At 43.0% G+C, this 243,793-nt stretch overlaps 1 protein-coding gene across 2 annotated transcripts; it reads right to left on the bottom strand.

Annotated features, from left to right (window-relative positions):
• Positions 1-289: 289 nt before the first annotated feature.
• On the bottom strand, positions 290-235,812 carry ttll11 (tubulin tyrosine ligase-like family, member 11). Of its 2 annotated transcripts, XM_078549956.1 has the most exons (10): positions 235,242-235,812; positions 226,691-226,790; positions 205,099-205,232; positions 156,249-156,824; positions 151,885-151,980; positions 120,502-120,620; positions 10,330-10,584; positions 8,066-8,172; positions 1,667-1,990; positions 290-1,349 (listed from the first exon to the last, which is right to left on the bottom strand). In XM_078549956.1, the coding sequence occupies exons 1-10, from the start codon at positions 235,638-235,640 to the stop codon at positions 1,174-1,176; spliced, it is 2,286 nt and encodes a 761-aa protein (XP_078406082.1). In that variant the 5' UTR covers positions 235,641-235,812; the 3' UTR covers positions 290-1,173. The 2 variants fall into 2 exon arrangements, with proteins under 2 accessions (XP_078406082.1, XP_078406083.1); XM_078549957.1 differs by lacking the exons at positions 290-1,349; positions 1,667-1,990 and adding an exon at positions 2,018-2,543.
• Positions 235,813-243,793: the final 7,981 nt, after the last annotated feature.

Here is a 243,793-nt window from a genome sequence, read left to right as displayed (position 1 = left end):
CACTAAAACTCGTTACCTCGTTAATATCACTTTGTCACTGGCTGAATTATTGAGCTTTATTTTCACTGCAAGTGAGTGAGGAACAGCATGCTCTCTGCCAGTTCTAAAGTTGGTTAGCGAGAGTTCTGCACTAGTACTGAAAAGAATACCAGATGGAGCTTTACATCCTTTGATATTGGTGTGATCTTTAATGAACAGATGGTCATCTCCTTTTACTGGTTAAAATTTGAGCTGTAGAGGCTGCTGGAGTTTGTTAGTAACTTAAATTCTAAACTTCTTAAGCAAAACCTTGCAACCAAATATTTTTATTGCAGAAACATGTACCCTTAACAGTGCAATACGCATTTTCCTGTTTTATATTGCATTACTGAATGCATTACTGAGTACAGCTGAATATCACACCACCACTGCACTATAACCATAGCAAAAAAGCAAAAATGTAGGTTAGAAATTACTGTTCCTAGTGGATGAAGGCTTAGCACATGTTTTACATTCCTCTGTGCACTATTTTGACAAAGCTGTTAATCCATTTAATAGTGGATGGACAAACGTTATAGAAATGCATTCAGCCTTTATCTACTATTATCACCAACAGTAATTTATAGCCCAATGAATGTTAATTCGCAAAGAACTGATATACACAAATGAGGAGCTCTCTTTGTGGCAGTGGTGATCCTGTGCTCTGTCAACAGAAGAAAGTGAACTTAAAAAATACAGAGCACCTGCCATGTGATCTCACTGGCAGATGATTCTGGAACATGAGAACAGCATGCCAATAATGATTACAAAGCAATCAGCAACTCGTGATAATAATAGAAAACATCCACTATAAAATTTGTTTAATAAAATGATATAAGTGATTTAGGGCCAGGAGGTGGATAGTGGATGGCTGTTTACATTAAATGCAAATTGTTTGGATTGTGGAGTTCCAAAGGGCCTGAACAATTCTTGTTTAAATTTTCCCTTAAATAAACCACATATTATTCCAAGTACAAAACACAGGTCTAATAGGTACGAAATTCAGGAAAATAGCTGTGCTTCAACACAATTGGTTCTCAAATATTTATCCATCACTAGCTATCCTGGTGGTGAAGAGCTAACTTCCCAATGAGTGTGCAGGAATGAGTCTTGGAGGTGTGTGGGGAGGGGGCTTGCCATTTGAGAGCTGGGCCGCTACATAAAGTACGACGTTACAGATGGATGTAAAATTTGTGTCAGCTTGACCCGTTGAGAACGCACATCATTTAAGCCAAGCGCAGGGCAGTTTTGGTGGTTGTTACGACAAAACCTGCAGCTCAGATTGTCCCATCCATTGGGACTGAAGGAAGCTGCTGGCGAGCAATCAGTTACTGTGGGCAAATGGAATAAATCATTATTAATGATTGCTGTGTTAATAATAATCATCTAGTGATGACCAAACAAAAATAACATTCACAACCAATTAAACCTGGGGCTGTGCTAAGAGGTTCTCTATTTTAACCATCAGCTGATTGAAGTTCACTGCTTAAACTCTTTCTTACTAATATTTATATCAGCATCAGTAAGGACAATAGTGAATTGGGCAGTTAAGACACATCAATAGTAATAATTCATAGGAGTTGCCTTAACAGGTTAAATAAAATGCTACAGTAAAGATAGTAACATTTACATAGCTATTAAGAAATACCTCTTGAACTCAATGAATTTACAAGCTGTTGATCCACTGATGTAGGTAATGATGATGCCGGCAATCTATTGGACGTGCTCATACGGTTTAATAAGTGCATGTGGTTGATAGTACCCGAGTGAGACCCTTCAGGCTGATACATAGCTAAGCTGGATTTTTGGTCTGCTGTTCCACGGCCATACAGAATGTGTTTCTCTTCCTGGGCTTCCAACTGGCTTTCACAAAAGTTGACCAGTGCCTCAACTTGTTCACGTAGAGGTGGGGACTTGTATCTCCTCTGTGCCAAGTGAAAGATGGCCTCCATAAATGCTTGAAAGCACATTCCTTGTAAAATACATCAGTATAAAATATTCCATTAGATATTCTATGTTACATTTTAATACACTACATACTTCAAAAAAATCTCTGAAATTACTGCATATGCAAAATGTAATCTAATGGAGCTTCAGTTATCTATATTCAAGTTCATGGAAATTGGAGTTTAGATTACATAAATCAAGTGGAATTGAGTTTTTTTTTTTACTGATTTTTTTAAACAAAGGTTTTGAGTTCTTGATCCAGCAGGATAAGTAGTAGTTATCTAGATGTTCAACACCTGGTGTAATTTACTATCTTTGCAGCTCAGAAATTAAACTTCTGGGTCTGGAAGGCCAGCAGGAGTTAGGTTTCTGGGCCTAGGAAACAAGCAAGAGTCAGGTTTGAGGGTCTGTGGAACCGGCAGGGGTCCAGGGTGTAGGTCTGGGAAACCTGCAGGAGGTGAAGTTGTGGGAATGGGAAACCAGCAGGAGTCAGGTTTCAGGGTCTGAGAAGTAATGAGGAGTTGATGTGCCGGCATTTTTCGCAATGTGATTTTCAAAATGGAAAACATGAATCTTACCTGCAATTGAAGGGAAATTTGATTAGTTATTAAAGAGAGACCAAAAAGCTTAAAATTCATTGCATTAGAAAAAGTGCAAGCAGATTTTTGATTATCCTTTTGAGGGTCCACTCCGTATGGTGGATGATTGAAAGCGCACTGTATTTGAAAGCAAATTAATGTAGAATAAGAAGAATGCAGCTTGCCCTGTACTCCTCATAAAATGAATTTGCTGTTGTGCTACCTGGAAATTCCCCGAATAGTGACAAAGCAATTCCTTGGAAGAAGCAATTGAAAATTCAGAGTGCCACACTGACTGTGGCAGTTTAAGAGAGGTATAGGCAGAGGTATAGACAATAGCAGTAACACATTTGGGTTTTCCTGTAATTGGCTGCAAAGTATTTTCTGATAAATCTGCAGCAATGATATTACAGATCACTGTTTGGAAAGCAAGTGCTCAGAAAAATGGTTAAACAAAAAATGTGAGGGGAAGATTTGCTCTGTTCATTTTGTGTAACAAAATGATAAGTGTACTCTTTACTACGATTTATGAATTTGCCATGCATAGCTTACAGAGAAAACTGTCCTCCATATTATGTTAAAGACAGTAACTATTCGTGGGTTCAGGAGAAGTCTACGGTGCCTCTTTTAAACAGTATAAAACAATATGACTTATTTCTTTGAAGTTCACTCTACTTAACATGAACTGAAACTACCTAGATTGCTGTGATCAGGTGATTTGCATTGGCTCGATATTCTCAAGTATAGGTTCACCCGCCCAGAATCAGGAATGGAAATTCAGCCTTTATTGCAGGCCTAAGAGCCTAGCTGTCTGAGGTGATGCTAGCAGTTTAATAATAATAATGGTATTTTATTCAAGAAACACGTTCTCAGCCTGAAGGCTGAATTGCAGTGTGACTTGTAGGGTCTTTCTTACTGGTCTCTGAAAGCAAGAGCAAAAAGGTTTCCAGCTCCCAGAATCCATTGGTGACCTGTTAAAGGAATGATACTGCTTCCCTTTTTAGACCTGCTGCCTACCCCCAAAAGATCCTCTGATTTGAGAAGGACCAGGTATAAGGCCTTTGCCTGGCTTCTTCTAGGAATCTCTGTGTGTGACACAAACACAAGAATTAGAAGTAAGCCCTTCGAGCCTGCTCCACCATTTGATAAGATCATGGCTGATCTGATTCTGGCTTCAACTCCACTTTGTCTGCCACCACCCCCCCCCACCCCAACCTCTCTTGTCAACCAAAAATCTATCTAAGTCAGCCTTAAATATATTCAATGACCCACCCTCCACTGCTCTCTGGGGAAGAGAATTCCACAGACTGATGATCCTCAAGAGAAAAAAGTTCCTGTCATCTCAGTCTTAAATGGGAGATCCCTAACGTTTAAATTGTGACCCCTAGTTCTAGACTCCCCCACAAGGGGAAACATCCTCTCAGCGTCCACCCTGTCAAGTTCACTCAGGATCTTACATGTTTCAATAAGATCACCTCATTCTTTTAAACTCCAATGGGTATAGGTCCAATGTGTCCAACCTTTCCTCATAAGATACTGCCTTCATCTCAGGAATCGGTTGAGCGGACCTTCTCTGAACTGCTTCTAATGCAGTTACATCCTTTTTAAGTAAGGAAACCAAAACTGTGCACAGCTACCATTTAACTAAGCCCTGTACAACTATAGCAACAGTTCCCTACTTTTATACTTGATTCCCTTTGCAATAAACACCAATATTCCATTTGCCTTCCGAATCACTTGCTGTACTTGCATACTAACTTTTTGTGATTCATGTACCAGGACACCCAGATCCCTCTGTACTGTAGTGTTCTGCAGTCTTTCTCCATTCAACTAATACACTATACTAATATACTAATATTATTATTACCAACATATACTAATATATAACATAGAAATGAGGTGCAAGGCCAGTTTAGGGCACTGCCACTTCCAGTGTGATTTCATCACTAAATACATCTTTCCCTCTCCTCCCTTTGTAGTATTGGAAAGGAATTGTTCCCTCCATGATATCCTGATCCACTCCTCAGTTACCCCCAAAACCCCTTCCCTTTCTAACAGCAAATTTCCATGCAAATGCAGGAGATGCAGCGCCTGCCTTTCTATCTCCTCCATTCTCACCGTCCAAGGCAGTGTACTTTTTCCAATTTAGAAAATTTAGAATTTACTGTATTCGCTGTCAAAGTGCGGTCTGCTCCACATCGGGGTGACCAAACACAGATTGGGTAATTGCTTTGCAGAACATCCTCGTTCAGTCTGCAAGTGTGACCCCATAGCTTCTAATTGCTTGTCATTTTAACTTTTCACCTTGCTCCCATTCGGGCCTCTCTATCTTCGGCCTCCTGCTCTGTTCCAAAGAAACTCAATGCTAGCCTGAGCAACAGCACCAAATATTTTGATTAAGGACTTAGTAGCCTTCTAGACTCAACACTGAGTTCAACAATTTCAGACTGTAACTTCTGTCCCCATTTTTTTCCCCTTTATCTTTGCTGGCTTTGGTTCATTTTTTTTTGCTTTTGGACAGCAGCTGTTCATCATTGTGCCATTCGCACTTCCTCTGTACACAGTTTTTGTTTCTTTACTTCTCCCGTTACCACTCCCTTTGGTTTCGCAGCACCAACACTTTTGTCGTTTAATGTCTCCTGCCTTCCACCCTATCAGACACCTTCCCATTTGTTCTTTTTCTCACTCTCATCCCTTCCACTTGCTTAAGATCTATTAGAATCTAACTTTATCAGAACACAGTTCTGATAAAGGGTCATTGATCTGAAATGTTAACTCCGTTTCTCTCCTCACAGATACTGCTTGACCTGCTGACTATTTCCAGCATTTTCTGTTTTTTATTTCAGTATTCTTCAGTAGGTTGCCCCACAAAGTCCTTATTTGAGTCCTCTGCAACAGAGCCCATGTATGACTTTGCCTTCTGATGAGTTGGCACCTGCAACTAGCCTTGTCTCCTGCCCTGCCTGCAGTGCACTTGTGTCTGGTGTCTCATTTTGTGCATATTTTGCTTCTAACCTAGCCTCTATGATATGCAGTGTCAATAGCTTGAGCTGGTGTCTGAGAGTGTAAAACCATATGGTGCTGTGTCTTCACCATCTGTCTGGCTAGGTTGCACCTCTTGGATATCTGAAAGGAAAAAAGCGCAAGGGTAAGGCTCGGGTGAGGGGAGTGGGTGAAAATAAGGGGTCCGTGCTTACACCATCTGCAGCTTTTGAATCGGAAGGAATGAAGGGAACTGGGAGGTGAGAGGGAGGATTATGCTTAAGGACACTGTCAACTTTGACAATTTCAGCACTGCTGCTGGCTATGGCCTCAGGAATGGCTGTTCCAACAATGGCCAGCATCATCCCCTTCATGAGGATTATGACATGTTGGCACACCTAGCCCTCTCCAGTTAGTTCCTGCTGCATCTTGTTGTGTGCCACCTTGTCCTGCAAGAGAGAAAGAAGTGTGTCAGTGAATGTGGTGCAATCTGTCTGGATAATGTGGCTGTCACGCTTGAACAACTGGCAGTGTTTTCAATCTGTGAGAGATCTGGCTGTGAAGCTTACAGCAGTGCTAAGTGTGAGAGGGTGAGATAAAGCATATGAATATTAGTTATGAATCCTGATGATAGATTATTTTTTAGATGCGTGATGGGGGATGTGATGCACTGAGCAGTGGCTGAGGTTTGTGGTGCAGTTGGCAGCATATGGTATTTGAAGATGCATTTGCTAACCATTCATAGGTCATTGAACATCTTGTCGCCCTACATTCATGTTCTCAAGCATTGACGTCCACAGCTATTTTCTCCTACTGCCTTTTGACCATGTGGCTAGAGGGCTTCATGCTCTCCTATGGATAAGATCACCAGTGCAGTGTCCAAAAACCTTGGAGCTCTTTCCCAAGTTGTGCCATTTCTCACTGTTTCCCAATACAGATTCACTTCCTGCATAATCCCTAAAACCTGCTTCAGTCACAATACACCTCCTCTTTACGAGAGCTAAAAGCATTGCCAGCTAGCTTTCAGCAGTGCTAGGAAGTTATGCTTTCGGGTTCACTGCTGCTGCTTGTAGCCAATGAATTTCATGATTAGCACTGGCTGCAAGCAGAAGTCATTATAATGAGCAGGCAGCACATTATTGAAATGCTGCCTGCATTTCAATCAACTGCCATGAGTTAATTGCACATTACGATTCCTGCACCCATTTTCAGGGTCAATTCAATTTAGCCCCTGACAGCCAAGACTACGTTTAAAAATTAAACACCCCCCTACCTATGCTCTCCAGGTAGATATTATCAGCACTCATTGTTTAAACTTAAATAGGTAGATGATTACAGTAGTTTGTGTGGGATTGAGTCAAATAAATTAGCATCGTACCAGGTTCATTTGTGCCAAAGCAAAACTGTCCTGTTTTGAAGCTCCTGTGAATTTCTCTCTGGTGATTTTCCAACCTCGGTTGACTAACAAGGGAGGCAACAAGTGGAGACAAGGCACTAGTTTCATAGGAGGAGATGTAAGTACTAGAAATGGAAGTCATCTAATGTCCATGTACCAAACTGCCCACTTTTCAGCAAAGCCATAGTAAGTGGTGAAACAGCAGATAAAAGACTGCAGCTGGCAGGTCACAAATTAACTCTTTTTTATTAATAATTCCTTTGTGTCCCAGACAGCATGGTCAAAATTTCCTGACAAAGTCCTACCTAAAAGGACTGAGCCGTCAAGTAGGTCTCAAAGAAAGAACTATTATTTATTTGCTTAAACTACACCATTGTTATCTTTAATTATGATGCCATGAAGTTTTGCTTCAACTCACCTTATGTTTCAGAACGCTTAAACAGTTTAAATGCTTTCGTTTCTACTAATCTGAAATATGTATTTGCTTTAACTGTAAACTGACATTGTGAACAGGGTAAAAAGAATCAAAGTATTTTAAAATGTACTTGCTCTTGCAGGGGAATGCATTTTCAAGAAACAAATTTAGATGAACTAAGATGGGAGAGGCTCTAATCTAATTAACATTCAAACAAGCTTTCAAAATGCCTGAAGGAAACTGTCAAAAATAAATGTGCTGTCAACAGAAGTCTTCAAACATCACAACTTTTTTGAATCTAGCAAAGATTAATCCTCTGCATGTTAATCTTTAATGAACTGTTTTATTTGAAGAGAAAACATATCTGACAACTTTAATTTTTCAGGTCTGCTTCTCTGACATTCGGACTTGACTTTTATAGAGTTCCAATCATTGATGAAAGATAAAGTGAACCTATGCATATATTTAATCTCTTAAGAATTCCTACTTGTACATCAGCAACATGTATTCTCTATAAATAGACAAAAGAATAAGAGGATTCAAATTCTGCTGCAAGATTTCTTGAGATTATTTTTTTTTACCAGGATTTCATCCTGTGGACAGACCTAAGTTTTGTCTCATAAAATCAGCTCCATATAAAACTACAGCGTCACATTAATTTATCAAAAATATGTAACAAATTAAATTAGTCAGGAATGGGAGAAAGAATGGCTGAAGAAGTTTATTTACCAGATTCCCCCCGGTCTCCACGAATGACATTCCATCTTCGTGCAATATCAATGTACAAAATATCAACGGATGCCATGGACAGGTTACTGTTGCTGAGTTTACAGGTCCTACAATATAAAACCAATAAGTTTTGGGAACATAATGGCTATAAATGTAGTATTCAACATATCATTAAGAAATATTTTTTAGATCGGTACTGCAAATTAAATAGCGTTTTTCTCCAGGCAATGAATACTGAACCTGAAACAATATTCACATCTTCATTGCTAAATGTATCAAATATATTCAGTGAATTAAATACACAAGTCACCACTGATTCTTGAAGGAGAGAGGTGGATATAGGGTCTTGTCCAATAGTGTAGATGGAAAAGAGCAGTCCACTATTAATTAGTGAAAAGATGAAATGTGGGGAACGTTTTCCAAAGCCATAAAACAGTGCTGTGTGCTAAACATAGTAAATTTAAACAATAGTCACTAATGCAAAATACATTTTGTTCAGATAAAGAAATTTTATATAATCCAAGTTCCTCTCCTCATGGACAACTCCTTAATAGAGAATTTTCAAACAAAGCATCAAAGGGGCATCCCTTAATTGTGTGATATACCGAAATGGATTAAATCAGCTTTTCTGTTCTGTTAACGCCCTATTGCAAGTGGTATGTACTAAAATATCCTATCGAGCCTCACACAAGAGCATAATCAGGCCAAAAATGCACTCTGTGGCAAAGGAGATAAAAGGTCAGAAGCAGGTTTGAAGGGGCATCTTCAAGGAAGGGAGAGAGGTTTAAAGAGGGAACGTCAGAGCTTAAGGCTTAGATGGCCAATGATCCTGTTACCAATGGTGGGGCAAAGGAAGTTGGGATGCACAAGAGACCAAAATTGGAGGAATGGACAGTTCCCAGCAGGTTATATGGCTGGGGGTGATTAAGACACAGGGAGGAGCAAGGCCAAAAAGAATCAAAAAGTAATAAATGCCTCAACTTATATTTAAAGAAAGATCTTCACCACCACAAACACTTACAGCAGTGCTGCCATTCACCTATTTTTATTCATTCTCACGGTGTGGGCACCACTGGCAAGGTCATAATTTATGTCCATCATGTGTTGTCTGAGAGTGGTTCAACACAACTGAATGGCTTGCTAGGTCACTTCAGAGTTGAGGTGTGTGTGGGACTGGAGACAAATTTAAGCCTGACCAAGTCAGGACAGTAGGTATCCTTCCCTAAAGAATATTTGCACACCAGTGGACTAATAAATGGGACAAAAAATGGAAACAAAAGATAGGACCAGAGAAAGTGTAAATGGCTATGGCAGAAACATTACCAGCACATGCTGTCTGAGAAAATGGGAGCAGTAGATATGATCTGAAGTTACTGAACTCAATGTTATGGCTGGAAGGTTGTAAAGTGCCTATTAGAAAGACAAGGTGCTGGTCCTTAAGCTTACACTGCCTGACTACTTGATTACAAACCATTAAGTCTCACTTCTTCCAGTTCTAAGTAGCATCAGCCTGAAATTTAATTCGACTTCTCTCTCCATAGATGTTACTTGATCCTGTTTCCTGCAATTTCTGGTCTTATTTTAGATTTCCAGCAGCCACAACATTTTGTTTCTATATAAATGCAAACTGTTGTTGCTGCAGAATTTTCCTTGAGCAATTGTTTTAATTAGTGTGAAATTAATGAGATAGAATGGGACCAAATTGGTCATTAAATATAATTAAGTTTCTGTAAAACAGGATTATTGGGTAAAAAGCATCCATTATGGACCTGGGAAACTAACAAATCATTCAAGTTCCTTTTGTGACACTGCCTACACTGGTGTGCCACCAATATGAAATTGTTTTTATTTTCATCAGAAGTGAAAGTGTAATCAGTGTGTTTTACGTTTAATCTATCCAAAAAATTATAATGAGTTTTTCTGTTTGGTTGTGATTTTATCATTAATTTTTGAATTTAACTTGACAGTAGTGCAGATGGCAAATTTGGATTATTGATCGAATGGATTGCTATGGATTTTTGGGATACTGACGTGCTATAAATCATATTTCACTTTCTTGCTGCTGCATTTTGTTGCATGGGAATTATATTTTTCCAGAGCATGTAAATAATTTTGCAGAAATGTTCATGCAATAGAAACGAATAGAAAATGGCTGTTAAATATTTAGCGAGCAAAAAAAAGTCCTCATTTTACATCTGGTAATCATAGACATCAGGAAAACAAAATTTGATGTTAAAGGCTGTAGTAGTAGTGAATTCACTGACCTGATAAAGGTCCGAAACCCTGTTGGACCAAGTTTCATAGTCCCTTTAATGCCCAGAAATCTGATAAACAGCAGTGCGATACGGTCCACAATAAGCAGGTAGCTGAACTGTCTAGAATACTTAGGAAAGACTTCCTTCAGGCAGAGGGGAGACCAGTTCTGCTCTTGGCTAGACGGCGTCTCGGTTGTGACTTGTGTTTCAGCTTCAATTACTTCCTCTTTGTCACTTTCTGCTGAACATTCAGTGGGGTATGATCTATATGTGGAAAGTATAATCAGACCACAGCTTTTATTGACTTCCTTTAGTACTGAGTTTCAACTTATCAATTCTAGTTTACAAGTTAAGCTTTGCATATTGCATCTTTTGATACAAAATGGGCCATTGATATGCAGATCAATCAGAGATAAAAATGATTTCTTATTGTGCAATGTGAAGTAATTACGACAACATTCAGTAACAAAGGCCCCAACATTGATAAGGGTGGGTTGGGTAGGAGAGGGGCAGAGTTTCAAATGGTTTCCCTACATGGCGTGGAGTTTTGACTATTTTTCATTTGCATGTCGATCTGATTGTCAGACCGAGCTTACAGTCAGGCAGGGAGCACCCTGAAATAGGTCTTGCAGCTGCTACAGGTAGGGTTGGGAGTTGGAGGTTCCAATATCCAACTGCAAGAAGGGATGGTTTTGATTCCTTACGCCAGGGTTTTTTGTATGTGCAGGTAGAGATCTTGGGGAGCCGGGGGAAGAGCTTTTGTTTCTACTCTACCACCAGCCATGCTGTAAAAGCACATACTCTCTTCCAAAAGCTGTCTTCCCCACCTATCACCTGCCAGGTTTCCTCAGGCCAGGGAAATTTGGATAGTCAGGATTTAACCTGTGATGCAGTTTAAATCAGAGGCTACCAGCCTTATTAAAATATTTACCAGTTTCTTTGTAGCAGGTTGGCCACTCATCCCCTGTCCTTCCTCTGTTAAACTCAGAACTGGGCAATTTGGGGCCAGGTTTGAGATTTTTTAAGTCTCACCCAACTTCAACACACCCCTTTTCGGAGGTTAAAATTCATCCCAAAATGAAGAAGCAGCAGAGATTCACAATCTAACAAAGAATCACTGGCAGTGTTGAGAACTTGGCTCCATTCAGTATTTCAGATGCAAGATGACTCAATTTAAAAATTAGTAAAGTAGGATTAAGAAGGGAAATCAGGCAGAAGGTCTATTCCTGTTATTGGGTATTTAATGTAAATGGATGATAAAATTGGACAAGCTCAATTACCATTATCTTATTTGTCTTTGAGCTGTGTCTAGGTAATCAAATATACCCAAAGGTGGTAACAGACAAACCCCCCATAGTCTTGTAGAATTGTCACCCAGGAACACCACAAAAGGGGAGAGAGATAATTAGATGTGTTTCTGGTAAGAAAATGGTTAATCAGATGGTTTTGAAGTTGGCTAAATGTTATATTGTTATTGATTTAATGTAGAAATGTTATCTATTAGGTCTGCCTGTTAGATGCAGAAACCACTGAACTGTTGAATTAATATTAACCTTAAAGCAATGGTCAGTTTAGACAATAAACCTAATTAAAAGACATTAATTAATTTAAAATATGATCTTCAGGAACAGGACATTGGTATGGAATGGTGTAACATAAAGTTGCGAAGCTTACAGGTCTAAGGAAAAAGAACTTGGTAAAACGTAAGTATTGCACAGACACAGAACAGGCAGAAGTTTCTTTATTGGGGAGCTCACGAAGCTCTACTTGAAGGTTACACCTGCCTGAAAAATAAACATAGATCTGAAAAATTAGGGAGCATAGCAAATTAGGGAGCATGGAATTAAGGCTGCAAGGAAGCGCCTATCAAATTAGTGTTGAATGATAACTACATAATGTAACTACAAAACATGCAAACTGTCATGTAGCAGGGTTGCAAAAAATGTATTAAAAATGGGTGTTGGAACAGGCATTTCAGAATTCAATTAAGGTCCAACAAATTATGTACACTGAGCTTGGGAGTGTAACATGATTTGAGTTTTCCAGGTAAAACTAGTTTTGTCAAAAGTGCTGCTGTTAAGTGTATGTTTAACATAATAATTATTATTGTTCGTAATTATTATTATTGCATGCTTAATAAATCTGTGATATATGAAATTTAATGCTGCTGTGGCCAGGTTGGGGAGGAGGGGGAAGGGCGTCCTCAGATTCCGCCTGGAACATTGGCTCCTCCTCTGCCTCTGGAAGGCTGCCATCAGGCAGCTGCTGTGCTCCTCGCAGCAATAGCAAGGATGGGGGGGGTGGTTTGCAGAATGACTGGAAAATTCCAGTTGGCCTCTGATCATTACCCTTAATTATCTTTTTAATTATTTTAACAAGTTACCTGCCACTTGTAGGCGGGTAGCCATTCCACCCCTATCCAGCCTCCAGGAAAATGAACTGGGGGTGGGATGGTGCTGGCAATCTGGCACGTCGGCCTGAAATTATGCACCTGTCCACCTCCGTTCCCAATATCAGGATGAAAATTCTGTTTATGGAGGATGTCCTAAACAACCAGAAAAGTTAGGAGTGGTGTATTCAGATGTGAGTGAATTTTTAATGGTCTGATAAATCATTATTACTATCAAGCAACTGGAAATTTATTTTTGCAATGTAGAGTCTCATTCCTTTGATTATTGTTGGTAATTTTTAAAAATTATATTTTAATTAATTTTTTTTAACTTTTCTATTTCTCTTCTATCTCTCACTTAAACCCATCTTTCTTTCCCTCTATTTTGCTTTCTGTACAAGATTTTACATTGAATTAAATATACTCAGTATATTTCCTGGTTTAGACTCGGCTGAATTTTCCCACAGGTGTTGGGAGTTTGATGTCAGGGCCATTTCTGGGTCCTGCATGTTTTAGTGGCACACCTACCAGCTTAATTTTAAGGGAGGTGGCCAATCCCCTGGGCAGAATTTTCCCCCCATTGGGGGGGAAGTTCTGGAGTGGGTGTGTGCAGGCATGCCTCCGATCGGCACCCCTGATTGGGGGCACGCCGCCATTTTACATGGGCAGGCCAATTAAGGCCCACCTAGTGTGATGTCCGCAAGGAAGCTGTGCAGGCAGGGGGCGATTCCCTAAGCCAAGAGTGCGCTCTTTCACACATGTGTGCGAAAGAGCGCACTCATCTCCCTGAGGCTGCCTCAGGGGGATCGGCTACAAATTTAAAAATGTTAAAAACAGAAAAATAAAATTTCCCTGACATGTCACCTCATGTAACACTGTCACATGAGTTGGGACATGTCCATCACTTTTAGTTAAAATTTTATTAACTTTTTAAAAACCTACGTGAAACCTCACCCCGCCCGTGGATGAGGTTTTATGCTTTCTCTGAAGCCTGCCAGGGATCCCGGCCTGCCCGCCAACCTTAAGGTGGGACGGGCAGGTCCTTTAAGTACTGAAATTAGTTTTTAAATGGCCTCAATAGGCCGTTGACAGGTCGGCGAGCGCACAGCTGATTCGGCTGTGACTCTACTGACCTGAAAATTGAAATAACGCGGGGTGACGTCAAGAATTCCGCCCGACATCATCCCGCGTCATTTTACGGGTTGGCGAGTGGGCCCCATCTCCTCCGCTCGTCGACCGGGAAATCCTGCCCCTTATCTTCAAAGCTGCTGCCCTAAGGCTGGGAAAATTCCAGCCTGCATGCTTCAGTAAAGATTCTTCAATCTAATTGGTTGAGATGTCACACTGTTGCTTGCCCTGCTCACAGAGGACCCAGAGCCCCTTTGGAGGGCACCGTGCTGAAATATATCTGTAATTGCCATAAGTTGCTGTGCAAAAGCCCACAAAAAAATCTGTGGGTAGCTATAAGCTTACTGAATGGCAAGCACCGTTCCTTCATTGGTGACTGCAAAATCTGGCTCATCATCAAAAACGTGTGATTACTCAAATTATAACACATTCCGAAGATATCCAAGACTTTTAATATATCACTCTTAGCACTGGATATTTTAAATCAAGTACAAAATAGTACGTTGAGTTAGTTTTGCAAATATCAATAAGTACAAATTCTCCCCTTTCTACCTTCACGCTACTGTTGCATCACACAGTCTTCTATAGTCAAAGTGATTTGTGCTCCATTATTGATACGGGTTTTAAAAAATACAAGATATATGCCCAGTAAAGCTCTTCCTTCAATATCTCTCCCCTTTTGTTTGTAGGGAAGTACTCGCTCTTTGCTCTCCTGCGTGCTTCCAACCTATAGCAATGTCAAGGCTGTAAACCTAACCTGTGGGAATGTGCATCCCACCACTTTGTAATAAAGCAGAGGGGCAGCAACTGCTCCAATAATAATGCAACTACTGATCCTTTCCCAATTTTAATTATTCCTGTTTCAGAAACAAAGTGATTCTTTTTATTTCTGACTGGCTTTCTACCTGCAAAGGGTGGCAAGAATGTAGAGAACACAAGAACCTATTTCTATCAGGGATTGATTTATGCATGAAAGCCAGTGGTAAGTCACCACATGGTCCATAAAGTGATATAAAATACTCACTGCATATTTGTAAACCATACCTGTAAAAGACTAGAATCCCAATATTGCTTAGTGGAATGCAGCGTGAAAGGCTTAATAATAGGATGCAGACATATTGGGGATGTAAATCACAAATTCTGCTTGTGTTTGAAAAGCTGTCTGGCATAACTAAGAAATCCCACTGCTATGTTGCTAGGCAACAACTATTACATTTGAAACCTGATTTTTACAATCAAAGAATATAAAAATGCCTTTATTTCTTCTTCCTATTTTCTTCTCTTGCCTTCCTCTGAAGGTGATGTATACTAGGGTACAAATTTATGATGGAAGGTGCCCTTTGTGTGAACCTGCAAAGTGAGCACTGGCAGGCTTATCAACTATAGATTGAGATATACATTTTTCACTTGACTTTTGTTCATTACACATCAGAAAAGACAAACCTATATGTATACTTCATGAAATATAAAATAATTATTTCTTCTGTGGTGCTTTTATCAGGATAGTTTACAATTAAATAAACCATAACAGTTAAAGACTTTGGGCGGAATCGTCCCAGATATGCAAAAAGTGCAGTAGCGGGCAGGAAAAAGGATGTTTTACCCACTGACCATAATGGCAGGTTTGCATGCCGAGTCGTCCCAATCCTGGCATGTCCCACCTCATTAATAATGCATTCCCGGGAAACATGCTGGATTGCTGGCCTTTGATTCACCCGGTCCTGCCATCACCTCAGACCTTCAGTAATCTGGGCGCCATATTTTAAGGACACCCCTGCACAGAGCTAACACTCTCTAAGGGATTGGAAGCTGCTGCAAAGTCATTGCTGCCAAAGGGATGAAACATGCTTCCCCCAAATTTAGCAACGCCTCCCTAAGGTGCCTACTGGACGCAGTGGGAGGCCCGCCGTGAAATCCTCTATCCCCGCTCTGGGCAAAGACCAGCAAGCAAGTGACAAATCCAGCATGGGAGGCAGAAGCAGCGATGGTCAGCGCCAACGCCCTGCAAAAGAGCACAACCACCCAGTGCCAACAGAGGATGAATGATCTCCTCCGTTCCGCCAGGGTTAATCACTCTTCTCATCCGTTTGAACGCACACACTTACAAACCCATCACACATCCACAGGGATCTCACTCACTGCCAGTTCAAGGAACACCACCATTCACACTCACACACACCTTCATCTGCCCTGCAGATTGTGTCCTCATCCCATCCATGGCACCACTCACCACGCACAAAAGCCAAGCATCCTTCTCACCTGACCTGGCAGGCGTCCTGCTTACACTCTTTCCAACTGTCTTCATGCAGGACAAGCTGGCACACAACAAAAGGGAGAAGTCGTAGACTGGTGGAGGAGTCCGAGTCAGATGACGAGGACATCAAAGTCCTCGCAGACTTTGAAAATAGAGTCATCTGGCTGGCTGGCGATGATCTGGACCATTCCTGTGCTGATGGTGAAGTTGGCGGTGCTCAGCCAAATGAGGATCCAGCAGTGCAACATCCATCAGACAAACATGCTGTGAATGAGTTCCCTTGTTCTGTCGTCCCTTGCCATGCATTAATTATCTCTCCTGGTTTTCGCAGGCATATCTGCAAAGCAGCCAAGGGGGTCCATGAGTCAGGTTCTTGACTCAAGCCCCAAAGACACCTTGGAAGAATAAAAACATAGAAAATAGGAGCAGGAGTAGGCCATTCAGCCCTTTGAGCCTGCTCCGCCATTCATTATGATCATGGCTGATCATCTAACTCAATTGCCTCCTCCCGCTTTCTCCCCATATCCTTTGATCCCTTTTGCCTCAAGAGCAATATCTAACTCCTTCTTGAAAACGTACAATGTTTTGGCCTCAACTACTTTCTGTGGTAGCTAATTCCACAGGCTCACCACTCTCTGGGTGAAGAAATTTCTCCTCACCTCAGTCCTAAATGGTCTACTCTGTACCCTCAGACTGTGACCCCTGGTTTTGGACTCCCCCACCATCGGGAACATACTTCCTGCATCTACCCTGTCTAGTCCTGTTAGAATTTTATAGGTTTCTATGAGATCCCCCCTCATTCTTCTGAACTCCAGCGAATATAATCCTAACTGACTCAATCTCTCCACATATGTCAGTTCCGCCATCCCAGGAATCAGTCTGGTAAACCTTCACTGCACTCCCTCTACAGCAAGAGTATCCTTCCTCAGATAAGGAGACCAAAACTGCACACAATATTCCAGGCGTGGTCTCACCAAGGCCCTGTATAATTGCAGCAAGGCATCCCTGCTCCTGTACTTGAATCCTCTCGCCATGAAGGCCAACATACCATTTGCTTTCTTTACTGCCTGCTGCACCTGCATGCTTACCTTTAGCGACTGGTGTACGAGGACACCCAGGTCTCGTTGTACATTCTCCTCTCTCAATTTATAGCCATTCAGATAATAATCTGCCTTCCTGTTTTTGCTACCAAAGTGGATAACCTCACATTTATCCACATTATACTGCATCTGCCATGCATTTGCCCACTCACTCAGCTTGTCGAAATCACCCTGAAGCATCTCTGCATCGTCCTCACAGCTCACCCTGCAACCCAGCTTTGTGTCATCTGCAAATTTGGAGATATTACATTAAGTTCCCTCATCTAAATCATTAATATATATTGTGAATCGCTGGGGTCCCAGCACCGATCCCTGCGGTGCCCCATTAGTTACTGCCTGCCATTCGGAAAAAGACCTGTTTATTCCTACTCTTTGTTTCCTGTCTGCCAACCAGTTTTCTATCCATCTCAATACACTACCCCCAATCCCAATGCGCTTTAGTTTTACACGCTAATCTCCTATGTGAGGCTTTGTCGAAAACCTTCTGAAAGTCCAAATAAACCATATCTACTGGCTCCCCCTCATCAACTCTACTAGTTACATCCTCGAAACATTCCAGTAGATTTGTCAAGCATGATTTCCCTTTTGTAAATCCATGCTGACTCTGTCCGATTCTGCCGCTGTTTTCCAAGTACTCAGCTATTAAATCTTTTAAAATGGACTCTAGAATTTTCCCCACTACTGACATCAGGTTGACTGGTCTATAATTCCCTGTTTTCTCTCTACCTCCCTTTTTAAATAGTGGGGTTACATTAGCTACCCTCCAATCTATAGGAACTGTTCCAGAGTCTATAGAATCTTGGAAGATGACCACCAATGCATCTACTATTTCTAGGGCCACTTCCTTAAGTACTCTGGGATGTAGATTATCAGGCCCTGGGGATTTATCGGCCTTCAATCCCATCAATTTCTCCAACACCATTTCCCTACTAATACTGATTTCTTTCAGTTCCTCCCTCTCACTAAACCCTGTGTTCCCCAACATTTTTGGTATGTTATTTGTGTCCTTCTTTGTGAAGACAGAACCAAGTACGTATTTAGTTGGTCAGCTATTTCTTTGTTCCCCATAATAAATTCCCCTGTTTCTGACTGTAAGGGACCTACATTTGCCTTCACCAATCTTTTTCTCTTCACATACCTATAGAAACCTTTATAGTCAGTTTTTATGTTCCCCGCAAGCTTACTCTCGTACTCTACTTTCCCCTTCTTAATCAATCCCTTGGTCCTCCTTTGCTGAATTCTAAAGTGCTCCCAATCCTCAGGTCTGTTGTGTTTTCTGGCCAATTTGTATGCCTCTTCCTTGGATCTAATACTATCTCTAATTTCCCTTGTAAGCCATGGTTTGGCCACCTTTCCCACTTTACTTTTGTGCCAGACAGGAATAAACAATTGTTGCAGTTTGCAGTTGCATGCGCTCTTTGAACGTTTGTCATTGCCTATCCACTGTCATCCCTTTAAGTAACGTTTCCCAATCCACCATAGCCAACTCGCACCTCATACCATCGTAGTTTCCTTTATTAAGATTCAGGACCCTAGTCTCAGAATCAACTACGTCACCCTCCATCTTGATGAAGAATTTTATCATATTATGGTCGCTCATCCCCAAGGGGCCTCGCACTAGACTGCCAATTATTCCTTTCTCATTACACAATACCCAGTCTAGGATGGCCTGTTCTCTAGTTGGTTCCTCAACATATTGGTCCAGAAAACCATCCAGTATACACTTCAGGAATTCCTCTTCTACAGTATTGTTACTAATTTGATTTGCCCAATCTATCTGCAGATTAAAGTCACCCATAATTACAGATGTTCCTTTATGCATGCGCCTCTAATTTCCTGTTTAATGCCATTCTCAACATCACGCTATAGTTTGGGGGTCTATATACAACCCCCACTAACATATTTTGCCCCTTAATGTTTCTCAGCTCTACCCATACAGATTCCACATAGTCGGAGCTAATGTCTTTCCTCACTATTGCGTTAATTTCCTCTTTAACCAGCAATGCAACTCCACCGCCTTTTCCTTTTTGCCTGTCCTTCCTAAATACTGAATACCCCTGGATCTTCAGTTCCCATCCCTGGTCACCCTGCAGCCATGTCTCCGTAATCCCGGCTATATCATACCTGTTTACATCTATTTGCATGGTTAATTCATCCACTTTATTGCGAATGCTCCTCGTTTTAAGGCACAAAGCCTTAAGGCTTGTCTTTTTAACATTACTTGTCCAGTTCCCACTATTTTTCACTGAGGCCCTGTTTGATTCTTGCCCTTGATTTCTCTGCCTATCACTTCTCTTATTCCCCTTTCTGTCTTTTGTTCTTATCCTTGATTCCCCCTACTCTGACTCCTTGCATAGGTTCCCAACCCCTTGCCATTTTAGTTTAAATCCTCCCCAACCACTCTAGCAAATATTCCCCCAGGACATCAGTCCCAGTCCTGCCCAGGTGTAACCCGTCCAGTTTGTACTGGTCCCACCTCCCCCAGAACTGGTCCCAGTGTCCCAGAAATCTGAAACCCTCCCCTTCACACCATCTCTTCAGTCACGTATTCATCCGATATGTCCTGCTATTTCTATTCTGACTAGCATGTGGCACTGGTAGTAATCCTGAGATCACTACCTTTGAGGTCCTACTTTTCAACTTACTTCCTAACTCCCTATATCCTGCTTTTAGGACCTCATCCCTTTTTTTACATATGTCGTTTGTACCAATGTGTACCACGACCACTGGCTGTTCACCCTCCCTCTTCAGAATGTCCTGCAGCCGCTCTGAGACATCCTTAACCCTAGCACCAGGGAGGCAACATACCATCCTGGAGTCTTGTTTGCGGCCACAGAAACACCTATCTATTCCTCTTACAATTGAATCCCCTATAACTATTGCATTCCCACACTTTTTACTCCTCCCCTGTGCAGCAGAGCCAACCGTGGTGCAACGAATCTGGCTGTTGCTGCTTTCCCCGAGAGGCCATTCCCCCCAACAGTATCCAAAGCGGTATATCTGTTTTGCAGGGGAATAACCACAGGAGATTCCTGCACTGCCTGCCTAGTCCTCTTGCTCTGCCTGATAGTCACCCGTTCCCTTCTTGCCTGTGGACTCTTAGCCTGCGGTGTGACCGCCTCTCTATACGTGCTATCCACGATACTCTCCGCCTCGCGGATACTCCACAGTGTCCCCAGCCGCCATTCCAGCTCTGAAAACCGGGCTTCCAGGAGCTGCAGCTGGAGACACTTCCCGCACACATGCTGGCCCCGGGCACTGGAAATGCACACATAGAGCAGGAGGAGCACACCAGGGCTTTGAGCTCTCCTACCATGACTTACCCCTTTAAATTAAATTAAACCTTTTGGAAGATACTTAATATCAAATAATATCAATTACTCCAGGGCCCTTCTTCCCTGCTCCTCGTTACAGAATATAGCCCTTACAAACGATGAACCACAAAATAAGACCTTAAAAACAATAAGTGATAAAAGTAGTAAATACTTACCCGACCGTACTCATGGTACTCAAAGGATCACCTCGTCCCCTCCTCACTGAACTCTCTGTTATCAAACTCCAACTTAAGCACTCTACTGCAGCCCAAAGCAGCACTCCAGTGCAGACAAATCTGATGGCACCCTCTTTGAAGACCCATCACAGCGCTCACCCATACCCTCTACCAGTGCAGAGACATACACCTCAAAGGGACCTAGTTCTAGAGTAACCTCAGGGTCACAATCTAGTGAGCATATTGCACTGATCCACAGCAGGCAGCGGCAGGGACTTCCCAAATTTCCCAGGAGAACTCCTGGAGGCCAAAAATCTGCTGAGTCCGAGTCAGGTGGACTTGGTCATACATCAGTTGCTGAAGCTGCAAAGGCAAGTTCAGTAACATCAGAAGGGATGTCCGCTGCACTCCTCAGATTGCAAAGCGTGATGGAGTCCATCCACCTTCAGTCTGAGGTGATAGCGCCAGCATGCCAAGGCACTGAGGTCAACACTGGTAAGATGGCAGCCACCATGGAGATCTTGGTCCAGGAAATCAGTCTGGCACTGCTGCGCGGGCTGAACTCCATCGCTGACGCCATACTTGACCTCCAACAGTGTCGACGTGAGCGGGTTGCAGGTCAGCTCAATCTCACCCAGCTTCCCCTTCTCCTCAAGGAGTCAGCCAGGGGCCCTCGTGCACCCATAGGGAGGAGGATCAGCAGGTGCACACCCTGGGGACATTCACCCAGGTGACTCTGGGAGCGTCCAGCCCATCCGAATCCCGTCTTCCTGTGACCCTTGCAGCTCCAGCTCCACAGGCTGAGCAGGGTGTCACTGCCACACAGCAGGACCCAGAAGCAGGCCGGGGCCCTCCGGAGGACGCCCGCCAAGGTCATCACCGACAAGACCTAGCAGTCAGCAGGTTGCCTCCACCTCCACTGCGGAAGTTGGAGGAGAACCAAGCTATAGAGGCAGGGTTAGGAAGGTTAAGAAGATGTAGCTCTTTTAAAGCCAACCTAATAAACTAAATCAACAAAATGAGGGATAAAGTAAACACAGCTCCTGAGTTAGGTTAGCTGTAAAACCAAAGACAAAGTTTAAAGGAAACTTACAAACATCAAATCAAAATGTGATTAAGAGGGTCGATAAAGCACCCCAGCCCCCCCAAGGTGCCCACCGGGCACGGAAGGCCTCGATGGTGCCGGCAGACACTGCGTGCTCCCTCTACAGAGACACCCGGCTGCGAACGTAGCCGCAGAAAAGGGACAAACAGTCGGGTGGGACAACACCCTCGATCGCCCGCTGCCTGGACCTGTTAATGGCTAACTTGGCCAAGCCCAGGAGCAGGTTCACGAGGAGGTCCTCCTCCTTCCCGGCCCCCCTCCGCACCGGGTGTCCGTAGATCAGGAGCGTGGGACTGAAGTGCAAACAAAACAGTAATAAAAGGTTTTTTAAATAACTGAAAAGGGAGTGCAGCCTATCACACCCTATATAAACATGGTCCACGGACTCCACAAGACCACAAAAAGGGCAGGTGTCCTGGGAGTCTGTGAACCTACACATTCTTCGGTTGTAGGGGACTGCTGCGTGCAACACCCTCCAACCTAGGTCCCCGACGGAAAGCGGGAGGACACCTCCGTAGAGGGCCTCCCAACGGGGACCTCCGCCGCCGGACAGCAACAAGGCACGCCAGGGCGTGTCCGGGCAGGGGCAAGGGCAAGAAAGTGAATGTGCAGCAGCAGCCTGTACAGGAAACTCCTCCGCGCCGTGCTAAAGGGCACAGAGGGCATTTCCCCGAGGCGGCTCATATTGCAGGGCACTGGGACCCGAGTTAAGAAGATGTAACTCTTTTGGAGTTAAACAATTAAACTAAATTAACAAAATAAGGGATAAAATAAACACAGCCCCTAAGTCAGGTCAGTTGTAAAACTAAGGACAAAGATTAAAGGAAACTTACAAACATTAAACCAAAATGTGATTAAGGGGGTCGATAAAACACCCCAGTCTCCGCGGTGCTCACCGAGCATGAAAGGCCTTGAGAGTGCCAGCAGATACCGCGTGCTCCCTCTCCAGGGACACCCGGCCGCGAATGTAGCTGCGGAAGAGGGACAAACAATCGGGTGGGACGACCCCCTCGATCGCCTGCTGTCTAGACCTGTTAATGGCCAATTTGGCCAGGCCCAGGAGCAGGTTCACGAGGAGGTCCTCCTCCTTCCCGGCCCCCCTCCGCACCGGGTGTCCGTAGATCAGGAGCGTGGGACTGAAGTGCAAACAAAACAGTAATAAAAGGTTTTTTAAATAACTGAAAAGGGAGTGCAGCCTATCACACCCTATATAAACATGGTCCACGGACTCCACAAGACCACAAAAAGGGCAGGTGTCATGGGAGTCTGTGAACCTACACATTCTTCGGTTGTAGGGGACTGCTGCGTGCAACACCCTCCAACCTAGGTCCCCGATGGAAAGCGGGAGGACACCTCCGTAGAGGGCCTCCCAACGGGGACCTCTGCCGCCGGACGGCAACATGGCACGCCAGGGCGTGTCCGGGCGGCGGGCGAGGGCGAGAAAATGAAAGGTGTGCAGCAGTAGTCAGTACAGAAAGCTCCTCCGCGCCGTGCCAAATGACACGGAGGGCATGTCCCCGAGGCGACTCATATTGCGGGGCACCGGCACCCAAGGGAGGGCTCGGGGGTTGGGGCCAATGTGGAATTCCGTCTGAACAGGGGAACATTCAGCCGGAAGACCACTGCGCACCTGGGCCACATCGAGACCTAAAATTACGTTGGGTCCGAGCACGACCATCCTTAGGTCTTGGATGGCATCGGCCGCAAGCCAGACACTCACAGACGCACGACGCGCCAACTCCTGCGGGAGCATCCAGCCCAGTCCTCCGCCACCTAGCACGTCCCTGATCCTGGTCACCCCGGCAGCCACAGCCCTCCTCTCCGCCAGCCATTGAAAAGGACGGAGGGGCGGATTCCTGAGCAGCAGCTCTCTGACGATAGCCGCTACTCCTGACGGGGGAGAGCTGCATCACGAGGCGACCACGTTACAGACTTTAATCAGGTCCTGGTAAAAGACGGGCAACGCCTGGAAGGAGCGACCGAGGCCCCTCTGCTCTATAAACAGGAGCTGCACGTCATAATTCAGGCCGTGCACCTGGCGGAAGAAATACGTCGCCAGGGCACGCCATCTTGGAGGGTGCTTGACGTAAAGGTATCGCTGCAGGGTCTGAAGGCATAAAGTTGCCACCTGTGTGCGAAGGCACACTAGCGCCTGACCACCCTCCCCAAGCGGGAGACCAGAACCTCAGCAGCGACCCAGTGCAATCTTTTGTCCCAGAAGAAGTCAACTAGCATTCTCTGAATTTTTGCGACAAAGTCCGGGGGAGGAGTCAAAGTGGCCAGCCGGTACCACAACATGGCGGCGATCAGCTGGTTTATAACCAGAACTCGACCCCGGTAAGACAGCACTCGGAGCAGTCCCGTCCAGCGCTGCAGGCGAGCGGTGACTTTCGTCTCCAGTTCCTGCCAATTTACCAGCCAGGATTCCTCAGCAGGGCAGAGATGGACCCCCAGGTAGAGGATGCTGGTCCTGCTCCAGGTGAAAGGCCTGAGCTCCTCGGGTAGGGGAACCATCTGCACGGACCGACCAGGAGTCCAGAACATTTATCCCAGTTGATCCTGGCAGAAGAAGCGGCAGAGTAGACCTCCTGGCACTCGCGCATCCTCTGCATGTCAGCCGGGTCGCTAAACATAAGGAGCACTTCATCATCGTAAGCCGAAAGGACCACCCCGATGCCCAGCTAAGAAGGTGTAACTCTTTTCGAGTCAAAACAATTAACTAAATTAACAATAACAAGGGATAAATCAAGCACAGCCCCTAATTCAGGTCAGCTGTAAAATCAAGGAAAAACTTTAAAGGAACCTTACAAACATCAAACTAAGATGTGATTAAAGGGGTCAACAAAACACCCCAGTCCCCGTGGTGCCCACCGGGCACGGAAGGCCTCGATGGTGCCGGCAGACACCGCGTGCTCCCTTTCCAGGGACATCCGGCTGCGAACGTAGCCGCGGAAGAGGGACAAACAATCGGGCGGGACTCCCCCGTCGATCGCCCGCTGCCTGGACCTGTTGATGGCCAACTTGGCCAGGCCCAGGAGCAGGTTCACGAGGAGGTCCTCCTCCTTCCCGACACCCTTCCGCACCGGGTGTCCGTAGATCAGGAGCGTGGGACTGAAGTGCAAACAAAATAGTAACAAAAGGTTTTTTAAATAACTAAAAAGGGAGTGCAGCCTACAACACCCTATGTAAACATGGTCCACGGACTCCACAAGACCACAAAAAAGGCAGGTGTCTTGGGAGTCCGTGAACCTACACATTTTACGATTGTATGGGACTGCTGCGTGCAACACCCTCCAACCCAGGTCCCCGATAGAAAGGGGGAGGACACCTCCGTAGAGGGCCTCCCATCGGGGGCCTCCGCCGCTGGACGGCAACAAGGCACGCCAGGGCGTGTCCGGGCGGCAGACCAGGGCGAGAAAATGGAAGGTGTGCAGCAGCAGTCCGTACAGAAAACTCCTCCGCGCCGTGCCAAATGGCACGGAGGGCATGTCCCCGAGGCGGCTCATATTATTGCGGGGCACCGCCACCCGAGGGAGGGTTCGGGGCTTGGGGCCAATGTGGAATTCCGTCCGAACAGGGGAACATTCAGCCGGAAGATCACCGCGCACCTGGGCCATCTCGAGACCTAAAATGGCATCGGGTCCGAGCACGACCGTCCTTAGGTCTTGGATGGCATCGGCTGTGACCTGGACACTCACTGACACGCGGCGCGCCAACTCCTGCGGGAGCATCCAGCCCAGTCCTCCGCCACCCAGCACGTCCCCGATCCTGGTCACCCCGGCAGCCACAGCCCTCCTCTCCGCCAGCCACTGAAAGGGACGGAGGGGCGGATTCCTGAGCATCGGCTCTCTGACGATAGCCGCTACTCCTGACGGGGGAGAGCTGCGTCGCGAGGCGACCACGTTCCAGACTTTGATCAGGTCCTGGTAAAAGACGGCCCACGCCTGGAAGGAGCCACCGAGGCCCCTCTGCTCTATAAACAGGAGCTGCACGTCATAATTCAGGCCGTGCACCTGGCGGAAGAAATACGTCGCCAGGGCACACCATCTCGGAGGAGGCTCGACATAAAGGTATCGCTGCAGGGTCTGAAGACGGAAAGTCGCCACCTGCGTGCGTAGGCACACTAGCGCCTGACCGCCCTCCCTAAGCGGGAGACTCAGAACCTCAGCAGCGACCCAGTGCAATCTTTTGTCCCAGAAGAAGTCGACTAACATTCTCTGGATTTTTACGACAAAGTCCGGGGGAGGGGTCAAAGTGACCAGCCGATACCACAACTTGGCGGCGATCAGCTGGTTTATGACGAGAACTCGACCCCGGTAAGACAGCACTCGGAGCAGTCCTGTCCAGCGCCGCAGGTGAGCGGTGACTTTCGTCTCCAGTTCCTGCCAGTTGGCCGGCCAGGATTCCTCGGCAGGGCAGAGATGGACCCCCAGGTAGAGGATGCTGGTCCTGCTCCAGGTGAAAGGCCTGAGCTCCTCGGGTAGGGGATCCGTCTGCCACGGGCCGACCAGGAGTCCAGAACATTTCTCCCAGTTGATCCTGGCAGAAGAAGCGGCAGAGTAGACCTCCTGGCACTCGCGCATCCTCTGCAGGACAGCCAGGTCGCTAAACATAAGGAGCACTTCATCGGCCGAAAGGACCACCCCGATGCCCGGCTAAGAAGGTGTAACTCTTTTGAGTCAAAACAATAAACTAAATGAGCAAAAAGAACAAGGGAGAAATCAAGCACAGCCCCTAAGTCAGGTCAGCTGTAAAATCAAGGAAAAACTTTAAAGGAACCTTACAAACATCAAACTAAGATGTGATTAAAGGGGTCAACAAAACACCCCAGACCCCGCGGTGCCCACCGAGCACGGAAGGCCTCGATGGTGCCGGCAGACACCGCGTGCTCCCTTTCCAGGGACATCCGGCCGCGCACGTAGCCGCGGAAGAGGGACAAACAATCAGGCGGGACTCCCCCGTCGATCGCCCGCTGCCTGGACCTGTTGATGGCCAACTTAGCCAGACCCAGGAGCAGGTTCACGAGGAGGTCCTCCTCCTTCCCGACCCCCTTCCGCACCGGGTGTCCGTAGATCAGGAGCGTGGGACTGAAGTGCAACCAAAACAGTAACAAAAGATTTTTTAAATAACTAAAAAGGGAGTGCAGCCTAAGACACCCTATATACACGTGGTCCACGGACTCCACAAGACCGCAAAAAGAGCAGGTGTCTTGGGAGTCCGTGAACCTACACATTTTACGATTATAGGGGACTGCTGCATGCAGCACCCTCCAACCCAGGTCCCCGATAGAAAGTGGGAGAACACCTCCGTAGAGGGCCTCCCATCGGGGGCCTCCGCCGCCGGATGGCAACAAGGCACGCCAGGGCGTGTCCGGGCGGCGGACCAGGGCGAGAAAATGGAAGGTGTGCAGCAGCAGTCCGTACAGAAAACCCCTCCGCACCGTGCCAAATGGCACGGAGGGCATGTCCCCGAGGCGGCTCATATTATTGCGGGGCACCGGCACCCGAGGGAGGATTCGGGGCTTGGGGCCAATGTGGAATTCCGTCCGAACAGGGGAACGTTCAGCCGGAAGATCACCGCGCACCTGGGCCACCTCCAGACCTAAAATGACTTCGGGTCCGAGCACGACCGTTTTTAGGTCTTGGATGGCATCGGCTGCGACCTGGACACTCACTGACGCGCGACGCGCCAACTCCTGCGGGAGCATCCAGCCCAGTCCTCCGCCACCCAGCACGTCCCCGACCCTGGTCACCCCGGCAGCCACAGTCCTCCTCTCCGCCAGCCACTGAAAGGGACGGAGGGGCGGATTCCTGAGCAGCGGCTCTCTGACGATAGCCGCTACTCCTGACGGGGGAGAGCTGCGTCGCGTGGCGACCACGTTCCAGACTTTGATCAGGTCCTGGTAAAAGACGGGCAACACCTGGAAGGAGCCACCGAGGCCCCTCTGATCTACAAACAGGAGCTGCACGTTATAATTCAGGCCGTGCACCTGGTGGAAGAAATACGTCGCCAGGGCACACCATCTCGGAGGAGGCTCGACGTAAAGGTATCGCTGCAGGGTCTGAAGACGAAAAGTCGCCACCTGCGTGCGTAGGCACACTAGCGCCTGACCGCCCTCCCTAAGCAGGAGACTCAGAACCTCAGCAGCGACCCAGTGCAATCTTTTGTCCCAGAAGAAGTCGACTAACATTCTCTGGAGTTTTACGACAAAGTCCGGGGGAGGGGTCAAAGTGACCAGCCGATACCACAACTTGGCGACGATCAGCTGGTTTATGACGAGAACTCGACCCCGGTAAGACAGCACTCGGAGCAGTCCTGTCCAGCGCCGCAGGCGAGCGGTGACTTTCGTCTCCAGTTCCTGCCAGTTGGCTGGCCAGGATTCCTCGGCAGGGCAGAGATGGACCCCCAGGTAGAGGATGCTGGTCCTGCTCCAGGTGAAAGGCCTGAGCTCCTCGGGTAGGGGATCCGTCTGCCACGGGCCGACCAGGAGTCCAGAACATTTCTCCCAGTTGATCCTGGCAGAAGAAGCGGCAGAGTAGACCTCCTGGCACTCGCGCATCCTCTGCAGGTCAGCCAGGTCGCTAAACATAAGGAGCACTTCATCGGCCGAAAGGACCACCCCGATGCCCGGCTAAGAAGGTGTAGTTGCACAGCCTCGACACGTGTGTTAATCATTCGTACTTAATGTTCACTATTGTAAATAAACTCCCAAGAATGTCTCCTTGCCTTGGGCTCCTTGTTATGATGAGTGTTTGTGTCACTCGGATGTGAAACCTTGTTTCCTGCACAAGATAAAGGCAGGTGTCCCAGTCCAGGGCCTCACCCCTGTGCAGACTCTCGTGATGGTCTGGCTTTGCACTCACTAGACACATTAGTGATGCCTGCACCTCGATGGTGCTTGTTATTGCTGCCAGAATGTCATGGGCAGGTATCACAGAGTTCTGTCATTCAATCTGTGTGCTCTCAGCACCTTTTGAGGTGGGGCTGGCCCCCCACCTCTTCAGCATCTGTGACCAGTGACACTGAGCTCCTGAAGGGGACAGGTGCTGAAGACTGACAAAGGATCAAGTGCATTTAAAGTTTCACGGCTGCATCTCCATGATATGACCCTGATCACAGCGTGCAAGCAAGCTGCCCTCAGCCAGACAGGAGTCAGACATTCACAGAGGCTATGTGAAGATCTATGGAGTGTCCTAAATGCATCTCGTCATCATCCTTCTGGAATCTAGCAACTATTAGGGTCTGCATGACATGAGCCTGAGCACTGTGGGTTTGTGACTACCATCAGCCACACAGTAGTCAAACATTCAGAGATGCAAAGTGAGGATGTGAGGACCGTCCCTCACTGCACTTCGTCATCAACCTCCATGAATTTTGCGGCTATGAGGTCCTCCCAAGTGCGCCTGCCTCGTTTGGCCAGTTGGATGGCCTCCTCACCATCATCCTCGTTTTTGAGGACCTCATCCCCTTCGACATCCTCCTCATTGGAGGATATGTGCAGCTCCTCCATCTCCTCTTCCACTAAGTCCTCCCCCCCCGTTGGAGCACCAGGTTGTGGACTGCTCTGCAAGCGACAATGAAGCGCGACACCCTCTGGGGACTGTATTGCAGTGCTCCACTGGGCCTGTCGAGGCACCCGGACCTCATTTTCAGAATGCATATTGTTTGCTCCAACAAAGTCCGGGCCACAGCATGAGCCTTGTTATACCATCGCTCTGCTGAAATCTGAAGCCGCCGCACGTTTGTCATCAGCTATATCCTCTGTGGGTAGCCTTTGTCCCCAAGGAGCCAATCCCGCATCCTCACCGAACCCTGGATGTCTGGGATCAGAGACCTGCCAAGAATGCAGGAGTCATGGACAGTCCCTGGGAATTGTGCAAAGAAGAGTATGATGTGTTTTTGGTGGTCGCACACCAGCTGAACATTCAGCAAGTAGAAGCCTTTGCAGTTGATGAAGTTGACTTCACGGAGATCTAAGCGCCATGTGAGTGCAATCGATGGCACCCTGCACCTGTGGAAAACCTGAGATCAGCGCAAATCCCAGCACTCTTACTTCTCTACTTTCCTAATTCCGGGTGAAATGCACAAAGTTCTGTGCCTTTGCAAAGGTGGCATCCCTAACCTCCTGGATACACTTGTGCGTGGAGGCTTGCGAGATCCCGCACAGGTCACCTGTAGAGCCCTAAAGGAGCCACTGATCTAAAAATTAAGCACCGCGGTTACGTTCACAGCCACTGGCAATGGATGCCCTCCATGTCACTCTGACGCTAAATCCTGCAGCAGGTGACATATGTGACCAAATAGTTCCATATAGGCGCAGTCTTCAGCGACACTGGTTCTCAGTCATCTGCAGGAATGGCAAGCGCCGTCTATAGATCCCGGGTCTAGCGAGGCACCTTCTGTGGATCTTCAGGTGCGTGTGCATCAAGCCCTACCATCCCTTCAGCTTGAGGGATGTGCCCCTCTCTATGCCGAGCCATGTAATCTATGAGGCACACTGCTAAATCACCAGGGTCCATGATCCTGATGTTGTCCTGCAGGATCAAAGAGAGACATTCATGGGTTAGCATGGGTGTACTAAGAACCTCTCTTAGTTAAGTATGAAGGCCCCTTCATGCATGCAGGAGAGTGCTGGCCACCGTTTGGATGGACAGTGTGTAGTGCGCTCATTGACAGTCTAAAACCCCACTCACCTCTGTCCCACTCCACTTGACTGATTAGTGGCAGCTTTGCCCATTGGGCTGCATGCTGTGGTCTCAGCTCAGGTGCAGGCATTCTCCTAACCCACACTGAAAGGCTGCACTGTTAGCTGGAACCATGATGGATACTGGTCCAAACCTTAATAAAGACATCGTAAGGGGCTGCGAGTGCCTCCACCAGTGACTGCACCATGGTCACCTTTCACAAGGGTTTGTACAGCTTGCCCAGTCGGCCAATTACTCTGCTGCCCCCAAAACACACATTAAGTTGCAGTCTGCGCCACAGGGGTGAAAGGTTCTGGAGCATTTGGTGGCACTTTCAAGCTTTTGCGTTGCTTGAGTGGGCAGAAAAGCTTCAGAGGTCTGACTCCAAGCATGTCAACGGAGCTGCAGCTGAACGGTCTCAGCTGCAGAAGAATGCTCACTTTTGACAAGCTTTTCCAAGTGTGACCAGTTCCCTCACTGCCCCATACACCCCCCACACCCCATCATGTGCTTGAGTATTTCCTTCAGTCTGTCAATGCTGCCTTGCCCCCACAACCCCAGCATGTGCTTGAGTATTTCCTTCAGACTGTGCTTCCTTGCCCCTCACCACACCCTCCAGCCTGACCCGCACAGGAGCCCTTGCCCCGACACAACACTGAAAGCTAGCTGAGAAAAAGTGACTCGCCTGTGCCCTCCGCGAACATGCAGCGCCTCTTCCTTGATTTCCTACGGGCGATGCTCTTGCAAGCTGCGCAAGGCTGTGTGCACTCACCTCCGAGTTCCCCTTGAAGTTCAGGTCACCAGGTGCATGCCTTTTAAAGGCAGTCGTGAAGTACGCCGTTCTGAAGTCACACTGACGTGGGTGGTAAATTTGATGTGGGGGAATGATTCCAGCGAGCAGGGCTTATAATTAGATGTAAATGTATTAAAATAACATTCACAACTTGCAGCGGCGGGAAATGCACCTGCCATTGACAGTTGGAGCAGATGATCGCAAACCGGTTTCACGACAGCGTCAAACTGATTTTTGGCCTTCTTGCCATATTGTCCCTCCCTGTCCACCATGATGCCCGATGCCAATGGGCCAGAAAATATGAAAATCAAATGGACTGTTTAATCAGTGATACAAACTAGCACAATATGCATCCAATCAACAAGGTCTACCAGAATATCTTTAAAATTAAGCCTTCCCAGTTTGACGTTTCTGGATCATGCTATTTACTATAGTGAAAGAAATCTCAAGGCAACTGTTGTTCGTTCAGGGAATTACTTCCTCCAAATAGTCCAAAACTTTAAGGGGCAGATGTTGTTACATTGCTGGAAAACATCCAATGTAAGATCTATACTCACTTTTCAGTGTTGTCCTCAAACAGTTTTCCATCATTGGTGTTTAAAGTAATAGCCCACTGTAGATTAAATATTCTAGATATTTGAAAAACTGCAGCCAGGCTGCAAAGAAAATTAAATTTAGGATTTTGGCCATGTAAGCATTTTATCTGAACTTTCAAATAAAGATTCTTTTGCTCCAGGGCATTTTGTTCCATTTGCATGATATTTTCCCCAAACAGCAAAACCAAACATATGATCAACAACTTTATGAGCTTTTGGCATTCAGATACCATTTGCATCAAAAAGACACAAGATCATTTAGTGTGTCCGAATCTATTTATGTGTCATCCAAAGGATACACGTCACTAATCTCAAGAATAGAACTCTATCTTTTCCACCAGCAAAAACCTATGGTGGTTCGCAAGATGTTCCCTGTAAAAAAAGCTGCTGTTATAATGTTAATGTTTTAATTTGGATTTCAGCAAATTAGTGACTATGAACCAGGACCCTGTGTTTACACTGTTGTATTTGGCTCCCTTATCCAAGAAATAGATTCATAAGCCACACAAATCTGAATCTAATCGTCTGCCATCTGGCCAAGGAAACCAGAGTAACATATGGGAACATGGAACAAGAGTAGAGGCCATTTAGGCCCTCAAACTTGTTCAGCCATTCAGTGAGTTCAAGGCGGAACTGTGACCTAACTACATACATCCACCTTTGCCCTTCATCCCTTAATAGCTTTGATAGATTTTTAATTAACCAATCTCATATTTAAAATTAACAATTGATCTAACATCAATTGCTATTTGCGGAAGAGAGCTCCAAACTTCTACCATCCTTTAAGTGTTTCTTAATTTCATTGCTTAAATGTCTTTTCCCTGTTGTCTGGTGCACTTACCTCTACCTTGCAGAGGCTAAGCGCCAACTCTCAGACATTTTTCCTACCTCCCCCAGACCATAATCCCACCACCAAGCCATTGTTTCCAGGACTGTCACTGACCTCATCTCTTCTGGAGATCTTCCCTCCACAGCCTCCAAACTCATAGTTCCCCAACCCTGCATTGTCCATTTCTACCTCCTTACCAAAATCTACAAACAGGACTATCTTGGTAGATCCATCATTTCAGCCTGTTCCTGGCCCATTGAACTTATTTCTTCCTATCTTAACTCTATTTTCTCTCCCCTATCCAGTCTCTTCCCACCTACGTTCCAAATTGTTGAAATGACGTAGGGTGTCAGAACAATTTCCAGTTTCCTGGCTGTTATGTATTGAACGTCTGATTTGGCTTGCTGTACTTTGCAAGCCAGTGCATTGTGAGATTGGAGAATCCATGTTTTTTGTCAGTTCTGTTACTGCAGTATAATAAACGAGAGCTGCACTGTTCAATCACCTCCATGCCTCGGGAGTACTGATTAGTCTTTAAAAAGTTATCAACTGTACCAATATTAAAACATAACAAGTTGGTGATGAGGACGACGGACCTTTGTGGTAAGGTCACTCGAAAAGTGAAACGGCTAGTAAAATGAAATTACTAGTTAAAAAAAGCACGCCTACTTTCCCGGAGCACTCCCAAAGTTCAGGCAAAGGGATCTGCAAGGCGAAGATAAAAAGACAAAAAGGGAAAAAAATCGCTGCTGTGCTTTTCTGACCAGGAAAGGAGTTTAGAAAAAAAGCTTACAGAAAAAAGTGAAGCAGCCATGTTTGCAGAAAAAAAGAGACCCACGATCGCAGGGTCCCAAGAAAGCACAGGAAAAATACAGTGACAGGGCTGCCGGCTGCAGACAGCCTCCAAAGTTCCAAATATACAGGACGTGCAGAATTCAAAAAGAAGACACAGAGAGAAGAACCTGTTGCAGTTTTAAAAAGTTTAAATTTTTTTTAAAGAAATGGTAGGTCCACGATTGCTGCAGAGCTTGCCAAAAACCCAAAAAGCGTGGGAAAAACCACAGAGACATAACGGCAGTTGCTGACAGCTTGAGTTTAAAAAAGTGGTTACTGTCTTAAAGTGGTAACAGCATTTAAAGTGGTAACCACAAAAAATTGGAAACGACAGTAAACAACAAGTAACTGACGAAGAAGAGAAAATAAAAAGGCAGAAAATGGCTACATTTACCTATGGGACATTTCGATGAGACTGTGGAACAGCGGAGCTCCTGCACTGAACGCTTTGAGTTTTTTGTCCTTGCAAATGGAATTGAAAATGATAGAAAGGTGGCAACTTTCTTAAGTGTGATGGGAGCTAAAACCTTTGGTTTACTAAGAAGCTTGGTGCAGCCTGACAAACCTGGCACAAAATTGTATGAGGACATTGTAAAAGTCCTAAGCCAATTGTCATAGCAGAAAAATTTAGGTGTCACGAAAGAAACTAAGCGGGGGAAACAATGCGCAGTATGTTGCAGTATTTAAAAAGCTCACTGAGCATTGTGAATTCAAGGAAGTACTAAATGATACCCTCTGTGACAGGTTGGTCTGTGGCCTTCGTACTGAAGCAATCCAGAAATGCCTCCTGACAGAGGCTAACCTCACTTGGCAGAAAGCCATAGAGATTGCCATCTCCATGGAGCTGGCTGCAAAAGAAGCACAGCAGCTGAATGCATCAACTTGAGTGCATAATGTGACAGCTGAGTGTGCACACAAAATAGCAAGCAGCCGAGAATGTTAACGTTGCGGAAAGCCTGGTCACCATCCGTTTGAATGTTGGTGCAGAGACCTTGAATGCCATCAGTGTGGCAAGAGGGGACACATTGAGCATGCCTGCAAAAACAAGAAAGTAGCAGAATCAGAAAGGCAAACCAGAGAAAAAGGAATCTGCCATCTGGCATAACAAGAAGAAAAATCTGCATGTCATACAGCAGGAATGGGTGGGCCAGAGTGACACCGAGCCCGAAGAAGGGCCCCTCCACATCTTCTGAGTGGAACGTGGTTCTCAGGGCTACTGGGTAACATCACTGCTGGAGAGCCAACCAATACGTATGGGACTGGATACAGGAGCAGCGATTTCTCTGGTCCCAGATGCTGTGTATAAGGAGAAGCTTAAACATCTTCCCTTGATGCCTGTAAAAATTGTTCTGAGAATATATATGGGGAATCTGTACCTACGATGGGCAGAACGTAAGTTAAAGTGGAACTAAATGGATAGACTGCTAAGCTACCACTGCTTGTGGTGAAAGGCAACTACCCAGCTTTAGTTGGACGGTCATGGCTTGAGAAGATCCGGTTAAACTAGGCAGAAGTACACAGCACTGCAAAATAAGAAACTGGTCTGACAGCTGTTATAAAAAAACATACTGTTGTTTTCAAAGGAGATTTGGGAAGCATGAAGGGAATCACTGTAAAATTGAATATCAAAGCCGACTCTCAACCAAAATTTCTGAAGGCTAGAACTGTGCCTTATGCCGTATGACCAAAAGTCAAAGCTGACTAGAGCATCTGGTAAGATAGGAGTCTTGGTACCTGTTTCCCATAGTGAATGGGCAACATCCATCATTCCAGTGCTCAACAAAGACAGCTCCATACGCATACCGACAGATTGCAAGGTTACTGTTATCCCCGTGTTGTATGCTGAACAATATCCACTTCCCCAATTTGAAGACCTTTTTGCTGGCCTAGTTTGTGGACAGAAATTCAAAAAACTAGATCTATTCCAGGCCTACTTACAAATGCATGTTGATGAGAAGTTACAAGAATATCTTACCATCACAACCCACAGGGGACTGCACCGATATTGCAGTTTGCCTTTTGGAATAACATCAGCCCCAGCCTTGTTTCAGAGGGTCATGGACCAGATCCTGAGTGGCTTGCCTGGAGTTCAATGCTATCTTGATGACATCTTGGTAATGGGCAGGACTGATGGGGGTCATCTCAAGAACTTGGATGCCGCCCTACAAAGGTTACAGGAGTATGGCTTATGGGTTCACAAAGACAAATATGAGTTTTTTCAGCCTTCTGTGGAATACTTAGGATACATCATTGATGCTGCTGGGCTTCACAAAGCACCCTCCAAGGTCAAGGCTATTGTGGATGCTCCAGCTTCTCAGAATACCAGACAGCTTCGCTCGTTCTTACAGCTGCTGAATTATTATGGGGGATTTAGTCCACAGCTGGCAACCCTGCTGAAACCCCTGCATGAGCTTCTGTGTCAGAACAAAGCCTGGAAATGGACAGAAGCCTGTGATGCTGCATTCATGAAGGCTAAAGCAACGCTGACAGATTCTGAGGTACTGATGCACTTTGATCCCTCCTTACCTCTACAACTTGCATGTGATGCATCACCTTATGGAGTTGTTTCACACATAGGTGTGGAGAGGCCCATAGCATTCGCTTCATGGACTTTAAGCAAAGCAGAGAGCCAATACACTCAAATTGAACGCGAAGCACTGGGAATCATTTTCGGAATCTGGAAATTTCACCAGTACCTGTTTGGATGGAAATTCACGCTGCTGATTGACCAACGACCACTCACCTCAATATTTGGTCCACAAACAGGCATCCTTTCTTTAGCTGTAAGTGGAATGCAGCATTCCAAATAGCCAGAAGATTCAATGATGTCCTCTACTACAGCTGAGAGTACATTGCAAAGGCTAAGAGAAACATTCAGTCATTATGGGTTACCAGAACAACTTGTGACCAACACTGGACCTCAGTTTGTCTCGAAGGCATTTGAGAATTGTTTGAGAAGTAACGGAATTCATCACATCACCTCAGCACCATACCACCCATCCACCAATAGATTAGCTGAGAGATTTGTTCAAACCATGAAACATGCTTTAAGTTAGGCACAAGGGCATTCCTCCATTCAAAAGCGTCTGGACACATTCCTGCTGACATACCAAAACATACCACATGCTGTGACTAAAGCATCTCCAACATTCCTACTAATGGGACGTCAACTGCGTACTTGCTTTGATCTGCTGAGACCAACAAAAACACGACAAGTTTGCAAGATCAACAGACGTCCAAGTGGAGAGAAGAGCACAAAGATCAAAGCCATGAATTTTCTGTTCTGGACAAGAAGTTCTAGCTCGTAATGATGCTAGCGGAGCCAAATGGGTTCCAGCTACAGTGATTGCTCAGACAGGAACTGTTTCGTACAGTCCAAACTGCGAATGATCTCACCTGGCTGAGACATGTTGACCAACTGTTGCGAGGTCAAGCACCATCTAAGGATACACCTGTTATGGAAGATGCCAGTCCTTAGTCTAGTTCGACTGAAGCTGAACTTGTCTCACCTTCACCTGCATTAGATACAACTTCAGATTCAGCTACAAATCTTAAATTACCATCAGTCTCTGGTGAACATTACCCTGTAAAAGCACCAAAAGTCCACAATAACCCACCTCAGGACAGAAGACCTTCTGAGCGTCTGAATTTATAAAGTCAGAGACTTGAGATGGGTTCAGCAGAAATAGAGGACAAGTTCTCCTCTAACTTGTCTCACAAGGGTGTGAGAACAATAGCATGGAGATGAAAGGGAAAAAAGTATATTAGAGTTACCTTGGGTAGCTGGGTCTTTTTTAGCTGTTGAGCTGGATAGATGTTGAGCTAGAGATGGTTGGAGATAGCTGGAGCTCTGGGCTGAGAGAGGATGCAGTTTGAATCACCTATCCAGTCAAGCCAGAAACATCTTGAGCTTCAGCAAGCAGTTTCATTCTGAAGTGGATTCCAGTGTAGAGTGGAAGAGGGTAAAGGTCATGTGGTACACCTTTATTGAAGCTACAGCAGTTTGCCTTGTGTAATATCACTGGATTTCTTTTATAGTTAACATTTATAACGGAATGTTGCCTGGAAGGTGTTTACTTGTGGGTTTGGCCAAATAGAAGGTTTTGGGGGAATGTTTTGTAAGACTAATCTTAATTATGTAACTGTAATCCTGTGCGCTAAAGTTTTCTTTTATTTTTGTTAATAAAACTTTTACTCTTGATTTTTAAAATCCCAAAAGTGTTACTAGACCTCTTAATGCTGAAATTGGTCCATCTTCTTCTCGTTATCAGAATACAAAAAAAAAGGTTGTGGTTTATAAGCCAAGTTTCCCTCTGTGATTTGGTTTGTGCAGCAATTAATGCCTGCTGTAGTCATAGCAAATTTGGGGGCTCTTTGCGGGATTATTAAAATTCCTTGATTAGGTTGGAGTTTATGAATCCAAGGGATACGAGTACGAGAAAAACACTGAACTCAGGAGTTTTGTGTTGAGGGCTTTTAAAGTGGTTAGACTGCAACACGGCTTTGTTAATTGCTACAACTTTTCTGGGAATTGAAAATGTATCTCTGGAGTATTTGAAATCCCTTGACTAAAACTCAGTTGAAAGAATTATCAGAGAAAATGCAGGTGGAGATAAAAGCAGAATTTCATCAGGCTGATATTGTTAAAGTGCTTACCCAGCATTTAAAGTTGGAGGAAGGGATACCTGAAACTAGTGTGTCACAGCTGATATAGTAAGACTTCAGTTGCAAATGAAACAGCTTGATACAGAAAGAGATAGAGGAAGGCAAAAGCTTGAATTGGAAGAAGGGGAAAAAGAAAGAGAAATGAAACAAGAAAAAAGAGAAAGGACAAAGAAAAGGATAGATTAAAAGAAATAGAAATAAAAAAGCTTCAATGGGAAAGAGGGGAGCAGGAAAAGGAAAATAAAAGATTATAAGAGATAGAAATGCGAAGGCCTGAACTTGATCTTCAGGGAGAGAAGTTAACAATTGGGGAAAGAGAGAGGGAAAGAGATGGGGAGCTTCAGATAGAGAAAGAAGCCTGGCAGTATGAATTGTCTAAAGGGAAACTTAGAATAAAGGAAGAAAGGAGAAATAGTGATTTTGTTGGTGATTTTGATTCCTTCGAGGAATTTGATTCAACTAAAAATCTACAGTTAGTGCCTAAATTTCCAGAGGACAGAGTTGAAAGATATTTTACCTCATTTGAAAAGATAGCTATGAAATTAAATTGGCCAAGATATGCTTGGATTATCATGTTACAAAGTGTTTCTTCAGGTATAGTAGTGAATGTGTATGCAAGCTTATCAGTGGAGTAGTCTGCAGATTATGGAACAGTAAAGAAGGCAACATTAACTGCTTATGAGCTTGTCCCTGAAACTTATCAGTTGAAGAAATTGACTTTAAGGGAAAGGCTTAACAAGACTTATGTAGAGTTTGTAAGAGAAAAAGAAATTATCTGAGATCAATGGTTCAGGGCATTAAAGTTAGATAAGACTTTGGAGAATGTCAGAGAGGTTATGAAAATGGAAGAATTTAGAAATATCATTCCAGTAGACACTAAGGCATATTTAGATGAGACAAAGCAAAAAGACCAGGGAAAATGCTGTTTTAGCCAATACCTATGATATTTCACACAAACACTTAAGTGTAGGAAAAGGGTCATATGGTACTCAGCAGAGAAGCTGGAGATTTTAAAAAACTGGTGATGGTAAGAATGTTAGTAATAAGGATCAAGCTGAAGGACGCCAATCTATTAAAGGTGGAAAGTGCTGAAGGAAGGGAACTGATATGTTACCATTGTAATAAGACTGGACACACAAGATCAAGTTGTTGAAGGTTAAATTGGAAACCAAATGCGGTAATTAGAACACAGAAAAGTTCTGGAAGTAAGAATGCTATGGGCTCCGAGATCCAGAGGCAAGAAAGCCCAATGCTTTTGTACAGGTGGAGCAGGAAGAATCAGTGGTAGCTAGAGAAGTAGGAATATGTCCACAATTTACACAAGGGAGTTCTGAAGGGAAGGTTGCAGAGATGTTTAAAGGTTTTATATGCGAAGTGAAAATATATCTATGTGTACAGGGAAGAGCAGGAAAGGATGTCAAAATTTTAAGGGATACTCGGGCTACCCAGTCCTTGATGTTATAGGATAGTGCTATCTGTTGTCCAGAAGGGTTATTGTAGGACAAGATATTAATTAAGGGAATCCATGGCTAAGTCGAACATATTTCATTGTGTAAGGTAAATTTAAAAAGTATTTGAAAACAGGAGAGGTGATTGTTGGGGTATTGGAGAAATTGCCCATTGTAGAGGTTCAATTTATTCTAAGGAATGATATGGCTGGATCACAGATATGGACAGACCCTAACTGGATTGTAACAATTTATTCAATCATAGGAAATGCCACACTTCTTCAGAGTGTTCAAAATTTCATATCTAACAGTTGTGAATTTGACAACAGTCCAATAGGAAGCAAGTAAATTACAGGAAGATTGCCAATATTAAATTACAAATCTAATTAAATGCAAAAATGTTTAGGATGTAGCAAATCTTGCTATTTGTGGTCTTGTCAAAAACTGGACATTTATTAAAAATGGTTTTTTATTAACACAACATATAAACTCCAGGTAGCTAATTGCATTTCCATTAATGATTATTTAGGATTATTCCGCTGCTTCTAAAGCTACCCTCCAGGCAAGATTTTATAGTATCATTGTCCGTTTACAGCATGGAATGATTCAATACTTCTGCATATCAGAATACCCTAGTATCTCATTTGTTTGATGTTCTTGTAGTTAAATGTTATATATTTTAAAAATTGTGAATGCCATCTTCACTTCTAATTTGCTGCTGCAGTAAATCTTTAATGCCAGAATATTTACTCTAAGGTACACGCTAAATAAAACCCTAAAGGTATGGAATAATACTGGATCATCTGCATAAATTCTGTTTTGATCGCTAATAAATAAATACTTTGGAACATCTGGCATTTTCCACAGACAATGAAATATGAATAAGCTGATAATTTCAATTTTTGCCATCCAAGATGGTGATAAAAGTGATCTAGTTCATTTTCTACCATTCTGACAGTTGGATGATACAACAATAAGATTGTTGGTGATTAAATTTAGCAACATATCAATTAGCCTACAGCTGACCCAGTCATCAGATGAAGAAAGCCCCAGTGGTTGTATGTTTCAGGAACCATAGGTGCAAAATTAACCATTATGCCCTTGTTCAAAAAAGGTTGTAAGGATAAGCCCACCAATTACAGACCAGTCAGTTTAACATTTGTGGTGGGGAAGCTTCTAGAAACAATTATTTGGTATAGCATTAATAATCACATGGAAAAATGTGGGTTGATTAGGAAGAGCCAGCATGGATTTCTTAAGGGAAAATTGTGTTTAACTAACTTGCTGGAGTTTTTTGAAGAGGTAACAGAGAGGGTTAATGTGGGTATTAGCAGTAGTTTAATACAATCCATTATGTAGTACAATATCACTACAATTATAAATAACTGGCCTAAATCATAATAGTGAAGGCAAGAAAACAGTCTCTCAGTTCCACGTCATTCTAATTATAGCGACAGTGAGATGATTGATTAAGGTAGTACTTTATATTACCTATGTAAATTTGTATGAACAACCAATTTACAAAGTGAATAGTGTTAATTAAGGTTTTTTTGTGAAACTTGAAACCTCAATCTCATTTAGTTGAAACGTTAAGCCAGAGAGCAAGAACTGGTGTTGCCTAATAAGAAAGTGCATCATTTGTTGTATTTAATCTCATGTAAAATTAACTGGAATGGCTTGATCCCTCAGTAGCCATACTGTGCAGTCCTCTGCCTTTTCCAGCTCAGTGGCTGAGAGCTGGGAAATTAAATGAGTTCACTGCTGCCACATAAGCTTTAATCCAGTTTAGATGAATGGGAGATTGTAGCTCTACTGTAATGAGTTTGGACAGTCTTAGTGCAGTTCCTTGCGGGCAAGGTCCAATAGCACAAAATTATCTCTATTATTAATACGTAGGAAGTATTAACAACAGGCTAATGCCATGGCAAAAAAAGGGAAAAAAATATTAGATGCATTTGTAAACTTGACACTGCATTCCTTTGGTCATATGTAATGTTTAGTTTTCCAGTTGTCTGGTTTGTCATTTACCTGACAATGTGGCTAGCTTATTATGAGATGATCCCAACAGGTAGAAACATCTTTAAGAATCATGCCCTGTGTTAAGTTAATAGCATTTCTTAAAGTAACTAATAGGATCAACAACCTACATTAGAAATTTTCTATGTGAATTTTCAGAAGGCTTTCAGTGGCCTGAATTTTGCTGCAACAAGTGCAGCTCAGTGCTCACTGTTATTGCAAGGTAAATCTGACAGCAATTTCTGACATCCACACATGCATTCTAGAGGTTACTGTCAGAAAACCCTGCTCCTCTAGGGGATGTGCTATTGCAATCCTTGCCAACAGACTTGGCATTGAAATCACTGAAATGGCATATACTTGAGGTACTTACTAATTCCACACTAAAAACAGCCGGAAATGTTAGGGTTAGTACATTCAAGAGAGAGCGAGTTTTTAAATAACAAATGATAATTATTAATGAAAAACCACTCTGGTCCTGAAAATTTTATTTTATAAGGGTGGAATCTCATTCCCTCAGAAGAAAATTAATGTTGTAGATTTTTAAAAAATCTTAGCTTTTCTCCTTTATCTCGTACCCTGAATTTAAGTTGTTGTTCTTGTTTGCCCTGCTCACAGATACTGCAAAGCCCATGTAGAGGGGGCCACACTGAATCACACTGTAGTAGAAATCTCTGCTGTCAAGCTCGCATAATGTCCTTGGGTAACTACAGTGAGGTGAACGGCAAAAGGCATTCCTTCACTGCTGAGAGTAAAGTTTGGGCTGCTAAAAGGTCTCACAGGAGATTAGTCAGCATATGTGTAATAGGAAATGCAACCATATGGGTTTTATAAATAAGAACATAAAGAAGTAAGAGTAGGAGGCAGGCTATTTGGCCCCTGGAGTCTGCTCTGCCCTTCAAAAAGATCATGGCTCGTTCTTGATCTCAACTCAATTTCCCGCACAATCTCCAGATCCCTTGATTCCACTAGAGTCCAAAATATTAATATCAGCCTTGAATTGCTCAGTGACTAATCATCCACAGCCCTCTAGGGTAGGGAAATTCAAAGGTTCAAAACTGAGTGAAGAAATTTCTCCTCACCTCAATCCCAAATGGCTGATCCCATCCATATCCTGAGACTATGCTCTAGATTCATTAGCCAAGGGAAACAGCCTCTCAGCACCTATCCTAGTGAGCCCTCTCAAAATCCTACATGTTTCACTTAGATCACTTCTTATTTTTCTAAATTCTAGAGAGTATATTTTCATATATATATCGTGGATGAGAAACTTTAGTTAAAAGGAAATACTAGGGATACTAAGATTATTTTCATTAACAGAGATTAAGGAGATTTAAAAGAAGCTTTAAAATATTATTTTCAGAATATTTTCATACAATCTTGAACAGAACTAACAGGTGCAAACTGTGAGAGTGATTTAGAGTTGCGTGTACCAACATTTCACAAGCAAGAATAAGTAGGTGCTAGGTGAAATAACAGATGGAAGAAAGGGATACAAGTAGGATGAGTCCATGTCCCCAAAACAGAATCTAAAAACTCAATTCTACCATCCTAATTTTCACAGATATTTCATATAAACATCATCTGAACAAGTGACCAACAGTTAATTTTGTCAAATCTCTCAGATTTATTGAAAGGATTGACCTTCATCTTCGACTGTAACAGTGAAGAACCCCTTATTGATGACATATTCCAAAATCCTGCAGATATCATTAATGGGAAAATCCATGAAAGGAGGGGGAAGTTGAAAGAAAGTGAAGATCCAGAGGAAGATCACCCTGTCATGAAGCTATTAATGTATATATTATCAGAAAATATTTTTCTTTTAAAATAAAGGTTTAGTCTGTGGCTGTGTCTTATTGGATTAAAGCCAGCTGGTCTGGGTGCTTTGATGTGTGTTAGTTTTAAGATGTAAGAGAGGTAGAGTGCATTTGCATTTTTTGAATAGAGCATTCAAGAAGTGGGGTGAAATTTGGCACCTAGCAAGCAGAGACCAAGCAATATGTTTATATTGCTAATAAAATTGGTATTATGAAAGGGGTTTTATTGTTAGAAGAGGTGGGTTCAAAGAGGCTGGTGATACAATGAGAATTTACATTCAATGAGCTGTGCTAGGTATAAATTCAGCAGTTTTTGTGTGTGTAGAGCAGAAGCAATGTAAGATCAAAGCAGCTATAAGCCTACACTGTCTCCACAGGAACCAAAGTGAAAAGAACCTCGTTTTGAGTTCATAAGGTGAAAATGCTTTGCCTGGTGTCTGGTTAAGTTTATGGGCAGGATCTTCTGGTCAGCGAGCGGGGGCGGGGCCCACTCGTCAACATGTAAAATGACGCGGGATGACGTCGGGTGGAACTTCTGACGTCACCCCGCGTCATTTCTATTTTCAGGTTGGCGGGGGTGCAGCAGAGTCAGCTGCATGCCCGCTGACCTGTCAACAGCCTATTGAGGCCATTGAAAAACTAATTAAGGTAACTAATGGACCTGCCTGTCCAACCTTAAGGTTGGCTGGCGGACAGGTCAGGAGCCCAGGCAGGCTTCGGAAAAAGCATGAAACCTCATCCATGGGCGGGATGAGGTTTCATGAGAGTATTTAAATTTTTATCAAATCTTTCAATAAAAGTTATGGACATGTCCCAACTCATGTGATTTTGGAATTGGTGAATCTTAAGGTTGCGAGTACGAGACGCACTTTGAATTCAGGAGTTGGTGAGGTATTTTAGAAGTGGTGAGACCACAAGATGGCTTTGGCAACTGCTAAGACTTGTCTGGGAGTAGAAGAGATAACTCTGATTGGGTTGGAAAAAATAACCAAAAGTAAGTTAACAGAGTTGGCAGATAAGTTAAAGTTGGGGTTATCTGAGGGGGCTAGGAAATCAGATATAATTAAAAGTATAGCACAGCATCTACAGTTGGAAGTGAAACCTGACACTTGTGAGCCACAGCTGGAAGTAGTGAGACTTCAGTTGCAAATGAAGATGTTCGAATTTGAACAAGCAAAGGAACTGAAAAAGCTTGGATTTGAAGCAAAGGAGAGGGAAATAGCTTTTAAAAGGGAATTAGAAATTGTGGAGACAGAGAAGGGGGAAAGAGAAAAAGAGAGAGAGACTGCAAATGTTGGCAGTTAAAAAAGAGATGCCAATAGGTGAGGAAGGATTTATCTCTAGAGTAGAATCCACGGGGATATGTTTAAATTTGTACAAGCTCTTCCAAAGTTTGAGGAAAAAGATATTGAAGCATTCTTTATTTCATTTGAGAAGCTAGCTAAACAGATGAAATGGCCACAGGAAAACTGGATGTTATTATTACAGTCTAAGTTGTTAGGTAGGGCGTATGAAGTATACGCTTCGCTATCAGAAGAAATGTCGGTATATTACGATGAAGTTAAAAAGGCTATTTTGAGTGCATATGAGTTGGTTCCTGAAGCATTCAGGCAGAAATTTAGGGATATGAGAAAACAGCCTGGGCAAACTTATATTGAGTTTGAAAGAGTAAAACAAAGTAATTTTGACCGGTGGACACAGGCGTTAAAAATAGAAACAACCTATGCAGCTCTTAGGGAAGTAATTCTTTTAGAAGAATTTAAAGATTCAATCCTGTCGGTAGTGAGAACTCATGTGGAGGAACAGAGAATTGATTCTGTAAGACAAGCAGCAGAGATAGCTGATGATTATGAGTTAGTTCATAGAGTTAAACCTTTTTCCGTCACCTTTCAAATTGGATAAGGATAAAAAGTGGGAGGGTGAAAGGAAGGCAGGTCGTCAGGGAAGAGGAGTAGCTGGAAGTTCCCAGGAAGTTTTTTCTCAGAATAAAAAGGAAGGTGCTGAAGGTAGAAGTGACATTCGAAAATTGAGGTGATTTCATTGTAATAAAGTGGGGCACACAAAGTCAGTGTGTTGGAGATTACAGGAAAAATCTGTTGGCAAGTTTGGGAGACAAAAAAGCTCTGGAAGCAAAAGTAATGTGGGTTCTGAGGTTCAGGCATGGCAGAAACCAGTGTTTAGTGTACAGGTGAAACAGGGAGAATCAGTGAAAGGTAAAGAAGTGGGAATGTGTTCACAGTTTACTCAAGAGACTTTTGAGGAGCAGGTTGCACAAATGTTTAAAGATTTTGTATGTGAAGGGTAGGTCTTTCCATGTGTACAGGGTGGAGTAGGTAAAGATGTTAAAATTTTAAGAGATACAGGGCTAGTTAATCCTTAATGTTGTGGGATAGTGATATTTGTTGTTCAAAGGGAGTATTGCAGGAGCAGGAAATAATAAGTGGGGTTCATGGAGATGCTAAATCTATTCCATCATGGAAGGCAGATTTAAAGAGCAAATGGAAAACTGGTGAAGTTATAGTTGGAGTGGTGGAAAAATTGCCCATTGCAGGAGTTCAATTTATTTTGGGTAATGATATATCTAGATTATAAATGTGGGTGATGGTAGTTAAGCAGCCTGTAGCAGTGTTTTCAACAGAGGTGTTACAGAGGAACATCCTGGATTGTTTCCTGATTGTGTTGTAACGAGATCAAATGTTCATCGGGAAGAACAAGATAAACAAGATAAGCAGGCAGTTCAAAGGCAAGAAGAGGGTGTTGAAATCCAATTAGCTGGCACTGTATTTGATAACATTGTTCAAGAGGAAGGAATACAGGACAATTCAGCTGAAATGTTTAACTCAGAGATTAGTGGTATTACAGAAAAATGATTTGCAATTAAAACAGTTATATCAGAAAGCTTATTCAGAAACAGAAGCAAAATGCATTCCAGTATGTTATTGCCTTCAGGGAGATATTTTAATGAGAAAATGGAGGTTGGATTACGTCTCAGCAAATAAAAGCAGAAGGGAGGTGCATCAGATTGTTATCCCATTAGGGTATAGAAATGAGATTCTGAGGATTGCTCATGAATTTCCAATGGAGGGACACTTAGGAATTGGGAAAACACAGGAAAAGATAGAGGGTTTTTTGATCAGGATTGCATAGGGATGTATTCAAATTCTGTAGCGCCTGCTATACATGTCAAATAACAGGAAAACCATAAGCAGTGATTAAGTCGGCAACTTTAATCCCAAAACCAGCATTTGAAGAACCTTTACCAGGCCATGATTGGCTCTGTAGGACCCCTTCCTAAGACTAAAAGTAGAAATCAGTACTTATTGACAATAATGGATGCATCTACTAGGTTTCCTGAAGAGACACCTTTAAGAAATATTACAAGTAAGAAGATTGTGGAGGAGTTAATTAAATTTTTTTTACAAGATATGGTTTACCTAAAGAAATACAATCAGATCGGGGTTCAAATTTCATGTCACAGCTGTTTAAGGAAGTAATGAACAGTTTGGGGATAAAACAGTTTAAGTCAACAGCTTATCATCGGAGTCACAAGGAGCTTTGGAAAGATGGCATCAAACTTTAAAAACTATGATAACAACGTACTGTCAGGATTATGCACAGGATTGGGTTGCAGGAATTCCATTTTTGTTATTTGCTATTAGAGATGCTCCTAATGCTTCGATTGGTTTTAGCCCTTTTGAACTAGTTTATGGTCATGAGGTAAGGGGACCACTGAAATTGTTTCATGAGAAATTGGTGGGTCAAAATTCAGAAATTACTCTCCTGGATTACGTATCAAATTTCAGGGAAAGATTGAACAGAGCATGTGAGTTGGCTAGGGAACATTTAAAGACATCACAGCAAGTGAATAAAGTGAAAGCAGATAAGAATGCTAAAATTGCAGTTTTGTTTCTGGAAAGAAAATACTAGTTTTGTTACCAGTACTAAGTGATGCATTAAATGCAAGATTTAGTGGGCCTTACAGGATTGAAAAGAAGTTGAGTGAAGTAAATTATTTAATAAATACTCCAGATAAAAGAAAGAAGCGGAGGGTGTGTCATGTAAATATGCTTACAAAGTACTTTGACAGGGAAGAGGAACAAAAAGAGGTATTAATGATGGTGGATGATGAGAAAGAGGTAGAAGTGCAGGACTCTGAAAATGATTTTCCTCTAATCAAATTGGATAATGAAGGGTGCTTGAAAATTTAAATGAAATATTGAGTTACCTTCCAAGCAAGTGTCAAAGTGATTTGGAAAAGCTATTGCAGTCACAAAACCCATTTGTGGAAATAAGTTGGGAAAGCCACATTAACAACTATTTACAATCTATATTAATGACTTGGATTCAGGGGCAGAAGGTACCATAGCTAAATTTGCAGATGACACCAAAATAGGTGGGAAAGTAAGTTGCAAGGAAGAAATAAGAAATTTACAAATGGATATGGACAGGTTAGGTGAATGGGCCAAAATTTGGCAGATGGAGTTTAACTTGGATGAGTGTGAGGTTATCCATTTTGGTCGGAAGAATAAAAAGGCGCCTTATTATTTAAATGGAGAGAAACCTCAGAATGCTTCAGTGCAGAGGGATCTGGGTGTCCTCGTGCATTAATCGCTGAAAGCTAGTATGCAGGTACAGCAGGTAATAAGGAAGGCAAATGGAATTTTGGCTTTTATTGCTAAAGGAATAGAGTATAAAAATAGGGAAATGTTGTTATAACTGTACAAAGCATTGGTGAGACCGCATCTGAAGTACTGTGCAGTTTTGGTCCCCTTACTTGAGTAAGGATGTAGTTGCATTGGAGGCGGTTCAGAGGAGGTTCACTAGATTGATTCCAGAGATGCGAGGTTTGTCTTATAAGGAGAGATTGAGCAGTTTAGGTATATACTCGCTAGAGTTTAGAAGGAGGAGAGGAGATCTAATTGAGGTAAAAAAGATGCTAAAGGGGATAGACAAAGTAGACGTGGAGCAGATGTTTCCTTTTCTGGGGCATTCTAGAATGAGAGGCCATAGTTTTAGGATAAGGGATGGTAGATTTAAATCAGAGATACGGAGGAATTACTTTTCTCAAAGGGTCGTGAATCTGTGGAATTCACTACCTCAAAGTGCAGTGGATGCCAGGACGCTGAATAAATTTAAGGAGGAGATAGACAGATTTTTAATTAGTAATGGGTTGAAAGGTTATGGGGAGAGGGCGGGAAATTGGAGTTGAGGCCAAAATGAGATCAGCCATGATTGTAATGAATGGCGGGGCAGGCTCAAGGTGCTGAATTGCCTACTCCTGCTCCTAGTTCTTATGTTCTTGTTCTTATTTAGCTTTATATGATGTATGTATAGAAATGTCATCTTCAATAAGGCAACATCCTTATAGATTAAATCCGGCAAAGTTATCACAAGTGCAAAAAGAAATTGATTTCATGCTTCAAAATTATATCATTGAGCCTAGTTACAGTAATTGGAGTTCGCCTATTGTAGTGGTACCGAACTGGATGGAACACAAAGATTGTGTGTGGACAATTGAAAGGTGAATGCGGTGACGAAAGCAGATTCATATCCCATACCATGGTTGGAAGATTGCATTGAGAAAGCGGGACAATCAAAATTTACCACAAAGATTGACTTGCTGAAAGGATATTGGCAGGACACTGTTGTCGGAGAAGGGAAGGAGACATCAGCTTTTGTAACGCCAAGTGGACTATATCAGTTTAAAGTCGTGCCATTTGGTATGAAGAATGCAACTGCGACATTTCAAAGACTGACAAGCAAAGTATTTGCTGGTCTACGCAATTGTGCTGTTTATATTGATGATCTAATCATTTTCAGTCAGACGTGGGAGGAGCATTTACAGCACCTGGAAGAACTATTTACTCAACTACAAGAAACTAATTTGGTGATGAACTTGGCTAAAAGTGAATTTGCAAAAGCGCAAGTTGCGTATCTAGGCCATACCATTGGACATGGTAAGGTGGCTCTGAGAGATGCAAAAGTCAAGGCTTTCATGGATTTCCCAGTGCCTACAACAAGAAGTTTTGAGATTTCCCATGAGTGGATTTTACTGGAAATTTGTACTAAATTTTAGCCAAGTGGTTGCTCCACTGACTGAGCTAATAAGAAAGAACAAGAAATTTCTTTCTGGGGTGTCAGAAGTCATTGGATAGTGTGAAAACTGTATTAACTACGACACCAGTTTTGGGGCGGCACCCAATTATGCCAAGCAATTTAAGTTGGCCGTTGACACAAGTGATAAAGGCATTGGGGCTCTAATGTCACAAGATGACACTGGAATTGAAAAACTGATGAGGTATTTTTCACGGAAGCTCAATGTACAACAGAGAAGATATTCAACAATCGAAAAAGGGACTTTGGTGTTAGCATTGCAGAATTTTGAAATTTATGTTGCAAACAATTCATCAGAAACAATTGTTTATATAGGCCATAATCCTTTGAAGTTTTTGGATAAATTTCGAGACAAAAGTGCAAGGCTTTTCAGGTGGAGTCTGTTATTACAACCATTTAATCTACAGATTATACATATTACTGGAAGTGAAAATCTATTTGCAGATGCGTTATCAAGAGTTTGAAGTTTAAATGAAAATGGGACTTTAAAAAAAAAATCCTGGACACTGAACTGATTTCTGTTGATACCAAGGACTTGTGTGTATATATATTGTTATGTTAATGCATGCATCTGGTAATGTAATAGTGTGATAAGTATAGGGGATAGTGTGAGATTGGCTATTAAAATGAAGCTGTCATTTAGAATTATGACAGTTAATTTTTTGAAAGGGAGGGGGATGTCATGAAGCTATTAATGTATATATTATTGGAAAATATTTTTCTTTTAAAATAAAGGTTTAGTCTGTGGGTGTGTCTTAATTGGATTAAAGCCAGCTAATCTGGTGCTTTGATGTGTGCTAGTTTTGAGATGTAAGAGAGGTAGAGTGCATTTGCATTTTTTGAATAGAGCATTCAAGAAGTAGGGTGAAATCTGGCACCTTACGAGCAGAGACCAAGCAATATGTTTACATAATAAAATTGGTACTATGAAAGGGGTTTTATTGTTAGAAGAGGTGGGTTCAAAGAGGCTGGTAATACAATGAGAATTTACATTCAATAAACTGTGCAGTTTTCATGTGTGCAGAGCAGAGGCAATGTAAGATCAAAGCAGCTATAAGCCTACACTGTCTCCACAGGAACCAAAGTGAAAAGAACCTTGTTTTGAAATTGTAAGGTGAAAATATTTTGCCTGGTGTCTGGTTAAGTCTATGGGTTGCTGTTGCCTTAATGGAGGTTAGTTTGGGAATTTGTTAAAAGTTATAATAGTAGTAATTTGTAGCATGTATATGTATTTAACTTGTGCAAATTAATAAAATGTTTCACTTAGTTTAAGATAAAACTTCTCGAGAACTGGTATTCTGATTCCAGAATTTAGAGTTGCATCTCAAACATACCACTTAAAAATACAGGTTATGACAGTTGTTTAAAGTTTCCCTCTGGGATTTTTAAATAACTCAGCTTTACCAAAAGGCTGTCTCATAACAGCCCACAGTGGAAGTTTGGTGCTGCCCTGAATCAATTAGCAATACTAAATTCTGTCAGGCATATTACCACTGCATTATCTAAATGTAGATCACTATTTCTCTTAACCAAGTGGTTCATGATTGCAAATTATCGAAGGTTTTGAGGCACACACAAACTTAGAATAAGGTATATGCATGGATAAAACTGTTGAAAATAACACTGTTTGCAATCAACACACTTGCATAACTTGTACAGCAAAAAATAAAGTAGATGCATACTTGCACCTTCAGGTTGCAAATCACAAGCTTAAATATTGTAATGCCAAGTGCAGTATGGTAGATGGCATAGTCTGAACTAATAAGTAGGTTAAACGCAACATCAATTTTAAGATTTCATATCCTGTAACAGGTTAGTCTAGCAGTAAATTTTCCACTTCCCTTTGCAATAAAGCCTTCCTCAACAGCAGGTACGCCAAAGGCAGATTGATGCAAGTCTAATGTTAACTGCATCATTATCATGAAATTAAAACTATTAAATCAAACTGCCAAACTATCAGACTTACTGTTATATTAACCTGTTAGATGGGAAACAGGTTGCCTTAAGACAATAATATCACGTCCATAAGACATTAAAGAGATCATAAACTGTTTAAATCAAACTTTACTTTCTGCTTACTTAAAAATGGACTTTGCTGGACCAAAACATGGCTGCTAAAGGTCATATGATTTGCAAGTTGGCTACAGTGCTGGAAACTTCCAACAATAATTACAGGACAAAGCTCAACCCTCATCCGTATGGAATCTCACACCTATCATTGTGTGGACCCAGTACAATCAATGGAACAAGGGAGCCGTAAACAGTTTGTCTCCCCAGCCGGGATTTACAACGAAGGCAGAGCTATCGAAACTCGTTATACCTGCGGAGGCACTAACAGCCACCATCTATCTCTGAACGTAAACAATGAATTTTGACCAGAGACATTAAAACTGATTGTTAACCCAAAACTGGCTCATCAATGTACAACACCACATGACCTAAGCTTCTTTGGCCTTTAAAACTTTACAATATTACATTCCTGGACTCCAAAGGCAGTTTGCTGTTAAACATCCAGCCTGTCAACACAAAAGCTGGACTCCAGGCTGGCAACAAAGTCTGCCTCAAGTCTAAAGCTCCTTAAAGCCTAGTTCTCTGGAAGATTCCTGCCATCGCCTGTAGAGTGGACCAACACTGTATATCACTGTATACCAACCTCATCTTGCTGTGTCATCACCAACTTTAAAGGAATTCTGCAACTCCTGCTTTCAGCTAGCTGCATCTGCCTGAACCTTAACTCCTATGTGAAGGAACCCTCACTGGACTCTGACATTCATGTGAATTACTATCCATATCTTTGGTTCTTTATTTGTTTAAGTTATTCCGAGTTGTAAAACTCTTTTCTGTTCTACTTCCTTGTGTGCGCATGTATGTAGCTGCGACGACCAACCCTGGGTTTGAATGAATGAATAAACAATCACCAGGATTTTCCCCTCGGCGATTTGGGGGTGGGGCCCGCTTGCCAAGGGGAAAATGACACAGGATGACATCGGGAGGAACCCCTGACGTCATCCCGTTCCATTTAAATCTTCAGGAAGGCGGGTGGACAGCGAAATCAGCTGTCCGCCTGCCAACCTGTCAATGGCCAAGTAAGGCCATTGACAGGCTAATTAACCTTGTTAAAGACCCTGCCCGTCCAAGCTTAAGGCTGGCGGGCAGGCCAGGAGCCCTGGCGGGATGAAGTTTCATGTCCGTTTTTTAAAAATTTAATAAACTTTATGTGTTTCTTATTAACATGCCCCATCTTGTGTGACATTGTCACATGAGGGGAACATGTTAATAATGTTAATATTTCTCTGTTTTTTGACTTTTCTTACCTGTCAGTGTACTCCCTGAGACAGCACTTTGCCTCAGGGAGCAGTGCGCTCTTTGACAGTTGGGGATTCCCTCCCCCCCCTACCGCACAGGAAGCGCATAGCGCTTCCTGACGGGCAGGCTGCTGGGCGGGCCTTAATTGGCCTGCCCACTCAAAATGGTGGCGGGCCCCGTTTGGCAGAATTTTGCCCTTGGTGGGCAAGCGGGCCCCACCGGCTCGGCAGTGGACAGGCAGCCGGCCCCCGCTGCCGAGCCGGTGGGGCCCGCTTGCCCACCAAGGGCAAAATTCTGCCCAATATTTTTGATTTAGAGATAAAGAGAGTTTGCTGTGAGTTACTTTAAAATTGACTTCACAAACAGTGGGTTTGGGGAAACACGCCACAGCTTATTTAAAAAATGAAAACAACTCGGCTCATGAGCAGACGACAAGAAAGATAAAGGAGTTCGGTTTGCCTCTCTCAGGTCTGTAACAATAACAATGAGTATAAAGAAATCAATAATGATGTTTTCAGCCCAATTTTTAGGTGACATATGAAAGATCAAATAAATTGTTGCAATTTATGACTGTTAGCCACACCAATTGTTTCACAATATTTTTCCTTGAAAATGATTATAATGATAAAATCATGAGGATGAACTTTATTACAGAAATCAATGAAGGTGTGGGGTGCTATCTCCCCTTACAAAAGGGCAAGGCTAGCTGTTGAGGATTCACAGTGTTGGGTATTTGGGAGTTCCTGGCTTTACAGGAACCTGAGGCATCATTGGTGGTGGTAAGCTTGGTCCCTTCAGGGTGCCATATTACAATAGAGGTCCCAGCTAGAAGTTCAGGGCAGGGATCTTTTCTTGACCCCTCAAAGATTTCAGGATTACACTTTCTAAAAAAAGAAAATTTTGTAAGCAGTCCCTTTGAAAAAGGGACGAGGGGCAACTTCATGATCTTTTGAGAAAAGGGACATGACTGCCTTCAAAAGCCTTGACTTGGAGTGGAATATGATGGGGGTGTAAGATGCCCATTGTCATGTAATAAAGAGATCTTCTCTGATGAACTTTGATGGGATCAGCAGCAGTGACTTTGGTAAAATGCAGCTTGCCACTTGTGCATCCTTACTTCTTGTGGATAATCAGCTCCAATATACATTTACAAACATTTAATTCTATATACCTGACAATCTGACAATGCAATTACCAAGAGGGTAGTTAAAGAAATAGACTAGAAAATTGGGGATACGTCAGATATAATCTTTCAAGGCTTATAGGATTAAGTAATAGTAAAAGATGATTGATAGAGTACAAATGTTATAGCTTTCTTCAGAAAAGTGGCAAGGCAAACCCAAGTAACTACAGGCCAGTGATTTAACAGCAGTCATAAGAAAATAGCTAGAATTAATAATCAGGGACAGAGTGAGTGAACGCTTGGAAAATAACAAGCTGATTAGAGAAAGTCAGCAATTTTTTGCAAGATGAGTGATGTCCAAATAACCTAATAAAAGTATTTGACAAATTCACTATGATGAAGGCATTTGATATGAGATTTCCAACTAAAGTTGAGATTTATAGATTAAGAAACATCCTTGTGGCATAGATAGGAAAATTACATGGGAGGAAGAAGCCAGAGAGTTGGGATAAAACAGACATTATTCAATTGGTGGGTAGATAGTGTCAAGTGATGTCCCTTTTCATTCAGTATATAAATTAAACAGAATGTGTGAATGTGCCGACCCTTATTCTGCTATTCACACATTCTGCTTTCTTACCTTTATGCCACTATTAGCACCTTCTTTAGTCCTTACCATTGCCATGAACACTCCCTTTGTCTTGCATCCATGACATCTTTGTCAATCTCTCCTTGGCCCCTACCTATCGCTGACCTTCTATCCAGCTTCACCTGCTCCTCCCCCTTAAACAGTATAAATTCCATCACATTTCTATTTCTCTTTAGCTCTGAAGAAATCATATGGACCTGAAACGTCAACTCTACTTCTCTCTCCACAGATGCTGTCAGACCTACTGAATTTTTCCAGCATTTTGTTTTTATTTCAGATTTCCAGCATCCACAGTGTTTTGCTTTCAGCCATGACATTTATGTGGCTGGTCTAGTTGAATTTCTGGTGAATAATGACCCCATCAAGACCTTGGTGCTGTCAATGCCATTAAATAACACTGGGAGGAGGTTAAGTTTTCCCTAATTGGAGGTGATCATTGCCTGGTGGATATTATCTAGATCTTGCTGTGTACTACTTTATTTTCTGAGGAAGTGCGAATGGAGCTGCACGTAAAGCAATCATCAGGAAATAGCCCGAATTCTGACCTTTTGATGGAGGGAGGATAATTGATGAAGCAGCTGAAGATAGTTGGGACTAGGATGCAGATCTGAGGAAATCCAGCTTTACGATGTCTTGGGGTTCAGAGATTGGCCTTTAATAACCACAACTATCTTCCTTTGCCTATCTTCACCTCCATAACATCGCCTGACTTCAACCTTCATCTCATGTGCTGCTGAATTTTTTTATGCCTATGTTGCCTTTAGATTTAACTATTCCAATGCACTTTTGGCTAGTCTCCCATCCTTCATAAACTTGAGGTCAACCAAAACTCTGCTACCCATCAGTCTTAAGTCGCACCAAGTGTTGTTCCCCTATCAGCCTTGTGTTCACTGATCTACATTGGCGCCCGGTCAAGCAGTGTCTTGATTTTAAAATTCTGATCCTTGTTTTCCAATTCCTTCATGGCCTCATCCCTCCCTTTTGTTGTAATCTCTTCCAGCACCAAAACCCTCTGAGAAATATGTGGTTCTCTAATTCTGGCATCTTGTGCATCCCAATTTTAATCGCTCCATCAATTGTGGTTATGTCATCAGTTGCCTGGGTCCTAAGCTCTGGTGTACTCTTCCCTACACCACTCCATCTCACTTTTCACCTTTAAGGCCTAACTTAAAACCTCTCTCTTTGACCAAGCTTTTGGTCATCTGACCTAACATCTCCTAATGCAGTTTGGTGTCATACTTTGTTTTATAATGCTCCTGTTATGCACCTTGGAACGCTTTACTACCTTAAAGGTACTATAAAAGTTGCAGTTTTGTTGTAGGTACAACCAATGTTTCCTCTAAAGCTTTTTCGTTATGCACGGCCTGTTCATGTGAATGTACGGTACATTTAATTTTTTTGCGCATACATGCAGCGTCATAAAGGAGACAACTAGTGAGCAGTTTGCGCAGTACCTTCCAAGGTTGCAGCGTGGTCACACATGCTGCTTACAGGGAACCTTTGGTTTGATTACAGTTGTTGGAGGGATTTCCTCCTATTTCCCACTGACCAGCTTTACAAGAATAATTAATGGTAGTACAATCTAAATGGGGCATACTGGGCATGATGGGGAAATGAGCAAAGAGGTTTAAGGATCCAAGTACATAAACAATTAAAAGCAAGTTTGCAGGATCAATAAGTGATCAAACCAAAAAGGCTAATGCAATGCTGGGTGGCTCCTTAGACACTGACCTGTTTGTTGGTTTTATGATTGCACCTGTATTTATTATTCCTTTTCGCAAGAACTTACTTGCAAATCTGTAATTGTTGATTGTCAATATCTGTTTTCTCCCTGCACTTCACGATTTATATCTGTCCTTACCACAGTATACATAATAACATAGCAATCTTGAAAACTTTTGTAAGTATAAATTTAAGAGTTGAAATAAACCATTGTTAGTTCTAAATCTTCTAATTTTGATCTGCTTTGACCTATAAGTTGCTGTTGACAAATGACATCAAAAACAAGATGTTTGCTCGTTAAGCAAGAATGTATGAATACTGAAGGTATATTAATAGATCCTATCTTTAGTAGTAAACGCAATATCTAAAAAGAATGCCACTATAGCTTAGCTTGTAAATGAAAGTTAGATTATAACTATAATATAGTTTTAAAGGTAAAATGTAATTTATATTAGAGTCAGATTGATAAGAAATGTTATATGTACAATTTGACACATGAATCATTTACCTAAACCATCCCCCAAGGTCGTGGCTTGAAATAAAGCATATTTCAATGTTCATAAATTAAATTTAGTAAAAATTATAATATTTTCAGAGTATACTTTTGCTACTTGTGCATTTCATTTATAACCTGTTTCATTTAACATTATTATAGCTTCTTCATCCTTTCAGGAACTGGAAACTAATTAGATTTCTATCTCTAGGAATAGTAAACAATTAATATATAATGACCATCAACAATCCAAAATGTATTAAACCAGATCACTGTTGCTATTCTGCCATTTGATAAAACTTATTTGAAGGAGGTTTGGCACAGAAATATGAACTAATTTTAAAATTGCATTTTAGTATTAATGAAGTAAGGTGAAAATTCAGTCTAATGCATTTTATCTTTTATACCTGGTGATTAAGTGAAGCTGTATTGAAAGGAAATGGATGCTTCTAATCCCCGTATAGACTAAACATTTGTTTCTGGATGTGCTCTCCAAAGCTTACATTATAGGACTGACATGCTAAAGCTGAGATACTGTTCCATTAGTAGTTGCTGAATTGCTACCACACTAGTATACCAAAGAAACAGAAGTTTTAGCTGCTAGAAGTCAACATCTTCCAATGACAATGATTATTTCAACCTCAGCCACCATTTCAAAAGGTAGCCAGCCATGGAGTCATTTATGGCACAGAATGAGGCCATTCACCCCATTGAGCCCATGCCAGCTCTCTGTAGAGCAAACCATCAGTCACATTCCCCTGCTCTATTCCCATATTTCTGCAAGTTAATTTTCTTCAAGTGCCCATCCAATTTCTTTTTTAAATTGTTGATCGTCTCTGCTTCCACCACTCTCTTGGGCAGCAAGTTCCAGGTCATTACCACTTGCCATGTAAAAAAAAGTTCTTCCTCACATCCCCCTGCACCTTCTGCCCAAGAACTTACATCTGAGTCCCCCCAGTCCTTGTACCGTTAGCTAAAGGGAACAGTTTTTCCTTGTCTACCTTATCCAAACCAGTCATAATGTTGCACACTTCTATCAAATCTCCCCTCAATCTCCTTTGTTCTAAGGAGAACTAACCCCAATTTCTCAAACCTAGGGTAGAACCTTCTGTTCTGGAGTCTAAGTTGGGTGGCGGGAGCAGAAAGGAGAGTGATTTACGCTCATGGCAGGGAAAGTTGGCCCCCTGTGATCTCACGCTTTTCAGTTTACTACATATGCATGCGCAAGGAGCATGGTGAATCTTGAAGCAGGGGTGGGCAGGAAGTCACCCTTACCTCATGGGGTCGAAGGTCCTGGCACAATATTTAAAAGGCACCCGGACAGCCACTCACTCACTGCAAGCCAGGAGCATCAGTCTGGCAGTTGTTCCAAAGAGGGAGCCCTACTGCAGAAACTAGAATGTCACAGAGCAGACAGTTTGTGGCCCCACGGTTCAGCAACACCTCTCTGCAGGTTCTCCTCCAGGCCATCGAGGAAAGTTGGGAGGTCCTATTTCTCAGAGGTGCCAGCAGCAGGCCCTCCTGTGTGACCAAGGTGGCATGGGCGGAGGTTAACGTTCATGGGGCCCACAAAAGAACCAGTTTGCAGTGCAGCAAAAGGATGAGCAATCTGCTGCGCTCTGCTTAGGTAAGTGGCACTGTCTATTCACTGCAAGTGACACTCATAGGGGCATCAGGCAGTGCCAAGTGTGCGAATGCAGAGGGATGTCAGACAGAAGTTTTGGTTGCAGGACTCAGCAGCAGATGGGACATGTGCATTGAATGTGTGGCAGCCACTTCATGCTGTCACTGTTCTATCAGTTGCAGGACATCATGCCTGTTAATCACTTACTGGGGAGGGATCAGGAGCCGACATAGGCATGCATACTCCTAAACTGTCCATGCACCCATTGGGATGACACTCAATTCTTCTATCTGTCTTCAGACAAAAACTAGTAGGGAGTGGGCCCAGACTGGCAGTGGACTGCTGGATATTCAATTCCTCACCACATTCAAGGAAGAGGCTGCACAACTAGCTGGGGAGGACTGGGGCTATGCCTGCACTGAAGACAAGATAGGATTCTCTTAGGAAGTGAGTGAAGATGCCCCCAGTCTGCAGTTGTCAGATGCACTGACAGGGTAAGACATTGTTTTAATGAGGAAGCCTGCTTAGGCATCCACTAAATCTTTCTCTTCTCCACTCCAGGTACCAGCCAGAAAAGAAAGGGGAGGAAAAGAAGGCAGTCCACTCACAGCTGCAGCTCCACCTCCACCACCATCTCTGAGGATGCCTCAGAGGGTGCACCGTCATGGCGTTCACCTATGCACTCCACAGCACAGATACATTCACCTTGGTGGGTGCACATTCTAGAGTAGACTCAGGCTCACAATCTAGTGAGCACATCACATACACAGGTCCACTGCTAATGGAGGAAGTGACAGCTGAGGTCTCTGAAACTCGGAGGACTGCTGGAGACCAGGCCCCTTCTGAACCCCATACAGATGACGAGCCTCTGGACTCGGCCATAAGAGACATGTTGGACATGCAGAGACGGGCAGGGGAACATCAGGCAGAGATGCCAGAGGCCATGTGCAGAGTGAACCTAAGGCTGGAAGAGTCCGTCTATGTTCTGTCTGCTGTCACGCCTCTGGCATGCGAATGCCTGACTGCCTCCATGCAAAGGGTGTTGGCTGCCTTAGATACCCAGATATTTTTTATTCATTCAAGGGATATGGGCTTCACTGACTAGGCAAGCATTTATTGTCCATCCCTAATTGCCCTCGAAGGTGGTGGTGAGCTGCCTTCTTGAACCGCTGCAGTCCCTGTGGTGTAGGTGCAAGCACAGTACTGTTAGGGAGGGAATTCCAGGATCTTGACCCAGTGACAGTGAAGGAACAGCGATATATTTCCACGTCAGGATGGTGAGTGGCTTGAAGGGGAACTTTCAGGTAGTGGCGTTCCCACTTATCTGCTGCCCTTGTCCTTCTAGACAGTAGTGGTCATTGTCAAGAAAATATAACAATCTTCAATAATATTATTGTGATTTATTGTAAAGATAGGTTAATAGTGGAGTTTAGATTAGTTTCTCTGGGCAGAATTTTCTGCCTGTCGGGTGGGCAGTGCGGGAGCGGGCATGGGCCCCATCGCCGCCCGCGATTGGGTCCGTGCCACCATTTTAAATGGGCGGGCCAATTAAGGCCCGCCCAGTGTGAACCGCAGCTCCTGAGGATAGCTGGAGTGGGTGGGCAGCGGTGGGACTGCTATGACCGCCGGGTCCAATGGCGACCCAACGACCTGTTTAAAAGTGTTCCTGCAGCCTTGCAAAAGCTGTCAAACATGGCCAGCAGAACGGCTCCCCAGAGCGCAGCTGGTGAGCAGACCAGGCAGGAGGATAGGGCAGGGGTGCACTGTGTCCCTTGTTTCTCAGACGATTGCCTTGCTGCCCTCCTCGAGGAGGTGGTAGCACGGCGGGAGGTCCTCATTCCCAGGGATGGGAGGAGGCCCCCCACATGACCAAACGTGCCTGGGAGGAGGCGGCGGAGATAGTGAGCTCCTGCGACGTGGTGCAATGCACCTGGATACAGTGCCGCAAGTGTTTCAACGACCTTTTGCACTCTGGAAGGGTGAGTACCATGTTGGCATTGGTCACTTAACCCAGCAGGTAGGTTTTCCACCCTGACCGCCTCCCACCCCCCCACCCCCAACTCTGAGTGCAGTTACTGCACTGAATCATTGACGGCGTGTGTCCTTCGCTGGGTGGGCCAGCAGATATTACCCATGCCAAGATCACGCTGAGAGGGTGGTGATGAGATGGGTTCTGCACCCGCAGCATGTGGTACAGTGATACCCACATTACTGTTTTGGGGGCAACCTGGAGGATCCACATATAGGCGCAGTGCTAGAACTGCAAAACATGTCAAAGTCAGGGTGCTGACATGCTGGGAGGGGAGCTTCCAGGAGGCGGGGGATCGATCCATCTGCTTCCCTTTGCGTTTCACGTGCTTGCTTTGGAAGGTTGGACCGTGTGGTGCCAAATGTGATGTAGGTTGCATTTGGCCAAGTTGGAGGGGGGTGGGGCGGGGGGGAACAGGCCTAGCATCTTTGTGTGGGTGTGAGGCAGCTGTGGGGTGAGGAGGCACTGGAGCCCTGCAATGTTCCACTCTGGTTGGGGTTGGTCAGCAGCGAAGAGATTCCAGGTACAAGTTGCACTAATCAATGCTCTTCTCTCCTTTTCAGGAGAAGAATGCTCATAATGCCGCCGAGCGGTTGAGGACTGGCGGAGGGCCAGCCCAGTTGGCCATCATTACCAGGTTCGAGCAGGATGCCCTTGATCTGGAGAGGCATCAGGTCCACCGGTGTCGGTGAGACTGGAGTGCCACGGGCAGGTATGTTAGCCCAGCACTGAGGTCACCATTAGTGTCCCAGCACCCATGGCACTGCTGAATGTTCAGTGATTGAAGTTTGCAACATGGCTTGACCATTGCTTATGGAAGGATGAGCGCATAATAATCCGGGGGGCAGGGATGCACATTGACATTGTCTCCATGTTAACTAATCATTATAACTAATAATTGTTCTTCCTTTCAGCATCAGTTGATCAAGGCCGGGGGGGGACGAGGCGCAGGGGCCCCCTCTCACACCTCAGGGCCCTGAAATCTCTAACCCACCAGTGTCACACCATCTCTGCCAGGAATGCACCAGTGCAGATACTAGCGCCTCGATGGGAATTAGATCATCGGCTAGTGTCCCAGGGCACAGTGATGAGGGCACTTCACAGTTGCTGGGGGAGTTGGCGGAGACAGAGTGTCCATGGCACCAGCAGTCAGAGGACTGCAGGGGACCAGGCACATGCTTCGTCGGTGACTGATGATGTGCATCTGGAGTCATCCATGAGGCAGCAAACGCTGGAAGTCCAGTAGGATGTGCGGGAGGATCCAGCAGAGATACATGAGACAGAAATACCTGGAAAAACTCAGCAGGTCTGGCAGCATCGGTGGAGAAGAGCACAGTTGACGTTTCGAGTCCTCATGACCCTTCACAGAACTGGTAATATACAGTAGTAATTTGTAGACCTGTGTGTGTGCTTGAAATCTTTTCTACTATAAATAAATATTTCATTTAGTTTTGGGAAAAAACCTTTAAGACTCAGTGGTCTTATTACTACTGAATTCAAGGCACACATCTTGAAATAATAACACAAATTGCAAAAGAGTTGTGGCAACTTTTTCAAGTTTCCCTGTGAGATTTGAGCAGCTCAGCATTTATCATCTGCTGTGCCATAACAGTTGTGGGTTTGGAAGGTGCTAAGGAGCCTTGGTGAGTTTCGGCAGTGCATCTTGTAGATGGTACACACTGCTGCCACTGTTTGTCGGTGGTGGAGGGAGTGAATGTTTGTGGATGGGGTGTCAATTAAGCAGGCAGCGTTATCATGGATAGTGTCAAGCTTCTTGAGTGTTGTTCAAGCTGCACTCATCCAGGCAAGTGTATTGTATTCCATCACACTCCTGACTTGTGCCTTGTAGATTATGAACAGGCGTTGGGGAGTCAAGGTGGTGAGTTAGCTGCTGCAGGATTCCTAGCCTCTGTCCTGCTCTTATAGCCACAGTATTTACATGGCTAGTCCAGATCAGTTTCTGGTAAATGGTAACCCCCAGGATGTTGATAGTGGGGGATTGAGTGATGGTAATGCCATTGAACATCAAGGGGCAGTGGTTATATTCTCTCTTGTTGGAAATGGTCATTGTTGGCACTTGTGTGGTGCAAATGTTATTTGCCACTTATCAACCTAAGCCTGGATATTGTCCAGGTCTTGCTGCATTTGGACATGGACTAGTTCAGTATCTCAGGAGTCGCGAATGGTGCTGAACATTGAGCATTTATCAACGAACATGCCCACTCTGACCTTATGATGGAGGGAAGGTCATTGATGAAGTAGCTGAAGATGGTTGGGCCTAGGACACTACCCTTAGGAGCTCCTGCAGTGATGTCCTGGAGCTGAGGTGACTGACCTCCAACAACCACAACCATCTTCCTTTGTGCTAGGTATGACTCGAAGCAGCGGAGAGTTTCCCCCCTCATTGACTTCAGTTTTGTTAGGGCTGCTTGATGCCACATTCTGTCAAATGTGGCCTTGATGTCAAGGGCAGTCACTCTCACTTCACTGCTGGAGTTCAACTCTTTTGACCATGTTTGAACCAAGGCTGTAATGAGGTCAGGAGCTGAGTGGCCCTGGCAGAACCCAAACTGAGCATCAATGAGCAGGTTATTGCTAAGCAAGTGCCGCTTGTTGATGGCCCCTCCCATCATTTGAGAGTAGACTGATGGGGCAGTAATTGGCCGGGTTGGATTTGTCCTGCTTTTTGTGCACAGGACATGCCTGGGCAATTTTTCACATTGCTGGTTAGATGCCAGTGTTGTAGCTGTACTGGAACAGCTTGGCTAGGGGCACGGCAAGTTCTGGAGCACAAGTCTTCAGTACTCTTCCTGGAATACCGTCAGGGCCCATAGCCTTTGCAGTATTCAGTGTCTTCAGCTGTTTCTTGATATTACATGGAGTGAATCGAATTGGCTGAAGACTGGCTTTTGTGATGTGGGGATCTCTGAAGGAGGCAGAGATGGATCATCCACTTGGTATTTCTGGCTGAAGATTGTAGCAAGTGCTTCAGCCTTATCTTTTGCACTGACATGCTGGGCTGCCGCAGCACTAAGGATGGAGATATTTGCGGAGCCTCCTCCTCCAGTGAGTTGTTTAATTGTTCACCGCCATTCACGACTGGATGTGGCAGCACTGCAGAGCTTTGATCTGATCCGTTGGTTGTGGAATTGTTAGCTGTCTATCACTTGCTGCTTAGGCTGTTTGGCATGCAAGTAGTCCAATGTTGTAGCTTCACCAGGTTGCCACCTCATTTTTAGGTATGCCTGGTGCTGCTCCTGGCATGCTCCCCTGCACTCTTCATTGATCCAGGGTTGATCCCCTGGGTTAGTGGTAATGGAGAGTGTGGGATATGCCAGGCCATGAGATTACAGATTGCGGTCGAGTACAATTCTGCTGCTGCTGATAGCCCACAGCACCTCGTAGTTGCCCAGTGTTGGGTTGCTAGATCTGTTCAAAATCTATCCCATTTAACACAGTGGTAGTGCCACACAACACAATGGAGGGTATCTTCAATGTGAAGATTTGTCTCCACAAGGACTGTGCAGTGGTTACTCCTACCGATACTGTCATGGAGAGATGCCTCTGTGGCAGGCAGATTGGTGAGCATGAGGTCAAGAATGTTTTTCTTTCTTGTTGGTTCCCTCACCACTTGCTGCAGACCCAGTCTAGGAGCTATGTCCTTTAGGATTTGACCGGCTCAGTCAGTAGTGGTGCTACTGAGCCAATCTTGCTGTTGGACATTGAAGTCCCCCACCCAAAGTACATTCTGCATCCTCTCCACCCTCAGTGCTTCCTTCAAGTGGTGTTGAATACAGGGGAGGACTGATTCATCAGCTGAGGTTTTGGGGAGGGTGGGGGGAGGGGGCGCAGTACGTGGTAATCGGCAAGAAGTTTCCTTGAATATGTTTGACCTGATGCCATGAGGCTTCATGGGGTCCAGAGTCTAGCAGGTCTAGTCTGCCAGATATGCTCTCAGACCTGCATTCTGTCACTCTATCCAAGGGTGCAGTGCAGCAGTGGCTAACCAAGAGGGGAACGAGGCACCTGGATCTTCTTCCAGGTACCCCATCTCCTCAAGGAATCAGGGAGGTGCCATCGTGCACCAACAGGAAGAATGAACACCAGCAAGGCACCCAGGGAGCTTCATCCCAGGCCACAAGGATGTCCTGCCACTCAACCGCCTCTCTGCCAGTGTGGCCCATTTGCCTCCAGCAGGTCAGGCCTAGGAGGGTGCACCTGCAGTAGACTCTCAGCAGGCCAGGGCCCTCTAGAGGATGCCCACCCAAGTGATCAGTCAACAGGGCATAGCAGTCAGCAGGCTTACTCCACCTTAGCTATGGTTGTCGGCGCTGCACCTAGGCGTGGTGGTAGAAAATGATGAAGTTTTGAACACATAGGTGGCACGGTATCCAAGCATTGTATAGACTTTTTCGCAATTCTAAATATATGTTCATTTGCACTGTTTGGAAGTGTCCTGACCATCATTTTGCTGTTAGTTGCTCAAATGATAGTAGGCATTTAAAGGCATGGAACTTGATCCCCCTTCATAGTCTGATGTTGTCCTCCTATAAAATCACTTCTCTCAGATTATCAACATTGTGATCACTGAATATTCCGAATGAGGATAATTAAGCACTAGCCGTCATTTGTGTGCGCGCCCTGGGCATACATCATGCAATCCCATTACTTGCAGCTCACCATGTTCTGAGCTCTGAGAATGCTGCATGCTCTGTGCAGACATCAAAGTCATTGCATCACCTGCTGCTGTTGTCCTGATGTGAGATGTGAGGTGGAATTAGACAGTCCTCTAGGGGAGTTAAACAGGCTCTGTGAGTGGCAAGAAACACTGTAGATGCAGGGTGAGGGTTAACAGAGTGAAGCTCTCCACTGTGGACTGAAGAATAGAAAACCAGAGGCTTCCCTAGATATTAGGAAAATGACAAGGTGTGCACATCCAATTATTTCTGGCTGTCCTTGTTCAAAAGTAATATTGAGCTAACGTGCAGGTGAAGGCTACAAGTAAGGAGGCAATGGGCAACTTGACCTTGAATGCAAGAGGGATTGAGTGTAGGATTAAAGAGGTGTGTGTGCAGTTGACTGCAGCCTTTGAGAGACCTCACATGGAGAATTGTTTGCCCTGCTTGTCTCCTTATCAAGGGTAGGAATAGATGTCGCATAAAGGGATTGTGACTAAAGTGCACTGGACTTCATTAAAGGGCTGGGGCATTATCCCATGTGGTGAGAGAGAGTAGAATGCGCCTGTGTGCTGAATCATGTGGAAGACTGAAAGGCTATATGAAGCATGAGGAACTCTTACAGGATCTGCAGAGTCCATGCAGTAAAGATGTTCACCTTGGCTGGGGTGTCCAGAATGATGAAACAGTTTCACAGCGATAGTAAGGCCATCCAAGGCTGAGATATGTGGCACCCTCTGCAATTGGAGGGTGGTGGGTGGGATGTAGTGATCCAACCACCCACCATAGCATACTGAGTGGACTCCAAAGTTACTTCAGGATCATATACATGTCAAGGGATATGGGGTTACTATGGGCGACTGGCAGTCAGGGAACAGTTACAAGGACTTCCCTGATCAAGGTGCATGGCAAAACAATCTTGAGGGGCCCAGTGGTCTACTCATGCTGTTCTTCCCTATGCACCCATGTTTCTGGTTCTGCTTGAAAGAGTTCTCTGCAAGGTATACTTCCCGTGGGGGATATGAGGGTGACATGAGTGCATATCTGCCAAGATAAAAAATCATGTTGCTTTCAATGTGTCATGCATATGGACTTTGTGAGGGCATGGGAAAAATTCCATTTCTACTTATAGGTGCCTGAGGTTGCGAGAGGACAGTGTGCTGTACAGGTTCTGATGCGCAAGGGATCTCTACATCAGCACAGTTTGGCACGTGCAAAAGATCACACCACCAGCAGGGCTGACATTAAGTAGTGCAATTTAATTCAGCTGTCATAAATCAAGGTACCCGAGAGTAATGCATGTTACAAATAAGGAGCCATGGCCTGCCAGCTAGCAGAGGATTGGAAACAAAATAGTAAAGGATAAGTATTGGCGGCTTACTCTGTCTGGAATCTGTTAGCTATTAGATTGACACGGGCCTGTCTGCCACATTGTACCTTTGCAATGGCCTCTGCATATGCCTCCATGACATCCTAGCTCTCGTCATCACCATTGCCTTCCCCATCCTCATCGTTGGAGGAGACATCTCGCTCCTCCATGTCTCCCTTTGCAAAGACACCCCCACTTTGTTGTGTGAGGTTGTGCAGGATGCAAGACACGACGATAATCCAGGACACATACTGTGGGGAATATAGGAATACTTGGCCTGAGTAGTCCAAAAATCTAAACCATGTCTTTATGAGGCCTATCGTCTGCTCAATGGTGGCACTTGTGGTGGCATGTGCAGCATTGTACTTCTGCTCAGCAGCACTCTGCGAATAGCCACCTGGCATCATCTGCCAGGTCTTCAGGGGGTATCCCTTGTCCGCAAGGAGCCAGCCCTGCAATTGCCGGGGTCCTTCAAACATGTGTGGTACCTGGGAGTGGTTTAGAATGTAGGCATCGTGAGTGCTCCCTGGAACTGTGCACAAACATGCTGGGTTTCTCTGGTGTAATCACATATCAGCTACACGTTCAATGACTGGAAACCTTTCCTGTTAATGAATGTGACTGGCTAATGCCAAGGAGTTCTCAATGCCACATGTATGCTGTCAATAGCTCCTTGCACTTGCAGGAAGCCTGCGATTACTGCAAAACCCAACGCTCTGGCTGTCTGGCTCTCAGCATCCAAGAGGAATTTGACAAATTGCTGTGCTCACCTGAAGAGGGCAGTAGTCATCTCCCAGACACACTTGTGCATTGCTGACTGGGAAATGCCACACAGGTCCCCAGTGGAGCCCAGGAAGGAGCCACTGGCGAAGAAGTTTAGCGCCGCAGTGACCTTTAATGTCACAGGCATGGGATTGCCTCCAAGTCTTCATGGAGCAGCTGGCACAGAAAGAAGGACAAAACCAACCCGTCCAATTACCACCCAACCAGTCCATTCTCGATCATCAGTAAAGTGATGGAAAGTGTCATCGACAGCACTATGAAGTGGCACTTACTCAGCAATAACCTGTTCACTGATGCTCAGTTTGGGTTCCACCAGGGCCACTCAGCTCCTGACCTCATTACAGCCTTTGTCCAAACACAGACAAAAGGGCTGAACTCGGAGGCGAGGTGAGAGTGACTGTTGTTATGACATAGCCAATGGTAAATACGGAGCTGTCAAATCCAAGGGAAACTTGAAAACAACTGTCAGAACTAATTTTCAATTTGTATGTTTCGAGATGGGGGCTTTGAATTCAGTAATAAGACCGCCGCATCTTGAGGTTTTTGTAAAATTAAATTAAACATTTATTAAGAAAGAATGTAAGCACATACGTATGTCTACAAATTACTGCTACAATAACTTTTAAATCCTCTAGTTAATCTGATTCCCAGTTACACTCTTGTTAAGGCAACAGTAAATCAAATAGATTTTAAAAGACCCAGGCAAAGTAAACGATACCCTGAACAGTTGAATTCAAAGTGAATTCTCTTAACTTCAGTCTCTGGAGGCAGCAATTTGGTACATACAAGCTGAAAGCGTTTCACACTTGTTGAATCGTAGACTGCCTACCCTTACACATAGCCTTCCCTCCTTTATACATGTTTCCCCCCTTGAATGCAAATACCCATTGTTTCACTGTCTTTGGACTTTACCTTCCTGATAATAAAAATCTCTCATAGCACTAAGTTTTACCAGTAATCTTTGTGAAAAATAAACACGCTTGTTTCTAAACTTCACCTGGCTAGGTGACACATTTCACCCCTCCTTTGAAAACAATCTAATCTGGTTCATTTAAAAGTGCAAATGCCCTTTTACACCTTACATTCTAAACTTTCCCTGTGTTTACATCAAAGTCTTCAGACCAGCTGCCTTTAATCAAACAGTCTCTCTCACACACACACACACACACACACACAACCATTTTACAATGAATTCCAATAATATTATGAGAATTATTATATCTTCCTGACACTGCCCTTGACAGCAAGGCAGTATTTAATTGAGCATGGAATCAAGGAGCTCAGCAAAACTGAAGTCAATGAGAATCAGGGGGAAAACCCTCCACTGTTTGGAGTCATACCTAGCACAAGGGAAAATTACTATGGTCGTTGAGGTCAATCACCTAAATTCCAGGACATCACTGCAGGAGTTCCTCAGGGTAGCGTCCTAGGTCCAACCATCTTCAACTTCTTCATCAATGACCTTCCCTCCATCATGTCAGGAATAGGGATGTTCGCTGATGATTGCACAATGTTCAACACCATTCGTGACTCCTCAGATAAAGCATTCAGTGCTCATATGCAACAAGACTTGGACAACATTCAGACTTGGGCTAAGTGGCAGAAAATATTGGGCTGAATTTTGATGTCGGTGAGCAGGGGGCGGGGCCCGCTCGCTGACGCACAAAATGACGTGGGTTGACATCGGGGGAAACCCCCGAAGTCATCCTGCCCCATTTAAATCTTCAGGAAGGCGGGGGCACAGTGAAATCAGCCTTAAGGTTGGTGGGCAGGCCAGGAGCCCCGGCGGGCTTCTGGAAAAACATGAAACATCATCCACCGGCGGGATGAGGTTTCATGTAGGGTTTAAAAAACTTTAATAAAGTTTTAGTGAAATTTATTAACATGTCCCATCTCGTGTGACATTATCACACGAGGGGAACATGTTAAGGATTTTTTTCATTTTTCTATTTTGAATCTTTGTATAACTTTCAGCAATCTCCCTGAGGCAGCACTTAGCCTCAGGGAGATGTGCGCTCTTTCGTGTGCATGCATGAAAGGGCGCACTCTCGCATCTATCCCCCATTCTGCCCATTCATGCCACACAAGTGGCCAGACGATGACCATCTCCAACAAGAGAAAATCTAACAATCTCCTTTTGACATTCAATGGCATTATCATTGCTGAATCCCCCACCATCAACATCTTGGGGGTTACCACTGACCAGAAACTGAACTGGACCAGCCATATAAATACTGTGGCTATAAGAGCGGGTCAGAGGCTAGGAATTCTGCAGCGAGTAACTCACCTCCTGACTCCCACAAGCTTGTCCACCATCCACAAGGCACAAGTGGTGGAATACTCTCTACTTGGCTGGAAGAGTGCAGCTCCAACAACACTAAAGAAGCTCGACATCACCCAAGATGAAGCAGTCCACTTCTCTGGCATAATATCCACCATCTTCAACATTCACTCCCTCTACCATCGATGCACAATGACAGCCATATACCATCTACAAGGTGCACTGCAGCAACTCATCAAGGCTCCTCCAACAGCACTTTCCAACCCCGCAACCTCTACCACCTTGACGGGCAAGGGCAGCAGATGCATGGGAACACCACCAGTTGCAGGTTCCCCTCCAAGCCACGTGCCATCCTGACTAGGAACTGTATCGTCATTCCTTCACTGTCACTGGAACTCCATTCCTAACAGCATTGTAGGTGTACCTACACCATATGGACTGCAGTGGTTCAAGAAGGTGGCTCACCAGCACCTTCTCAAGGGAAACCTGGACTGGGCAATAAATACTGGCCCAGCCAGCAATGCCCACATCCTGTGAAAGAATGAAAAAAAGTGATCAACCACAGTCTGTGACATCCTAAGACACCTCTAGCATTGCCTGTTCATCTGTAGGTAGCTGCACCGCCTGTGACAAACCCGAGTTCGGGCCAATACTCACCGTCGCACTGGCTTCTGGTCGCCAGCATCCTGACCTTCTTGAGGCTCCGCTGCCACTTGCTGCTCTGGCTGTTTCTGTACCTGGCCCTGGGCTAACCTGCGCTGGTTCTCATCATCTGGACTAGAGCCAGTAGAAAGGCAGGGTTGCCTGAAGCATGCATCATCTATGCCTGAGTGGATCTGTGAACAAATTGCAGTGATCTATCTAGTCAGCATATTCTTTGTAGATTCACCTCCACCTCTGAGCCTTTAAGCTCAGCCCTGCTATGCCCTATGCCTGGCATCTGTCTAAACATGGCCTCCAAAACCCACCCTCATGGTGAAGGACATCCTGGAGGACCACAGATGAATGTTCCTCCCACTTATACCTAAATGTGCATGGAAATATTGCGTATTGATCACGGTATTAAGAGCAATGTGTGAAAACCCTCCCTCAGACACGATTCAGCTTCCCTCCATTTCCCTCAAGACTCTATAAGGAGACCATTGCCTTAGCAGCATAGAAAGACTTAGCACATAAGCTTTTGTCAGCCATGACCATTTACCCGGGAGAATGGAGGTTTGGAATTGAGGCTGCACTGTTAACCAGCACCCGTGTCCTTTGGAGGTATCCAGTTCCCTCTCTCCCTCCCAGCCTTTGGCATCAACAGATGCCAATCCGCACACAATGTGTGGCAGCTCCAGGCCTTCTCAATGGAATGCGATTCATTAGTCATGGAGACATTCTAGTTTATTGGGTGTTGGAATCTCAAGAGGAGAACTCCTCTGTGCCTGGTTCTCCAAGGAGTGGACTAATAATCAATAGGGTGCCCCTTTACTCAGCCCAAAAAATGAAGCATTAACTTCTCCCACTTAAAGGCTCCCCCTATATCAAAAGCTTGAGAGGTGTTTGGAATTGCACAATAACCTTGGTGCGTGAGAGATTTTCCATCGCATCAAGCACCTTCTACCCTTCCCCTGTTACCCACCAAGTTACCCCCATCATCCTACACAATCCCCACCATGTCATTTCCCTCTCTCCTGTAACCCTTCAACCTCCTGCAGCTGCAATGGGCCCTATTGCTATCTATTTGGACATCCCTGCTCTCCCCCCCAAGCCCATAACCATCGACATGCCCATGCTACTCCTAAGACTGATCCCTCCAGTTCTTGAGGCCAGCTGTACCCTGACTTTCCACAAACCACCACCCACCCCTCCACCCCACCCCATGAGACCATCCACCACCTGCCCATGACCCTAGAACTTCCAGGCTACCTGATCCAATTGCCTCCTCCGACTGTCACTGAACCTTCTGCCTCCCAGGACCCTTATTTAAACCATTAGGATCAAACATCTGACATCACCGACCCAACCCTTTAGGTCCATATCCCTACAATGCTCACTGCCCAGTAAGTCCATCCACCACCTTACAACAGGACCAAGGCACATGTGATATGCTTTGCCTGCTAACGTGCCCCGGACAGTCTGGCTTCCTCCTCTGGACACCCTCGTACCCTTCCCCACTGACCCTGCCTCCCTTGTCTAGCCTCAGCTCCACCCTTTCCCGCTGATCCTGCCTCCCTTGACCAGCCTCCTTGCAGCTTTCACTACCAGCACCTGATCTCAATCAAGTGGCTGGCATTTACGAGCGGTCCCCAAGACTACAGAGCAGTGGCTACTCATTCCAAAGTCCAGGAACAGGGCTACCTCGCCAGGTGCATGTGACTTATAAGCAGTTGTGAAATTTCACACTCGTGGAGAACTTAATTTGGAGGGGGCACTTAATTCTGGCGAACTGCCCTTTTAATGAGTGTGCATGGCATACAAATGCATGCAAAAGGGCTTCCTGACACTGGTCATTGGGAAACTTGACCTGCCTTTAAAGTTCCAAGAACTTAATTGCAAAAGTTCATCCCACTGTGGGAAAACTGATTTTTTACCTCCCACTAAATTTAGTTCCCCTTCCTGCCAAGCTTCCCACTCCGGCCAGGCCTGACAGATTCTGCCCCAAATCTTGTAGCTAAAATCCCCCATCCCTCAAACTACTGTGGTAAATCTCCTCTGCACCCTCTCAAGGAGCCCCACATCTTCCCAGAACTGGATGCAGTAAAAACAAAAAATTCTGGAAAAACTCAGCAGGTCTAGCAGCATCTGTGGAGTTTTGCTGAGTTTTTCCAGCATTATCTGTTTTTACTTCAGATTTCCAGCATCCACAGTATTTTGCTTTTATCTTACTGTATGCAACATTCTAGTTGTGGCCTACCCAGAGGTTTATAAAGGTTCAGCATAATTTCCATGCTTTTGTACTCAATACCTCTACTTAGGAAGCCCAAAATCCCTTTTGGTTTGCTAACCATTCTCTGGATATGTTCTTTACCTTCAAAGGTCTACGCACATGCACTCTTTAGAACTGTGCCATGTATTGTCTCTCCCTATCCCTTCTGCCAAAATGCATCACCTCACACTCCTCTGTATTAATTTCCATCTGCCCCTTGTTTTCTAATTCTGCTAGCGTGTCTTTGTCCTGTAGCAGTCAATTTGTATCATCTTCACTGTTTGCCACTCCTCCACGTTTGGGATCACCAGCAAATTTTGAAATGTTATTCTGTATTCCAAAAAAGCAGTGGTCCTGGCACGGACGCTTGGGGAACACCACTGTCTACTATTCCCCAGTCTGAAAAATAGCTCCTTAAGCCGATTTTTAAATTCAAGCTGACTATTCAAAGAGCCTCAATGATGTGGTACTTTGTCAAATGTTCTTTTAAAATCTAGACAGACAACATCCATTGCATTGCCTTCATGTACTACTTCAAAAAATTCAACTAGATTAGTCAAGCACGGATTTTAAAAGGCAGATCAGCCTTTTAAAATCCGTGCTGGTTATCCTTTATTAACTCAAACCTCTCCAAGTGTTTGTTAATTACCTTTACTCCTACTTCATATACCATAATAATTTCTATGGGCACTGCATTATAAACAAAAAAAACTTCCAAAACGTTGAATGAATGATGGGTCACTGATTAAAATATTGATTAAGATTTTCCAACAAGTGTTGATATTTATAAAAAGTGATTTTAAAATGAATAACTGATACAGAATTATAACTGAAGCATTAACTTTTCACTTTCAGGTGCTACTTGCTGTGCATTTTTGTTTTTATTTTGAGAGAATACATAACCAGATAGTCTCTTGCCTTCAATGATCTTTGTAGTATTTGGCTCCAGAGCTAACATTTTGAATAATGGATGTTGTATAGGAAAGGTAGAATTCTACATTCAATTAAGGTGTTCTGGGCAGCATAAAGTACAACAGTACAATGAAGCAAGTTTTGGAATCAGAGTTTGTAATTTCTAAAAACTGTAATTTTTCAATTTGAATTCCTTTAAAGGTATTTTACTCACTTTATTTTGTTTATTCACTCAGTGCTTCTAACTTACAAGAGTCTGTAGACAACCCTACTTCTGACTCTTTTGCCAATCAATAGGAGAAACACAAAAGCAGCCCAGATCAAATCTCACTCCTACCTCTCCTTCCTGCCTAGGGGATGTACATGGCAGGCAGCATGGCTGTGGGTTAAACCAGAGTCTGCTCATTCTTTGCACTCAGACTTAGCTGTCCTCGGCCCAACCATCTTCAGCTGCTTCATCAATGACCTTCCTTCCATCATAAGGTAACAAGTGGGGATGTTCGCTGATGATTGCACAATGTTCAGCACCATTCGCAGTTGCTCACTGAAGCAGTCCATGTCCGAATGCATCAAGACCTGGACGATATCCAGGTTTGGGCTGACAATTGGCAAGTAACATTTTGCACCACACAAGTGCCAGGCAATGACCATCTTCAACAAGGGAGAACCCAACCATCATCCCTTGATGTTCAATGGCATTACCATCACTGAATTCCCCACTATCAACATCCTAAGGGTTACCATTGACCAAAAACTGAACTGGACTAGCCATACCAATAATGTGGCTACAAGAGCAGGTAAGGAGCTAGGAATCCTGTGACGTGTAACTCACCTCCTGACTCCCCAAAGCCTGTCCACCATCTACAAGGCACAAGTCAGGGGTGTGATGGAATACTCCCCACTTGCCTGGATGACTGCAGCTCCCACAACACTCAAGGAGCTTGACACTGTTAGGACAAAGCAGCCCGCTTGATTGGCACCCCATCCACAAACATTCACTCCCTCCACCACTGGCGCACAGTAGCAACAATGTGTACCATCCACAAGATGCCCTACAGGAATTTACCAAGGCTCCTTAGACAGCACCTTCCAAACCCACGACCACTACCATGTAGAAGGACAAGGGCAGCAGATAGATGGGAAGTTCCCCTCCAAGCCACTCACCATCCTTGGAAATATATCACCATTCCTTCACTGTCGCTGGGTCAAAATCCTGGAACTCCCTTCCTAACAGCACTGTGGGTGTACCTACACCACATGGACTGCAGCGGCTCAAGGAGGTACCTCAGCATCACCTTCTCCAGGGCAACTAGGGATGGACAATAAATGATGGCCCAGCCAGTGAAGCCCACATCCCGTGAATGAATAAAAACAGCTACATTTTGAGGGAAAAAGTGCAACAATAATTCACACCATTACATTTCAACAAGTAAGAAGGTGAGTACTTTAAAAACATCTGTATTGCTTACTGTTTCAAATGTACCATCTAGTGTTTCGCTAGTCCATACAGACTAGCAAATCTCAACATGCAATCCCTGGTCCATGCTTACTTAGCTGATCTCAGTCAAGGCAGCTGCGACAATTAGTCTCAGTGAGTTTGGGAACAAAATCTCACGGTGCTGCTGGTACCAATTAATCTCCAATCTCCTCTGCTAAGAAGTTACATGTGTATACATTAGATGAAGACAGGATTAGATTTTGTGATGAAGTCTGCTGACATTCATCAGCTAGGCTCATATACAGGAATTGGGAGAGATAATCCTTCAGTGCGATGCAAATTGCTGAACTCTACAATGGGTGGGTAATTCACGTTGCCAGGTTACCATGCAGGTGGTGAAGTTGAAAATGATCATTGTTATATGTAGAATAATCTAACCTAACTGAAAGGTTTAGCTTATGATAAAAAATTTGCCAGTGAAGCTTGATTCATTTGTAACTGTCAGCTGAATCCTGTGATTAGATTACTGCCTTAAATCTCATGAAAGTGTATGTGTATTCTTAATATAGTGCATTGACTCAGAATTCAATTTTGTGCATAAAATAGAGAAGCATCAGTTTTGACAGAATATTCTGAAAACAGTGACAGCTACTGTGGACATGCCATAAACTCTTTTACATTTCTTTTAAAAATGCACTTATTTGTTACTTGCATTGTAGTAACTGAATTAAAATAAATAATGAACTATGCAGACATTCTTTTTAACCCCACTATCAACCATTATGTAAAAACTCTTTTTACAGCTTAAATATTGGCAGTTGTGAATCTATTTTTAAACTTCACTGCTATTTGACTGATGGTTTAGGAATTGTCTTAATCTGCACATTTCACAAGCCTTTCTAGGTATTCACAGAATGTTGTCAAATGCAACATTTCATTCACATGCACACAATTAAACGTAGGCAACGCTCAAGACATTTTATTCAAACCTAAATATAGGTCTTTACCACTGATTGACATTCAATTGCTGTGGCATATTCTTATAGCAATTCAAGGCATAGTAAGGAAGATTTTACGGGTGAGAAAATGACCTTTACTTAAAAATCACTGCAATGGCAAACACTGAACAAATATATAGCACAGAAACAGGCCATTCAACCCAACCAGTCTATGTTGGGAATGATACCATTATGGCTATTTTACTGGATTAGTAATCCTGAGGCCTGGGTACACGTCAAGTCTAAGCATGGCAGCTGGAGAATTTAAATTCAGTTAATTAAATGCATCTGGAATTAAAAAAAGATATTATTAGTAGTAACGACAATTAAACTAGTGAAACCCATCTGGTTCACTGGTGTCCTTTTAGGGAAGAAAATCTGTTGCCCTTACCTGGTCTGGCCTATATGTGACTCCAGACCTTCCGCAATGTGGCTGATTCTTGCCAGTGATACCCACTTCGTATAAATGAATTAAAGAATGCAGCCATTTATGCTCCACTTGAGCATTTGCCCAGCGTTCCTCACGTAACTCTAACACCCTCTCCCTCATATGTTTAACTAGTTTCCCTTATACTATTCACCTCAACTACTCACTGGGGTAGTGAATTTCATATTCTCATCACTCTCTGGGTAAAGAGTTTTTTTTCCTGAATTTCCTATTTAATTTTTTGGTGACTATTTTATATTGATGGCCTGTAGTTTTGCACTTCCCCACCATTCGAAAAGCACACCTTCTGTTCATACTTTTCTGACAGATATAACTTTACAGTAGAAATCGTGCTTCTAAATCTTTTTCCACTCTCTCCAGTTCTTCTATAGCCTGTTGATAATGTGATGGCCAAAACTGTACACAATGCTCAATGTATCATCCAATCAAGGTTTGATACTAGTTAAGCATAATTTCTATTTTTAAAATTTTATCTTTCTAGATATAAGCCCTAGTGCTTTGCTCAATTTTGTTATGGACTTATTCACCTACATTACAACTTTCATCAACTTGTGTAATTGTACTCCCAGATCCCTTTGATACTCCACTCCATTTAGATCACTTTTCAAGCAAGTTGTGACCTCCTTATTTTTCTTACCAAAATGCAATACCTCATGCTTAGCTATGTTGAAATTTGTGCCCATTCTGCAAGCTTATTAATGTCTTCTTGTCATTTTTTGCCATTTTCCTCAGTATTAACTAGTCCTATCAACTTGGTGTCATCCAGAAATTGGGCTGGATTTTGCAGTCAGTGGCATAGCAATGGTCACCACTGACTTCAAAGAAAGCTGCCAACAAAGAACTAGTTATCGCTGAAGCGTGGAGCTCCCTTTTCCCAACAGCATTTAAAATCTGGTAGCAAGTCAAAGGGATCTCAAGGAAACCAGCAGGGTAAATAGCTGACCAAATTGAAGTATTCACAGAAATTTAGAATTACTGATTCTCCTTTACCTTTCATTTAAATTTTCAGATGGGTATGTCTCAAATATCTATTTCAATATCTGTAAAATTTAAGAATTAAAAGTGAAGGAATCCAGTAGTTTTTGCTTCCTGGTTTTCTATCTGTGAGAATACTTCAATGCAATTGGTTGCTTTCCCTGACTGATGACACCACAGTTGCTGGATGCCTGTCAGAAGAGATTAATGGTCAATGCTGACAGTTTTGCTGTCATCATTCCTGTAGAATCTGAATCATTATTTTCATACTATTGATGTTAAGTTGACTGGTCTATAGTTCCCTAGACAAGTTCTATCTCCCTCCATAAATATAGGCATATTGTCATTACCTATCTTCCAGAACACTGGCACAACATGCTTTTCTAACAAACCGTTGAATATGTGTAATGGTGCCTCTGCTATCTCTTCTTTAGATTCTTTTAAAATGTATGAATGTATTGTACAATATGTCCTAATGGTTTTGAAACCTCACATCTCTGATAATGCAACAGATTTAACTTATTCATAAGAAAGCACGGAGACCGCACAGCTTCTTTTCTAAGCCAGCGGCTGAAAGTTAGAATACTGTATTATGTATAATCAGGGTACTTTTGTGCATATGTGGGAGGAAAATGTCATTCTCTATACCGATAAATGATGTAGGCATATTTTAAAAATGTTATATTTATGTTATTAGGTGCACTTGCTATTTTTAAACACATAAGGACTGTCTCTCTGTTGAACAGACATGTAGGATCAGTAGTAAGATAACCGTACAGGCATGATTGAAGCTTTCCATAAATTTATTCCTTGGTTCTCCAGACAGTGCTCATCTCTCCCAGATATTGGGCAAAATACAGTATTCTGTATAATTCTCTACCCAACCACAGAAATATGTGTCCTAGTGAGTCAAACTATTTATCACTGAAAACCCACATACATGCAGTAATCAGCACATGATACCAGTTGAAAGATATAACACTTAATCAACTTTGTCAGATACATACACTATTCTGAAAACATAAGCCTCAAGAAATGGACAATATGTAATACATTGCTGGAAAATTTTGCGTATAGATTGAGATGAACATGCAATAACAATGGCATCAATCATCATTTGGAACACACCATGAATCTGAGCAGAATTGGCTGGCCTAATCTGAGGCAGAAAGGTGGGCTATTTGATCTTTCAGTCTTTCACAGCATTATTCTTACACTGTCTGTAACTATGAAACGTGCTCAGTAAATTTCATTTAGCAGCACAGTGAACTATATAATAAACAATCTACTTCACTGTTACCAATTTAATTTACCCTACTACATGGGCCAGATGCACAGCAGGATTTCCCACCGAACCACTGGGAGAGTTTAACTACAACTCATTACTTATGGTACAAATAGAGATGTCCTGATGGAAGAGCTCAAAAAGGAAAATAATCCCATTGTGATCCTGTAGCACATAATCTGGGTTACTTACATGATGACATAAGTCTGAGCATGTTACTGAGTGAGTAAATTACTGGTATATGGTAATTAGCCAGTAATGGTGAGGGAAATCAGCTGTTTGAGGCAATGAAGAGAGGCCGCAATCGGCATTGCTTTGGGGCTGGGTGCATGGGGGGTGCACGCCTGCTTCTCCTGGCCCACAAGCAGTGCAATAGAAAACGCTTACTTGCTGGATCCGAGTGCTTCCATCTCCACTTTGCTGCTTGCTTTTCAGAGCCCTACGAAACACAGCCAGCCAGTCGCATTTAAATTAGGCTGCATTTGGGAGCTTGATTTGAATATCATAATGAAGTATCCCACCTTGAGAGTGGGATACAGTCACACTATACAGCCCATCATAAAAATGGCAACAGGTGTGCACATGGCAGGTTGGTACCGTTTCACGGTTTGGGAATTTTACCCCTCTCACCCCCATCATAGCTGGTGGGGCTAATATCAACCCCTCATCTTCATTTCCTCTCAATGTGGCCTCCATTTGGGCTCTCATCTCCTAGAACAGGGCTTTGATCACTTTTCCCATTTTTAAAATATCTGCTCTCCTCCCCTGAAAATTATGAATTTTTTCAAAAAAGTGACTACAGAAGTGCTTGAAAAGATACTTGCTGGAATTTAGTTGGAGCATGTCAATTTCATTCAAGGTGACTAGTTTTTTCTTTGGTGTGTTGTAGCTCCAGCTGAGTTCCTGATTGTAGTAATTTTGTAGCTCTATTTTTATTTAGAAAGATTCACATTGGGGAAAGCACTGTTTATTTAAAAAAGTATGTTAATACTTGGAATATTATTTCTCCTTTCTTGTCAGCACTTCAAACAGTCTGTGGAGCAGCTCAGTTGTTGATTTGTCTCTTGTTGAAACTGGAACTTCAGCTTTGGTTTTGCCTGGCACTAATGGGTGCAACTCAAGCATTGCTGTGATCCGAATGGCCCATTACTGACATAGACTACATAAAGACAACAACCAGGCGGGGAAATTCTCAATGGTGCACACCTCAAATGAAATTTTTTAAATGATATGTTAATATGCAACAGCATAATGTAGAAAACACATGGGCCAGGATTTTTCCCTCGTCAGGTGGGTTCGGCGGGAATGGTCGGGAAGCCACCCGCAACTGGGACTGGATCGCGATTTCACACTGGCGGGCCAATTAAGCCAGCATGAAACACATGCTTCAGCACTCAGCACTGCTTGTGTGGTGGGGAGGAGGGCAAGAACTCAAGTTTGCACATGCACGTGGGCACAGAGCTGCCTCAGGGAGATGAGGAGTTTTGAAAAGTAAAAATAAAGATTTTTATAATGTTAAAAAATGTCCCCCTCATGTGACATGAGCAGGGACATGTTAGAAATTAGGATGAAATTAAAAATTTTTTTTTAAAATGATGGATTGAAATCTTATCCCGCCCGAAGTTGAGATTTCGCAAAAAATGCAGAGGCTGCTTGGTCTTTTCGCCTGCCTTCCAACCGTAAGGTTGAACGGGCAGTGAAAAATTTAATTCAATTATATTTTTAATGGCCTTAATAGGCCTGTTAATTGTTGGTGGGCGTGCTGCCAACTCCCGCGTGTGCCTGCCAACCGAAATATCACGCGAGTGCGCAATGACATCAGGACGCTCACCTGATGTCATCGTATGTCATTTTACGCTCCAGCGGGTCGGGTACGCGCCCGCATGGTAGTGAAAAATCCTGCCCATAATGCATACAATATCCATTAAATGGAGTTAGTGTGCTAACATTTTTTTTTACATCATAATATATATAAGAAATCTTTTGTTTGTACGAGTTAAAATAGGTATACATGCTGAGTAGCTGATGGCATATGGAGAATATATCACTTACCTTCAACAATCATAACTTATTAGACCTAATGTTAGTTGAAGTATTTTTCATATTTTGCAGCTGCCCAGCATGCACTCTCTCTACATCTTGACATATTGATATACGTTTGAAATGTTGCTAGGCAACACATCTTTAAAATTGTTCCGGAATGCACTTTGATACTTCACTGAATCCTGCACAGCAATGAACAATGAATTCTGCAGAAATCTGAGCAGGTTCATTACAGAGTATAGTGGGAGAAGAGATCGAGAGAAATTTGGTTATCTGGATTGCCAAATCTAAACTACTCGTCACAGAGCAGCAATTCTAATTAATTTAGTTTATTGATGAAATTAACACAGAATAGGAAACAAAGGAAAAGATTCAAGGAAAGATAACAAAACTGAGCTAGGAATTAAGAAATGAACAAAAAAGTGAAAGATAATTTTAAGACTTGGAATAATGGAATTTAGGAATATAATGCAGTTTTAGTTAATTTAATTTTGCAGTTAAATGCTTTTAACAATATTAATTAGGAACAAATAATTTTTCAATATCAAGTTACAGAAATATGGAAATAATTAGAAGCATTAAAAAAATGACCAGAATAAATTTGTCAGGCTCAGGTGGAGGTTTAAAAAATTTAATGAAATGTAGGGATATTGTGGGGAAAATCGGATAAGCTTTGCTTTTGGGTGGGGGATCAAGGTGGGTGATTACTCCTCACCTGGTGCCATTGAAGCAGCCAGCTTGAAAACTTCGTACTCTCTCATCTAAATTATTTCAACATACAGATTAGCACGGAGCGTGCTGCCGACTGGCTGCATGCTCAAAAGGACCCTTGTCTAGCTGGTGTGGCTAATGCAACAACCAACTAGCCTGGACCTCTTACAGGAAGCCTTCCCCTCTTAAAGGATGCATGCTTGTCTGGAAGGAGAAGTACATGAAATGACAACAGGCAAAAGAGAGAGGGCTCTCCGGATTCTGATGGGACTCTGGGGGCATTAATAATGTAAGTGGAAGGGAAGAAAGACACCATGTTCCCACAGAGCCCAGCCTGGAGGCCCTTGAGGCACACCCTGAGAAAGAAATGGGATCAGCTGGCCGCTGAAGTCAATTCCCAGAGTTTAGCCCAGAAGCCCAGAGCTGCAATGCTAGTAAAAATTTAATGAATTCACATGAATGGTCAAAGTCAGCGAATGCATTTTTAAATATCGTCTCATACTCATATCAGACATTGCTCAAGACACTTCAGCCCCAACACTCCCTCATCAATAATCAGGACTTTTGCCTAGTCAGGTATTCCACATCACCTTCACATGCATATCAATATTGCCAGCTTCACATCCACTCCTTGCTACTTTCACACAGCTCCAACTTTTCAGCTACAGCAGGGACATCATCCAAAAACGCACTCACCAACATTCTTCCCTCTCTCTTGCAGGACAAGGTGGCCAAAACCACAGAGCAGCAGAGAATCATCGAGTGACAAGTATGCTTACATCGAATGAGCCTGCTGAGGAGATGGTGCTCTGCATCAGAGGACTGGCTATTACTGAGACTGTTGCATCCAGCTGAGAACACAGGATGACAATGAAGTACAAGGTTCAGATGGTGTGACCATGCTTTCTTGTTTTCTACCCCTGCATCTCTCACCTCAACCCTCCTCTTTTGCTTTCCTGCCTTCAGATACCAGTGAACTGCCACCTGGCCAGCCAGTGCAGCCTTATCATGAGGGGAAAACTACACCAGACTTCTGATGAAGAAGCACCATCACTTGATCTGACACATGCAGACACCAGTTCAGATACTTGTTTTGTGCAATCTTTAAAGGGTAGTATATAGAGTCAGGATCAGCACATGGTGAATCACCATGCACAAGTGGGCTGCAGTCAGGCTGGGGGAAGAATAGTGTGTGCGCCAGTACACAGGAGGGAGTGGTTGCAGATGGGTTCTGCTGCCGAAGGCTCCGATGATGATTTTGATGGCGTGGCAGGAAGGAGAAGGCTGATGGGCATCCGCACTGATATGCTTGGTATATTGGTAGCCTTGCCACACTTCTTCATCACTGTTGAGATATGGAGGAGTCTGGCTCCAACTTTGTACAGAGCTTCGTGCCCATCCGTTGCAACTAGCAAGTGGTGGCCAACTCCATGATTGAACTTGAGGACTCATACATGATGCAGCATCTGGTGACCAATATCTCAGCTTCCATTGCAACACAGAAATAAGCTACCCAATGTCTCAGTACCACATTGGAAGCTCAGAATGAGGCCATGGGAGCCATGCCTGTTGAGACTGCTGCCACCATGGCTGTGGATAACAGTGCTTAAAAGGGCACACAAACTCTCACAGCAGTCCAACAATAATCCCTTCATCAGATTACTAGGATTGCTCAGGAGTCACCCCAGGGGAGTGTGAGTAGCTCCAGGGTGCACAAACCTACATCCCTCTTTCGATGACAGCATCTGTACTCCCACCACAGCCACTTCATCTGTGTCATTGCTGTCACCTCTCAGCTAACCAGTTCAGACTGCTGCTACCCATGCTGGGGTGTTGCAGTACCACAGTGCAGTGCCTTGTGCTCAAGAGCTGCTCAAGGTTATCCTGCAGGGCCTCTACAGTCTCCCCCTGTGGAAGTCAGTAGCCTTCCACTAGCCATGCTGCAACCACTGTGGTAGTACTGCATAGAAGGACAATGACAGGTAAGGCATCTATATAACAGGCACAAAGGAAATGTACTAGCGCAAAGAGTTCAGTTTTCTGTGTTACTCAAAGTGTTGTTGGAAAATATTGTTATGGAACTGTTTTTTGTTGTCGGCTTATTTCAGGATTTTGGTCAAGATGACAATGTGATGGTACAAGGGTGATAACTGAAAGGTGGGGAATTGTTGAGCAACTGTGATATGGGGCTGACATCTCTAGAGAACTCAAGTTTCAGCATTTGCACATGGGCTGCTTATCCAGAGTGCAGGGGTCCCAATTGCCTCGTCACTACAAGGCAGCCTCCGTTTGCCTGGTGGCAAGGGTCACACCCTCAAGATAGCCAAGGTATGGAGGACGCAGCAGACACCATGAACTTGAAGCCACATTCTAGTGAGTAATGGAGGGTTTCCCTCCAAAAGATTCAGATAGCGAAACGCTGTTTCAGCATGCCAACCAGTTTGTTCCATGATGTTTCTAGTGGCTACATGGCTCTCCTTATAGGCACACTGTCTCATGTGGTTGGGTGGCAGAGGAGAGTAATTAGCCAGGTGTTAGAGCAGATATTCCTGGTCATCCAGCAGCCAGCCTCAGGTTCTTCATGGTGGACCAAAGATGGTGAGTACAGCTGACTGGCACAGGATGAGTACAGCTGACTGGCACAGGATGAGTGCATCCTGGTTACTTCCAGGATAGTGGGTTCTCACAGAGGATCTTCTAGGCATGGTCACACATCAAGTGACATTGAGTGATAGCCCTCATAGTTAGCAAACATCTCCCCATTAACATGTGAGAGTCACAGAGGCAAAAGCCATGATGGAAATGGGACAAGAAAAGATATGTCTAGAGTTGGTGTAAATGGAAATACCAGAATCATCACCAACTGCCGCCATCTGAAAAATATATGGGTATAGATTATGATCAGAAACTGGGGAGTCTGGAAGGCTTTTTTAAAATTCATTCATGGGATGTGGGCTTGCTGGCCAGGGGAGCATTTATTGCTGGTCCCCAATCGCCCTTGAGAAGGTTGTAGTGAGCTGCTTTCCTGAACTGCTGAAGTCCATGTGGTGTAGGTACACCTGCAGTGCTGTTAGCGAGGGAGTTTCAGGATTTTGACGTGGTGACAGTGAGGGGATGGCGATATTTCCAAGTCAGGATAGTGATGGATTGGAGGGGAAACTCCAGGTGGTGGTATTCCCATGTGTCTGCTGCCCTTGGCTGTAAAGTGCCTAAGCAAAAGATGAGGTGCTGCAGCTCAAACTTACATTATGTTTCATTGGAACAGTGTAGAAAGCCAAGAACAGAGAGATCAAAGTGCAAGTGGGACGGAGAATTAAAATAACAGGCAACTGGAAACTCAGAGTGTGATGCTTGCAGAGTGAACATGTGTTCTGCAAAGCAGGTACTCAATTTGCATTTTATCTCCCTCATGTATAGGAGACTGCTTCATGAGCAGTGAATATAGCACACTGATTTGAAAGTATTACAAGTATTATCGCTGTCTCACCTCAAAAGAAGTGTTGAGGGCCTGAAGACTGCACCTGTCTACGGAACTGGTCGGTCACATATGCCACCTGCCGCAGGATTTGGCACCACAGGGACATGGAGGGTATCCACTGCCAGTGGCTACGAAAGTGACGCGGCACTCAATTTTTATGTCAGTGGCTCCTTTCAGCTCCATAGATGCCCTGTGCCAGATCTTGCAAGTTTCCACACTCAAGTGTATCCAGGAGGTCACGATGCCATCTTCGCGAAGGCACAGAACATTTCACCCAGATCAGGAAAGCCAGGAAGCAAGGGTGCTGGGGTTGGCACAAATACCTGGTTTTCCACAGGTGCAGGATGCCATTGACTGCACTCATGTGGCGCTTAGACCTCCGACAACAAGCAGTCAACTACTTCAACTGCAAATGCTTCCACTCGTGGAACATTCAGCTGGTGAGTGACCACCACAAACACATCCAACAGTTCTGGCACAATTCCCAGGGAGTGTTCATGACTCCTACATCCTCAGATCCCTGACATCTTCCAGGGTCCACAGAAGCTGCAGGTTGGTTCCTCGGGGACAAGGGCTACCCACAGAGGATGTGGCTGATGACGCCCGTGTGGCAGCCTTTGATTGCAGCAGAGCAACGGTATAACGAGGCTCATGCCGCGACCTGGACTTTGGTGGAGCAAACAATAGGCATTTTGAAAATGAAGTTCCGGTGCCTCGGCAGGTCTGGTAGAGTACTGCAATACAGTCCCCGGAGGGTGTTGCGCATCATTGTAGCTTGCTGCGCGCTCCATAACCTCACACTTCGCCGAGAGAAAGATGGAAGAGCTGCACATCTCTTCCAATGACGAGGGTGAAAGGGTTAATGATGATGAGGTCCTTGAAGGTGAGGATGCTAGCAATGAGGCCATTGCACTGGCTACACAAGGCAGGCATGCTCGGGGGGCTCTCATAGCCGCAGGATTCATGGAGGATGATGACGAGATGCAGCGAGGGCAGTCCTGACATCCTCACTTTGCGGCTGTGAATGCTTGACTCCTGTGTGGCTGAAGGCAGTGCGCATACCGAGGGAGGCAGTGGCAGAGTGGTAATGTCACTGGACTGGTAATCCAGAGGCCCAGAGTAATCCTCTGGGGACATGGGTTCGAATCCCACCACGGCAGATGGCAGAATTCAATAAAAATCAGGAATTAAAAGTCTAATGATAACCATGAAACCATTGTCGATTATTGTAAAAACCCATGGTTCACTAATGCCCTTTAGGAAAGGAGATCCTTACCTGGTCTGGCCTGCATGTGACTCCAGACCCACAACAATGTGGTTGACTCTTAAAAATGCCCTCTGAACAAGGGCAAATAGGGATGGGCAATAAATGCTGGCCTAGCCAGCAACGCTCACATCCCACAAATATAAAAAAAAATACCCTCAGTGCTCAGGTTCACGTTATGGAGATGCAGCAGAAGCCCTAGTTGCTAGATTCCAGGAGCATGATGATGAATTGCAGTGAGGACACTCCATAGATCTTCACATAGCTGTGAAGCCCTATGAATGATTGACCCTGGGCAACTTGCTTACACTCTGTGATTAGGGTCATATCATGGAGAGATAGCGGTGAAACATTAATTGCACCTTGATCCTTTGTCATCCTTACCCCTTCAGGAGCGCAGCATTACCAGGCACAGATGAAGAGTCAAAAGATGCTGAGGACACAGAATGATGGAACTTGTGACGCCTGCCAATAACATTCTGGCAGCAATGGCAAGCACCATTGAGGTGCAGGCATCACTAATGTGTCCAGTGAGTGTGAAGCCAGAAGGTTACACACTGCACAGGCCCTGGAATGCGACACCTGCAGGAACCAAGGTTTCACATCTGAGTGACACGAACACTGCTCATCATAACAAGGAGCACAGGAGACATTCTTGGGAGTTTATTTTTTTAATCACATTTTGGTTTGATGTTTGTAAGTTTCCTTTAAAGTTTTTTCTTGATTTTACAGCTGACCTGACTTAGGGGCTGTGCTTGATTTATCCCTTATTTTGTTAATTTAGTTAATTGTTTTAACTCGAAAAGAGTTACATCTTCTTAACCTTCATAACCCTGCCACTACATCTTGGTGCTCCCTTGACATCCACAGCGGAGGTGGAGGCAGCCTGCTGACTGCTATGTCAATCAGTGATGAGCTTGATGGGTGTCCTCTGGAGGGCCAAAACCTGGAGGGCCCTGGCCTGCTTTGGGTATCCTGCTGTGGGCCAGCTGCACCCTCCTCAGACTGTTCAGCTGCAGCTGCAGTGGTCACAGGAAGAGGGGATTTGGATCAACCGGACATTCCCAAGGTCACCTGGGTGGATGGCCCCAGAGTGTCAAGCTGCTGGTCCTCCCCCCAATGGGTGCCCGACGGTCCCTAGCTGACTCGAGGAGAAGGGGAAGCTGGAATGAGATCGAGCTGCCCCACACTCTTCTCACATTGACACTGCTGGAGGCCAACTAGGGCGTCAGCGATGGAGTTCAGCCTGTCCAGCATTGCAGGACCGATGTCCTGGACTACATCCTACCAGTTTTGACCTTGGTCCATTGGCATGCCAGTGCTAACATCTCACATTGAAGGCAGATGGACTCCTCCATTGAGCCTTGCAATCTGAGGAGTGGAACAGACAATCCTTCCTGATGTTCCTGAGCTTGCCTTTGCAGCTCCAGCAACTGCAGTATGACCGAGTCCAGAGGCTCCTCATCTGACTTGGACTCAGCAGATTTCTGGCCTCCAGCACTCCTCCGAAAGCCGAAAGCCTGGGGAGTCCCTGCCCCACCTGCTGTAGATCAGGCAGTGCGATGTACTCACCAGATTGTGACCCCAATGCTACTCCAGAACCGAGGAAGGTGTTGCTAAATTCGTGGGCAGCATGTTTCCTCTCTTTAACAGCCATGACTTTCCAGCAGCTTTTGGTCCCTTAGACAGTTCTGTGCAGGGGTGCCCTTTAAATATGGCGCTTGGATTATTGAAGGTCTGAGGTGAAGGTGGGGCGGGCGAATCGGGGCCGCCCTGCCAACGATCTGGCGTGTTTCCCATGAATGCGGGAATGGGGTGATACAGAGCGAAAACCTGCTACTGCAGCCAGTGGGTAAAATAACTTCTTTCACGCCCGCTACCGCACTTAGTGCAAAACTGGGACAATTCCACCCTTTGTTCAGTACTTTATAAGCAAACTCAGATTTCACACAGTCGAGGTAAAATACTCAAAATTAGTTGCAGAAATTTAAAATGATATTTTATATTTTATAGAGTAAGTAAACTGGCAATATAAATATCAAGTTAGCATTTAAACGTGTTGCTGGTTCTCTATTGGCATTGAAAGGCGGACAATTTAAAAACAATTAATGTCAGCAAAATAACTGTATAAGTGGTTATGTATAAAAAGTTATGCAGCGTATGTGCTATTAAATGATCAAACAGGGAGACATCTTAACCAAATAACATTTCCCTGCTACAACGTCATCCATTTCCAAAAACAAAAAAAAATCCAGTGAAAATTTCCACAGCAATGCTGGAACACTAATGTGCTCAAGGTACCACATTGGTGAACAGAGAATTTACAACAACTGAGTCTTCAGAGAAACGCTTACTGATAACAGCACATTAGAACAGAGCTTTTGCCATGTCCTTGCATGCTGTGATGGTAACCAATTATTACAGTAATTTATCTTGATTTTTGTAGTTTCAAAGATTTTACTATCACAGTTCAAAATTGAACTTGTGTAAAGATTATCTTTTCCTATTTTGGGGGTATTGTCTCTGATTTGCACAATGGATCTTACAGCAGTCCTGTATTAATTAATTGTTTCAATAATAAAGACCAATTAGTAGTTTTGATTGTTCATATAGTTCACTTGACAAAAACTTTAAAAACAAAAAGGAAACAGAAACAAAAGCAAAAATATAATTAGCTTCCAACAGGGCAACATATTACTAGCTTTTCATGTAATGCCCAATTATACAGACTTTTTTTCTTTTTTTTTGATGTAGTATATAAAAGTCATTTTTCTGTTGCATTAGTGTATGCACATAATTCCGAAGCAGTATTATTTTCAAGCACTGTGCCTTTCAGAGTTTTTGCAAAACTGTTCCATTCAAAATTCAAAAACAATTATACATCATCACAGCTGCAATAAGGCGACACTCTGAAGGCACAAACTGCAAAACTCAAATGCAAATAGTAATGAAATAACTTGTAATCATGGAGAGAAAAACATATTTTTAAACAAGTCCTTTACATTGAGATCGGATTTATAAAAGTCCCATTTGTGCTAAATGGGGTTAAAATACTTGTTTGGAACACATCACAAGGCATTCTGGGTACAAAATTCAGATCCTCCGCCCATTTTTTGGGTGCTGGTTGCCTTGAGGTCCAAAATGATGTCCTTGGCTCAAGCCATGCACATGTCTGGTGCAGATCATGCCAACTGGCATACTGGTGAGGATGTTAGCGGAGTTGTGAACGTATGCAGAACAGGCAGATCATGAAGTCCATCTGTGTGCACTGGTCTGATACCAGTCGTGACACTTTGGAGATCAGTGCTCCAGCAAATACCTGCTTGCACATAGAGTCATAGAGGTCTACAGCACAGAAACAGGCCCTTTGGCCCATCGAGTCTGCGCCGGTCAAACAAGTACCTAACTGAAGATGCATTCAATAGCAGGAAGGATACCCCACCAGCACTATTTAAAGATTAGTTGCTGATTGATTACAACTGGCTGTGCTAGGATTGTATAAATATTTGATGCTTTCTATTCTTCAAACAGAAGTGCCGGATGGATGATCCATCTCGGCCTCCTCCAGAGGTCCCCAACATCACAGATGCCAGTCTTCAGCCAATTTGATTCATTCCATGTGCTATCAAGAAGTGGCTGAAGGCACTGGATAATGCAAAGGCTATGGCCCCTGACAACATTCAAACAATATTACTGAAGACTTGTGCTCCAAAAACAGCCGTGCCCCTAGCCAAGCTGTTCCAGTACAGCTACAACACTGGCATCTACCTGGCAACGTAGAAAATTGCCCAGGTATGTCCTGTCCACAAAAAAGCAGGACAAATCTGACAATCACCTCCGGTTCTAGATTCTCCTACAAGAGAAGACATCTTGTCCACATCCAGCTTGTCAAGACCCTTCAGGGTCTTGTATGCTTCAATCTAGTTGCCTCTTACACTTCTAAATTCCAGCGGATACAAGCCACCCTGTTCAACCTTTCCTCAAAAGACAACCCACTCATTCCAGTTATTGATATATAAGTCAATAGGAATCAGGGGAAACTCTCCACTGGTTGCAGTTATACCTACACAAGGGGAGATGGTTGTGGTTGTTGGAGGTCAATCATCATCTCAGCCCTGGGACGTCGCTGCAGGAGTTTCTGAGGGTAGTGCCTTGGCCTAAACGTTTTCAGCTGTTTCATCAATGACCTTCCCTCCATCATAAGGTCAGTAGGGATGTTTGCTGATAATTGCATAATGTTCAGCGCCATTCGTGACTCCTCAGATACTGAAGTAGTCCATGTCCATATGCAGCAAGGCCTGAAAGTATTCAGGCTTGGGCTAATAAGTGGCAAGTAATAATCATGCAACACAAGTGCCTGGCAATGACCATCTCCCATAAGGGAGAATCTAACTATCGCCCTTTGACATTCAAGGGCATTGCCATCACTGAATCCCCCACTGGGGGGTTACCATTGACCAGAAACTGAACTGCGCCAGCCATATAAATACTGTGGCTACAAGAGCAAATCAGAGGCTGGGAATTCTGTGATAAGTAACTCACCTCCTGACCCCCCAAAGCCTGTCCACTATCTACAAGGCACAAGTCAGGAGTGTGATGGAATACTCTCCACTTGCCTGGATGAGTGCAGCTCCAACAATATTCAAGAAGCTCAACACAATCCAGAATAAAGCAGCCCGCTTGATAGGCACCCCATCCATCATTTTCTACATTCATTCCTGCCACCACCACACGCAGTGACAGCTGTGTGTATCATCTACAAGGTGCATTGCAGTAGCTTACCAAGGCACCTTCCAAACCAGTGACCTCTACCACATAGAAGGATAAGGGCAATAGATGCATGGGAACACCACCACCTTCAAGATCCCAAGTCACACATCATCCTGACTTGCAGCTATATTGTCATTCCTTCACTGTCGCTGGGTCAAAATCCTAACAGCATTGTGGGTGTTCCTACACTACATGGATTCCAGTGGTTCAAGAAGGTGGTTCACCACCACCTTCTCAAGGGCAATTAGGGATGGGCAATAAACGCTGACCTAGCCAGTGACACCCGCATCCCATGAACGAATAAATTTTTAAAAATGTTTAAAATTGCTGAAAAAATGCTTTAAAATGACTGAAGTCTACAGGTTGTATAGTGGCAGGTACTGAAAGACTTTGTCCTGACTTCAAGGGTTCTGCACACACCAGTTGCTATTTGGGTACAATAGCAAGCATTCCCTTTTGAATAAGACATGAGGGAGAATATATAGACCAGGGTAAGCAGCTGGAAGGAGGAGAAGAAAGAAGTCATCTCAGCATAAGGCCCTACCAGCTGAGTGTGTTCAGGAAGCAATTCTCTCACCTGTGAAGAACACTATCGGAGATATCTGTGCTTCAGTAAAATCTGCTATCTAATGCAGCCACAACTGCAACCTCACATCAGGACGAGAACGATATTCCTACCAGAATGGAACTAGAGACATTTGCAACATCTCGCAGTTCGACACCCACTGTTGTGCAAAGGAAGTCACTGAAGCTATGTTTTCAAAGAGAGCGAACTACCTTTCATTCTTTTGCCAGAATAGCTGGCTGAGTGAGCATGCAACTTCACAAGAGCTGCAGGCTTCCCCATGGTGCAGGGTGCTAGAGACTGCATATATATCACGTTGTGGGCACAGTATTTCAGCTCAGAGATCCCACAATTGACAGGGATTCTACTCCAACATCCAGCTGGCGTGTGGCCATTGGCTTACTGGGGGACAAGTGTTATCTTGTGGGGACAAGGCTGATGACTCCAGTTCGCCACCCAAGCATGTGGAAGGTAGCATATAATGATAGCAATGCTGCCTTATGAAACATGATAGAGCAGACCAGATCATTGACATGCTGAAACAACAGTGTTTGCTGCCTGGGCCCCTCTGGCGAAGTCCTGCAGTGCTCAGCAGAGTGTGTGTCAAAATTTGTGGTGGTCGGCTGCATGTTACTCAACCCGGTCATGTTGGAGGGTGCAGCCCCTGCCACCAACAATATGGCAAGGAGCTAATGAAGACAACTCCTTATGGAGCTGGGGTAATACTGCCTGCACTGGGTTTTGGGAGCTATCCACTGAACCACTAGAAGTTTTTCAATGGAGCTAAATTTCCATAACACGATAGTGAGGATACAAATAAGCAATTTACTCTTGCAGCAACATATATGATTGCACACTTAAGTCACGGTGTTGCTCTTTTGGGTCAGACTAAGCATTAAAATACTTTTTTTTAAAAACTACTGACATGTTGAATCTAAATTTTGAGGTATTGTGATTTGCTAAAAATAAAGGGATTGATTATGAATAATTTCTGGGATTTAAAAATAATCTCCTAGTGCATAGCAAGCAGCATGTCCACGACGAGAGTTCTTTTCTATTGTTTCATGGGATGTGCGCATCGCTAACAAGGCCAGCATTTGTTGCCCATCCCTAATTGCCCTTGAACTGAGTGGCTTGCCACACCATTTCAAGGGCAGTTAAGAGTTAACTACATTACCTTAGGATGTAGGCCAGACCAAGCAAGGATGGCAGGTTTCCTTCCCTAAAGGACATTAGTGAACTAAACGAGTTTTAATGACAATTGATGGTACTTTCATGGTCACCCTCAGAGACTAGCATTCAATTCCAGATTTATTTCCACCAGCCGCCATGATGGAATTTGAACCCATGTCCTCAGAGCATTAGTCTGGGCCTCTGGATTGCTAGTCCAGCGACATTACCACTTCACCATCGTCTCCCCCCATTTTCACTGAGCTAAAGGATAGCTCTATTCTGGTTTGTTCTTTTCAGCCATCATTTGTGCAGCTTAGCAAGAGCTCTGAGAATTTGATCCCAGTTGATTTGGTAAAAAGACCTAGGACCCTACTTGCTTTATTTACTGCCAGTCCACATGGTTTCAACATGATGAGCCAAGTCAACAAGAATTTAGCCATGTTCTTTGAGTGGATTGTCATTGATTTTGTATTATCTGCAAAATTAACCATCTTGCAGAGAGACTGCTGCGTTAATTGTTTATTAATTACGTTTAATTGTAGGCAGGTGGTAGGCATTAATTGGAGATTTGCTTCAGCCCTTGCTAGATAGACCGAAACTGTAGTTGTCAGATTAAGAGGTGTATTCTTTTAATGTGTAACCTGGCTCCCATTCTATCCTTCACCAACTGTCTTTCTTGAATAGAACATGCCGTTCCAGCTTATTTATGCATGCCAGGAACATATGAGGATCTCAATATGCCCCTTAGGGATCCAAGTCACTACATTCTCCACCACTCTGACCTAGAAACTCTTGCAAATACAAGTTATTATATTCCTTTCAACGAGCTAATGTTCCACATTAACATACAATACATAATAAGTCTCTTACAGTACTTTATCAATAGTCTTTTGCAAGACCTCCTCAAAAACATTACCAGTTATCCATGGGGTCTTGGCTCAGACAGAGAGCTATTCCTCTCTAGGTTTGCTCTGCATATGTTTTACTGATGGAACTTTTGATCCTGAAGCAATTCAGATTTGCGTTCTAAAAAGATTTTGTACTGTTGATTAGCGTGGAACAAGTGTGTTTCATGGGAATGTGCAGTAAATTGCACGCCTGTGAAGATGACCATGGTTGTTGAGTTTAACCACATTTTATGGGGTTCTTAATTTGATTACCTGTAATAAAACTAATAAAATAATTCCATCAAGTTCTGATTTGAAAAATGTCTGGTCTGCGCATGCTTAGCTTAAGTCTGTCTCTTCCAGTTGGCAGTGCTATTATAGCAAAATTATGACTTCTGACTACATCACCTTCAGATTGAGATTAGGCTAAATTGACAAGTGCCCACAGTAGCCTTCACTCAAGCAGGATATTTCGAAACATGTTACACTATTGCCAAAGAAAAAAGCATGACATTACATCTAATCATCAACATGGCTTAACATTTCTTTGAGATATGTCAACAGGACACACCAGTGTGCTTTGTAAAACCACTAATAAAGAATGGAAATTGAAAAATTAAACTGCAAAATATACGTGACATGTTCATTTTCCCAGTAATGAACTATTCCGAGATTTTTTTCGAGCTAACTTCTATTCTTATGGTTCATTTGTTTTAATCTTCCAGATAATTAGAGTCAAATCAAAATCTTTCCCCACAGTATATGGCTCATCTGTTTGTAAACTGTTCATGTGCTATAAGGACTTGGCCCCAATTCTTTGAGGAATTCTTTTTTCATTGAGTTTAAACTTCAAAATTATTAAAAATAATGACTAAACACATTATCATGCAACATACTTCCATTACCAATTTCGTACTTGGGCAACTATTAATAAGAAAATGTGTAGCCCAAAATAAATTTTTAACTTTTGTTGCGTTATAAGCGACAGTACAAAACTTTTGAGCACAACTTCAATCTGTTTATGTATCCATATATTTTGAATAGATGTCTGGTAGTACAGAATAGAGATTTTTTGTTGAAGCTTTTCTTCTTGCACTCATCGGCACCACAAGAAATCCAAATGCAAAGGGAACAACAATTTATCCTCCATGGGAAGAGAATACTGATTGGTTGGCAAGTGGACTCTGATCGGTAGAAGTGTGGCCATGGAGAATTGTTATGACCCAGCAGTTGGTAAAGCTGAGCTATTTAAAATCCCAGAGGAAAACTGAAAACAACTGTCATAGCCTATATTTTAAGTGGTATGTTTGAGGTGCAGTTCTAAATTCAAGAATCAGACCACCAGTTCTCAAGAGGTTTTTATATTAACTTACATGAGACATTTATTCATTTACACAAGTTAAACATATACACATGGCTACAAATTACTACTATCATAACTTTTAACTAATTCCCAAACTAATCTCCACTAAGGCAACAGCAACCCATAGACTTTAAGCAGACACCAAGCAAAGCATTTTTACCTTACAAATTCAAAATGAGGTTCCTTTCACTTTGGTTCGTTTGCAGACACAGTGGTCGGCTTACAGGCTTTGATGTTACATTGCCTCTGCCCTGCACACACAAAACTGCTATCGGTTATGCCCAGCAAATCTCATGGAATGTAAATTCTCATTATATCACTAGCTCCTTTGAATCTACCTCTTCTAACAAAAAAGCCCCTTTCATAGTACCCATTTTATTAGTAATATAAACATTGCTTGGTCTCTGCTAGTTAGCTGCCAGATTTCACTCCCCTTCTTGAATGCTCTATTCAACAAAATGCAAATGCACTCTACCTCGCTTACATATCAAAACTAGCACACATCAAAACACCCAGACTAACTGGTTTTAATCCAATTAAGACATACCCACAGACTAACCCTCTTTTTTTTTAAGTTGCCAATAACATTATATACATTAATAGCTTCATGACAACCCCTCCCTATCGAAAAAATGAACAATCATAATTCTAAAAGAAAGCTTCATTTTAATAACCCATCTCACATTATCGCCTATGCTTATTACATTACCAGATGCATGCATTAATATATATATACACACACACAAGTCCTTGGTATCAACAGGAAACACTCCAGTTCAGTGTCGAGGTTTTTTAAAAAAAAGACCTATTTTCCTTTAAGCTTCAAACTCTTAATAACGCATCTGCAAATAGATTCTCTCTGCCAACAATATGTATAAACTGTAGATTAAATGCTTGTAATAATAGGCTCCATCTGAAAAGCATTGCACTTTTGTCTCAAAATTTGTCCAAAAACTTAGAGATTATGGTCTGTATAAACAATTGTTTCAGATGAATTCTTTGCAACATAAATTTCAAAATGCTGTAATGATGATTGTTGAATATCTTCTCTGTTGTATATTCAGCTTCTGTGAAAAATACCCTATCGGTTTTTCAATTCTAGTGTCATCTTCTCGTAACAGTACAACCCCAATGCCTATATCACTTGAGTCAACGGCCAACTTAAATTGCTTGGCATAATTGGGTACTGCCAAAACTGGTGTTGGAATTAATACAGTTTTCAAACTATCGAATGACTTCTGACACTCCAGTGTCCATTGAAGCTTCTTGTTCCTTTTTTAATAGTTCAGTCAGTGGAGCAACTACTTGGCTGAAATTTGGTACAAATTTCCGATAAAACCCACTCATGCCCAGAAATCTCAAAACTTCTCGTTTTGTTGTGGGCACAGGAAAATCCACGATAGTCTTGACTTTTGCATCTTTTGGAGCCACCTTACCACGTCCAATGGTATGGCCCAGATACGTAACTTGTGCTTTTGCAAATTCACTTTTAGCTAAGTTCACCGACAAATTAGCTTCTTGTAGTCCATAAGACATAGGAGCAGAAATTAGGCCATTCAGCCCATCGAGTCTGCTCCACCATTCAATCATGGCTGATAATTTTCTCAATCCCATTCTCCCGCCTTCTCCCCGTAACCTTTGGTCCCCTTACCAATCAAGAACCTATCTATCTCAGTCTTAAATACACTCAATGACCTGGCCTCCACAGCCTTCTGTGGCAATGAATTCCATAGATTCACCACTCTCTGGCTAAAGAAGTTTCTCTTCATCTCTGTTCTAAAAGGTCTTCCATTTACTCTGAGGCTGTGCCCTCGGGTCCTAGTCCCTCCTACTATTGGAAATTTCTTCCCCACGTCCACTCTATCCAGGCCTTTCAGTATTCTGTAAGTTTCAATCAGATCCCCATCATCCTTCTAAACTCCATCGAGTAAATAATTCTTCCAGATGCTGTAATGCTCTTCCCATGTCTGACTGAAAACAATTAGATCATCAATATAAACTGCACAATTGCTTAGACCTGAAATTATTGTTTGTCAGTCTTTGAAATGTCGCAGGTGCATTCTTCATACCAAATGGCATGACTTTAAACTGATATAGTCCACTTGGCATTATAAAAGCGGATATCTCCTTTGCTCTCTCCGACAACAGTACCCGCTAATATCCTTTTAGCTAGTCAATCTTTGTGATAAATTTCGATTATCCCATTTTTTCAATGCAATCTTCCAACCGTGGTATGGGATATGAATCCGCTTTTGTCACCGCAGTCCACACACAGTCTTTTGTGTTCCATCTGGTTTCAGTACCAGGCGAACTCCAGTTACTGCAACTAGACTCAATGGTATCATTTTGAAGCATGAAATCAATTTCTTTTTTGTACTTGTGATAACTTTGCTGGATTTAATCTATAAGAATGTTGCTTTATTGAAGATGATATTACTATACATACATCATGTATAGCTAAATGTGTCTTCCAACTTATTTCCACAAATAGGTTTGTGTGACTGCAATAGCTTTTCCAAAATCACTGACACTTGTTTGGAAGGTAACTCAATATTTCATTTAAATTTTCAAGCACCCCCTCATTATCCAATTTTATTAGAGGAAAATAAATTTCAGAGTCCTACACTTCTACCTCTGTCTCATCATCCAGCATCACTAATATCTCTTTCCCCTCTTCCCTGCCAAAGTACTTTTTAAGCATATCTACATGACACACCCTCCGCTTCTTTCTTCTATCTGGAGTATTTATTAAATAATTTACTTCACTAAATTTCTTTTCAATCCTGTAAGACCCACTAAATCTTGCATTTAATGAATCAATGGTAACAAAACCAGTACTTTCTCTCCAGAAACAAAACTGTGAGTTTTAGCTTTCTTATCTGCTTTCACTTTCATCACTTGCCACGATATCTTTAAATGTTCCCTAGCTAACTCACATGCTCTGTTCAATCTTTACCTGAGATTTGATACGTAATCCAGAAGAATAGTTTCTGAATTTTGACCCACCAATTTCTCATAAATAAATTTCAGTGGTCCCCTTACTTCATGAGGGCTAAAATCAGTCGATGCATTAGGAGCATCACTAATAGCAAATAACAAAAATGGAATTCCTGTATCCCAATCCTGTGCATAATATATATATATATATATATTCACATTAATAGCTTCATGACAAGAATGCACCAGTTGATGGTGACTGGCAGTTAACTGCCAAACATTGTTTGAAAATTAAACCAGGCAGCTTGACTCGGATTGGTCAAGGCATTGTCCTGAGGAATGAATCAGCGGATGGCTGTCACTCATTTTGTTTAGCTGAAACAGGTGCATTAATGTGTGTACATGTTCTGCCTGTCTGCAAAGCTACATATATTAATACACAGGGCCCTGTCCTTTGCAGACAGGCAAGTGGGGAGTATACCTTCACACTCCTGACTGGTGCTATCTGGATGGTGGACAGGCTTTGGGGAGTCAGGAAGTGAGTTATTTGTCACAGGATTCCTAGCCTCTGGCCTTCTCTTATAGCCATAGTATTTATATGGCTAGTCTGGTTTAGTTTCTGGACAATGGTTAGATTCTCCCTTGTTGGAGATAGTCACTGTCTGGCACTTGTGTGGCGCGAATGTTACTTGCCACTTGCCAGACCAAGCCTGGATATTGTCCAGGTGTTGCTGCATTTGGACATGGGCTGCTTCAGTATCTGAGGAATCACGAATGGTGAACATTGCAACAAACATCTCCACTTCTGACCTTACGATGGAAGGAATGTCATTGATGAAGAAACCGAAGATGTTTGGGCCGAGGACACTACCCTGAGGAACTCCATCAGTGAAATCCTGGAGCTGAGATGACTGACCTCCAACAACCACAACCATCTTCCTTTGTGCTATGTATGACTCCAGCCAGTGGAGAGTTTTCCATGATTCCCATTGATTCCAGTTTTGCTAGGGCTCCTTGATGCCACGCTTGGTGAAATGTGGCCTTGATGTCAAGGGCAGTCATTCTTACCTTACCTTGGGAGTTCAGCTCTTTTGTCCATGTTTGAACCAAGGCTGTAATGAGGTCAGGAGCTGAGTGGCCCTGGCGGAACCCAAACTGGGGGTCAGTGAGCAGGTAATTGCTAAGCAAGTGCCACTTAATAGCACTGTTGATGACCCCTTCCATCACTTTACTGATGATTGAGGCATACCTGGGCAATTTTCCACATAGTCGGGTAGATGCCAGTGTTGTAGCTATACTGGAATAGCATGGCTGGGGGCCGGTAAGTTCTGGAGCACAAGTCTTCAGTACTATTGCTGGAATATTGTGAAGGCTCATAGCCTTTGCACTATACAGCACCTTCAGCTGTTTCTTGATATCACGTGGAGTGAATTGAATTGGCTGAAGACTGGCATCCGTGATGATGGGGAGCTCTGGAGGAAGCCGAGATGGATCATCCACTCTGCATTTCTGGCTGAAGATTGTAGCAAATGCTTCAGCCTTATCTTTTGCATTGATGTGCTGGGCTCTTCCATCATTGAGGATTGGAATATTTGTGGATCCTCCCCCTCCAGTGAGTCATTTAATTGTCCATCACCATTCACGACTGGATGTGGCAGGACTGCAGAGCTTAGATCTGATCTGTTGGTGTTGGATCACTTAGCTCTGTCTATCACCAAGAGTGGCTTGCTGCTTATGCTGTTTGGCATGCAAGTAGTCCTGTGTTATAGCTTCACCAAGTTGACACCTCAATTTTAGCTATGCCTGGTGCTGTTCCTGGCATGCTCTCCTGCACGCTTCATTGAACCATGGTTGTTCCCCTAGCTTGATGGTAGAGTGGGGGATATGCTGGGCCATGAGGTTGCAGATTGTGGTCGAGTACAATTTGCTGTTGATGGCCCACAGCGACTCATGGATGCCGAGTTTTGAGTTGCTAGATCTGTTCGAAATCTATCCCATTTAGCATGATGGTAGTGCCACACAACACAATGCAGGGTATCTTCAATGTGGATGTGGGACGTTGTCTCCACAGTGATTGTGCGGTGATCACTCCTTCTGATACTGTCATGGACAGATGCACCTGCAGCAGGCAGGTTGGTGAGGATGAGGTCAAGTATGATTTTCTCTCTTGCTGGTTCCCTCACCACCAGTTGCTAGACTGGGTCTGTGACAATGTCCTTTAGCATTCAGCCAGTGTGGTCAGTGGTGGTGCTACTGAGCCACTCTTGGTGATGGACATTAGAGTCCCCCACCCAGAATACATTCTGTGCCCTTGCCACCCTCAGTGCTTCCTCCAAGTGGTGTTTGACATGGAGGAGCATTGATTCATTAGCTGCTGGAGGGTGGTATGTGGTAATCAGCAGGAGGTTTCCTTGCCCATGTTTGACCTGATGCCACAAGACATCATGGGGTCCAGGGTCAATGTTGAGGACTCCCACGGCAACTCCCTTCCGACTGTATACCACTGTCCCGCTACTTCTGCTGGGTCTGTCCTGCCAGTGGGACAGGACATACCCAAGGATTGTGATGGCGGTGTCTGGGACATTCTGTGTAAGACGCAATTCCGTGAGGATGACTATGTCAGGCTGTTGCTTGACTAGGCTGTGAAGCAGCTCTCAATTTTGGCACTCGTCCCCATATGTTAATAAGGAGAACTTTGCTGGGTTGACAGGGTTGAGATTGCTGTTGTCGTTTCCATTGCCTAGGTCGATCTGGGTGGTCCTTCTGGTTTCACAACACTCAAGAAGCTTGATATCGTCCAGGACAAAGCAGCCCGCTTGATTGGCGCCACGTCCACAAGCAATACATCCACAAACACTCACTCCCTCCACCATCACGCACAGTAGCAGCAGTGTGTACCATCTACAAGATGCACTGCAGGAATTCGACCGCACCTTCCAAACCATAAGACCATGAGACATTGGAGCAGAAATTAGGCCATTCGGCCCATCGAGTCTGCTCCACCATTCAATCATGGCTGATAAGTTTCTCAACCCCATTCTCCCGCCTTCTCCCCGTAACCTTTGATCCCCTTACCAATCAAGAACTTATCTATCTTGGTCTTAACTACACTCAATGACCTGGCCTCCACAGCCTTCTGTGGCAATAAATTCCATAGATTCACCACTCTCTGGCTAAAGAAGTTTCTCCTCATCTCTGTTCTAAAAGGTCTTCCCTTTACGCTGAGGCTGTGCCCTCGGGTCCTAGTCTCTCCTACTAATGGAAACATCTTCCCCACGTCCACTCTAACCAGGCCTTTCAGTATTCTATAAGTTTCAATCAGATCCCCTCATATCCTTCTAAACTCCATCAAGTATCGACCCAGAGTCCTCAAACGTTCCTCATATGTTAAGCCTTTCATTCCTGGGATCGTTCTCGTGAACGTCCTCTGGACACTCTCCAGGGCCAGAACATCCTTCCTGAGATACGGGGCTCAAAATTGCTCACAATATTCTAAATGTGGTCTGACCAGAGCCTTATAAAGCCTCAGCAGCACATCCCTGCTTTTATATTCTAGTCCTCTTGAAATAAATGCCAACATTGCATTTGCCTTCCTAACTACTGACTCAACCTGCAAGTTAACCTTAAGAGAATCCTGGACTAAGATTCCCAAGTCCCTTTGCACTCCAGATTTCTGAATTCTCTCCCCAATTAGAAAATAGTCTATGCCTCTATTCTTCTTACCAAAGTGCATGACCTCATACTTCCCCACGTTGTATTCCATCTGCCACTTCTTTGTCCATTTTCCTAACCTATCCAAATCCTTCTGCAGCTTCCCTGCCTCCTCAATACTACCTATCCCTCCACCTATCTTTGTATCATCTGCAAACTTAGCCAGGATGCCCTCAGTTCCTTCATCTAGATCATTAATGTATAAAGTGAAAAGTTGTGGTCCCAACACTGACCCCTGCGGAACTCCACTAGTCACCGGCCGCCATCATGAGAAGGACCGCCTTATCCCCACTCTCTGCCTCCTGCCAGACAGCCAATCTTCTATCCATGCTAGTACCTTGCCTCTAACACCATGGGCTCTTATTTTACTGAGCAGCCTCCTGTGCAGCACTTGTCAAAGGCCTTCTGGAAGTCCAAGTAGATAACATCCATTGGCTCTCCTTTGTCTAACCTACTCGTTACCTCCTCAAAGAATTCTAACAGATTTGTTAGACACAACCTCCCCTTGATGAAACCATGCTGACTTTGCCCGATTTTACCATGCACTTCCAAGTATTCTGAAATCTCATCCTTAATAACAGACTCTAAAATCTTACCAACGACCGAGGTCAGGCTAATCGGCCTGTAATTTCCCGTCTTTTGCCTCACTCCCGTCTTAAACAAGGGGGTTACATTAGCGATTTTCCAGTCCTCTGGGACCCTCCCTGACTCGAGTGATTCCTGAAAGATCACCACTAACGCCTCCACTATCTCTTCAGCTATCTCCTTCAGAACTCTGGGGTGTAATCCATCTGGTCCAGGTGATATATCCACCTTCAGACCTTTCAGTTTTCCTAGCACCTTCTCCTTGGTAATGGCCACCATACTCACCTCTGCCCCCTGACTCTCTTGAACTTTGGGGATGTTACTCGTGTCTTCCACCGTGAAGACTGACGCAAAGTACCTATTCAGTTCCTCCGCCATTTCTTTGTTCCCCACTACTACTTCTCCAGCGTCATTTTCCAGCGGCCCAATGTCCACTTTTGCCTCTCTCTTACCCTTTATATATCTAAAAAAGCTCTTGCAATCTTCTTTTATATTACTGGCTAGTTTACCCTCATATTTAATCTTCTCCCTCCTTATTTCTTTTTTCGTTGTCCTCTGTTGGTCTTTGTAGGCTTACCAATCCTCTGGTTTCTCACTGCACTTTGCCGCATTGTATGCTTTCTCTTTAGCTTTTATGCTGTCCCTGACTTCCCTTGTCAGCCATGGTTGCCTCATCCTCCCTCGTCCTTCTTCTTCCTAGGGATGAATTTTTGCTGTGTCTCCCAAATTATTCCCAGAAACTCCTGCCATTGCTGTTCCACTGTCTTTCCTGCTAGGCTCATCTCCCAGTCAATTCTGGCCAGCTCCTCCCTCATGCCTCTGTAGTTGCCTTTATTCAACTGTAATACCATTACATCTGATTCCAGCTTTTTCCTCTCAAATTGCAGGGTAAAGTCTATCATATTATGGTCACTTCCTCCTAAGGGTTCCTTCGCCTTAACCTCCCTTATCAAATCTGCCTCATTACACATCACTAAATCTAGAATTGCCTGTTCCCTAGTGGGCTCCACCACAAGCTGCTCCAAAAAGCCATCTTGTAGACATTTCACAAATTCTTTTTCTTGGGATCCACTACCAACCTGATTTTCCCAGTCTACCTGCATATTGACATCCCCCATGATCACTGAAACCTTGCCTTTCTTACACACCTTTTCTATCTCCTGGTGTATCTTGTGCCCCACATCCTGACTACTGTTCGGAGGCCTGTACATAACTCCCATTATGGTTTTTTTACCTTTGCGGTTCCTCAATTCTACCCACACAGATTCTACATCATCTGACTCTACGTCATTTCTTGCTATCGATTTAATTTCATTTCTTACTAACAAAGCAACCCCACCTCCTCTGCTAACCTGCCGATCTTTTCGATAGGATGTATATCCTTGGATATTTAGCTCCCAGTCCTGATCCTCTTGCAGCCATGTCTCCGTGATGCCCACCACATCATACCTGCCAATTTCAATCTGTGCCACAAGCTCATTTACCTTATTTCGTATACTGCGTGCATTCAGATACAACACCTTCAGTCCTGTATTTCCCGTCCCCTTTCTCATTGTCGTCCCTTTATCTGATGTGCTTGAAGTTAGATTCCTAGCCCTTTCCAAACACTCTGTCCTATTTTGTGTTCTGGAGACTTTAATAGCCTCTCCTTTCTTTTCAGTTTTTTCATAATTTTCCATGAAGTTGAATCCACCCCCCCACAAGCTAACCTGCTGCTTTGTTTCCCATTAGTCGACTTCTTGGAGTTTTACCCTTCCCTCCCCCCCTACTTTCTAATTTAAAATCCTGTTGACCACCCTATTTACCCTTTTCGCTAGAACATTGGTCCCAGATCAGTTCAGGTGGACCCAACGGTACAGATCCCTCCTGTTCCAATACTGATGCCAGTGCCCCACGAAGTGGAACCCCTCTTACCCGCACCACTCCTTTAGCCACGTGTTTACTTCCCTTCTTCTCGCGTCCCTATGCCAATTTGCACGTGGCTCGGGTAGTAATCTGGAGATTATCACCCTTGAGGACCTGTTCTTTAATTTAGTTCCTAGTTCCTGATAATCCCCAAACAGGTCCTCTTTCCTAGTCTTACCTATGTTATTTGTCCTGACGTGGACCACAACAACTGGATCCTCCCCCTCCCTCTCCAATATCCTTTCAAGCTGGTCAGAGATGTCCCTCACCCTGGCACCGGGCAGGCAACATACTATGCGGGACTCTCGATCCTGCTTATAAAGGATGCTATCAATTCCCCTAATTATAGAATCCCCCACAACTACCACTTGTCTTTTTGTTCCCCCCTCTTGAATGGCCTCCTGTGCCACTGTGCCGTGGTCAGCTGGCTCATCCTCCCTACAGCCCCGTTCCTCATCCACACAGGGAGCAAGTACCTCGTACCTGTTGGACAAGGTCAAGAGCTGAGGCTCCTCTGTTCCTGAACACAGGATCCCTCTACCTGCCTCACTTGCAGTCACACCCCGCTGACCCTGACCACTGACCGAACTTAAGGTACTTAATCTACAGGGTGTGACCGCCTCCTGAAACAAAGCGTCCAGGTAACTCTCCCCCTCCCGGATGTGCCGCAGCATCCGGAACTCAGACTCCAGCTCATCATTTCTGGGCCGGAGTTCCTCCAGCAACCAACACTTGCTGCAGATGTGGTCACTGCGGCTCGCAATGGGATCTGCCAGCTCCCACATCATACAGCTACAGCATCTCGACTTAGTTAATTAATTTATTAATTAGCTTTGCAGTGTTTTTTTTTCAAATTTTGTGCAGATTTCCTATCAACCAATCAGGTCACAGCTTTCCTGTGATGTCACTTTTTTCAGTTTTGGCTTCAGTTACTCTGTGCCCCGATGTCACTGCTCCGGTGCTCCTCCCTCCGAGTCTGCACCCTGGAGACAAGGCCGCGAATCCCCGAGGTAAGCTAGATTTATACTTACCTCTCCAGTACTCCCTCCGAGTCTGCTACCAGGATTTACTCACCAATCAGCTGCTTTTTCTTTAAAATCCACTTTCAGAAGAGTGTCCCTCGCAGGTCTGGTGCACTCCTGAAGGCACTGCCTCTTCCTCTCTCTCTTTTTTTTAGGTTTGAGGAGGAGGGAGGGATGGAAACACTACAGCAATGTAATGTTTGGGGCTATTCCGTCCCACAACCACTGACATCTAGAATGACAAGGGCAGCAGATAGATGGGAACACCACCACCTTAAGTTCCTCTCCAAGTCACTCACCATCCTGACTTGGAAATATAGCGCCATTCCTTCATTGTTACCGGGTCAAAATCCTGGAACTCTCTCCCTAACAGCACTGTGTGTGTACCTAAACCACATGGACTGCAGCAGTTCAAGAAGGCACCACCTTCACACGGGCAACCAGGGGTGGGCAATAAATGCTGGCCCAACCAGCAAAGCTCACATCCCATGAATGAAGTACAAAAAAAACTGTCAGCCCTACTATGTACTGGTTTTGATCATGTATTTTTGTAAAATCTGGGCTTGCTGATCACACATAGGCAAATGTGGCAGAATAACAGAATACCAGAACTTTTTTGAATAATGCCAAGTGATCTTTAATGACTATCTGATACACGGAAACAAGCAAACCAAGCCTCAGTTTCAATTGTCAGTTTCAAGGATGGCACTTCTAAAAATGCAGTTTCTCTCAGTCTGGAGTGGAACATCAGCTGAATTTGTGCGCTTCATGTCTGGAGTGGTACTTGAAAACAAAGCCTTCTGACAAGTGAACTGAGATCTACATTTTCAAATTATGTATTTTCCTCTACACCTTGATCATACATGTGTTTTTATTCTTTTGTTGAAATTAAGACATTTAGCAGATGTATACAGTAAAATAAGTACTGTGCCAAATGCGTGTCCAATACATTGTACAAACAAGGAAGCTAAATCTCAGAGGGAAATTAAAAATTTCCTTCTATTTTCCTTTAGGTTATGGACACTAGCAGTTTTCATTCCACTTTCCTCTTCAGCCTCTGAATTTACGTTATGGGGATGGTTCATGTGGATGCTAACAGTTCAATTCACTTTAATGGATGTCAGCACTTCAAAATAGCCAAAGCCAAGTATTTTGAATTTGGCGATTTACAGGTCTACAAGAGATGACCCTCCTTCTATTTTTCCATCTCTCATCATTCTATTATAAGACATAGTTGAGATTGGGACCTCAGTATTTAGAGGATTGAAGGTGATATCAATACAAGAATAGGTCACCACTCTGCTTTACACGCAGGTTTTTAATACCGCATGGAGTCCTGGTGCCTTAATCTGTTCCATTTATATTCTGGGATCTCAGGTGGGCCGCTCCACAGCTGTAATGTCAATGCAAACATCATGGACCGGATCTTTTAAGAAGTGGCAATCACTTTCAGATTGCCACTCCACTCAAAAACTCCCCAACTCGATGCTCTGCATTTCTTCCAGGACCTTCCAAGACATACCGAGCCTAGTTTTTCCAGAAACAGAGTACAACGTCCCTTGGAGAACTCCATCAAAGCGGAGTTGAGTCAACGGGAAGACAGGACACACCTTTTTACAGCACCAGCAGCTATGTGGTGAATTTAAATGTCCAGTTTGACTGTGGGCCAATGAGTGGATGGGTAAAACAAAAATAAAAATGCCTAGAAAACTCAGCAGGTCTGACAGCATCTGCGGAGAGGAACACAGTTAACGTTTAGAGTCTAAAGTGGATGGGTACATGGATGGGTGAGCTAAGTGAATAGGTGGCTGAGGTGGGTAAGTGGGTAGGGTTGGAGAGGGGTAGGTGGGTGAGGTGGTTAAGCTGGTGAGGTGGGTAAAGTGGGTGGGGTGAATGAGGTAGATAGAATGACAGGTAGATGGTCAAGTGATAGTCGGTTTGGGGGTGTAGGCAGGTGGTCAAGTCACGGGGTTAGTTGCGGGATCAGTTGTGTAATTACCCAGATGTTAGACTAGGTTTTCATCCATTTAACAGTTCCATGGTAGCTATTCAGGTAAGTACTGTGGAACTGTCTGAAGTCTCCAACTCTAGCTCAGAAAGGAGCTTCCCAGAGAGCAGAGGGATCGTTAAGCAGAAGCTGAAACTTCTCAGGCAATTCCCACACAGGTTAACACATCAGGAATTCCACAAAGTCCCGTCATGCATCTCAGTTGTATTCCCGGCTTCCGACGATCTGGTGGCCAGAAGACTTGGACCCAAATGTTGCATATTTAGAGGTGGGGGGTGGGGGTTGGGGGTCATAAACCATTTAAAGTCTTTTCACTTTCAACATGGTATAGTTTATATAGCAAGTCAAATACAGTGCTAAAGGTTTTGATGTAAAATATTCACAGATCATCAAGATGTTTTTATTATAGCAGATGTTTTTATACCTCGCACATTGCCTCTAGGATTCTCAAAAGCAAATTCTATGGATCAAATCCTTTATGTACATAACATTGTGTTAATGATGAAAGACAGAAATTGCAAAATGATGCGCTAACACCCATCAGTGAGGCTATTTATATGTAGTCAACATGTAGCAACAAACTAGCCTACATAGGTTATTGGGTACTTTATGAGCACTTAATTTGCAGAACAAGAAGCAATGCAGATGATGGATCATTTAGATATTAAGCCTGCTATTCCCAAACTGGGGTCACAGAGACAGCAAGTGGGGTCGCATGTCAGATGTTTGTTGGTGTATATTGAAGTGAGGATCTCTCTCATGAAACCTCCAGATACTGACAGAAAGGCCATCTTGACAGCTTGATTATTAATCAGTTTAATTCGCTGTCTCCTGTCTGGCAATAGAAAGTGACAGGAGATGCCCTGGGCACCCCAGAGAGATGACTGGCTGACTGTAAGCAAACTCCGTTGTTCCAACTAACCTCCGATGTTAACAAAAATCCTTACCTGATAATCACATCGAGATGTGAATAACATTGATGATGGTGTTAGGAGTGAGGGTTTAAGGGAGTAATTTCCATAACCCGCTGATGTAACTCCAGCAAGAGACCAGTGACACTCAAAGAAACAGTCAAAAGTGGCTATTTATATAATTTCGCTGAGCGGTCAAGGGCTCTTCCATTGGAGACTAGGAAAATCCTTGCGGAATTTCACAAAAATACAAGATATAGGAGCAGGAGTAGACCTATGGCCCATCAATCCTGCTCCACCATTCAATATGATCATGGCTAATCTTGGGCTTAACTCCATTTTCCCACCCGTTCCCCATATCCCTTATTTCCCTGTGAGATCAAAAATCTATACCAGCCTTAAATGTATTCAACAATGGAGCATCCACAACTCTCTGGGGTAGAGAATTCCAAAGATTCACTACCATTTGAGTGAAGTAATTTCTCCTCATCTAAGTCCTAAATGATTGGCCCCTTTTTCTGAGACTGTACCCCCATATTTGAGACTCCCCAACTGGCAGAAACAATTTCTCAGCATCTACCCTATCAAGTACCTTCGGAATTTTGTAGTTTTCATTCTTCTAGCCTCCAGAGAATAAGCCCAAATTATTTAGCCTCTTATCAGAGGACAACGCCCTCATCCCAAGAACCAATCTAATGAACCTTTGCTGTATTGCCTTCAATACAAGTATATCCTTTCTTAAATGTGGACACAAAAATTACACACAGTATTCCAGATGTGGTCTCATCAAAACCTTGTAAAACTCTAGCAAGACTTCTTTATTCTTGTACTCCAATTCCCTTGCAATAAGGGCCAACATGCCATTTGCCTTCCTAATTGCAATTGCATGCAATTGCTTGCATGCATGAAAGCCTGCATGCTAACTTTCTGCATTCCTTGTACAAACACACCCAAGTCTCTTTGAACATCAACACTTACAAGTTTCAAACCTTTTTAAACATATTCAGCTTTTCTATTCTTCCAACCAAAGTGAATAACTTCACACTTCCCTACATTATACCCCACCTGCCATCTTGTTACCCACTAGGACAGTGTAACCTAGGACAGGGTGCGTACAGTTGTTGGGTAAGAAAGTCTAAATTTTTATTTTGTACAAACCTAATTTAGTTTGTAGTTGGCATTAAACTGAAATCTATAGTGTAAATTCTGTAGTTGCCATCCTCAAGCAGGGTTTTTTTCAGGGGTTCTGGTGAAAGATCAGCTTAATTAAGAACCAGCTGAAACTGGATCCTCATTAAATAACTCAGACAGGCCTTCTGTGTTAGGAGCATATATAAGTAGCCAACTTAGTGTGACTTAACGTTTGCCTTACAATAGAGTGCTGGAGTTGAGTGCTTCAGGGAGAAAAGTGGAGGGAGGGAAGAGGTGTTTGGTTGCTTTTGCCTAAACTTTTTCAGCCTCCAGGGATTGATTCTTGCTCTGCTACTGAAGAAGCTGGTTAATTGGTGAGTATCTGGTAAATGATTAAGGTTTATTCTATTCCTAAGGCTCAAATTACCATATTTTGAGCGAGAGGTGAGCAGGAGAGGATAAAAGGCGCGGATCGAGAGACCGACCTGCAGTGACACCAGCGGCGGAGTGAAGTCACAAACCACAATGTGACACGCATTCAGGGAAAGCAGCTGATTGATGAGTAGGATTGGCGAGTATTCCTAGTCTTTAAAGTAAAAGTAAAGTATTTAGGTTCTGTTTAGGTCTCCAGTCTTTTTTTCTCTCTTATACTTAAGCTATTTTTAAGAAAAAGTCTGATACTGGTGTTAAAAAAAAATTAATTACAATAAAGGTGTAAAGAGCAGGAATACTAGAGTAATTAATTAATTAATTAACAACGATACGATAGTGATGACAGGATGGGTGATGTGTTGCTGCTGCAGTATGTAGCTGGCTGCTGGACATCAAAGTGATGCAGAGCGAACACATCTGTAGCAAGTGTTTGCAGCTCGAGGAACTTCAGATCCGAGCTGAGGAGCTAGAGTCCGAGTTGCAGACATTGCACCACATCAGGGAGGTGGAAAGTTTCCTGGACACTTTGCTCCAGGAGGCAGTCACAGCCCTCAGATTAGGCAATTCAAATTTGGTCTGTGATCAGGGACAGGAGGGTGTGCCTGCAGGTGAGGCAGGTATGGGGTTCCAGGGGGTAGCGTTCGAGGAACCTCAGCCACTGCAACTGTCCAACAGTTACAAGGTTCTCACAAGCTGTGTGAATGAGAGTGGGGACTGTAGGGAGGAAGAATGAATTGACCATGGCACTTTCGTACAGGGAGCCATTCAAGTGAGGGGGGGAAATAGGAACGTAGTAGTGGTAGGGGACAGTATAATTAGGGGGATAGATACTGTTCTCTGCATCCATGAGCGTGAGTCCCAAAGGCTGTTGCCAGCCTGGTACCAGGGTTAAGGACATCTCCTTAGGGCTGAAGAGGAACTAGGAGTGGGAGGGGGGGGGGGATCCAGTTGTCGTCCACTTTGGTGCCAACAACATTGATAGGACAAGAAAGGAGGTTCTGCTGAGAGAATTTGAACAGTTAGGAGCTAAATTAAAAAAACAGTCACAAAGGTAATAATCTCAAGATTACTATCTGAACCACGGACAAACTGACATAGGGTAAATAAAGTCAAAGAGTTAAATGCATAGCTCAAAGATTGGTGTGGGAGGAATGGGTATCAGTTCATGGGGCACTGGCACCAGTACTGGGGTAGAAAAGAGCTGTTCCGGTGGGATGGGCTTCACCTGAACTGTGCTGGGGCTAGTGTGCTGGTGAATTGAATAACTAGGGCTGTAGAGAGGGCTTTAAACTAAGTAGAGGGGGATAGGGTTCTGGAGATATGTAGGCTTACAAAGCAAAAGGATATGGCAGCATTGCAGGGCAGCTATTTAGGTAGCAATATTCATAGTGTGACAGGAAGGGACAGAGTGTACAAACAGAAAAAAAACAGCAGTAATTAGGGTCATAGGGGCAAAAAATGGTAAAATGGCAAAATTAATGGCTCTTTATTTAAATGCATGTAGTATTCGGAACAAAATGATTAAATTCATGCACAAACAGAGGTTAATGGGTATGATCTTATAGCCATTATGGAGACATGGTTACAAGGAGATCAAAGCTGAGAACTAAATATTAAGGGATATGTAACTTTTCAAAAGGACAGGCAGGAAGGAAAGGCTGATGGGGTAGTTTGTTAGTACGAGATGGAATAAGTATGATAGCAAGAAATGATCTTGGATTGGAAGATGCAGAATCCATATGAATGGAAGAAAGAGATAACAAGAGGAAGAAGACAATGGTGGAAGTAGTCTATAGGCCTTCTAAAAGTAGCTATATTGTAGGACAGAGAATAAATCAGGAAATAAAGAGGGCACGTAAAAAGAAGCAGTACATTAATCATGGGTGACTTTAATCTTTATGTAGATTGGGAAAATCAAATTGGCAGAGGTAGCCATGAGCAAGAATTCATAGAGTATATTTGGGACAGTTTCATAGAACAATATGTTGTGGCTCCAACCAGAGATCAGGCTATTTTGGATCTGGTAATGTGTAATGAGGCAGGTTTAATAAATGACCTCAGAGTAAAAGGTCTCCTAGGAAACAGTGACCATAACATGGTTGAATTTAGCACTCACTTTGAGAGTGAAAAACTTTGGTCAGAAACAACTGTGTTCAACTTAAATAAGAATAATTGCAAAGGAATGAGGGCAGAGTTGGCTGGAGTGGACTGGGAAGAGTTTATCAGAAAAGACAGTTGATGAGCAATAGAAGAAAATAGTTCATGACTCACAACAAAGATATATCCCAGTAAGGAAGGAAGATTCTGGGAAGGGGATAAACCAATCATGGTTAACCAAAGAAGTTAAGCGTAATATCAAATTGAAAGAAAAAACATACTATGTGGCAACGATTAGTAGTAAGCCAGAGGATTGGGAAAGTTTTAAAAATCAACCAAGATGACAAAAAAAAAATAAACAGGGAGAAAATAAACTAGCAAGTAATATAAAAACGGACAGTAAAAGCTTCTTTAAATATATAAGAGAGAGGCCAAAGTGAACATAGGCCCCTTAGTGGATGAGGCTGGGGAAATAATATTGGGGAACCAGGAAATGGCAGAGGAGTTGAATAAATACTTTGCATCAGTCTTCACGGTAGAAGACTAATGGCTTTCCAAAAATACTAAATAATCAAGGGACAAAACGGGGGTGGGGGAGGAAATAATACAATAACTATCACTAGAGAAAAAGTACTAGGGAAACTAATGGGGCTAAAGGCCGATAAGCCCCCTGGACCTGATGGGCTGCATCCTAGGATATTAAAGGAAGTAGCTACAGAGATAGTGGATGCACTGGTAGTAATCTTCCAAGAATCCTAAGATTCTGGCAAAGTCCTAGAGGATTGGAAAACTGCCAATATAACACCCTTATTCAAAAAGGGAGACAGACAAAAAAAAAACTATAGCTTAACATCTGTCATTGGGAAAATGTTAGAGTCTATTATAAAGGATGTAATAGCAGAGCATTTAGAAATACATAATATAATCAAGTAGAGTCAGCATGGCTTCATGAAGGGGAAAATTATGTCTGACAAATTTATCATAATTCTTTGAGGAGGTAACAAGCAGGATAGATAAAGGGGAACCAATAGACATAACATATTTGGATTTCCAAAAGGCGTTCTATAACGTACCACACATAAGATTACTGAATAAGATAAGAAGCATGTTGTTGGGGTTAGTATATTAGTATGGATAGAGGATTAGCTAACTAATAGAAAACAGAGACTTGGGGTAAGGGGGGCATTTTCAGGATGGCAACCTGTAACTAGCGGAGTGTCACAGGGATCAGTGCTGGGGCCACTGTTATTTATAATATATGTTAATGACTTGATTGAGGGAAGTGAATGTACTATCACCAAGTTTGCGGATGACAAAAATAGGTGGGAAGGCAAGTGGTGAGGACGACAAAGAGTCTACAGAGGGAAATAGACAGATTAAATGAGTGGGCAAAAGCTTGGCAGATGGAATATAATGTGGGAAAATGTGAGATTATGCACTTTGGCAGGAATAGAGGAGCTGAATGTTGTTTAAATGGAGAAAGAATGCAGAAAGCTGCAGCACAGAGATTTGGGGGTCCTCGCGCATGAATCACAAAAGGTAGCATACAAGTTCAATGGGTAATAGGAAAGGCAACTGGAATGTTGGCCTTTATTTCAAAGGGAATGGAGTATAAAAATAGGGATGTCTTGCTAAAACTATACAAGGCACCAATTAGACCACATCTAGAATACTGTGAACAGTTTTGGTCCCCTTAGCTAAGGAAAGATATACTGGCATTGGAAGCAGTACTGAGAAGGTTCACTATATTCATCCCAGGTATGGAAGGATTTTCTTATGAGGAGAGGTTGAGCCTCTACTCATTGGAGTTTAGAAGAATGAGAGGTGACCTTATTGAAACATATAAGATTCTTAGGGGGCTTGACAGGGTAGATGCTGAGAGGTTGTTTCCCCTGTTGGAGAGTCTAGGACCAGAGGGTGTAATCTCAGAGTAAGAGGTCACCCATTTGAGACAGATGAGGAAGAATTTCTTCTCTGAGGGTAGTGAATCTGTGGAATTCTCTACTGCAGAGGGCTGTAGAGGCTGGGTCATTAAGTATATTCAAGGCTGAGACAGACAGATTTTTAACCAGTAAGGGAATCAAGGGTTATGGGGAAAGGGCAGGAAAGTGGAGTTGAGGATTATCAGACCAGGCATGATCTCATTGAATGGCGGAGCAGACTCAATGAACCAAATGGCCTACTTCTGCTCCTATGTCTTGTGGCACTCACTTAACCTTTCTCTATCTCTCTGCAGCCTCCCCACAGCTTACCTTCCCACCTAGCTTGATATCATCAGCAAATTTTGATACATCGCTCTGTCTCAGGGTAATTGTTTTCCATTACTAATTGCAGATTGTTGATGGTCTCTGTGGAAGGCCATGTATGTGCTTGTTTCTTCTTCCCTCTTCTCCTCAAGTTGTCTCACTATCACTTGAAGGCAGTGGCACAATGCCAGACACAGCAGTCAAATCATGAAAACTTCTATAACATGAGGAAACTGTCTCCATTCATGCAGGTATTCAATTTGTCATGGACTGTGCAAGATTCAAAGTAAGAGTGTGTTTTCAAAAAGATAAAAGATAAAACCCTGAAGCTGGCGATTACATTATTGTGTTCTGAATAGGGCAGATGTGAGGCCTAGGGCAAGCTTTCCCTCCTCCAAGACTGCATTCTGCACCAGCACCAAGACCCACGTCGTGTCTGGCTCAGCCCGTGCCCCGTTTATCACTCTCTCTCTTGGCCAGGGGCTCCTGCCCATGGCTGCTTCACCAAGTCTTGAAGCCTGCCCCAACCATGAACCCAGCGGCGTGCCTCTGCTGGTGAGCTGTGACCTGTCTGACCCTAACACTATAACCCTGTGCTGTAAAATGACCTGAGCTCTAATATAAGGCACCTCAAGGCCCTCAACATGCACTTCCACTGCTTTCTTATCAAAGGCCATAAGCTGAAGGAGATCAGATCAAGTAATGGACTGGTGAGTTCATAAAATAACATTTTTACAAAATACTTTAAAAATATAGATTCTCATTTCTATATGACGTATTAGCTGTTGATTTTAATATACAAAATTTTATAATTGCATACTGAATGTTATTGTGCTGTTTCATTGTTGTTTTGTTTATATAATTGTGGCTGGGGTCAAGGAAATTTTCAAGTTTAAAATGGGGTCATATTGGAAAATAGTTTGAGAAGCACTGCACTCGCCTGGCATGCCTGCAATCTATTTGTTCCAACACATTTTTACTCAAAACAAAAACAGAATTACCTGGAAAAACTCAGCAGGTCTGGCAGCATCGGCGGAGAAGAAAAGAGTTGACGTTTCAAGTCCTCCTGACCCTTCATGGTCATGGAAGGGTCATGAGGAGTCGAAACGTCAACTCTTTTCTTCTCCGCCGATGCTGCCAGACCTGCTGAGTTTTTCCAGGTAATTCTGTTTTTGTTTTGGATTTCCAGCATCCGCAGTAGTTTTTTGTTTTTACATTTTTACTCAACACAGAATGGAGATTCAAGACAGAGTACTTAAATGACAAATAAACCCATGTGTATATGAAGTACTAAAATTAATGGTCACGCATTTGCCTTCAGACAGCAGATTAACTTTCTACTATGTGTTATTGTATCTGTCATACTTAACCACAGAAAAAATCTTCATCTCTGCTCCCAATAGGCAGTCAGCTATTTCAAAGTGCTACAGAATTCTGTAAAGGACAAACAATTCCACAGCAAATGTCCAGAAAGGTCTGGATATACAAGGTATTGAATGGTAACATCATTTTTGTGACCTTAGGTAACCTGCTATGCAATATGGGAATTGTATTAAAATGAAGTTCCAATACATTCCACAATGTTCCTTATTATTGATTTATCACAGAAACATAGAAAATAGGAGGAGTAGGTCATTCGGCCCTTCAAGCATGCTCCGCCATTCAATATGATCATAGCTGATCCTCTATCTCAATGCCCTATTCCCGCGCTCTCCCCGTACCCCTTGGCACTTTGAGAGTCCGGAAATCTATTTCCTTCTTAAATATATCCAGTGACTTGGCCTCCACAGCCTACTGTGGTAGAGAATTCCATAGGTTCACCACCCTCTTGAGTGAAGAGGTTTCTCCTCATCTCGGTCCTAAATGGTCTACCCCGTATCCTGAGACTGTGACCCTTTATTCTGGACCCCCCCCCCACCCCCCCCCCACCCCCCCCACCCCGCCAGAGGAAATATCATTCCTGCATCCAGTCTGTCCATCCCTGTCAGAATTTTGTATGTTTCCATGAGTTCCCCTCTCATTCTTCTAAACTCCAGTGAATACAAGCCTAGTTGGCCCAATCTCTCCTCATACGACAATCCTGCCATTCCAGAAATCAGCCTGGTGACTCTTTGCTGCACTCCCTCTATGGCAAGTATATCCTTTCCTAGGTAAGATCAAAAATGCACACAATACTCTAGGTGTGGTCTCACCAAGGCCCTGTACAGCTGCAGTAAGACATCCTTGCTTCTGTACTCAAGTCCTCTCACAATGAAGGCCAACATACCATTTGTTGTCTTATTCATCATTAATGACTTGTTCCATATAAATGTGGTAATTCTTATGACATTTGTTAACTTTGTACAATGTAGCCAAGGTGACACCAAAATATCCATAATACAGCACGAACATAAGAACATAGGAACTCGGAGCAGGAGTAGGCCATTTGGCACTTCAAGCCTGCTCCGCCATTCAATAAGATCATGGCTGTTCTGATTGTAACTTCCCATCAACCTCCAATAACCTTTGGTCCCTTGTTAATCAGTAATCTATCTAGCTCTGCCTTAAAGCTATCCAATGACCCTGCTTCCACTGCCTTTTGAGGAAGGGAGTTCCAAAACTCACGACCCCCAGAAAAGATTTCTCCTCATTTGTCTTAAATGAGCGAACACTTATTTTTAAATCGTGACCCCTAGTTCAAGATTCTCCCACAACAGGAAACATCCTCTCCACACTCTGTCAAGACTTCTCAGGATCTTAAAGGTTTCTATCAAGTCACCTCTATTCTTCTAAAACTCCAGTGGATACAAACCGAACCTGTCCAACCTTTCCTCATAAGACAACCCGCCCATTCCTGGTATTAGTCTAGTAAACCTTCTCTGAATTGCTTCGAGCCCACTTATATCTTTCCTTAAATAAGGACACCCTAGCAAAACTGGACTCAATGGGAATCAGGGGGAAAACTCTCTGCTGGTTGGAGTCATACCTAGCACAAAGCAAGGTGGTTGTGGTTGTTGGAGGTCAATCATCTCAGTTCTAGGACATCACTGCAGGAGTTCCTCAGGGTAGTGTCCTCAGCCCAATCATCTTCAGCTCCTTCATCAATGACCTTCCTTCCTTCATAAGGTCAGAAGTGGGGATGTTCACTGATGATTGCACAATGTTCAACACCATTCGCGGCTCCTCAGATACTCAACTAGTCCATGTCAAAATGCAGCAAGACCTGGACAATATCCAGGCTTGGGCTGACAAGTGGCAAGTAACATTCATGCCACACAAGTGCCAGGCAATGACCATCTCCAACAAGAGAGAATCTAACCATCACTCCTTCATATTCATTGGCATTACCATCACTGAATCCCCAACTATCAACATCCTGGGGGGCTTACCATTGACCAGAAACTGAGCTGGACTAGCCACATGAATACTGTGTATTCACTCCCTCCACCACCGACGAACAGTGGCAGCAATATGTACCATCTACAGGATGCATTGCTGAAACTCACCAAGGCTCCTTAGGCAACACTTTCCAAACCCATGGCCTCTACCATTTAGAAGGACAAGGGCAGCAGATACATGAGAACACCACCACTTGGAAGCTCCCCGCTAAGCCATTCACCATCCTGACTTGGAAATATATCGCCGTTCCTTCACTGTCACTGGGTCAAAAGTGTGGAACTCCCTCCCTATTAGCACTGTGGATGTATCTACACCACAGGGACTGCAGCGGCTCAAGAAGGTAGGTCACCACCACCTTCTCAAGGGCAATTAGGGTTGGGCAATAAATGCTGGCCCAGCCAGCGATGCCCAGATCCTGTAAAATGAATAAAAAAATACCGTACACAGTACTCCAGATGTAGTCTCAACAATGACCTGTACAACTGAAGCATAACCTCCCTACTTTTATAAAAGCAAAAAACTGCAGATGCTAGAAATCCAAAACAAAAATAAAAATATCTGGAAAAACTCAGCAGGTCTGACAGCATCTGCGGAGAGGAACCACAGTTAACGTTTCGAGTCCGTATGACTCTTCAACAGAACTAAGGAAAAATAGAAGACAGGTGAAATATAAGCTGGTTTAAGGGGGGGGGGGGGGTGGGACAAGTAGAGCTGGATAGAGGGCCAGTGATAGGTGGAGATAGCCAAAAGATGTCATAGACGAAAGGACAAAGAGATATTGAAGGTGGTGATATTATCTAAGGAATGTGCTAATAGGTGACATTAAGGGTAGAAAGCAGGACGAGCAAGGTACAGATAGCCCTAGTGGGGGTGGGGTGGGGGGAAGGGATCGAAACAGGCTATAAGGTAGAGATAAAACAATGGATGGAAATACATTTAAAAATAATGGAAATAGGTGGAAAAAGAAAAATCCATAAAAATTATTGGAAAAAGGGGGGATCGGAAAGGGGGTGGGGATGGAGGAGACAGTTCACGATCTAAAATTATTGAACTCAATATTCAGTCCGGAAGGCTGTAAAGTGCCTATCGGAAGATTTGGTGCTATTCCTCCAGTTTGCGTTGAGCTTCACTGGAACAATGCAGCAGGCCAAGGATGGACATGTGGGCATGAGAGCAGGGTGGTGTGTTGAAATGGCAAGCGACAGGGAGGTCTGGGTCATGCTTGCGGACAGACCGAAGGTGTTCTACAAAGCGGTCACCCAGTCTGCGTTTGGTCTCTCCAATGTAGAGGAAACCGCATTGGAAGCAGCGAATGCAGTAGACTTAATTGAGGGAAGTGTAAGTGAAATGCTGCTTCACTTGAAAGGAGTGTTTGGGCCTTTGGACGATGAGGAGGGGGGAAGTAAAAGGGCAGGTGTTGCACCTTCTGCGATTGCATGGGAAGGTGCCGTGGGAGGGGGTTGAGGTGAAGGGGGTGATGGAGGAGTGGACCAGGGTGTCCCTGAGGGAACGAACCCTGTGGAATGCCGCCAGGGGGGGTGAAGGGAAGATGTGTTTGGTGGTGGCATCATGCTGGAATTGGCGGAAATGGTGGAGGATGATCCTTTGATTGCGGGGGCTGGTGGGGTGACAAGGACAAGGGGGACCCTATCATGGTTCTGGGAGGGAGAGGAAGGTGTGAGGGTGGATGCGTGGGAGATGGGCTGGACACGATTGAGGGCCCTGTCAACCACCATGGATCGAAAACCTCGGTTAAGGAAGAAGGAAGACATGTCAGAGGAACTGTTTTTGAAAGTGGCATCATCAGAACAGATGCGACGGAGGCGAAGGAACTGAGAGAATGGGATGGAGTCCTTACAGGAAGAGGGGTGCGAGGAGCTGTAGTCGAGGTAGCTGTGGGAGTCGGTAGGCTTGTAATGAATATTGGTGGACAGTCTATCATAAGAAATTAAGACAGAGAGGTCAAGGAAGGGAAGGGAAGTGTCAGAGATGGACCATGTAAAAATGATGGAAATATTCATTCTTTAGCTTTCCTAATTACTTGCTGTGCCTGCATACTAGCCTTTTGTGATTCACGCACTAGGATACCCAAATCCTTCAGAATCTCAGATCTCTGCAATCTCTCACCATTTAGATAATATGCTTCTTTTTTATTCTTCCTGCCAAAATGGACAAATTCACATTTGCCCGCGTTACATTCCATTTGCCAGGTCTTTGCTCAATCACTTAACCTATGTCACTTTGTAGCCTGCTTCTGTCCTCTTTACAACTTACTTTGCGACCTATCTTTTTGTCATCAGCAAATTTAGCAACCATTCCATCTGAATCTTCATCCAAGACATTTAAATAAACTGTAAAAAGTTGAGGCCCCAGCACTGATCCCTGTGGCACCGCTCTCGTTACATCCTCGTTACACCCATTTATGCTGCTCTGTTTCCTAGCCCATCTTCTGTCCGTGCCAGTATGTTACCCTCTAATACCATGAGTTTTTATTTTCCGCAATAAAACTTATCAAATGCCTTCTCATTGGAACGTATCTATTTTGTGCATTCTGAAATATCCCTTTAAAGATCTGCCACTGCATCTTTATGGATCTATCCCTTAACCTCATTTGCCCATTCGGTCTAGTTGGCTTTGCTTTCATGCCCTCAATTTTTTTTTTCATTCTTTCATGGGATGTGGGCGTCGCTGGCTTGGCCAGCATTTATTGTCCATCCCTTAAAGGCATTTTAAAAGTACACCACATTGCTGTGGGTCTGGAGTCAATTGTAAGCCAGACCAGGTAAGGATGCAGATTCCCTTCCCTAAAGGACAATAGTGAACCAGATGGGTTTTACAACAATCGACAAGTTTAATTCCAGATTTTTACTGAATTCAAATTTCACCATCTGCCGGGTGGGATTTGAACCCAGGTTCCCAGAGAAGTACCCTGGTTCTCTGGAATGCAAGTCCAGTGACAATATCAGTATGCCACCGTTTCCCTGTGATTGCCATTATGAATTGATGCTCATTATCAATACCTAAGATTATGGGATGTCAAAATGCTGGCTATCTCTTCAACCAACCAGTTGTGCAGTTATGGGCTGTTCTAGCTCTCTTACAGACCCCTAGGTAAACATTTCACGTTAAGTGTGCAGGATGGCCTGATGCTTGGCGGTATCAAAATGGTATTAGCTTTTAACAAATAAAAGATCTGTTCAACACACTGCAGTGTTAAAAAGAAAACAAGAACCTGTGATAAGGACAATGAAAATTTAACATAAAACTAAACACTTACTGATGGTGATTGTTTTTTTTAAGTGCCGGATCCATCAAACGGAGTGTGTCTCTAATGATGGCAACTTTTATTTCTTCATCCACAGGACTAGCAACATATTCAAACAGTCCTGGAGAAATCTGTGAAATAAACAACACTTCAAAACTGCACTGCAGCAAAGGCTTCCTAAATCTCACATTACACCATAAATCCTTGCAATGTTTTGAGCTGTTTTTCTCACATCACATCTTTTAGAAAAAAAATCACAGATAAGCAACAGCTCTCGAGCAATTTGTAAAGTATCAATATTTTAAAGTTAACACTTAAATCAATATCGTTTGATCACTACATGGTGAAGTACAAAATAAAAGTATGTGGAGCCAGATTATGGATTGGACAGTCTCGGCATTTGGCTAGACACCACAGTGTTGACGGCACCAAATAAGCTAATGCAAGTGCCAGTCTTGAGAGTTTTCAATGCAAACATCTTAAAGTTTGAAAACATGTAATCGTGCTTTTGTTTTTTTGGAAATAAGAGTGGAGAGGGGAATTCAGTCTCAGTCACAATACCACATGCTCTTTCCCCTCCTCTCTCCTCAAACATTGGGCAAGATTAAGGCACAACTGTTCTTCCTGGCTAGATTTGGAATTTTGCATTTCACAATAAACTCTGGGTAAATTGTCTGCAGTAATTGTTCATTCCCCATTCCTGTAGTCCTTTCCTCAATCAACCCATGTAATTTGATAATGTTACTTTGCTTATTGGAGACAGTTTGAGAATTATTTTTAAAAACTTTAACAACAGTCATAATGGGTAACCATACAAAAAAAACACTTGCAGTACAGCAATGATTCAATACACTTACATTTGGAAGAGAACGAGAAAGAAAGGAAAAGACAAGCAGGAGGAAGAAGAAAAAGGAAAGAGGGGAAGAAGAAAAAGGAAAGAGGGGGAAAAAAAACCTCCCCAACCCTCCCCAAAAAATAAATAATAAGAAAATCAACAACAAATATAATTTCAGATATAATTTCACCTGATATAATACATACAACCTAACTAGGTTCAGTTATATGAAAGTAGAGAGCTGTAGTTCCTCAAAGTAATCTAAGAAAGGTTGCCAAGCTACATAAAATCCATCAGTGGAGCTTCCTAGTGTACTTTATTTTCTCAAGTTTAAGATTCTGCATAAGATCACATATCGAATTAGTAAAAGGAGGGGCAGACTGTTTCCAATTTAATAGAATATATCGAGCCAATAATGTTGAAAATGCAAGTGCATCAGTCTGAATTTTTGTAAGAGGGATGCTATTTGGCTTCACTCCAAAGAATGCTGTATTAAGAGAAGGTTCAATTTGCTACTGAAAATATGCAACAGTGATCTAAAAATTTTTGTCCAAAACAAGGTCAATTTAGGACGCAACCAGTACATACGAATTAGAGGGGCTGGGGCAATAGGACATTTATCACAAGTTGGAACAATATTTGGATAAATATCAGATAATTTCACCTTGGATAGATGGATACAATGTAAGATTTTAAATTGTAGCAACTCATGTCTGGCACATACAGATGAGGAATGTACATGAGAGAATAAACTTCCAGTTATTGCCTGATAAGTCCAAGTTAAAATCTTACGCCCAAAGAGTTTTTAAGGTAGAAAGCGAAAGGCAGTATAGCAAAAAAATTAGACATTACAGTTTGAGAATTAAACAATTATATGCTTAAATCTTTTTTTATTTGAAGCTGGCATAGAATGTTTACTTTCGTGCTTTCAGTTCTGCCTAGAAGAGGAAGTAGGGTGGAATGTCAGGGCTGGGTGGTGGTGGCGGCTATCAATTTCAAGCTATACTTATAGCAAATAAATCCTTACTTCAGGCATAACAGTACAAATATTTCTATTTATTCTCAGATATTTTTGACACAACCTCATTCCTCTCATCCAAATTAAACCAGAAAGAATTGTCAAATGATTTCATTTGAGACACTATATCAACACATAATTTGCAATCTCTCACCATCAAATTAGGTATGGCACATTTCAGAGTTGGGATAAAATGTTAATTTTAAATCTGGAAGATATTGCTCAATCCCAGCCAACAGAATGAAAAACAAACAAGTGATGGTACCTTACCAATCACTGGCTAGAAAGCATGCACTATTACATGACACCATATTAATTTGATTAAACTAGTTCATGGGCAAAAATGTTGAAGAGCAGTACATAGCATCTTTCATCATGCAATCTTTCTATACTTTCATGAAGCAAACAAAGCAAAACAGGCAGAAGGAACAGGTGAATCATTTGAATAATGCCTATGTTTATTTAATAATTACACGTCGCTCTTCATATGCTGGCTGTTATTCCATACTTGTAAAAAGGAGTTCTGTATAATCAGCAGTTTCACATGGTAGCTAAGCAGATCCCCATAGCAACAGGGGCATGGGTTAAAACTGAATATTTTTATATGCAAAATACTGGACAGTTACCATGTGGCATTCATAAAGGACATTAAATAAACATTCCTTAGTTGTACTTATAACTCCTGAGTTATGTGACACATTTTAATAATGATGAATATTAGTGGGAACCAAAGGACAATGTATTAATGATAATAAATGCTTCTACAAATTAGTTATGGTTGTCAAATGTAGAGAAATACTGAAAAAGACTTGCATTTATATATCACTTTTCATGACAACTGGATGTCTCAAAAGTGCTTTGCAGCCAATGATGTACTTTTGAAGTATAGTCACTGTTGTAATGTGTAATTTATCACAAAATGAATTATTCATTATCTGTTTATGACACATATTTAAAGAACTTTGTAAACCATGTATTACTAAACCTAAAATTTTAATTCAAATGTAACCCTGCTCTAATATGCAGTAATGAGCTGCATAATTTTAAAAATTCATTTACGGAATGTGGGTGTCACTGGTGAGGCTGGCATTTATTGCCCATTCCTAATTGCCCTCGAGAAGGTGGTGGTGAGCTGCCTTCTTAGTGCTGTTGGATAGGGAGTTCCAGGATTTTGACCCAGCGACAGTGAAGGAACGGGGATCAGTGCTGGGGCCTCAGCTTCTTACAATTTATATAAATGACTTGGATGAAGAGACAGATGGAATGGTTGCTAGCTAAATTTGCTGATGACAAAAAGATAGGTTGGGAAGCAAGTTGTAAAGAGGGCAGAAGCAGGCTACAAAGTGACATAGGTTAAGTGATTGGGCAAAGACCTGGCATGGAGTGTAATGTGGGCAAATGTGAAATTGTCTACTTTGGCAGGAAGAATAAAAAAGCATATTATCTAAATGGCGAGAGATTGCAGAGATCTGAGATTCCGAAGGATTTGGGTATCCTAGTGCATGAATCACAAAGGGCTAGTATGCAGGTACAGCAATTAGGAAAGCTAAAGAATGAATATAAAAGTAGGGAGGTTATGCTTCAGTTGTACAGGTCATTGTTGAGACCACATCTGGAGTACTGTGTACAGTATTTTTTAATTCATTTTACAGGATCTGGGCATTGCTGGCTGGGCCAGCATTTATTACCCATCCCTAATTGCCCTTGAGAAGGTAGTGGTGAGCTACCTTCTTGAGCTGCTGCAGTCCCTATGGTGTAGATACACCCACAGTACTGTGAGGGAGGGAGTTCCAGACTTTTGACCCAGTGACAGTGAAGGAACAGCGATATATTTCCAAGTCAGGATGGTGAGTAGCTTGGAGGGGGTAGTGTTCCCATGTATCTGCTGCCCTTGTCTTTCTAGATGGTAGCGGGTTGTGGGTTTGGAAGGTGCTGCCTAAGGAGCCTTGGTGAGGTTCTGCAGTGCATCTTGTAGATGGTACACACTGCTGCCACTGTTCGTCGGTGGTGGAGAGGGGGGTGAATGTTTGTGGAAGGGATGTCAATCAAGTGGGCTGCTTTGTCCTGGATGGTGTCAAGTTTATTGGGTGTGGTTGGAGCTGCACTCATCCAGGCAAGTGGAGAGTATCCTATCACACTCCTGACTTGTGCCTTGTCGATGGTGGACAGGCTTTGGAGAGTCAGGAAGTGAGTTACTCGCTACAGGATTCCTTGCCTCTGACCTGCTCTTGTAGCCACAGTGTTTATGTGGCTAGTCCAGCTCAGTTTCTGGTCAATGGTAACAACCAGGGTGTTGATAGTGGGTGATTCAGCAATGGCAATGCCCTTGAATGTCAAGGGGCAATGGTTAGATTCTCTCTTGTTGGAGATGCTCATTGCCTGGCACTTGTGTGGCATGAATGTTACTTGCCACTTGTCAGCACAAGCCTGGATTTTGTCCAGCTCTTATTGCATTTGGACATGGACTGTTTCAGGATCTGAGTCGTTGCGAATGTTGATGAACGTTGTGTAATCATCAGTGAACATCCCCACTTCTGACCTTATGATGGAAGGGAGGTTGTTGCTGAAGCTGAAGATGGTTGGGCCTAAGACACTACCCTGAGGAACTCCTGCAGTGATGTCCTGGACTTGAGGTTATTGACCTCCCAAGAACCACAACCATTTTCCTTTGTGCCAGGTATGACTCTAACCAGTGGAGAGTTTCTCCCCCCTCCAATTCCCATTGACTCCAGTTTTGCTAGGGCTCCTTGATGCCACACTACGTCAAATGCTGCCTCGATGTCAAGGGCAGTCACTTTCACTTCGCTTCGGGAGTTCAGCTCTTTTGTCTATGAAGTAGATTTGTGTCCACCTTGCATCCAGAGAATATTATTCCAGTGCAAGAAAACCAGGGGGAAAAAAAAATAAGCATAGCCCCTTGGCAATGCCCTGTTGCACTGTCTAAGGATTTCTGGGGGTGCCGCAAAAGAGAACAGTGATTTTCTGCCTAGAATAAGCAGAGAAATTAAAATTTAAACTTAATGATGCTAGATTGACACCGCAGACTCCTAATTTTCCTTGGTTGCATTCACAGAGGCACTCATTAATAAGGTGCCTTAATCTTGGCACCCAAATTCGAGGCAAACACTACTGGTCAGCCAAATATTAAAATCGATCTTTTCACAGGGCAGGCAAGCAGATTGTCAGTACTGAGGGCCTTCTGGTTGTTATTTTTGAATAGATACTGAAGGCCACGGAGATTACAATCATAACTAATGTCAAGCTTGCAGCTTCTACTTCTGGGCACAGGTACATCAAACTGCACTCTGCTTGGGAACGTCAGGCTCAGAGTAATGGTCTGAACCCAGAAATATAGGGCAGAATTTTCCCATCCCACCTGTGGCGGGCGGGAACGGAGAATCACGCGGCAGGCAAAAAGTTGGAAATCCACTGATGTAAAAATGTTTTGCAATTCTCCCGATGGTGGGTTAATGGCGAGTCAGTTATCCCGCTGACTAGTGGCATGAATTCCATTTGAATTTATTAATATCTTACGAATGCTCATTAAAACAGATGCTTGTTGGAATCTTGTCATGCCTTCCTATCTTGTGTCACGCCAGTGGGAAATTACGTCGGCCTCAAACAAACACTTTTGAAAAGGGGTGACATGCACAAGTTGGACCTCAGTTCGCTCGTAACTTCGAGGTGAGTGCAACATAAATCGCCTACCTGCCAAAGCGCTGCTTCGGCCTTGTTGAGATGAATGCCACACTGCTGGGGCTATGGGTTTGTCTGCTCCTGCTCTTTGCCCATGTTGCCCCAAAGAACACCACTGTGCTGTGGTACTCATACAGGCCTCCACTTCAGAAACTAGCACTTAAACCAGGGGTGGGCTCTGAGGTGAGAGTGGGGATCGCAAACACAAGGTGGGCAATGGGGAAGGAAGGCTGTGGAAGGGCTATTGGGGGGGGGGGAAAGAAGGGTGAACACGTGGGCCTTTCTGGGGACACTCTCTAAATTGTTATTGTTGTCGCAAGAGTGAACAGGAGTCTGCTTAGAAAGAAAGGACGACCTCATTGCGATGAAAGACAATGGCTTCATTAGTACTGTTAAAAGGCCACTCAGAACTTAGTGGCTTCACATCACAGTTGCTGCATCTCAAGAGTAACACATTGGAATTTAGAATTTGAGAATGCAGGCAATAGTGAAGGAGGCACAGCTGCATCATATATGGTATTCCATCAATGAAGGCCTCTCGTGTGTTCACCAGATTTGACACTCCTCACGGGCCAAAGGGCATCCACTCATTGGTCTTTAATATGCCAGAGATTGGAATACAGAGCTAGATTGGGTCACTCATCTCAACGAGACCTTAACAGCCCACACAGGGCTCAAGATGTTACATTTCTGGGATGCCATCTTGGTCGCCCCTGTGTGCGCTAGTGTCTCAGCCACCATGAAAGTAGGACAGGAAAAACTATGGACCCTTATAGTTTCCATACGTTTCATCTTCTGAGCTTCACTTTCTTGCCCCTTGAATCATTAATATCTTCAATGTTTCCTTTCAGATAGAAGGCAAAAGCACATATGGATCCAGGGCTCAATGCTGCCTTTGTCAGGGTCCTAAGGCAATGGAGACGATGAAGGGGGGAGAGGCGACGCTGTGTGCAGCTCCAGCAGGAGGCCACGCCTGAGGGATATGCTCAAGCAGAGTCAGAGCATGAACAATTTGGTCAGAAGGAGACCCCCCAGAGAACAGCGGCAAATCACCAGGCTTGAGGTTTACTGTAGAAGAGTCTCCTATTTACAAATGACTGAGAAGCAATGGTGTGCACGTCTGCGCTTGTCCCGAATTTTGGTGCATCACATATGCCACATTCTTCGTGAAGACCTGACGCCACATGGAGCTGGAGGGTATCCCCTGCCAGTGGCTTTGGAGGCAACTGCAGTACTCAATTTCTATGCCTCTGGGTCTTTCCAGGGATCAACAGGGCACCCTGTGTGGCATCTCAGTCTGCAACACATCGATGCCCTTTACAGGAAGGTCCATCATTATATCAGGTTTGCTCTGGACGAAGATAGCCAGGCTGCGAGATTCACTGGCTTCGCCACCATCTCAGGCTTCTCAAGAGTACGGAGTGCCATAGACTGCACCCATGCGGCTCTACAGGCTCCATGGCAGCAGCCCTTAATGTTTATAAACTGCAAGGGCTACCATTCCATCAATGTACAACTGGTGTGCGATCATTGGAAACACATGCTGCACATTTGTGCATAGTACCCTGGGAGTTGCCAGGACTCCTACATCCTGAGTCACTCCCAGGTGCCTGCGATTTTCGAGGGGCCATTACGTCTGGAGGGATGGCTGCTTGGGGATATTGAAACACTGGCTGATGACACCTGTGTGTCGCCCTCAAAGTCATTCCAAGGAGAGGTATAATGCTGCTCACAGTTCCACATGCTCCCTTATAGAGCAGACCACAGGGCTTCTGAAGATGCATTTCAAATGCTTGTACTGCTCAGGTGGCTCACTGCAATACACTCCCAATAGCGTTTCCCGCATCATTGTAGTGTGTTGTGCCCTTCACAATCTGGCAATACAAATAGGTGACCCCCCCCCTGCCAGAGGATGAACTGGAGGAGGATGGGAGCTCATCGAAGGATGAAGATCCAGAAGCCCAGGAACCACAGGGGGCTGCTGAGGGTCAGTATGAGCTCGATCACACCATACAGGAAGACTTGGGACACGTTCCTGTGATACTTTAATTGCTGACAGGTTCCTGGAAGAGTAAGGTTGAGTGAGGACATATGGCCACATCACTCCTTGCCCTCAATGCCATCCCCTTTCATCTCAGGGAATGTCCAACCACTTGCAGCAAGAATGAGTCCTGCATTCGTATTTGCGTGTTCTGGCCTCATGAATTGCCAGGCCATGATCTCTGCTTTGGTCCGCAGTGCCCTGAGTGAACTCACTCTGGGAACTGACAGCCCACCGAGGAACAAGAGCGATGCAAGAGAAGACACAAAGCCTTTGCCGCCATCACTGCTGCGACTGAGATTTGGACATGACTAGGGATCTCCTCCTCCCGTGCATGTCTAGTCTTCTGCAGCTACCACTGAAGAGACACAAATGCCGCTAGAATATCAATGCTGGTGAGCTGCCCTCACTCAAATGGTGTTCCTTGAGAGGGAAAGGTTAGAAACACTGACATCACACATTTCAAATAAAGATAAACGGAGCACAGCTGAAGTAACTGAGAGAAGACTTGGAGTTTGGTGAGAGGGGGTGTTCAATGAAAGTGGGGTGGTGAAAGGAGGTGTTCATTTCCTTTTTCTATCTTTCTCACCTTATAGGAATTGGTTCTTGCTCTATAACAGGGAAAGGAGCTAGTTGTTTGGTGAGTATCTGGTAAGTGGGTAAGTTCTACTCTATCCCTAAGGTTTAAAATAGTACACAAATTGGTGGTAAAGCTAATAAAATATATTAAAAAGCAACAAAATTAAGTGATTAATACAATTAAGTCATTGTTTAAAACACCTTAAGGATGGCAGCAAAGGTGATGTGCCAAGGCTGCAACATGTGGGAGCTCCTGGATAACATTGTGATCCAGGGCAAACAAATCTGCAGTCAGTATGTACAGCTTGAGAAACTTCATTGAGCTGGAGGCTGAGCTGCAGACTCTGCGACACATCAGGGAGGGGGAAAGTTACCTGGATGTTTTGTACCAGGAGGCAGTCACATCACTTAGGCTCATCTGATTTGGTCGGCGGTCAGGGACAGGAGGGTGTGACTGCGAGTGAGGCAGGTAAGGAGACCCAGAGGGCAGGAGTGCAAAAGTGTGAACCTCTGCAACTGTCCAATAGGTTTGAGGTTCAAAAACAAAAAATGCTGGAAACAGTCAGCTAGCCTCTGTAGAAGAGTTATATGATTTGAAACGTCAGCTCTGTCTTTCTCTCCACAGACGCTGTCAGATCTGCTGAGTTTTTCCAGCGTTTTTTGTTTTTGTTTCAGATTTCTAACATCCTCAGTATTTTGCCTTTATCTTAGGTTTGAGGTTCTCTCAGCTTGTTTGGATGAGAGCAGGGGCTGCAGGGTGGATAAGCAAGCTGACCATGGCACCATGGTACAGGAAGCCATTCAAGTGGGGGGAGCAAAAAGGAACGTAGTGGTAGTAGGGGACAGAATAGTGAGGGGGATTGACACTGTTCTCCCAGCAAAGAGCAAGAGTCCAGATGTCTGTGTTGAAAGCCCGGTGCCAGGGTTCGGGACTTCTGCTCAGGGTGGAGAGGAATTTGCAGTGGGAGGGGGAGGATCCAGTTGTCGTGGTCCATGTGGGTACTAATGACATGGTAGAACTAGGAAAGAGGTTCTGCATAGAGAGGAGCTAGGCACTAAATTGAAAAGCAGAACCTCAAATGTTATATCTCTGGATTATTACCTGAGCCACGTGCAAATTGACATAGGGTACATAAAATTAGAGAGATGAATATGTGGCTCAAAGGTTGGTGTGGGAGAAGTGGGTTCTGGTTTGTGGGGCACTGGCACCAGTACTGGGGAAGTGGGGGCTGTACTGTTGGGATGGTCTACACCTGAACCGAGCTGGGACCAGTGTTCTTGCAAACCGCATAACTAGGGAAATAGAGAGTGTTTTAAACTAAATAGTGGGGGCAAGAGATCAAATGTGGAAAGATGTGGTATATAACCGAGTAGAGACAAGTTGAGAGAGGAAAATAGTAATATGGGAAATGCGGGTCAAAGAATGGCAGGAAGGGATAGAGAGAAAAAATGCACAAAGGGTCAAGGCTAGATGTCATAAAGATAACAAATGGACTAAACTGAAGGCTCTGTATCTGAATGCACGTAGCATTCATAACAAAGTAAATGAATTAATAGCTCATATTGAAGTAAATAAATATGATCTGATAGCTATTACTGAGACGTGGCTGCAAGATGACACGGATTGGGGACCTTCAAGAAAAATAGGATGCTAGGTATAGGTGGAGAGGTAGCACTGTTAATCAAGGTTGGCATTTGTGCAATAGTGAGAGATGGCCTTGGTTCAGGAGATCAGGATGTAGAATCGGTTTGGGTGGTGATAAGGAATAGTAGGGGAAAGAAGTCACTCGTGGGAGTGGTCTACAGGCCCCTAACAGTAACCACAATGTAGGACAAAGTATACAAGAAGAAATATTGCGTGTTTGCGATAAAGGGACGGCAATAATTATCGGTGACTTTAATTTACATATAAACTGGAAAAGTCAGACTGGCAGTAGTAGCCTGGATGAGGAGTTCATAGAATGTTTTCGAGGTGGTTTCTTAGAGCAGCATGTTCTGGGACCAACCAGACAGCAGGTTATATTAGATTTGGTATTGTGTAATGTGGCAGGATTCATTAACAGCCTCATAGTGAAGGCACCCTTAGGTAACAGCGACCACAATATGATTGAATTTTACATCCAGTTTGAAAGGGAGAAAAGTGGGTCTAAGATTAGTATTTTAAACTTAATTAAGGGCAACTAGTGGGCATGAAAGCTAAGATAACTTAAGTGAGCTGGGATACTATGCTAGGGGATAGATGAATAGAGAAGCAGTGGCTGATATTTAAGAGGATATTTCAGAATACTCAGAATAAATACGTGCCTACTATAAAGAAAAATTCTAAAGGGAGGGCCCACCATCTAAGCCCAACTAAAGATGTTAGGGAAAGCATCAAACTTAAAGGAAAAGCGTATAATTGCGAAAAGGTGTATAGCAGATCAAATGATTGGTCAGGATACAAAAACGGCAGAGAATGAGTAAAAGGTTAATTAGGAGAAAGAAATTAGAGTAGGAGGGGGAGCTGGCTAGAAAGAAATGTAAAAACAGATAGCAAGAGCTTCTACAGGTATTTAAACAGGAAAAGAGTAGGTAAAGTGAGTTTGGTCCTCTGGAGAGTGAGAATGGGGAGTTAATAGTAGATAATAAGGAAATGGCGCCTAAAATGAACAAATATTTTGCTTCTGTCTTCACTATAGAGGATACAAAAAACATTCAGTAATAACTGTAAATCAGGAGGTGGAGGGGAGAGGCAATACTGAGCAAACTGATGGAGCTGCAGGCTGACAAGTCTCCGGGTCCATCCTAGGGTCTTAAGAGGTGGCTATTGAGGTAGCAGATGCATTGGTGTTAATTTTCCAAAATTCCCTAGGTTCTGGAAAGGTTCCATCAGACTGGGAAGTAGCAAATATAACCCTTCTATTCTAGAAGGGAGGCAGAAAACAGGAAACTATAGACCAGTCAGCTTGATGTCCATCGTGGGGAAGTGCTAGAGTTGATCATCAAAGAGGTTATAGCTGGACACCTAGAAAAGCTCAAGGTAATTGGGAAGAGCCAGCATGGTTTTATGAAAGGGAAATCATGTTTAACCAATTTATTAGAGTTAATTGAAGGAATAACATGTGCGATGGATAGAGGGGAGCCTGTAGACATACTGTACTTTTATTTCCAGAAAGCATTTGATAAGATGTCACATCAAAGGCTACTGTGGAAAATAAATGCTCAGTGTAGAGGTTAATATATTGGTCTGGATAGAAGATTGGCTGGCTGGCAGGAAACAGAGTGTGCACAAGTGGGTCTTTGTCTGATTGGCGGGATGTGACGATTGGAGTCCCGCAGGGGTCTGTGCTGGGGCCTCAGCTTTTTACAATTTACATCAATGACTTAGATAAGGGGAGTGAAGGCAGGTAGCTAAATTTGCACATGACTCAAAGATAGGTAGGAAAGTATGTTGTGAAGAAGACATAAGGAGTTTGCAGACGGATATAGATAAATTGAGTGAATCTGGCAGATGGAGTACAATGTGGGAAAATATGAAGTTGTTCAATTTGGCAGGAAGAATAAAAAAGCAGAGTATTACTTAAACGGAGAACAACTGCAGAATTTGGAGGTGCTGAGGGATCTAGGCGTTCTCGTGCATGAGTCACAAAAAGTTAGTATACAGGTACAGCATGTAATCAAGGCAGCTCATGAAATGCTATCCTTTATTACGAGAGGAATTGAATATAAAAAGTAAGGATGTTATGCTTCAGTTATATAGGGCGTTGGTGAGCCTGCATCTCGAATAGTGTGCGCAGCTTTGGTCTCCTTTTTTAAGGATGTAAATGCATTGGAGGCAGCTCAGAGGAGGTTTACTAGATTGATATCCAGAATGAGTGGGTTGTCTTATGAGGAAAGGTTAGACAGGCTGGGCTTGTTTCCAATGGAGTTTAGAAGAGTGAGGGGTGGCTTGATCGAAGTATATAAGATCCTGAATGGTCTTGACAAGGTGGACGTGGAAAGGGTGTTTCCTCTTGTGGGCGAGTCCAGAACTAGGAGGCACTGTTTTAAAATTATGGGTCACCCCCTATAAGACAGAGATGGAGAAAATTTTTAGCTGAGTGTTGTGCGACTTTGGAACTCTCTGCCATAGAAGGCTGTGGAGGTGGGGTCACTGAATATTTTTAAGGCAGAGGTAGATTGATTCCCTTGCCTGACAAGAATCTAAGGTTATCAGGTGTAGATGGGAATGCGGAACTCAAAACACAAACAGATCAGCCATGATCTTATTGAATGGCGGAGCAGGCTTGAGGTACCGAATAGCCTACTTCAGCTCCTATTTTGTACTGGATGGGGTTTCGGGCGCGGATGCCAGCTGCGCTGAGCTGCTCTGCAACAGCCTCTCAGGCAGGAGGCCTGATGCTGTTGTGCCTCCTGAAGCCATCCCTGGGATACAGGATATGCCTGTGTGCCCGCACTCCTGGAGGGCCTAGTGGGCGAAGTGAGGAGCTGCCTTCTTCTAGAGGCTTTCGGCCTTCTTCTTATAGCTGGAGACATCTCTGCACATGTCCTGAAAACAGGTTGACTGGAGAGAGTGAGGTGTATGTGTTGGACAGGGGTTTAAATGTGACGCCCGGGCCTTCAACCCTGCCAGCTGATGGCAGGCAGACAAATCAGCTCCCAGCGCACCAGGTGATTCACCACGATATTCACCTGTGCATAATTAATGAGTTTCCAAGCACAGAATCGGTCATGAGTTCCCGCCATTCCAGCCAGGAGGGTGGGCACCACTGAAACCGCCCGCCACTGCACTTAGTCTAAGTGGAAAATTCTGCCATAGATTCAGGTCCGATCACTCTAATATGCTTTGAATGACTCACTCCTTGCACCAAGACTGAGGAGAAAGGAAATTGCCTCTATTGTGTCATGCTAGCCGCTGCTGCTCTGCAGAGGTGACTAAACAATTCCTACACATGGATAAAGTACTAAATATACAGCATAATACTGCAGATGCTGGAAATCAGAAATAAAAGCTGAAAAATATGGAAATACTCAGATCGGGCAGCATCTGTGAAGAAACAAAGTTAAAGCTGATGACTTAGTACCAGAGTTATAAAGGGTATGCTGGTGTGACAGCACGTTGATATACAACCAGCAAAACTGATAAAGAATGGGCATTCAATCAGTACCATCATTCTAAGCATAAGTCACATATTTGAAATGTTTTGGAAACTAGATATATCTTGAGTTTTAATTTTCATTCACATATAACAGTGATTTGTGGTTATGCAGAACTCTAATGCTCATGATCGTACACTTTGGCAACCCAAACCGCTGAGACAAAAACATGAATAACAGTGCCTAAGGCTACAATTGTGTGTGAATGAAATGCCTGCTGCTGTTACATTGAATACAAATAAGAATCATCACTTCGACTTTTTCAGTAAAATTGGGCAGAATTTTCCACGGCTGCTGGCGTCAGACATGATCGGTGGCATGAGCGGACAAAATGGCGCAATTGGTTTCACGACAGCGTGAAACCAGTTCGCGGCCGTCTGCTCAGCCCACCAACGGCAGGCCACGTTTCCCGGATGTCCGGCATGTTCAGATGTCCGGACCCTCATTGTCATACATCAGCGTATCCTTATCAGGTTAGCCCACCGGAATCGTCCCACCCTTGCTGGATCATCTGTCCACATCAGCAGGAAAGCATGCCTACGCGATTCTCAACAGCGCATAAGTGATGTGCACTCGGTGGCCTGCAGTTTGAGGGCAACTCGGAGGTGAGTACACAGTAACATTGTGCAGAGCTCGGCAGGGTCACCAGCAAGTCTTCAAGCTTGAGGGGCACTTGGGGGTGGGGGTGCAGGGTTAAGGACAGCCCTGCCATTGAGTGGCTTGTGAGGGGCCGGCAGGGGGGGGCGGGGTTGCGCAAGCACAGCCATGTTGTTTGGGTGGGGGGTGGGGGGGGGGGAGGAGTAGGATTTGGGATGGCGCGTAGGGTAGGCGACGAAGTGGCCACACATTAGGGAAACCTGTATAAATTGACCATTCCTCTGTTACTCAGGTAGTTCAGGCGCAGCCACATTGATATGATTGGAGTGGGGCTTCTAGTCTACCTGCCCACTCAAGCAATGCAGAGGCATCAAAATGCCAAGTGCTCCAAAGTTTTTCACCCCACCACCCACTTTCCTCCCACCCCCGGCACAGACTACAAATGCATGAGCATTTTGGTGGACTGCAGAACAGTTGGACGACTGCACACGCTGTACAATCTCCTCGCTAAAGTTGGCCATGGAGCAGTTGCTGCTGGAGGCGCTCACAGCCCCTTGCAATGTCAGCATGCTGGTTTGGACCAGTCTCCCCCATGGTTCAAGTTAACAGTGCAAACTTGCAGCACAGGTTAGGAGAATGCCTGCACCTGAGCTGAAGGCACAGCATGCAGTCCAAATGGGCAAATCTGCTGCCAATCGGTCGGGTAGGCTGGGGTGGAAGTGGTGGGGTTTCAGACAGCCATGCAGTGCACTAATCTCTGGCCATCCAAGTGGTGGCCAGCACTCTCCAGGAATCGTTAAGAGGCCTGCACATTTAACCAGGACAGGTTCTTAGTACGCCCATGCTAACCACATGGCTCTCTCTTTCATCCTGCAGGGGTACATCAGGTTCATGGAGCCTGGTGAACTAGCTGTATGCCTGATGGCCTACAGAGTGCGAAGATGACAGAGGAGAGAGAGAGAGACTGAGGCTCCTGGCTGCGCAGAGCCAGGAGCAGCAACCTCAGGAAGAAGGGGCGGCTGGGGTTCCCGCATAAACTGCCCAAGAGCCACAGCGAGCCATTGCAGGCCGGTGCCCAGCGACATCCAGGGTCTATAGATGCCGCCTGTCATTCCTGCAGATAACCAAGAACCAGTGTTGCTGGAGACTGCGCATGTTTAGAGAATGGGTCGGTCACATCTGCCAACTACTGCAGGATTTGGTGCCACGGGGGCATGGAGGGCATCCACTGCCAGTGGCTGTGAAAGTGATGGCGGCGCTCAATTTCTCTGCCTGAGGCTCCTTTCAGGTTTCCACAGGTGACCTCTGTGGGATCTCACAAGCCTCCACCCACAAATGCATCCATGAGGCCATAGATGCCATCTTTGCGCGGGCATACAACTTTGTGCATTTGAGAGGTCCTCGAAGGCGATGGTAACGGGGATGAGGCCCTCACACTGGCTAGATAAAGCAAGCGTGCTTGGGAGGCCCTCATAGCTGCTAAGTTTGTGGAGGATGATGACAACATGCAGTGAGGTGACCCCATAGATCCTCACATTGCATCTGTGAATGTTTGACTCCAGTCTGGCTTATGGCAACGTGAATACCCTCTGTGAGAATGCTCCTATCATGGAGACGCAGTGGATAATAAGGGCTCGATTGCAGGAGGATGATGTTGATATGCAGTGAGGACACTCCATAGATCTTCACATAGAGAATGTCTGACTCCTGATTAGCCGCAAACAGCTTGCTTGCGCTCTGTGATCATGGTCATATCATAGAGACACAGCCACGAAACTTTAAAAGCATCTGATCCTTTGTCCATCTTCAGCACCTGAGCCCTTCAGGAACACAGCGTCAATGGTCACAGATGCTGACGAGATGGGGGCCAGCCCTACTTTAAAAGGTGCTGAGAGCACCCAGAGAGAATGAGAGAACTCTGTAGTGCCTGCCCACTGCATTCTGGCCTGCGTGGGCGGTGAGTGGACCCATGGATGGGATGAGGACAATGACGGTGAGTGTGAGTGTGTGAATGGTGATGTCCCTTGAACTGGCAGCGAGTGAGAACACTGTGGATGTGTGATGGTTTGAGAGTGTGTGAGTTGAAAGTGATGAGAAGAGTGACTTAGCCTGGCGGAACGGAGGAGATCATTCATCCTCTTGCAGCGCTGGATGGCTGTCCTCTTTTGAAGGCTGTTGGCGCTGGCCACCACCTCCCAAACTGAGTTAGTACTGTTGCTGCCCATTCTGCAGCCAGAGCGGGGGTTGAGGACACCCCGGTGGGCCTCCATTGCATCCAAAAAGCGCTTGAGGGATGCGTCGCTGAACCTGGGGCCTGCAATCTTCTTCAGTTTCAAGGCCATGTCTTCCGTGCAGCAATGGTGGTCTGGAAGCACTTAGATGTGTGCTCGCGGCTGGACTTTAAACACGGCGTCCAGCGTAATGCAGCGGCGGGGTGATAGTGGGCGGTTGAATGAGAGCACGCTCACCATGGAAACAGTGTGTTTCCTGTGTGCATAAATAATGTGGTGGATTTGGGATATACTGTGGAAACCCACCATTGCAGCCAGCGGGTAAAACGTTTTACCTGCCCACTACTGCACTTAGTGCAACTCTGGGAAAAATCTGCCCATTGACAGAAGGCATTTCTACACATATGCTACTGCCAATGAAAAGTTCTGCCCACTATGGTACAATGTGTTAACCTAAGTGTTGCACAGTATAGATCAAAATTAATCAACCAAGCAAGATAAAGAACATAGCCTGCTAGTCTGAAGAGGAAAAAAATTATTCATGCAACACTAGAATCAGCATACATATGGAAAACCTGCAAATTGGCAACAAATCAATGTGTTCATTTTTGCACCTATTAAAGCAACAGGTAATGAGAGTCAGCGTTTATTTTAGATGGTAAGTGAGCTCTGTTCAGCTGTGCTGACATTAATGTTAATGAAATTAGATTTATGAAGTGATAATTAAAAAATATATAATCCGTCCTCAACACCTACATTTATTAATGTTGTGACTTTCCCACTGCTTTGATTCTTAAATAGCAACATTTCTGAAATGCAACCTGCATTATACATTATAAATAAAAACAGAAAATGTTGGAAATACTCAGCAGGTCAGGCAGCATCCGTAGAGGGAAAGAGTTAACATTTCAGATCAATGACCCTTTATTAGATTGTTTCAGGTTTCCAGCATCTGCAGTATTTTGCTTTTGTAAATTGTTGTGTTGGGGGGAGGTGGTGGCGTAGTGGTATTGTCACTGGACTAATATTCCAGAGACTCAGGGTAATCCCACCACGCAGGTGGTGAAATTTGAATTCAATAAAAAAAAAATCTGGAATCTAAGAGTCTGATGATGACCACAAAACCATTGTTGATTGTCATAAAAGCCCATCTGGTTCACTAGTGTACTTCGGGGAAGGAAATCTGCCATCCTTACCTGGTCTGGCCTACATGTGACTTCGGATCCACAGCAATGTGGTTGACTCTTAAAATGTCCTGTGAACAAGGGTGATTAGGGATGGGCAATAAATGCTGGCCTAGCCAGAGAACCCACATCCCATGAACAAAAAATTTAAAAAATGACATTTTTGAAAGCATATTGTATGAGCATACACGATCATACTCATCTACAAACCAAGTATTTGCATCCTGTTGGAGCACAATATGTTGTGCCATGGTGTGGTGGGACATGGGTCTCTGCCAACAACACCCCCCACACATTAAGTTCCTGAGCTCAGCAGCGCTGTTGAAAGAGCAGGCACTTCCCACAGATTAGACATCATTCTCGGGTAATCCGCTAATTTCAGTATGGCAATGGCACAATAGGAGCAGGTAACATATCCAGCTTCCCATCTGGAAAAGGTATATATTGTAAGGTGATCATGAATATTAAGGGCTGAAATGTCCAAAAAAAACCACTTAAGTAACAAAATACTGTAACCTTTAATGTTACTACACTATATCTGTAGCATTGTCAAAAAATTAGGTGACTCATTACAATGTTTTGGATTACTATTTGGGTCAAATTCTGGATAAAACTTCTGTGCTACAACATATTTTTGAAGATATTAGAGCGCACATTCAAAATCTCAGGCCCAAAGACAATTTAATTGCTATTGTAATCAAATATACACAGGAACATGTCAATGTACAGAAATATAAACTACTTCATATGATTCACAGATAAACAGGGAGTGAGCCAACTCCACCCTAAAACAAAAGATTTGTATTTATATATAGTGTCTTTTGTGACCACCTGATGTCTCAAGGTGCTTCACAACCAAAGTACTTCTGAAGTGTAGTCACTGTTATAGGAAATGAGGCAAACGTTTTATGCACAGCAAGCTCCCACAAATAGCAATGTGATAATGACATTATAATTTATTTTTGGGAAATCAGTTGAGATAAATAAATATTAGCCATGACACTGGTGAAATCACCCCTGCTCTATTTTGAAATACAGCCATAGGATCTTTTATATCCACCCAAGAGGGCAGGCAGGTTTGACGTCAGTTATGACATGGCAGCTGATGTGTGCCAGGCCATCAAATCTATAAGATAAACTTGGTCATGCTATCGCAACTGTTTTGCAATTTGTCTTTATTACAAGGAGATGTGTGCACTAAATTCAGAAGTAATGAGTCCACTAAGACCTTTAGAGATTTAAAAAATTAAGTTAAAATATTTATTAACAAAATAAAAGATTTCAAGCACATACATCAGGCTATAATTACTTAATACTAACTCAACCCCTAAAATTCCTAATTAACCTGACTCTCAGTTACACACCACATTTAAGGTAACAGTCCAAAATAGATTTTAGATTTAAAAATCCAGCTAGTTAACAGTACCAATTGACAGTGGAATTCCAAATGGCTTTCTCCAACTTTAGTTATTGGACACAGTAGACTTATGCACATTGGCTGGAGGTTTCTTCAAGGCAGTTTTTCACACGCTCCTGTTAGATCTTACATGGCCCTCAATATAGCCTTTAATTTTCCTTTATACGTTTCTCTCTCTTTAATAGGTAAGTTCCATTGTTCCATATGTCTTTGGAACTGTACCTTTCCCATAATATAAAAACTTTAATGTTGTCAATGTTGTTAGTAACTTTTGGAAAAAATAAACACATTCCTTAGTCTTGCTTACCTGGCTAGTTGTAAACAGGCTAACATCCCTTTGAGGGAATTGAATCTTTAAATTCATCCAAAAGAATTACTTCTAAGAGTTGCATTTGTTGTCTCTACCTTTAATGCCTGTATCCACCCACTGGTCAAAATTACTTTGGTTTACTCTCTCAAACTCGATATAAGTTTGCCAGGCTGTTTCCTTTTCTCCTAAATTTCTGCCTGTATGCCTCAGGAACCAACTCATATGCACTCAAAATAGCCTTTTTTTACTGCATCATAATCCACCAATACTTCTTCTGACTGTGAAGCATAAACCTCACGAGCTCTACTCACTAACCTAGACTGTAAAAGCAATGTCCAGATTTCTTGTGCCCACTTCATCTGCTTAGCTAACTTCTCAAATAAAATAAAGAACGCCTCTACATCCCTTTCTTCAAACTTTGGAAGATTTGTACAAATTGAAACATTTCCCCACTGGGCTTTAGACTGGAAGTGGTTGTTTCCAGATCAGAACCTTCCTCAGCATCTGAGATCTCTTCTTTAACTTCCAGCTTTCAAAGATGATATTCTCTCTCTGTCTTCCCTTCTCCCTTTCCTCCTTTGCTAATTTCTCCAGTTCCAATTCCCTTTCCTGTTTTCTTTCTCTCTCCTGCCTGTTTTCTCCCTTTGGAAAGCTCTTTCTCTTTCCTTTCCCTTTCCTCTGCCTCTAGCCTTTTCAATTCCAGCTTTTCCATTTCCATTGCCTGTTCATGTTGAAGCTTCTTCATTTGTAACTGAAGTCTCACTACCTCCAGCTGTGACTCACTAGTTTTAGGTATCCCTTCCAATTTCAAATGCTATGTTTTTACTTCAACTATGTCTGCTTTCTTTGCCTCTACAGTTGACCTCAACTGCAATTTATCTGCCAATTCTGTTAACTTACCCTTAGATAGTTTTTGTAATCCAATCAGAGTTATACCTTCTACTTCCAGAAAAGTTTTAGCCATGGATAAAGCCATTTTTGCAGTCTCACCACTTTAAGATCTCTGACACCAGCTTCTGAGCTCAATGTGCTTCTCGTACTTGCAGCCTTAAGATTAACCAACTCCAAACCATTTAAGGAATTTTAAATATCCCCCCAGTTTTGTTACAACGTGACAGGTGATGTGTGCCAGGCGAACCAAATACACAAGGGAAACTTGGTCATGCTATCAAAAGTTTTGCAATTTGTCTTTATTACGAGAAGGTGTGTGCACTGAATTCAGAAGTAATGAGTCTACTAAGGCCTTTAGAGATTTAAAAAATTAAATTAAAATATTTATTAACAAAATAAAAGTTTTCAAGCAATACACAAGAATATAATTACTTAATACTATAACAACTCCTAAAATTCCTAATTAACCTGACTCTCAGTTACACACCCCATTTAAGGTAACAGTCCAAAATAGATTTTAGGTATAAAAAAACACAGCTAGTTAATACAGTGCCCACTTGACAGTGGAATTCCAAATGGCTTTTTCCAACTTAGTTACTGGACACAACAGGCTTATGCACAAATGGCTGGAGGCTTCTTCAAGGCTGTTTCACACACTCCTGTTAGATCTTACATGGGCCTCAACATAGCCTTTCATTCTCCTTTATATAGATTTCTCTCTCTTTAATATGTAAATTTCATTGTTCCACATGTCTTTGGAACTGTACCTTTCCCATAATACAACAACTTTCATGTTGCCAATATTGTCTTTAACCTTTGGAAAAAATAAACATACTCCTTAGCCTTGCTTATCTGGCTAGTTGTAAACAGACCAACATTCCTTTGAAATCCAAACAATCCCTTCACACCTTACATGCTAAGACAATATCCACATTTGCTCATTAGGATTTCAAGTACATTTCTACACCTAGCTTCTTCTGATAATTTCAAGCTTGTAGTCTAACTGACTCTAAATGTAATTAAATCACAGAGACAAAACCATATACATTCACACCCATAAACCTACCTTACAACAAACCAGAAAAATGTTATGAAAATTATCATACTTTTGTAACACGTCTCATCCAAAAGATGGCACTTCCAACATTGCAGAACTCCCTCAGTACTGCACTAGAGTGCCAGCCTTGATTTGTGTGCTCAAGTCACAGAGTGGCACTTGAGCCCAGAACTTTCTGACTGAAGGGGCAAGAGATGCTACCAACTGAGCCACAACTGATGTTTGCAAAGCTTGATTGGATCAAGGAGAAAGGTGTTTTGCTTGAAACTTATAGTAATTAGCACAGCATCCTTACTGCTGAAATATTCTAATTAGCAATGGAACTACTGCTGGCAACCTTAAGTTTTTACAAAATATAAATGTATTAAATTCTAATCACCACAAAATGTTCAGCTAATTCAGCAGGGGATTTTATAATTTGGTAAGAAATGAAATATACAAGTTTCCCAATAAATAATAGCCTACTTCACAAGGTAATTATAGATGAGGAAGGGCAAATCAGTCCAACTTAGTGCATCCATCCAGAAATACCCTGAAGTCCTTTCACTGCAGCATCTAATTGTTTATTAAATGATTACAGAGCTTTACCTTCACTATTCTATCCTTACATCCATTCCAAGCACTGATCATTCCTTGCGCCAAGAAGAACTTCCTGAGATCAACTTTATGTTCACCTCTATAAAGGTCACTTTAAGATGCCTCTTTCCTTAGCTGAAAAACAAAGATCTCTCCAAGTTTTTTCTCATATCTCAAACATTGAACACTAGTGATCAGTCTTGTTGTTTATCTTTGCACTGCCTTCAACACTGAATGCCCTCGGAAATGGTTTAGCAAACCACTCAGTTGAATCAACCCTCTACAGAAAAGTCAAAAAGGAATGAAACTCGAGGAACCACTGTCATGAACACTTTAATCACAGAAAATGGTTAACCTTCAAGGACTAAGATGATTCTGGAAGAATATATGTGTTTTAAAAGACACTGTCCCTTAAAAACAGCTAACGCAGGACTCCGACCACTATCCCTGGAAAAAAAATCCTTTTACAAGAAAGGAGTCACATGGTAGTTTATGGCTCTGAAAAAAACCATGCCCGGAAAAACTGAATTAAGAGTTGGTTTTGGTTTTGCTTCAAGAAGAGAAAGGACCAACTGCTTGTGCGGAAGACTGCAGCCTTTTTGCAGTCCAGAGCCGGAAGTGAATGTAAGCTGCTCCTAAGTTGCTACATGCGGGAATTGAGTACCTGTAAGTGTTAGTCGAGTCCGCCTGAAAAGCAGTGCAAAAGTCATCAACTGTTTCGCCGAGACACCAGCCATATAACCCAGATGCCATTTTAAGAACTCTATCATCTTTCCTTTTCCCTTGAACCACTAACTTTTAAACTTTGGCAGAGTTCCTCTATTTTTGGGGAGGGGGAGGGAGGGATGTGTCTAATTAGTATACTTTCATATAGATAAAAGTTTCATGTTCCACACTATGTTAATAAGCTTTGCCTTTCTATTCAAAAAGACTGGTTTTGTAATAAACTAATCTTTGTTGTTTATTGGAAGGAGCCTGGTTAAAGTCTCTTATTCTGGGTGACAGTAACAAAGATAAATGTTTGGCCATTTTGGTGAGTGAATCAAATGTTTAAACTAATAGTGTGACCTGTGGAGTAGTGGGGCTAGGTCAACTTTGCATTTCTCCCATCCTGCTCACACCACCACCCAGCACTGACCTAGGCACCGGAAAAGACATTGTCACAGCAGTCCTGTGGACCCTGCAAAGTCCTCCTTACTAACAACTGAGGCGTATGCTAAAATTTTGAGAGCTGTCCCACAGACTAGTCAAGCAACAGCCTGACAGTCATATTCATGGAATAATACCTTACAGCCAATGTTTTTTTTATTCATTCACGGGATTTGGGCTTCACTGGCTGGGCCAGCATTTATTGTCCATCCCTAGTTGCCCTTGAGAAGGTGGTGGTGAGCTGCCTTCTTGAACTGCTGCAGTCCATGTGGTGCAGGTACATCCATAGGGCTGTTAGGGAGGGAGTTCCAGGATTTTGATCCAGCGACTGTGAAGGAACGGCAATATATTTCCAAGTTAGGATTGTGAGTGACTTGGAGGGGAACTTCCAAGTGGTGGTGTTCCCATCTATTGGCTGCCCTTGTCCTTCTACATGGTAGTGGTTGTGGGTTTGGAAGGTGCTGTCGAAGGAGCCTTGGTGAATTCCAGCAGTGCATCTTGTAGATGGTACACACTGCTGCTACTGTGCTTCGGTGGTGCAGGAAGTGAATGTTTGTGGATGTGGTGCCAATCAAGCGGGCTGCTTTGTCCTGGACAGTGTCAAGCTTCTTCAGTGTTGTGGGAGCTGCACTCATCCAGGGAAATAGGGAGTATTCCATCACACCCCTGACTTGTGACTTGTAGATGGTGGACAAGCTTTGGGGAGTCAAGAGGTGAGTTACTCGTTACACAATTCCTAGCCTCTGATCTGGTCTTGCAGCCACAGTATTTATATGGCTAGCCCAGTTCAGTTTCTGGTCAATGGTAACCTCTAGGATGCTGATAGTGGGGGATTCAGTGATGGTAATGCCATTGAACATCAAGGGGCGATGGCGGGATTCTCTCTTGCTGGAGATGGTCATTGCCTGACACTTGTGTGGTGCAAAAGTTACTTGTCACTTGTCAGCCCATCCTGGATATTGTCCAGGTCTTCTGCATTTGGACAAGGACTGCTCAAGTATCTGAGTCGTTGCAAATTGTGCTGAACATTGTGCAATCATCAGCGAACATCCCCACTTCTGACCTTATGATGGAAAGAAGGTCATTGATGAGGCAGCTGAAGATGGTTGGGCCTAGGACGCTACCCTTTGGAACTCCTGCAGTGATGTCTAGGACATCAACCACAACCATCTTCCTTTGTGTTAGGTGTAATCCCAACCAGTACAGTTTTCCCCCGATTCCCATTGACTCCAGTTTTGCTAGGGCTCCTTGATGCAACACCCGGTCAAATGCGGCCTTGATGTCAAGTGCAGTCGCTCTCACCTCATCTCGGGAGTCCAGCCCTTTTGTCCATGTTTGAACTAAGCCTGCAATGAGGTCAGGAACTGAGTGGCCCTGGAGGAACCCAAACTGGGTGTCAGTGAGCAGGTTATTGTTAAGCAGGAGCCACTTGATATCACTGTTGGTGACCCCTTCCATTACTTTACTGATGATCGAGAGCAGACTGATGGGGCGGTAACTGGTCGGGTTGCATTTGTCCTGCTTATTGTGTACAGGACATACCTGGGCAATTTTCCACATAGCCCAGTAGATGCCAGTGTTGTAGCTGTACTGGAACAGCTTGGCTAGGGACGCGGCAAGATCCTGAGCACAAGTCTTCAGTGCTATTGCTGGAATATTATAAGGGCCCATAGCCTTTGCCCTATCCCGTGCCTTCAGCCGTTCTTGATATCACGTGGAGTGAATTGAATTGGCTGAAAATTGGCATCTATGATGCTGGGGACCTCTGGAGGAGGCCCAGGTGGATTATCCACTCAACACTTCAGGCTGAAGATTGTAGCAAATGCTTCAGCCTTATCTTTTGCACTGATGTGCTGGGCTCCCCCATCATTGAGGATGGGGATGTTTGTGGAGCCTCCTCCTCCAGTGAGTTGTTTAATTGTCCACCACCATTCACGACTGGATGTGGCAGGACTGCAGAGCTTAGATCTGATCCGTTGGTTGTGGGATTGCTTAGCTCTGTCCATCACTTGCTGCTTGGCATGCAATTAGTTCTGTGTTATAGCTTCACCAGGTTGACACCTCATTTTTAGGTATGCCTGGTGCTGCTCCTGGCATGTCCTCCTGCACTCTTCATTGAACCAGGGTTAATTCCCTGGCTTGATGGTAATGGTAAGGTGGGGGATATGGTGGGTCATGAGGTTGCAGATTGTGTTTGAGTACAATTTTGCTGCTGCTGATGGCCCACAGCGCCTCATGGATGCCCAGTCTCGAGTTGCTAGATCTGTTTGAAATCTATCCCATTTAGCACCGAGGTAGTGCCACACAACACAATGGAGGGCATCTTCAATGTGAAGGCGGACTTCATCTCCACAACAACCGTGCGGTGGTCACTCCTACCGATACTGTCATGGACAGATGCATCTGCAGCAGGTAGGTTGGTGAGGATGAGGTCAAGTACGTTTTTCCCTCACCACCTGCCGCAGACCCAGTCTAGCAGCTATGTCATTTACGACTCGGCCAGCTCGGTCAGTAGTGGTGCTACTGAGCCACTCTTGGTGATGGATATTGAAGTCCCCCACCCGGTGTACATTCGGCGCCCCTGCCACCCTCAAGTGTTTCCTCCAGGTGGTGTTCGACATGGACAAGCATTGATTCATCAGCTGAGGGAGGGTGGTATGTGGTAATCAGCAGGAGGTATCCTTGCCCATGTTTGACCTTATGAGACTTCCTGGGGTCCGAAGTCTATGTTGAGGACTTCCAGGGCAACTCCGTCCTGACTGTATACCACTGTGCCGCCACCTCTGCTGGGTCTGTCCTGCCGCTAGGACAAGACATATCCAAGAATGGCAATGGTCGTGTCTGGGACATTGTCTGTAAGATGTGATTCCATGAGGATGACTATGTCAGGCTGTTGCTTGACTAGTCTATGAGACAGCTCTCCCAATTTTGGCACTAGCCCCCAGGTGTTAGTGAGGAGGATTTTTCAGGGTTGACAGGGCCGAGATTGCCATTGTCGTTTCCATTGCCTAGGTTGATGCCGAGTGGTCTTTCCAGTTTCATTCCTTTTTTGTGACTTTGTAGCGGTTTGATACAACTGAGTGGCTTGCTGGGCCATTTCAGAGGGCATTCATTTAAGAGGCAATCACATTGCTGTGGGTCTGGAGTCACATGTAGGCCAGACCAGGTAAGGACAACAAACTAAAAGGGCATTAGTGAACCAGGTGGGTTTTTCTTATGGTCATTATTTGACTTTTATTGAATTTAAATTCCACCATCTGCCGAGGTGGGATTCGAACCTGGATCCTCAGAGCATTACCCTGGATTACTAGTCTAGCGACAATACCACAACGCCATCACTTCCCCTAGCCTGTTCCAGGTTATCTCGTTTCCTACCAGCACGACAGGTCCACCAGAGGTGGTGGCACAGTAGCATAATAGTCAGGAGGAAGTTGCACTGGAAATCCTCAACATCGACTCCAGACCCCATGAAGTCTCATGGCATCAGGTCAAACACAGGAAGGGAAACCTCCTGATTGCCATATACTGCCCCCCCTTCAGCTGATGAATCACTGCTGCTCCATGTTGAACACCACTTGGAGGAAACACGGAGGGTGGCAAGGGCGCAGAATGTACAGTGGGTGGGGGAGTTCAATGTCTTGGTAGGACCACGACTGACCTGGTCTAGCTACTGAGCGATTCCACAACCAACTGATCAGGTCTAAGCTCTGCGGTCCTGTCACATCCAGTTATGAATGGCAGTGGACAATTAAACAACACAGTGGAGAAGGTGGTTCCACAAATATCCCCATCCTCAATGATGGGGGAGCCCAGCACATCAGTGCAAAGGCAAGGCTGAAGCATTTGCAACAATCTTCAGCCAGAAATGCCGAGTGGATGATCCATCTCGGCCTCCTCCGGAGGTCCCCAGAATCACAGATGCCAGTCTTCAGCCAATTCGATTCACTCCATGTGATATCATGAAATGGCTGAAGGAACTGGATACTGTAAAGGCGATGGGCTCTGACAACATTCCAGCAATAGTACTGAAGACTTATGCTCCAGAACTTGCCGTGCCCCTACTCAAGCTGTTCCAGTACAGCTACAACACTGGCAATGTGGAAAATTGCCCTGGTATGTCCTGTACACAAAAAGCAAGACAAATCCAACCTGGCAAATTAGCACCCCATCAATCCACTTGCCATCATTTGTAAAGTGATAGAAAGGGTCATCAGCAGTTCTATCAAGCAGCGCTTAGCAATAACCTGCTCAGTGACGCTCAGTTTGGGTTTGCCAGGATCACTCAGCTCCTAACCTCATTACAGCCCTGGTTCAAACATGGACAAAAAGAGCTGAACTCCAGGTGAGGTGAGAGTGATTGCCCTTGACATCAAAGCCGCATTTGCCCGAGTGTGGCATCAAGGATCCCTAGCAAAACTAGAGTCAATGGGAATCGGAAAATACACTCTGCTGATTGGAGTCATGCCTAGCACAAAGGAAGATGGCTGTCGTTTTTGGTGATCAATCATCAGTTCCAGGACATCACTGTAGGAGTTCCAAAGAGTAGTGTCCTCGGCCCAACCATGTTCAGCTGCTTCATCAATGACCTTCCTTCCATTATAAGGTCAGAAGTAGGGATGTTTGCTGATGATTGCACAATGTTCAGCACCATTTGCAACTCCTCAAATACTGAAGCAGTCCACGTCCAAATTCAGCAAGACCTGGACAATATCCAGACTTGGGCTGACAAGTGGTACATAACATTTGGGTCACACAAGTGCCAGGCAATGGCCATCTCCAACAAGAGAGAATCTAACCATTGGCCCATTACATTCAATGGCATTATCATCACTGAATTCCCCATTGTCAACATCCTGGGGGTTACCATTGACCAGAAACTGAACTGGACTAGCCATATAAATGCTGTGACTAGAAGAACAGGTCAGAGGCTAGGAATCCTGTGGTGAGTAACTCACCTCCTGATTCCCCAAGGCCTGTTCACTATCTACAAGGCACAAGTCATGACTGTAATGCAATACTCTCCACTTGCTTGGATGAGTGCAGCTTCAACAACACTCAATAAACTTGACACCATCCTGGACAAAGCAGCCCACTTGATTGGCACCCCATCCACAAACATTCACTCCCTCCACCACTGATACACAGTGGCAGCAGTGAGTGCCATCCACAAGATGCGCTGCAGGAATTCACCATGCCTCCTTATACAGAACCTTCCAAACCTACGACCACTACCATCTAGAAGGACAAGGGCAGCAGAAACAGGCAGCAGACACATGGGAACACCACACCTGGAAGTTCCCCTCCAAGCTACTCACCATCCTGACTTGGGAAATATGTCGCCGTTCCTTCACTGTTGCTGGGTCAAAATCCTGGAACTTCCTCCCTAACAGCACTGTGGGTTTGCCTACACCAAGGACTGCAGCAGTTCAAGAAGGCAGCTCACCACCACCTTCTCAAGGAAAATTAGGGACGGGTAATACGAGCTGGCCTAGCTAACAACACCCACATCCCATGAATTAATAAAATAAACTACCACCATGCTAAATGGATTAGAGTTCGAAAAGATCCAGCACCTTAAAACTGGCTATCCAAGAGAGTCCATGGGCTATCAGCAGCTGCAGAATTGTATTCAATCAAAATCTGTAACTTCATAGTCTGGCATAATTCCCACTCTACCATTACCATCAAGCCAGGGGGTCAACTCTGGTTTAAAAAAATACTTGCAGGCGGGCATGCCGGAAACCGCATTAGGCATACCTAAAAATGGAGGTGCCAACTTGGTGAAGCTACAACACAGGAATACTTGCATGCCAAATAGTGGAAGCACCATGTAATAAACAGAGCTAAGCGATCCCACAGCTAACAAATCAGGTCTAAGCCCTAAAGTCCTGCCACATCCAGTTAAATGGCCTTGACAAGGTGGACGTTGAAAGGATGTTTCATCTTGTGGGTGAGTCCAGAACTAGGGGGCACTGTTTTAAAATTAGGGGTCACCCTTTTCGGACAGAGATGAGGAGAAATGTTTTCTCTAAAGGTTGTGCAACTTTGGAACTCTGCCTCAGAAGGTGGTGGAAGTGGGGTCATTGAATATTTTTAAGGCAGAGATAGATAGATTCTTATTAGGCAAGGGAATCAAAGGTTATCGGGGTTAGATGGGAATATGGAAATCGAAACACAAACAGATCAGCCATGAACACTGAATGGCAGAGCAGGCTCAAGGAGCCAAATGGCCTACTTCTGTTCCTATTTATGTTCTTATGTAATGGTGGTGGATAATTAAGTAACTAACCAGATGAGACTGCCCCACAAATACCCCACATCCTCAATGAGGGAGCCCAGCGTAGTAGTGCAAAAGATCCCAATCTCAATCCCAGGACATCGCTGCAGGAGTTCCTCAGGTTAGTGCCCCAACTATCTTCGGCTACTGCATCAATGACCTTCTCTCCATCATAAGGTCAGAAGTAGCGATGTTTGCTGATGATTGCATAATATTCAGCACCATTTATGTCTCCTCAGATGCTGAAGCAGTCCATGTTCATATGTAGCGAGTCATGGACAACACTCAGGTTTAGGATTTACATCCATACGATACAAATTAGGAGGAGTAGGCCGTTCAGCCCTTGAGCCTGCTCTGCCATTTGATAAGATCATGGCTGATCTGATTGTGGCCTCTACTTTCCTGTCTGCCCCTATACTCCGACTCCCTTGTCAGTCAAGTATCTTGAGGTCAAACTGATTGGCCTGTAATTGCTGGGCTTAACTTTACACCTTTTTGAACAAAGGTGGAACATTTGCAATTCACCAGCCCTCTGGCACCACCTAGAGTTTGAGGAGGACCAGAAAATTATGGCCAATGCCTCCGCAGTATCCCTTCTCTTACTATCGTTGGATGCATCTCATCCAGTACTGGTGCTTTTATTAACTTTAAATATAGACAGTCTATTCAATACCACCTCCTTATGAATTTTAAATCCTTCAAATGTCTGAATTACCTCCTAAGCGAGAACCTAACCTTCTCCCCTTAACATTCAATGGCATTACCATCACTGAATCCCTCACAATCAACATCCTGGGAGTTACTATTGACCAGAAACCGAACTGGGCCAGCCAATAAATACTGTGGCTACAAGAGCAGGTCAGAGACTTGGAATCCTGCAGCGGGTAACTCACCTCCTGACTCCCCAAAGCCTGTCCAGCATCTACAAGGTACAAATCAGGAATGTAATGGAATATTCTCCACTTGCCTGGATGAGTGCAGCTCCAAATACACTCGAGAAGCTCCATACCATCCAAGACAAAGCAGCCTGCTTGACTGGCATCCTATCCACCACCTTAAATATTCACTCCCTCCACCACCGATGCATAGCGGCAGCAGTGTGTACCATCTACAAGACGCACTGTAGCAACTTACCAAGGCTTCTTTGACAGCAGATTCCAAACCCATGACCTCTATCACCTAGAAGGACAAGTCCAGCAGATGCACGGGGATAGCACCATCTGAAGAGGTCCCCCTCCAAGCCACACACTATCCTGATTTGTGACTATATCACTATTCCTTCGCTGTCACTGGGTTAAAATCCTGGAATTTCCTTCCTAACAGCACATGGACTGCAGCAGTTCAAGGCAGCAGTTCACCACAACCTTCTCAAGAGCAATTAAGGATGGGCAATAAATGCTGGCCTAGCCAGAGACACCCACTTCCCATGAAAGATTAAATAACAAACCTTCAATATTCCCCTCATATCATGGTGACCAAAATTAACATAATGCTAGAGATATGATCTGATCGGAATAGTATTTAATTTGACCAGGCCTTCCATTCTGTTCTTTTGGCAATGCAGTTCAACATTCTTTACTGGTTATGTTCCAACAGCTGTAGATGTTGTGCATCACGTGTACCAAAACTCCTAGGTCCCTTTCAACTTCACACTTTACTATTTTACTAAAATCCATGTATTGCCCATTTCCTTCTAATGTACAGTAATTTACTTAAATTTAATGTAGAAGAATAAACTTCACAAGAACATAATCAGAAAGAAGTTCAAATAAAATGTGCAATCACTTCTATCAGAATGTGGCAACCTGAATACTACCTATATGCTCGAGGCAAAATAGCCCACGGTGAACAGGGCAGGTGCATTCAAATTGTTATCCAAACATGAATTCAAACTGCAAGCGTATTACCTTCACAGTATATCTGGGCATACAAGCTGAACAACGTTTTCAAAGTGCAACATTGCCTGCTCACATGACAAATCAAGATGACGGAGGCCATTCTGCCCGTGTAGCCAGGCAGAAGTGAAATTTAACAGATAGTGAAGAAAATGCTATATTGGTTCAGCACAACGTGACTGAGGTGCAACTGTAGGAGCATGACAAAGGAAGTCTTAAATGATCAAGTCCACTAAATTAAAATTACCTCTGTTGTCAATATTAGCACTGCCTCTCTCAGCTAATAGTATCAAATCAGTTAATTTTGAAACAAAGTGGCACTGGGCACTGTTAGTCAAGTCAATGTATCTGCCACCTTTATCAAATCATAATTAATCTTAACCTCCTTTTCTAAGGATTTTTTAAGGGTTGACAAGGAACAACTTAAATAGCATCTTAGCCAGCTGTTTTCCTTTGATGTGTTAGGGCAAACACTTTAGTTTACCATCTAGCTCTAGGCCCCTTACCTCCTGTTCATGCTCTATTCTCATGCTGGGATTGGCATTCACCTCCAATAAAACGGGCTTCATGTTTTTCATGAGAAGTATATCAAATCCTAAAATCTGTGTAAACAAAAATGGAATTTGATGAAGTAATGGCTATTACATTTCAGTATTTCATCGCAATTATCATCCTATCGGTTTATAGTTAAATGTGGGAGAGTAGTGGTCATAATATAAGGTTTAAAGGTCCCAACAGAAAGAGAAAATATTAGTACAAAAATAATAGCAGATTAGAATAGGGCAAATTTTAGAAAGGAGTTAACAAGATGAGGTGAGGTGAAAAGAAATATTGGTACACAAGACAGTGGAACAACAATGTTTTTTTAAAAAGGGAGACAATGTCAAGTTTCAGAATGCTGTAGATAAAATTATTAACTAAAATTGAAGAGGATGGTGCCTACAGCTCATTAGGACAGAAGAATAAAGGCAATTTGAGACATTGGAAATGAAAGGTTGGGAGTGGGTACATAGAAAAAGGCTGAGCTCAGTGGTCGAGGGATCCAGAATGAGGGGACACATATTAAATGCATACCTTTAATAATTTAATGTATATTTAATGATGGAGATTTGGTGTAGACAGTAGTAGAGGTTTTACACAGAGGGTTGTGAGGTATGTGGAATGCACCACTGGTGTTAAAGATTGAATCAGAGACCACATCAAAATTTAAGAATAGGTTAGATAGTGGTTGTAGCAAAGGGGCATATGGAGGATAAACAGCAATATGGAATGGTTGGATTAAACAATCTGTTATAGTGTTGTAATTTCTAAGTCATTTTTGTAAAACATTTATGTCAGCATATAAAATGAAAGATTATCATTTCACTTTGGGCTGCATTTTCCACTTGAATTTTCATATTAGCATTGCACTCTGTTACATGCACTGTTTCCATTGTGCAAAATTTCCTGGAAAAGTTCAGCATAAGTGTGACGTGTCATTTTTCTCCAACGCATCATGGCAGAAGGTACTGCTAGAGTGAAGTCATTAGTGCATCAACACTATACACATCACTCAAAAGTAAAACTACATCCGATAGGGATGTTAACCTCAGAAGGCAATTCTAAATAGTTCAGTTTTTGGGCTCTGAGACTAATGTTGAAAGCTGTCTAAGTTGACATTACAGCAGAGATGGTCAAATTAATCTTTGCTACTGGACATAAATGCAAAAATTAGAGGCTAAACCAGAAATAGGTTTCTCTCCAGTAGGCCTGAATATAGGTCAGGTATCTCAACTGAGCAACAGAAATTCATACGCAGATTGAACTGAGATTCACACTTCTTCTCCTCATTGTGCAAAGTTAAGTAGTTCTTGCTGTGACGCATCAGTGTTCTATTTCAGACTCCATATATGCAATACAAACATGGACAAAAACATGAGGGGAATATACCATTTTAAAAAAACTCATTTAAAGTTGGAACTCAAAATGGACAAAAATTAGTGGTGCTGCATTTGTATTTAACACTGATTTTTCCATTCAACATTTATAAATGAGTTCTGCAGGAAATCTCACCGTATACCTCTAGATGAGATTGACACAGGAACCAGTCTATGTGCCGCATAAGTGCAATCCATGAAATTCAGAATCTAGGGCAAGTATTTTATGTCTGCATGCATACCTTATTACCACAGCCACCACATGTTGTTTAGAAGTAAGGATTTTGTGTTATATGGAGGTGCACTGTAGAAACTAAATCACTAGAATTTTACATAATTCATATTTTTTGTTTTGCTTATTAAAATTGTATGTAGTTCTAATGATTTTTCCTCTGTGCCCTCCACTTTTGAGACTCGCTATGTTTGTTCACATAAGGGTGGGAGAGGGCTCCAGGAAAGTAGTATTATTCGAATTTCTGATAAATTGCTCATGTTTTAGAACACAATCTGAGCTCCTTTTATGTGCTATTGCAGTCATAGTCAGTTTTACATTTCCAGAAACAATCTGTGCTGGTCTACAAAATACCTAATAAGTTACGATTAAAGCAGGCAACTTTATAACCCAATGAATTGCAGATAGAATACAAACAAGCCTGCAACAGTTCAGTACAAGGCAGACCCCATTTATAAATCTCCACAAAGAGCCTCATCATACCAAAGTATTTAAATATTCAGAATATTTTATAACTCTAAAGATGATATAGTTGTAAACTATGATGTTCAATGTGGAATGAAAACTTTTGAACTGAAACTTAGAAATGAACAGATATCAACTGAAATATGTAAAATTTATAGGAGTTGGGTTACTTTGTTAAGAGTGTAAGGTTTTAAAAGATGGTTATGTTTTAAACTGTCTCTTAATTCAAGATAAAATGGAGCATATCATCTCCTACAGGTTCTGCGAGTGAGGGGGGAAGAGGGTATGCACGTGCATCTACACAGGGCGAGCAGGTGAGTGCGCGAGCGAGGCAGGCTGAGAGAGAGCGCAAGAGAGAGAGCACGAGAGGGGCAGGCAGAGAGAGCAAACCTATTGCGAACATTAGAGGAAAAGGCTGGTCTTTGTTTGCCACCAGGCAGAAAGCTGATGGGAGCATGTTCTCTGGTCAAAGAGATGGGACCTGTGAAAATTGAAGGGCACTGGAAAATTCACCTGGCATGGCCAGGAGGAGTGGATTGGGCCTTGCTGCTGGAAGCTGGTTCAGGAATTCCGAAAAGACTGAGGAAAACAACTTTCAACGGGCACTGAACTCAGCAAAACAGGGAGGAGGAAGCCCATCGGAGATGGGAATAATTTTGCATTAGCTCCTTTAAAGACTACTCTTCTGCAGAGAGTGCAATGTAACATATAAACACAGCATGCTTTTTGTTTGTGTTAGGAAGTTAAGGGGGGGGAGGTGGAGGAGATCTCTTTCTGTAGTTTAATGTCTTTCTGACTAAATATTAATTAATAGGCAATGTTGATCTTAGTTTGTTTATTACAGTAAAAGTGTTAAAATTCAAAATCCTGTCATGTGATCCTTTGAATCAGTCACTGGGAACTCAAATCTCTTTTTTAAAGGTTAGCAATCTCTATGGGGATCTTAACTTCAAAAAAACTAAACAGAACTTACTTTCACAAAAATAAGCCATGGTATATGTCAATCAACTAGAAAATCATTGGGATAATTTTGTGTTGCGTGCGAGTGTACTACTTAGCTTTATTTTTAAGTATCACATTCATCCTAAATTTTCTTCCAGGGTTGCAGAGGCATTAATGCCTCTCAATAATGCTATTTAATGACCCACCACAAAGATGAACTTGCAATGAGACCAGACAATTTTTTTTTTCTCTCCAAGCAGCATCATCATCATTTCATAAGACACTGATTCCCTCTGGCCACTGAACAGCTCTGAACAGTGCCTGATCAGGTTGGCAGACAGGCAGTACTAGGACAAATATACAAACATCTGGCTTGAAAGCAGGCATCTACTGCTGTGATGTCATTTATTTCACCACATCTACCTACAGAGGCTGCATATTTCTGGCACCTAGAAGACTGGCTATGGGGGCAGCTTTAATATCCATCTTAATTTTTCAGACAGAAAATTAGGGGCAGATTCTTGTTGTGGCTTTTGACTCATGCTTATTTGCTTGCTGTAACCTTAGTCTCAGATTTACTTCCTTTATTGTGAAAAGTCTGGACTATGATGGTAGTTAAGAAATCAAGTTAAATAAAATGATACATAGATAAAAATCATTAGATCACTGGCAGCCATACTCTGTATTGGATAACTCTGGTTATCATACTCTTTTAGCACTTGGTTGCAGATCAGATATGCAGAGTTTAATTATTAATGATGCCGTGGGAAATACCAAGTATAGGCGGGTTATTTCCTCAGAGAAAAGTTAATTCTGGGCTGTTCTCTGGTACTTCCTAGCAACCCATTTCAAATGAATTTTCAGATAGGATTGGGCACAAACATCAAGTTGTCTTTTTGAAAGCAAAAAGCTTGAGGTGATCAGTGAAATCTGAAATAAAAACAGAAAATGCTGGGAAAACCCAGCAGGTCTGACAGCATCTGTGGAGCGAGAAACAGCATTAATGTCAAGTCCATATGACTCTTCTTCAGAGCCTCTGAAGAGCCATATGGACTCGAAACATTAATTCTTTCTCTCTCCACAGATGCTGTCAGACCTGCTGAATTTTTCCGGCATTTTCTGCTTTTATTTCAGATTTTCAGCATCTGCAGTATTTTGCTTTTATCTTAGTGAAAGCTGGGAGTAGGGTTAAGAAACTTAAAGGACTAAGCAATGCAAAGAAAGACTAATGGCTTAAGCATAAAATTCACAACACTGAGATTCATGGATGTTAACACAGTAGTATTGTAAAGAATATGCAATACATGATACTGACCTGGAAGCATGTAGGTCCAGGCTTCCCTGGAGGAATATATGTTTGATGATAAACTTTTAATTCAGGAACCAATGCAATAATAGCCCTAATTACTAACGTGATAATATCTGACCACATTTTCTTCACATCAAAGCCTCTCATAGAAAGCTTGGCCACAATACTTGAAAAAGTCCTTTTGCTTCCTGTATTTACACTGTCAGAATGGATGAAATTTCCACTATGGACATTCAGGGAATAGTTTGTTAAGTGCATAAATACACGATGAAAATTTTTAATGTTAGGCTCTTGATATGGCTCTGTACAAAATCTAGATAGACCATCTTTGGCTATGTAGATCTCCAGGGGCTCGATCGACTTGAGCAAGACATACAACCTAATGTCAAATTTCAGTTTGTCGATCAGCAATGGCTTGCTGATATATTCCTGGACCACTGCTGGCTTGCTGCGGAGGTTGGCCAACATTCGGATGTCATTAGAATCTTTAATGAGGTAGATTCCATCACCTTGGGATCCTCCATCTGGCTTTACGATAAAAGTAGGCTTCCAAGATGAGTCATTTTCTTTTGACATACGTACCTACATGACAAAATAATTAAAGTTAATATTAAGTGGTTTATTTAGCAATAATGGTTTTTCCAAATACTCAGCGATGAATAAAAAGGACCATTAGTCCCTAATTTTTCCCACATCTGGAATATTGTGTGTTTATTTACAAAGCGTTTTCTATGATTAATTATACACACAGTCCTACTAAAACCATTTTCTTTAAAATTAAAGATTTTAGCCATCTTTTGACTTCATCCTAAGATGACACTGGATGTCTCCAACACTTTAATACTGTGCTGTCAACCTTTCTGACAATAACATTTCCTCAGTTAAAATCAGGAAGACTTAAGCTATTGTTTTGGCTGCTACAAAAAACTGCAACTTGGACTGCTCAATGTAATGAAGCCTTTGTCCACATTTTTGTTATCTCCAGGCTCCATTTCTCTATAGCCCTCATTGCTAAACCTTTTGATCGCAATCCTGCATAAATTCCAACTTATATTTATATGATGCCTTTGACGTTAAAAAAAAGTCCTAAAACGTTTTATAGGAACATTATAAAACAAAGCATGACACTGAGCCACATAAGGAGATTTTAGGTCAGATAACTAAAAGCTTAGTCAAAGGTGTAGGATTTAAGGAGACTCTTAAAAGGAGGAAAGCGAGGTAGAGAGGCATAGATGTGCAGGGGGAGTTCCTGAGCTTGGGGCCTGGGCAACTGAAGGCATAGCCACCAATTAGAATTGGGAATGCAGAAGAGGCCAGAATTAGAGGACTGCAGATATCTCCGAGGGTTATGGGGTTGGAGGAGATAGAGAGATAGGGAGGGGGCAAGGCCATAGAGAAATTTGAAAACAAAGATGAGAATTTTAAAATCAAGACATTGCTTGACTGGGTGCCAACGTAGGTCAGCAAGTACAGGGGTGATATGGAGAATGGGACATGCAGCAAATTAAGGCACAGGCAGCAGAGTTTTGGATGACTTCAAGTTTATGGGAAATCAGCCAAGAGTGCGTTGGAAGAGTCAAGTCCAGAGGTAATGAAAGCATGGATGAGGGTTTCATCAGCAGATGGCCCAAAACAGGGGTGAAGTCAAGTGATATTACGGAGATGGAAATAGGCGGTCTTAGTGCTAGCACAAATGAGGTTGGAAGCTCATCTCAGGATCAAATGTGACACCGAGGTTGTGAAACTGCGCACTCAAATCCTGTCCTGCACAAAGTCTTGCTCGCCCACCACTCCCATCCTCACCAAATCACATAGGCCCATATCATCTGTGCATTGAATTTAAAATCCCCATTATCATCTACAAATCCCTGCATGGCCTAGCCCAGTCATATCTCCAAGCTCCTCTAACCTTATATCCCTTGTCTTTTTACTCCAGATGTCATCTGTACGTCCCTATGTCCCACTGCATCAAGCTCCTCCACCTCTCTCGACTTCTTTGAAAGCCATTTCATCAACATGGTTTTCAATCACCTCTTCTAACTCGCCCCACTGTTTGTTACTTTCCGCAAGAAGTAACCAGGGATAGTTTTCTACATTAAAGCTGCTACATAATTGCAAATATATAATTATAGGGCTATAGGGTTAGGGGAGATCAAAAATTAAAGGCACGTTGGGTTGAATGGTTCTTACGTTGTAAAATTGTATGGTTCTAAGGTGTTGAATATTTCAAATCTGAGAAACTGCCTTTTAATTAGCTTCATTATCTGTCACAACAATTGATATTTAGATATCCATACCCAGTAGAACAATGCTGTACCAACCATAATAAACAGCAGATTTTGTAACGGGAATCCTCATATTGCTGGAAAACTACATTTTATTCATCAGCAGCAAGTACTTCATGGTTTAGACAATTTCCTTGTCAAATATTGACCTTGTCACCAATAGAAACTACTTAATTTAAAATAAACAGTTTTAACCTCCACAATAGCTGGAAACTCAAAAGGCAGAATGAAGTAAAAAAAGGTTAAAATATATAGCTAAAACATTTTGAATTTTACAATCTACTACATTGTATTCTAATATAAATTAGAGAGTAAAGGGAACAGAGTAGGAGAGAGAGTGATCAGCACATATAAACTAAGTAGCTTTAGCAGCATAATAGTAATCTTTACAAGGCCCTACCCATGACCAACCCTGATAAAGTCAAGGATAAACTCTATGATGACCTCCATTCTTTGACTGCTAACGTGTCAGTCAGACACTCATTCTTGGCGACTTCAACACAAGAATTGTTGCAGAGCACCAAGCGTGGGATGTGGTTATCGTAAAAAATAGGGTTGGCAGTTGTAATAGCAAAGGTCTCCTCTTGCTGAAGATGTGAGCGGAGCATGAGCTCTTAATCACCAACAGAGCTTTCTGCCTCCTTAATTGCAACAAGACGTCTTGGATGCACCACCGTCTGTGCACTTGCATCTAATTGACCATGCCATCACCAGGCTGAGGGACAGGCAGGATGTGCATGTAACAAAAGCCATATGCTGTGCTGACTGTTTACTGACCATCGTCTTATAGTTTGAAAGCTAAACATCAAGGTCTATCCCCCTCAGCATCTGCAGGGCATGAAGGTCCAGAAAAGTTTCAATGTCTCAAGGCTCAGGCAGTCACGAAGGAATTTCTTTTACAGAAACTTGAGAGTTGCCCGTATACAGCAAAATGGCCAGTCACTGCATCAGAGGACGACTGGGCAACCTTGAAGGATACAGTGAATTCCATTGCTCCAGAGGCCCTTGGCCCTATTTCTCGTAAGCATCAAGATTGGTTCGATGAAAACAATGAAGTAACCCAGATAACCCTGGGAGAAGAAACATCTCTACAGGGTTTATCTCAATGACAAGTCATCACAATCCAAGCATGATGCCAACCAAAACATCCGCAGAACTGGCCATTGCAAGCTCAAGAGAGATGCAAGAGTCTTGGCTGAAATCAGAAAGCAGATGAGCTTCAGTCACATGCAGGCCACAAAGACTGGAAGAGATTCTACAATCCTCTGAAATCGTCTATGGGCACCAGGCTATTGGTTCATCATTAATCCTCAGTACGGATAGGTCAACACTGCTTACAGAAAAGGCCCAAATTCTTGAAAGACGGGCAGACTACTTTAATCAGATCCTCAATCAGCCTTCTTCCATCAATGAAGAAACAAACAAGCTGGCAATCCACAAGTGCCATCAACTGCTCTCTTGATGAGCCTCCAATGCTAGAAATTATGAATGTCTCGTGGCAAAGCTCCAGGAAACTGATTCTATCTCAGCTGAAGTCTACAAGGCCTGAGGTCAATGTTAGGTCAAGAGGCTCACTGAACTCTTTCAGTCTATGTGGGAGCGAGGAGCCATCCAACAAGTATACAAAAGTTGCCTCCCTTGTCCACCTGTACAAGCAAAAAGGAACTTGCCAATCTTGTAACATAGCAGAATCTCATTCCCCGTCATCACCTGCAAAATCTTTGCCAGAATCCTTCTGAACTCCTTACTGCAACATCTTGACCAGGGTCTGCTGCCAGAGAGACAGTGGGGTTTAAAAAAAGGTTGAGGTATCACTGATGAGTTTGCAGCTAGACAGGTCCAGGAGAAATGCCAAGAACAGAACATAAACCTCTACACATTTGTTGACCTGACCTAGTCCTTTGACACAGTCAGCCTTGAGGGCCTTTGGAAGGTAATGGAGAAATTCAGCTGCCCTGAGAAATTCATCACAATGGTTCGGCAGTGCCATGGCAGCGTGCTCATGTGTGTCCTGGTTGATGCTAACCTATACCCAGTCACTAATGGAGTTAAACAGGACTGTGCACTAGCGCCAACCCACTCCTACATGTTTTCTTTCCAATGCCTTCCATGATGGCAATCCTGGCATCAAAATCAGATATCACATGGTTGGAAAACTGCTTAATTTGAGATTAGTCCAGGCAAAGACCAAGGTCTACAAGGACATACCTGTGATTTACTGTTTACCAATGACTGCATACTAGATTTCAGTTCAGATCTGGACATGCATGGATTTGTTCTCCAATGTGACAACTTCAGCCTTACAATCAGCATGAACAAAAATGAAGTAATGTACTAACCTGCTCCAGGAATGCCCTCTCAAGCCCAAGGTTTCAGTCCATGACCAGAACCTGTCAGCAGTGGAGAAGTTTACTGATCTCAGCAGCACACTCACACAAGCTGTTTTTAATGATGTCGAGACACGTGCAAGGATTGCCAAATCAAGTGTTGCCTTTAGCAGACTTCGAACATCAGTCTGGGAACGAAGTGAAGCAAGTCTGACTATCGAAATGAAAGTCTATAGCGCAATAGTCCTGCCCACTATGCTCTACACAAGGCTTGGACCATGTACCAGCATCATGCTAAGAAGCTCAACTACTTTCACATAAGCTGCTTTTGGAAGCTTCTGAAGATCAGATGGCAGAACAAAATGCCAGACATTACAGTGCTCACCTGAACGGGCATGCCAAGCATCCCCACCATATCGAGACATTCCTAACTGATTTGGGCTGGTCATGTAGCTAGAAATGCCTGACACTTGCTTAACAAAGCATATCTTCTATGGAGAGTGTTATGACATGGCAGATGATGTGTGCCAGGCAGATCAAATCCATGAGGGAAACTTGATCACGCTGTCACAACAGTTTTGCAATTTGTATTTATGTCGAGATGCGTGCCCTGAATTCAGTTGAGACAAGGCCACCAAGATTGAGAGATTTTCTTAGAAAATTGAATTAAACATTTATTAACAAAAGAAAAGATTTCAAGCACATACATAGGTCTACAAATTACAACTATAATAACTCCTAAAAACCCCTAATTAATCTGGCTTCCAGTTATACACCCGTTAAAGCAACAGTAAAAAAAAAGCAGATTTAAACAGAGATCCAGGCAAGTCAACACAATACCCTGGACAGTAGAATTCAAAGTGGCTTTTCCCAGCTTCGGTTTCTGTAGACAGTAACTTAATGCACAAATACTGGAGGCTTTTCACACTTCTGCTAGACCTCACAATGCCTTCCCACACATAGCCTCATTTCCCTTTATACATGTTTCTCCCTTTTAATATAAATCCCATTGTTTCCATATGTCTTTGGAACTTTACATTTTTCATACTTTACAATTTTTCATAATATAAATAATTTCATGGTGCTAATATTATCAGTACCTTTTGAAAAAATAAACACACTGTTTGGCCTAGCTTCTCTGGCTAGGTATAACTCCCTACCATCTCTTTGAAATTCAAACTACCCTGATTCATCTAAAAATGCAAATTCTCCTCACCACATTCTAAGACTTCAGCCATGTTTACATATTTAGCATTTCAAACCTAGCTTCTTTTGATGAATCAAAGCCTTCAGGCCAACTGTGTCCAATTCAATTAAAAAACACACACAATCCAAGCCCCACTATTAACCTACTTTTACAATAAATCTCAATAATATTTAGAATTATTATACTTTCATGACAACCCCTCCTTATGAGAAAATGAACCGTCATAATTTAAAAAGATGGCTTCATTTTCTTAACCTATCTTACACTATCTTCTATACTTATTTATATATTCACACTATTACCAGATGCATGCATATATACAAATCCTTGGTATCAATAGAAGTAATTTCAGTCGTGTCCAGGTTCTAAATGTCCAATTTTCTTTTGAGCTTTAAACTCTCGACAATGCATCTGCAATGAGTTTTTCTCATCTAACCACATGTACAATCTGTAGATTAAATGGTTGCAGTAATAAACTCCATCTGAACAGCCTTGTAGTTCGGTCTCCAAATTTGTCTAGAAACTTTAAAGGATTGTGGTCTGTATAAATAATTGTTTCTTATGAATTGTTTGCAACATAAATCTTGAAATGCTGCAATGCTAACACTAGACCCAGAGTCTCCTTTTCGATTGTTGAATATCTTCTCTCTTGTACATTCTCTGTTGTACATTCAATTTCCATGTAAAATACCCTGCTGGTTTCTCAATTCCAGTTTCATCTTCTTGCAACAGTATGGCCCCAATGCCTATATTGCTTGCATCAATGGCCAACATAAATTGCTTGGCATAATTGCCAAAATTGGTGCCGTAGTTTTTTAACTGTGAAATACCTTTTGACACTCATGCGTCCATTGAAACTTCTTGTTCTTTTTTAATAGTTCAATCAATGGAACACTGTTAAAATTTGATACAAATTTCCAGTAAAACCCACTCATGCCCCGAAATCTCAAAACTTCTCATTTTGTTGTAGGCATGGGGAAATCCTGGATAGCTTTGACTTTCACATCTCTCGGAGCCACCTTACCATGTCCAATGGTACGGCCTAGATATGTAACTTGCGTTATTGCAAGTTCACTTTCAGCCAAGTTCATCCCCAAATTAGCTCCTTGTAGTCGACTAAATAATTCTTCTAGATGTTGTAAATGCTTCCCCCAACATTTGACTGAAAACTATCAAGTCGTCAATATAAACAGCACAATTGCTCAGTCCCCCAATTACTTTGTTTGTCAGTCTTTGAAATGTTGCAGGTGCATTTTTTATACCAATGGCAAGACTTTAAACTGATATAGTCTATCTGGCATCACAAAAGTCGATATCTCCTTCGTTTTCTCCGATCACGGTACTTGCCAATATCCTCTGAGCAAGTCAATCTTTGTGCTAAATTTTGGTTGTCCCACTTTCTCAATGCAATCTTCCAACCATGGTATATGATATGAATTTGTTTTTGTCACAGCATTCACCTTTCAATAGTCCACAGTCTTTGTGTTCCTTCCGGTTTTGGTACCATCACAATAGGCGAACTCCAGTTACTGCAAATAGACTCAATGATGTAATTTTGAATCATGAATTCAATTTATTTTTGTACTTGTGATAACTTTCTGGATTTAATGTATGAGGATTTGCCTTATCGAAGATGAAACTTCAACACTCACATCATATGTAGCTAAATTTGACCTCCCCAGCTTATTCCCAGATAGCTTTGTGTGACTGCAATAGCTTCTCCAAATCACTGACACTTGTCAGGAAGGTAACTCAATATTACATCTAAATTGTCAATTTTGGTGCCGTAATTTTTAAACTGTCAAATACCTTCTGACTTTCATGGTCTATTGAAATTTCTTGTTCTTTTTTAATAATGCAATCAATAGAACACTGCTAAAATCAACCGTCATTACCAATCTGATTAGAGGAAAATCAATTTCAGGATCCTTCATTTCTACCTCTTTCTCCTTATCTACCATCACCAATACCTCTTTTTGGTCGTCTTCCCTGTCAAAGTGCTTTTTAAGCATATTTATATGACACACCCTCTGCTCCTTTCTTCTATCTGGAGTATTTATTAAATAATTTACTTCATTCATTTTCTTTCCTATCCTCTAAGGCCCACTAAGCCTTGCCTTTAACGAGTCACCCAGTACTGGTAACAAAACTAACACTTTTTCCCCAGCAACAAAACTATGAGCTGTAGCTTTCCTGTCTGCCTTCACTTTCATCACTTGCTACGGTACCTTTAAATGTTCCCTAGCTAACTCACATGCTCTGTCCAATCTCTCTCTCAAGTTTGATACATAATTCAGGTGAATAGTTTCCAAATTTTGACTCACCAATTTCTCCATGAATCAATTTCAATAGTCCCCTTACCTCATGGCCATAGGCTAATTCAAAAGAACTAAATCCAGTCAATGCATTAGGAGCATCCCTAATAGCAAATAACAAGAATGGAATTCCCCATCCCAATCCTGTGGACAGTCCTGGCTATATGCCCTCATCATAGTTTTTAAAGTTTGATGCCATCTTTCCAAAGCCCCTTGTGATTCAGGATGATAAGCTGTTGACTTAAAACAGTTTTATCCCCAAACTGTTCATTACATCCTTAAACAGCTGTGACATGAAATTTGACCCTGATCTGATATGATTTTTCAAAAGAAATACAATCTTGTAAAAAAAAAGTCAACTCTTCCACAATTCTCTTTGTTGTAATATTTCTCAAAGGTATCACTTCAGGAAACCTTGTAGGTACATCCATTATTGTCAGTTAAGTACTGATTTCCACTTTTAGCCTTGGGATAGGTGTCCTACACAATCAATCATGACCCTAGTAAAAAGTTCTTCAAATGCTGGAATTGGAATTAAAGGTGCTGCCTTAATCACTGATTGTGGTTTTGCTATCACTTGACATGTGTGACTACATCTCTACGCAATCCAGGCCAATAAAAATGTTTTTGTATTTTTACCTGTGTCTTTCTAATTCCTAATTGGAATTTCTTGAACTATTCTCAGGATCTCATTTCTATTTCCAAACGGTATAACAGCCTGATGTACTTCCATCCATCTGCTGAAACTTGATACAGCCGACACTCTCTCATTAGCACATTATCCTTAAGGATAACAACATTCTGGAATACACTCTGCCTCTGTTTCTGAGTAAGCTGTCTGATATAACTGTTTTATTTGTGGATCCTTTCTCTGTAACTCTACCAACTGCCTTGAGCTAAATATCTCAGCTGCATTATCCTCCATTCTCTCTTCCTGAACAATCTTATCAAAGACCATGTCAGCTAATTGAATTTCAACACCCTCCTCTCCTTCCTGTTTCAACCTGTGAGCTTGTGATCTTGTTACTATACAATCTGGAAAAAAAAATCCAGGGTGCTCTTTCTGCAACACTCTGTTGAAAACACCTCTACAGGCTGCTCAACTACCAAAGGCATCACCCACATCTGTGACCCAGCTATATCATTACCCAAAATAAATTGAACCCCTGCAATAGGCAATGTTTCTACTACTCCAACAGCCACCTCACCTGCTTTCCACTTAATCTTTACATTTATCTTCCATAATGAAATAGGTTTAGCATCCCCATGAACCCCACTTATTATCACCTGTTCCTGCAATACTCCCCCTGAACAACAAATATCACTATCCCACAACATTAAGGATTGACTAGCCCCTGTGCCTCTTAAAATTTTAATATCTTTACCTACACCACCCTGTACACATGGAAAGACTTCCCCTTCACATACAAAGTCTTTAAACATTTCTGCTCCTGCTCCTCAGAACCCCCTTGAGTAAATTGTGAACACATTCCCACATCTTTACTTATCACTTGTACGCAAACCACTGGTTTTTCCTGTGCCTGAACCTCAGAACCCACAGTACTTTTACTTCCAGAACTTTTCTGCATCCCAATAATTCCAACAGATTTTCCCTACAATTTCCAACACACTGGCCTTAAGAATCACCTACATACCCACCAGAACCCTACTAAACAACCCAGATGATAAACATGGTCATCTATGCCTGAAGGACGAACAAGGCAGTGGCGGCATGAACTGAAAATAAACAAACTCAGTTAGCTGTATGTTGAACACAAAAAATAAATTACAGCAAAGAAAATTTTGCAATAAAAAAATTGCACATACATTACATTTTTGAGGTATCTTAGCTAGATTGGAGACTTGTGACTAAGAATCAGCCTGATTATTTTTATATACATTGTGCTACAAAGAAAATTGCAAGCTTTGCATTTTTCATTCGTCTTTAGCATTCTTTTGAAGATGTTAAGTTCCCATTTTTCTTTCGCAAAGTTATTGACGCAGATGCATTACAAAGATAGCATTTTCTTTCTCTTTTCCCTTTCCAGCTCAAGGCAATGAGTGATGCATACTTAGGATTTATTAAATACTGGTAGGCTTTCTGGTGTGATGAATATTCATGTCTAAGTTTTTAGGATGCATCATCAGTCTATCTAACATTGGTACGGAGAGGGAAACGTTACAGCTGAGCCTGATCTTGTGTTCACCCAGTGTCATTATACAATTTTCATGCTAGTTGATATCAGAAACTCTGGCTTGAAAAAATCAAGAAGAATTATAGTACTGCTCTGCCTGAAATGAGTTAACTAAACACAGATGTAAATGGAGATCGACTGCTATGATTAGTCACATGATAAATATAATTGAATCATCAACTTTTAGAATGATAGAAGATGAGCTACTTAGGCCTCAGTCCTCTCTCGTCTAGTAATTCTTACATTCAAGTAAACTTTCAACAATTCAGTAGAAAATTCTATACTCAAACCACCTATTGCTTAAAATTGATTTTCTTACATTCCCATAAATTCTTTGTGATTTTTTGCTTGTATGCATTTTGCTCCATCTTGCCAACTATTGGAAATTATCACTATTTATCCAATTAATACTTTGAAGAACTATCAGATCACGACTTAACCATCTTAGTTCTATTTAAGAAAAAGAACCCTCTATAAAAAAAGCAAAACCATGAAGACAGTTGAAATCAGGAGTTAAAACAATAAATGTAGGAAACACTGAGGTCATGCAGCATCTATGGAGAGAAGAAGATAGGTGGAGGTGGTGGCATAGTGGTATTGTTATTGGATTAATACGCAGGGTAATGCTCTGGGGACCTGGGTTCGTATCCCAACATGGCAGATGGCGGAATTTGAATTCAATAAAAATCTGGAATTAAAACCGGTCGATTGTCGTAAAAACCCATCTGGTTCACTTATGCCCTTTAGGGAAGGAAATCTCCCGTCCCTACCTGATCTGGTCTACATGTGACTCCAGATCTACACCAATGTGGATTTCAATGCCCTCCAAAATGGCCTAGCAAGCCACTCAGTTGTATCAAACTGCTACAGAAAATTAAATAAAGAATTAAACCGGACAGACCACCCGGCATCGACCGAGGCACCAGAAACAACAATGGCAAACTCAGTCCAGTCGACCCTGCAAAGTCCTCTTTACTAAAATCTAGGGACTTGTACCAAAAATGGGTCTGAGCTGTCTCACAGACTAGTCAAGCAACAGCCTGACATTGTCTGTAGGGTATGATTCCATGAGTATGACTATATCCCAGGCACCACCATCACCAGCCCTGGGTATGTCCTGTCCCGTTAGCAGAGATGGCAGCACAGTGACACACAGTCAGGAGAGCATTGTCCTGGGAGTCCTCAACATCGACTCTGGATACCATGAAGTCTCATACCATCAGGTCAAACATAGGCAAGGAAGCCTCTTGTTGATCATCATATACCAGCACACGCTCCCCCATCCTTCCCTCCGCTTCAGCTGATGAATCAGTACTCCGCCATGTTGAACATCACTTGGAGGAAGCACTAAGGGTGGCAAGGGCACAGAATGTACTGTGGGTGAGGGATTTCAATGTTTATCACCAAGGGTGGCTCAGTAGCACCACTACTGACCGAGCTGGCTGAGTCATAAAGGAAATAGCTGCTAGGCTGGGTCTGTGCAGTTGGTGAGGAAACCAAGAACGGATGCCGCAGATGCATCTGTCCATGAGAGTGTCATTAGGAGTGACCACCGCACAAGTCTTCACATTGAGGATACCCTGCATCATGTTGTGTGGCACTGTGCTAAGTGGGATAGATTTCAACAGACCTAGCAACTCATTTTTTTTTTATTCATTCACGGAATGTGGGCCAGGATTTATTGCCCATCCCTAGTTGCCCTTGAGAAGGTAGTGGTGAGCTGCCTTTTTGAACCGCTGCAGTCCATGTGGTGTAGGTACACCCACGGTGCTGTTAGGAAGGGAGTTCCAGGATTTTGACCCAGCGACAGTGAAGGAACGGTGATATATTTCCAAGTCAGGATGGTGAGTGACATGGAGGAGACCTTCCAGGCGATGTTCCCATCTATCTGCCCTTGTAATTCTACATGGTAGTGGTTGTGGGTTTGGAAGGTGCTGTCTAAGGAACTTCGGTGCATTCCTGCAGTGCATCTTGTAGATGGTACACACTGCTACTACTGTGTGTTGGTGGTGGAGGGAGTGAATGTTTGTGGATGTGGTGCCAATAAAACGGGCTGCTTTGCTCTGGACAGCGTCAAGTTTCGAGTGCTGTGGGAGCTGCACTCATGCAGGCAAGTGGGGAGTATTCCATCACACTCCTGACTTGTGCCTTGAAGATGGTGGCCAGGCTTTGGGGAATCAGGAGAGTTACTCATCGCAGGACTCCTGGTCTCTGACCTGCTCTTGTAGCCACAGCATTTATATGGCTAGTCCAGTTCAGTTTCTGGTCAATGGTAACCTCTAGGATGTTGATAGTGGGGGATTCAGTGATGGTAATGCCATTGAACATCAAGGGGTGATGGTTAACAATCGACAATTCAAATTCCACCATCTGCCGCCACGGCGAAACTCGAACCTGGGTGCCAAGAGTATTAACATGGACTATTTTTCCAGTGACAATACCAATATGTTATCGCCTCTCCTATGGGCCATCAGCAGCAGAACCGTACTCAACCACAATCTGTAACCTCATGGTCCGGCATATCCCCCACTCTACAACTACCGCCAAGCCAGGGGATCAACCCTGGTTCAATAAAGAGTGCCAGAAGCAGCATCAGGCAAATGTTAAAATGAGGTGTCAACACCTGGTGAAATTACAACACAGGACTACTTGCATGCCAAACAGCATTATTAGCAATCCATAGACAGAGCTAAGCGATTCATCAACCAACAGATCATATCTAAGCTCTGCAGTCCTGCCACATCTAGTCGTGAATGGTGGTGGACAATTAAACAACTCACTGGAGGAGAAGGCTTCACAAATATCCCCATCCTCATGATGGGGGAGCCCAGCACATCAGTGCAAAAGATAAAATTGTAACAAATGCTTCAGCCAGAAGTGCCAAGTGAAAAATCCATCTCAGCCTCCCAGCATTGCAGCTGCCAGTCTTCAGCCAATTCTCTTCACTCCACGTGGCATCAAGAAAACACTGGATAGTGCAAGGACTATGGGCCCCTGACAATATTCCGGCAATAGTACTGAAGACTTGTGCTCCAGAACTTGCCATGCCCCTAGCCAAACCGTTCCAGTACAGCTACAACACTGGCATCTACCTGGCTATGTGGAAAATTACCCAGGTATGTCCTGTACACAAAATCCATCAGTCTACTCTCGATCATCAGCAAAGTGATGGAAGGGGTCATCAACAGTGCCATCAAGCAGTACTTGCTCAGCAATAACCTGCTCACTAATGCTCAGTTTAGGTTCCACCAGGGTCACTCAGCTCCTGACCTCATTACAGCCTTGATTCAAACATGAACAAAAGAGCTGAACTCCCGAATTGAAGTGAGAGTGACTGTCCTTGACAACAAGGCAGCATTTGACTGAGTGTGGCATCAAGGAGCCCTAACAAAACTGGAGTCAATGGGAATCGGGGAAAACTCTCCACTGGTTGGAGTCATACCTAGCGCAAAGGAAGATGGTTGTGGTTGTTGGAAGTCAGTCATCTCTGCTCCAGGACATCAGTGCTGGAGTTCCTCAGGGTAGTGTCCTAAGCCCAACCATCTTTAGCTGCTTCATCAATGACCTTCCTTCCATACAAGGTCAGGAGTGGGTATGTTCACTGATGATTGGACAACGTTCAGCACCATTCGCAACTCATCATACTGAAGCAGTCCATGTCCAAATGCAGCAAGATCTAGACAATGTCCAGGCTTGGGCTGACTCAGACTCAGACGTCTACGGCGCAGAAGGAGGCCATTTGGTCCATCATGTCTGCATCGGTCAACAAAGATCCAACTACACTAATACCATTTTCCAGCGCTTGGCCCATAGCCCTGGAGGCTATGGCTACGCAACTGAATCTCTAAATGCTACTTAAATGTTATGAGACTTTCTGATTCAACCACCCTTTCAGGCAGTGAGTTCCAGACTTCCACCACCCTCTGGGTGAAAAAATTTCTCCTCAACTTGCCTCTTAGCCTTCTACCTCATACCTTAAATCTATGCCCCCTGGTTATTGACCCCTCTACTAATGGAAAAAGTGCCTTCCTATCCACCCTATCTATGCCCCTCAATCTTATACACCTCTATCAGGTCTCCTCTCAACCTTCGTTGCTTCAAGGAAAACAACCCCAGCCTATCCAATCTTTCCTTATAGCTAAGACCCTCCAGCCCAGGCAGCATCCTGGTAAATCTCCTCTGCACTCTCTCCAGTGCAATCACATCCTTCCTATAACGTGGTGCCCAGAACTGCATGCAGCACTCCAGTTGTGGCCTAACCAGCATTTTACACAGTTCCAGCATAACCTCCCTGCTCTTGTATTCCATGCCTCAGCTAATAAAGGCAAATATCCCACATGCCTTCTTAACCATCTTATTTACCTGCACTGATACTTTCAGGGATCTATGGATATGCACACCAAGGTCCCTCTGAGCTTCAGTACTTTCCAGGGTCCTACCATTCATAGTGTAATCCCTTGCTTTGTTAGCCCTCCTCAAGTGCATTACCTCGCACTTTTCCGGGTTGAATTCCATTTGCCACTGCTCTGCCCACCTGACTAGTCTATTGATATCCTCCTGCAGTTTACTGCTATCTTCCTCACTATTTACCACCCTACCGATTTTTGTGTCATCTGCGAACTTCTTGATCATACCTCCTACATTTAAATCCAAATCACTTATGTACGCCATAAACAGCAAGAGCCCCAACGCCAAGCCCTGCGCAACCCCAATGGAAACAGACTTCCAGTCACAGAAACATCCCTCTACCATCACCCTCTGCTTCCTGTCATTCAGCAATTTTGGGTCCGCCGTGCCACTTTGCCTTGGATCCCATGGGCTCTTACTTTCGTGACCAGTCTGCCACTTGGGACCTTATCAAAAGTCTTGCTATAGTCCATGTAGACCACATCAAACACATTACCCTCATCAACACTCCTGGTTACCTCCTCAAAAATTCGATCAAATTTGTCAAACACCACCTTCCCTTAACAAATTCATGCTGACTGATTGGCCTGTAGTTTCCTGGTCAATCTCTTTCTCCCTTTTTTAATAATGGGACAACGTTCGGAGTCCTTCAGTCCTTTGGCACCTCACCTGTGCCAGAGAGGATCTGAAAATTACTGCCAGGGCCCCGATAACTCTTCCCTTGCCACCCTCAACTGACTGGGATACATATCACCCGGGCCTGCAGATTTATCCACTTTTAAAGGCGGCTAAACCCACTAGCACCTCCTGTTTCTCTATGTTAATTTCCTCTAATATTTCACAGTCCTCCAACCTGACGTCAATACCTGCATCATCCTCTTCCATTGTGAAGACCAACGCAAAGTATTTATTGAAGACAGCACCCATGTCTTCCGGGTCCATACACACATTACTTCTGTGGTCCCTAACTGGCCCTCTTTCCCTAGTTATTCTCTTGCTCTTTATAAATTTATAAGCCCCTTTCGGTTTTCCTTTATTCTACCCACCAATGCTTTCTCAGGAAAGCTAAAAGAGTGCATAATTTGCTTTTTAAGTTCCCCTCTGCATTTTTGATACTCCTCTAAGGACTTTGCCACATTGAGCCCTTGGTATCTGCCACAAGTTTCTCTTTTTTTCTTAATCATAACCTTTATCCTCATCTTTGTTAGTGGTAAGTAACATTTGTGCCAAACTAGTGCCAGGCAATGATCATCTCCAACAAGAGAGAATCTAACCCTCACTCTTTGACATTTAATGGCATTACCATCGATGAATCTCCCACTAACAACATCCCAGGGGTTACCATTGACCAGAAACTGAACTGGACTAGCCATATAGAGACTGTGGCTACAAGAGCAGGTCAGAGGCTCAGAATCCTGCAGTGAGTAACTCATCTCCTGATTCCCCAAAGCCTGCCCACCATCCACAAGACACAAGTCAGGAGTGTGATGGAATACGCTCCAATTGCCTGGATGAGTGCAGCTCCAACAACACTCAGGAAGCTTGACACCACCCAGGACAAAGCAGCCTGCTTGATTGACACCCCATCCAGTAACATTCACTGAAGTACAGTGGCAGCAGCGCTTACCATCTACAAGACACACTGCAGGAACTCACCAAGGCTCCTTTGACAGCATCTTCCAAGCCCATAACTGTTACCATCTAGAAGTACAAGGGCAGTAGACACATAGGAACTCTACCACTTGGAAGCTCCCCTCCATGCCACACACCATTCTTACTTGGAACTATAATCACTGTTCCTTCACTGTCACTGGGTCAAAATCCAGGAACTCCCTCCCTAACGGTACTGTTACACAACATGGATGGCAATGGTTAAAGAAGGCAGCTCACCACCACTTTCTCAAGTAGGGATGGGCAATAAATGCTGGCCTAGCCAGCGATGCCCACATTCCATGAATGAATTTTAAAAAATTTCAGGTCAATGAGCTTATAGGGAATTAATAATGGGAAACAAGGAAATGGCAGAGGCTTTGAACAAATATTTTATATCTGTCTTCAAGTAGAAGGTACAAAATGCATCCAAAGAATAGTAGAAAATCAAGGGGTAAAAGGCATGGAGGAACTTAAAACAATCACTAGTGAAAAAGCAATGGGAAAACTAACAGAGCTTAAGGCTGGCAAGACGCTTGGGCCTGATGGCCTACACCCTGATGTCTTAAAAGAAGTTGCTACAGAGATAATGGATGCATTGGTTGCAATCTTCCAAAATCCTTATATGCTGGAAAGGTCCCAGCAGACTGGAAAACTGCAATTGTAACCCCTCTGTTCAAGAAAGGAAGGTGACAGAAAGCAAGAATCTATAGGCCACTTAACCTAATGTATGTCATTGGGAAAATGCTAATATCCATTATTAATGAGGTAGTAACAGGACATTTAGAAAATCATAATATAATCAGGAAGAATCAACATGGCTTTGTGAAAGGGAAATCACTACTGATCAAATTATCAAAGTTCTTTGAGGAAATAACAAGCAGAGTAGATACAGGGGAGCCACTAGATATAGTGTATTTGTATTCCAAAAGGCATTTGTAAGATGTCACATAAAAGATTACTACGCAAGATATGAGTTTATGGTCTTGGGGGTGATAAATTAGCAGGATAGAGAACTGGCTAACTTACAGGAAAGAGAAAGTCAGGAAAAATGGGTCATCTTCAGGATGACAAACTGTTACTAGTGGAGTGCCACAGGCATCAGTGATGGAGCCCCAACTATTCATATTAAATTTATATTAAAGACTTTGTACTCTAGGCAAATTTGCTGATGATATAAAGATAAGTACGAAAGCAAGTTATGAGCAGGATACAAATTGATTAAGTAAGTGGGCAAAAATTTGGCAGATGGAGTATAATGTGGGAAAATATGAGGTGTCCGCTTTGGCAAGAAGTGGGTGGGAAATGCCACAAGTGGACTTTAATTTTTATTCATTCACGGGATGTCAGCTTTGTTGGCTGGGCCAGCATTTATTGTCCATCCCTAGTTTCCCTGGAGTAGGTGATGGTGAGCACATACTTGCCCCGGGGGTTTAAATAAAAGTGACATCTCACGCACTCGACTCACCCACACAAAATCAGATACAGATAAACAAAAAAAAATTACAAAGGAGGCTTGTTTCAATCTCTCTTTCATGGCAGGCCTTTATCTTTAGATGAGTTGATGCTTTTAGGTGGAGTGAAGATCTTGTAAGCAGAGGCTTCTCTGTAAGTTGTATGTTTGTAGTTGAACTTCCAGGAGGTTGGTTCTCAGGTGAACTGGAAGTCGGAAGAGGTTGGGGAAGAGTCCTTCTCCCACTTTCAAGGTATTGCTGTTTATTACCTTGGCTGCTTAGTTGACTGCAGCTGGTTCGATGGCTCTCTGATCATCTCTCTCCAGGATAGCTTTGTGTTGTTTTAAAAGCAGACTGCAAACATGGCAGACTCACCCATGTGACCTGTTACAAGTCCAAAGCCCTTTTCCAAATAAGATGGGTGGCCAGGTCAATTACACATCCTGCATGATGACTCTCATACCTTGAGAGTTTGCGACAGCTAGAGTTTTTGTACTTGAATGATCCATTCAGTTTGAAATTATCCTTTTGAACTGGTTTCATGGAAAAGGCATCAAGTCACCGTCAATCTGGTAGACAAGTCAGGTGCTCCTTGGGTGGCCAAGTTTTTAAAAATATAAAGTATTGACTGGGAGTTCATAATACACTGGAACATGGCAATATTTACACAAGAATGGCACAAAAGGGCTTTCTAAAATAGTTGAAGTGGCAGTGATGATTGCATTAGCATTACTTCAGCAAACATGCCATCAATTTTAGATGGTGGCGGAGTGACAGAAATTGGTTACTCAAATTATTTGGAGACGGAACAGCAGAGAAGCACATTATGTTGTGAGTCACTTGCACTGTAATTTCTTTGAACTTTTTACACCATAAAACAGGCCCTAAGACGTAGATGTGCCATTGTAATGGCACTAGTCTCCAGCAGTTTGAGCCATGGTTTGTATCAAAACAGCAGTGTCATGTCCAGCAATAATAAAACTTTGTTCTTAACATGAATTTACAAAAGAAGCAACAGCAACATGAGGAAAAATTTTGTTCATTTTTAAAAAAAAAGATTGGTTAGGATCTGGAATGCACTGCCTGAGCATGTAGGGGAGGCAAATTCAATTGTGGCTTTCAAAAGAAAATTGGATAGTTATCTGATGAGGAAAAAAATAGGGCAATGAGGAAAAGGTTGGAGGGGGAGTAGATGGTGTTGCTCTTACAGAGATCTGACACGGGCACAACAGGCCGAATGCCCCCGACTGTGCTGTAACTACGCTATGGTTCTAGGATTGTACAGACGAAAGAGCTGAACTCCAGAAGTGAGGCGAGAACGATGGCCCTCAAATCAAGACAGCATTTGATCAAGTGTGGCATCAAGGAATTCTAGCAAAACTGGAGTCAGTGGGAATCGATGGGGGGAAACTCTCCACTGTTTGGAGTCATACCTAGCACAAAAGTTGTTGTTGTTGGAAGCCAATCATCTCAATCCCAGGGCATTACTGCAGTAGTTTTCTCAGGGTAGTGCTCTCGGCCCAACCATCTTCACTTGCTTCATCAATGACCTTCCCTCCATAAGGTGGGGACGTTCGTTGATGATTTCACAATGTTCAGCACCATTCATGACTCCTCAGATACTGAAGCAGGTTGTGTCGATATGCAACAAGACCTTGTTAACATTCAGGCTTGGGCTTGTATGTGCAAGTTACATTCGTGCCACAAGTGCTAGGCAATGACCATATCTAACAAGAGAGAACTCAACCATCTTCCCTTGACCTTCAATGGAATTACCATCATCGAATCCCCCCCATTAACATCCTGGGGGTTATCATTGACCAGGAACCGAGCTGGAGCAACCATATAAATATTGTGACAAGAGAGCAAGTCAGGGGCTGGAAATTCTGTGGCATGTAACTCACCTTCTGGCTCCCTAAAGCCTGTCCATCATCTACAAGGCACAAGTCAGGAGTGAGTGTGATGGAATACTTGCCTGGATAAGTGAAGCCCCAACAACTGCGGAAACTTGACATCATCCAAGACAAAGCAGTCCGCTTCTTTGGCACCCCATCCATCATCTTATATATTCACTCCCTCTACCACTGATGCACAATGGCAGCAGTGTATGCCATCTACAAGATGCACTGCAACACTCACCAAGGCTCCTTCGACAGCACCTTCCAAACCCACGACCTTTACCGCCTACAAGGACAAGCACAGCAAATGTATGGAAACACCACCACCTGCAAGTTGCCCTCCAAACCATACACCTTACTGACTTGGAACTATATCGCTGTTCCTTCATTGTTTTGGGGTTGCTGTTCCTTCACTGCTATGGGGTTAAAATCCTGGAACTCCATTCCTAACAGCACTGTGGGTGTACTTACACCACATGGACTGCAGTGATTCAAGGCAATTAGGGATGGGCAATAAATGCTGGCCTAGCCAACGACAGCCACATCCCATAAAAAAAACTGATTAACATGCCAAAAGATATTTGATAAGGTACCACATGGTTGTCACAACTCAGATAACCAGGCAGTGTAGGATTGAACTGGAGCATAGCTTTATACACTTACAAACTTTCATTTACAGAGACACATTACATAGCATGTACCTCCAAGGACTTTAGAAGGAAAAATAGAAACAACACTTACATCTTAGTAAATAAGAAAGTGAACAGGCTAGAAGAGAAAAGGGATCTAGGAATACAGGTAAACAAATCATTACTAGCCGTATCGTAGGCTAGCAAATCGATTTTAAAAAATATGGGATTTATTTCTAGGGCTATAGAATTCAAAAGTACTGAAATTCTGTGCAACTTGTATAGAAGCCTTGCCAAGTTACAGACAACTGTGCACAGTTCTGGTCTCCATTCTATAATCAAAAAAAAAGACATTGAATTAAGCATTGGAGAAAGTGCATAAGGCATTTCCAAGTATGGTACCAAAATTGAGAGATTACAGCAGTTAGGAAAGATTGAACAGGTTCGGGCTTTTTTCCTGAGAGGTAGGTGATCCAATAGAAGTCTTTCAAATTATGAATGTGTTAGACAGGATAGATGTGGAAATAATGTCGGCGAATCCAAAACCAGGGGCTCTAAATACACGATAAGTTACTAATCAAAGCTAAAAAGGAAACAGAAGTAATTTCTTTATTCAGAGGGAGAAGCACACTACCACAGGAAGTGTGGTTCAGACAAATAGCTTAGATGCTTTCAGAAGGAAACCACATGAATACATGAGAAAATAAAGAGTAAAAAGGTATGCTGAAAGGCTGAGTTGAGGTAGATGGAATGAGAGGAGACTCAGATGAAGTGTATATTCCAGCAAAAGAATAGTTGGGCCAAATGAAGAGATTTATTTAAATAGTTCCAGGGATGAAGGATTACAATTATAGTACATAGGTAGACTGGGAAAGCTGGGGCTTTCCTTAAAAACTCCTTAAAACAGGGAAGGCCAGGAGGAAATTCATTGGAGGTGTTTAAAATCATGAATTGCTTCAATGGAGTAAAAGAGAAGAAACTGTTTCTAATGGCTTAAGGCAGATAACTTGAGGTGATTTAAGGTGATTGACAGAAGAACCCGAGGTAATATGAGGAAAAGTTTTATTGCGCAACGAGGGGCTACAAATTAGAATAACTGCCTGATAGGTTGGTGGATACAGATTCAACAATAACCTTCAAAAAGGCAATTGGAGAAATACTTGGTGAATAAATTGCAGGGGTGTGGGAAATGATCTGGAAAGTGGGACTAACTGGATTACTCTTCGAAAGAGCCAGCACAGAATGAGCCAAATGGTTTCCTTCTGCGCTGTACTCTTCAATTAATCTATGCATAGCCTATTTCTGTGCAGTATATCCTGTGTAATTTTGTGAGATAAACTTATGCTCAATGCAAAAGGTGGGTGTAAATGATTTTATGTTAAGTAACCTTTGAATTTGAGCAGTGGATAGGTCATTTGGAGAGCTAGCATAGACATAATGGATCAAGTGTCTTCATTACTTGCTGTAAAATTCTGTGATCAAAAACTGATTTTAAGTACACAACTAAGTTAATTACTGTAAACAAGAATGGTTTGTTCAGGGAAGCCAATTTCTATTAAAAAGGGAGGTTACAAACTACAAGTTTTATATCAGCATGACTCTCCCACCAGTGGGGCACACAGCTCGTTTCTACTTGATGCTCCCCCAGTGTGATGTAGCAGACTAGAAATTCACAGGACTGGAGGATTAACTAGTACCAGGAAAAGGACTTGCATTTAAACATAGTGCCTTGACGACCTCAAGTTGTCCTGTTTTACAGCAGTAAAATGTTTTACAGGTAATGAAGTACAACTGAAGTGTGGTCATTGTTGAAACATAGGAAACAAGGCAGCCGTTTTGCATACGACAAGCTCCCAAAAGCAGCAAAGTGATAATGAATTTGCTAACCAGTGCTAAATGAAAGCCAGGCGGGAGGAGTGAGGAATGGGAAGAGAAAAAGTAAAATCAGTAATGGAAGTTTGCCGTGGCTACTTTGTGTAGACCCCATTTGATGCCTGGTTACTCCATGGCATTAGAGGTGCTACATCAGTTGCCCACTTTTCTGACAGAACATGGCACAAAGGAACACTGATGAAAAAGGGGAAAAATAATATATCTTAGGAAATTAAACACCTGCTCACAATGTGATCTTGTCACTGATCATGTCTCTTGTGGATTCCTCAAATTATAAACTGGGTATAGAATGTTATAACATTAGGAGGGACTCATTCCTAATTAGAGGGATATATTTTGATAGTTACTCACCAACATAATCATCTCCTCAGTCTTTCAACATCTGGAGCTATGTTGTAGAGAAGGCCATCTGGTTACAAAATATTTTGCTTTCTTTTGAATAATTGCACTGTTAAGCATACTTAGGGTAGAGGATTCAGTCTGCAAAAGAAGCCCTCAAATTTATCAATAAAAATTAATGTCATTTCTTCTTAGAAATGTCTATGTGGAGAAAAGGTAACAGCAGGAGCAATTCCCTATCAGTGAAAACTAGTTAATTCAGTGTCAAAGTGAATGAAAATTTTCTGCAAAAACAAACTAGAATTTTTTTAAAATGGCAACGAGCAGAGTATTAATTAGTTTCAGTGAAAAGGAAACTTTCAGATGTTTCATTTAAGAATAATGAGCACCACTACTACTTTTCAATATAGTCACGGATCTCCCAAGATGCTGTCTTTTTTTAAAACTATATGCTCTTTTCTTTTTTAATGAGCTTTTCCATGCAATTGCTTTGATCAGTTCGAGATACACAGATGATAAATGATGTATAAAAAAGTTGCATCTCTCTTCTGACATTTTAAAACTATTCATGGCTGTAAAGTAATTAAAATGGACCTTGCAATGAACTGTCATGATTTGAATAACAATTAATTCCCAGATCTCTAATGTCAACTGCACACACATTCAAGAATCAAACAAAAGACTCCCTGATGGCTCAATGAGTTTATCCAATGAGTAGTTAAACCATAGAGAGTAGTAAATTCCTAGGTTCAATCTGAATTACTGATCTCTGCCAGGTCAGTGGTAAGGGAGCTAAAAATTGGGAAGGGGCAGAAATCGGGCATAATCCCCATTCCCATAATAAACCAACAATAATTGCTGGAAGTGTGCAAAAACAGACATTGGATGAGGACAGAATTGGGCTAGGCTATGTTATTTCCACAGTCAAATAGCCTGCCAATACTCATCATCAACGTGTGTACATTTAACATGTGTAACATTTAGCAGAGGTTTTGGAATACGGTAAGCACCTATAGAGCTTTAACCCAGGGGGACTGCAACTCCTTCAGGGCACCAGAAATTGAAAAAGATTAAAAAAAAACTTTCAGTTTCTATTTTTCCCCAACTCCATGCAAGTAACTCAGATTCTTTTGGTTTCTTTTTCTCTGACATTGTTTGACATTTTTGTCTCCCTCTTTCTCTCCCCTGTCGGTGTGATTATCACAATTTTTCTCTGGTGAGTCTCACGCTCACACACTTTCCTGTATCTTTTCCCTCCTTTTCAGGTCTTTCATTCTCTCATCTACTTCATATGTTTTGCTCTCTTTTGCATCTCTGAATGGCTGTGCTTCCACTTCATACACCCATTCAATTTCCTCTCAGCTCCTAAAAGACACCTAAAACCCAACATTGATTTCACTTTTTGACAGCTACAGAAATAGAGACCACAGAGGGCAGTGAACTAGTGTCATTTTGTTTGTGTGAAATTCAGACTAAGGGCTGGCCCTGTCCTTTACTCACTAAAAGAATGAAAGCACTAGGTTCACAGTTTAAAACAAAAAGAATTTTACTACACCAAAATCAAAGAACGCGAATCCTAACTACATTCTATCTCACAATATTCAGTTACGTTAAAAATATTAAAAGTACAATAAACTCAGTTACTTATTATCTAAACTGATCACCTTCACTTTTCTTCTACACCCATTTGTCAGAGGGAGGTCACGTCTAACAAATTTGATTGAATTTTTTGAGGAGGTGACCAGGTGTGTAGATGAGGGTAGTGCAGTTGATGTAGTTCATATGAATTTCTGCAAAGCCTTTGACAAGGTCCCACATGGGAGACTTATAAAGAAGGCAAATGCACATTGGATACAGGGTAATTTGATAAGGTGGATTCAAAATTGGCTTAGTTGTAGGGGACAGAGAGTGATGACAGAAGGATGCTTTAGTGACTGGAAGCCAGTGTCCTGTGGCGTACCATAGGGATCTGTGCTGGGTCCCCTATTATTCGTCATTTATATAAACGACATAGATGACTATGTGGGGGGTAGGATTAGTAAGTTTGCGGATGGCACAAAGATTGGCCAGGTGGTTAACAGTGAGGTTGAGTGACTTGGGCTACAGGAAGATATAGACGGGATGGTCAAATGGGCAGATAAGTGGCAGATGGAATTTAACCTTGAAAAGTGTGAGGTGATACACTTTTGAAGGAGTAATTTGACAAGGAAACATTCAATGAATGGCATGACACTAGGAAGTTCTGAGGAACAAAGGGACCTTGGCATGTGTATCCATAGATCTTTGAAGGCAGAGGGGCATGTTAGTGGGGTGGTGAAAAAGACATATGGGACACTTGCCTTTATCAATCGAGGCATAGATTACAAAAGTAGCGAGGTCACATTGGAATTGTATAGAATCTTGGTGAGGCTGCAGCTGGAGTACTGCGTGCAGTTCTGGTCGCCACATTATAGGAAGGATGTGATTGCACTGGAGGGGGAGCAGAGGAGATTCACCAGGATGTTGCCTGGTGTTATGAAGAGAGGTTGGATAGACTTGGGTTGTTTTCGTTGGAGCACAGAAGACTGAAGGGCGACCTGATTGAGGTATACAAGATTATGAGAGGCATGGACAGGGTGGATAGGGAGCAACTGTTCCCCTTAGTTGAAGGGTCAGTCAGGAGGGGTCATAAGTTCAAGGTGAGGGGCAGGAGGCTTGGGGGGGTGATGAGGGGAAAAGCTTTTTCACCCAGAGGGTAGTGCGCTGCCTGGGAGGGTGGTGGAGGCAAGTTGTCTCACATCCTTTAAAAAGTACCTGGATGAGCACTTGGCACGTCATAACATTCAAGGCTATGGGCCAAGTGCTGGTAAATGGGATTAGGTAGGTAGGTCAGGTATTTCTCATGTGTCGGTGCAGACTCGATGTTCCGAAGGGCCTCTTCTGCACTGTGTGATTCTGTGATTTGACTTACACCATAAAAGTCAAGTCAGATACTTATCAAAAATTGGAACATTAACTGCTTGGTCTGACTACTGCTTTGAAGGTTCATATAAAGGTTGCAATTTCTTGGATTTTCTGCTTACCTTCGTCAAGATTGTCCCTTCATGTTTCCACCAACTATTCTACGGTTCTAAATTCCTGTTCGATGCAATCATCTCTAGCGTCTTAATCTCGGGTTAGAACTCTCCCAGTTCTAATATTATTTAACTCTGGAGTTTTGCATCTCAAACTCTCTCTCCTCAGCTTGGCTATATTTAAGTATAAACTCACCTTTAAAGTCCCTCAGTTAATAGAGTTTAAACTCTATTGGGTTCCTTTGACAAGAAAGTCCAACACTGTATGCTCAAAACTTTATCCTTATTTGCTAGTTTTTCAAAAAAATGGACCAAAAGATGGCTGCTACAAGTTATATGACCTAAGGATTGGCCCTTTGTATGGGTGCTATTCCCAGAAGTCACAAAGACAAAATAATTCTTTGCTCAGCTTCTGGAATCTCACACCTCATTGTATGGACCCCTTGTACTCAAAGGACCAGGAGACTTGCACATCTGAACTCGTTATGCCTACAGAGCTAACAGACTCATGTCACACCTGGGACTGACAAAACCCATTTCAAAAGGGAAATCATTTGCATCTGATAAGCTCATCTTGCTCGCGGAGTCAGTGGGTCTACCTAGGCAATGGCTTCCCAACACCAGATCTTCAATATGGTTGGTAGCTCTTTCAAACAATAATAACTGGGACATTATCGACCTTGAAATCGAAGCCCAATTCCAGATGCTGGATAAACATCCCTTTTGAAGTTCTCTCTTCTGCAACCCGCTTATTCTAAAACTCAAAACTAAAACTATATTTGAAACAGAACAACACCCACAATTTACACACCTTATAATTAACTTGTAGACACATTCTTTTCCTCTACTGTTTATCTCCCAGGCAGCCAGACCACATGGTCATTTACTGGAAGCCAGGTGCTTTAGCAGAAATCAGATCCTAGAGAAACCTAGTTCTTAAAGGGACCATCACCCCAAGTTATAATATAGGTTATGTTCCCCCAAAATGGGCATTAATATGCCATTAATATGCCAATTTTCCAGTGGCAGAAGTACAGCAGTTTCTGTTGGTTGGTTTACTGTTCAACAAAGCAAAAACCAGCAGGGTTGAGACTAGTTTGCAAAGTGACAACTTCAATTTGAGAACAGAGCAAATCTTTTTAATGGATACTGACATCTTAGGTTGTGATGTACTGAATACTACATGATTCACATGACTAATGGTGACTTGTTGGAAACGTAAGCATGTATAAAATCAAGGAAACTTTCCTAGCCTATTCATAAAGAAGGATCATGGGCAGAATTTTATGCTGATCGGGCGAGCGTGCGTCCAACCCAATCGGACTTGAAATCGCGTGATATTTCGGTCAGCGGGCACGTGCAAAAGTTGGAAGCACACCCACCGACAATTAAGGGGGCAATTAAGCCCAGTAATGGAGCAATTGACTCCAATTTTTCGTGGTCCATGTCAGCTGTGGCTCAGTTCATAGCACCCTCACCTTTGAGTCAGAAGGTTGTGGGTTCATGTCCCACTCCAGGACTTTGAACAAAAAAAAATACAACTGAAACACTCTGGGTAGAAGCTACTAGGAAGTCTGTTGCACTAAGGGGCTGTCTTGAGAATGAACCGGCTTGATGTAAACAAAAAAACACAACCTTACGGTTGGTGAGCGGGTGAATCGGCCAGGCGGCCGTTACATTTTTCATGAGACCTCTTCCAAGGGCGGGATGAGGTTTCCGTTATGAAATAAAATAAAAACAAAAATCTGTGGGCAGCATTTTTATCATCTATATTTTCAGGTGCCTGATTCTGATGCTTGGACAATTTTTTTCCAGCTTTTTCAAACTTTATTGTATGGTTTCCGGGTCTGCAGCTACCTGAGGCAGCTCTCTGCCATTAGGGGGCTCGCTCTCAGCACTTGCCCATGTTGACATCATCGCATACCCTTTTCCCACCCCCACCCCCACCCTGGCGGCGCTGAGCTTTTCACCGTTAATTGGCCAGCCAATGTGAAATCGTGGTCAGCGGTCCATTTCCTGGCCGATCCCGGGCCTGCCGATCACACCTGCCCACTGAGCTAAAAATTCAGGCCCATGCTTCTGCAGACACAAGAACAGGAACAGAGGTAGGCCTTTCAGGCTATTGAGCCTATTCTGCCATTTAGCTGGATAACTGCTAATATGCACCTTGACTCCATTTACCCACCTTTGCTCCATGTCTCTTGATACAGTTAGCTAACAAAAATCTAGCAATCTCAGTCTTAAATACATTTGACCCAAATTACATAGCCTGAAGTGAGAGATTGGGACCTGAATATTGAAGGCTACATTACATTTAGGAAGGACAGAAAGTTAGGAAAAGATGGAGGCATGGCTTTGTTAATTAATGATGGTATTAGCACGTTAGAGAAGGATAACCTAAGTTCAAGAAACTAGGATGTAGAAGCAGTTTGGCTTGAGATGAGAAATGATAAAGGCAAGAAGTCACTTGTTGGGAGTGGTGTACAGGTCCCCTAATTGCAACTACACAGTTGGACAGAGTATTAAAAAAAAAAAGAGATAATGGGAGCTTGTCAGCAGTAATCATGGGAGATTTTAATCTACATATAGACTGGAAAAATCAGAGGGGCAAGGTAACGTAGATGAGGAGGTCATAGAATGTTTTCAGGCTAGTTTCTTAGAACAGCACATTCTGGAGCCAACCAGAGAGCAGGCTATACTAGACCTGGTATTGAGCAATAAGATAGGATTAATTGATAACCTCCTAGTGAAGGCACCCTTAGGTAGTATTGAACATAATATGATTGAATTTTACATTCATTGCGGGAGAAATGAGTGTGCGCAAGACTAGTTTTTTTAAACTTAAACAATGGCAATTATGAGGGCATGAAAGCAGAGCGAGCTAAAGTGAACTGACAAATGAGGTTAAAGGATATGTCAATAGAGGTTCAATGGCAGACATTTAAAGGGATATTTCGGAATACACACATTCCAATGAGAAAGAAAAATTCCAAGGGGAGGGCCCACCATCCGTGGTTAACTAAAGAAGTTAAAGACAGTATCAACTTAAAGAAAAAGCATATAATTACGCAAAGACGGGTGGCAGGTCAGAAGATGGGAAAGAATATAAAGAATAGCAAAGAGTGACAAAAAGATTAATGAGGAGGGAAAAATTAGAGTACGAGAGAAAGCTAGCTAGTAATATAAAGATGGATAGTAAGAGCTTATATAGATAAAAACAAAAAGCTAAAAGCTACTGCGGATGCTGGAAATCCAAAACAAAAACAGAATTACCTGGAAAAACTCAGCAGGTCTGGCAGCGTCGGCGGAGAAGAAATCAGTTAACGTTTCGAGCCTTCATGGCCCTTCGGCAGAACTGGAGCATAGTTAGAAGAAGGGAGAAATATAAATTGGTTTAAGGTGGGTGGGGGGGGGGGGGGGGGGGTGGAGAGAGACACATTGAGAGTGTGGTGATTGTGGAGATGAGCAGATAATCAAAAGATGTCACAGCCAAAAGGGTCAAAGAGGTGTTGAAGGTGGTGGTATTTGTCTGAGAAAAGTGCTAATTAAGAATGGAAGACAGGACACTCAAAGTACAGCTCTAGTGGGGGTGGGGTGGAAAGACTAAAGGTTTTAGTTTTAGATTTAAAAATAATGGAAATAGGTGGAGAAAGAAGAATCTATATAAATTATTGAAAAAAAAAGCGGGGGGGGGGGGAAGAAACGGGGTGGGGATGGGGGGAGGGGGAGTTTAAGATCTAAAGTTGTTGAATTCAATATTCAGCCCGGAAGGCTGTAAAGTGCCTAGTCGGAAGATGAGGTGCTGTTCCTCCCGTTTGCGTTGGGCTTCACTGGAACAATGCAGCAAGCCAAGGACAGACATGTGGGCAAGAGAACAGGGTGGAGTGTTAAAATGGCAAGCGACAGGGAGGTTTGGGTCTTTCTTGCGGACAGACCGCAGGTGTTCCGCAAAACGGTCGCCCAGTTTGCGTTTGGTCTCTCCAATGTAGAGGAGACCGCATTGGGAGCAACGAATGCAGTAGACTAAGTTAGGGGAAATGCAAATGAAATGCTGCTTCACTTGAAAGGAGTGTTTGGGCCCTTGGACGGTGAGGAGAGAGGAAGTGAAGGGGCAGGTGTTGCATCTTCTGCGTGGGCATGGGGAGGTGCCATAAGTGGGGGTTGAGAAGTAGGGGGTGATGGAGGAGTGGACCAGGGTGTCCCGGAGGGAATGATCCCTACGGAATGCCGTCAAGGGGGGTGAAGGGAAGATGTGTTTGGTGGTGGCATCATGCTGGAGTTGGCGGAAATGGCGGAGGATGATCCTTTGAATGCGGAGGCTGGTGGGGTGATAAGTGAGGACAAGGGGGACCCTATCATGTTTCTGGGAAGGAGGCGAAGGAACTGAGAGAATGGGATGGAGTCTTTACAAGAAGCGGGATGTGAGGAGCTGTAGTCGAGGTAGCTGTGGGAGTCGGTAGGCTTGTAATGGATATTGGTGGACGCATCTGTTCTGATGACGCTACCTTCAAAAACAGCTCCTCTGACATGTCCTCCTTCTTCCTTAACCGAGGTTTTCCATCCACGGTCGTTGACAGGGCCCTCAACTGTGTCCGGCCCATATCCCGCGCATCCTCCCTCACGCCTTCTCCTCCTTCCCAGAAACATGATAGGGTCCCCCTTGTCCTCACTTATCACCCCACCAGCCTCCGCATTCAAAGGATCATCCTCCGCCATTTCCGCCAACTCCAGCATGATGCCACCACCAAACACATCTTCCCTTCACCCCCCCTGACGGCATTCCGTAGGGATCGTTCCCTCCGGGACACCCTGGTCCACTCCTCCATCACCCCCTACTCCTCAACCCCCACTTATGGCACCTCCCCATGCCCACGCAGAAGACGCAACACCTGCCCCTTCACTTCCTCTCTCCTCACCGTCCAAGGGCCCAAACACTCCTTTCAAGTGAAGCAGCATTTCACTTGCATTTCCTCTAACTTAGTCTACTGCATTCGTTGCTCCCAATGCGGTCTCCTCTACATTGGAGAGACCAAACGCAAACTGGGCGACCGTTTTGCGGAACACCTGCGGTCTGTCCGCAAGAAAGACCCAAACCTCCCTGTCGCTTGCCATTTTAACACTCCACCCTGTTCTCTTGCCCACATGTCTGTCCTTGGCTTGCTGCATTGTTCCAGTGAAGCCCAACGCAAACGGGAGGAACAGCACCTCATCTTCCGACTAGGCACTTTACAGCCTTCCGGGCTGAATATTGAATTCAACAACTTTAGATCTTAAACTCCCCACCCCCCCGCTTTTTTTTTCAATAATTTATATAGATTCTTCTTTCCCCACCTATTTCCATTATTTTTAAATCTAAAACTAAAACCTTTAGTCTTTCCACCCCACCCCCACTAGAGCTGTACTTTGAATATCCTGTCTTCCATTCTTAATTAGCACTTTTCTCAGACAAATACCACCACCTTCAACACCTCTTTGGCCCTTTTGTCTGTGACATCTTTTGATTATCTGCTCATCTCCACAATCACCACACTCTCAATGTGTCTCTCTCCACCCCCGCCCCCCCCCCCCCCCCACCCACCTTAAACCAATTTATATTTCTCCCTTCTTCTAACTATGCTCCAGTTCTGCCGAAGGGCCATGAAGGCTCGAAACGTTATCTGATTTCTTCTCCGCCGACGCTGCCAGACCTGCTGAGTTTTTCCAGGTAATTCTGTTTTTGTTTTAGAGCTTATATAGATATTAAGTAAGAAAAGTGTTAACAGTGAGCATTGGTCCTATAGAAAGTGCATCTGGGGAATTGATAATGGAAAGTAGGGGGAAGATGGATGAATTAAACAGGTATTTTGCTTCGGTCTTCACTGTAGAGGACACAAGTAGCACCCGGAAGTAGCTGTAAATCAGGAAATGGTATTGAGGGAGGAACTCGGGAAAATTGCAATCACCAGGGAAGTGGTATTGAGCAAGTTGTTGGGGCTGTGGGCTGACAAATCCCCAGGTCTGGAATGACTTCACCCTAAGGTCTTGAAAGAAGTGGCTCGTGAGATAGTTGATGCATTGGTTTTAATTTTCCAAAATTCCCTAGATTCAGGGAAGGTTCCATTAGATTGGAAAATGGCAAATGTAACTCCTTTATTCAAAAAAGGTGGGAGACAGAAAGCAGCAAACTACAGGCCAGTTAGCTTATCATCTGTCATAGGGAAAATGTTAAAAGCTGTTTTGAAAGAATTATAGCAGAACACTTAGAAAAATGCAAGACAAGCAGGCAGAGTCAACCTGGTTTTGTTAAAGGGAAATCATGTTTAACCGATTTATTGGAGTTCTTTGAAGAAGTAACGTGTATTGTGGATAAAAGGGGATATGCTGTACTTAGGTTACCAGAAGACATTTGAAAAGGTGCCACATCAAAGGTTATTGCAGAAAATAAAACTCATGGTATAGGGGTTAACATATTGGCATGAATAGAACATTGGCTAGCTAACAGGAAGCAGAGGGTTGACAGAAATGCGTCTTTTTCTGGATGTGACGAGTGGTGTGCCACAGTTATTCAGCTTTTTACAATTTATATAAAATGACTTGGGTGAAGGGACCAAAGAAATGGTTGCTAAATTTGCTGACGATACAAAGATAGGTAGGAAAGTAAATCGTGAAGAGGACATAAGGAGGCTGCAAAGTGACATAGATAGGTTAAGTGAGTGGGCAAAGATCTGGCAAATGGATTTTTTTTTTCTAAATTCGTTCAGGGGATGTGGGCGTCACTGGCTAGGCCAGGATTTATTGCCCATCCCTAATTGCCCTTGTTTAGAGGGCATTTAAGAGTCAACCACACTGGTGTGGGTCTGGAGTCACATGTAGGCCTAGACCAGGTAAGGACAACAGATTTCCTTCCCTAAAAGGACATTAGAGAACCAGATGGGTTTTTACGACAATTGGCAGTGGTTTCATTAGACTTTTGATTCCAGGTTTTTTTTAAACTTGAAATAGAATTCAAATTCCGGGATTTGAACCCGGGTCCCCAGAGCATTACCCTGGGTCTCTGGATTACTAGTCCAGCGACAATACCACTATGCCATTGCCATATAATGAAATTGTTCATTTTGTAGGAAGAATAAAAAAGCTTATTATCTAAATGGTGAGAGATTGCAGAGCTCTGATATTCAGAGGGATACGGGTGAACTAGTGCATGAATCACAAAAGGCTAGTATGCAGGTAATTAGGAAAGCTGATAGAATGTTATCATGTTATCATTTATTGTGAGGGAAATTGATTACAAAAGTAGGGAGGTTATGTTTCAGTTGTATAGGGCACTGGTGGGGCCACATCTGAAATATTGTGTACAGTACTGGTCTCCTTATTTAAAAGGAAAGATGTAAATGTGTTAGCAGTTCAGAGAAGGTTTACTAGGCTAATACCAGGAATGTGCGGGTTGTCTTAAGATGAAAGGTTGGACACAAGTTAGGCTTGTATCCACTGCAATTTAGAAGAGTAAGAGGCGACTTGATTGAAATCTTTAAGATCCTGAGGGGTCTTGACAGGGTGGATGTGGAGAGGATGTTTCCTCTTGTGGGAGAATCTAGAACTAGGGGTCACTTTAAAAATAAGGGGTCGCTCATTAAGATGGAGATGAGGAGAAATTTTTTCTCTCAGAGGGTCATGAGTCTTTGGAACTCTCTTCCTCAAAAGGTAGTGGAGCCAGAGATTAGAGATTTTGAATTTTTTTTTAGGCAGAGCTAGATAGATTCTCAATTAACAAGTGGGTAAAAGGTTATCACGGGTAGGCAGGAATGTGGGGTTGAGGCTGAGGAATGGTGGAGCAGGCTCGAGGGGCCGAGGTTCGTGTGTTGGTGCAGGAGAGTATTTCAGATTTCCATTACCCTTCGTGATTTTGCTTTGAAATGTTTTAGCTCTAATTTTGCAATTGCGCCCCTGTTCTGGATTCCCTCATCAGCAGAAACAGTTTCTCTATATCTACCCTATTAAATTCATTATAATTTTAGAACCTCAATTGGATTGCTCTTCAACCTTCTGAGCTCCAGAGAATACAAGCCAAGTTTATGCAACCAATCTCATAATTTAACCCTTAACCTTTCTGGTATCTGCACTGTTCCCCCTCCAAGGCTAATATTTTTAAGGTGTGATGTACTGAACGCAGTGCTCCAGATAGGGTTTGACCCAGGCTTTGCACAACTGAAGCATAGCACCCTTCAATTAGGTTTGTGTTCTAGCCCTGAGACAAAGGCCAACATTCCATTAACTTTTGTGATTACTCTCTACAGCTCTGCACTCGCTTTCTGTGATTTATGTACATGACCCAAGTCCCTTTTGCTCCTCCAGGCTTCCTAGTGCGTCACTAATAGGAAGATATTCAAATGTGTCTCTCATGGATTCAAAGGGGATGATTTTACACATCCTCTGAACTCCATTTGCCTTGGTTTTAACCATTCACTTAATCTGTATGTGTTTTCGTAGCTTCCTGCTGCCACCCACACAATTTACTGTGCCTCCTAACTCAAATGTTTTCCATGGCAGCTCAATGGTGGTCCACCTAAATCACAGCTGCCTATTTTAGACCAACCAGAATTGAAATCCAAAATAAACAAATTTGTATATGGTTTAAATACTAGGCCATCTAGGTGTAGCCCTTCCATTCTGAGATTATATTTGCCATCTGAGAAATTCTAACATTCTATGCTGAAAAGTAAACATGCAATTTTAAAAAATGTTAAAGCAATATGTTTAATGCTTCACAGAAACTACCCAGGTTTTCAATGAAATTGAAAAGCTACAGCTAACATCCTTTCCTATACAATGGAAATTTATGATGGCAGATGGAATAGATAGCATCCCAAAGGTAAAACTAATGCAGCATTTCAGTCATAAATGACTAATGTAGGAGTAATGTACATCTAATTACAGATTAATGTATTTAAAATAAAGGCGTTTTTCAACACAAAATGACTGAATAGGTACAAAAAGAAGATTTTAAGTGTGAAAATACAAATGATTAAAATGAAAATTTGTCAGGTAATTTCTTCAACTTCAATCTTTTTCTCCCCCTCACCCCCCACCCCACCCACCCAGCCGAGAGCAGGCAGTTATAAAATTCCAGCTAACTGACTAAACAGTACCATATTCCTTACATTAGGATATGGTTGAGAGCTTTCCAGTTCAATGCAAAACCATGTTGCAATCAGTTTTTCTTGCCATGATATTGTGCTAACAACAATATAAAGCCAAACATTACACTCCCCCCAAAATGTTGTTAAATCCAGGAAAAAGTGGTTGTTGACCAAAGTTGGCACTAATGTTTTCGGAAACGAATGGCTGAGAAAGATAATTTGCAGCAGGGTTGCACGGTAGCACAGTGGCTAGCGCTGCTGCCGCACAGCTCCAGGGGCCCAGAGATTCAGACCTCGGGTGCCTGTCTGTGTGGAGTTTGCATGTTCTACCCATGTCCACTGGGTGCTCTGGTTTCCTCCCACCGTCCAAAAACGTGCTGGTTAGGTGGATTTGCTCCAGTTAAATTGCCCCTTAATATCGGTGTGTGAGAGCCTTGTGATGGACTGGTGTCCCATCCTGGATGTACCCCGCCTAGCGCCCATTGCCTGTCGGGATAGGCTCCGACTCCCCGCGACTCGGGATTGGATTATTAAATTGGATAATTAAACTAATGGGGCTTGTAGGGTTGAGCGCATCATTTTGCTTCCCATATTAATCAAACCCAATGCCCTTTAAATCTTGAAAACTCTATCTAACATCATCCACAAAATTTCTTCATGATCTTCCAAAAATAAAAATCTACATAATTTTGGGCAATAAATGCTGGTCTAGCCAGCGATGCTCACATCCCATGAAAGAATAAAACAAATTCCATTCTTAGCTCTTTTATTCAACCCTGGCAGTCATTTTCCACAACTGATATTTCCATGCTCATCACAACACCTTATGTGTTAGAGAACATCCTTGCATTTTTGCAAGGCACTCTGTCTTCAGAACATACAGGCACATTTTCAGAGGCTTAAGTCACTAAAAAGAAATCTATTTAAATTCCCAAAGGCATCCGATATGAAGAATCCCATCCTCACAATAGGTGAGCAGGCTAAATTTCAGAGAATAGAGCTGGAATGGCATCTAAACTACAGAGGATTTATTTGGCTTGGATGAATTCTAAGCAGTTTCATGGTTAAAATACCAGATTCCTAAACAGGATTTAGAATCTGTTCATCCAAGATATGCCATGACTATTATCATCAAAATAGCGGGAGGAAATCAATTTATTTCTGGAATGTAAAAATGACAAATTGCATTTATTGGGGGTAATCAATAGAATTAAAATCAGGTAGGTTCTGCAGTGAGGTTGGCAGTGGTGAAGGTGAAAATATCCCTCATTGTCTACTGTCCCACGTTTCAGAAAATATTTTATTAGTTCTGCGTATGCGTGCCTTTAATTTCATGCTTAACCTTATCCTGCTCTATTTTGATGGAAAGAAAAGTGAGACACTAGATTTGGATCCGATTCTTCCACCAAATCATTTTAGGTGCAAGTCTATTTGGGTTAATATTCTAGGAAAGTGCATAAAATACAGACAATGAGGGTCATTTTCATTTTCACCTTCACCACTGGCAGCTAATCAGGTGCTGCAGGCCACTGCCTCACTGTAGAATCGGCCCAATTTTCATCCCATTGATTACCAATAAGTGCATTTTTCATCCGTCATTTTTACATTCCAGGAATAAATTGATTTCCAAAATTGAGAATAGTTAAACTAGACCAGGAAAGCATTCTGGCATAAAACTCTTTGAACCATGGATCATTAAATAAAAAGTACACCGGGTTAAAAATATTTCCCTCTTTGGTTAATAAAGGAAAAATCTTGAATGATTCAAATGCAGGGGATAAAATATATAGAGCACTCACCTAACATTCAGAATTACTTAAACCCCTTAAAACTCTGAATATTTAGTTACATTTTTGACTGGTTGCTAAATATCATACAAGTCAAACAAGTCAGCTTTTTCAAATTCTAGTAGTTCTATGAACTTTGCTATTAATGAAACAGCAACAATATTTTAGCCACTGATTATGTTATTTTTTTCTTCAATTGATAATTCAGTTATCCAGTTTTTGAGGCTGATTGGGGAATGTTTGTCAATTGCATCATATATGTGCCTTTCACATTCAGGACTCCAACAAAGGAAATCTGACCTAAGCAAGTAAAAAGGTTATTTATTTCAAAAAAGGAGATGCTAGAAATCTGAAATAAAAACAAGAAATGCTGGAAATGTTCAGCAGCTGTGGAGATGAAAAGTTAACGTTAAGTCTATGATTGTTCACCAGAACTGGAACAGCTTATAAGGAGGAACAGAAAAAGGGAAAAGGGAGTAGAGCAAAAAAATACAAGAAAAGAAAATGAATGATTTGTAAAGTGGTTAGGTAGAGGACACAAAATGATTATAGAAGGGAAAACTACTCATAGCAAAAGGAGCCACTATGACAGAAATTAGAATAAAAGCTATATACACTAGAACTATAGGATATCTGACCGTTTAAAAGTTTTTCCATGGGTCCCTTCTCTTCTATTTCATTTTAATAATTCATAAATCTTTCACTTCTTTCATCATACTTCCAATAATCTGAAGATTAGATACTAATATTATAACATGTACACACACAAGCATTAATACAGTTACAAGGAAACAAAATTGTTAGACTGGTCAAGTTATTCTTTCAGTGCAACTGAAAGCTTCTAAAGGATTGGAAGTATAAAACAATTGTCCCAACTGAATGCAGAAAAACACAATGAATAAACTTCTGGGGAGGAGCATCTGCCAATCAGTGTAGCAGTATACACCACTGAATTTTCCAAGCAGCTCTCTTTCCAGTTTCTAACTCCACTATGACAGTCCATCAAAATCACGATTTCTACCAGGAGTCTGAAATGGTAAATCTCCCACTGTCTAGGGTAAGACAAACTTCTTGCAGTTCATTATAGCTTTGCATCACTAATCTCCATCAAAACAGTTTGGCAGGCATGTTTAGCAAGAAAAAGAAACACACAAAAAAATCTTTTAGATTACGGGTTTCCCACAAGGTTCCCCGCACCTTATCGTTTTTCTCTTTTTTTTTGGATCTTCCAGAACATGAACATGGAAGAAGCAAGATGACATTCAGACAACTTATTCTTAAAGCTTATTTTAATCAGAAACTAGAAGGGGAAGTAAATAGCTGTAGCAATGGCAACTCTCAGCTTTTCCATCCTCCTTATGGAAATTCCTCGATGCCTCTCTGTATAAAAAAAAGTGTCCCCATGCTCAGCATTTTAGCTTAATTGGGGAGATCAGGCCTTCATCTCATCACTTTTTGGAACGACGTACTATTGCTTATCCAAATCTTGCCTTGTGAAAAAAATCGGCTAATTTGTTTCAAACGACATTTCAGATGCTTGGATTTCCCTTTTGTAACACAGGAACATGAGTAGGCTATTCAGCTCTTAAGCCTGTTCCTTCAGTCTATTAGATCTTACTGGCTTATATTTTAATTTTTAGTGAATGAGAGGAATGGGGGCAGGCATGAGACAGGGCAGACAAGAGAGAGGGGGAGTATTCTGGGCAGTTCTTTGTGAAGCTGTTGGTGCTAATGGAGAAGCTGGAGGTGTGAGCTCTGAGCCCGAGTAAACCAGACCCGCTTATCAGCATAACAACGGAGCCTACCGTGCACAGTGAAACTCGCCGACCCAGAATAGGAGCAGGCCAGATGGGGCCATGTTATCAAGGCCACTAGAAGGGGAAACAAATTAGCTGATTTTTTTCACAAGGCAAGATTTGGATAAGCAATGGTGCGTCGTTCCAATAAGCGATGAGATGAAGGCCTGACCTCCCCAATTAAGCTAAAATGCTGAGTATGGGGACACTTTTTTTTATATAGAGAGGCATCGAAGAATTTCCATGAGGAGGATGGAAAAGCTGAGAGTTGCCACTGCTACAGCTATTTACTTCCCCTTCTAGTTATCAACTATCCACTTTCATCTTTATACATCCTAGTATACCGAACATAAAAGGCAACCGATACTGGATGGTGAACAGGCCAGTGCAAATCTGGACTGTCCAGTACAAAACCAGATGAACGGCCACCCACATGGCAGAAAAATTATTGTTACACAACCAAAACCAATGCAATGAACAACAAAACTAGTGGTAAAAGGTCTCTGGTTTCTCTTTTGGGGCTGGAACTGGCTGTTGAGACTGCTTCTGGCAAGAATGGAGGTTGGACTGAAAAACAGCAGGCCTGATTTAAAACCAACCGCAGCAGCCATTTAAATGGAATAATTGCTGTATTTCAGGAAGAACAGAGGTCTGGAACCCAGGACAGGGTTGCCCTTCACTTTGCTGATGCAGACCTGGAGGTTCTCCTGGACACAGTAAGGGAGAGGAAGGAGATCTTTCCACATATTGGCAGAAGGTCACCCACCCCATAGAGGTGGTGGAGATCATGGGCAGATGAAGTGTGGTCAGGAGGAATTGGGTGCAGTACAGGAAGAAGTTCAATTACCTTATTCACTCTGGTAAGGAGAGTGTAACAACAGACCCTTTGGAGTAGCCTCTGGGTGCTCAACGTCCAAACACTCCAGCCAAGGAACCTTAGGACGCATGCTGCTCCTGAACATGAGATGAACATGTGACCCAGAGCCATAATGGCATTGAGAACCTACCAGCACTGAAATAAGCAGCTTATGTCAATGAGCCACTGGCAGTGGCCATAGGTCAGTGGTGGTAGCTCACTCCTTTTTTAGGGCACACAATGCCTGTGAAAGGGGCCAGACAGGATCCTTTACATCATCTCCACCATGGAAAAGGGAGCACTGGAGACCGCCAAGGTAGCTGGCCACGAGCAAATTTTTATTAAAAATTTCTTTCATGGGACGTGGGCATTGCTGGCTCAGCCTGCATTTGTTGCTCACTGCCCTTAAACTGAGTGGTTTGCTAGGCCATTTCAGAGGGCAGCTAAGAGTCAACAACATTGCTGTAGGTTTGTTGTTACATGTAGGCCAGGCCAGGTAAGGATGGCAGATTTCTTTCCCTAAAGGACATTAGTAAACCAGATGGGGGCTTTACAACAACCAATGATGGTCGTCATGGTCTACACTACAGAGACGAGCTTTATATTCCAGATTTATTCATTGAGTTTAAATTCTACCAGCTGCTGTGGTGGGATTTGCACCCAAGTCTCTAGAGCATGGGTTCATGCTGGAAATTTATAAAACACTGGTTAGGCCACAACTGGAGTACTGTGTTCAGTTCTGGTCACAACATTATAGGAAGGATGTGATTACACTGGAGAGGGTGCAGGGGAGATTTACCAGGATGCTGCCTGGGCTGGAGGGTCTGAGCTATGAGGAAAGATTGGTTAGGCAGGGGTTGTTTTCCTTGGAGCAGCGAAGGTTGAGAAGGGACCTGATAGAGGTGTATAAGATTATGAGAGGCATAGATAGGGTGGATAGGAAGGCACTTTTCCATTAGTGGAGAGGTCAAGAACCAGGGGGCATAGATTTAAGGTAAGAGGCAGAAGGCTAAGAGGCGAATCGAGGAGAATTTTCACCCAGAAGGTGGTGGGAGTCTGGAACTCACTGCCTGAAAGGGTGGTTGAGTCAGACACTCTCGTAACATTTAAGTAGCATTTTGATATTCACTTGTGTTACCATAGCCTCCAGGGCTATGGGCCAAGAGCTGGAAAATGGGATTAGTGTAGTCAGAGCTTTGTTGACCTGTGGACATGATGGGCTGAATGGCCTCCTGTGATGTAAATGTCTGAGAGTCTTTGAGCATTAGCCTGGGCCTCTGGATTATTAATCCAGTGATATTACCACTGCACTACTGTCTGGAAAGGCAAACTGAGTATGCCTGGTGGCGAAATGAATAGATTACAGGGGTGCATTCTCTCCAGCCCAACTGACATCATGTCAAAAACAGCTCCATTGGGAAGCCTCAGCATTGCAGAGGCTTCTACTCTCAAAGACTAGTTCTTGCAGTCTCTTTTTGTGTCTCTCAGCTTCAAAATGTTGAGGCAGAAGGGTCAAATGCTGCCAGAGACCATCTCAGGGCTAGCAAGTTACGAACATACCCTCCACCAGCTCAGATATTGTTAATTTGGCGGGTCTGCATGCATGCATAGGCAGGGTGGTACTAGGTGATGAGCTCATCAGAAGTATGCAGAAGGTGGTGAGAGAGACAGGGGTAACTATGGGCAGTTCCCTTGGAGGACAGACAGCCCTGTTCAGGTGGGCACAAATGCAGGGCTACGGGAGTGACAAGAAAGAAAGCCTGTTCTTGGAGCAGCAGCTGAGGTGCTCTCGCTTGTCAAGAAATACCCCTTGTCCCTCAGAATCCAACCATGTAGTTTTGGCGAGGTGCGTGCGTAATGAGGGGCTGCAGCAGCCTGGACTCCATCGGCAGTTGCCAGGAAAGTGGGCACACACGTGCACAAGGCTCTTGTTATGGTTACAGACCAGCAGAACATTGAGGGAATGGAAGCCTTTTTGGTCACTTGACCTCTTGTGGCAATCAAGGCACCAAGTGATGATGCTCTACACCTGGGGAATCTAGCAAAGGGAGGCAAAACCCTCTTACTTGTGTGTGTGTAAGGCCCCATCCGTCTGGAATTGAATGTACTGCCCAGCTTTCACAAACAGGGCATCAGTAACCCATGAGATACGGTGTGCAGAGATATGGGAAGAAGGCGGGAGAAATGCACTAAATAAATTGCTCACTCGGAGAGCCAGTGCACATGATGGGCCAAATGTCTACCTTCTGCGCTGTAAAAATTCTGAGATTCTGTGTGCAGTGGTTTGTAATATGTCACCAAGATCTGCAGCTGATCCTTGGAAGGTGCCAGAGGCAAAAAAAGGTCCAAGACCAGTGACTTTTGATGGCCACTGACAGGGCGTGATGAGCAGCGCAAGGTCTTCTGCAATGAGGGCGTAAATTTCTGTGACCATCTGCCTAGGGAGTTAACATCTCCTGCAGCACTGGTTCTCTGACACATCCGGGTAGCTTAGCCTTCGGCGGTAGATTCTGTGTTGAGGGTATGGCCTCTGTTGCCTTTGTCTCTCTCTTGATGCCCAGGGAGCTTGGCATTGTGCTTCTCATTGCCACTGGAACCAAAATCAGAGTTGCGCTCCCATTGCTAGCTGCTGCCTTCCTTGTACTCAGGTGACCTCCCAATTGTACCTTGAAATCATGCCTTCTCCTTTCCCCCATGATGCCAGGAGGGTGAAAATTCCTGAACTGCCAGAGTGTATGCTAAACACTTCCTGCAACCTGTATACAACCAATGGTACCTCTCTGCCAATAGCCAAGTCTGCCTTTGAGCCAGCCTCCCTTTTATGCACCCATCTAATTTCTTGGAGCAGTCATGACATGCACCTGGTCTGCTTATGACCCAGTGTCAGTCCACGTGCCCCTATCAAAATTTCAGTATGCTCCTTTACTCCTTTACAACAAGCTCTTTTACAATTTTAATTGCACCCATTGGTGGATCAGGTGGGTTCTCAGGGCCACCTCACCTGTTCTGATGAAAGAGAATTGTGACTTGATGCCATGGCTGCCAGCACCGGTATTGTCATCATCCACCAACACCTCACCACCCCCTGCAGCAAGACCCAAAAATCCAGTCCCTCGTCTCTTTTGTGGAGGTGACATGCCATTGTTTGCAATGCTTCAGTTAGCCACTTTCACGTAAAATATTCCCACTGGAATGCAAACCATAGCATTGAAAATTACATGAAAAAAATTATGGAGCTCCACCTTCTGGTAAAACTGCACACAATCGCTCTCTAGGATGATATAACAGAAAATTTTCCTTTCAGACAATTGAGAAATCACCATAGTGCAGTTCTGTACAATGGACCTCATCATGTTTACACACTGCCATCTATTGGTACAACTAGGTCATTTTAAAAGTATTGTATATGGTTAGAGCAGATTGTGAAAGAGTTTAGAATTACATGGATAGATTTCAAACCCTCTCATCAGCAAGAATGAGGAGGTCAGGGAATTAAGGTGGTGGGGCAAGGGATAGAGGCAAGCAGCATTATTATGATCCCCAGCTGAGGGTACCACTGGACAAGCCTGATCTCAGGGTGGAACCTAGTTTGATAGATCGTAGCTTTTATTTGTTTGTTTAGATATGTGGAGAGGGGCTACTGAACAGAGTCAGCTAATGAACTTTTAACAAAAACATAAAACATTTATTAAACAAGAAGATTAACTATATTACAATACTCCTTCAACCACAACTATACCTTTACAGATACAGATTTGTAAGGATAACACAAGTTACAAAAGCTACCTTATACTCTAATGTTCACAGTAAGTAAACGGTGACGAAAGCATAATAATTTTCATAATATTTTTATGGTTTATTGTGAAATAGGTTTATGGGGGGGCCAGTATATGTGGTTCTGTGAGACAAGTAGACTCTTGGAGTCAAGTAGACTGCAAGCTTGAAATCCTCAAAAGAAGCTAGGTGCTTTACATACTAATGAGTAAACATGGATGCTGGCTTAGCATGTAAGATTTGAAGGAAATTTTCATTTTTAGATAAATGAAGGGATTGGTGGATTTCAAAGGGATCTTAGTCTTGTTTAACACTAGCCAGATGAGCAAGGCTAAGGAGCGCGTTTATTTTTCCCAAAGGTTACTGACAATATTGGCAACATGAAAGTTTTTTATATTGAGGCAGATATAGTTTCAAAGACATATGGAACAATAGATTTTACATATTAAAGAGAGAAACATATATAAAGAAGAATGAAGGCTACGTCGAGAAGACCATGTAACATCCAACAGGAGTTGTGAAACAGCATTCAAGAAGCCTCTAGCCATTTGTGCGTAAGTCTAATATGTAAAGTAACTGAAGTTTGGGAAAACCATTTGGAATTCCACTGTCAAGTGGGTATTGTGCTAACTTGCTGGTTCTGCTTTAAATCTAAAATCTATTTTGGACTGTTGCCTTAAAGGGGGTGTGTAACTGGGAGTCAGGTCAGTTAGGAATTTTAGGATTTGTTATAGTAGGAAGCAATTATAGTCATATGTACGTGCTTGAAATTTTTTATTTTGTCAATAAATATTTTAATTTAATTTTTAAAAAATCTCCAAAGGTCTTAGTGGATTCATTACTTCTGAATTCAATGCACACATCTTCTCGTAATAAATAAAGTGCAAAACCATTGTGATAGTGCGACCAAGTTTCCCTTGTGGATTTGGTCCACCTGGCACACATCATCTGCCACATCATAACAAAACTAACAGGCGGCCTGCGGTCAGGCGTGTCACACTCGGAAACCAAGTGACAGATGGCAGCAGACAGATGCTATGGATCTCTCCTCATCGCCACCCAGACACTTGTTACACAGTGAACCAACCAGCTTCACTGAGCTCCGTTTTTCACACGAGGGTTTGTAATTTCCACTTTCCAAGAACTGGCCTTGGAATCTTCTCCCAAACCGCACTCTTAGGCGCCTTTCGCAAGGGTTCACCTCCAGGGTTTCGAACTCGCCTTCAAATGTTCCCCACCCCTGGATCACTACATGCATTCAAGCTTTCTTCCACGCACTCCTTCTCACCAACTTCACTGTGAACAGTACATCAGTGTTCCACATGCCCACCGCAAAGAGTTACAGGTCCTCAGTTGCCTCTTTGGATCTTATGCTTCAAGCCTTTATATTGCTTTGACTCTACTTCCTGCAACTTGGAGCTTTAAGCTTGGTGCCTTTCTCTGCCCCACGCTCAACTTCACTTAACAGGGCTTTTTCCAGGTTCCTGTCTTTCCTTTGACTAGAAGGTCTGCTTGGAACTTTCTCCTGTTCCACTCCCCTGGATTCTTGGGGACTTTCTTCTTTAGCTTGGGACTGGCTGTCCCTTTTACTCCAGTTTCTTTCTGGCAGCTACTTTCAACCAACTTTAGCTTGAGACTGGCTATCTGCCTTCTAGGCATCTTCTGCCTGACAGCTGTCTTCAAAACCAATTGAACTCAAACAGCTTCCAAATCAAACTGCTGTTTCTAGTTTTGTGTGTGTGTGTGAGGGTGGGGGGGGGGGGGGTGTGTGTGCGGGGGGGGGGGGGGGATGCGGGTGGGGGGGGAGGGGGGGGTGTGCGCGGGGGGGGGGTGCGGGGTGGGTGGGTGTGTGTGCGGGGGGGGGGGGGGGGTGTGAGGGTGGGGGGGGGGTGAGGGTGGGGGTGTGTGGGGGTGGGGGTGTGGGGGAGGGACCTGCCCCTTTGGACCCCTGTTGCTGGGCAACAGCACAGTTTTTCTCTCTTGCGTTTGCTTTATCTCTCTTATGATCGTAAACTCTCATTAGAAATGCAGGCACCTGTTAAAGTGAAACTAAAAACTCAACTTGACAAATTTAGAAATACAAATCAAACTTAAACTTTAAAGCTAAAGCTCATTCCCAACACCATAAATATAGCTTACTTAAACTATTTCCTAACAGTATTCCAATGCATATCTACTTCCTACCATCTTACCTGTCTGAAAACAGGCACAGGAGGGCCATCGAGGTCTAATTGACATTGGAAGATACAGGCAAATAATGCTATTGATGCCACAATGGCATTTTAAGTTAGAGATTCAGGAGATCTTTTCTCCTGAGTTGAAAGTCAGGTTTATCTGATGGGCTCAATGTTATTTGAGAAATAAACTCTTACTTCCTGAAATCTGTTATAATTTCAGTATCAATCATCAAAGAAAACGGCTTCCTGACTACCAATCTTGTTCCTTTACAAAGTTTAGGATTCAAGTTTCACAGCAACCTTGACCCAGAACTTCAATCTCTGGATGCTGTGACCGGATGTACCTCAAAAGATGCCTGTGGGGACCCGTTGGAAGTCCCGATGCACTGACCACGCAGGAATTGCATGGGAAGCTTGGCTTTCTGATGGGCAATTCCCGCTGAAAAAGTCTCCAACTCTTGAGTTAGAGTCAGAGACTTCAGAGGGTTACGACTCACTTACATGAATAGTTACCCAGGAAATGTTAGACAAGACAAAATTAGGTCCAACTCCTGGGTAACTATACAACTGACCCCCGCCCCCCTCCCCACCACCAACCCAACCTTACTACGCTATCACCCGGCCCACCTACTTCACTCACACACATTCACTAACACAGTGAAAAGCTACTTAAATGTCTGAAAGCTTTTTAAGTGTCAGTGTACAAGAATATTTACCAAAATACAGCGGCTAGTACCATAAAAAGGAGGCGTGGATTGTTTTCCCCTGGCAATCCTGCACTAAGAGAAAGGACTCCCAGAACAGATATGCTCCACATCTCTGGTAAGGTCTAGTTCAGAAGTCCGGCCCAGAAATGTGGAGCTCCAACATAAGGGGGAAAAAAAATAGGAGCAGAGAGGCAACCCGACCGATTGTGATTCCTCCCATTATAAGTGCTCCTTTCTCGAGTCTAAGTTTGTGTGGTGACATGGAGTTAAATAGTGTAGAAACTCTGGAGGGTATTATCTTTGTCTATAGAGTCAATGCTGATGTATTCTTTTAATTCACCTGACAGCTTTTCTAAAATCTTTTCATTCAAATCTAGTGAATCATTTTTCGCACAAAGAATAACTCTCGAATAATCTGTATCAAATAATTGGCCCATTATTTTGCCACACTTAACCAATTCCATCATCTCGCCCAACCCTCCCATCAATCCCACTGCTCACGGAAAGAATCCCTCCAGCCGGGGTTACCACAAACCAAAGCTCATGGTGGCTATAAAATCTCAAAAACATTGGTCACTGAATTTCAGCACAGCCCAAACAGTGGATATGTAAAAGTTTTGTTCACTTGAATAGTGAAAGCCAGTAGTACAATTACAGATTTTGCCCTTCCAAACTTTAGTTAAAACTGGGGAAACTGTGGTAAAGGATGGGTGGTTATAGCTTGCTCACTGATTATAAAAGTTGTGGGAATAATTTAAAATGATGCAACACTCAAACATTGTATTAAAGCATTTCAGGTTCTGTACATTAGACGTAAAATTGCATCAATTCTAGTATGGTAAATTTATGTAGAGATAATACACCCTAGATACGAATTATAACCCCGTCTGTGTAACAGAATAACAATTAAGTATCTAATTTCACACCCATCCATGTCTGCATAATAGAATACTATTATGTACTGCATGTCACACCCTTCTCAGCGTCTGGCAGCTGCATGTGCATCAGACGCTCCAGTCCTCTGCGAGCCTCACGTGCACCAAGCTGGCCCACCAAATCAACCCACTGACCAACCTAAAAACAGTCCAGATAGACAAAAACTGAGTACTATTGTTTTAGATACAGAAAGTCCCTATTTAAAGATGTGGTTGTGTTCTTGAAAAATCACGACTTTATGTGAAACAACTTTAAGAGTGAATTGTGGGTTCCCATAAGAATCAATCTTAAAGCCTCAGTTAGGTTCCTTCAGACATTTCTTGCCCGGAAAAAAATCAAATGTACAAGTTGAATTAGTGTACCGTACAGGTGCAGCACTGTGCATTCCTGGCTGGAATAACTTGCAAAATAGTATCACCGAATATAACAGTAATATTATATACATTGAAATTAGATAACACTAAATCACCCAAACAAGCCCTGAGTAGCACAGCTTCTGTGTCTCACCCACAGGACTCCTGAAACAGCTTAACTTTTTGCTTATTCTCCTTTCCCACCATCTCTCTCTCCCTCGTCTCCAGAGCTGGACCCTTAGGCCTACATTTATTGCGCTTGTTTAGAGGGCATTTAAGAGTCAACCACATTGCTGTGGGTCTGGAGTCACATGTAGGCCAGACCAGGTGAGGACAGCAGATTTCCTTTCCTAAAAGGACATTAGTGAACCAGATGGGTTTTTACAACAATCGACAATGGTCATCATTAGACTTTTAATTCCAGATTTTTACTGAATTCAAATTCCACCATCTGCCATGGTGGGATTCAAACCCAGATCCCCAGAGCATTACCCTGGGTCTCTGGATTACTCGTCCAGCAACAATACCACTACGCCATCGCCTCCCCATGGAGCCAGGAGAGCTGCGCCATGGCGCCAGGGGGGCCATGCAAGGAGCACACTTCCCTCCTCCACTCCGGGTTACTCAGTTCGGCGGCCAACAGTCTCCTGTCCCTGCCTTATGTGCCTGCTCCTGGATCTCAGGCCTCACTCTCTCCCTGCAGCCTGAGCCTCTGGTGACTGAAGCAGCAGCTTGGCGTCAGAACATGACAATGGCTAGCCCAGAGCGCAGCCGACATAGAATCAAAAATGGCAATGTAAAATTTGAAAAAAGGCCCTAAAGAGTAGACAACATTAAAGAAAAACAACTTTAAACAGGGCTATGTAAAGCTTGGACTTGCTGTACTTGGTCTGCTGTCATGAGGGGGTTCACAAACTGTTCCAGCCAGGTGAGGAATAGGTAATAGCAGGTTGCTGATAATTTTTATATACAGTCCAATTCTCCTTCCCAAAATAAGGAAGAGTGAAAAAAAGAAAATAGGCAGTCGGTTTGCTGCCACTGTTCCTAGGAGACTAATGACAATGAAGCACATTGCTGTTATTTCTTTGCTGGAGCTTTAATTTCTGCTCACTGTGATAATCTTATAATGAGGTCACATTTCATCCTTCATTGAAAAGCACAGGCCATATTAGTAAAATGTGCACTAATATTTACAGTGGCTTAAGGGAAAAAAAAGAGGGAATGAAGGAAGGGAAAAAAAGAACATTTATACACTACCATTCACACCCCCAGATGTTTCAAAGCACCTCCTATTCAATAAAATACTTTTAGAGAATCATAAATATGCAAGAGGTAGTCTTCTAACATTAGGATTAAAACATATTCGTTGGGGCATCAACTTGCCCAATAGCTAATTAGGAGTATTTTTTTCCCACATGTGATATCTGTTTTAAGCAAAGCAAGTTTAATCTTTAAAGCCAATTATTTTTAATGGAGTGGTAAATTTAAAAAAAGGGTACTAAAGTACTTGCTAAGATGCATCGTAAAAAATGATACACGTTCACCTGTCTCAAACCTTACCAGACAATTTAATTCCCCATCACAGCTCTGAACTTCCTTTCTTGTAAATGTATGTAAACTGAACAGAAATTATGATGCATCCTGGAATGTTTTCTGATCATACAATGGTACAGATACTGTTGTAATTTTCACAGCATTTTACCTGATCTGCAAAATTTTGGTATTCTTCTGGCAAAATCCAAGAACGAGGGTAAAACTTGTATTCTTCAGGGAATAATTGCTGCATTGTTCGAACTGCCCGACTAAAATTGATTTTACGCACTAGTTCCGTCATGCCTAAAAGGAATAAAGGAAACTGTAATTAGAAAAATTTTAAAGATGACAAAACATGGCTGAGTTCAACAGATCAGCTTGATATAAAGTATATTAATCCCGATTATACTAAAAAGCAAATAAAGATTTATCAAAAACAGGAGGCTAAAAAAGCAATATGCTTCTAGCACACTGCATCCAAAAAGGAAGCTCAATATTCAAAAATAAAGCTCTTGAACATGATATCATTAAAACATGTCAAGACTAACTTCTCTGAATTGAGCTACACTTGAAGACTCAGCCTTCTGCATCCCTGCTCTACTACTCATAATTTAAAGTAACTTTGATTAGCTTACAGCCATTTCCCCCTGTCACAGCTGTTCCTTGCTGACCCCATGACTGGTCTACTGGTTCAACTACTTTTTTTTTAAGCTTCAGCTACAGTATGTTCTTGGGCAGAGATTCATTTCTCCACCACTTCCTGGTCTTTTGGTGATCTACAATTTTGTTATTATCTTTCTTTCCCATAACAAATTCTGTGTACCTCCTGGAACTTTATTCCCACAGAAATACCTCCATCAGTGCAGATACTCAACCTTCAAATAACTTCTAGGCTTCACTTGCTTACTACAGCGGTCTCTGAACTTGATCCACAATTCATCGATGCTCCATGCCAGCTCCACCCTATCTCTGTCAACTTTTTACCACCACAGGATCTCTGATTTGAACTCTGGATCCCTCCTATGTTCTAAGTTTACCACCATGATATGCATCCTAGTAATTGCTACATAAGTAGTCATATATAACTTGAGTTTTCCCTGCATTCATGCACGTGCAATTTGACTGCTGCTCCAGATCAGAAACCCATCACTTCCATTTTCATTTTTAACCCTCCCCCATTTAACTTCTTTTCTCAATGCCTCTCCAAGACCGCTATCACCTGTTATCATCCTCATTTGATCTCTCCCCTCTTGGGCACTATGTCCTCCCAAATCCCTATCCCTTCAGTGCTCCTCTACTTTCCTGTTCTCCTGCCATCATTCCAGGATAAGCCTACAGTTTTCCACTGTGCCTCTCTTGGCATCCTCCAAAAGGGCCTACTGAGGCACTTGTCACTGCCTCCTTACAAATAGCAACCCAAATGCCCCATCCTGCTCTCTCACTGACATTCCCACACAGCATGTCTGCTGGGGACTAGTCTTGACAAATCTCCCAGTTATTCCTCCCAACGTTGATCCAGCCAGATGACCAGTTATTACTGCCCGCTTTGCAGCTACCTCTAGAATGTGCATTCATTTTCAAACAAGGTTTCTGCCATCCATGAACTTATTGTGAATGACTGAATCAACAAAATGGTTTTAACAGGAACCTGACTGAGGGGTGATGAAATCTGTTAAATGGAGCTTCTCTGGCCCTACCTTCCACCACTTACCCTGCCTAGACCTTCACAATGGCAGTGTGGCTCTTAATCATGAAAGCACAGCTTGATCTGTTCCCTTATTGCTCTGGCACTCTCCCCTCCTTCGAGTATGTCACCTTGTTCTATTCCTCTTGCTTATAACACTCCATTTTCTATCGCTTAGCCAAGTACTTTGCTGACTTTCACACCAAGATATCTTCACTGCTTTCTTCCCTCAACCTCTGAACCGAATGACTTATCATCCTCCTCAGTTTATCATCCGCGCTCTCCTGAGTTCACTGCCTCCAACCCATATTCACAGCCAGTCCTTGACTGTGCAATCTCACATGGTCTCACTATTCTTGTCATATCAATCACACATAAGGTGATCTCTGATCAATTGCTTACATTCCTCTCCATCTGCCTCCTACCAACTCCACTTACTTCTGTGTTTCCCCCTGGCAAAAACTCTCCCAATTCACTTACAACTGCACTTTCAAAATCCCAACTGTCGAGCCTTTGTCCCTCCATTCATCATGACATTTCTGCAGCTACCACGTCTTCACCTCCATCGGCTATATCTTTATATTCTCAGTGTCAAGTTTTGTTTTATAATGTTCCTGCAAAGCACTTCTAAACACTTGTTATAAGTGCTATATAAACACAATATGTAAAAGCTAAATCCACAGCTATTTATATAGCAAACTATATTCTATGGTATTATTAACAGCCACCGAGTTTTCATATTTGTTCTTAATAGTTCTGCAAAACCAAACTCAAGTTTTTAAATAAATATATGGCTCATTTCTTCACTTTATATGGGCAGCAATATTAATGATCCATAGGTTTTCCAGCAGACACAATACAATGCAGTGAAACAATCAGGGGTACCATCCAGCATGCTGTTTGGCACTACCATTGTGCTAAATGGGATAGATTCAGGTTAGATCTAACAGCTCAAAACTGGTCATCCATGAAGTGCTGTGGGCCATCTGCAGCAGAATTATATTCAACCATAATCTATAACCTCATGGCCTGGCATATCCCTTACTCTACCATTCCCATCAAGCCAGGAGATCAACCCTGGTTCAATGAAGTGCAGGAAAGGATGCCAGGAGCAGCACAAAGCATACCAAGAAATAAAGGTGCCAATCTGGTGAAGCTACAGCACAGGACTACATGCATTCCAAACAGTGGAAGCAGAATGCAATAGACATGGCTAAGTGACCAACGCACCAGACCAAAGCTCTGCAGTTCTGCCATATCCAGTTGAGACTGGTAACCAGAGGATGCAGTTCCACAAATATCACCACCCTCAATGACAACGGAGTCCAGTAAATCAGGGCAAAAGACAAGGCGGAAGCCTTTCAATCATCTTCAGCCAGAAGTGCCAAGTGGATGATCCATCTCCGCCTCCTCCCAAGGTCCCCAGCATCACAGATGCCAGTCTTCAGCCAATTTGATTCACTCCATCTGATGTCAAGAAATGGCTGAAGGTACTGGAAATGGCAATGAGCCCTGGCAACAGCCTGCAAATAGTACTAAAGACTCCAGAACTAGCCACGCCCCGAGCCAAGCAAGGTGGTATATCCTGTTCAAAGTAGGACAAAACCAATCTGCCAATTACTGGCCATCTTTATACAGTAATCAGCAGCAAACTGATAGAAGATGGCACTTACACGATAATGAGAGTGGACTCAGGCCTTAAAAGAGTGTCAGGGGTGGGTGGGGCAGGCGCAAGGCTGACAGCAGGCCCAGAGGCTAGCTGCTGTTCGAACTCAGGCTGTGGACTGCCCACATTTGCAGAAAATCCAAGTGTGATGTCACAGAGAATCAGGTAAGTTAATAGTTAGTGAATATTTTGCTTATCTTTTAAAGAATTGGTACAAATTATTGGTAACTAAGGTTTTATTCATAGTAAGGTTTTGTAGCAGTAGTAAAGCTAATTGGGAGTAGTAGATTTATTAATTAAAATTAGTCAAAGTAATAAATTAATTAACACATAATAAAGATGGCAGGGCAAGTGATGTGTTGCAAATGCGGAATGTGGGGTTTCCTGGACGCCAGTGTGATCCAGGGCAAACACGCCTGCAGTTAGGTGCCTGCGAATTGAGGAGCTTTGGCTCAGAGTCATTGAGCTGGAAGCTGATCCAAAGGCACTGCAATGCATTGGACGGGGGTGGGAGGAGTGGGGGGGGAGAGAGAGTTATCTTGACACTTTGTACCAGGAGATGGTCACACCACTTTGGTTAGGCAGATCTTTAGAATTGGTCACTGGCCAGGGACAGGAGAGTGTGACAGCAAGTCAGTCAGGTAGGGGGATTCAGCAGGTGGTGATGGAGCAGCTTCAGCCCCTGACTTTGTCCAACAGATACAAGGTGCTTGTTACCCTGTGTATGGATGAGGAGAAGGACTGCAATGTGGATGAACAGGCTGGCTACGGCACCATGGTGACGAATGCCATTCAAGTGGGGGGAGCAAAGAGGAATGTGATTGTGACAGGAGACAGTATAGTCAGGGCTGCGACCTGGAGCTCCAAAGGTTGTGTGGCCTGTCCGGTGCCAGGGTTAAGGACATCTCCTCACAGCTGGAGAGGAACTTGGAGTGGGAAGAGGATCGTCCATTTGTCATGGTCTATGTGGGAACCAATGACATAGCAGAATGTCATTTCTGGTTCTGCCTAAGAGACTGCTTAAAATGCAGAAAATCAAAGGTAACAATCTCTGGATTGTTACCAAAGCCACATTCCAATTGGCATAGGGTCAAGCAGATTAGAGAAATAAATGTGCAGCTCAAAAAAAGTGGTGTAGGAAGAAGGGGTTTCGATTCATGGGGTACTAGCATCACAATTGAATGAAGAGTGAGCTATTCCATTGGGATGAGCTACACTTAAACTGGGCTGGGACTAGTGTCCTGGCCAATCATATAACCAGGGATGTGGACAGGGCCTTAAAAAACTAACAGAGGCAGAGGCAGTGGGGGCAAGGTGGGGGGAGATGGTGTTCAAATGAAGGGAGATTTAGAAATCCAAAGAGAAAGTTCGAGGCATTGGAGGAGTATAGCAATGTGAGTAAAGACAAGCAGAATGGGGCAGGAAGGGACAGAGAGTATAACAAAAATTGTAAATCAATGAATAAGGGTCATTGCAGTGAACAGAAATAAAATAAAAATTAAATTAGAAGTTCTTAAACTGAATGCACGAAGCATCTGCAATAAGATAGATGAACTAGTTGCACAAATAGAGGTAAATTATTTAGATCTAATCACCATTACAGAGACATGGTTACAAGGTTGGGAAATAAATATTCCAGGGTACACAATATTTTGGGAAATCAGGCAAAATGGTAAGGAGGAGAGGTAGCCCTGATAGTAAAGGATGACATAAGAGCTTTAGAGGGAAGGCGTTTGGCTTCAGAAGATCATTAAGTAGAATCAGTATGAGAAATTAGAAACTGCAAGAGTTAGAAAACACTGGTGGGAGTAGTTTATAGGCCCCCTAGTAGTAGTTATACAGTTGGACAAAGCATAAACAAGAAATCATTGGAGCTTGTAACAAAGGCAATGTAATAATTGTGGGGCACTTTAATCTTTATACAGGCTGGGACTATCAAATTGGCAAGAGTGGTCTAGAAGATCAGTTTGTTTCTGTGATAGTTTCTTGGACCAATACGTCTTGGAACCAATTAGGGATGAAGCTATCTTAGATCTAGTTTTGTGTAATGAAGCAGGGCTAACCAGTAATGTCATAGTAAAATATCCATTGGGAAACAGTGATCATACCAGGTTAAATTTGAAAGTGACATACTCCAACCATAATATCATTGAATTCCAGGTTAAATGTGAAAAAGTGACACACCTCAATCGCAAACAAGAATCTTAAACTTAAAGTCAATTACATACCCATGAGGGGAGAACTGGCTAAAGTAAATTGGGTAAACAGACAAAAAGATATGGCTGTAAATAAATAGTGGGAAACATTTAAAGAAACAATTCAAAATGTCCAACAAAGGTACATTCCATGGAAAAACAAAAATTCAGCCAGAAAGATCAATCCGCGGCTCACTCAGGAAGTTAGGGATAGTATTAGATTAAAAGAGGCTTACAAATATTGCAATAAACAATAACAAGTCTGAGGATTGGATTGGGAGTGTTTTAGAAACCAAAGGGCAACCAAAAAGTTGATAAACAGGGAAAAAAATAGAATGAGAGTAAGCTAGCCAGCAATATAAAAACAGATTGTATAGTATATAAAAAGGAAGAGAGTAACTAAAGTTAATGCTGGTTTGTTAGAATCAGAGACAGGTGAAATTTTCATAGTGGCAGAGGCATTGAACAAATATTTTTTGTATCTGTCTTCACAGTAGAAAACACAAGTTTCATTCCAGAAACAGATGGTAAACTAGAGGCTAAAAATTAATATCTGAAAAAATTATTAAGGAAACTTAAGGGATAAAAATGTAACAAATTCCTGGGGCCTGATGGCCTACACCATAGGGTTCTAAAGGAGATAGTGAGTGCACTGGCTGTGATTTTCTAGAATTCACTGGGTTCAGGAACAGTCCCGTGAGATTGGAAGTTGGCAAATGTTACTCCAATTTCCCAGAAAAAAAGGAGAGAGAAAACAGGGAACTACGAGCCAGTTAGCCCAACATCAATTGTTGGGGAAAATGCCTGAATCTATTATTAAGGAAGCATTAATAATGTACTTGGAAAAGCAGAGCATGATTAGAACAAGTCAACATGGTTTTAAGGAAGGGCAATCCTGTTTGACAAATTTATTGGAATTTTTTTTGAGGATGTAACCAGTAGGGTAAAAAAGGGGAACCAGTAGATGTAGTATACCAGGATTTCCAAAGGACTTTTGATAAGGTGCCACATGAAAGTTTAATAGGCAAGTTAATTGAGCGTGGATGTGGAGATAATATGTTAGCATGGATAGAGGATTGGTTAGCAGATAGGAAGTAGAGAGTGGGCATAAATGGAACTTTTTCCAAGTTGGCAGGTAGTAAATAGTGGAGTACCTACAAGGATCAGTGCTGGGGCCTCAGCTATTTAAAATCTATATAAATGACTTAGATGAACAGACAACGAATAGTGTATCTAAGTTTGCAGATGATACAAAGCCAAGTGGAAAAGTAAGCTCTAGGGAGGACACAGAGGCTGCAAAGAGATATAGACAGGTTAAGTGAATGGACAACAAGCTGGCAGGTGGATTATAATGTAGGGAAGTGTGAAGTTGTTCACTTTGGTTGTAACAGAAAAGCAATTTTTTTTTTAAAAAAGGTCAGAAACTTGCAAGAGTGGATATTCAGAGACACTTGGGTGTACTCATACAAGGAATGCAAAAAATACACAGGTACAGCAAGCAATTAGGAAGGCAAATGGCACGTTAACCTTTATTGCAAGGGGGTTGGAGTATAGGAATAAAAAAGTCTTGCTACAGTTGTACAGGTTTTGGTGAGACCACATTTGGAGTAGTGTGTGCTGGTTTGGTCTCCACATTTCAGAAAGGATGTACTTGCATTAGAGGTGGTGCAGCGAAGGTTTACTAAATTAGTTCTTGGGATGAGGGGGTTGTCTCATGATGAGAGGCTGAGAAAATTGGATATTTTCTCTGGAGTTTAGAAGAATGAGAGGCCACTTATTAAAACGTACAAAATTCTGAAGGGGCTTGATAGCGTAGACAGACCAGCGGAATAAAAGTAGGAGGCACAGTCTCAGGATAAGAGGCTAACCATTTCGGACTGAGATATAGGGAAATAACTTCACTCAAAGAGTTTTGAATCTTTTGAATTCTCTATCCCAAAGGGTTGTGGATGCTCCATCATTGAACACAGTTAAGGCTGGGACAGACAGATTTTTGGTCTCTCAGGGAATCAAGACATATGGGGAATAGGCAGGGAAGTGGAGATGAAGTCCAAGATCAGCAAAGATCATATTGAATGGCAGAGCAGACTTGACCAGCCACATGGTCTGCTCCTCCTCTTATTTCTTGTATTCTAATCGCCTGCTTATTGATGCTCAGTTTGGGTTCCATCGGGGCCACCAAGCATGGACACAAGAGCTGAATTCAAGATTGAGGTGAAGTGACTGCCCTTGACATAAAGGCAGCATTTGACAGAGTATGGAATCAAAGAGCCCCAGCAAAACTGAAGTCAAGGAAGCAGGGGGAAAACGCTCCACTGGTTGGAGTCATACATAGCACAAAGGAAGATGGCTGTGGTTGTTGGAAGCCAATCATCTGAGTCCCAGAATATCACTGCATTAGTTCCTCAGGGTAGTGTCCTAGGCTAACAATCTTCAGCTGCTTCAATGACTTTCCCTCCATCATGAAGTCAGAAGTAGGGGTCATCGCTGATGATTACACAACATTCAGTACCATTTGCGACTCCTCAGGAATTATACAGTAAATGGCAGAACCCTTAAGTGCATTGATGGGCAGGAGGATCTGGGTGTACAGGTCCACAGGTCACTGAAAGTGGCAATGCAGGTGGATAAGGTAGTCGGGAAGCCATATGGCATGCTTGCCTTCATTGGCAGGGGTATTGAGTATAAAAGCTGGGAAGTCATGCTGCAGCTGTATAGAAACTTGGTTAGGCCACACTTGGAATATTGCGTGCAATTCTGGTAACCACATTACCAGAAGGATATGGAGGCGTTGGAGAGGGTGCAGAGGAGGTTTACCAGGATGCTGCCTGGTCTGGAGGTTATTAGTTATGAGGAGAGGTTGGAGAAACTCGGATTGTTCTCACTAGAGTGATGGAGATTGAGGGGTGACTTGATAGAAGTTTACAAAATTATGAGTGGCATGGACAGAGTAGATAGTCAGAAGCTTTTTCCCCAGGGTGGAAGAGTCAATTACTAGGGGACATAGATTTAAGGTGAGAGGAGAAAACTATAAAGGTGATGTGTGGGGCAAGTTTTTTACGCAGAGGGTAGTGAGTGTCTGGAATTTGCTGCCAGAGGAGGTGGTGGAAGCAGGTACGATAGTGGTGTTTAAGGGGCAACTTGACAAATACATGAATAGGATGGGAATAGAGGGATACGGACCCCGGAAGTGCAAAATGTTTTAGCTGATGGGCAATATGATCGGCGCAGGCTTGGAGGGCCGAAGGGCCTGTTCCTGTGCTGTACTTTTCTTTGTTGATACTGAAGCAGTCCATTCCTCCATGCAGCAAAACCTGGACAAGATTCAGGCTTGTGTTGGTAAGTGGCAATCAACATTCCCATTGCACAAGTGCCAGGCAATGACAATTTTCAACAAGAGAGAGTTGAACCATCTCCCCTTGACATTCAGCAGCATTACCATCACTGAAACCCCACCACCAAATCCTAGGGGCTTCCACTGACCAGAAACTGAACTGGACCTGCCATATAAATATTGTGATTACAAAAGCAAGTCCAAGGCTGGGAATTCTGCAGTGAGTAACTCGCCTGTACACTACAAACAAGACAAGTCAGGAATGTAATGGAAGACTCTCCACTGCCTGGTTGAGTGCAGCTCCAACAACACTAAACAGCTTGACACAATCTAGGACGAAATGGTTCACTTATTGGCACCCGATCCACCAGATTATGCATGCACTCTCCACCACTGATACACAGTGGCAGCAGTGTGTACAACATACAAAATGCGCTGCAGCAGCTCGCCAAGGCTCCTTCCAAACCCATAACCTCTAGCACCTAGAAGGACAAGGGCAACAGATGCATGGAAACACTACAATCAGCAAGCTCCCCTGCAAGACACACATCGTGACTTCCTCCACTGTTGCTAGGTAAACATTCTGGAACTCCTTTCCTAACAGGACTGTGTATAGTGTACACTGTAGGTGTACCTACACCAGATGGACCACAGCAGATCAAAGTGGCTTATGACTATCTTCTCGAGGGCAATTAGGGATAAGCAACAAATACTGGCATTGGAATTTGATCTTCATTGCTCCTCTCTAAAAGGTACTCATTTTTACAGGGGTTCTGTCCCACAGTGACAGCAACTTCTGATACTTAACCCAAATGGTTAATTTTTATGGTCAGCCTAGGCAAACTATTTTGGCAGGCTATTCTTGTGTAAAGCACATCCTAGTCTCACCCAACATCCATACACATGCTTTTTCCAGCACAGATTACGAAATGGTGATCAAGAGCGAGAATCTTAGCTGATTTGTCTTCCCTAACACAATTGGGCACTGAGGCCAATTGCACCATCCCTATTAGTGTCTAGAGCTGCATCATGAAACTTTCAAATATAACTCTGCACTCATGAACAATGAATAAAAAGAAAGTTTATTAGATTTAATACTGTGACCTTCGTGAAAGAATATTGGTGGAAGTTGAGTTTTCAAAAGACAATTTAGGCTTTTCCCTTATTGAAGATCAACATATAGTACTATCTATTGCACTTTTATTTTTCTTTATACCAATCATTGGTCTGGATTTTGTGGTCGGCAGCGAAGCAAGGGCACTCACCACTGAACTTCAAGAAAGCTGCTCACAAAGATGTAGCAATTTCTGTGGCAACCATTTCCCCTTTCTCACAAATATATAAATCTACCGCCAAATCAAAAGGATATCTTGGTGTGGAGCAGCATTGACATCAGCAAGCAAGTAGGCAACCAAAGTGAAGTAATCACACACAGCGAGTTAAAAACACTTAAAATTCTTAAATTTTTCATTTACATTTTCAGAGAGAAAAAAAAGAGGACTTGCCTTTCATAACCAACTGAACATCTCAAAGCACTTTACAGCCAATGTAATAGTTGTGAAATTTAGTCACTGTTGTAATCTAGAAAATGCTACAGCCAATTTACACACAGCAAGCTCCCACAAACAGCAATGTGTTAATGACCAGATGGTCTATTCTTTATTGTGACGTTGAATGAGGGATAAATATTGGCCAAAACAAAAATAAAAACAAAAATACCTGGAAAAACTCAGCAGGTCTGGCAGCATCTGCGGAGAGGAACACAGTTAACGTTTCGAGTCCGTATGACTCTTCAACAGAACTAAGTAAAAATAGAAGAGAGGTGAAATGTAAGCTGGTTTAAGGGGGGGTGGGACAAGTAGAGCTGGATAGACGGCCAGCGATAGGTGGAGAAAGCCAAAAGATGTCATAGACAAAAGAACAAAGAGGTGTTGAAGGTGGTGATATTATCTAAGGAATGTGCTAATTAAGGGTAGAAAGCAGGACACGCAAGGTACAGATAGCTCTAGTGGGAGTGGGGTGAAGGAATTGAAATAGGCTAAAAGGTAGAGATAAAACAATGAATGGAAATACATTTAAAAATAATGGAAATAGGTGGGAAAAGAAAAATCTATATAAATTATTCGGAAAAAAAAGGGAGTGGGGGGGGGGGGGGGAATCGGAAAGGGGGTGGGGATGGAGGAGAGAGCTCATGATCTAAAATTGTTTACCTCAATACTCAGTCCGGAAGGCTGTAAAGTGCCTAGTCGGAAGATGAGGTGCTGTTCCTCCAGTTTGCGTTGAGCTTCACTGGAGCAAAGCAGCAGGCCAAGGATGGACATGTGGGCATGAGAGCAGGGTGGAGTGTTGAAATGGCAAGCGACAGGGAGGTCTGGATCATGCTTTCAGACAGACCAAAGGTGTTCTGCAAAGCGGTCACCCAGTCTGCGTTTGATCTCTCCAATGTAGAGGAAACCGCATTGGAAGCAACGAATGCAGTAGACTAAATTGAGGGAAGTGCAAGTGAAATGCTGCTTCACTTGAAAGGAGTGTTTGGGCCCTTGGACGGTGAGGAGAGGGGAAGTAAAGGGGCAGGTGTTGCACCTTCTGCGGATGCATGGGAAGGTGCCGTGGGAGGGGGTTGAGGTGTAGTGGGTGATGGAAGAGTGGACCAGTGTGTCCCGGAGGGAACGATCCCTGCGGAATGCCGCCGGGGGGGTGAAGGGAAGATGTGTTTGGTGGTGGCATCATGCTGGAGTTGGCGGAAATGGCAGAGGATGATACTTTGAATGCGGAAGCCGGTGGGGTGATAAGTGAGGACAAGGGGGACCCTATCATGTTTCTGGGAGGGAGAGGAAGGTGTGAGGGTGGATGTGCGGGAGGTGGGCCGGACACGGTTGAGGGCCCTGTCAACCACCGTGGGTGGAAAACCTCGGTTAAGGAAGAAGGAAGACATGTCAGAGGAACTGTTTTTGAAAGTGGCATCATCAGAACAGATGCGACGGAGGCGAAGGAACTGAGAGAATGGGATGGAGTCCTTACAGGAAGCAGGGTGTGAGGAGCTGTAGTCGAGGTAGGATCCTATGGATTTGTCATTAAGTATTATCTAACAAAAATTAATCTCAAGTCTCTGCTTTTGCATTGAATTTAAACATAGACAGTATTATTGTTATGGTCAGTTTAATGTTTAATGGGCCTTGGTTTAATATCTCATCTAAAAGGCTAAGCAGCACTCACTCAGCATTCCAATAGAGTGTCAGCATTGACTTTTGTGCTCATGCCCTGGAGTGGGACTTGGAACCTGAAAACTTGACTCAGACGAGTGTGCTGTAACCTGAGCCACGGCTGACAATGTAGGACTGTATTAAGAAAGAAGCTAAAAAGGTAAACAGACTTCTAAATAAAAAGGAAATTTGTTTTTAAAAATGTGGACTATTTAATCGTTGTGAAGAAATTTAACATTCCACAAATATAAAATTAGCTTTTCAGGGCCAGTAAGGGCTTTTGCAGTAATGGTGAAGTTAGTACGGCTTTAAAAATCCAGCTACCTTCATTCAACAATGTATAACTTTATCCAGGCTTTTTACAGTGAGACTAAACAGCATTAGAGTGGAAGCTCTCATCAATTCAAATTGGAAGATTGCAGCCTGTGGGAACCTCTACAGCACACCCTATGCAGGACAGTAGATTCACTGACAGCAACTTCTGGATCTCTATATTATTCTGCACATGTCCAAACTCCCAAATTTGCTGTCAGTTTCAAGGGAGTAATGATTGCAAGCACAATCGCCATCATCGCCACAGCAAAATCCAAGCCACTGACTGGCTTGTGTAATCCAGCAAAGGCTACTAATTAGAAAAGCACAATGTTATTAATGAATAAGGGAATATTTATTTAGCCTATTTAAAGAAGTTATTGTTATAGTAATCAAGCTTGATTCACTACATTACTCCTTCTGGAATTCCCTCAATAAGCTTCTACGCCTCTCTACCTCTCTGCCCTCTTAATTCGCTTCTTAAAATCTACCACTTTGACCAAGCTCTTGGCCACTTGTCCTTACCTAGTTCAGCATCAAAATTTTGCCTGATAAAGTTCCTATGAAGGATCTAGGGGCGTTTTACTACCTTAATTAAAGGCACTATTTAAATGCAAGTTATAATTGTTAATATAAAGCTTAGTCACCATTAATCTATGCTACAGTTTATTTCCAAAATCATATTGAAGATGTACAAATTCAACATCAAAAACCATTGATCTTTTACAAAGATGCAGTATTAGTTGACATTAATTCTCCAGTAATAAAGTGTGTAACAAGTCAATTTTCAGATTTTAAAACTGTTAAAACAATTTTTCCTTTATTCAATACATAAATGCCTCCACTGAATTTAAAAACTAAAAAGCACTGCAATATACTTAACTGCCATCAGATGCCTTTATCATATTAACTATGCACTGTACAATTGAAATTATGTTCGAGTGTGTCAGGAGCATAAAGCATTTGATTGTTAAAAATATATCATGATGACATTAAGATTTGCTTAACAGATCATAACAATAATACCGTACATTTAAATTCAATACAAAAGTAGAGATTAAGTATTATTTATTATCTAACAAAAATTAATGACAAATCGATAGGATCCTAGATTTACCATAAAAATTAAAATCACTTGCTTTCAGATTTAAAAAAGGCTTCACTCTGATAACACTGTCATTAAAGTGGTTGTTGTGCAGCACCTATTTACTTGGTTAGCTGGCGTCAGTATGAGTTCCAGTCAAATTTGTCAAAATAGAGGATGCACATTTAGAATTTGCCAGGTAGCATAATCATTCAGCTAATCGGACTGAGTGAGTGTGGTTCTGTGTTGCCACAGAATGCAACTGATTGAGATTAAGCCTTCCGGGTACAGGGTTGAAAAGGCCCTGAATTACTGGAGATTTGTGCCATCTACTGTATATGCCTTTAGTAATGGCATATTCTCTGAAATTATGTTAAATTGATCATCATTTCTGCACTCCCCTTGTGAAGCCAACATCAATCACAAATTTTCTGGATTTATACCAGTTTATTCACTGCAGTCACAAACTGAAAAAATAAACTGAAGGTGAATGAATTTAAACTTAAATTCAAAATAACGGATTAAAGTACAACTAAACTTCTGCTCTTTTACATTTTTAATTCTTAACACATTTCATGTGAGGTTTAGTGTATATTGTCAGCATGTTGCAGCGCATTGAAGTGACTGCACATTCCACTGATGAAAGAGTGTTGATGCTAATTTTCTACCTAAAAGGTCAGCAAGCTGACGGCACAGATTGGAACCTGGAAGCCTGAAGCACATCCAAAATTGGGCTTTAGCTCTTAATTAAGCAATGCTGACAAGCTAAAAAGATTCAACCAATTTGAACAACAACAACAAAGATGCATCTTAAAAAATGTTGAAAAAAAACTGAATACAGCAGTTCTTCTGAAAGTCACCAAGTTCATCATCCTGAAAGGATTTACAATTAAGAATTTACGAATCAGATCATGTTAATATTGAGCTGCTTAATTCATTAATTGACGCAGAGGGGGGTAACCCACTGGCTGCACCACTTCAGAGGTCCCTGATTTACCATTAAGTTCACTGCAGCGAGTTTAAATTAGAGCAATTTAAATTTGTTTTCCAGAAGATTTTGAAGCAACTTCACAATGGGAAGATAAAAGCAAAATACTGCGGATGCTGGAAATCTGAAACAAAAACAAAAATTGCTGGAAAAACTCAGCAGGTCTGAAAGCATCTGTGGAAAGGAAAACAGAGTTAACCTTTCGAGTCCGTATGACTCTTCATCAGAACTAAAGAGGAATAAGAAATGTGGTGAAACATAAGCTGTTTAAAGGGGGTGGGACAGGTGGAGCTGGATAGAGGGCCAGTGATAGGTGGAGGCAAAGGAGAGATTGCCAAAGATGTCATAAACAAAAGGACAAAGGGGTGCAGATGGTAGTGATATTAGCTAAAGGATGTGCTAATGGTGACATTAAGGGTAGAAAGCAGGATGAGCAAGTGACAGATGGCCCTAGTGGGGGTGGGGTGGGGTTTTTGTTTCAGATTTCCAGCATCCGCAGTATTTTGCTTTTATCTTAGTGTTTAATTAACTGCCACTTCTCTTCCAGGAATGCCAGCCTTGAAGAAGTACTGCTCTTCTCTCCGACAGGATTTCCATTGTTTTATCTCCACCTTTTAGCCTATTTCGATCCCTTCCCCCCACCCCATACTCATACGGACTCGAAATGTTAACTCTGTCTTCCCTTCCACAGATGCTGTCAGACCTGCTGAGTTTTCACAACGGGAAGATCAGGGTACACGACGACATTTTTCTTTGTGGTGCAAGTTGCAGATCATGGTGTACTTGGCAATTGATGTCATAGGCATTCACTCAAGTGATTTTAGGGAATTTGGCAGAAAGTTAAGTTATATCTTCCTGAAAATTTTAGCTGTGCCTGGTCACCTGCCTCAGAAGAATAGTCTATGTAAACAAACTGCACATGGCCTATGGGAGGATGGAGCTTCATGGAAAAGTGGTCTCATTCCACATCTATGCTCTTAAGTTGTGCATCCCTTCTGCAAAGTTTTGGAAAAGACAGAGCAGCATCAGGAGAGGTAAACATGATACAAAAGAGTCACCATAATTGGATTTGCAAAAGTTTATACCTAAAACCTGGATTTTTATTTATTGCCCATGAAATATTGAGGACTAAATGGGGATGCATGTCTAGAGTCAAAATGGATGCATAGCGTATCTTAATTTTCTCACATTAGCATTTTGTTACTTATAGAAGCTTAGGAATTCTGCTTTATAGCTACATTATCAAATCCATTTAAAATGTAGAAAAAAAACAGCTCATGAAAAAAATTAATGACAGCATACAGCAACCTTTGAAGTTAACAAGTCAGTCAACTTTGCTATTTCTGGAACTGCATGATGCATCCTCAGAAAGGGGGCCAGTCAGCTAATTCGCAACCCAGACTTAATTAGATTGGAAGCCCCTACAGCCACAATTGGTGCTGTGGGTGCAATTGTACCCCAAAACTTTGTTTTCCTAAAGAAAGCTCCCTACATGAAAAAGTTCAATGGAATTTGAAATTGCATGTTGCTACCGCTCAACATTAATACATAGAACAATCGATAAGCCTTGGGGGGGCCTGGAACTAAAGTAAAATTGGGAGAAATGGAGAGCACTCAAGTAAGATCAATTCCATGCAAGACCCAACTAACCCTGCACAAAAGCTCTGGGCCACCCCTGCCCTGATCACCGCAGGCCCCCACACTCCCAACTTTACAGTCCTGTCAAAGTTGATGCTGAGCTGGATGGGGGAGGTGAAGTAGTATTGAGGGAGGTGGTTGTGGACAAAGCTGGGGGCAGCAGGGGTGGAAGAAGGGGGTTGCCAAGAGTGGGCTGAAATTAAAAGTTGAATAAAGGAACCCTGAAAACACCTGCAAGAGTTAAAATTAAACTTTTACATAGTTAAAAACTGCTCAAAAACCTTTAAAAAGCACCTACCAGAATACTGGAACATTGCTGGGCCTCAAGGGCCATGCCTTCCTTCAATGATGTCAAAGAGGGGTGCGCAGCTTCCCTGCATCTGTGCTTCACCATTAGGCCTCGTGGTTCCCTTCACTGATTGCTTCGTCCTGCAGCCGGGACAGGAAGTCCCGGCTGTAGTCAACGTAAAAGAAGATAAAAATGCACTTTTAAAATATGGTTAGTGGCGTTGCCTCTGCTTCGCCACTGACCAAAAGATTCAGGGCAATATGCCACACTAAATTAAGTAAGTCTAATTATGGAATTGCAAAGTAATATGCAGAAAAAACATCAGAATCCAATTTTATGGGCCTGATATGGCTCTAAAATTACAATAAGGGTAATGCTACTCTCCATTATTTACGCAGAAATGGTACAGCAACTTTAGGTGAGGCAGAAACATGTGGTTAAACTCAAAAATCCAGAAGTTACTAACCGTCTTGTACCACACAACTGTTTGCTTCACTGAAACAGCAGTTCACTGTCTGCCTCACCATTGAAATGCATTGAATGGCATGAAGCTGCTATAATTTGTGGAGCAGATACAAATTAAACTCACCACAGATATAATTTCAAGTCTAAGTAATTTTAAAATGACAGCACTAATTACAGCCAAATCAACAAGATGCAGGATTTTTTCAGTGCCTTTAATGTAGTAAAGCACCCCAAGGGGCTAACAGTATTGTCAATAAAACAAATTTAACATTGAGACACAGGAGTTATCTGGATCAAAAGCTTGGTCAAAGAGGTAGATTTTAAAGGAGCATCTAAATGAAGAGGAGAGGTAGTGGGATTTAGGGAAGGATATCCAGAGGTTAGGAGCAAAGCAGCAGAAAGCATGCTCACTAATGATAGAGCAACTGGAATCAGGGATATGCAAGATGCCAAAATTAGAGGAGTACAGAGATTATAAAGGTTTCAGGGCTAGAGAAAGTTACAGAGTTAAATAGGGACAAAGCTGTTGATGGATTTGAAAACAAGCACAAGGATTTTAAAACTGAACACTGCTGGACCAGGAGCCAGTGTAGGTCAGCAAGCACAGGGTTGATGGGTGAATGAGACTTGGTACAAGACATGGGCAGAAGAATTTTGAGGGAGCACAAATTTATGCAGGTTGGAAAATGGGAAGCCAACAGAAGAGCATTGTATTGTCAAGTCACAGTAACAGAGACGGATGAGGATTTCAGCAGCAGATGAGCTGATACAGGGTCAGGATCAAGCAATGTTGCAGAAGTACAAGTAGCAACCATGGTGATGGAGCAGATATCCTAAGCTCATTGGTCAAATACAACATCAATGCTGCAAACAGACTGGTTCAGCATCATTTCCTTGGCAACTATCTGAAGGTGGGTTTCAAAAATAATGGTTTCAGTGTTTCCAATATTTAGTTGGAAGCAATTTATGCTCATCCAACACTGGATGTTAGACAAGCAGTGTTGCTAATCAGAGACAGCGGAGGGGTTAGGAGAATTGGTGAAGAGGGAGAATTAAGTAAATGTAAACGTGGAACAAGATGATGATGTCATCAGAAATGGAAGGCGGTTAAGGACAGACAGATCCTTGGAGGACTACAGAGATAATGATGCAGGAGCGGGTAAAGAAGACACTGCATTGAATTACTGATTCAATTTTTATCCATTGAATTATTGCCAATAGGCTGTGTGCCACAATATTAACAATTACATGCGCGGAGCTGCCTTTATATCTTAATTGTTGGAGATCTTTTAAAAAGTATCTTTTTTTTAAAAACGTCTTTTTTATCCTCTCTCAATTTAATCTTTCTTTTCTCTCTTTCTTTCTGTACCTCATTTGACATTGGTTTAATCCATTTTAAATTTGACTTCCTTCTTAGTCCTTACGTTGTTTACTTCAAGCTGATCAGTTAAGCAGATACACAATCAAATCCCAGATGCACTGCTCACATCGTCAGCTCTCACTTTCAGCAACCTGTGTTACAATTATGAGGTTTATATGATTATTTTGTTTTGAGACTGTAACTTCAAATTCAGGGTAAAAGAAGAGGATCATTTACCCTGTTCTGCAGTCCACCTGCCAGTAAGCTTGGGTGGTTTGATTGTTAGAGATCAAAGGAAGCTTAGATTGTTTTACTGCGAAGGTGATGAAAAGTGTTTACACTTGGAGACAACAGCAGCAGTCTGCGAGAAAAAGGCTGCTTGGCTTTGTGGGATACCGCAGCTGTGGGAGGAAGGCGGTCTCTAGTTGAACAGCCGCATCCTGCAGCCATCCAAAGATTTCGGGAGATTCGTCCTAGCTTGGCTGAGGGAAGAAGAAGCATCAGAACAGGCTTTACTGCTGGTGGTGGATTTAAGAAACTCCCTGAAAACTGAGGAAAGCACCTGGAGACAGTCACTTGAAGTTACAACTCGGTGAAATGAGATACAGGAACCCATTGGCTGGGAACAACCATGGACTATTTGTTAAAAAGACTGTAATTCCGTGGAGAGTGCAATGGGTGATAATATAAATGGGAAATAACACTTTCCATGGTTTAAAGTATAAGTTGCCTACAAAAATAAGAGTGTTAAGTAATTTGTTACAGTAAAAGTTTTAAAACATTAAATCTTGTCATGTCATTCCTTCAGTTAATAATTGGAAGTTTGAATCTCTTTAAAAATCATCGGTCACTACAGAGATCGTGAAACTTGGCATGGCAAAAATGTTAAAATCTAAATAGAACATTGAAGGTGGCAGGACAGGTGGAGAGAGCAGTTAGTGAAGCATACAGTATCCTGGGCTTTATTATTAGGGAATAGAGTACAAGACTAGGGAGGTTATGCTCATCTTACATAAGATACTAGTTAGGCCCCAGCTGGAGTATTGTGTACAGTTCTGGCCGCCACACTATAGGAAGAATGTGAATGCATTGGAGGCAGCGCAGAAGAGGTTTACAATAATGGTTCCAGGGATGAGAAACTTCAGCTATGGGGATAGATTGGAGAGGTTGGGACTATTCTCCATAGAGAGATGAAAGCTAAGAGGAGATTTAATAGAGGTGTTCATGAGGGGGCTGGATAGGGTAAATAGAAAGAAAGAAACTGTTCCCGCTCATCAAGGGGTTGAGAGGGCACAGATTTAAAGTGATTTGCAAAAGAAGCAAATGTGATGTGAGAAAAAACTTTTTCACACACCGAGTGGTTTGAGTCTGGAATGCACTGTCTGGAAGTATAGTGGATGCAGGTTCAATCGAGGCATTCAAGAGGGCATTGGATGATTATTTGAATATAAACAATGTGCAATGTGCAAGGGTACAAGAAAAAAGGAGAATGACACAAAGTCATGATGCTTATTTGGAGAACCGGTACAGACATGATGGGCTGAATGGCCTCTTGCGCCAGAACAATTCTGTGATATGCATGTGCAAGTCTAACTCTTGGCACACACCATTAGATTTGCCATTACAGCAAATTATGGCCCAATATTTATTGGATTGTGTGTTTTAGAAAGACCACTTAATTTAATTCATACCAGCATAGATTTCTTACAATGTACACACAGCTCCCATGTTGAAACTGCCATACCAGATGATCAAGAATCAGGACATGAACAAGACTTGATTGAATTGCAAAAAACCTGAATTTTTCCCTATTGAGATATTTCCCATAATCAACTGATATCACAAGCTATTGATAATCAGGAGTTAATCTTTTCTGCCCTGAATCTGACATATCAGTTTACATTTAGCGAACTGGAAAGAAGATGAGACCATAGTTAGATCATTATATGTAGTAATAAATGAATAATCAGTAATGAAGCAGCTCTCTGTCCCTCACTGAATACATCAGATGGAGATGGAAGCTTATTTCAAATGTGTATAAGCATTCAATACATACCAGAAAGGAGAATTTGTGATAGGAATTGCATCTTAAATGGAACACATTTACAATTGTTACTTAAACTCTCTAAAAAGGTTTTCAAGCTACTAAGGTGAAAGCGTTTAGAGAATATTTTTTGTTAAAATTAACATACGAATGAGAAGCAGTAGGCCTCTTGGCCCCTCTAGCCTGCTCTGTCATTCAATAAGGTCATGGCTGATCTGAATGTAACCTCAACTCTACATTCCCAGCTACTCCTGATAACCTTTCACACTTATCAAGAATCTATCTAACTCTGCCTTAAAAACATTCAGAGACTCTGCTTCCATTGCCTTTTGAGGAAGAGAGTTCCAAAGGCTCTCAAACCTCAAAAAAGATTTTCCTCATCTGTCTTAAAAGGGGAGACCCCTTATTTATTTTTTTAAAAGTGACCCCTAGTTCTAGATTTTCTCACAACAGGAAACATCCCTTTCACATCCACTCTGTCAAGACCTCTTAAAAGGTCTTATATGCCTCAATCAAGTCACCTTCTACTCTTTTAAACTCAGGTGGATAAAGCCTAGCCTGTCCAACCTTTCCTCAGAAGACAATCTACCCAATCCAAGTGTTAGTCTTGCAAACCTTCTTTGAACTGCTTCCAACGCATCATCATCCTTCTTTAAATAAAGGAGATAATACTGTACACAGTACTCCAAATGTGGTCTCACCAATGCCTTCTATAACTGAAGCATAACCTCTCTATTTTTGTATTCAATTCCCCTTGCAATAAATGATAACATCCTATTAGCTTTCCTAATTATTTTCCATACCTGCATACTAATCTTTTGCGATTCTCGCATGAGGACACCCAGGTCCCTCTGTAACTCAGAGCTCTGCAATCTCTCACCATTTAGATAATCTGTTGCTTTTTCATTCTTCCTGCCAAAGTGGACTATATCACATTTTCCCACATTATAGTCCATTTGCCAGATCTTTGTCCAATCACTTAACCTATCTATATCCCTTTGTAGCTTCCTTATGTCTCCTTCACAACTTACTTTCCTACCCATCTTCATATAGTCAGTAAATTTAGCAACCAGATTTTCAGTCCCTTCATCCAAGTCATTTATATAAATTGTAAAAAGTTGAGGCCTCAGCACTAATCCCTGTGGCACACCACTTGTTACATCTTGCCAACCAGAAAAAGACCCATTTATGTCTACTCTGTTTCCTGTTAGCTAGGCAATGTTATCCCCTACACCATGAGCTTTTATTTTCCACAAATGATTCAATTACTTATTGCCTAGAATTACTCGATCACCCTTTGTTCTACTGATTTTCATACAAGGATAGAACACTCAGTGAATGGAAATTGCTTCCTTTCAGCCACTTTCCAATTGTTTTTTCTGAAGCACTAATCACAAAATTATAGTACAAATTATGTTTATCTAGTAATTATCGAAAATTAAAATAGGAAAATAGGCAACATATTGAGTGCAGCCACAGAATTGACATCAGAGACATACCTGGATATTTGTTGACTTGACCTGAGCAGCTAACTTCACCATCATGAAAAGACACTCCATGCCAGTAGATATCACAAAGGAGGCGCCGCCCTGTTGGAAACTGGAACATAATTAAAAAAACAACCAAACACAGTTGACTTTAAAGAATGTATATAAAAAGGTAACTTAATAGGTATAAAGTACTGCATTTTACTCAAGACTGGGGAAGTGAAAAAGGAAAGAACTTTCTTTATAGAGTCTTCTATGTGCTAAGATATCCCAAATTTCTCTACAGGTAATGGTTTACTTTTTGAAATACAGTTGTTATGCAGGCAAGTTTGGCAACCAACTTAGGACGTGCAGCTCCCCATGCTCAGACACTACTGAGCCATCATCATTAGGCTGTTGCAATAGAGAGCGCAGCATGGATTTATCACCCACCTATCCCCAGACAGGTGCTGATCATTGCAGTCACTTTATCTCTACTGAGCCGCAACGTTCCAGTGCATAACCACAATGTCAGGACCATCATATGCATGCATGACTCAAGCACCAGGGCGGCTCCCACGTACAGCAGTGTGCTATGCTGTATGTTTGACACTCCTGCTTTAGATCAACTCTTATTTTTAAACTTGCAATGGATGGATGCTCTCCCAAAGGATACTTCCTCTGGGCTGCTGAGCTAAATTTAGTTAGCCCCAGTTCCAAAATGTGACATCAAAGGGTCATCAACTTTTCAAAAGCAGTTAAAAAGCCTTGCATGCCATCTATAGTTCCATTTCCGACAAATGCATTGTTTTACACATCAATAAACAACTATATGGAACTGGTGATTCATAATATGTTTCAGATGTCTCTGAAAAAGATGACATACTCTTAACACCACTAAAGATAAAACAGCCCTGTTACCACCTTATTTCAACAGTGACAATGAGCAAACATCTAAATATAGCTTAATTGGCATTACTGTACTTGGTGATTTTGAAATTAAAAATACAAATTATATTACAGCCCTTAACTGCTTAGCAAGGGGGCAAATTACATCATATTGACCAGATGTGGTTCCAGACTCCAAATACTGTTATAAAAGCAATAATATGCAAGTACATGATTGCAAAATATTTTGCAGTTTTTAACCCACATAACTGCTATACATACACCTTACACAAATTTTCATGGAGATTATAAAGATTTAAGAAGCAGTCAGAGTCATTATGGCACTGAAGCAGGTCATTCTGCCCATTGTATCCATGCCAGCTCTCTGTAGAGCAATCCAGTCAATACTGTTACAGCCAAGATGGGAGGGGTAAGTGAATTATCAAGTCCCACTACTCCGCAGGCCGTACTTTTAATTTAAATGTTTAACTTTGTCACCAAAATGGCCAACCATCTATTTCTCCTATTGGTGCCTAGAATAAAAGTCTTCAACCATGCTTCTTTCAAAAAACTCAATGGATTAATTTCTTTTAAAACAAAACTTCTTTTAACAAGTTGCAAGTACAGATTAACACACAATTGTAATCATGAAGTCTAACTATCTATCTCTTTCTAAAGAACTCCCCCAGCACGCGCACGCACGCACACACACAAACAAAGGACAAATAGAGTCTCTCTGCAGAGATGGGCGTTATAATATAAAACAAAAACAGAATTACCTGGAAAAACTCAGCAGGTCTGGCAGCATCGGTGGAGAAGAAAACAGTTGACGTTTCGAGTCCTCATGACCCTTCGGCTTTTAGCTTTTAGCTTTTTGTTTTTATCTCTGTGTTATAATATAAAGTCTGCAGGGTCTCGGCGCTGTTGACCCGGAGTTCCCTTGTGTGAATGTCTGGAAGTTCTCACCAACTGGTCTTAGCTTTGCAGGTCCAAATGCAGACTAGTTACTCAGATGAGGGTTCTCTGGCTACAGGTCAATAGCCACACACAATTTTAGGCAAGGTACAGAAAGGAAGGCAGTTAAGGTAGCCTTCCTTCCTCAGCTTGTTCCCCAACAAGGCTGCCTTCAAAAACAAGCAGGTTCACAACTTAAGTTGTTTACCTTTCACCCATGTGATTTCTAGCAAGTTACCAACCTTCCTTTTCAGTTTTTTCCCCCCCTCAATTAAAGTGACTGCAGTTCAAAACAAACAACCAGATCGTCAAGTACCATTAAGGTCAGGTGATTTCTTGGAAGAGGCCTGCTTGCTGACAGTTCCAAGGTGAATTTACAACCTTCCTTTTAAAGAATCCCAGGTTAACCAGTACTTGCAACTTGTTAATAGAAGTTATGTTTTAAAATAAATTAATCACTGAGTTTTTTGAAAGAAGCATGGTTGAAGGCATTTTTTATTCTGGGCACCAGTAGGGGAAATAGACAGCTGGCCATTTCGGTGAGAAAATTAAACGTTTAAATTAAAGCCATGTCCTTCCATTTTGTAAAAGAAAAATTCAGCCATGAGAGATGAAATTCTAACAATGCCATTCACCCACTCTATCCCTGAGCCCTGCAAGTTTATTTCCCTTCTATCCGATTTCCTTTTGAAATCATTCATCATCTCCACTTCAACCAACCTCATAGACAGCAAGTTCTAGGTAATTTCCATTCACTGCCTAACAAAGTTGTTCCTCACTTCCCCTCCATGTATCTGCCCATAACCTTATATCTGTATGTCCTAAAGTCTTTATACCAACTAATGGGTATAGCTTTTCTTTGTCTACCTTATTTAAACCAACTAATGGGTATAGCTTTTCTTTGTCTACCTTATTTAAACCAATAAACATTGTACACATCTATCAGGTCGCCCTTCAATCTTCTTTGCTCCCAGGAGAACAACCAAAGCTTCTTCAACCCAACCTTGTACCTAAAATCCCTCCTCCCTGAAACCATTCTGGCAAACTGGTCTGCACCCTCTCAAGGATGCCTCACATCCTTCCTAAAGAGTAGTGAGCAGAACTGGATGCAATACACTAATTATGGCCTATCCAGAGCTTTAAAAAGGTCCATCATAACTTCACTGCTTTTGCATTGAATACCATTATTCATGAAGCCCTGGATCCCATTGCTAAAGATCTATGCTCATGATCCCCCAGATCCTCTGTTCCTGCATGCTCTTTTAATTGTGCCATCAAATCTATATTGATAGGCAGAGGCAATATAGAGTTGATGGCACAGTTAAAAGATCATGCAGGAACAGAGGGACTGGGGGATCTTTGAAGGTGGCCAATATGCATCATTTCACACTTCTCTGTATTAAATTCCATTTGTCAAATGTATGGCCATTCTGCCAGCCTATGTCCTGTTACAGTTGATTACATCCTCACTATCTGCCACACCTCCAAGGTGGGATCACTGGCAAATTTTGAAATTTTAGTGTTCAAGTCATAATATATCTATTTATCAAAAAAAGCAGTGGCCCCAGCACTTCGGGACCATATTGTCTGCCATCCTCTAATTTGAAAAACAACCATTTACCATGACTCATTGTTTCCATCCTTATGCCACTTTTTAAAAATCCAAGCTGATATTAACCGTCAATTTTGTTATCCAGCATTTGTCAAGTGCTTTCTTAAGCTCCATAATAGACAACATCAATTTGTATTGCCTCCATCAACCTTTACTGCTGCTTCACCAAAAAATTTAATTCGATTAGTGAAGCACCATCTGCCTTTTGCAAATCTGTGCTGGCTGACCTTAATTAACTCGAACCTAAGTGCTGTTAATTTTTCTCTGCTTATTGTTTTGAAAACCTTACCCACTGCTGATGTTAAACTGACTGGTATGCAATTACTAGGGATGTTCTCATACCTTTTCTTGAGCAAGGGTGGGACATTTGCCACTCATCTATTTTCTGGCACCTCCCTTTTATCGAAGGAAGATTGAAAGATTATGACAAGCCCTTCTTCTATCTCCACCCCCTACTTTCTTTAGAAATCTGGGATGCAAGCCACCTGGACCGGGTGACTTATTCACTAAGCATAGCCAGCCTTTCCAGTATATCCTGCCTATTATATTCACCCCATTCATTACTTCCATTATCTCCACTTGTATTGAAATTGTTAGCATCCTCTCCCTTAGCAAACTCTAGCCTTGTCCTGTGGGTTTAAGTATATAGCTTTCTTTGTCCCTAATAGGACCCACTCCTACGGTCTGTTTACTATTTTGATGATTTGAGTTCTCATTTTTGTTAACTCCCATTCTATTCTCATATTCTCTCTTTGCTAGTCTTACATTCCTTTTTCACATACCCTCTTAACTTATTGTATGTGGCCTGGCTCTTGCTTGAAGTATACACCTGACATCCATCATGCTCTTTTTTTGTTTCATATTTCCTTCTTCAAAAGGGACCCTGGCTTTGGTTCCCCTACCTTTCACCCTTACCAGAATGTACCTAGCCTGTATCTGAAACACTCCTTTAAGATCACCCATAGATTTTTTTTTTGGGGGGGGGGGGGGGGTGGGGTGGATGAAGATTCACTCAAGCACTGAAGGCACAGGCAAGATACAGTCACATGTAAAATATATTATAAAAACAAAGTCACCACTACATCTGTATCACAAAGTAAGAGTTTTTTGAAATAGAGATGAGTCAACATCTGCAAAAGTTACAATCTGGTTATAACAATAGTGCTAACAACTGTGTTTTTGCTTATTTTTTGAAAGTTCCAGCATCAGAGAGTAGCAGAAATTAGGGCAAGCTGAAGCATTCTACAACAAATACAACAACTGTCCTCTATTTCAAAAAAAAACCTTACATTAATTTATAGCCTCAGAACTTCCCTAAGTATTTCAGAATCAAATTCTTTTTAAGTTGTTTTGTAGGCTGATGTGACAGAAATTTTTCACATAGCAAGTTACTGTGTTTTTGTGATGCTGATGGAGGGATAAATGTTGGCTAAGACATCAGGGGAGCTCCCTGTTCTTCAAATACTACCTCCTCCTCCTTTATCAGGTACTATGCCCTAAAAGGGCATTGGCAGCCGTGGACTTCCAATGGATTGATCCATGATTATGCTTGGCAAAGTGCTGCAGTGGTTTGCCAGGGAAAGGTGGCTGTCTAAGACCTTTCTGCCATAGTGCACTGAGGGGCTGTGAATTGTAGACCCCTCAGGCTGTACGACTCAGAACGATTGTATGTAGTGGATACTAAACATATCATAATCGTATTGAAGTGCCTCAGAGTGCAACATGCTGTATGTAGATAGTGCAATGGGATTGGAGTTGTCTGTAATGACCATATTGAAATGTCTGTAATATTCATTGATTGTATTGAAGCACTTCGTGATCCATGTGTAAAAGTTGAATATGATTGCACTTTTTGTGATGGCCATTTCAAAATGTTTTGTAATGTTCTTGCTGATGTTCTATGAATAAAGTACATTTTTCAAAAAAAGTATGGCTGACCAGGGAACTTTCCTGGTCTTTCTGCCTGCTATCAGGGCGCACTAGAAGGATTTACAGGATTATAATCAACCTGTTTGGCCACATTATGCATACACCTTTCATGGCCATCAAGTCCTGAAGTGGAACTTGAATTCAGAGCTTCTGGCCCAAAGGTAGGGACATTACCACTGCCACAAGACCTCCTCTTAAATGCCAACAGGGAATCCATTTGACCTATCTGGAGAGACAGGTGAGTGATTGTGTTTAACATCTCATTCCAAAGGCAGCACTTCCACACTGACGAGGTAGCCTTAGCCTATCCAATCCTGGGTAGCTCTAGTGAGGGAGTATGCAGTGTCCAGCGCTCTGCTATGGCCTTCCTCGACCAGAGCACAAGGAAGAGAGCTTATAAGCACATAAGAAATAGGAGAAGTAGGCCATTCAGCCTCCCAAGCTTGCTCCATCATTCAATAAGATCGTGGCTGATCGGATTGTGACCTTAACTCCACTTTTCTTCTTATTCCCCATAACCCTCGACTCCTTTGTCAATCAAAAATCTGTCTAACTCCATCTTCAATACATTCAATGATCCAACCTCCACTGCTCTCTGCAGAAGAGAATTCCAAACACTAATAACCCTCAGAAGAAATTCCTCCGCATCTGTCTGAAATCAGGGACCCCTTATTTTGAAACCGTGCCCCCCTAGTTTTAGATTCCCCCACGAGGGGACACATCTCACATTTACCCTGTCAAGCCATCTCAGAATCTTATACGTTACAATAAAGTTATCTCTTATTCTTCTGAACTCCAGTGAATATAGGCCCAACCTGCTCACTCTTTCCTCATAAGACAAGCCCCTCATCCCAGGAATCAGCCTGGTGAAACTTCTCTGAATTGTAAGCATAGGTGAATAAAGCTGTACACAGTACTCTAGGTGTGGTCTCACCAATGCCCTGTACAGTTAAAGCAAGATTCCTTTCCTTTATACTCCATCTCTCTTGCACTAAAGGCCAACATTATATTTGCCTTCCTAATTACTTGCTATGCCTGCATGCTGGCTTTTTGCGATTCATGTACAAGGATATCCACATCGCTCTGTGCCACAACGTTCTGCAGTATCTCTATTTAAATAACATTCCACTTTTTTATTCTTCCTGCCAAAGTTGTCAACCTCACACTATAGTCCCGCCAAATATTTTTGCCCCCTCAATTAATCAATCTACAATCTTTTCTCAGACACTGGTCAAAGTCATCGAGCTGAAAGATTAACTCCGTTTCTCTCTCCGCAGACCTGCTGAGTCCTCCCAGCATTTTCCACTTATATTTCAGATTTCCAGCCTCTGCAGTATTTTGCTTTCGAACAGGGGATAAAGTCCTTGGTCCACATAAATAACAACATTGTGGTCTAAATTTATAAGCTTTGAAGAAAGTTTCAGGGCTGTGGACAAAGAGCAGGGGAATGGGACTAATTGGGTAGTTATTTCAAAGAGACAGTATGGGCAAAACGGGTCTGCACTGCGTGATTCTATGGAATCAAATGTTGTGCTTGAATTTATTGCATGAGCACAGCCTCGGGAGGGAGGATGGAGAATGGTAAATTTGAAACAAAAACAGAATTACCTGGAAAAACTCAGCAGGTCTGGCAGCATCGGTGGAGAAGAAAAGAGCTGACGTTTCGAGTCCACATGACCCTTCGACAGAACTGAGTATAGTTTGGAGAGGGGTGAAATATAAGCTGGTTTAAGGTGGGGGGCGGGGGGAGAGAGAAGTTGAGGGTGGGGTGGTTGTGGGGACAAGCAAGCAGTGATAGGAGCAGATAATCAAAAGATGTCACAGACAAAAGGATCAAAGAGGTGTTGAAGGTGGTGATATTATCTAAGAAAAGTGCTAATTAAGAATGGATGACAGGACACTCAAGGTACAGCTCTAGTGGGGGGTGGGGTGGAAAGACTGACAAGGTATTAGTTGTAGATTTAAAAATAATGGAAATAGGTGGGAAAAGAAAAATCTATATAAATTATTGAAAAAAACAAAAGGGAGGGGGAAGAAACGGGGTGGGGATGGGGGGGGGGGAGGGAGTTTAAGATCTAAAGTTGTTGAATTCAATATTCAGCCCGGAAGGCTGTAAAGTGCCTAGTCGGAAGATGAGGTGCTGTTCCTCCAGTTTGCGTTGGGCTTCACTGGAACAATGCAGCAAGCCAAGGACAGACATGTGGGCAAGAGAGCAGGGTGGAGTGTTAAAATGGCAAGCGACAGGGAGGTTTGGGTCTTTCTTGCGGACAGACCGCAGGTGTTCTGCAAAGCGGTCGCCCAGTTTGTGTTTGGTCTCTCCAATGTAGAGGAGACTGCACTGGGAGCAACGAATGCAGTAGACTAAGTTAGGGGAAATGCAAATGAAATGCTGCTTCACTTGAAAGGAGTGTTTGGGCCCTTGGACAGTGAGGAGAGAGGAAGCGAAGGGGCAGGTGTTGCATCTTCTGCGTGGGCATGGGGAGGTGCCATAGGTGGGGGTTGAGGAGTAGGGGGTGATGGAGGAGTGGACCAGGGTGTCCCGGAGGGAACGATCCCTACGGAATGCCGTCAGGGGGTGTGAAGGGAAGATGTGTTTGGTGGTGGCATCATGCTGGAGTTGGCGGAAATGGCGGAGGATGATCCTTTGAATGCGGAGGCTGGTGGGGTGATAAGTGAGGACAAGGGGGACCCTATCATGTTTCTGGGAGGGAGGAGAAGGCGTGAGGGCGGATGCACGGGAGATGGGCCGGACACGGTTGAGGGCCCTGTCAACCACCGTGGGTGGAAAACCTCGGTTAAGGAAGGAGGAGGACATGTCAGAGGAACTGTTTTTGAAGGTAGCGTCATCAGAACAGATACGACGGAGGCGAAGGAACTGAGAGAATGGGATGGAGTCCTTACAGGAAGCGGGGTGTGAGGAGCTGTAGTCGAGGTAGCTGTGGGAGTCGGTAGGCTTGTAATGGATATTGGTGAATGGTAAATTTGCTTCGCTGTTGATGAGAGCCCAGTGCCACCCCCTTTAAAAGAGCTCAGTGTAGATTTAAAGTACCAGCCTCGGTGATGCCCTCAAACCTTTTGACCGTCAAAACACTGCATTTGGTTTGTGGAGAAAACCCACAGGAAAATAGAAAAAAAAACCCAAACACCCACAAGAGCGGAAAGAGCGATCACTGGACACGCACCCTGGTTGACCGCTCTCACCTCTTTCCACTTGAGCTGCTGGATGCAGATCCTCAGCGCTTCCGTCGAAGTCTTGGCTTTGGAGCTGTCCACGGTAACGATGCGCTTGCCTTTCTTCTTCTGCCGGCCCTGCCTGCCTTCCTCCGGCCTCCGAGACCGCCGCGGCCTCGACACCTCCTCGCTCAGCGACGCTAAGGCTCTGCGGGCCGCCAGCGACAGGCCCGAGGGCGGGGGCGGCGGTGGGGGCAGCGGCAGCAGCAGCGGCGGCGGTGGTGGCGGGACTATTGACGCCGGCTTCTCCTTGGCTCCAGAGGCGGGCCTCTCCTCCTCCTCCTCCTTCATCTTCAGGGCCCGGGCCGGGTGCGGGTGCACGGGGCTGACCTCGGCCTCGCTGACCCCCGCGGCCGCCTGCTGACTCATAGCTCGAGCTGGCTCTCCGTCCCTTTAAACGGCCAACAGCCCGCCTCGCGCCCCCTCGCCCCTGCGCGCACGCTGCGCCGCTCCCATTGTTGACGCGCGCCGGTTGACAGCGCAACGGCCCCCGCAACGGAAGCCGAGAGCGGCTCACGCCCGTCGGCGGTTAGAAAGCAGCAGCAGCAACGCGCGCGAGCGGGAGGGCGGGGCGCCGACGTGAAGGCATTTTCCTTCGAAGATCCAGGTCTCTGAGAATGCACGCGGGGCACTTATTCGCAACCGGTGGGCACCGCGGAGCAAAATAACTTATGTAGCGTCTTTCACGACATCCCATAGCCAATGAAGGCTATTCTTTGAGGTGTAGTCACTGTGGCAAGTTAGGAAGCCTTGTTACTAGTTTACGCACAACAAGCCCCCGCAAGTGGCAGTGTGAGTGTTAAAATCGCTTGGTGGTACAGAACTTGGGTATTGCTGTGAAAAGAGGCATGTCATAGCTTTTGGTCGTGCACGCATCAGAACTGACACAAGAATACCAATTTTCAAAGGAAGCAATGACGAGGTAAGGGCGCTGATTGGTTGGCAAGTGAACTCTGGTCAAGGCATTGCCATGGAGAATGTACCAGGGAATAGTTATCTCCAAGCTTTTTGTTTGAACTCAAAAAAAAACGATGCAATGCCTGGACATGTTCCTTTTGCCTGCAGAGGACTGGTCCCTGCATGTGAATGTATGTAGCTTCTAGCAAGCATAAGTGAGGCACATTGCAAGTCTGACTGATACTCTTACATTGGTTGTTAGTGGAATTCTTAGCACACCCGGGATTGTTCAGCAAGTGCCGTCCAATTTGGAATCACGTCTAATGTTAGACATTAAACAGCATATCCCTTCGGCTGTTCACAATAGGCAGAGTACTGACCGTACATCAACCAGCCCTTGCTTGCAAAATTCAGAACATAGGCCAGGATTATCCGGAAATTCCCGACCAGAGTCAACAGGCTGGCCTGTCAAATTTTCTGTCCTGGCTGTGGCGATTCCCACCATGGGTGGGACCAGAAAATCCTGGCCATAATGTCTCATGTCAGATGTGATTCCATGATTGGTATTGACCAGGACTGGTGAGCCTAATGGACTATATTATTATTTAAGTTTGCAAATTTATTTTTCTACTTAGGTTCTATGTTAGTTGGGCCCCTCATAAAAAAGGAGGCACTTTTGTTAGGTTTTTCATTTGATGATGCACCAAATCACTTTCTCCATATAGTTTAATTATGAAAAAAACAATGTATGTACGGTGCAGAAATAAATTATTTGGTCCATCTGTTGCTTCCTGGTTTATACTTCATGTGAGACTCCTTCCAACCCTCTTCATCTAACTTTATTAGCATTACCTTCTATTCCATAATTAACAGTCACTTGGACAAGTGTGGATGAATTAAGGAAAGCCAGCATGAATTTGTTAAAGGCAACTCAGGTTTAACTTGATTTGAGTTTTTTGGTTAGACAACAGAGAGAGTTGATGAGAATAATATGATTGATGTGGTGTCCGTGGACTTCATAATAGGTTTCCAGCAGAGATAAAACGCATGAGATAAAATGTACTGTAGCTGCATGGATAGGAAGTTGGTTGAGTGATACGAAATAGTAGTAGTGGATGTTTTTTTGGACTGGAGGAAGGTAACAGTAAGGTTCTAGGGTCAGTACTAGATTACTGCATCTCTTTATGTATATTAATGACCTGGACTTGGATATATAGAACACAATTTCAAAATTTGCATTTGACACAAAATTAGAAATATTGTGAACTTAGAGGAGGATAGTGATAGACTTCAAGAAGACATAGACAGGCTAGTAGAATGAGTGGACATGTGGCAGTTGAAGTTTGATGTAGAGAAGTGTGAAATGATACATTTTGAAAGGAAGAACAAGGAAAGGCAATATAAAATAAGGTAATCTAAAGGCAATTCCAAAGGGGCAATCACTAAGAGCACCATTACTAAACCATACCTGACACTATTTTAATAGTTGATGTGGCAAGCACATTTGAGAAGGAATGTCCAAATTTTGGCCATTCAGAATCAGAGGGAAGGTGAGAATTTTTATTTATGCAGGGCGTTTTTATGATCTGGAATGCCTGACTGAAAGGATGGTAAAAGTCACTTCAATTGTAACTTTCAGAAGGTTGTGTACTTGAAAGGGAAGAAAAAGAGCAGGGGAGTAGAATGAATTGAATAGCTCCTTCAAAGAGCCAGCACAGACACGATGAGCCACTTGGCCTCCTTCTATGCCTATGATTCACAAGTGTCGGTCATCTATTTAGGTTATTGTACTAAATCATTCATTTTAGCTTAAAAATATACCTATTTCACTCCTAATGTCACTCTGAAAAATAACTGCTGATTAATAATTGGTACCACTTTTATCTTTTTGCTATATTTGCTTTCTCTTTAATTCATTGACATTTAGGGTGGGTTCACATTCCACAGGTTCAATAACAGTGCAAAGCTGAAATTTCCTCTCAACTACATGAATGTAAATCAGGTACAAAGGCCCATCTGATGAAGCAATAAAGTAGAGGGAGGCTCTGTCCTCTGTGAAGTTTTACTCTGCATCATTCATGTGGTGTGAAGTCAAACCCTGACAATGGATTCAAACTCTATTTAAATTATGACTGCAGCATTGTGCGAAGCAAAACACTCACACCAACATTTCAATTGTAGCGTGAAAGCACCCTGGTCTCAGTGAATTTTAAACTGTAGACCTATCAAGTCTCAAAATTAGACTTGCTCATTTTGGTTTAACAGTATATGACAGCTCCATACTTTTTACATGGATTTGCATCCATCTCATTATTTCTTACCAGAAACCTAATCAGTAACATTTCTGTTGATGTTAAGAGCTATGAATCCTGGACTTTGTATTTTTTAAATGTCAGATTTTAAGTCTCATTCATTGTGCTTTAAAAATATGGCCTATTCTATATATGGTAGTCTGGGCACAAATTTAAGATAATCACAAAAAGAAAATAAATCTTTATGTTGAGGGTGGTTACCATTTGAAATTATCTGCCGCAATCTGTTGTTGAAACAGAATCCACAACTTCTTTTAAAAGGGAATTAGATAGTTGCATGAGAAAATAAGTGTGGGAAAAAAAACAGGAGAGTAGGTGGCTCAAGTGAAGAAAAACTCCAGCACCTCTTGATAAATCAAATTATTCTATGGTGATTCCACAGTATCTCAATCTAAATACACACGCAGTTCCATATGTTGAAATAGGTTTGCAATTTGTCACAATCCTCTGTCATAAATTTGGCAGCACCTTCCTCACCCCCATCTTGATGCTCTGAATTAGTTAATGTACAGAATTAAAGGAAACTGAAAATTCTCACACAAAAGCAAAATACTGCAGATACTGGAAATCTAAAATAAAAACAGAAAAGGCTGTACATATTCAGCAGGTCAGGTAGATTCTGGAAAGAGAAACTGAGTTAACATTTCAGGTCTGTAACCTTTCAGTTTTATGACTTAGGATCCTTCTTGGGTGCCATAGTCACGTAAGTCAATTAGCAGTGCGCAAGTGTATAAATCAGGAGAGTCCGATGCATTGTTTGAAAGACCAAACCAGTGCTTCTCATTCCTCATAGACAATTGTGACAGATGTCTGCATTTGTTCCAGAGTAGTTGAGAGGACCCATGAAGCACTTGGCTGCCTCATGTTAAATCAATAATACACTTTCACCAATATTTACTAACACCCCACGGTGGGTTTTGTTTTGTATTTATAGTAGTGACCTTTAACTTCATTATTTATAGTTTTTCATAGGATTTGTTATGTCAATAAGACATGAAAAGAAATCAAAACAGTATGTATCAAAACTTTATTCTTTTTTGTTATTTAAAATGGGCTTCTGCTGAACGACAAAATGGCTGCTATAGATTCCATGACTCACAAGATTGGCCATCTATTCGGGAAGATTCCAACAGAGACTACAAGAAAAAAAGAGTTCCACTCTCATCCTTGTAGAATCTCACACTCCATTGTAAGGCTACAATATAATCACAAAACTAGACGACTAACAGATAAACTGACTCCCCCAGCCAGGATGACAACAAAGGCAGTGACATCGAAACTCGTCATACCTGAAGAAGTATTAATAGCCACCATTTCACTCCTAAGGGAAGCAATAGATTTTAGCCAGGGGCACAGAAACTGCTTCCGAGGCTGCAATTTACTTATTAATGGGCTGCATCACATGACCCCATGCTTCTAGCCTTTCGGATCATTTTAATATTATATTTCTAGCGTCTCAGCTCAGAGTGCTGATTTAACACCAACCGGAAAGAACTCCAGCAGCTCCCGGCTGAGCAAGCAGAAAGCCATCATCTCTTAAGTCCTCGAAGCCTGTTTGACTTTAGAAGTGGTCAAAGCACAGAAAGTCCATCGTGCTACAGCGTCATATGTTTCAAGCATTTTTGTATTGTTAACTCCAACCAGAAACTCATCTGGACTAAACTGCACCATGAAGGAAACACCTTCTGGACTTTGACTTCTTGGACTCAAATGTTCTTTTCTGTGGTTCTTTTACTTTTGTTGCCCATAGTTGTAAATCTTCCTCTTTTCTATATCTCCTTACCGTATGTGTGTGTGTGAGGTTGCGAACACGCCCCCCCACTGGCTCTCCCCCACCGCACCCCCCTGGGTTTGAATATGAATAAACCAATCTTCTGAGTTAATCATAACGCGAGTTTGCTGCAAGCTATTATTAAATTGGGTCACACAAACGTAGAGTTTGGGGGAACACGCCACAGCCTACTTTAAAATAATTCAAAAACACCTCTGCTTACGGATAGACAGGGAGAGGATAAAGTTTAATTTCTCTCTCTCTCTCTCCTGTCCATAACAGATTTGTTATTAACTAAAAATTTTGTTCAAGATTAAATTCTTGTCTGTTAGGTGAAATCTGCAATTATACAGTGCAAACTCATTTGAAAATTGTGTTGTGATTAATTTGAATCCAAAAAAATTAAAATACTATCTATAAAATACTTTTAATTTTCTCCTAATGATTCAATATTTAGTTGTACTTTTGGGGTTTTGTTTTATGTCCTACTAACACTTCCATGCAACAAAAAAATGGATTATACAAGATGGTTTTTATATTAGCATTTTTGTGAAATTAACAAGCTAGCCACCGGGGGGCAACAGTCAAATGAGATTTACATTTCAAGATGTTTAAGGAAAATTTTCTAAAAGTTCCGGGAATTTATATTTGACAAGAAAAAAATTTAAAACCGGAAATTTAGAACTGCTGTTTTACGAAAACTTGTTAATATGACTGAACTAATCCTATAATTGTCATTGTTATCTGCTACAATCTCCTATTCCCTATAGGAATTAGGACATTTCAGTGATTGAACATGGTTGTTTATTATAAATAAAATATAATTGATAAAGTAAAATCTGCATGGAAACTACAAATATAACACTTCTTGCCACTTCTGCTCCCTGTATCATATAACACTTTTTGCCACTTCTGCTCTCTGTATCAGTGCTCCCTGCTCCAGTCATCATTCAATATTATCCAGTCCTTTGCTGGTGATTAGGAACATAGGAAAAGGAATAGGCCATTCAGCCCATTGCGTCTTCTCCGCCATTCAATTAGATCATGGCTGATCATCTACCTGAACGCCACTTTCCTGCATTATCTCCATATCCCTTGATGTCATTAGTCTCCAGAAATCTATTGATTTCTGTCTTTAACACACTCAATGATTGAGCTTCCACAGTGTTCTGGGGTAGAGAATTCCAAAGATTCACCACCCTCTGAGTGAAGAATTTTTTCCTCATCTAAGTCTTAGATGGCCTTCTCTCATTCTGAGATTATGTCCCCTGGTTTTAGACTCACCAGCCATCTTATCTACATCCACCCTGTCATGCCTTGTAAGAATTTTGTATGTTTCAATGAGATCACCTCTCCTCGAAACTCTAGAGAATACAGATTCTAACATTTTCCCTACTACTGATGTCAAAGGAACAGCTCTGTAGTTCTCCATTCTCCCTGTACCTCTCTTAAATAGTTGGGTTACATTTGCTACTTTCCAATCTGCAGGAACCTTTTCAGAATCTATCGAATTTTGAAAGATAACCACCAATGCATCCATTATCTCTAAAACCACCTCCTTCAGCACTCTAGGATGTAGCACATCTGGTCCAGGGGATTTATCAACCTTCAATCCAGTTAACTTTTCAAGTATTACTTTTTTACTATTATTAATTTCTACCAGTGCCTCACTTTCACAAGTCCCTTGGTTGTCTGGTATTTCTGGGAGATCTTCTGTATCTTCTTCCGTGAAGACAGACACAAAGGGCGGAATTTTCCATGCCTGCTGGTGGCAGGCATTGTATGTGGCATGAGTGGACAATACGGCACGATTGGTTTCACAATGGCGGGGAGGCAGGTTGCGATTGTCCACTCAGCCCGCCAACAGCGGGCCGCGTTTCCAGCCATCGGTCATCGGGAACCTCATTGTAATACATCATATCATTATCAGGCTATCACGCCAGGCTCTTGCACCCCCACCTGATCGTTCATCCACATCAGCGGGAAAGGATGCTGACGTGTTTCACAGCAGCACATAAGCGACGTGCACTTGGGTGAACTGGAGGTAAGTGCACAGCAATGTTCTGCAGAGCTCGCCAGGGTTGCCTGTTACTTCATAGGCTTCAGGGGCACCGGGGGGTCAGGGTTAAGTGCTGCCATGCCTTGGAGGTGACTTTTGAGAGTGACGGGGAGAGGGAGGCAAGTGCAGTCTTGCTCTTGGGGCGACTTGGATAAATCACCTGGACCAGATGGATTACACCCCAGGGTTCTGAAGGAGATAGCTGAAGAGATAGTGGAGGCGTTAGTGGTGATCTTTTTGGAATCACTGGAGTCAGGGAGGGTCCCAGAGGACTGGAAAATCGCTAATGTAACCCCCCCCCCCCCCCCCCCCGTTTAAGAAGGGATTGAGGCAAAAGACAGGAAATTACAGGCCGATTAGCCTGACCTCGGTCGTTGTTAAGATTTTAGAGTCCATTATTAAGGATAAGATTTCAGAATACTTGGAAGTGCATGGTAAAGTCGGGCAAAGTCAGCATGGTTTCATCAAGGGGAGGTCATGCCTGACAAATCTGTTAGAATTCTTTGAGGAGATAACAAGTAGGTTAGACAAAGGAGAGCCAATGGATGTTATCTACTTGGACTTCCAGAAGGCCTTTGACAAGGTGCTGCACAGGAGGCTGCTCAGTAAGATAAGAGCCCATGGTGTTAGAGGAAAGGTACTAGCATGGATAGAAGATTGGCTGTCTGGCAGGAGGCAGAGAGTGGGGATAAGGGGGTCCTTCTCAGGATGGTGGCCGGTGACTAGTGGAGTTCCGCAGGGGTCAGTGTTGGGACCACAACTTTTCACTTTATACATTAATGATCTAGATGAAGGAACTGAGGACATCCTGGCTAAGTTTGCAGATGATACAAAGATAGGTGGAGGGACAGGTAGTATTGAGGAGGCAGGGAGGCTGCAGAAGGATTTGGACAGGTTAGGAGAATGGGCAAAGAAGTGGCAGATGGAATACAACGTGGGGAAGTGTGAGGTCATGCACTTTGGTAGGAAGAATAGAGGCATAGACTATTTTCTAAATGGGGAGAGAATTCAGAAATCTGGAGTGCAAAGGGACTTGGGAGTCCTAGTCCAGGATTCTCTTAAGGTTAACTTGCAGGTTGATGCGGTAGTTAGGAAGGCAAATGCAACGTTGGCATTTATTTTGAGAGGACTAGAATAGAAAAGCAGGGATGTGCTGCTAAGGCTTTATAAGGCTCTGGTCAGACCACATTTAGAATATTGTGAGCAATTTTGCGCCCCGTATCTCAGGAAGGATGTGCTGGCCCTGGAGAGGGTCCAGAGGAGGTTCACGAGAATGATCCCAGGAATGAAAGGCTTAACATATGAGGAACGTTTGAGGACTCTGGGTCTATACTCGATGGAGTTTAGAAGGATGAGGGTGGATCTGATTGAAACTTACAGAATACTGAAAGGCCTGGATAGAGTGGACGTGGGGAAGATGTTTCCATTAGTAGGAGAGACTAGGACCGAGGGCACAGCCTCAGAGTAAAGGGAAGACCTTTTA

This window comes from Cetorhinus maximus, chromosome 10, assembly GCF_964194155.1.
Source record: "Cetorhinus maximus chromosome 10, sCetMax3.hap1.1, whole genome shotgun sequence".
NCBI classification, from domain to species: Eukaryota; Metazoa; Chordata; class Chondrichthyes; order Lamniformes; family Cetorhinidae; genus Cetorhinus; species Cetorhinus maximus.
This window is presented reverse-complemented; position numbering and strand designations above follow the sequence as displayed.

Coding starts and splice junctions, on each gene's coding strand:
- ttll11 (XM_078549956.1), bottom strand. CDS start 235,640: ATGAGTCAGCAGGCGGCCGCGGGGGTCAGCGAGGCCGAGGTCAGCCCC. Junction 10,585..120,501: donor AAAAAAAACAATCACCATCA/GTAAGTGTTTAG, acceptor TTCCACATATAG/ATCATACCCCACTGAATGTT. Junction 1,991..8,065: donor TGGAGACCGGGGGGAATCTG/GTAAATAAACTT, acceptor GTATTTTACAAG/GAATGTGCTTTCAAGCATTT.